Raw genomic sequence first — 288,358 nt, 5'->3', positions numbered from 1 at the left:
ACCATATTTAAAATAAAGAAAAAGGTCCACAGCTATTCTAGACAAATACAATTTAATAAGTGGAAATTAATTTATTGTTTTACTGCCTCAATGACAGATGGCACCGTTGTAGACTTAATTATTTTTCTATATTTTTCTATATTTTTTTTTACAAAATAATTTAAAAATAAAACATACAAATCTGAGAGAAGGTGGATATTTTAATCACAAATATGCTGCTACTCAACCAAATTTATTATTCTATTTCATAAATGCTAAGCACTTCAATTTATAGTTCTTATTCTGGATGATACCTCAAAATGTGTTAGAAAGTGCATCCTATGAAGAAATACATCACGTATCACTCAAGTTTCACAAAAATAATTAAAAGCAGCAAGGCATAGCTAAAAGTGCAAGTGAAATACCCCAAAATTAAGGCACGAAAAACAGCAGGAAAAAAAAAAATCAGTACTTCAACAGGTATGGACATTTGCACCAACCTATCTACACAGAGTAAAACACCATCTAATTCACTGAATGCACTTTAAGGCACTCGTTTCTCAGCTATAAGTACATAGTGTACATATCTACAGCCAGTTTTACAACTGTTTTTGTTCACTAGTTTATCATTTATACTCAAGCAGAGATTACAAAACACGGAATGGACATGCACAGATCTTGTGAAGCAGCAATGCAGACTGTGGAAGCAGAGTCATTGCTTGGAGAGAAACCCTACAGGTTTCCCCTGTGACAGAGGTCCCAGGTGGAGGGAGGGACTCTGTTCAACACAGTCTCTGTGACAACAGTGGTGGGCATCATGCACAGGGTACCGCATTCCACACTCCAGTCAACATGCAAAGAACCAGTCCTATTAATAGTTTTGCTCTCCTCCTCCTACCTCAGAGTTTCATTTTATACCTAGTTTTCATCTTTGTGGTTGTAAATCACACGACATGATTATTATCACCATTAGCACTATTAGCCATTAATCATAATACATTCAGGAACAGGCAGAGGAGATGAGCAGCACTAGCACTAGGCATAAACTTTCCAACATCTGACTGTAGAAAGGAAGCTAATGGACAATTATGCACAACACAAGCAATGCTGGCTGCATGAATTCCTGGTGCAAATCCATTATGGTCAGTAAAATTATTTGCAGGATGAATATGGCTCCAGATGCTTATTGATTCCTGAAGAAAATTTGCACACTAAATATTTTATTTATCAAATTTCTTAAGTATACAGCTATTAGGATCAATGCTACAACAATAGTAAAAGTTCCATTTTCATTCAAATACCTCCTTGTGCTTTGTGTGTTACAAATACTACATCACACTCATTCAAAATGACATAATGCTTAGACTACATGACTAATTAACAGAAATTAGTGGAAATACATAGAATATTAATATTAATTTTAACAGACAGGGACAGTAACATTAGCAGAGTATCCCAAATTATGGACCAGAATTTCAAGGTCAGGCGTCACCTAAAATATAAACCAAAATGATGGCTTCTGAATTAAATCTTACAGAGATTGCTAAGCATCAAACAAGACATGACAAATGGATTCAGAGAGAAAAAGAGGATATACAAGGGAAAAGGAGACAATGTTGGCCAGCACCATGGGCAGTCGTATCAGTGCACCAGCTGCTTGCCTGCCTCAGGAATCCTTATTTATTGAAAGAAGAAAGTTTGCTAGTGTCAGTGTTATTCATTATTATGGGGCTGCCAATGTTTTATCTCTCCTGAAAGGCAAAAAAAAACGTATGCCAAGAAATACAATACCAGTCTCACAGAGATGTTCAAAAAGTACATCACTTACATAGGTGGGATCAAAAATTCACTCAGATCTTTTTCCCATTTCTTCAAGCCCTAATTCCATGTCTACTAACATACAGTCAAAAGGCAGCACTTGGAGATTAAAACTTACTGTGAAAAGTAAAACATTTTTTTTATAAGTGGATGGCCAGTGTGGTTCAATTCATCATTACAGGCTATAAAAGACATGGAAATCAGCTTTTTATAAGCCTGGCATAATGACAGCTATTTACTCATGAATTTAAAAGCAGTATCAATATTTTTGTTGTAACACATGAAATGTAACTATCAGCCATCAAACCTTCTTTACCATCTAAATGCATTTCTTTAGCAGATGCAAATTCATGTATTAAACTAGAAACTCATAACTATTTCACAGCAGGGTATGAGAAGCTCTTCATTAATTTTTTATTAAATAGTTGTATCTATTACATGTGTGAAAGATTGCTTTAGCTGCTTATGTGAGGCTTTTAAGCCAGAATAGCATTCCACTCAGCAGCTGATACTGAACAGCACTAGTTTTAGTAATTTCTTCTTCATTCTCAAATTTCTCAAATTCTCAAATTTCTCAAATTTGAATTCCAAGATCAAAATATTATCTTTAACTAAAAATACAATAGGAAGTTACCTAGCTATCTAGTTCTTTAACAGTGCACTTCTTAGCATAAGGCACTTAAAACTAATTTAATCATTGATTGTAGCCTTTACACTAAGCGGGGCTTAAAAATGAGCTGGTTAACTCATGTCCTGTAATAAGTCAGCTCCTATCTGTACTTCTGATCAGTGATGAATATCTTGATTGAAACAATCTAGTTATTTACCCTTTTCCACTTCCATTTCAGTAAGCTTATCTTTTCAACAACAGCTTCAGATATATCTAATACTTTCTGGTCTACCAGACTCCATTTGGTCATTTCTAGCATTATTTGCATTTACACTCTTTACAAAGATTTTGTATTGCCTTTGTACCTTATTATCCTTACTAAGTGACTGTGGAATGCAACTTACTCATTAAAACATCCTTGGCAAGCTCCTTTCTGAATAATTTTCATTTAGTTTCTTTTCAGAGTGTAATTTTTAATGCTTGATGTTTACTAGGCAAACAATAATGAAGTTGTGAAGCTTCTAAAGTGATTTATTTTGGAGACCTCTTTCTAACCTTCTAATTTAAAACTTGATTTGGAATTAGTTTAACATGAGAAAGTGAAATCTATTTTTCACTCTAATCCTAAATCAATATTAGCTGAGAGAATTATTCTATCTGAGCTAGAGAACATATACTTTACCACTAAAAGTAGCCTGTGACAGGGAATATATCTAATGCTGCTTACAAATAATTCATTTCAGTCCACAGAAAACTCATAAATTCCTATTTCCAATAATCACAATGAAGAATCCACTTCATTTTTCCTTCTCCCTCAGACTCCTTAAAATAATTTTGTCTATCTTTTGTCCTTCTCTGCATACTGATCTTGCTTAGCCTGATGGTAATGGGTGCCTAGAAAGGAGGTAGGTAACACATTCATTACAACATTTGCTCTGACATCTGTAGGAAGATTTTTCTACCTAAGACCCATTAAGACCACCCTCAGAAGTAATTGAGCTGATGTATATTGGAAGAAAAACATGATTTTAATGCAACAGTTTGATTATAACATGTTGACATTACTTATTACAAATATCTACAAAATCAAAACACTTGCATGAATCCTTCCAGTTCAGCTGAATGAGACTCTCTTAGCAGAAAGCCAGTTTTAATCAATATTTCCCAGAAAAGAGTGGCAACTAATGCAAAACTAGCTGAATCTAATCTAGGTAGGTGCTAATCAGAATCAAAACTCTCCAAATAGTTCACTCTAAGAGAATCTTACAAATATAATCCCATCCCTGCTCTTGGTAATGTGCAAGTATCACAAGCTGTGCAGTCTGGTTTACAGTTTTCTCTTATAAAGACAAAACTATTTTTTTTAAAGTTGTTTCCTCTTCCACTGGTAGTTACTCCCCTGTTATTAAAGCTTTTGAAATTAGTATGTCTCATAAAGCCCATCCCAGTCAGCCCATCCCACAGCAGGGAGTGCTGATTGACAATGCCTCCACACCAGTTTCTGACCAAGCAGTGCCTTGGTAAAACCATGGTTACTGTCAATCATGTATTCATAACATTTATCAGTTATCTCAAATTTTTCTTAGCAGGCTGGAAGTGACACCCACCAATGACAGTGGATGTGGGGAGCTGCACCCCATCATCATCTAGCAGACAGACAGAAAAGGAAGATAGTCATGCCCCAGGGCTTAAGCACATCTTTCTTTCCCCAGTGGCAAGCTGTTGGCTAGTAATTGAACTATTTTGCCAAATACTCATCAATGTTTTTCAAACTGTCCCCTTCAGTCATGGAATGAGAGGCATAGGGTGACAGATTTTGCAGTCACCTAAAGAATTTCCTCTTACTGATGCCATTTCATGAATGTGTCCATCGTAGCTGTGGTGTTGCCTGGTGCTACAGCAACAAGGCAGGAATGAAAGCCAGCCAAGGAATCAGAGAGAAACAATGGAAAAATTGTGCTATTGTTTCCCCTCATCAGAAAGCTTACAGTAAAATCACCTTCCAGTTAGGGGAAATAATAGTGGCCTGCCAGGAGGTACAAAATTGGCTATACTAAGAGCAAAGCTTTGATATTCTTTGAATGAGGTGATAATTACCATTACAGTTAGCTCAACCAACACTGTAGAAATGTAGCATTGTTAAAATTAATCACATTTAACAATGTTTTTTTATCCTGGATTAAGACTACACTTCTCTTGGGCTGCAGGATTATTTTTTAATTTCCAGAGCTCTCCCTCATGCACATTCAAAGGGTAAAGCCCTTCCTTTCCTCCTCGTGTGCCATAGCTCAAATCGACACCAGGAACCAATGTTTCCACAGCGCAGTTTTGTGCCACTGCCATCACAGCCTCCAGCACAGAGGTGTGCCAGGGTACACACTGTACCCCAAGCCCACGTAGCTCCTGGAACAGTCCCTGAGGGGTTAGTCAGACAGAAGCAAATTGCAATAGTTCTCATCTTTCACCACCTCAGCTCCTCCTTTAGCTTTAAGCATGGGAAAGCTGTAAAGGTAGCATTTAATCATATACATTTCCCACTTTTGCAGCTAGCCCTCTGGTTCATCTTTCCCTGCAGGCTTTATGTGCAATAACAATATTCCATTGATTTTCTGTTAAAGAGCATTGTATGCTCAGAGTTAAATTTCTATTATAATTAAGATTTATTTTGGTTTGGTCTGGGGCCATGAAAGCAGCTAACCTAATTCACTATTATAGACTATATTAGAGAAATCATAGATGAAGATGGCAAGCTTCCTAGGTTATTCAAGGTGAAATGAAATTTCATCTGCAACACTTTCTTACAGAAGAAACTAACTAACAAATTGCACTGCAGAAGGAGTGAAAACACACTCCTCTTTCTGAATTTGTGCTACATGTATCATATCAAATATGAAGCCTTGCCCTGACATGTACCAAGTGTTGTTCAACAGTACAAAATCTCAGCACTTACAAAACTCTGATTACCACCCCTGAAATGCTCAATTTCTTCCATGCCCTTTTGCATATTTCCCCCCTACCCTGCTGGCAGAGCCATCTAGCTATAGTCCTGTAGTGTCTCTTTGGTAGTTTCCGTGCCTCTTGGAGGAGCAAGAATTTTTATTTCTAAGAATTTTTGTTTCTTCTCTGTTTATTTTTCCTCAAGAATGGTATATTATCTAGTTTAAAAAACAAAACAGAAACATTGAGATAGATCATGAGATAGGGAACACTAATTAGTGAAACACTTCGACATATTTACATTTTTCAAGTTTTCACTATACATTATAGAAAAAGGAAAAAGATCTGAAGTAGACCAGTCAGATAAGGTACTTTGTACTGATGGTACTTAAAAAAACTCATTTTACAGAAGTAAAACTACAGTTTTGCAGTGTAATGAAAAAGAAATTAAAAGTTGTACAAAAATGTCAAAATGTGCTTTCTATGAAGATCAGACTGCAAGAACCATCTCATCTCCATGAATAAGCATTTGCTCATCCTTTTTAGCAGAGTAGCATATGTGCCTACTTGTCCTGCAACTTAACATGAAAGGCCAAAGTAAAAGGATGTAACAGATGAACTGTTGAGCAAGCCATAAGTTATCCATATAAAAAGTATAATATAAAAAAGACCCTAAGAGAATGCTAACAGATTTGAATTGACTCCAGGTGTTACTTTGCTTATTTGGCATGTTGTAAGTTAATTCAGCGGCGCTTGACTCTGACACAAAGATGCTCTGATGCAAAACTGAAACCAGAGTAATAAACTTTGGCAGAAAGAAGACACTAATAGGAGCAACCAATGACAAAGTAAACTGCAGACCTAAGCAATGGCTAATCAAACCTAAGAGGATTTACCTAATTAATCCTGTGTTGCACAGCTATCCAGATTGCTTTTCCATCCAATCCATATTGTAACTACTCATTACTTACTCTTAGCTTTCTAGAAACAAGTGACATATCATGTAACAAGCTAAACAGTATTACTTATTTTTGAACTCGTTTACTAGTGTACACAGTTGGTTAATGCCCTGCAAAAATAGTTCCAGAGCTCCAAACAGTTTGCACTTAGTTTCTTTTTTAAATCAGAAAACAAGCAGTAACAGCAAGCAAAGTATTTGGACAGCATTTGCCTTTACAAATGAACCTCTTTTTAAAAAGAAACTGTGGAAAAAGAACTTTTATGTCTGCACACTTCATGTTTGGTTTTGAGTTCATCAAAGAAAACATACAGACTAACAAGAAGTGTGTTGTCAAAGAAACTCAAATTGTTACTCTGTAAAGGCTGCTCTAATTGAGAACTTTAAAATATCTGACAACTTCAGAACGTGGCAGGTGTGTGTCATGTATAGTTTTACTAAGTAAAGCAAACATATGAAGAGATTAAAAAAATAGATTGTTTTATAAGATACTGCTAGCCTACACTAGCCAGCTGAAGGCTTTAAATAATTTAATCCCCTCAGCAACTGCCAGTCCCAACTGCAATACTGAAACAAGGTCTGAATTCAGTTTGAAACCCAACAGGTGCAGTCTAATACTGCTGCCTTAATTCAGCTACTGATCTATGTTTATGCTTGTGGGGGACAGCATATTCTTAAATTCACCATGGCATTAATTAAATTAGTCTAAGTGTCTCTTGGTTTATCCCGTCTTCTACTATCAAATTTACCTCAGACAGTAGTCTGTTTCTTTCCCCTCCCCTCCAGAATGCTCTTCATGCCAGATGGAAGACAAAGAGTTACCAGAGGCTTTTAAAATAGATTTTTCTTTATATGCAACTTATAGAAAAAAAATTTAAAAAAAAAAAAGGGAAACTGACCATTATAACATTTTTAATACTGATTTTATTAGCTTGAATTTTATTATTTGGAAGTGGAAGGAGGTATATAAAGTTAATGACAAGCAAAGTCTCTAGTGACGTATCACCACTTGCGCTCAGTCTTCTCTTTGGATAATCCAGGCAGTTTGAGTAGCACCTGATGCAGCTAAGTTATTTCTCATTTTTATGAGATAATTATTTATACCATCATTTGCTACTAGCATAAAGCAATGCACACTGCCAAATAAAATGATTCACCAGAAAAATGTTCAAGTGAAAAAGCAGCACTACTATGAAGCTCCTACCAACAGTAACAAGGATAGAGCTTTTCCTCCCTTCTGTTTCAATGCAGGGACAGTTCAACAAAGCACAAGGAAATGCTGCTTAGAATACTGCTTCCCACAGAAGCTTAAAGGCTAACCTATATATTTCTCCAATCACAGGACAAGAGAAGAGGAAACATCCTTACTGGAAGATGAGACAATTCAAGGTACGACTTTCTTTCCCTTTTACTGCCTACCTGAAAAGTACACAGAGAGCATTCTCTCTCAAGCAGTTAAGCATCATGTTTGGCATATGCAAATGAGAGGATAGCATTACCTTTTAATGCAACCTTAATTCAAAATTTTTGCATGTTAAAGCAGTAAGGCACTGGATCAGATAGCAGATGATCATTCAATGTCATTTGATCAATCTTATAACATGCCATGCAAGTGACAGGCAGGCTTATGAAAATGAAAACAGATTAAATGTACACTAAACCAAACTATTTTCTTAAATCCCAAGCTGCCCAAGATAATAGTAACTAGCAGAAAATGCAAATATTTTCATCCATAAAAAATTGCATCTGATTACAACAAAAAGTGAACTCTGGTGTACAGACATAGATCTGAACTTCATAATTCTGTCAGTGTGTGGACAAAAAATGCTCAAGTGTATTTAACATGTCTGAAAACAGATAGAATACAATTCTTTCCATAGTTTTGTATATGCAACTTTTAACTATTGACAACTCTTCTTTTGATCATGTGAAGTAAGTAATACAGACACCATCCATTCTCAAAGGATTGAATGCACTAAATAGTACCTATTTGTTTCCTAATTCATCTTAATGTTGTGGTAATGCAGTTTTATTAACATTAACAGTGTGTTCTTTGATCACACTTGTACTTTAAAGCACTAAATGAATGCATTTTTGGAGCACAGAACAACCCAAAGTGTATTCAGAGCTAGTCATACATGGCTCTACCACCTTATTTATGTAAACCTGGAATTCAGGTTCAAAACCGTCTATCTCAGGATTATGAGTTTTGAAAGAAGGAAAAGGCAGGAGGTGAGAAAATTTACAAAAGACAGGTTGTAGTAAGGCTCAATTAGTTCTAATACCTGAATTCTACTAACAAAGCCTAGTTTTATTTCAGAAATCCCTATATATCAAATAAAATATTTAAGGCATATCATTTTATTCCTATAAAAATGTATTTATGTGAACCATTTTCAGTCACATGAATAATCACTGCCTAAGAATTCCCAGTGTAATCTTTTGGTATTAAGAGCTTGCAGAATCAACCCTTTGTTAAGTATTTAATACACATGATGCTAAAGGAAAAGAAATGCAACAACCCAAAGCCCCATGGCATTGCAGTGGTAATGCTTCATGGAGATTTGGGGGAAAAGCAGTACTTTTATGAAGACAGTCCCAGAAGAAGCCAGTATGAGAAGGTATGTGAAAGCTATCATGATACAGGTCTAAAAACTAAAGCAGGTAGCCAGACATCCAGTAGATCTCAAAATAATAATAAATAGTAGGTTAGTTTAAATTCCAGTATTTATGTTTTCACTTCTTTGTTTTCTTTTCTAGAACAATTGCTCAAAAAACTCCAATTAAACTAAATTTCTTTTTTCCCCCCTAAGAACAGCAAGGTTCCCCCCTCCCCAAAATAAACAACCAACAACAAACCCACAAACACCAAAACAACGGATGCTGTGAAACTCAGAAAGATTTGCTGCTTTTGATCAGAAGGCATTGCAGCCTTTCCCTTCTATGTCTGGAAGACACTTAAATGGGGAATAAAGTTGTCTTGGTCCTCTTGCCAATCCTCTTTGTGGCAACATTGGTCCCCAGGTGTACATACACAGCGGGAGAAATTAATACACCTTTTCTTGCTATTTGTTGTGTGAAGGGTAGATGATGCTCCTAGTAGTTCTCGTATCACCTGATGCATGAAAGTCAGGTAGAGTCTGGCCTCTCATCATCAGCAGAGTTCCAAACCCATTTTTCTTTCTGTTAAGCTACTTCTGCTATATTTTTTTGGTGTCTGCAGAAGAGTAGATACAAAATTGACAACTATACTACTTGCTAGAGGTAAGCACAAGCACAATCCAAGACGCAGCCTTTTCCTCAAAGTTCTGCCAATGTACAGTATTGCTGACATGCAATGTTTCTGCTATTCAGGTCCTCGGAAAACTCAAAGAGATGCTGCCAAGCTATCATGACACACTGATGTTGAGTCCTGTTCAAATTAGCTCCAATGAATGCTGTTTTGCTATATTGTATTATACTGCAAGTATCCTTTTATTGTATCAGGATTATTTCATGAAAGCCATTGTTTTATTTAATCTGGAATAGTTTAGTGGTGATAAGGTACTTTGGCCTTCATCATTCCTTAGATGAGCAACAGGTAGTCTATGCTGTTTTCACTTGGAAGGCATCACAGCCTGAGAAGAGTTGGAGCAATTTAAGGTTACACTGGTGGAACACCCTGCCCACTGTTGTACTGCAACTCTTGGACCCATTTGTCAGTATTCTGGACTCTAAAAAATTTCTATGGAAGCTAACAAGACTCATCTAGATATTCCCAATTTAATGACAGATTTTTGCCACAAACCAAGGGTGGCTCCAAATTGGCAAATTGCCTTTGTACAGCATGGCTTTTATTAAAGCCTGCAAATAATACTGCAAGCGCACACTCATGTATTTCAGCAGACAGAACCCGGCAGAGAAGCTCAGTGCCGAGACATCCAGCCCTGCCCTGCTTGTGCCAACGTGAACTTGATCACTAGTTCTTTGAAGTGAATAGTGGAGTCTCAGGTGTCCACTAGACCTCTGTAGGAAGAGTATTTATTATACAGGTTAATTAACAGCCGTGTTTTATGGACACTGGAAACAAGATTAGTAACTCACTTCCTATTCTGTTTGGGTTCCATCCTATGCCCAGTTACCTCATCATGACTGTCTCCACCTAGCCAAGTAAAAGACAGGACTAACATTTGTCACCTGGAGTTTCTTTTTCCATCTCCTCCATAGGAGGAAAAGTTAATCTTAAAAGAGTATCTCTTGCTCTTGGGAGAGAAAAGGGTTAGTTTTGTGTCAGTCCTTTGTTACTGGGGGAATTAATTAAAATGGCAAGCAGCAGCCCCGCTGTTGTCAAGTGCCTGTAAGTGATAGCACATAGTAAGTGATAGCACACTAGTGGTCTACACCTAGAAGCCTGCTACTGTGGTGAAAGCTATCACACCAAAGACATGCAATTTCACATGTGAGTTGGTGTGGCTCTGGAGCCTCTGACTCCCCATCACTATTAATAGATGTATGATGCAGTACACTCAGGTTGTGTATTTACTCACTAAGCTTTCTTGGGGAATGAAGTAGCATTGATTATTTGAGCTAACCCTTCCCACAAAACCTCAAACAGTTTCCTCTCACCAGGACACAGCTCACCACATACTTAGTACATATATAACTTTCAGTGCTAAGTAGTACATCACCCACTCTATATGAACACTTGTGACTGCTCCTGAGACCTATCACAGAGTAGTCACCTAGCTTCTGCGAGTATTCTGCTCTCAAGCCAGCCAAGTCCACCAATGGTGCAACAAGCAGCAAAGCTCTCCTGAGAAATTAGCACAGAGGATTCTTCTAAAAGAAGACATTTATGCATTTATTATAAGTATCTAAAGGGTGAAGTCATGAGAATGAGGCTGGGCCCTTTTGAAGGGTGGCCAGTGACAGGACAAGGGCCAACAGGTACAAAAAAGAACACAGGAGGTTTCACTTGAACTCAAGGAGAAACTTCTTTACTTTAAGGGTGATGGAGGACTGCACCAGGCTGCCCAGAGAGGTTGTGCAGTCTCCTTCTCTGAAGGCTTTCAAAACCTACCTACATGCATTCCTGTGCAACCTGATCTGGACATTAGCAGAAGGGTTGGACTAGATGATCTCCAGAGGTCCTTTCCAACCCCTACTATTCTATGATTCTGTCTTGGTCACTTGCAAAGTGTGGCAGAGAAGGAAAGCTTCAAATCTTTAAAATGCAACTTCATAAGTATCCTTACTATTATTAGTACTCAGGACTAGTATTCTCCTTCCTCCCTCCTAGGTATTTTCCCTCAAGCTCATTTTCTACTTTTTATTCTTCAGCATTTCTACTCAATTCTATTTCAAGTTCTGTATGTAGGGGTTTTCATTGTCTTCTATTTTGGGACATTAAAAGATTCTGAATCATCCCACCTTCTGGGAAATTAGTAAATCCAGTGATTACCAACAAAAATGCTGCTGGATGCCTATTATCCACATAAATTATTCAATTAAAAATATACTGGAGCCATCAGCAGTACACTTCCATTTCATGGCTAAATAGAAGAAAAAAGAAATATCAAAATTCGTCTAAAGCAATTACTATAGAACTTGGTTTTCAGAGCTAATTTGTCTCCTGTACCTGCATGTAGGTACAATAAAACCACTGCATGAAGGTCAAGGGGTGGTAACAGACCATGCAGAAATCATTCAGAAGATACAGAAGTTTGTCTTGGACACCCCACCAAGGTAAGTCCTCATTCGTACCCATTTCCTCCTTTCTGCATATGTTTTGTGTGGAATAGATTTTGTTTCTGCCCAACCTTTTTTAGGATGCTGTCACATCTGTTAGTATCCTAACACTCTTCTAGTTTCAGTATTTTAAACAGATAGTTATGATCATGAAGAGAATTTTTATCCTAATCAAGCTTAGGGACATCAGTAATTCAGAGTCTTTGCAGCAATTTCTCCTTTCAAGCCATCTTACCATCTGGCTACAGTCTGAAATGAGTTGACTAACTAAGCTGGTATGGAAACCAGATAGCAAGTGAAAAAGCAGCCTGGAATGGAGCCCTTCAACAGGTATTTACACCACAGCCAAAGCACTCACTGAAATATGCTTCCTCCCAGGTCTTTTGAGGTGGTCTTCAATTCATATATGCTCTCATACTTCAGCACCACAGCAATAAAGCTACTACAATACCCCTCAAAATCCAACAACAAAAATCTGGATGCATTTCAAAGGAACCATTCATTTCTGGCATCCCTTTGTGACACCCGTGGAACAAGTATTTGGCAAGATACACCAGTTTGCAATTTTGAAATCAGCCAACCCAACAAGCACCACTACATTAAGATGTCCCTCTACATGAGGTTGCTATTATCAGAACATTCAGCCACTATAAATAAAGACACTCTAAAACACAGGATTTGAGCAGAAATTACACCAGGAGGTATACCTGTATTAGGCAATGACTTGTACAGTTTGCCTGCCTTTTATGCATTTGGAAGGATTTTCAGGGGGACTTTCAAGTGGAAGCCACCATAAAACAGTATCTATATGCACCCTGCTTCAAGGAAGGATAGGAGCAAATATTTTTTTTCCTCAAGAGATGGCATATTCAGGAAGCCTGTAAGTGCCTTGTAATTCCAGTTACAGTCTCTGCCCATGCTACCAGCAAGAGCAACATGGATGTTAATACACCAAATAGACTCTGGGGAACAGAGATAAACAGCAGATAAATAAAGTCAGCTGTACATGATGCAAATTAATGGGTCAGGGATTGCTGTTAAAGGGGACTGTCTTGCATATTTTTATACATAAATATATAAACAGATGCTTTACAATATGAAACAAGGATGAATATATAAGCTTCAGACTTTTTATTTTCAGGTGCATTAATATCTGCTTGTACAGACACAAAAAGACAATAAGGTTAGACAAACAGCTATATGCAACTTATGACTTAATATGAAAGAACTGTGTCTGCTGCCTGTGATTAGGGACTGTTCTTTCATTTGGGGCTAACTAGAGAAATGTAAAAGCTGTGACTTCAGCAGACCACTTCAACTATCACAACTGTGCTTGTTTAGAACATAGTTGTATCCTTTATCAGGTTGCTTCACACTTTCCTGTGGCTAGCACGGACAAAACACTAGTGCTCCTTGGAGAAACTTCTCTGTATAAAATGGAGAAATTAATCTTCCAAATTCTACCTGGAAATGATCCTGTTCAGTCTTCAATATCAGATTTGACAGGTGGGAAGACTGCTGCTTGGTAAAGCCACCCACCATCACCTTCATGCAGGATCAGGTTAGCTGATGAGCAGCATTTCTATTCTCAGCATTTCTATTCTCTCCTATCCAAAGCATGGCACAGAAAAGTAACACAAACCCCAAATACTTAGAAAACCTTTAAGCATTATTTTTACATTACTATTTCCAATTTCTTTTCTTGGTTGCTTAAAACAAACAAAAAAGGCAATTTTCAATCCAAGCCACTGTGTGTGTGTATGAAGACGCCTGACACACCCCAGTGACTTGTTTTTATGGGAGTTGCACAGTAGTCCTTGTGTTGCCTCAGTAACAACTCCTACACTAGGATACTCGAGGAAACCAGGGCACAATTTCATGAGCACCATGGCACGTACTCTGTAGTCCTAAAGCTACTTCAGTAGAGTCTGGGAGGAGGCTATTTACTTCTTACCTTGACATTTTGAAAGAGAATATGAAGTAGGTTCTGTTATCCATGACATGCATAAATTCCAGTGCTGTGCAGACCAATGTGAGACAGTTGCCAGCACAGACTATACCAGAGAAATGACCAGAGTGTGTGTATTGGGTTTGGAGTTTCCTACATATCTTCTGCTTTTACCACATTCTGGATTTCATATGCTGATTTATAGGAGCTAGCCTGTAGTAAAGAAGAACTAGAGAGCAGCAAATACAGCAATGAAATAAGCAGGATAGATCTTTTATTATTAGCAGAAATGGATGTGAAAGGACTCAAAACAAAATTAGTAGGAAAAGTTTAAGTAAGCAAGCAAACAAGGTAATGAGGTTGGCCAAGGTACTACATCTTCTGCTTGGTTTCTGCATTTCATTCATATTCTCTTACCTTTTTCTTTTCAGAAAATAATCAAGGAAAGCATGTACTCAAAATTTAACTAAAACACGAAAGAAATTAACTGAATCCTATATATTCAGATAATCATTAGAAATATTTTTTTCTGAATTCACAAAAATAAGATAAAATAATTTCTCTCAAAATAGTTGCTTGTGTTTCATTCCTGTTTCTTACTGGAATTTCTCAGTCACTTGTTCACTGTCACTCAGATGTTTTACTGAAATAGATGGCAATACTACCAGAAAGCTCCCGTCAGATGGTTCTGTGACAACATGCTACATCACCTTAGATGTATATAAGTTATGTCCAACATTTGGTGACAGTTTAGTTTTTCTAGAATCCTATGTCAGGTAACCAAAATATGAGAAAAATGTACAAGCAATGCCCTGAGTATAGAGAAACAGCAGCACCAGCCCAAATAGCTCTCAAAGCCTGTCTAAACTAAAATGTATTTTGACATTATGAAATAAGAGATTTAGGAGGAAAAGTCTGTATTTCCAGATCCAGAACTGATATTACCTTTTCACCCAGACACCTTATATCTGAGTTTTATAAATGTTTATGTTGTTACCATCATGTGCTATATGTCCTCCTTTTTAATATAGATTAAACACAAAAATCAGAACGAATGAAATACAGCTGGGAAAGAGAAACTGCAGTTGCCTTCTCCACTTAATAGATGCAGGCAGATACACTTATAGGCATTTTAAAAAGCTATACAGACATCTAAAAATGTATTTAATCTAACTACTTCATTCTCTTGGACAGCAGCACTTCGGTTTTAGTGACAGATTCTCTGACTTGTAAGTACAAAGGAGAGAGATAAAACAAGCTGTAACAGTATTGTTCTATGGACTTTGAAGAGTAAATATGGTGTGAAAATTTATCATGACTGTAAGAGTCACAACTTTATTTAAAGCAGTAGCATTTTTCTTCATTAATGCTTGGTATTAGCTTTTATTTCTCACTGCCTTCTCACTTGGCTGGTGCATACAGCAGTGTTTTCCCCTACTGAATTATACAGGTTTGTAAGAGAAAAGATATGTAATGATTTGGTAAGATGCATAGGCAGGGTTCTGTAACACTGGTAGCTAGTACAGAGCACTAGCCTCTGCGAGAAAAACGCAACAAGAATCATGACTTCATAAGCACATGAATTTTCAAAGCAAACCTAAAAAGGAGTAGCAAAAGGAGTAGGATTCATTATGAAAAGCAGCAGATAATTGTAACAAAAGCATATTATAAAAATGAGTCATGCAGCAAAGGAAGAAACAGAAAGCAAAGTGGGAGGACAAAGATACCACTGGAAAAAAGTACACTGAGCTAGATAACATACACAACACATTAAGTCTTTTAAGTACTCTAACACAACCAGCCAAACCTGCTGTCTTTCAGCTTTTCTAAACATAATTATTTCCTCTGACGAGCCAATGACTTACAAGACACTATTACATCTCATCCTTCAGTCTATCACACATGCAGATTCATCAGATGTTTTATCATACTTCCTAAACATGTCTTCAGTATGTTAGCCAAGAACAAGCATTGTATAACCCCCCCAGAACACCACGCTATTGCTGATAGTTTTCGTGCTGCAGCCATACTCTCCAACTCATCAGCACACAGACAAATAGAGCTCTCTGGCTTTGCATTCCTAAACATGCACGACCACAATATTTTACATTATTTCTTGCTTGCACCCAAAAGCCATCAGGATATAACTCCTCTATTCACCTCAAGGACCACAGTATAACTAGGTCCTCAAAGTTAATTTCTTAGTAGCAGAAAAGCTAACACAGGGATAGGCTGCAACATCACATAGAAACAGATTCTGTTCTCCTTAACTGCTAAGATAGAGGCCTCTTGCATTTTAGCCATGCAACATTTCTGCTAGGAGATAACAATGGGAGTTTCAGAAGCTGTTTGAGAGCTGAAGTCCACAAAAGCATTAGCAGCAACTTCGTCAGACTGCACTGACAGAGATCCATGAATCAAACTGGTTCCGTTCTGACAGATTCTTACACGGCCTGTATTTCACTTAGAACATGAGCACCCACTGCAGAAAGCGTATTTTGATGTTCAACCCACGGTAGGTCCAGTGCTTTTTATGTGCATACAGCTTAGTAAGAAAGTCTCCTAGCACTTTTAGCACCCAAACAATAGGCCAAAAGCATGTTTCCACCATTCTGTGAAAACAATCACTGCTGATGGGTTTCAGATCTGCTGGCAATATATTCGTTACTGTGAAAGCTATAGTTGTTGCAAAGGGGAGCAACTTGGATTTACAAAGTAACCAGCCCTACCAATACTCTCAAACCTTGCGTCAGGTCTGGCAGCATTTCCAAACAGCTACAATACACATACCCTCCTGTGCTCATAATTTTTAATGAATTACAGGAATAAACAGGAAAGTTGTGGGATTAATTAATTTTCAATCATCTTTGCATTGAAATTCTGGGGTTTGTACAGCAGAATGGATTCATAATTCTGGCAGACAGAAGCTTTTGCTGCAAGAACAATGGCAAAAGAAAGACTGAATGATGGGAGGTAAAGGTAGATCATTTCTGGTCAAGGAACCAACAAATATAAATTAAAAGCCATGATATTCCTTTTTCTGTTAAATCATTGCAGGGTTATTACATTTGGGGTAATTTTACATGTAAATACACACATATGGAACTAAAATTATAATAATATCTGATAAGAACTGCTTCCTGGCTTATTGCAGCTCACCATTGAGGGGTGTATAGTGATTGCAACGCACAAACACTATTTGATAAACAGGGAGGATTTTTCCCCAGGAATTGTCCTCAGTCTTTGGGAAGTTAATGCTCAGAACAAGAGCTAATATGTAAGCATGACATTCCCTTTTCCGCCTCATTGCCCTCTGTAGGCTAATAAAATGAAATTACTCTTTCAGAGTAAATACTCATCCATGTATTATTATTTAAAAGTGGTCAAAATAACACAATGAATAAACTAAATGCATGAATGAATCATTAAATGAAATGTCATGTAGGATTTAAGTACAATCAATATGAAATTCAAGCTGCCCAGAAGAGGATATTTTCTCTTATATTTAGGCCAAGACACTTGCTTTAACTGAGATTTCAAAGTATAGCATTATGCTACTTCAGAAATGCAAAACCAAAGCAAATTCTAGCATGTGGCATTCTAGCTGAGGCATCATGACTGAGGTTCAAATATAGTAGCCTCACTGCTAGCTAATAAAGAGAATGTAAAAGCACCTCATTAGATTTGTGTCCCTATTAACTTACTAAAAAAACAGCACACAATGACACCTGGAATCACTGCTTTTGTTAGAGAACATGGCTCTGTTGACGTGAAACCTAACTTCTACAGAAAAGGATCCTGGCATTGTCAGTTAACCTTAAGTGCAAATGTAACTGTCTGCTTATCTGATCATCACACTACCCAGATGCTTTATAGATAAATAAGAAAATATAATCCTTTATTCAAAGAGCATGCAATCCACCAAGGCAAATTTACAGAGGGATAAAGTCAAAAGGAACTGTTATTTCAAGCACAGGGTGTAGGCCTAAGTCTGGACTAGATAACACTATCAGTGAAGATCTGTGCAGAGGTCAGAAACATTAGTTATTTCTTCAAAATAAACTTTGATAAACATAAACTCTGACAACAGCTGAATCAAAGACAAGTGTTGCTTAAGGTGCGACACACAGGACAGTCACAACAGGTTTTGAAGATAACTGAGGCAAGGAAAAGTTTGAGGATCAAGCTGTACACCAAATACATGGATGGAGGCAGCAATCATTACTCCAGCACCAGAAGAATATGGCATTTCCAAGTTTTGTAAATCAAGCTTGCCTAAAATAAGGAGATTAAAACACCCTAAACTTCAGTTTCTTTTACGTTGTTTCTACGTTTCTGAGATTTGGCAAAGTACTTGGATTACACAAACAAGCTTTGTTTTATAACAGAAGGAAACTAACTTAGAAGAAAGAAAGATTGATTGATTCTTATGTAAACCTTTGTTTCCTGGAGCTGAGCTTTTAAGTAAAACATCAAATACTACAGTTGCATAGCAACCTCCCCACCCCCATTACAGGTGGACTGGTTGGCCAGTTCCACCTTTCCTGTTTCTCTAGGCTGCACAAACACAGCACTGGAATAGATAGGATTTATGTTAGCAGGGTGAACTTCCTAGTTTGTGGACAACTTGTATTTAAGAAAACAAGAGTTCCATCCAAAAAGCCTGAGGTGAAAACCTATGATGTTCTGTGTTTATGTACTCCAATATACTATGAAAATGAGTACCATCTAAAATCTTATAAACCTAACTTTTACACTCTCATCTTATGATGACTGGGTTATTCAGCTAAGTAAAAGGCATTTCAGTGCAAGTAACACTATCCTTGGAGAGCAAATTTTATTTGCTGTTAAACACGAACATTTCTGGAAGCACTCTAGTATCAGATAACCACAAATTTTGTATCACTGACACTAAGAAATAACTGCAATCAACACTATATTTTTAAAGGCTCTGTCTATGCATTTACAAAGACAGCAAGCATACACTAGAAAACAACTGCATTGGAACACTGGTATGCAAAATTGTGCAACACCATTTACAAATAAGTACATTCTGCCCCACCTCACTCTGCCCTCTTTTTTGTTTGTTGGATGATGACTACTATGCTAAATGCCAGCAAATTATCTCTCTGATTTCCAATCATCATCCTTTGATGCCTCTATTTTCTTTCCATAAGCTTCTACTTTCTGCCCTTACTAATCACACTCCTAAAACCAAGATATGTGTAACTTTTTCCTAAAGTCAGGCAAAGTTAAAATGATTCATTGTTGCAAGCTGTGACTCATAGTGGGATTCATAGAAAGCCACTTCGGATGTCAAATAGTAATGTGGCAGGAAAACGTCCTGTAATCTAGACCCCAGATTACTGCCAGGCCTTTTTCTCTGTTGGGCAGCTGCCAGGTACGTGCTGCTTGTCCCCTTGCCTCTTCCAGTCCAGTCGGAGCAGTGTTTGTCTGCCACCTCCCGGGTGAGCCACAGTGCTGGGGACACGCAGTGGTCACAAAGCAACACGGATAAGCCACAAGAAGGGATCTAGCCATGGTAGTGGTCATTAAACACATTTTTGCTACTTCAAAAATACTTAGGCATACTTGAGAATGCCTCAGTTAGCAAACTGTACTGCTGTATTTGTACTTTAACTCCACTTTAACCCAGTACACAGACAAACCAGCATTACTTGGTTGGGGATTTTTTGTTGGTTTAGCTTTTGGTTTGTTTGGGGGTTTGGGGGGGATTCTTCATTTGTGTTTTGCGGTTGGTTGGTTGGTTGTTTTTTTACCTTATTCTGCAATTTCAGTGTTTCTAGACTTCTGTTTTTCTGCCTGAAGGATGTTCACCTCTCTCCAATTTTCAGACAGTTGGACACTGTTGCAGCCTGGCGGTAGGCATGCAGGAACAACACAAATTTCTCACTGCTGGACACATGAGACTGTGCACACACTGGAGAAGTTATCTGCATGTGCACTATACACCCAAAGCATTCAGAATATGTTGGGCTCAATGTAGGTAGACTGTTAGTGCCACATCCATAAATATCTGCCCACAAATATTAAGGAAGAAAAAAAAAAAGTAACTCTGCCTCTGTGGCTATCCACCTGTCAGCTTAAACAACTTTCAGCACTATTTTCACTGCTTAATATTTCATCATGAAAGTATAAACAGAGATAGAAATACAGCTTTAAATTTCATTTAATTCCACCAAATTTTCCAAAGAATCTACAAAGTAATAGATAATATATAACTCTAAACTAATGGATATCAAATGGAGAGCTAAACCAGTTTGGCAGAAAGATGAGATTGATTCTTAATTATGGCCTATTGGATTATAAATTTAGACTATCTTCTTAGTTCACAGAATTCCCATGGCATTGTCAAGTTAGAAAAGGACAGATCATGAGCTCTATGGGGTACCGAAGTACTACAGAACTCTCAGCTGAGGAAACAACAGGATCCACCATCACCCTCACCTACAAGTGAGAGAGTCTCTCAGTTTTCAGGTCCACGTGCCTTCACCCTCTGTATGTTGAAATCTATTTCACAGAAGAGGTGAGAAAGCCCACAATAATGTAATGATGGACTGGGGAGGACAACTGCCAGCATCCTCTGCATTCAGGTAGTTTGAGATTCAGCATGGAGAAATTAATAGGGTGGCTCAAGTCAAAGAGCTGTAAAGATTCGCTCTAGCACTGAGCAGCCATAATTATATTTGTGAGAAAATCCTGTTGAAAAAAAGTTTCTGAACTATGTTTTTAGTGATTCTAGAGCTGCATTAAAAGGGTGACACAAAACCTGCGATTTTGTAACTAGTATTAAAAAATAATCTGCTGTAGTAGCCAAAATCACTTGGAAGACACGTATGCCAGCTCTTCTGGATAACCACTGCTCTAACTCCATGAAATCAGTTTCCTTTCAAGTTTGCTCCACTTTATGGTTTGCCAAGATCTTGCCCTGGCAGCCTTTAAGGTTCAACATCTGTTTGTTTTTAAAAACTCCTTTTTTTCCAGTTGTTTTTTTTTTTCCTAAGTGACACATTTTTTGTCTTATCTTTTCTAAGCAGGAATACTTAATTGCCACCGAACTGTAGGTATAGTAGTCTTCAATTCATGCTCAGTTTCAGATTTGTTTTCAATTTCTGCAACACTCAGCATAATCCACAACGATTTACTTGTTAACTCATAGCTTGCCATTAAGTTTCATGTCAATTACTGAACTTAAACATGGATCACTACAGCACAGTACATATTAACAATGTCCTGTTGCTTTGATATCACAAACCCTATGAAAATTAAAGTGCAGCCTTCCCAAGCACACAGGCCTGTAATCACATCATCTTCACTGCTCCAGATTCCTCAGGCTAGAAGCCTTGAGCTACTCCACTTGAGATGACTCAGCTTCAGAAGCAAGGGAAGAAACAGCCACATTCTAAAACAATATTTGAGCTATGCTAAAGGAATTAGCAAACAAGTAGTCATTGTAAGCCTCACTGCTGCAACCCCATTATTTGCTCCCATACCATCAATAAGAAAGCTCCAAAACAGCCTATCAAATGGGTCAGTAAACTTACAACACAACTGAACTCAAGCCAGTAAATCTCTGGATGAGGCCCAAATTTCAGTTACAGTCATGCAAAACTTAAATTTAGAGTTTAGATATAATAGGGTTAGCTTAAGACAAGGAAACATGTTCAAAGTTACTTTGAAACATAACCTATCATTTACACACAGGTTCTGTAAGTAACACTGCCTTGTGAGATTCACATCAAAACATAAACATCTTCATTACCCTGCAGTTGTTAAAGAGTTCACATTTAACTGCAAAACAATGCAAGTTGTTAGGGCTGAAGTAGGAAGGCAAAACATATCAATATGAATTTAAAATTCAATTTTCTTTCTGCACATTAGTGCTCCTTTTAATTTTCTCCAACGAATCAGAGTTAACACCATGTACTAGAACTGCAACTCATTCCAGCTAGTCATAGCAACACGAGAAAGAAAGGGAATAGCCATATGTAAATACAACAAATAGTTGTATTTACAGCAGCTGGGGTTTTGGCCAAGGTCTGTTCTATCATGACATTACATAAATCAAGAACACAAAGTATGGGACAGTACATTATTTTATTAGGTAGAGTAAGAAGCTTTAGGAGGTAAGAAGCAAAAGTCTTAAATGACCTAAGCAAGATGTTGTTGTTGCTGTCATCATTCAAAGCCACCTTTGTCATTTTATTAAAGAAGGCAATTGCAAAACCAGAAGTAGCTAAAATTAGAATTAAAAAAACCTTGAAAAAAATTTCACCCCCTAAGACAGCTGACACTGTAGACCTAGAATATTATTATCTAATAGTATTATCTAATTTGAAGTTTCACCAGCATTGCTTTACGTTATTACTTGTAAGGAATTGTTTCCTAGAATGGAAAAGAAAATGCACTTTTTTGGAAAGAAATTCTATTTATGCATCCACTATTTTCTAAAGTCTGTTGTGATATGGAATAAATATCCCACAAGATATAGCAAGCTCACTATTCTCTAAGAAACTGGATAACAGGACAAAAGATGATGTGTTTCATTTCTGAAGAATAAAATCAAAAGTTTTCAATCCTGAGATGAAAACTCTTACTCCAATGATTAGTCAAATCTTTACTGTTTGTTCCCCTTTTTGGGGCTTCAAAAGAAGAGGTTACAGACTATGCTTTTTTTTTCCTTTCCAATTTACTGTCATTTAAGGTCTTTTGGAAAATTATATAAAAAGGAACCCTAAAAGTGCTAACATCAACCTAGACCAAGTATTTCTCCATAAACATGACTGTATTATACAATTTCAAGAACACTTACACTGCTGTTGTGAAGACAGCCAAGTCAGCTTTCACCTTGGTATCTGCCAAGCTTCCTCCAATGAATTTGTTTCATATAGCAGAGTTTCTCTGCAGTAGCTGATTCAAAGCCCATCTCTCACAGACAGACTGGTGAATATTTTGTAAGGAAAGTTTAGCTTTAGGGGGGGAGCAGCTTCCTGCATCCTTCAGGTCGCTTGGGACAACGGCCTCTTGGCTTGTCTTTCGAACTTGCCTCCTTGATTATCAAGGGCTTTTGTAAGGTGGAAGGAGTAGGTCTACTGCTAGCAGACATTGCTGATGTTACCTCACCAAGGATAGAGGGCCGGCTTGCTGCAAAGGAGCGGCTGTTCAAGAGGCAACGCTTCGATAACTAAGTAGCCCATGAGAAGCTCGTACGGACAAAGCTAGAGGTCACCAAAAGTTTCTAGTTTCTGCATGCTGTCCTTCAGTTTCAACAATCAGTGGTCCGCCAGGAAACGGCAACCGAGCGATGAGAAAACGCCCACCCTTACGAGCGCCATGAGTACGGCTACTGCGGCCTCCAGGCCACCCTTCGAGTCGCGCCCTAAGCGGACCTCAATGCTTCATCCTGTCCCTGCCCAGCAAGAGACAGACAGTGCTACCTCCCACAATGCCACGGATAAATGCGAGCCCCCGCCACAGGTGCCACGCCAACGTCCCACCCGCGCCATGACAGCCTTTCTCGGGCACCTCCCACAGGGCGGGACTCCCTGATCACTTCCGCCTCGATCCCGCGCGCTGCTGTGACGCAGTTCCTACCGCGTGCCGCCTCCCGTGGTAACTCAACACCGCCCCTGATTTTCCCAGCGCCACCCGCGAGGCGCAGCGGCGGTTCGTCCTCGCTGAAAGCCGGACTCGAAGGGCTGCGCCGCCATTTTGTTACTAGTGGTGCTGGAACCGCGGACCGCAGTGACTGGCGGAAGCTGCCTGCAGTGGCAATAACTAAGCGCTTTTGAAGTTTTTTTTGTTTTTCTTCAATCTGTTTGGGGCCTCTGTGCCCCAGACTTGTTTTAGCAGGCCATGTCCGGAGAGGGAACTGCTGGCGACCAGGTGAGCAAGAGGAGGGGAAGGTCGTAGGCCGTTCTGTAAGGAAGACTAGGACCGCCGTGGGGGTGCGGCCGTCCGACCCCGGGCTCCTCGGTGTGCAGGCTGTACAGGCTTCGGCGGGGCTCTCTGTTTGGCGCAGCGTCTGGATCGGCCGCCGCCCCGAGCTGCCGTTGTGCTGACGGCCGCGGCGCGAGTCCCCCTGAGGCCTAAGGGAAACGTGGCCGGGGTGCGGGAGTGCGGCCCTTGCCTCTTCCCTGCATTCAGGAAGCCTGCCGGCCTCCTCAGAGACACGGTCGGCGTAGGGCTTCCCTCCCCCACAGCACACACCCATTTTAAGAAACTCGCGTGTATTCCGGTTAATGAAGCGTTGGGCTCGGGGAAGCGGGTGCGTGGAGCCGCTCCCAGTGTCCGCCCTCGGTAAAACCTCTTAGCCTTTGCGTTTCTGGTAAGCAAACTTTAAATCACGTCAAAGTGGACAATAGTCACTCCAGTAGGTTTCTCTTTCCTCGGTCATTTATTCCTACTCATTGAGTACACGCACTCCGGAAGAACATTGGAAACGTGTTTACAGTGAGACATTTGCCGTGTTTTGTAAAGCGAACGTTTGCTGAACATACGCGCCTGACCTATAAGGATGTATGCCGCTTTAAAAATACCCTTTTCCTCCAGAATAAGGTATTAAACGACCTGTAAATTAGAAATAATAAAACCAGGCTTATTTAATAAAGAATTTTCATCTTCATACTGTAGTTTTGGGGTGGAGGGGAGATGACTACTGTTTCTTAATTTGGGCAGTTTTTTTTTCTCTTTTTGAGAATATGCATTTATTATAATTTACTATTTTCTAGACAGGTGCAATCAGAGTGTTACACGTCATCTTTTTAATTATCTCCTCCTTACTGGCAGAATTTCTCTAAACAGGTCTTTTCAATAGTTAGCTATGTTTAAAATCACTATTAATTGAGGGGGTAGGGATGAAAGTTCCTCACTGAGCCAAGAGTGATTGATAACACTGGCAAAAAAATTAAGCTAATGATTTAGTGCTCCCATAAGAAGCTTTTCTTTTTAGAATGTCAGTCTTTATAAAAATGGGCTGTTTCTGTGTGTCTGGGCCTGTACTCTAAAAGGCTAACATGTAAGCTCTTCATAAGATTGCCATGTTTTCAAGGTGGGCAGGGGACAGGAAGAAGCATTCAAAATGTAAAATACCCAATTTCTGTCTCATTAGGAAAATACCCTGTGAATTACCAGTCTATATGCTCAAAGCTTGTCAGATTAATAAGTATGCTTGTTGTATGTTTAAGCAAGAGGTGGTGCAGAATTATTTAGTTCATTTCAAGGCAGATTGCTTCAAATAAATAAAACTATGCTGCAGTAACATTTTGATAATCCTAATGTGTAACATGCTTCACATTTAAGCTTATCCACCCCAGTATATTTTTGGGTTGTTTAATTACATATATGTTTAATTGCAGAATCAAGATACTGGCAAAAGTAGTGTTTCTGGAGCTTGTAATATGTCACTTTTTAACTTAAAGAAAAACAATGCTGATCCAAGCTTTTGTTTTCTTCTGCAAGGGAGAATTTAATGTGCAGAAGGTTGAATCGTTGTCTGTATACAGAAGTAAAAGCTATTCCAGAAAGCAACAGCTTTAATATTGTGATACCATATCAAAGAGTTTTAGCATTCAAGATCAGTATTTGCAGCCCGTGCAAAATACGGCTTGAATTTTGTGGTTTTGATCCATATTAAAGTGGACTTTTACCCATTGTGATTACTGTTTCCACATTGGGTTCACTTTAAATTAAAAAAAAAAATTAAACCCAAATTCTTCTGTAGGTTAGGCTACTTTTTGATTTTTTTTTTTTTCCTTCTCCATCCTCTGTATGAAGGCTTCTGGATTGCAGTTTCCTAGAGGTCTCAAATTTTGCTGTGGTCAGTTACCACCCTTCCATTGATTTTTCTTATGTTTCACTAAGTTGTCCTCTACTTTTTTGCCATTACCTTGGCAGACTTCTGTTTCTTACTCCACATGTTAAGGTAGGCCATCATTTGATATCGTTGACTTTAGTGTTACTACTGTGAAGTTTTCTCTGCTGTAGGCTACCAGTGTCCAGTTTTGTAGTGAGGCAGGTGTACCCTAAGTGTTAATGCCCATCTAACTGTAGTTTTTCAGGGTACGGCAGACTCTATGTCTGTGAAAGTAGCAGCAACAAAGCATTGTGATTGGGGCAATTGTGCCTTGCTCTCTTCCACGCACTGCAAATACTATTATGTGGTAACCTCTTGCTAGCTGAAGGGCTCTCTCTCTTAACATGCACAATATTTTTATGGTTTTAAGTGGTCCGTTCTGTAGAAAGCTGAAGCAAGGCAGAGTTTTTGTATCTGGCTTTCCTGTTTCATGTTTCTGAGATTTTGGGTGCTATTTTCATTGACAGTCACATAGTTCAGTGAGGGAGGGGGATTGAGGGGTGAGTGTACAGGTTGCATCTGTGTTGCGCCTAAGATGTACACACGATACTGTGTGATGGAGATCTTTGACAAATGAGAATAGTTAGCTCTGACTCAGATATGCAGAGGTGTGTCTGCATGTTGCTTCCTAGATAATAGGGTTTGGAGGAGACTTCCAAAAGCAGCCAGGTGAATAACAAATCGCCATGTTGTCTCCAGCAAGTGTGAAGTTGTGATTGTGTGGGAAGGAAGAACAGAATGTGAAATGTTTGTAGGAAGGGGCTGAGAGTAGAGATATTGCAAGGTTAAAGATGCAGCTGGTGTTTGGGAGGCTTTATTGTGCCAGGTGCAGCTGAAATGTAGCTTTACTGCCTTTAGGCTGAGCTTAGGTCCAGACATTGTTAGGTTGCTTTACTGTGTAGATCAGGAGCCTAAGCTGCTTTATGTAGGTTGTCTCATCCTTGCATCATTATCGTAGGGGAGCAAGGAAATATCATGCAGCCACCACTATTGCAGTATATTTTAAATCTTGCACTGTGGTAACTATGCTGGATCCAAATTACTTTCTGCAGAACCTGCTGAATGGTGTCAAGATTAAAATCTATTAAATCCCTGCCAGACTCCTGGCAGGGCCTATGTGGTGTTTGAGAAACCAGAATTTCCAAGGCCAGTTTTTAGAATATCGAATGCTTAGCCCTGTCTATATCACAGAAATCCGTATTTGTAGGCTAAAAACCCACAAAAATATTCTCTAACAAACTTTTCTGCGTCTCTTATGTCGAGGTTACAAAGAGTACGCATTTGCATTTGTCCTTGTATTTTTCTGGGCTTCAATGTGCACATCTAGTTTCAGTTCAATTGTTTGGTGTGGTTTTTTCACATACTCTCTTAGCAAGACCTAAGTTATTTGTGCTCTCTGCCTCTTTCCACCATAGGAGAATCACTGTTTTTATCTACTTAATAAATACATACTTGCCAGGCATCAATTTCATCTGAAGATGATGCAATATTCCCTTTTCCCCTGCATTAGTTGCCTTCTAATCTTTTAAAGCTAGAACATGCATTTTGCACTTCCTGTAGCTGTTTCTAAGAGATGTACCCCAGTCTGTGGTGCACGCTACTTTACATGAATATGAATCTGGTGCAAGTCTGAGCTGTGGGAAAAGATGTCTGTATTGTCTCTGACACTATAGAAGGACCTCTAAAGCAGTCTATTCTGGCTTCTTGCAGGTACTTTTGTCCCTTTCTTATGTAAGGTTCTGAATTCAAGTGCAGTAGTAAATGCCATTGTATTTAGCTTAACATTAAAAAAATAGGAGTAATGGAGCACAATGTTGAAGCAGAATTCTGTTCTTGCAGGATTGTGGGCATTTAACACTTTGGGAGAAGCCATTTGAAAGAGCATATTGATTTACATGATATATAGTAAAACTGAGTTTACTGTCACTGTTTACATTTACTCTAGGAATGTGTTGTAAACAACAAAAACCCAAGAAGAACTGGTGGAGGAGCACTTTTAAGTTGTTAATGCAGTGGGTTTTACACAATTATAAATCAGTATATTTTAGCTGCATTTCCAGGGTCAGTAAGTTCTAGGTAGTTAAAGGGGAAAATGTGGTTAAGTGCTGTGCTTGGGAAGTAAACTGGTGAGGAAAGAGTGACAGTCACTGCTACTCTTAAAATTTTTGGTTGATTCAGAGATACAAACCAGCCCATGCTATGTTGGAGGTGGGAGGCAGTATTCACAAAATTAACCTTTTTTGATTACTTGAGTATGCTGAGTTATGTCTGTAAATAGTGACTCAGCCTTAAAGGACATTTTTTTGAGATTTTGTTCACAGCTGAGTTGGCTTAGTGATGGAATAGAAGGGAAAGCATGAAAAGCAGATGAAAGAAAGTTCAAGAATTGTAAGGTGGAGCTGTAGTTTAGTAAAGAGATGTGCTACTGAAGAAAGGATTTTAAAACTTGTTCTATGCACATACAGCTATAACTAAACTGTAAAGAAAAAATAAATCCCTTAGGCTAGACAAACCTGTACACTAACCTAAGTGGGCAACTAACAGTGCTTGGCGCTTGTTAAGTTGCATGTTAATGTATTTGAAACTGTATTCATTGGATCTGTTATAGTCCAGGCTATGCTAAATTGTGCAACAGACAGCTGGCACTTCCAAATAGTAACTTGTGTCTTAATGGAAATAAAACTCCTTCTGGATTACATAAAGTGAACCAATTTGACTGAAATAACCATTCAAATTCCTGCCTTTCTATGTACAATGGCTTGTTCTCATTTCATCATTAGTGGTACGTTTTTAGAGCATCTTAAACTGGCCACTTTGTGTTGGGGGAGCAGCTGTTTACATACTGTTTTCCTTTTCCCTGCAGTAGATCATTTTGTGGAAACTGGAGGATGCTTTAAGCCATCAGATGCAGTAACTGGGTGTGTGAATATTTGAAAGAGATGTTTGGCAAAGTATTTGAACCCACATGACCCTATTGTGTAAGAATTCTCTGAGGCCTGCAAACCTATGAACTGTTGCTTTTAGCAGCAAGGTATAAACCAAGAATTTTTCCTTGAGAGTGATGGACAAATTTTAGTAAATACGAAGTCAGCTTGCTTTCTTCTGTTTCTTGTTCCCTCAGACATCCTTTATGAATTCACATTTCGATTTTGTGCAGTTGATGTATTTTGCAGGAAGGAGCTCCTAGACTTCTTATTGGATAATTCGGTTTTAGGTATTTTCAGATTTTTGGAAACTGTGACCATAAAAATAATTTTACACTCTTATTATCTGTGAAATATGAAAAAAATCTGTTGTATTTATCTGTGTATAAGTAATAAAAGGGAAACTATTAATCAGACTAGAAGGTAATAATACAGATAATGTGAACATGGAAGTTTTAGGTACTAACATGATTCCATGAGCTTCAAAGGGTCCACTTACGTGGTACAGGAGCCAAAATATTTGGGGGATACACTGAACACAGTTACCAGAAAGGGGGGGGGGGGGAATTATTTTCCCATTTGTATGCAGCAGTTCATCGTAGCTATTTTTTTCTCCCCCAGACAATAAAGAGAAGTTAAAGGCTATTTTCTATCAGATTAGATGCAATTTTATGCAGTTTAAACTGATGTAAGTAGAACTGCTCAAGTACTGTATGGTATTGCATCTAGTCCTGAAATCAAGGAGTTGAACCATTACAAAGTTAATCACTTTTTGAATAGGATTACTTTTCTGCTGATTTCAGACCCTGAGTTGGCCTGTTACAGGATGAGGTTAACCCAGAAGAAGGGACTAAAAATGCTTATCTAGAGGCAGGATCATAAACACTTAAGAATTGAGTATTCAGTGCTGCATGTTGGCTGTTGTACAAACAATGCAATTGAAAATTGCATTTAATCAAAAACCGCATATCCTTGAACTGTGATTGGGGCAGATCTAAGCACCGACGGCAGTTAATGTGCAGGTCAGAAATTGGGATCAAATCTTTCTGGCTATCGTTGACCTAGGTTAAAAGTCAGGTTCCTTGTTCCCTCTCACTGCATGCTTTTGCAGTAGATGACCTCACAAGTTTGATGTCTAACTGAACGCAGCTTTGCTCACATTCCTCTTTCTGCCAAAATGGTCTGGACTGGAAATCCTAAGTGTTGGTTTCTCCAATATGTTAGGAGTGATTATTTGTGAACATGCAATGTAATGAGGCCATGTTTTGGCTCAGATGTAATCAGGACACTGATTTGCCTGCAGCACAGTTTGCTTCTCTGAAATGCAGATGGCTTTTATCTGTCCAGCAGATGGACAGGGACAGAAGGACTGCTCATTGGTCTTAAGAATTTGGGTGTTCTCTTGCGTATGACATAACCTACAAGCAACTCTGAGCAGTCCAGTTTAAAACCATGATCATATTGTTATTTTTCAGTTCTCTAGAGCTCCCATAATTTTTGTCTTGCATGGAGAACTTTGCTGCTCCTAAGTGAATACTTGCTTATTTTAGAAAATTAGTCCTTTTTATTTTTTTAAATAAAAAAACAGATTAGGAGTCCTGCATCAAACATACAAAATTAATACAGGATTGCTATGATTCTCCATCTTACCAGCATTTTTTTTCATCAGCTTGATTTATTTCAGTCTTTTTGAGTTTATTGCCCTATGTCTGCATAGGTGAAGGGAAATTCCTGGAAGCCTTAACTGTTTCACTGCAGTGTCAACTGCCTCTTGTGTGTCCCCCAGAAAGGTTTGAGTTAATACAGCTAAACTACTACTAAAACACTTGAGATGTGCTTCAGTAGTGGCCCATTCTGCTTTTTCCTGTTTGGAAGTTACTATTTATAGTGCAGGATCCTGTGCTTCCACAAATGCTTCAGTTGCTTTGTAGAGTGGAGGACTTTCTAAATTGTGGCTGACATGAGTAGTGCTCCTGGCAGGCATTTCCGTCTAATGGAATACAGATTAATATGTGCTCGATAGAATATTTGAGACAAGTAGATTTCCCTCAGATGGAATATAATGAGAAGCAATGCTTACAACTGGTGTGGGAGAAGTTGATTATTCTTTTATTGAAGAAACAACATTTCAGCTTTGGGTTATCTGTAGAGAACTTAAATCATTTTTAAGCTTTGGAAATTTCAGCTTCAGTGTTGTCTCTGATAAGGAGAAATATGTTTATGCATGTCATTTTGCAAGAAATAAAATCACTGGTTCATTTCATACTGCAGATAGGATATTAGGCCTGTATCAGTTGAGCTATAACACGCAATACTAGAGTCAGAGTTTTAATGGCCTTAGGGATGTAAAAATCTCTAAATTTAGAAATTTACTACTTCAGAGCTAACAACTTTAAGGTGCTACTTTTTAGGTTGATTTTTAAATTAAATCAGTTTTATAGTTTAGTTTTCTGTGGAACTTGATAATTCCCTCCCAAGTTAAACTGCTTTGTTCTGAGCAATTAAAAGTGAAAAATTACTATAAAACTGAATAAAAAATAATGATGGTCTTTACAGTTCTATAAAGTCTGTCATGGTGGTTTTTTTTTTTCCTTTTCACTTTCATGCATAGTTTCTGTTACATGTCAGCTTAACATTTTTACAACATTTTGGAATATTTTTCCATTTCATAAGTAAACGGAATTTAATATCTTCTAAGGGATGTATCTTGAATTATATCCTGCTAGTAGAAAAAAACAAGAAATCTCTTAGTCCTGAAAAATATTTTAGAATAGCTTTTCAAATGATTGATTTGAATTCAAATGTCACATAAAGAGCTGTGCGTTTCCATAATCATTTGCAGAAGTTGACAAAACTAAAGAGGCAAGGCAGTCCTGATGTTCCTCAGTTACTCAGGCTTACTGCATTTGCTAGCCCCAGCTTCTCTAAGTCACTGTTTTGTACAATGCTTCACTGGTAGTGTATCTTCCTATAATGCCACTGTAAATGGATTTCCAGTAAAATCCATTAGCAATACCTTGGATTTGTATTGGAATATCTTTCTTTCAAGAGTGCTGTGCAGTAGTGATGCACAATAGTGATGCTTGCTGGTTTTACTAAGTTATGACTGTCTAGTGTCTAGTTACCTTCTGTTTCTGTTTATCATTGTGATGGCACCTTTGAAAGAGACAAGTATCAGTCCACTCTGTCATGTTTACTGTCATTTTCATCTTCAGAGCTATGTATTTCAGCTAGATCAAATATTAAGAATTTATTTTCTTGAAATAATCTAGCAATTGACAGGTGTTTTAGAGTTTTCTGTGCAGTAAATCAGTAACACTGAACTATGCAATACAGAATTATATGTTCTACTCATGTAGCTAACTTTCAAGATTTCAGAAGAAAGGTCTTGCAGTAATAACTGACAGGTTATTATCACATCTCATGAATGAAAGAATTTATTTAATCACGTGGTTTTAGACTGCTAACATCTGCCTTAAAATGAGCCACATTTGGAAAGTTAGTAAATGTGGTGGTAGACCATGACAATGTGGTGGTAGGCCCAGTACAATTCCAGACAGGCCTCAAGATATCTTGACAGGTCCTTTTCTCTCCCCTCCTTCCTGCCACAAAACAGAGCAACATGGGAAAAGGAACAAAGGGGACAGGACTCTTGCCTGTCTGGTAAACAAGATCCATATCTGGGGTCAGCATGTAAGCTCCCCCAGATACAAGGTCCTTGCTTTTGCCTTTTATGGTCATAGCCTGGCAGAATGCTTTCCATTGTGCAGCTACACATTAGCCTCAGTGCCCCATTGGACCAAGTGACCTCTGGCATTTTGTATATATGCAAGTGGCTAGGTAGCCTAGCCTTGCCTTGCTCATGCTTGTTGAAGACATGCTCCAAGCCTTGCTCATGCTTGTTGAAGCCTTGCTCCAAGCCCTGCCCTGCCTTGAGTGTCTGGTCCAGTGCCTGGGATAAAGCCATGAGCCATACACGTGCAAGCTGGAGAAGTCAGCGCCTAGACAACCAGAGTGGCCGAGCCTGCTTCCCTTGCCACCAGAACTGTGCCGTGCCTCAGTTTACCCACGCAAGAACTATGCAAGCACTTGTCGCCAAGAGCGTGCAAACGATCCTTTAACGAGTGTTGGCATGTTTCATTAATAAAGGGTTATTATTGTTATTAATACCCGTTGGCATATTGTTTTATTAATTATTGCTGTGAGGATAATTAATAGATAAGCCTCCCCTCAACTGCAACAGTAAATAAACTGTTTGCAGTATGGGTCATAACAACATTCCATGCTTAATAAAAACATTCATATTGTTTAAGGTTGTAACAAGCATATATTTTAAGTCTTGTCTGTATGTAATCATTCAAAACATTTTTCATCTGTTTTTGTGCTAACAGTTAAATACAGAAAAAAAATCTGGGGTATGCAAATTTGATAGTTTCTCAAGTCTTCAAAAGAACACTTAAACTTACACTGTAATAGTAACTATGCAACTTTCAATTTGATAAAGCTTTTAGAATCAGAATAAGCTTTTAAAACTCCAATATGAATGTCTGAGGAAGGCAACTGTAAGAATGCACTGATTGCCATGTCAAAAATTGTTTGAAAACCATGTAGATGTTGCTGCTGTCATCTTATGAAATCTGTAATTCGTAATATGAAATCTTGTCCTCCATGTACAGAATGACTCATGCAGTAATTTGGATTTGTTTTGTCTGAGGCGTGTAGTAGAAAAATTAGTCTGAATTTACTTTTTTGCATCTTAAAAATTTCAGGGCAGTAAATTTATGTAATTTGTAGTGCAATAAATTTCTGGCAAACTCAAATTTGTTGTAGTGTTTTAAAAACATTTAGTCATTCTAGTGTTTCTGTTGCATCACCAAATATGTAGAATTTGTGGTAAGAGTGCATTATCTTATTGTTGGGATGTTTTGTATTCCACATAGTCACAATTTAGTAACTCCAGCATAAAAACTGAGATCTGGAATGTTACATTATCAGAATATTGTCATTAGCTTGACTTTGTAGCTGGGATAGAAGTTTCCAAATTCTCCTCATAATCTCTTATGTCTTCCTTTTTAATTTTCTAGGCTGCAGAGTATGTCCCAGAAAAAGTGAAGAAAGCTGAAAAGAAACTAGAAGAAAATCCATATGACCTTGACGCTTGGAGCATTCTCATTCGAGAGGCACAGGTTTAGTGACATAGGATTACATTTCCTTATCTATGGTCCACTCACACTATTTGGTTCTGGAGTAAAATCAGCATATTCATTTACATAAATCATAATATTGTAAATGCTGTTTTGATTTTTCAATTTTTAGAATCAACCTATAGACAAAGCACGGAAGACCTATGAACGCCTTGTTGCCCAGTTCCCCAGTTCTGGCAGATTCTGGAAACTGTACATTGAAGCAGAGGTTAATATTTTTACATTTTTTTCTTACATAATATTTAATAAGAGTTTAAGTTTACACTTTCGTAACCATAAATAAGATAGGCACATGACATCTAGGGAAAAAGGGGTTTTAAATATACCTTGCCTTTATTTTGTAAAATAGGTACAAAGGAGTTATTAAAATGAATTCCAAAGTATTGGGTCTTTTATGAGTTGATGATTGTTGCATTATGGAATTGCAACAACATTAAAACAGTTTCAATGGTATTGGAGTGCTTTAGCCTTTTATTTACTTGTCGTGTCAATTTATTGCCTCCTGTGTCATTTATTTAGAAGGACATTGTTTTTATTTATATATACAAACTTACTTGAATGACTCTGAATGTTTGGATCTTTTCTTTTTTGGCTTAGGGAATTGAGTGAACAGTATTTTCAGGGAGGGTGTGGGATGGAATCTGACTTCTGGAATGAAAATACCAGGGAAATGCATTAGCACAACATGTAGCTTCTAAAAATCTCATCAAAATTGTGATTGTTTACATAACTATATAAAACTTCTCACTAAGTGCATTGATAGATCCAACAGTCTTTAATGACATGCCATGAAATGCACTGTATAATCTCAGTTTGGGTTGGGTTTTTAATGTTCTATGGCTGATAATACTAATTCACATGCTTTTTGAGGGTATATTCTAGCTGCACATTTTTCTTGAGATAAATCTACTTGCTAAACATCAGGAGTGGGGACCTTTGCTCTGTAGATGAGAACTGAAATACCTGAATTTTTTTCCATTTTATGTGAAAATTGCTAAGCAGCAATCTGAGTGGTTAGACTGCATTGTACAGTTATCATACCTTACTTTACATTGTTACTTATCCAAACATATTCTAGCAGTAAATTTTGAAGATTACTAAAAATTGGGATCATAGGAATCTACTGTATTTTTATATTACAGATTACACTAAGATACTACAGTGCAAAAATAGTGCAACTGAAATTTAATCTTACCTAATTGAATATCATATAATTTTAATTATTTTATTTCTAGTAGTTTGTAATAGTTGGAATGTTTGCAATTGGACATATTTAGAAGACTGTGAAAGCACTAACACATACAGATGTGCACGTATTTTTCCTTTTGGGATCCTGCAGCCAAGTTCACTAGCCTTTTGTACCCTGCAAAATCTGCAGGGATCTGGTCTTTATAATCTAATCTTGTTTGATTACATTAAGTTGTCTGATTTATTTGCTTATTTAAAACCTTTATCTGTCCCATGCCTCAAATTTAAGAGTTAAATAAGACCACCTCAGAAAGCCTGTACTGTATATTGTAGGCTTTTCAGCCCAAAGCCTCTTGTCTGAGGCTTCTTGTATTGAGCCATGTTTGAAGACAAATTGACAGACCTTACCTCCCTTAAGCAATACTTGTTAACTAATTTATAATCTAGTAGTATTTCAAAACATTAACAGTGGCAAAGCTTAAAACCATCTAGGGCATAATTTTTTACATTCAAAGAAGGAAGAGCAGCTTCTACCTAACAGGTATGGTAACCAGGTAATACAGAGTGAATTTAAAAAGGAAAGAATTGGCATGAGATCGCTAGTTCACCTGTGTGTGCATGTGTATGTGTGTTTGTGTGTACTGCCTACAGTTCAAATGTAAGAGAAATTGAATGTATGAGTCAAAACAATGGGAAGATATGGTAGATATGAACAGTAGAGTTTCGGTAAAGCTTACACTTAAAAAGGATTATATTTGGAAGAAATGTAAGATTTTACTTCTTAGAAATTTAGCTTTCATCTTAACAGGCAAATTTCTAAAATCCCAGTTACGATGAATTCTCAGCTTTTCTTCCCTGGTTCCAGTAACATCTTTCAAAACCCAATGACCAATTTAACAAAAAAAGCAACATGCTTATCTCTGGCTTTTTAGTATATGTAACCATTTATAGTGATAAACCAAGATAAGTTATTTCCAAAATCCACTTAAAAAATATGTATCTTCACACAATTGGGAACTCTCAGTGTTATTTTGAGTAGCATATCAAATGTATAGTCCTGAGTAAATTCAAAATGAAGTGTTATCTCAAATGTTCTTTTAATAGCATGATTGAATATAAATTAAGAGTTCACTTCATTTTTGAAGGCTACTTGAGACAGGAATTGTTTTGAGGAGTCCTTTATTTCATCCTAAAGATGTAAAAGTAATTTAGGGGGGGAGGTATTTTGGAAAAAAAACTTTTTCCTTGAAAATTCTAATAGTCTCCTTCTGCTAGAAAGTTTCTCTTGGATAGTATAGATCTTTCCAGCCTTGAGCTGGGAAAGTAAAACTGTAGTAGATCTCTTGTTCATTGTTCCTTGTATACAAATCTGAAAATTGCTGAATCTTTAGTCATATGTAAGCTATGTTTTTCCTGATGTCAGAACAAGCATATCAATCACTTTCCTCTTTAATGTGGCAATGTTTCCTCTTTGCATCACAGAAAGCCAAAAAGAGAGAGTAAAGGGAGGGTTGTTTTCTGACAAGTTGTCTTTCACTATAGATTTTTGTCCTCTGAATGACATCCCATCTGAATATCATTACATAGTAGTGGTCTATGATTTAAAGATGAGCTATAGGAAGGGTTATGATTGTGCACTTATGGAAAAAGATTAGCTCTTTAACAGCTATATTCTTCATAAAACTGTTAGAAATCTTTACATTTCCCTTTGCCTAGATTGAGGAATGTGTTATTTATGACACTTCCAATCTTCAAGTAGAGAGCATTGTTTATAGTCTATATGAACAAAAATTTGTTTCCCTGCATATATAAGAGTTCATTTTGGTATGTAAAGCATGTATGTGCAGGCCTTACTGCTGTGATCACTTCTTATTATGACAGTGTTCAGCTTGATTTTACTTTTTGTGTATGACTTTGCATACTAGTGAAATGTAGTGTAAAGTAGTGCTCAGCGCTTAGTGTATCATCTAATTTACTGCTATGGACATACAGACTGTGCTGAAATAACTGATTACTTCACATTTCCATTTAGTTTGCCAAGGACCAATTTATATGCTCTGATCTCTCTATTGTGACTGGTGTGGTAGTCAGTAGAAAGGGGACATTAACTGGGAAGAGCATGCTTTGATAGTTTAATGGGAACTCTGCTATTAAAGTTTGAATTTGAAAAAAAAAAAAAGATTCTCACACTAATTCTTATTTCTTCTGACATTCAAAGAACTTGTTGCAGATCACAGAAATAATGAAACTGGATGAAACAACCCCCAGCTTACGTTTTCATGTTGTAGTATTTGAATGCTTAAGACCTGTGAGAATAGAATTTCATTTAGTGAATTTGACAACAGGCTGTATAGTCTCTTTTTGTAGGAGTTTTAGCAAGTAAAATAGTTGAGATTCTGCATCTAGTAAAATTTAAGAAACTGTACAGTAATGCCACTTCTTCAGTATGAGAAAACTTCATACTGTTTTCTCTAGTGGCTTAAAATCCATTTTTCTCTTGATCCTTTTCCTGTAAAAAAAATCTGCATCCAGAAAACTTGAATCAAGTCATGGGTCAGTGCCTGTGTCACAGTTTTAAAAGGAGCATATAAGTCTTAGACCCAAATGTGCCATAATGTTAAATTCATAGATCACCTGATCTGGATTCTAGCCTGCTCTGCTGATTTGCTGTGCCTTCTTGGGTAAGTTATTTAACCTGTTTTGCCATTATTAAAACAGACACCTACCTACCTCACAGGGTTGTTGTGAGGCTCACTTTAGTAATTAAAGTACTTTTGGCATCTGGCTAAGAGGTGTTACAGAAATGTAAAAATAAATTTATGTAATACCCTATGATCCCATAGGCCCAGCTGTCTATCACTGTTTCCTTTGTCTCTTGGTTTGAACCATCTTTTAGTTACAGAGAGACTTGGTAATGCTTTTCATGCACTTGAAAACTTCTGCTTTACCAGTGTTGTAAATATTTCACTAGTTGCAAAGCAAGCGTTTGAAGTTACCACCTTTTTCTCTGTTAGTTTTCTTTGAGAAATCACTCCACTTAAATACATTTATTAAACTGTGTTCATGTATTTGCAACATTATTTTACCGAGCTAAAGAATTTTTAATTCCAGTTGCTCTGAGTGGAAACTTTAATTGTTGTGAACGTTTCAGGCCAGTTCACACCACACCTCTTTACCTTTTTCCTTGTTGAGTGTATTGCATTGTATCTTGGTTACTTTGCATTGTTGTTAGTAGGGGCTGAAAGTTTGCCATAATGAAAGCTTTAACAGATCAGAAACACAAGACAGTTGTGCAAATACCCCAGGCCTAGAAGCAACAAATACAAAGCTAGTAACATCTACAAAGTGCTTGGCTGTTAATATGTATTTTTCGTCTTGCAAATTTTGCAAGAAAGACTCCTGTGTTATTGCTTGTTTGAAGGAAATGAAACTAGATTATTTGATCACATAACTTCTATTTGATATGAACACTTTGAATTTTAGATGTCTTGGTAACAAACCAGATGCTGTATGAGGATTCAGAGGGTGAGACCAAAGCTTAGGGTTGATTGTTTTTGCGCTTCATCGTATGCAATACATCAGTATCTTTAATTCATGTAATTCACACTGGTGTGGATACTAGTCAGAATGTATGATTTAACATACTTGTATATGAAAAATGTAAATAAAACCATTTAGAAAAATGATTGTTTTTAAAATGTTTGTGTTTCTTCAAAGCATTTTCTTCCCATGTTTTACTTTAATCTGGTTCTGAGTTCAGAGAAAAAGAATTGTTATACATACCTCCAAAATTATTCTGCTTGGGGAAAAATGGGAACTCACTTATGTCAGGATGAAGTTGGAGTGATAAAAAGTCAAAGTAGAATAGCCTTGGCTGAGATTCTGTTCAGTGGTACTTTCAACTGAAAATACTGTATCTAGCTGCTCTTTGTTACTTTTTTTTTTAATGGAAGGCATATCTATTATAATTCTTGCCCACCTTGCTGATCTGCCACACTTCTTTTAGTAAACTTCTGCTTTTGAAAAACTGCTGTACAGGTGTTCTGTACAAACATCCATATTGCACATTCTTGACTACCTCAATCTCAGATTTTCAACTTTTTTTTTACTACTGTATTATTTATGATCTTTTCTTACTCGTGTGGACTTGTTCCATTCTTGTTAATAAATGTTGTTCTGTCTGTGTGATTATTGTAGACTTGCACTAGAAAGTGAATGCAACTTCCTTCCTGTTCTACTCAATATGTAACTACAGGCATGTGCATCCTGCATAGTTGCCCTGGTCCTACAAGTTGTATAATATCAGAAAGTTACCACATGTGTGCCATATGTAGTTTCAGAAGATGCGCAGTGCATTGCTAGCGGGTTTCGTTATAATTCTGTTTCCTGTATTTCATCATTAACAATACCATGGGAAAGTGTTAGGAGTTTTAAAGTGGAAGTGATGCCTAATGAAGAGATTACTATGAACCCTCTTCCATAGTGTGTTGCTGTTTTCGAATAAACATGAACTCCTTCCTGTTCTGTTGTATTCTTTCTGTGTTGGGGTGACAAAAATCCCTATTAGAAGTGTTAGCTATATTAAACTCTTGTTCACAACACTTTTCAAGTCTCAGTTTGAAATGTAACAAGGACAGTGAAAATGTTTGTCATTGTGTGCTTTTCTTTTGTTGAAGTCCTTTGCTCATCTTTCTGTTGGTGCTTTGAGGGGGGGGAATGTGTGCTAGGTCAGGCACAAAATTGAGCTTTTTTTCTTATGCCTGAACATGAAATACCTAGAAGTAAAACCAGAGCTTTCTCGTGTCCCTTGTATTAACCACAGATTGGCTATTTTCATCTGCATGGGTGTGAGAGAACTATAATCATAATTTCTCATTAATTTCTGCATCTCTCCCAGCTTTCAGTTGTCAGCTGGTTGGGTTATCTCATGCTCTTCACTTGGATTTTGAGAAGCCTGTTGGCTGGAAGTACGCTTTCTGTTAAACCTGATCTGCTAGTGCTACGACATGAATTAATACTTGTTTTCCTGCAGAATCTCTTGCAGATAATGAAGAGGCTTTGAGTCACTGCTGTGGTGAAGTAACAGTGGCTTATCTTAACTAGAACCTCTGTAACTGTGAAGGCACTCCTGTGTCCTGTTAGTACAACTGTTCTTCAAGAGCCTGCTTTTAGTTTTGTGGGGTTTTCTTTTTGCTTTGCCATTTTTCCTAAGCTACCTAAAGCACTTCAAATGTGAGAAGAAATTATATACATTGGTGCATAACTGTACAGTTGCATAGGCAACATTCACGTTTTTGGTGGCACATTATATACATGCAGTTAGCTACACATGACAGGATTTTATGGTGATTTGCATCTGATCTGTATTCAGGTTTAGTTAGTTTGTTAGTGACACATGTTCATAAGCATAGAAGCATGGGAACGCTTGCAGAGTTTATTGAACTATTGCATCAGAATTGTTTAAATTTTAAGAGTAGGCTTTCTGAATAGAAAGATGGCATTTTTATATTTAGTTTGTAGATATTTTTCAGTAACTGCTTCAGGACAAGGATCCTGTTGCATCTTGAGACAAGACTCACTTCTAAGCTGAAGCGTGAACATTTCATCTGGGTCTGTTCTTTAGAAGCAGATTGTACTAAGCCACGTGACATAGTCTGTGTTAGTTTTCACAGGTTCCAATAAGCACATATTGATCATCTATTAGTAGATCCTGTAACCAGAGGTCTTATAGACTAAAGGCTTTCAGAGCTTTAGCATCTCAACTTTGTCCAAAAGGAAGAAAGCTAAAATTGTTAGTATGCTGAGAAAGCTTGGTAGTTTTGCTCATACTTTCACACTTGCTCTGTTTCTGCAAAACAGGTATGGAGGTTATGTTAGACTAGGCTTCCTCCATTCTTTCCTTTCTTGTGTGTTTTCACAGGCAGAATTTGCTTTAAGCAGCATGAACTATCAGGTGTTGCTGTGGGCTGTATCTTTCCATGTACCCTTGCAATTCATCTTTCAGATGACAGGGAGGTCGCAGGAGTGCTTGTCAAGAAGCTGTCTTTGGACAGTTCAGATGTGTTCTTTTAAGTATCATAATTCTACTTACCATTTCTGATGGATGTGGGGAGTGCAGAGAGTCAATAGTAATGAAATAATTGTAAGTTTTTCCTGCCTTTCTGTAACTTCCCTGATTTTTAACAGCAAAAGAGAAAAATTCCAAAATTAATCCTGTGAGAAAAATGTTTCCATCCTAATAATTGCAGAAGAAATCTGATGTTCTTAATATCTCTTAACTATACTTATGCAACTGCATAGCTGCTGGTAAGATTGTAGTGGTATTGCATTTGTAAAGCATGCAGACACCTGTAGCAGCCTATGATATGCAGTATGTTGTAGGAACAGTTCCAAATGAGTTTTGTTTAAGCTTTTACTGATCCTTTGTTTAGTTAATCTTTATAGTTTAGTCTTTTGTATTGTATTACAGATACTTAGAAGATAAAATATAATTAAGCCATATGCTGGATCTTCAGGTGTAAGAAGCCCTGTCATTGGTGTTACTATTGCAGAGAATAGGATGAAGGCTTTCACCTGTTTAAAGGTGTTATGTCCTTTACTAACATGCAGTTAATAACATTTGAAGACAAGTGACAGTGAATAAGTTGAAAAAAATCATTTTTGTAACACATTGTTCTGGTGTAAGTTTAGCTTAGAGATTTCCTTCCCTCAGCTATGTCAGTTGACCCCTCTCCTCAGATTTTTCCATAGACCTTGCAGTGACTAATAGTTGAGTACAAGCAGAATGCTTTGGAAGTTTACCTGTGTAACCAGATAGCACTGACAAGTTCATACAGGAAGAAACATTTCCTTCATAGTGAATTAGAATGGCAAGCATTATGCCATGAGCCTTAGTCTAGCAGTTTAAATTTCGCCAGGGGAATTTCATCACTGGTGCTGACTGTGGCTTTGGTAATTGTAAATTCTGTCTTAATTGTAAAATTGTGTGAGAAATGCTTACTCCATGGTGATGACTGATCGTTCTATAAAAACCAACTGAAAGTACAGTTCATTTATAATGAAGAATGTGAAGCTTCAAGTGGACTGGTCTTAAACAGACTAGGATAAATGTTTTAAAATACACATAGATGCCCCTGACAAGGTTTTCTTTGTAAAAATGCACTCTAAAGTAGTCCCCAATGCATGACATGGGTGCAAGCTAAAACATTTAATACAGAACAGTGTCTTCATTCCTACTCCACCCCCTGAAAAGGGAATTGCTGCCCTGGTAAGTACATGTTACTTGCCCTTTATTGTTGCCCACTAGCTAGCATTCCTCAGGGAAATGTTATCAATGTATTTATGTCAACTGAAATTCTGCACAAGAGTACTTGAGCAGGATGAGCAGTATAAGTAGCTGTTTTAACACCTCAGAATATTCCACAATATTTGTCCTTGATAAAATCTCAGTGCTGGTAAGCCTGAGCAGGAAACTGACTGTATGATTTATTGTCAAAGGGTAAAACTTCTCCAATGTAAGATGTGACCTAATTCAGGCTTTCTGTTTTGTTTTCCTTGCATTTTTTAATAGAGTTTAAGATTGACACTTAAAAATTTATCCCATGTTTGTTTTGGTTTTTTTCTGTGTGTTAATGGATATTAAAAGGGAAGTACTATGGAGCTTGCAAGTTAGCTGACAGTCTTTAATTCAACAGGAATGTTTTGCTAGTACTAAGCAGAAGGAGGTAAGTTTTTCTTTTCATAGTGCCATAAAGTTTCTGCTGTGAGTTTTTTCCTACTAGTCTTACCTGTTAAAAAAATCACTGTTGCGTAAGAAACCTCACCTGTTTACAAAATAAAAAGGCTAAAAGATACTACGTATTTGTCATTTTACTGATGTTCCTAAAACTCAGTTTTAACTCCAGAAAAGTTTTGTGGTGTTATTCCGCCCCCCCCCCCTCCCCTCCTATTTTTAGAAATTCTGAAAAGAAGGTTAATCTCCTGGGGGGGTGGGTTGGGGGGGGTGTGTGTGTATTGCTAATTTACTTATGAGAAAAATAATTGCTGTTTCTGAATAAGTTTGATTCTTGTTGATCTTTGGTCTGAATCAAATGAAGGCACTACACTAATGAGGTGTTATCAATAGCCTGCAGGACAGACTTAAAGTGGTCTGTCATTTCTGCAAAAGTTTTGTAGTCAGACATTTTTCATTGCTCTTAGAACTTTAGTGCATCCAATGCATAGAAATTTTGACCACGGTTAAGCTGCACTACCACTTGACCTCCCTAGTGCTACCTGTTTTGCCTTTCCCTGAGACTGGCAGAGTTGCTAAAAAACTGTCTAGGCTATGATGCTTTTCATCTGTGAGCAGAGTTTTCAGCTTTATTCAAGGTCAGTTCTCTGTTCAAGCACCAGCTGATTCAGGGAATCACAGAGGTTTTGTAGTGATGCTTCACTACTATGTTGCTAAATCTTCAGTATTTTGCTTTTTTTAAAGCCTGCTGCATCACCATAATGATATACATCAAAACCAACTCAAGCACCACTGTCTTCTAATGTTAGGCTAAATGAATGTGGAGAAATTCACATCTTTTTTTGAGATGTCTGCCTTGTTGTAAGCTGCATTTTCGCAGTGTGAATAGTTTACATGATGTTTTAGTATCAGTTCTCTGTTAAGCTTAACCAGATGCTTTCTGCTACTGATAGAAATTGTTAGTTACATGTCACTTACAAATGGTGATGCTTTTGTGTGCTTGGTGTCTTTGCATGGGGCCAAGTGCTGCCCATAGCATCCTAGCATAAACCAGCCAAATATAACAAAACTATTGTAGTATTTCTAGGACCCCTTGTGGGCTGCTGTGTGAATTAGATCCAAGGAATCAGCTTAGAGCCTACATAATATTTTTCAATGCAGTGCTTGACACTGATGGGCACTTTACAGCATTATTTAATGCAAATGCTATCTGAAAGTATTCTGGATTTTTCTGTCCAGTGTTTGTTTCTACATAAGGATGCATCTGTCCTAGTAGTTAAAGACCTCGCAATCCAAATCAAATAATAATCTGCCATCCAACTACTGGAGAGACTTTTTTTTTTTTACAGAAAATTTTAGAACACTGCTCTGGGTTTTTGAATTGTGACAGCAGAAAAGCCACAAAATGCTGACCTTGAGGGGTAGGGGGAAAAAGCAAACTGAGTGGATCTCTGCTGTCTCAAATCAGCAGTTTCCTAGAGTATGTTTAGTTCTACATGGGCAACACTTGCTGGTGCCATGATGTAAAAGCAAACACGTTTTTCAGTGTGGAAGGCCACGCAGAAATGAGATAGTGTCAAAGAAGGCTTTTCCGAAAAGAAGCTAATTAGAGTGCTCTTTAGCAAGGTGGGCAGAACTATAAGCTGTATATATTAATTCCGTACAGATGTCCATAAAAGTAGCTTTTCCATTTCTGGTTAGTAAGCAAGGTTTTATTTCTAACTTGTGGGTCAAGGCTAGCCTTGCTTTGACAAGTCTAGGGGCTTACTTGTGCCAATGTTCATTCATTACTTCAAAGTCAGAGAATTTAGCTTAAATACTTGCCCTAACTTCCGATGTATCTTCTCTATATAGCAAAATGGGAGGAAACTGGGATGCTGGTTGTATTGCATCTCTCTTGCTGGGCTCTGGGGGCTGTGAGTTTCTGTACTGCTTTTATGTGATGGTCTTTTGTGTTTCATCTTTCTCATAAGATGAGAAATAAACTGGAAATGCACTTACCTAGCTGCATGTGAAGTGAATGTTAGCACATAATGGTTTTGTTATATTGAAATCTGAAGCAAGGGCTGTTATCTGCTAACCTGACACCAATGAATGTCAAATAGGAACAGCATAATGAATTGTCTTTACAAGTCTTCTGTCTTACAAAAAGTACAGCTGATGTAAATGGGTTTCAATCTCCCATAAGATCTAAGTTATTTGACCTGGCTGTAAAATTGAAAGACTTCAGTGTAGAGTTAACCCCTCTCCCCTTTCAGTGGAAATGTCACCTACAATGTACCTTTAATTTCTGAAGCTTGGAAATGTGTAATCTATATTTTTATTTTCCAACATCATTGTGTTGCTGCATAGCCAGTTATTCAAATGCAAGATAATTTAATGAGCTACCAATGCACTAATATCAACTTGTATAGATTTAAAAGTAGTTTTATGTATATTTTTGTCTTTATTTGGTTTTATGGATAGTGGGACTATTCCCACGGGTGGAAGCCCAGCAGGCTTAGCATTAACCTTTGGAGGTAAATCCATGACAAAGCCAGGACCCACAGCCCTTCCTTCTGAGGTTATTTTTGTAGCATTGCAGTTCACATGCACTTGGTTTGGGTTTAGTAAGGTTTAATTTCTAATACAGTATGCATCCCTTCAACTGCAGGTTGATGCTGTGATGCAGTTGCAGAGAATTACTTGTGCCTGAGCATATTCTCCAATATAATTTTAAGATTTCTGATTCTTCTTTTCCTATGATGAGACAACTGCCTTCTGTGGTCAAATATTAGAGCCTATTGGCACCTTTTGAAATAGGACCAATTTCGTGGTTTTGAAAACTTTCTTTAGGCCATTCTTGCAACAAAATATTGGCAAATTGCTATTTATGTTCCAGCCATGGAGCTGAAACATCAAGAATAGTTTGGGATTTGCTTGACAGGTCAAGCTAGTCTGGTGCTAGTATTGTAACAGTAAGAAGATTATTCTGTGTGATACAGTTACATCTTTTAGCACCATACTGTGCTCTTCAAGGAACTCCTGTTCCTTGAGGAAAATTGATTGTTTTGCTATCTGTATTTTGAGGAGAACCTTTATTAGACCAGTTCCAGGCTAGAAAATGGGAGAAATTAATACATGGTCTCTGCATGAATTTGACCACTCAAAAGGGGAGTTTTTTCTGGTCCTGAGATTTGGACTATCAGCCCTTTTTGCCAAGTCAGTACAGAATCTGTTTAAGGGACCTTTGCTGCCTTCTAGACATCTTGCTTTTTCATTAGGTATTCAGAGATCTCCTTTAAAAAAAAGATATATTGGAAATTACAAGCCACAGGGTACATTGAAAGATGACTTTTTATTAAAATGAGATTAAATTGAGAATCTGGGTATGAACTTGAATCTAGCTAGAAAGCAGTGGAAAATAAAAGTTATACTTAGCATTTGTAAATGACCTCATACAGTCACATAGTTATATTAAGTTTTAGAATGAGCAGATTGCCTAAATAAGTGATTCTCCTTCAAGGACTGTAGGGTCTGCATTTCAACAATGCTGAACAACCTTCGGTTGGAACCCATGTGGCTCTACACCTGCTGCATGGCCGGAAAGATGCTGCCAGACCAGTAGTGTGATTTCCCTTCCTGGTGTGGTGCACAGCAGCCCCTGAGCAGCTTGCCATGCATTACGCTTGCGTCAGCAGATCTAAAGTCAGATGATGATGGAAGTCTTCATGTAGAGATCTCTAGGCTGCTGCCTCTGAGAGGTGTGAGGTTGTTAACCTGATGTGCTTTGATTAATTATTACTAAAAGCTATTAAAGACTGGGTTGATGAGGCTGTAACAACAATTTTCAAGAAGTTGGAGAGTGAGAAGCAACCTTTCATATCCCTGGCTAGTCATGCAGTAGCTCTCTAGCTCTGCCACTGTCCTGTAGCAATCTCTTGCCACAACTTAGCTCCTTATGAAAAAAGCTGCCCTTCGTTTACCTAGTGATCACCTTTCCTGTAGAGGTGGCCACATTTTACTGTGGTGGTGGTTGGGGTTTTTTGTTTGGTTGGTTTTTTTTAATCTTTAACAGAAAGTGATGATATGGCCTAGAACTTTGCTGTAGAAAGGTAACATTTTCAGTAGCTGCTCAGTAAATGCCTCTTCTTGAACTTACGTATGTAGGTTATTAACTGGTTATTGGATTTGCAGAATTACAGGTCCTGATTATAAGCTTAAACAGTATTCTTAGTTACTGAACAGTTTATTCTTAAGTACTGTGAGCAAATTCAAAGTTTATATTAAATACAAATACATGATAGGGTACATGATAGACCACTGTTTTCTTAATCCAGAAACAACTATGAAACCAAAAAGATGGTTGTGATCAGGAAGTATGGCTGGTCAAACTGGAACAAGCTTCCTAGAGGGGGTCATTGCCCCAAGTCTTTCAGTGTTGGCCCAGTACCCTTAACAACATGCTAGAAGTTCTAGGCAGCTCTGAATTGGTCAGGCAGACTAGATGATCATTGTCTCTTCCGACTGAAATACTCTATTCCTAGGTTGCCTCAGGAGCTCTCCATTGTTGTTACTTATATGGCAGCTGTGACTGCATTCTGTAGGGAGACTTTTTCAAGGGATGATACACCTAGTGGAAACAACATGACTTAAATTTTGATGTGATGCCATGGTTCTGGAAACTGTAGAAATTATAATAGTAATTTGTGATACTTAATTTAGAATGGTTTTAAGGAACTTTTCAAATCCCATTTTATGTCAGACTTTGAGACAGATAATCATGTGGATGGAAATAGTTAGAATCTCATCTTACTACATTTTGAGAAAATGAGTCTTCCCATACTCAGTGTACTATATCTATATCTCTTCCTTGCAGTCTTTACTAATAGCAAGATAAAAGCTGTGTTTTTCACAAAGAATATTGATTCCGAGTTAAGACTGCAGAAACACCAAATCATTCAATCCTTATCTGGTGCAAATTGCAGTAAAATAATATATTACAGAAATTACATTTCCAATTACATGCTAATTTTTTTAAATAAAGGATTTCATTGGCTAAGCCTTGGAATGTGTTGCACAAATGAGATGTGCTTCATTCAGCACACAAATTGTACATCAGTTATCTAGGCACTTATAATCCAGTCTCCTTGGGTTAATGACCATATGCAAGTGCAGCATTTAGTCCTGCATTTCACATGCATTTCACTTACTTGAACAGAGCTTGCTTTGCTATTTGCAAAGGTAATTGCTGTTATTTGACCTGTAGGAAAATGAGTTTGTCATGTTAAGTGGTCATGCAAGTAGTCACTGACTGGAAGTCTCAGCAAATAGCAAAGGGCTGAATATGCTAAAGATAGAAGAGGGAATTAGCATGTTACATTCTCATCTTCCTTTCAAAGATGATATTTCTTTGAAGAGGTCTGAATAGTTCAAACTGCTATCATCCAAGCAGTATTTATGTGCAAATAAACTGCTGACATCTTTCCAGTCAGCCCTAGCCTCTCTTAGGGAAATGGGTAGAGAAATGTGAATGTATTTTATTACATCTACAGTTCTGTACTAGTAGAGACCAAAATTATATCCCACTGGACTTGACAGTGGGTAATTGGTTATTTACCTAAACAGTTAAGATATAAAAAACCCCAAATGACAGATTTGTTTAGTGATGATAAATCTTACATAGTTTGATTTTATTTTTAAAATGCTGACTTTTTAATTATCTAATATGTAGTCATTTAACTGAATTAATCTAGGTCTCTCACAGGAAGCTCCCTGCCAGTTAATAAACAAAAGCAATACATGCAAGTGTAGGCTCATTGTAATTTTGTACCCTGAAGCATATCTTGTGTATGTGGGTTTTTCTGGTTTGCTTTAAAAAGGGGGGTGAGGAAGGAAAAAGCTCATCACATTAAAGATGTTGCATATGTGGTGTTTGTAACAAAACCAGATTTTAGGAAATAGTAGTTCTAAAATACCAGCCACTGTTAACTAAAGCCTTGGAAAGCTAATGCCGGCACTGCCGTTGTGTCCCCTCCCCTCACACCCTGCCTCTCCTCAGCTGTCACAGTCTGACAGTGGTGCACAGTGTTTCTCTTCAGGTCTCCCTTCAAAAAAAAAAGTTTTAAAAAAAATGCAAGTGCAATGCAGGAGCAGTGGATAGAAAAGAAAGCAAGAGGATCTCCCTCACCAAGGAGAGAGCTAGAAGCAGTTGATAAGAGAACGTTAGATTATATGATTCCAACTTTTTTTTCTTTCCCATGGAAAACAACCACTGAAAAAGATGATGGTGTTGGGATATGGAAATAGATGGCAGAAAGTGCCATGTTGATCCTTAAGTACCACATCCTAACATTCCTTTGGAGCTTGAGCAGAACCAAGAAATACCGAAAAGATTAAAATAATAAGACACTTCTTGGCTTGCATTGTGTATCACTAGACAACTGCAAGTAGTCTTAAATTTCTAGATGAATAAAATAACTTGCTTTGCATAATTCTAAGTGACCCATGCGTCTTTTAATATGTCTTAAAAAGGATGAAGTGCAGTGTAATTTAGAGATTCAATTTGCACTTGAATGCTTGTGAAGCTCCTTACAGGAAAGCACATTTGTGTATTTCCTGTTCGTACATCAAATTTAAAGTTACTTTTCCAGCATAACAGGTAGAATTTCTCATTGACAAAGACAGAACAAGGCAAGGTCAGATGTGTTTTACTACAGGAGTGTCTAAGCATAGATTGTCAGACTAGATGGCCTTTGTATAGTCTTCAAGGATGGAGAGAGATACTCATATATACCAGTTTCACCTTGGAATGACAGTATGCCTAAGCTCATTTAGTATGTGGTTTGTCTGGGAGATGCCTCTCTGTGTTAGCCTCCCTATCATCAAATTGAAGAATAACTTGCTGCAAAGAACTGGAGTTCACTTTGTTTTGTTTAAGGATAAAATTAGCTTCAATGTCAATCCTTCAATGCTTTTCCACATCTAACCACTGCCAGTCCCTGTGTCTGTAATAGGGAAAACAAGAAATGGAACAGAAATGTGTGAGGGTCCTGAAGGAGCCACCTGCTGATAGGCTCTTTCCAGCCCTGAGCCAGGACTGCCAGGATGTTTGCTTGGGAGAGGTGAGCCAAGAGGTGCAAACAAATCCTACAGGAGACAGAGTTGATAGCGGCTCCTTCCCTCTTCTAGGAGCTTTTAAAAGCTCTCCATTGAGTGAGACCCAGTAAGCATTGGCCACTGCTGCTGTTTCTTTTGTTTTTAACAAATGCTGCCAGTCTTCAACCTCCAAACTTCATCAGTACCAAGATTTCTGAATTTTCAGATAGCAATATGAAACCACTCCTGTGGATTTAACAAACAGCACTCACCTGCTGTCCAGGTGTGGTCAGCAGCTTTTCATAATAGATGTTGAAAGTATTTTGTTCTGAGTCATAACATGCAAACAAAAAGTATAGCTTTTGTTCTTAGCAAAATATTTTACCTTACGATGTCTATGGTTACTGGAAGCATCTGTAGTCTAATTGATAAGTACTCCTTGTGCTCTGTCTTTTGATGTTGCTTGGTGCAGTGCTGCCAGGTGCTAATAAAGTTGCTCTAGTAAATAGCTCAGCTGCATTACTGTGCACTTACCTGATGCTGTGTACAGCTACTGAGCTCAGTCTAGGTTGCTTATGCTGACCAATACTTCATTGGGCTTTTGGGTAACAGGAGGCAGGGGAGGCACGCTGGGCAGGCAGAGAGCATTCACAGCCCTATCAGCTATATCCAGGAATTGTCTGAGGTGTAGTAACTCAAGACATGCAAAACACTTCTTACATGGCTAAAACTGGAAGGCACACAGATTTTTTCCCTACCTGCTTACAGCTTTTCATTCTGAGCTTTTAAATATTTATTATTTTGGGGGATCTTGTTCCTGAATAGCTAGAAGGTGATGACTTTTGTCAGTGGCAAAGCCACTTACTTAATTTTCAGTTTTCACCAGTAAAGGATGTATACTATCTCCTGAATTCACTCTTTAAAAAAAAAAATTAAATGTTTCTGCTCATCTTATTGAAGACCTTACTGGAGTAACCTCAAGGAAGAAAGTGCAGGCAGCTACACTTGTATGCACATACAAATCAAGATTCATTTGTTCTTTTCCATTCAGTGACCAAAGATAAAAAGAGTTTGCAGGGGCTGAAGGACATAGTCTGAGAGCTCTGACTCTTCAGTGAGAGTTGAATCCTTTTTGTCTTTGTAAGAGGTGATGAGGAACCTGAAAAGTTTCTCTTGCTGTCAAAGAAGGATGAAGTAAAAATAGGAGATGTAATTTTTGGACTTTACAATGGAGGAAAATCTGAAATACAAGAATTAATTTTTCTGCATCTAGAAATAGGGCAGCATCAGATTCCTTAATTTGTGTCTGCAGAAGACTTGTGTCTGAACAACCCTACAATTACTGTAAATGCCTTTGAAAGAGTGAAAGGCAGTGTTCTGCTCACAGGAAGCTGTGAGAAAGTGGCAGCAGGATGCATACTGGTACCTGAGGGTGTGTTGGGTCAGTGTGTCTTACTCCAGGGGTTAGTGGGGTTCTCTATTGCATGGACTTGCCACCTCCTGATTATAGTTAAGTGTTACCTCTGTAATCAGTGCTGTCTCTGTTCAGCTGTCTTTTAACTGAGTAGTTTTCAGAAAGCCTGTGTGAAAATCCTAATTAGGCTTTCTGAAACCCAGACTTTGTGAAATCCTTTCAAGCTGAGCTGATACTGCTCCAGTTCAAAAGCAACACATACACAAGGTTTATTTGAGGCCTCTTGCGGATGGATTGGTGTTTCCTAATGCTTCCATTAAAAATTCTCTTGTGCTTTAGAATGGGAGTGGTATAAAAATGGGATAACTAATGCCCTAGTGCAAAAGGGTCCTGTTTGTTGCCTACTGCCATCCTCCATGGGGAAAAGGAAAGGCTTTCAGAGCTGCTTCTCTGGCTGTCGTGTTTCAAAAGAAAAAGCTGTGAATCCCCTAGGTAAACAAAAAGCAAGGAGATTTAGAAGGGAGGTTTGATACTTCAAAAATACAATACAGCGTAACAAATCCTTCTTTCATTACAGGCTCTTTATTTCAATGCAAATAAGCATCTACTAAAGGCATTGTCGATTTTTCCTTGTTTCTTCAGGTGTCTCTACAGATTGCCTAGTCTGGTCACGTAACTGGAGCTAATAAATATGTGAAGGGTGCTAATAAATACGTGAAGGGTGCCAGTCTGCCCTCTTCATCTGTCTCATGCTTTTCTTTGTCCTGTCTGCAAGGCAACTTGTTACTTGGAGATTAGGTTTCTCCCTCTACCCTTGTTGTTTGTGCTACCTGAATGAAATGAGTGCTGAGATGTGAGTGTGGTTTAGTCCCTCCTGGAAGGCAGTACCAGAGCTGGAGGTACCTGCTGAAAAATAGGTTCCCTTTGGTTTATGGTTCACTTATTCAGCATCAGCATGTTGTAGCTAAGTGTAGTTTGAGAAATAAATATTCAAGTAGACTACACTTATTAGCTTATTAGTTCTGTAAATATGGTATTTTGCCCTTAATTTACTAAATCCTGATCTAGAAGCTTTGGTACCTGAGTCAATCTATGCACTTAAGGCAACAGAGTACCTTGAAATTAGAGGTTAAGTCTGAGTGTCCAGAATACAGGAAATCCAACTTTACCTCCTGATACCTAAATTTTGGCCCTAGTGGAAGTGCAAATTGTTTTTTTTTTTTAAATAATAAATAAACCTGCTCATTTTGAGAAAGCAAAGTATGTGACTCTTTATATGTAATTATATTTGCAACATTAATGTGGTGTTACAACATCATTAGTTTAGATAGCCAAACTGAAATGCTCTAGTGCTGTATAAAGAATATATTCCTACTATTCAAAAATAGTTTCCTAAGTGATTTGTTTTTTTTTTCTTCTGCTTCCCTATAGATTAAAGCAAAAAATTATGACAAAGTGGAAAAGGTGAGTCCTGTCAATGTATGCAATATATCTCTATAGCAAGAGCAAGTATCTTGTAATTAGGCTACAGCAGATTGAAAGGCACTGTAGCTGTTGTTCAATGCACTATTCAAAAACACTGATAAGAAGCATCACTAAAGTTGATTTGTTACTGCTACCAAGCTGTAATGAGCGAAGTACACAGGGCAATTTCTCTGCTTAATTCTCTCCAGTTCCCTTGCCATAGCAAGGAGGTGCTTTAGTCATAAGGACGAGCAGCTTAACTTATCCTTTCTTACAAACCTCAGTCATAATTTATTTTAATTCATACTGTGTAGCTTTAAAAGTAGAAACCTGATTTTGGTATCTGGAATCCTGATCACATCTTCTTGATGTATTAAACAGTTATTTCAGCGATGCCTTATGAAGGTTTTACACATTGATTTATGGAAATGTTACCTTTCCTATGTACGAGAAACCAAGGGGAAGCTGCCTAGTTACAAGTAAGTTAACAGAGTTGCTCTGAATTATTCCAGTGTTACGGTGAATCTGTTCTTGATTCTTGACTAAGGGATGGGGAGAAACCTGGCTGGCAAATCTGCTTGGAGAACTTCTGGTAGAGTGTTGAGGGGGATAATATATAATCTGCATTTAGAAATTTTTTTCTTTAAAATTTCTTAATTGAACTTTCTGAGTAAGATTGCTTCTCAGTCTGGATCTGTAGAACAAGGTAGAAGAAGAGCAGGAGGGGTAGCTGGAGTATCCATGCCCTCTCCCTGCAGGTGCCATTGATGCTTGAACCAATTTGAAGCACACCTCTTCCTCAGTCAGTACCTTTTGCTATCTTTCCCCTCAGTGCTCTGTTTAGATTCCACATTAAAAAAATCAGGCTGTCGAAATTCTGGGGATGTGTTAATCTTCATCTCTTTTCAGTTACTATGTTTTGTTTAGTTATAATCCTGTTGTTGTGAGTTTGATGCTTCATAAAATATCAGTACCTTTCAATATCTCTAAACTCTCTCAGCCCACCATGATTTCTTTGTACTATAAATGGCAAGATAACTAAAGCATTAACAGAAAAATAAGCAAGATTTTTACAAGACTGTTTGGAAGGAATTTTTTAAATACCAGCCTTCTTTCTCCCTGTTGTTTTATCTCATTTAACTTTCCTCTAGTTTTCCTGCTGCTGTGGTCAAGGAGGTAGTAAGTTACTGAAAGATGCTTGAGTAAAGGAAACTGGGAGAAAAGCAGGAGAGAGAAAAAAAATTTTTCATTGAAACTTCAGCAAGGAAATATGTGAACGTTTTAAATTTGGGGGAAAATACAAATTTGGGGGAAGGATGAGAAAACATGTGAAAGGTATTGAGTAGTTTCCACTCAGAGGAGCTACTCCTAATTGCCACAGCATTCTTGTATTCCTGGGGTATTACAGCAAGGTTTAGGGAATTCTGAGGGGGGAAAAAAAAGGGAAACCACAAGTACACATGTTGGCTGTGAAGGCGTAGAGAGCAGTTCTTTTCTGTCTTCTCAGTGTCACATAGTATATGTGGATTTCCACAGTATACCTGGATTTCCACTTGAGGGGTGAAGGGGGACTCAGGAACTGTTAGTATGCTGGATTGCCACCAATAGATTTAAATAATTTTCTTAAATAAAATAAATAGGAAACAAGCAAACATACACAAGCAAACAAACAAAAACCCCACCAATCTTAAATGCAGAATTTAAAGCTATATGAATGCCAATTTTTATTCTCAGCTGTTGAATACTACTATTCATACCTCGACGTTTGGTTAGAATTTGCTGCATAAAAGAATACTCTTAAATAAAGAATTTTTAAAATGCTAAAAACTTGCTCTATGGTCTTTGTGGTTTGTTTTTTTAGAGAAAAAATGGCTCAGGCATATGATTTTGCTCTGGATAAGATTGGCATGGAAATCATGTCATATCAGGTATGTTTGTTTTTTTTTTAATCAAAACATGTTTTGTTTCTTACTTTATAACAAGTACAACTCAACATCAGTTTCATTATGTGTAATGTTTTTTCTCATGTAGATCTGGGTGGATTACATCAATTTTTTGAAAGGCGTGTAAGTACCTGAGAAGAATTTTTGTAAGCTCAGTTAATGTAATGTTGATGTTCATAGCAGTTGTGACCTGCAATAGCTGATGTTAATCTCTCTCCCCACCATCTAGAGAAGCAGTAGGATCTTATGCAGAAAACCAGAGGATCACAGCTGTCCGTAGGGTTTACCAACGTGGTTGCGTGAATCCAATGATAAACATAGAACAGCTCTGGAGAGATTATAACAAATATGAAGAGGTAATCAAGAATATGACATTTTTTTGGTGACATTAAGAAATATTAATCATATAATGAAGTGTGGTGCCCAAACCGTGTCCACTAAGTAATTATGTATAAAAGAGATGACCAGCACTATAAACACGTTGTGTGTGCAGCATGTACCAAGACCTGTAGCAGGTACCTGAATTAATTTGTTAATTTATTTTAAAGACTTTCTATAGGATACATTGAACTGTCCCATTTCCAAGTTGGCCCAGTGGAATTGGTAGTGAGTTAGAAATCACTGTCATCAGTTCTGGAGAACATATTTAACGGAAGCTAGAGCAGGTCAGCGGGCAATGAGGGCTTGCTTCCCCAAGGAGGCACTCCCCTCCTTTCAGTTATAGTTGTACAGGCTGACATGGCATTCAGCTATCATGGTTTGGACTTTCTTCACAGTATTAAGTTATATGGTCTCAAGTACATATAAAATGCTCTTCACTATCCTTCACCTGAAGTCATTACAGCATCAGTTGAGATGAGACTGCTACCACACTGTCATCAAGTGTAACCTCAACTCACTGGCCTTGCAGGCTAATTTCTACCTGCACCTTCATAGTGCATTTGTAAACACATTTTCTGGCAGCTTGTTAACCTACCACAATCAGCAGAGGGGAGAGTGCAGAACTGAGGGAAGATGCCCTCATGCTCAGCACCATCAAGCAGGGATGCTCATAGAGCACTCCCTTGTCCTGTCTTTTGTGCCCAGGGGTTGCAAGTACTGGCATGCTAGGGGTCAGCTGTGCACTGAGAAAAAAAGATGAGTCAGTTTCTTTCCTTGTTGCTAATTATGCATGTCATAGGCTTGGTGGCTTCTGATGTTAATAGGGCCACCAAGCCAGTGGGAGTACCTCCAGGCATCTGCAGCCATGAGCTGTGCTGTAATAGCTCACCATCCTATTGGTATTCAGGGGTGCCATAGATAGTCTGACCCCCAGAGAAGATACCCAGTGACAGGCCCCCTGCATAGGAAAATCCCCAGCACAGCTCACCTGTAAACCTCCTCTTCCCCTCCACACAGCAAATGAATGCTGTCACTGCTGGTTCCTACCACATTCATTAATATATAGAGAGGCTGTCAAAACAATAGACATAACCTGCTCTACTTTTGTTTTGTACCTTCTAGTTGAGGCAGCTCTGGCTCGCACCTATAACAAACCAGTACCTTCAGCTGTTCAGAGCTGCTGGAAGCTGAAGGCTAGTGCTCTACTTGGGCATGAATTTCTGGCTGTTCTGCTCTGGCTAGGCTGGTCCCAAGGAAAAAAAGAGGTTGCTGCATACAGGTGTCCTGGCACAGGGAAGGAAATGCATCTCACCAGAAGGGCTCTTTCAGGAAGAAGTAGCCCAATAAAACAGCCTCAGTACAAGAGGTTACTGGCTATTTGCTGCAATTAAAATATTCTCAAGTTCCCCTTTATCTCAGTTGGTAGCCACTAGGTAGCAATATCAGCCTGTCAGTTATCAGTGGTCAAAAATGGTAGTGAGTTTCACTACCTCATCTCACTCACTGGCTTGTCTCAGCCCTAGTGAGGCAGAATCTTTGGTTCACACAGCCACACAGCTGCACCTTGTGAGGCTGGGAGTGCTTCCTGGGAGAACATTTCTGTGTCCAGGGTTAAATGGGGCATTACTGGTTTGGTATGGTAACTGGCCCAGACAGCACTCTGCATGAGTACAGATGGTGCCTTCACTTCTATAAAGAGGCAGTACCCAGCTCAGGTAGGTGCCTGTTTAGAATAGGTCTGAAAGCTGCAGTCACCTTCCTCAAAGCCCCAGCAAGCCATGCCAGCAAAATCCACCCAGGCACAGGCATGAACAAAACAGTGGTTACTTCTCCTGCTGTACGAGTGGATTTTCTATGTGCCTGGGACCCCATGACCAGGTCTATGTTGCAGTTATTGAGGTGTGGGTTGTGCCTGGGGGCTTTGCTGCCCCAACTCCCCCACTCCTCTTGCTCAGCACAGAGCAGAGCCCTCTGTGTGTGTGTCCTGGAGGGATGTCACTCTCTGTGGCGACCACTCTCAAGTCTCTCTCAGCTGACAACGGCACACGTATGGCAGGGTATATGTGGAACATAAACTCTTTTAAAAGCTGTCAGTTACTTCAGGAACAGAGAAGAAGGCAGAGTGTTGAGCTTGGAGGTCAATTTCTGTTACTACTTGTCCAAGAAGAAAGAATTGCTCATATGCTGTCTCAGCCTTTTCTGGTGAACAGCAGGCAGCAGCAAGGCAGGGAGCTGTGACTCTGATGAGCCTTTCCCAGCAGGTTTATGTAAAGTACATTGTATTTTTGAAAGCTGTAAATGATTAACAAATAGACTGAGATGCTTCAGGGCAGTTGATCTTCAGTAGTGAGCTTATTCTCTGATACGTAAGTTCATGTTCATATATTTATTAGGAGAGATGCAATACCTTTTGAGATCAGTATTTTAAAATAATTTTGTCCTTCTTGCTCACTTTGTCATTCCCTTTCAAGCTTGCTTTTGTTGCACATTCCCAATTCCTTTTTTCTCACCCTTCTCCAGGGCATCAATATTCACTTAGCTAAGAAGATGATTGAAGACAGAAGTAGAGATTACATGAATGCGCGACGTGTAGCAAAGGTACAACCTTCTCTTAACTCCTTTGTTGTATTTCACTCTACAAACCAGCATTAGACTTGGTTCTTATTTTCAAGTAAGTTTGTGTTAGACTAACAGATCAGCTTGCTAAAATGTTTGTATTGACTTTATAAAGCATAACCTGAAGTGTTTCATGTGTTTAAATCTGCTGTTCCAAACATTGCTGCTGTTTCAGGAATATGAGACAGTGATGAAAGGTCTGGACCGCAATGCTCCTTCTGTCCCCCCACAAAATACCCCTCAGGAGGCTCAGCAGGTAGACATGTGGAAGAAGTACATCCAGTGGGAAAAGAGCAATCCTCTACGAACAGAAGATCAAACTCTCATAACAAAAAGAGGTAGTTAGATACTGCACTAGGATACGTAGAATTCTATCTCTTCTGTTCTGTCAGTGACCTCCAGCAAAAGTAATGATGCAGTTTTTAGTGTTCAGGAGTTGTGCTGGAGCAGAAGTTTGTTGAGTTTCTTGCATTGTGTGGGTGGGTTGTTTTTTTTTTAAACTCCTCTTAGTTTTTTGTCAAGCCAAGGTGAAAAACTTTCACTGGAGGTCAGGATATGGTGGATCACAGCCTGATTTTATGTCTGATGTTCTTAATTGAGTTTTCCTTCTTCCTCTGTGGAGGAGGCAGGTTTTAACTGCTGTTAATGACTGATAAAGTTTCTGGTGATATAAAAGAGCAGCAGTTATGATCATTGTATTAAAAGCCAATTAGTGCTAACATTATCTGGTCTGTTTGCTGATTTTTCTGTTTCATGCTTGCATTGTGCAAGATGACACTGTTTTTGCAATAATATACAAGAAGTATTTCTTATTATTTTTCCCCCACCCCAGTTATGTTTGCCTATGAGCAATGCCTTTTGGTTCTGGGACATCATCCAGATATCTGGTATGAAGCTGCACAGTATCTTGAGCAGTCCAGTAAACTGCTAGCTGAAAAGGGGGTAAGAGATTGCCATTATATTTTTTTGTTTATTTCATTGTTTTGACATGATGTGCTTAAGAACTAAGAGGGGGAGGAGGAGGGGCATGAAAAATATTTAGCACTGTAAGTTGTGTCATGTTCAGAATTCTAAAATTAAGAATATTTCTATTTGTAATAAGAATTAGAATCATAGAATCATAGAATCAGTCAGGGTTGGAAAGGACCACAAGGATCATCTAGTTCCAACCCCCCTGCCATGGGCAGGGACACTTCCTTAAACACCTCCAGGGATGGGGCCTCAACCACCTCCCTGGACAACCCATTCCAGGCTCTCACCACTCTCATGGGGAAGAACTTCTTCCTTATGTCCAGTCTGAATCTCCCCACTTCCAGCTTTATTCCATTCCCCCTAGTCCTGTCACTCCCTGATAGCCTAAAAAGTCCCTCCCCAGCTTTCTTGTAGCCCCCTTCAGATACTGGAAGGCCACAAGAAGGTCACCTCGGAGCCTTCTTTTCTCCAAACTGAACAGCCCCAACTCTTTCAGTCTGTCCTCATAGGAGAGGTGCTGCAGCATAGGAGAGGGTTCCAGATCATCCTGGTGGCCCTTCTCTGGACACCTTCCAGCATGTCCATAGCCCTCTCGTATTAGGGGCTCCAGAACTGGACGCAGTACTCCAGGTGGGGTCTCACCAGAGCTGAGCAGAAGGGGAGAATCCCCTCCCTTGACCTGCTGGCCACACTTCTCCTGATGCAGCCCAGGATCTGGTTGGCTTTCTGGGCTGCAAGTGCACATTGACAGCTCATGTTGAGCTTCTCCTCCACCAGCACCCCCAAGTCCCTCTCCTCAGGGCTGCTTTCCAGCCAGTCACTGCCCAGCCTGGATTTGTGCTTGGGATTGCCTCGACCCAGATGCAGGACCCTGCACTTGGTCTTGTTGAACCTCATGAGGTTGGCTTGTGCCCACCTCTCCAGCCTGTCAAGGTCCCTCTGGATGGATCCCTTCCCTCCAGCTGTCTGCTGCACCACACAGCTTGGTGTCATCAGCAAACTTGCTGAGGGTGCACTCAATGCCACTGTCCATGTCACCAACAAAGATGTTGAACAAGACTGGTCCCAGGACTGAGCCCTGAGGGACTCGGCTTGTCCCTGGCCTCCACTGGGACATGGAGCCATTGACAGCCACTCTTTGGGTGCAGCCATCAAGCCAGTTCTGTATCCATCTCGTGGTCCACCCATCAAACCCATGTGTCACCAGTTTGGAGACCAGGATGTGGTGTGGGACAGTGTGGAAGGCTTTGCTCAGGTCCAGGTAAATGACATCAGTTGCTCTCCCCTCATCTATTAATGTTGTCACCTGTTGATAGAAGGCCACCAGGTTTGTCAGGCAGGATTTGCCCTTGGTGAAGCCATGCTGACTGTACCCAGTCACCTCCTCACTATTCTTCTGTCTCAGTAGTGCCTCCAGGAGAATGTGCTCCATGATCTTACCAGGCACAGAGGTGAGACTGCCTGGCCTGTAGTTCCCTGGTTCTTTCTTCTTCCCCTTTTTGAAAATGGGAGTAATGGTTCCCCTTTTCCAGTCAGAGGGGACTTCCCCAGACTGCTAGGACTTTTGGAATATAATAGAGAAGGGTTTAGCAACCTCCTCTGCCAGTTCTCTCAGTACCCCTGGGTGTATCCCGTCGGGTCCCATGGACTTGAACACTTTCAGGTTCTTCTGGTGATCATGAACCTGATCTTCACTTATGATGGGCAGTTCTTTCTTCTGGTTCTTGCCATTAGCTTCCATGACTATTCCAGGAGTGTGGCTGGAGGCCCTTGCAGTGAAGACTGAGGTAAAAAGTCATTGAGAACCTCAGCCTTTTCCAGGTCACTTGTGACCATTTCACTGTTTCCTTTCTGAGGGGGCCCACACCTTCCCTAGGCTTCTTTTGACCATTAATATACCTGTGGAGATTCTTAGTGTTCCCTTTAACCTCCCTGGCTAGATTGAATTCAAACTGTGCTTTGGCTTTCCTAACCAGGTCTCTTGCTGCTTGGGCAGCTTCCTTATATACCCCCATTCCAGCTGTCCTTTCCTCCACTCCTTGTAGAGTTTCCTTTTAAGTGATAGTGTGTCCAGCAGCTCCTTGCTCATCCAGGCAGGCCTCCCAGCATTCTTCCCTGCTTTTCTCTTTGTTGGGATACATTGCTCCTGGACACAGAGGAGGTGGTCCTTGAATACTGAGCAGCTGCCCTGGGCCCCTCTTCCCTCTAGGGCTTTGTCCCACGATACTTTGGCTACCAGGTCCCTGAAGTGATCAAAGTCTGCACACCTAAAGTCCAGGGTCATAAGCTTAGAATATATCCTCCTGGTTGCCCAGAGGATCTTAAATTTGACTGCTTCATGGTCACTGCAGCCAAGGCTGTCTCTCAGCCTCACATTGCTTACCAGCCCTTCCCTGTTGGTGAGAACAAGGTCCAGCATAGCACCTTTTCTTGGTGGTTCCTCTACCATTTGGAGGAGGAAGTTGTTATCTATGCAATCCAGGACCATCCTGGATTGCTGGTGCCTTGCTGTGTTGTCCCTCCAGCAGCTGTCAGGGTGGCTGAAATCATCCATGAGGACCAGGGCTTGTGACCTGGAAGCCACTTCTATTTGCCTGTGGAGGGCCTCATCTGCTTGGCTCTGCTGGTCAGGTGGCCTGCAGCAGACCCCTACAGTAACATCTCCTTCCCCTGTCTTGCCTTTAATTTTAGCCCATACACTCTCAACCAGCTCTTCATCCTTCCCCAGGTGGAGCTCCACTGACTCCAGCTGGTCACTGACATAGAGGGCAACACCTCCTCCTCTCCTTCCCTGCCTGTCCTTCCCAAAGAGCTTGTACCCATCTATCCCTACAATCCAGTCGTGGGAATCATCCCACCAAGTGTCAGTAATAGCCACTATGTCATGGCATCCCAGCAGCACAGTGCCCTTAATTCATCCTGTTTGTTGCCCAAGCTGTGTGCATTTGTATAGAGGCACTTCAGCTGCACTGGCCCTATCCTCCTCTTGTCCCAACTCCTCTTGATTTCCACAGAGTGTCCTGGTGCATCATTCGTGGCTTGCCTCAGGGCAGCAAGTGGAGAGCCCTCAGTAGCTCTCCATCCCTCTGCCTCTGGTGAGCTGCCCCTCTGTTTGTCACTGGCCAGCAGGAGACTATGAACCCCTTCCCCCTTCAAATCTAGTTTAAAGCCTTATCAATGAGCCCTGCCAATTCCTGCCCCAGGATCCTTTTCCCCCTCTGGGACAAGTGCATCCCATTAGTTGTTTGCAGCTCTGAAATTATGAAAAACTATTTCCTTTTTGGCCAGTTTTTAGGTATTGGAGGAGGGACTGGGTTGGTTTGGCCTGATTTTGTGATTGCTTAAGTACTGGGGAGATGATTGTCTTTATTGGAACACTGCATGGAAGTTCACTTGGATTTTTCACCCACAGAAGATACTCCATAGATTCTTCTTTGTCATAGATTTGTCATACATTGCCACACTTATTTTATAACAGGACATGAACAATGCTAAACTTTTCAGTGATGAGGCTGCTAATATTTATGAAAGAGCGATCAGCACTTTACTAAAGAAGAATATGCTTCTTTATTTTGCCTATGCAGATTATGAAGAGGTGAGTAAATCAGTGTACTGACATCTCCTATCAATAATGTCATTTGTTTGAAACCTGATGAATACACAGAATTCTATAGAACTAATTTACTGATTCTTCTAGCTTTAACCTCATCCAGTGTTTCTGAGACTGAGCAGACAAAATGGAAGTCTGTAGTATAAGTTACAATTTTTTTTTTTAAATCTACTGCCTTTCCAGTTAAATATTGACATTTTTCAAATCACTATGAAGTTGAAGGCTTGATAGATTTATATTTACTGGAACATCAGCTTCTTCACTTTTAAGATGGGGATAAAGAACACCTTTCTTATCTGATTCTTGGGGGTTTAATATTTGTGTTTGGGTGGCTGTGAGGGCAGATGGAAGGCACCTTATACTGCACCTTTCCTGAGAAATCTCTACCCACACTACCACCATATTGCATGGCCTCTGTAATGAGTAATGCCCCAACAGTGCTTGGCTTTGCACATGAACCACCAGGAATAAAGGCCATTTCCCACTGATCAGATGAGGACTATGGAATCCTCTGCAAGATATATGTGGAGAGCTGCAGCTGGCAGGGAACAGAGTGAAGAAGGTGGTTTTCCTAGCTTGCCTGCACGTTGCTTTTAGATAGAGGCAAATGAAATGTTCCTGTTATCCCAAACACCTACAGTGGCAGTTGTGCTACAGTACTTCTAAACTAGGGAAAGACTCCAGAGACTTTTGAAAAGCACTAGTGAGAAATTAATGTGGGAAGTAAAGAAATGACTGCAGAAGACGTAAAATGCGTCTGAATAAAGGAACTGACATACACAGTGTTTGTCTGTCTTCAGTTTGATTTTTGAATGCAATCAAGAAGCCTGTATTTCCTTTTTCTTTACCTAGAGTCGAATGAAGTATGAGAAAGTACACAGCATATATAACCGACTCCTGGCTATTGAAGACATTGATCCTACTCTGGTAAGATGATCCTTAGTATTGAGTTTTTCCACATTTGCCTGAGTACACACAAAGAGTGGGCAAGTCCTGACAGGAGTTTATTGGGTCACAAGAATGACTGAACAGGTGGAGTGCTGAGATGACAGACTTAAGAGTAAAATTTCAGCAAGGTTGATAAGCCTTTAATCCACTTAGATACACCAAGTCACCTGCACCTTTCTCCTCTGTCCCTATTGGAAAATCTCTTAAAACAAGTGGTGAAGATACAAGATACTAAAGATTTCGTGATGCATTTCATAAGAATTGGTGTATAATTTGGCTCAACTAAATTTCACATTGCCTCCCCTTTGATTAAAGGGACATTGCTTTTGCCTATTGTCCTCCCTACACAGAGGGAGGACTGTTGCCCTCCCTACCCCATCCTGTGTACATGTAAGTTTGCAAATAGATCTGTTATGTACCATATAAGTATCAAAAAGTGTTGCTGCACATCTGCTTGAGTTGTAGAGTTGTATAGTAAGCAGCGCTGTCTGTAGTGCCATCTGTGCTAATACTGAACAAGTGGTGTGAGAAAGTAATCTGCCCTCAAAAAATTGAGCTTATAAATAGGACAAATCATGAAAAGGACAAACCTCTGCAGTCTAAAATCAAACAATAGGTCAGTGTCAGAGGAAAGGTTTCAATTTACTAACATGTTCTGTTCTTTAAACACGGATTATAATGCTTCCCAAATACAAGTTTTCTGAGAAACCACAGACTAGTTCCCCCTGTTTGAGAAATGCTGTTGTTTGTGAAGGAAAGTTAAATCCCAAAGAAATGCAAATCAGAAACTGGCCATTGAGTTAAATGGCACATTCATTATTGCAGACATGATGATTTGTGTCTTGGGTTGTATAACGTACAGTTCATGTTCATCAAGCCTTTAGACTGTGCTTTAGCCTTATGGTTGTCTTACCCTTTTTGGAATTTACCATTTTAACAATAAACCTCTAGTTCTCTGAAGGCACCAACTTATGTAAACTACACTCATCTACATCCCTTGAAAAATCTGTGTGTTAAACTGTTGCATATTGGTTTAAATTTTTTTTAATAAAGTACATGAAAAGCTTTGTCTTCCAGAAGCACACCAGAGTCTTGTTTCTCTTATGATTTATTAGCTGTATTTTGTGAGTAAAGGTTACTTCAGCTATAGCCAAAAACTTTGATTATGTCCTAGTGTTCTTCATTAGCACTGTTACTGTAAATATTCGTATGCACCTTAGGTTTATATCCAATATATGAAATTTGCAAGGCGAGCAGAAGGCATAAAATCTGGAAGAATGATATTTAAGAAAGCAAGAGAGGATACCCGGACTCGCCATCACGTCTATGTTACAGCAGCTTTAATGGAGTATTATTGTAGTAAGGTAATCACAGATGCTCAATTTGATACCAAAGAAGTATCAGGAGGATACATAGCTCACTAAAGCTGATAACATTTTTTTTTCAATGTTTGCAGGATAAGTCTGTGGCCTTCAAGATTTTTGAGCTAGGGCTGAAAAAATATGGGGACATTCCAGAATATGTACTGGCATATATCGACTACCTTTCTCACCTCAATGGTAAGCTTTAAGCTTTGAGTGGTCTAATAAAACCTTCATCTGCCTTCTCCATGAGCATAGGTTCAGGCCAAGGTCTTTATATTTTAGTTTTAATTCTTCTTGAAAAGCAAAGAAATCTCTTCATGAAACTGAGCAATTAATTTGAAAACAAAACCTACTGTTTTGTCCTTACTGAAGTTCCAGAAGTACACTGACATTAGATCTCGGTTCTGCTGAAGAGAGTGAGGTTTCCAAATTGTTGTTCACTTGCACTGCAGTAGTTTTAAATCTGTGGGATGTGGGGAACATGGGGAATATACTGAGAAATCCAAATCTCAAGGAAAGAGTTCTATGGGAGGTTGAAATCAGCATGAGAGGAGTGCTAGGTTAGAATTAATTTAAACTCGTTCTCCCCAAATATAAAAGCTATAAAAGCAGTATTGTGAATATTGGTCCTGCTTGGAAGTTGCTGGTGAGCTGGTTTGCAATGCAAAGAGCAGGGCACAGGCAACCCATGCAGCTCCCTGCGTGTGCCAACACTGGGGGTACAGAGAACTCAGGAGGCCCAGCATGAGGTGGTGGTGGCAGCAGAAGGTCTGTGTGGGATTCCCTGATGCAGGAGCTAGTGTGTTAAAAGAAACCTGAGCTGCTTTGGGGAGCAGGGGCTGGCAGAGGCCCTAGTGTTATGTTTCATGGGGAACTAGTGAAGAGGATGAGGAGCAGTTCATTCCAGGCTCATCTTCTCCCAGCCCTGTCTGCCAGCTACCCATTAATCAGATTTTTCAGATTTCTTCAGTACTCTGGCTCAGTGTTGATAGCATAACACAGGTGTAGCACAATCTGGCTTTCATTGCCAATCGCTACCTCAGTTTTGTGAGGCAGTCTCCACTCTGCTGCTGTGAGCAGTGGCTGTGGTAGCTGGGCTGCTGGATCTTCTGAACCTTCCAGTGTGTTCTGTAGGCACCAGGCATATGAATCTCTCCTGTCAGACTACAGTACTGGGGTTTTTTTCAGGCTCTGAAAGTTTTAACAGATTTAGAGCTTTTTTTTTATTCCTGTGAGCTCTAAATATTTTTTTTTTCAAGTCAAAGTATATTTAATTTTGCAAATTATTTTAGGTCTGTATGAGTATTTTGCAATGCCTTTCCACAGACTACCATCAGCAAAAACAATCTTAAATCTTGCTAGTCCGTTGCTCTGTCTTGGCAATCTAGCAGACTTTACTAAAACCAAGAAAACAGATATGTGAATTCCTGTAAATGTGAGAGATGGTAGAATGCACAGTGAGAGACAGGGCAGAGGCTAGCAGATTTAAGAACACCAAACACTCTTTCCTCTCACCTGGCAATGTACAGAAGCTGACTAGACTTTGGGAACTGGGTTCAATAATTCTGGGAGGACTTCTGAGGAATATACAAGTATATTAATGTTGTCCTAATTTAAAAGGGAAGTCATTAATTGAAGAGCCAAATTTAAAATTGCCAAGATTTGTGATAATTTATAAACACAGAGAAAAACAGAGATCCTCAAGAGATGTAAAGCAGTATCTGTGAGGTTATTAAAGAGGCTGTATTAGGCTCAGTTTGTTGCTCTCCACAAAACTAGGCTTTCACATAGCAAACTCACAATAGAATTTAACATTAAATGAAGTTTTATGTAGGCATTCAGGTTTTTTTCTACTTACTGAAATTCAAATCCAGGTATCAGAATGTCAGCCTTCTATTTAATTCAATGTACACCTTTCTTTGAGTGGAAATTATTTTAAATTGTCTTTGATATATTTTACTCAGTGTGATTTTTCTTTTTTTCTTTCTATTTTTAAAGAGGACAATAATACAAGAGTTTTGTTTGAACGTGTTTTAACTTCAGGGAGCCTTCCACCTGAGAAATCTGGGTACGTCTGCAAAAGCAGTTTCACTATGCTAAAAAAGATACATGACCCCTGTCAACTACAAACATCCCAAAGACATTAGAAAAATGACCAACAGGACAAAATTAGGTACAGATGTTCCTTCCCCTCTTCATGCTGTCCAAAATAGCAACAACTGTGACAGATTTGTGAAAATCCCTATCCTACTTGCAGTGAAGTTCTTTAAGTTGATTGACTTTAAAACCTCATTGCTGCAGCACTGTTGAGGATAGAGTGCAAAGCCCTCCTGCTCAGTAAGGATTCAATGGATTGAGCGGGTGGCATGGCTGATGTCATGTACCACTGACTAGAGAGAGGCTTCAGGTAGATAGATGGGGAGAGGGAGCTGAAAACTTCTTTCAGGAGCATTACACTGGAGAAGGTGAGTCAGGAACTTATTGAGGAGAGTGCTGAACAGCTCTGAGCCAACTGGAAATAAAACAGTGAAAGAACCAAAAAATACTTGGATTAACATTTTCATGACCACTTTTAAAATTTACTTTGGTGGAGAAAGGGTTAGTGAAGGAAGCCTTTGCAGTCCAAGTGTGCACCATTGTTCTGGAGGACATATGCATCAAACATGGCACTGCTGTCCATATTCATTCTGCACTTCGATTCTGAGCTTTCATGAGAAATGGCTCATTTTAAAACTGAGACAAAACCCAAGATTTTAGAAATTGAATCTTCTTGAAAGGTGATCTCCAAAGCTAAAATGAATGTTGAATCAAGTTCAGAAATGTGATCAGATGTTGCTTAGTTTATGTATGAGACTCTGCAGAGTAAGCAGTAACTGTGTATGTGTTGGGCCATCTGAAATGCTGAAGTGCTGTCTGTTGTGTTACAGTGTATTGCTCTTGCCTGCTAGAATCTGCTAGTCTTTGCAAAGAAACTAAACCATGGTCTGTGTTGAAAAGTCCTTCACATATCAGGATGAGAGTAAAATTCTGTGTAGCGGGCTGAGTAAAATCTATTTGTTGCATTTTACATTGATGATAAAAGCTTACCTCAAATGCTGAAGTCACACCAGTGATCCTTCCCTTTCCATAGCCAAGTCCTTTACAGTCCACTAGGTGGAAAGCTTTTAGAGAGCTATGTAAGGCACTGGGAAGATAATGCATGTTATAGATGCATCTACAGTAAACCACAGGAAGAGTTTCCTCTTTCCAGACTGCTTCCTTGGAAACTGTCCTCTTGTCTGTAACTGGGTTGTGAGCAGTAATTCTGTCTCCTTCAGCAAGTGCCTATCTGTTCTTTTGCAGGGAAATCTGGGCTCGGTTTTTAGCTTTTGAAAGTAACATTGGTGATCTAGCTAGTATACTGAAAGTTGAAAAACGAAGGTTTACAGCATTCAAGGAAGAATACGAGGGTAAAGAAACAGCTCTGCTGGTAGACAGGTATAAGTTCATGGATTTGTATCCTTGCTCTGCTAGCGAACTGAAGGCCCTTGGTTATAAGGTATGTGGATAAGAACACTTTATTTTACTGTTACTCTTTTCAGTACTAGCAAACTCAGACAATTCCTTGTTTAAGGTTTGCATTACATTTTTTCTCTTTGATAGAAAAGCAGGAAGAACAGACCTGATATGCCTCCTTTTTGTCTTGTTGGGCAGCAAAGTGCCAAGCACTATGGGCCCAGGGCAGAAAGGAGGAAGGAATACAACTATTAGCAACTTTGTGTATTCATATTTACCTCCCATCTTCCCATGGAAAGGTCAATGTGTTAATGTCATCACCACTCAGCTACAGGTCTGCACTTCAAACGTAAACCTGAGCTCCTGAAAACCCACAAAATTCTTTTGCAAGTTTGTGAAATAAGGTCACTGGCGTGAAACATTGCTGGCTGCCCTTCCCCTCCAGTTGCCAAAACTGGGCTCACTTCATGGAGAGCCACATCAAACCAGCAGCCATACTGCAGTCCCAGTGGTTGCTGCAAAAGGCTAAGGAAAACTACCTAGAGATCAGGGCTGCCTGCTTTTTCCCAGTTATTTATTATGGCTAAAGTGCTTTGGTGCTGCTATTTGGAATTTACAGTCTAGGCCAGACACCTCCATCTTGTTTCTGACCACATGTACTTTAACCACTGTTTTAGTCTAGAACTAACAGTTAAACAGAATAAAATGTTAAATTTTAATAGTTTGTTTTTAAAGCATGATGTAAAATAGGCTGTCAAAGAGGCAGAAACGGCTCTGTTGTTGGAGGAAATGCACTTTCTCATTTGTGTGAACAGGATGAGAGCCTTCAATACATGTCTCAAAATGGAACCCTCAGCTTCCATTTATTTCTTACACAGAAAAGTAATAAACACAGAACTCATCAAAGTTAACAAAGCAGCTGAACTGTTGCTCTTCACACACTAGTAAAATAACCTTATGGGTGGAAATAAGTCACACTGACCCACTCAGTACATTTCTTAAAACTGTTTGGAAGTTGCAGATGTGCTTACAAGATAGTAGGTCCTGCTGTGAGGTGGGGTGCACCCAAAATGATTCAGCCCTTGGACTGATTCCTGTTGCTTGTAACTTGCCAAAACGTAATCCTGTTTGAACTGATGCTTTGCATGCCTGCTGACTGCCTTATGGTTTATTTCTTCTCCAGCTAAAGCAAGCTATGGAATTAAATGAGGGAGAACTGATAGTTGTGAAGGCCTAGTGGTCTGCACCTGTTCACCTAAACCTTTTTAACCTAAAAAAAGGAACCACTCAGAAATGACAAATATGGTCCCATTCAGTAACAAAACCAAGTGTTTCTGACTCCCAGCTGGGTCACTGTTAAGACTAAATGTTTGATGGAAATGTGCAAGTTAAGTCCAGATGGTCTTCTAAGAGGACATCTGAAATTACAATGATGACAAAGTGAGAATAAGCAACTGGTGTAGAGAGATGTTTTATTCTGTAATTTCAACAAGCAATTGCCTTTTGCAGGATGTCTCCCGTGCCAAGCTGGCAGCTATCATTCCAGACCCTGTGGTTGCACCTTCCATTGTGCCTGTTCTCAAAGATGAAGTGGACAGAAAACCTGAATATCCAAAACCAGACACTCAGCAAATGATTCCATTTCAGCCAAGACACTTAGCACGTAAGTCAGAGGTTCAGTCAGAAGTGGCTGTACTTTACCTGATGGCAAGTTATTAACATGTTTGTTTAGTGAACCTAGTCACAGAGAATTTCCTATAGTCTTCAGTCATCTAAACATGTACTTAAATTTTAGGCTGTTATTGCATTGGAATGCTTTAGGCATATATATTTTACTTAATACTAGGGTCACATGGAAATAAGTACAAGTAGTTTGGGGTCTGGTAAATGATAATAAGGTGTTACACACACTGCTCATAGGCTTCAGATCAGAGACTAAGCAATATGTAATTACTAGAGGCAAAAGTGACAGGGCAGTCATTATTTGCACCAACTAATAATGCTGCACAAGTAATTAAGTCTAGCTCTCTTGCACTGGTTTCACGCACATTTTCTTCCCACAGCTCCAGGTTTACATCCCGTCCCAGGAGGTGTATTTCCTGTTCCACCAGCAGCTGTAGTTCTCATGAAGCTCCTGCCACCTCCTGTTTGTTTTCAGGTTTGTTTTAAGGAATTCTGAAAACTTCAAAAAGTTGAAGAAATTCTGTTTTGACAAAACCACAGTATATATCACGCTATCACTCTATTGCAAATAACCTTCTCCAATTTTATTTTTTTTTTTTTTAAATCAGGGGCCCTTTGTCCAAGTGGATGAGCTCATGGAGATCTTTAGAAGATGCAAACTGCCAGACAGTAAGTGACTTGTTCACTCTGCAGTAGTTCAGCATTATGACTTCGTTTTACATATGGATGTTGCTGTCTAAAATCCAGTCCTCATTTACAGATCTGTAATTATTACTTGGCTATGGCTGTAGGCTGGAATCTACAAACAGATGCTTGCACATTTAACTGTGGGGAGCTCAAAGTCAGAAAGCTGAAAAATACCAGTTGCTGCTTTAATTGTGGTGGTAGTCATTAAGAGAAAAGAAACGAAGATTTTCAGAATAGCCTTTAAAAGAAGCAAGGTGTTATTTCTAGCAGCATTGTAACTGTAAACTAAAACTTTTCTGCCACTATGGTAACTTCAGTGGTAGGCATAACTCTGTGTGTGCATTACTGCAGTGTTGAGAACAATTCAAGAGCAGTGGTTTCTGAGCTCCGACAGTGAAGGCAGAGTTCTGAAATACAGAAACAGGTCCCTACTTCTAGGCTTCATGTAAACTATGGCAGATGGTAATGTGCTATCCTTTCACCCCCTTAGTTTAAGGAGCAAAGAAAGATGGAATTCATTTCTTTCAGAGTGAAAATAAACCATCTATTTCAATGATACCTGGTATTTTTGAAGTTTTCTCTGGTGATAGCAGAAACTGACTTGCTCTGCACTTTCTGATGAATCATGAACTACTTACACTGTTTCCCCAGTAGGCTTTCCTGTTTTATTAAGCTTGCAAATTGACCTCAATACTCCTGTAAAGGGAGGTATCAAGCTGAGGCAGCAGCATCTACTTTATAATTACTGTTTGCCACAGCTCAGACTTTTAGGCAGCCGAAACTACATTCTTAACATTTGTAGAATAGGACAGAAAAAAGTGTCATGTTCCAGAAATCTGCAAGTCTGTCTTGGTGTCCCGCTTTGCATGCTTCTTTCTAGTCAGGGAATTTCACAAATTAAACAAATCCCTTTTTCTTTCTCAAGCTGTTGATGAAGCTGTACGAATAATTACTGGAGGCCTACCTGAAATAGCTGTGGAAGGCAATGGACCTGTGGAAAACAACACTATGCTCAATAAGGCTGTGAAGAGACCACATGAAGACTCCGATGACGACGAGGAGAAAGGATCTGTAGTTCCCCCCGTACATGACATTTACAGAGCACGACAGCAAAAGAGAATCCGGTGAAACAAGTCTGGAGTTCCACTGTGATAGACAAAGACTTGCATTGAGTCCGTCAGTCTCTTAAAAGTCAAGCATTTAAAAGGGACAGCTGCAAACAAACAATGAATAATCTTGAAAATGGTTTTGTTACTGTGGTGCCTCTTCTCCCACATGGTTCTTGATCTGCAGACAACCGGAACAACCTTCGAATGTGCCCTAACGAAACTAGGTTTTCAAAACCAAAAGTGCAAAATGTCAAAACTGCGTTTTGTTCTTCAAGGGTATTCACATCTACCACTTGAAATCTTGTGGGTTTTCAACAGTTTTATTTTAAAAACTGGATGGCTTATACTTGTGAAGCATTTTTAATTCACATTTTCTGGAAAAACAGTCGTTCTCAGTTTGTTCATGTAGTGTCCTGCCTGTTTGTTTTTATTTATGGCAGAATGTACGAAACCTGTTTTGTAGTTGAAAATGGAAAAAACCATTCCTTTAAAGTAAAAGGATATCCGCAACATCATGCCTCATTCTGGTTTTATTCAAACACAGCAAGTTACTTCTTAAATATTACTTAGCCACTTCAAAAGCAATGTTAATAAGACCATCACAGGAAATTGACCAGAGCATACATAGTAGAAGTAGCTGTTTTTTCCATTTTTCTAGAGGATACAGTATACTTTTGCTTTTAATTCCATGACTGTTTAAAGAAGACAGTATCGTAAGACAAACTGGGTACACATTTCTATGTGGATTGTCCAAGAATACTGGCTAACATAGTCTGTCCCTGGAGAACTGCAGTGGTCTTCCACTAAATGTACAAAGCTAAATGTTAATCAATTAGCTATAGCTTCACCTGCTGTTGTCAAACAAGCTAACAAAAACACTAGGAATTCTCAAAACAGGTTCTATGAATACTTTCAGCTTTTAACTTGTAACTGGCTGGTCAGAATTGTGCTCTGACCAGCCTGTAAGAACCACCCTGGACTGCAAGAAATTCAGATACTTGGACACATTGAAAACTATTCTGGCCCCCAGCAGGCTGGATGGCAGCCGGTCAGTGTTCTAATCTACCAGCCTGAACAGTGAAACAGTGCAGGGATAATCATGGAAACATTCACATGCAGCTAGGGTCTGGCCTTATCAATCCTAGAATTTCTGCTTTGCTATTTCTTTTAAAAAGAATATAGAGAAAAAAACCAAACTATTTGTCATCCACTAGCATTAAAAAAAACAAACCAGCCAGGGAAAATCATTAAGGGGAACTGCACTTTGGAGCGTTTCTTAGTTGCTTTAGACCTTTGCTGGTGACCAGCCTACACCACCCACTCTCAGAGGCATTGTGTGTGCCCCAAAAGGGGAGACTGGAGCCAGAGATGGGTACTGCACTTCTTCCTACTTGAAGCCTTAGGATCAAACCCCTGCTGTAAAGAGAGAGAGAGAGAGGGGGGACTTCCTGCATCCACCATGCAAGCAACATGCATGCACTGGTGACAGCATAATCCACACTTCAATGTCAGAGTAAGCAGGAGGTGGCCATTATGGACATCATGACCCTGAAGTCCAGAACTGGGAGCAACCACACAGAGTAAGTGAGTACAATCTATTGATAATTCAGTCCCATTCCTTCTGGCACCAGTCAGGTACTTTTCAAAGCCTTTTCTGAGTATGCTGTTTCCCCATAACAATGTTCTTCTCCACATCCTTGAGTTCCTTCCCCACTGCACTTGAATTTTTATAGTCTGCCTAACTCCAAGGGGCCCTTAAGGCAGCTGCTAGGCAACACTAAAATAGAAATTTACATCAGCAATTTGTAACTTCAGCAACTCTTTTAACAAAAATGAAAATAGCTTTGTCTTTGTTACTTTTCTTTTATTCCTGTCTCTAGCACTAGCATTTCTGGGAGCTCTTTCCTTACACAGACAACTGAATTGATTTTTTTTGGAGCTGCAGAGCTATAGGCTGTATTTTGAAGTAGATCCTGCACAAGTAACATAATACAGTAAGCAGATGCAGTAATCTTGAAGACCTCTGTAGTACCCTTTGATGAATTAAAAATTAAATGGATCATGCCAAAAACCTACTCAGAAATTTTTGTTCTGGCTAACCCACCTAACTCAGAAGATTCAAAGACGTGCATCCATTTTACCATCTGAGTACATTTAGCCAAGAGAAAAATCACTTGTCTGAGCTGCAGGATTGTAGTAGGTTTGTTTTTTTTTTCCCTTTGAGAAGGGGGTTTGTAATGAATGAGAAAAGATTTGTTTTATAGTTGCACAGACTAGTAAGAACAAAAGGTCTCACTTATCCCAATTTCCTCCAGACACAGTTAGGGCAGCTACATCCACACTGACATTTGAAGGAAAGCTGCAAAAGGGAAGTATCAACACTGATTCAGAACCAATGCTTCTTTCTAGAAGTTCTATTATTTTGTCTGACTAGTAGATTAATAAAATTAACCTGGATGTCAGCAATAAAAGGGATCTTTCATTTATTTATTTTTCGTAACTGGTTGGGTTCTTTTGAAGAAGACAACACATTCTATCTTGATTAGTCTAGTACTTGGGACACTTCCTCTTTGTAACTGAGAACTTTGCTTTCATAATTACTGTAACACAGCACTGTGCTCAACTAGGAGAAAATTTCCAATGTACTTACCTCCTAGCTGGGTTTGAAATTCCATCAAGGCTGCAAGATCACTGAGCTCTTCTGTGAACACTTGCCCATACAACACATAGCTAATTAAATTCAAGACCTACAAAATACTTTTAAATTTCAAGAACACCTCTACAAAGTAAAAAAAAATATCCCCTGTATATTCAAACTAACATTAAATCATTCACTTCTCACAGAACATTAAAATTACTTTTACTTCTGACAGTGCTCTGCACTTCCTGGTCATTTTTGAAGATGTCATTGAATATGAAACCATCTTCAGGTGTAGTTTTTAAAAAACAAGTAACATTTTCAGCCTCAAGTTTCACACACTTTAAATCCACCTTCTGAAAATGACAAAGATTTACTTCAAAATCACTCTTTCACATAAAAAGAAGTAAACTACTAGCAAAAAAAGAAGGTAAGAAATGCCACTTTTATCAAAACATTTTATCTCTGCCCTTCTGAAGTCTTTACAAGAGATAAATACAGCTGCAATCTATAAGATTGCCACCTTTGTAAGTACTGTACATAGCAGAGGACAGTTACCCAATAACCAGAAAATTTGCTACAAAAATATATTATGTTTTATAACATCTGCAGGTAAACAGCAAAAAAATGCTATTAAAAATGCAGAAAAAATTAGTAGCCTACCATACTAACCATAATGTTACAATAAAGTGCTGTTTGGCTTTGTTTTTTTGCCTGTTAAAGTTTCTCCAGAATTTTAGCTTTCTCCTTAAGTTTTAAAAGATAATTTTTTTTAAAGCCAGATCACTCCTTCTGGGAAGAACCACTGCCAATCAGTAAATTAAGAATAAAATGCCCTAAAATGAGCCACTTAAGTACAAAGTTTGGTTCTTAATCTTGTCCTGTCTAGCATCAATTCAAACATTAAAAGTCACAGCCAGCAAACTACCCAGACATCCCCTCCAGGTACATACTTACATTAAAAATGCATCTCTCTCTCACCATTTACTTCAGAATCCCTTTTGCATCTCATGTATTTTCCTCATCAACCATCACTAGTGAATTAAAAGGAACCAATATTTACATGGAAAGCTGTTTTCCTAGACAAGTGTTGGTGCAATGTTTAATAGCCAACGATAACACCCCAAGAGCACACAAACTGGCTCTAAGATTCCTCTGACTTCCCTACAGGTTGGGATTCTTCATTAGCCAGTATTTTACCAAGGACTGCATCGTAGTAAGGGCTGAAGACCATTTTGTTGTAGTTGACCAGACGGGCATACTTGACAGCAATCTCTTCCAGCTCTCTTTGAATAGGACCTAATCCTCCAGGAACAGCAGGTAACGATTTCTGGTGACTGGATGCAAGATAGTTCTCCAGAAACTTTTGAATTCGAGAATCTGGAAAAATTGGACCAAGGGTTTTGGTTTGTTTTTCAAGAGACAATCAGTCAGAAACAGCACAATCTCACGTTGAGTACAGAAAGCCTGAGCACACTAAACAAGTATTTGAAACAGATGAAATGAGAAACTATATGGATATGCCACCAACAGCTCTGTGAAGACAGACAAGTGGTCACTAGAGGACAGCATACCTATTAGCTTGCATATGGTGTTCTCCGGACCGGCCACCGCTTGGATTTGTCCTTTAAGTACAGTCTCTTTCTCCACTGAGAGTGGCGTGAAGCCGTGCTGGGAGAGGCAGCTGTTCACCTCAGCACACACCTTTTCAGCAATGGTAGCCAAAGACTCCTTCAGGTTAAAGGACCTGGGGAATGTGGAGTAGAGCATTACTGAGCTAATGCAGTTACTCACTTTCTTCCCACCTTTTACAAATTCTCCAATTGTAGTTGCTGTGTCTATCAAATGTAATAGAAGTGTAATCCAAATCCAGAACTATAAAGAATAATACATGATATGCATGTATAGAAGATAAAGTTGAGATACAAAACAAGGAGGTAGGATAGCACTCAAGATTTCCAGCCTGTAGGCTTTCTGCCTACACAGATCTCTGACTAATGAAAGAAGTTCCCAGCCAATCTGTGCACAGCAATCACTCTACACCTGCAGGCAGCTGCCCATGCCGCACTCAAACCCCAAGGGAGCCTGGCCCAAGCCCTGCTCACACTCATGTGAACCAGACAGGCATCATGAGAAAAACATGCTCTGAAACAAGGAGCATGTACATTCCAGAAAACAACAGAGCCAGAGAAGACAGCTCTGAGTAAGCTGAAAAAAACCTGGCAGTCTAGGCTCATAAAAGGCCCTCATCGCTTCACCTACATATTCTGCAGTCCGCAGCCAAAGAGGTGCTTACACTTATTATTTGCTTCACCTGCCTCTGGGTGACCAGAACTATTCCATACTCACCTCAGATGCATTCCTGTCAGCAGCACCTTGACAACGGTTTTGATTTTCTCTGCAAATCCAGGCATATCGACGAGTGCCGAGCCTGCTGCACTGAATGTGACCAAAAGGACTGTGCCAATCATGAGGAGCTGCTCCAGCTCCAGCTGTATTTCCTGGAAGCGAGTCTGGTCCATTAGCAGTGTCTGCAAAGAATGAGGAAGCCAGCACAGAACAGAGTCAGAATGCTGGGCTGTGGAGCGACACTGTGATGCCTGCCTGTTCACAGCAGTGAAGTCATAGACACAGAAAGGAGCAACACGTGCTCAGCAGGTGAGTATCAGGAACAAAACGGAAAGAATTAACTCTTCTTTTCCAACTGAGAAAGATTCAGTACTGAAGAAGTACCCGAGAGCTACAAAAACTCTCAATCAAGAGAGCTTTTGATATTTTACTTCCTGTGAGGCTACAAATGCAAACAGTTTGTTATATCCCAGAAAAGCACAGCAAGCACAGGAATATTTTTTTTTCTGTTAATACCTACTTCTGGAAAGGGCCTGTTTACATGATCCCACTTTAGGAGCTTCAGATAGGCCTGATTTTGTACTGCAGAGGAGCACAAGGCAGAAGCTCCACCAGTAGCACCATCATCACTACAGTGGGAAGGCAATGTTTTAGATCTCAGCTTTGTAAGATCATCTGCTGCTTCTTGCAACCACTTTGTGACAAGGTCTAAAGAATCTGGAAAAGCAGGGAAAAAGAAGAATCTTATTACGAAAATTCCTTTCCAAAGATAGATTTTTCCACCAATAATTGCCATAATATCCCATAAGTTACTATTGCTAACCCCCATGATACCAGCTATTGACATGCATTTCATTTCTTGCATTAAGCAAAACATCTAAAAATTAAAACCACCCCAGCTACAGGAAACTAGAGGTAAGATGATGCTAGGTAACTGTGCCCTACACTGCACTGAAATGAAACTCAGCTCCAGTGCACTACATGCAGACCTGTTGTGCTGGCAGATTTTTTCAAACCACAGTTTTGGGGCACAGGCTGTCATTTACTATATGAATTCTACAACTTAATACAAAAATCTGACTTCTCATGATCTACAAGCAAAGACAGGCAGTTTACTGGAAGGTCAGAGGGGAAGAAAGAAAGAAAGAAAGGAACAAAGTCATACTTGGATGTTTCTCAAGAAACTCCTGAAACTTCTTTCTTTCATATTCAGCAGACTGCTGCATTAATTTTGGCCTAATACTACTGACAGCGAAGTTTGCCATATCCATTTTCATTAGGTCTAATACAGAGAAAATTGCTCTAAACAAACAAACAGAAAAAGTTATTCAAGGCTTCAGTTCTTTAAGAGGTATTATTTACAAGATTTACTACAGATTGTCTAAGGAAAGAACAGAAACATGTATGAGAAACATTAATAGGATGCCTAACAATTTAAGAGCACGAGACAGAGGAAGCTTGAGCAAACATGTAAGTGCATGCATGTGCCTCTTCTGAGCAGGAAATAAATCTTGCTCTTCTATCAAAGAACCTCCATGGAATTAACTTTACTCACTCCATAGATTACATCTCCCAGGCTGTGCAGTATCATACGTTGGAAACATAAAAAGACATCTGGGTTTCCAAGTTTACATGCTATCCCTGTGGGCAGCTTATAAAGCTAGCTTCAATGAATACTAAGACCCAAGGGAGGAAAAGAAAAAGATTAAAAAAACCCCAAACCAACCAAAAAAAGAAAAAAAAGAAAAAAAACAACCCACAAACCACCACCAAACCCAAAACAAAACAAAACATAAAACCCAAACAAAACCACCAAAGAAAAACACCTTAATTTCAAAGCAACCTAATTCCTGCCGGCAATATTTCTGCCAGTCAGTCCTGAACTCCTGGAAGTTTATCAAATTAGAAAACAACAGTATTAATGAACTTTATTCTGTTGAGACCTTGAGCTGTTTAGCTGACAATGTGGTGCCAAAGCAGAAGCCTCAGCGCTCCCAGATGTGGTATGGACACTCCTTTTAGAAATGAAAGGATGTTTTATGGGAGTGGAGTGGGAGGTAACGGACAAACTGCTGGAGAACAGGAATACCCATTTCCTCTGCTCTTGCTTGCTTTTTTCCCCGCTTCTGCTGCCAATATGAAATTCTGATACAAACTGACCATTCACTTCCTATCTCAAGGCTTGTATGAATCTGGCATTAAAGAAAATGCAGGGGCCAGACAAATACACCAGTTCAGCAGAACAAAGATAGTCCTTGTTACAGACTTCTGGAGCATCTCTCCCATTCACACCCACAACCCTTTCTGTCACCCTTTTTGTCTACAAAGATCTGCAGGTTGCCCTGCTGGAAACCACCTCATATCTGAAATTATTTAAGGGACTCTCAGTGTGGCTTATAAATACCATTTCAGTACCTGAACAGAGGAACTATTTCATGAATGTCTTTCAGCTTCTTAATTTCTTCATCTCGAGCCGGAGCACAAAGTGTCCCCATCATCCCAATAACAAATTCGACCAACTTAGAAATGTCAAGGGCCCCATTCTCTGCCTCCTGTTTAATCAAATCCAGATCAAGAACTTCTGTAATCTGGTTTCTCAGTCTAGTATGACGAGGCAATAAGAAAGACAGGAGATTCTGAAATGGAAAGTTTTTAACAGTGGATTAGTTCTACATATCAAAGACTACAATGATCAAATCATTCTTGAACCACTTTATGTAAGCTAATTTCTCTTTACAAGTATAACCCTTTTTTTTCAATTATTTGTAACAAACCATTCACCAGCTTTAAATCTTTCACCTCATTCTGTGTGATACTGAAGTTAGTAAGTGATAAATACTCTGTCATACAGGTCATACTTAAGATTATTGTGCTTGATTTTGTCACCCAGTGTGGAGGCATTTCACTGATTCTGTAATACCACTGCCATACCATGAAGGAAGCTTGGAACTAAGAAGCTAGTATCATTTCCCATGATCTTACATCATTTGGCATTTGTTTTTACATTCAAATTTCTCCTCTGGAGTTAAGAACTTAAATATCTTCAGAGTCAATGATATAGTAACGAAAAAGATCAAGAGAGTCCCTTATGAAAAGCCAAGCTTTAACCACTTTTGCTCATACATATCAATGCACCTACTCCAATTCAATAATTTACCCTGATAGCACAGCAGCTTACCTCTTTAATTTCTCCCAGTAGTTTAATTGCATGGTCATATGTCGGTGGATCTTCCTTCAGCTGAGCTTCCAGACAGTCCCAGAAAGCTTTATGCACAATCTCTCTCACTTTTTTTTCTAGGCTGTGGGCAAACACGACCAGTTAAAAAGAACAGTACTTCTCCGTGCACCACCTCACAGAGATACTCTGCAGCTCCTGAAGAAGAACATGTAATAATAATATGAACATAATGTAATCATGAATGTATGACAATTAACAGGGAGCTGTCATTTTGAATTACCCAGAAAAGCAAGAAAAACTGGAGACAAGATTTGGATCCTCCTGAAGGGTTACACACAAGCACAGGGCAAACACACAAGTTAAAATCCTTGAAAGTATCTAGCATGTGCTACCTCTAAACTAAATAATTGAAAGGGAAAAATAAATTGGGGGGGGGGGGGGGAAATCACAAAAATTACAGTGTCTCTTCCAAAGGCCAGTGTCCATGTTCCTTTCAAAGCAAGGAACTAAGCAAATGCAATTCTATTGAGTAAAATTCATTCAGTACCCATTCCTCATTCAAAATACTGAAAGTGACTCGCAGTCTTCTGTTTAGACCAGGTTGAACTTCAGTGCTGAAGAACTAAAATGCTTACAGGAAGAGCGTGCAGACAAAGCACATCCACAACAAACAGCAGGTTCCCAAGGCTCTGGCTACCTGTGCAGCTGACATTCAGAGCGTGCCCAGAGGTACTTATGTCCTGTGGCCCTCAGGGCATCCAACAGGTGCTCTACTGACAGCTGTGAACACAGCCACAACTGCTTGCTCCTCCTACTACTTCTCTACACCCACATTTGGGCAGCAGTGAGACACACAAACCCCCACATTTAATCCAAGACAGACTCCCTCTTGGATTAAAGCAAACATCTGATTGACTGCTCGCTCTTTCCCTCACAAAAGCCAAACAACACAGGGAACTTGTACTACAGCAGGCCTGGCCCTTCACAAAGCCCAAGCACTCCTGGAGCAAGGTGACCTCTGCAACACATCCCTTTACTGGCTGCCATTCTGTTGGTTACTACCATTTGGTACCAATCTTACCTGTGTTCTGGTAATTCAGCTGGTTTGATCTGAAAGTCTCCATTAACAACAATTTCATGTGCTAACACCATGTTGGTTACTCCCTTGGCTGTTTCCATGAGCTCTTCTATTGACACAGGCCAAGGAGGACTAGCTGTAACATCAATTAAACTCTGTCAGTCAGTCGTGTATAAAAGTCTGTGGAAAAAGTCTGCTTTCTATCTTCTTGACAGTACAGAGGGCTAAAGACAGTACCATCTGAAGATTCCTTTCCTTCCCTTCCTGTCCCAACTGGTGGTGACACATTTGGAGTACTACTGAAAACAACAAAGTGAACCCCCCTGATATTCTGGACTCAGTATGTCAACTGCTTCCAAGTTCTATTAAACTCTTTTAAAAAACAATACCAAAAAAACCTTCAAATTCCCATTTTTTAGGGCTGCTTAACAGCATCTTAGCATGTTTCCCCATACTGTAGGAAGAAATCATTAAAAACACTAGAATTTTCACAGCAGTATGTCCCCAATTATTGTGCAGATAGTGGTACTTTCATTTTACATTTTTCAAGGAAGTGACTTCATCTCTAAAGCAGTCATCAACCAAACCACCATTAATATTTAGCAATTACACACTAGCAGCTAATTATTCTCACTACTTGCAGTGTAACTGAAACTTCTCCAAACTCTACTTTTTTTTCTAGAGGCCACTGTTCAAGCCACAAAGGATGTGACCCAGCACCAATGCCTAAAACTTCTTCCTCTGGCAGGCATTTGGGGCTGAGGAGGATGTGCAAGCAGCTTTAAATTGGGGTCCTCAGGCACTTAAGCAAGGAGGTGGAAGTTCCAAACCTGAGGAAACATGCTAGTTTTCATTAGGCAGGAGACCAAGGTAGTGACTGACTGTAGAAATCCAAGAGGCAAACCAGGGACAGGCACAGCTTCAGGAAACTTAAACAGGCCACAACAGTTCAGAAGGTTCAGCTGATAATGCAAAGAGCAGCAACATTTTAGCCAGAATACACTGGAATACTGCTTATCCTTCCTGGAAATGCAGACATGCAAAGGTATTTAAGATGCATATGGCTCTGAGCAACAAGGCTATTGTGTAGAATTAAGTGCTAAAACTAAATGGGGAGAGAGGTCTTACAAAACACCTTTGCTGCACAGCCAGCGATCAGGACTCATGTGATATTTAGTTGCAAAGCAGTCAAACTTGCACAGAGTATTGTAAAACACCATAGAAAAAAAAATGCAGAATTTCCTCTTTATTTTTAATAAAGCTTTTTGCTTACACTTGGGTGTGTCATTTCTGTGCGACCCTGGAGCGCTCTGCCGTATTCTTTTTCTGACGGACTGATCTGGGTTGTCCAAGCTCTCCTCTTGACCATCCTCCAAACCACTCAATTTCTCCTCACTTGAATGTGGTTTGTCAGGATTCTGAGACATTTTCAGTTGGCTCTTTTCAGAAAAAAAAAAAAAAAAAAAAAAAAAGGGAATGAATAAGCATTTTGATAGGGCTGAGTGGGTACACATCAACAGGAGTTGTCCCGATTAAAACAAAATTAACATGGAAAGAATTCTTATGAGGAATTACATGATGTCATTCCCATAATGTTAGGGACCTGGACTGAATGACTCACTTCCCATCTTACACAAAACGGGATGCTTTCAACACAGCTCTCATTTACTTACTCTGCATTCCAAGTGACTTCTCCAAAACATGAAACTGTTCCCAAAACAGGTGAGAAAGGAAAACTTATTTCCTTTCTGAGTGTTGCTTGTGAGAGAGCAGTGACAAACACCTTCAGAATCGCATCAAACACGTTTTACAGAAAGATTACTGTCAAATGAGACATTGTCTACTACATAATGATAAATCTTCTTGTACCTAATGTACCCCCCCCTGAACTATGCTCTTCCCCAACTGCTCAGAAGTTTTCCCTCCACGTGATCCAAAAGCATTAAGAAGCAGGAAATGACTAGAGATAAATTAATATAAAATTCTACTCCAGTATTTTCATTCTATGCCAGTCATGATTTGTGCATAAAATATGATAATTCTTTTTTAATTATTAAGACAGTAAACAACATATAGTATTTAAAACAGTATTTATTAAACATTCTATATTAATATTTATATTACACCACAGGTATCAGCAGTATATCCAAAGTTACCATCAGAAAAGCAGGTCTCACCAGTCATTATTTTCAATTATTTCATATTCAGAGTTCCCTCCAAAGAACTTAATTTGCACATCTTACCACTGAAAATGCTCCATCATACAGGAAGCTACTGTTCAAGCTTCAATTTTACAAAAATCTAATAGAGAGCATATGATGTCCCTAACTCAATTAAATAACCTGAATGTTCTGTGAAGTCAGGAAGAGTCTACCTTTCATAAAAGAAGAAAGTTCCTGGAAAAACAGCTACTTTCAAATTTGAAAGAAAATAAGCTCTCAGCAAGAGCTGCAGTCTCCAGATGCACCTCACAGCTACCAGGAAAAAGTACTTGTAGCATCAACAACTACACCAAAGACAATGGGACATAAGCAAGCAACCATGCAGAAATACAAAACAGAGCTGTAATACCTAGCCCTGCTCCATCACTGCTTAAATTAATTGCACCAGTGTTATTATACAGGACAGCTGGAAAGCTCAGTGCATAGAAGAAATGGTTTTGTTCTACATCAATGACTCAGAATCATCGTCCTGCTGGATGCATAAGGTAGACAACAATACACAACGCTTGTCCACAGCACCATATGATTCCTGTTTTAGAAAATAAAACAAAGCATAAAACCCATGGGATAAATTACAGTGTGGCAGTTTAGGCTGGGTGCCCCCTGCCACTGCTGCATGAGATACACCTCTGGTGTCCTGGGTGCTCATCCAATAGGGGTGGACACAGGAAACAACGTATTTCTACCCATAAGTCCTGCGTCCTATAAAGCCATCTGCAGAGTCATTCTCTTCCTCTTTCTTCCCTCTGCTCCCATGGGAGATGTCCTCTCTTATCGGGTAATGCCGGGGGAGTATCCTTAAGGCCTCTTAGGCCTGTCTAGGCCTAATGCCAGGAGGAGAATGGAGGGGGGGGCAGTCTCAGACCTGGCCAGCCTGAGACTTGCCTAGCAGTGGGAGGGGGGGAAGGAAGAGCCCTGAGGGATTGGGTAGACCCTCAGGTGGGAGGAAGGGAGGATTGGGAAGCTTTGGGGAATTCTGTGAGGGGTTCTGTATGCTTTAGGATGTTCTTTTCCACTATGCTTTGTAGTTTGTAGTTTCTCTGTAGCTTCACCAATTGCTTTTCCATTTAAACTTTCCATCACTCTCCAATCCGTTTGCGTGTGTCATTCTTTTGTCCCTTTCGGGGCAAGAGATGTTCTGGCTGGCCTCAAACCAGCACACAGGGTAAACCCAAAACATCAGTACAGGTATTCCTAGACCCATATATTAGCCCCCACCTCTAGGTGGAGTAGAGCCACTGATGTCCCTGCTCCAAACACCTGATCATCTGCCCCTTTAGATACACAGACAACCCCAGCCAGGACAGGAAAGTGGCAGTCTATGCAGAGCTGCTGTCATACTGCCAGCCTTTTAACTACGGCAGAGACAGCCTCCAGCTAGGTGTAAATTAAAGCATCCAAACCAGCATGCAAGTGGGAAACCACTGCCATACTCCAGAAGTAGTGGATCTCAAGCCTAGTGGATTAAAGGTCTGTTACTGCAGACACTCCAGCAGCAAGAAGGTGAGGAGTTTTGTCAGTAAGGAAGCAGTTAACAGAGAAGATCATAGCAAGAGCTGCAACATGGAAATTAACACAGACCTGGCTAAACAAGTGGGAAACCTCTTGTTAAATTTGGCTAGAATAAAAACTATTATAAAGGCTTCCATGTTCATTCAACCAGACTAGGTGGTTGTTCTTCCTAACCATTCTCTTCCACAAAGCATCCTTACTGATGCACAAAGCATCTGAAGCACAGAGATGATTCAGCTAAGAGCCAATAAGCTCTTTAATGTACATGACACTTCATAGTGCCTTGCAATCTCTCACAGCACTTTATCCTCACTACCCCTAGAGAAGTAGAGAAAAAGTAAAATATATCTTACTTACAGAGGGGAGACTGAGGTGTGAGTTAAGCTGCTTGAGGCCTCACAGAAGATAAATTACAGGATCAAGATGACAATCAGCCTCATGATGATTAACCTCAGCTTTACCTAGCAGGCCATCATTCCTACCACGCAGACTACATCCTAAAGTAGCACCTTCCATAAAACAGCAGATCAAGCACAACAGTCCCAAACCCAACAATTTTTAATTAACATTTGTTTTTAAAATCCCTATTTCAACTGTAGAAAGGAGATGCAAGAAGTCCTGGGCATTTCTACCAAATGACGGTTCAGCAGATGAGGTAAACAGGCACACTTGTTGGTTTAGTTTGCAACAGTCTACTCTGTTCTGCTGGATTACTGCTATTATTTGCCAGAATGCATCTAGAACACGTCCTCTTTCCACTGGCTAAATAAGCTTCACAATACCTCTCTCCAAAGCACAATTGTCATCCTTCCTTTCACAGAAACAACTCTGACTCTTCATAAAGCAAAGTCTACTTCTTCTTAGCACTTTCCTTACATTTATTCTTAGTAAAAACAGAAATGGAAAATTAAAAAAAAAAAATAAAACGTCAACAAAATATTTTCCACAGGTTCATCAAACATCCTCAAATCATCTGATGCACACCAGCATTTAAATAAACACAACTGTGTTTCCGTGAAGCATACACAAGGTTGGAGCTGTACCTCCTACCTTCAGGTGTGTCCCCGCTGCTCTGTATGAGGCAAGACTCACAACTCCCTTTATCTCCAGGCCAAACACACAAGCCCTGAGGGCTACCTTTCTTCAAACTTTGTTCCAACCTTGAACTCTCCCTCTTTCCCTCTATTCACCTGCCACATCACAACCTGCGTTCCCCTCACAATCTACTAACAGGCTACACCTCAGCTTTACAGAGAGAAGATGTAGCCTACCCTCTGTCCCTCTTCTAAGCTAAGAGGCACACTTACGAACTTCTACCACTCTCCCTGTCTGCAGCCTGTCCTGTGCAGGGCCCTAGAAGTCCCGGTCCATGAGGAGGGCCTCCTAAAGAGAGCACGTGCGGTGTCATGACAGAAACTCTGTACAACGGAATAGCAATGTTACTGCACCACCCCCTTACCCTTCCCATTGCTAGGTTATCAATTTTCCTGCATATTTGCACGGGTCCACAAGTTTCACGGCGCCCTGTGCACTCATAACCGGGCCACAGGGAAAACGAGCCCCTGGGGCGGGGCGCGGCCCGGGGCCGCTCCTCCAGACGCCAAACGGGCGAGCCACTAAAAGGGGATGGCACAGACTCCGTCGCCCAGCAGTGAGCCCCAGCCACGTTCCCCAGCAAACACGTCCCGGGGGCAGGGCTTCCCGGGTCCAGTCCCGTAGGCGGCCCTTGCCGGCCTTAGAGCCTCCAGCCGGGGCCGCCCCAGGCCCACTCCCAGCCCTACCAGGCCCTCCCCGTCGCCCCAGGCCCGGCGGCCTCCAGCCCGCACCTCCGTCAGCCGCCTCCCCTTCCCCCGCTTCCTTACCACCGCCGCCGCCTTACCACTGCTCGGAGAGGGAGCCGCAGCTACCGGCTCTAACGTCCCCAGCCGCCGCCGCCGCTGCGAGGCTGGGCCGGAGGCGCAGCCCCAGCGTCAGGGCGGGCTACGGCAGCTGCCGGGCGGCAAGGGAGCGGCTCCCGGCGGCCCGCCCCGCGCTGGGCCCCACCGGGGCGGAGCGAGAAGCCCCCAGCGCCGCGCCATGCAGTTATTTGGGGGTTTTGCCGCCCAGGGGGAGCCCAGAAGGGCGGCAGGAGCAAGAAGGGGTGTAAGAATAATCCTCAGTATTACAGCTCACCGCTGCTGTGCGGGAGAGGGGGGTCGCCTCTAACAAGGAGCAGGTCTCTACAGCAAGGCAAGGCACGATCTGTCCACAGTAGCCTCCACCCGCACCCTAGCACCGATACAGAGATACTGCCCTCTCCCCCTGTGCTTTAAACTAAATCCACCTTACAGCCGGCTTACACTGTGACCGTCAGTCGCGGCAGCTCAACAGTGCCGTCTGAGCTGTATCACGCTCAGGGAGGAAGGAGACGTCGGCCCTGCCTTGCACCCACCCACCCATGAAGACTCCAGCACACAGCTCCTGCCCAGCTCTCTGCAGACTGCTTTTCAGTAGGCTGAGAGCAGCCTGGCACCAAAGCCAGCCAGTGACTCACAGTGCAGCACTATCTGCAATTCAGAACTCATACTCTGGCAGGCAATGCCCATAGCCAGGAACTCACTTTCAAGATAGAAATCTCATCCTCTTAAGGGTGAGAGACAGACAGCAGGCAACAAGTAACCTAGGAAAAGTGTGATCAGAAATTCGAGAAAATAAAGGTGGGGAGGGGTGGAAGGGCAGTTGAAGTAAGCTAAACCAATTTTTCTGCTAAAGTGCATTTATAACAAAAACTAAGAACTTGAAAAAAAAATACTAAAAAGGGGTTGCACTTCCTCCACACTGTTGTTTTTCAACAACTGATTATCTTTCAGAAGTCCTTTCTAGCTGAGTAGAATAAGCCTCTTACACATTTGTCTTCCATCCCCCATCAGAATACAGTAACACATTGTCCTGTTTCACACCAAGTCATCATCTCACTTTCAGAGCAAGTGCTCTGGAGAAGCAACAAGCACTGGCAACAGACATCACTAACGACTAAGGAGCTGTTTAGTGATACATTACAGGATCTCACACAGGACAGTGTTCCTAAACAGCTCACCACATGTTTGTAACAGTACTATTTTGTCTTCCTGGTTAAATTACCTTTGATCCCAATTAAACCAGCTTCCTTTCCCCCCAAAATAAGAAAGAACAGAACACTATTGAAACTGTAAGGAACAATATTTGTGCCTTCTTGCAATAGTATAATGAAGTTTGGTTGGCATCATCCCAAGGATAAATTCACAAGCCTTAGATCTGTAAGTATGCTATATATTTTCCTGCTTGCAATTGCCTGTGTTGCACCACTTGGGGTTTCCACTGTAGACTAGACATACAGATAAAATATACATCCATAAGAAACCCAAAGGCCTTTCCTTTGCTCCAGCTCTTTTCTAATTACAGCTGGTGACATCAAGTAAGGTTTCGAGAAGGAGCAAAACACCGCAGGGATGAAGATAAGTAGCCTTAAACAGTATGTACTGTGGCAACCAAAGCCAGACTGACTTACAAGTGCAGAATATCTTTGCCATCCCAGGAGGCTCAATGGGAGTTCAGGGTACAGAGTAGGATTTGTGGGGGAAAAAAAAAAGAAAAAAAATCAGCATCTTTCCTAGCAACTCCTCAGTATTGTGCCATTTCAGCTTAAAGCATCACAGTAACTAGTCTTACATACACACAGTATAGTTAGCTGGCAAGCTTGAAGCAAAGCTGTGGAATATCAAGCAGAAGATGTTATAATTCAGCTCTGTCCATTACACAGACAGTTAAAGATCAATGCTATACGACAGAGTCACATAATGCAATTAGAAAAAACGAAACACACATGAAAAAACACATGTAAGAAAAAAACACCCAACCACAAAACCCAAACAACCAACAGAAAAACCCAAACCTGTTCAGCACAAAATTCACTGTTGGGCCAAAACAAGGCAGAGAGATCTCATTCATAGAGAGGTGTTTCCCATCTTAGCAATTCTGACGCTTGAATAGAGGGAGTCAGACTTTGCTTTGGTTAAGGAAAAGGAAGGATTTTGGCCCTAGAGTAATTAAGATTGAGCACAGCTAAAACACAGGTACAGGCTACACTTAGGTAATGTTGGCTTTGTAAATAATTGTATAAATCAAATCCATTTCCACAAAATAATTTTATTAGATACATGAATACAAAAGATTTACAAATATATTAGTGTTTTCAATGCTGGAGTATAGAAAGTAATCTACATTTAAAAAGTCACACACACATTTGAGTAGCTCTGTCTCCAAAATATTGCATAAAAATACTTGGATTAGTACTGAGAAACTGACCCAGCAGTTTCTTTCTCTCTTTGTCAGAGAGCTTTGAATCCTCATCAATAGTTTTCAATAGAGATAATAGCTCATCTTTTGTAGTCTTCTCTGTATTGGAGCGATACTCCCTTTCATCAAGTTTTTGGCAAAAAGTGTAGCCTAAAAGGAAACACGAGACATTCAGATAGTTTATACCTCACTCAACCACCCTCCAGCTTCTGCAGACCCACCCCTCTTCTAGAGTCAAATTAGTCATTGTTACAGAAAGCCATTTTACATCATCTCAGTCCTTTCCACTTCTCATTTGGGTGTTAAAAAGCTCAGTTTAAACTGTTACCTGTTATGTTACTAGGATCTTGACCTTTCTGCAAAGCCACCAGCTTATTGCTGACCATTTTATGCAGTGTCCCTGGAATCTTGAGTAGAAAGAGAAAACAGCAGCTTAGAAAAAGGCAGTTCTGCATAAGCATACAAGATAACAAAAACCTGGTCTTACCTTTAACACATCTCTTTGGTGATCCACAAGGAACAAAATCAGGAGATCAGTCTTCCCTCTGGATAAGGCTTTGTTGTTGATAACAGCTTTAGAAAATGTTCTCTTCACAACCATCCTGTTGTCACTCTACAAAGTAATGACCAGAAGAGAAGAATTAGTCTCCCCCTTTTAAGGGCATTGTCTTGTGTTCTAGAGTCATTGCTTTTCCCATCACATATTTAAGCTACAAACATGTTTTCTCACCAGTGGTTGGGGTCTCTAGATTTCCATAAGTGTAAAGCAGCATGCAACAAGTATACACATTTACCTCCTTCTGTAGTTTGAGCTCAGAATGATGTGCTGCAACAGCCATGAAGTACAGCAGTCTTCTGAACTCCTCCCTGACTTGGCTGTCCAGAAGTTTCAAATACAGTTGAACAGCTTCTAAAGATTGCTCCATCTTCCCATTCACTGGGGAAAAAATAAAGTTATTTATTGCCTTATCTAAAGGAACGTTACCATAAAGCACCTAAATTAGCCACTAGAGACAAATTCGTATCTCTCAAAAGAAGTGCTCAAATAAAGCAATTCCTTATCACAAAAATTCCACAGGCTGATGAGAACTGTTTGCAGACAAGCTGACAAGAGCCCAGAGCCAGGTATTTATCCTGATGTTGACGAAAACTCACTTAAAGTGAGTCAGTTCAGCCATCTTAAATAGAATGTAAAATACTGGGGTGGGAAGAGAATGGTGCTGTTAAAATGAGTGACCTCCTCTTGTGGACATAAGGATCTCTCAAGAGACAAGGAGCATGTATTAGATAAATGGGCAAGCCTGATGAATGGCAAACTGCTTCGTAGAGCTTCACTAAGTTTGAGGTGGTCTGACCATGCAGAATGCCCACTTTAGATGTGTGAATTATTTAAATGTAGTGGGTTGTACCAGTATCCTCCCTTTAGCATGTAGGGAGGAAGAATAGGATATACATGCAAACTATTCCCATCAACATAGAACAAGAAGAATAATCCAGACAGAGAATGAAGAGAAATAAGGAGCACAGGGACTGGAACATCGAAAGTTTTTTCAAATTGCTGTCTAAATATAAAATTTAAGAAACACATTTCTGTGGAAAAGAGAAGAGAGCTGTGAGTTGAGCACAAAGCATCCATGCAACTTTAAGTTTTACGTCTTAGGGCTTAAATATTTAATATTAAGCCATAATTATATTTATTTTCCCATAGATATTTCATTTCAATGGATACCAACTACTACCGAATTATAGCACTCCTGTTTCAGAACCACTCTACACAGAACTGAATAAAAACTACAGAACTGCTTATGATAAACACCAACATTTCAGGGCATGATCTTCAGGACTAGAAATTAAAAGACAAAAAAAAAAAAAAAAAAAAGATAACAAAACCAAACTCCAAAACCAACCCCACACAACTTGCAGAAGTCAACCCTTATGTTTGGCTGCTGTAGTGAATACTCAGCTTGTCAGTACATATCTGACTTACGGGCAGGAACACAGCTGTGTTTTACTTACCTAGTAGTTCTGCAATTCCTAAATGAATTTCAGATGCATGGCTTAACAGTGGCTCCTTTTTTTGGCCATAGTATCTACCAATATTTTCAAACAGCAGTAGTTTCCATGTGTCTGCTTCCTCTGGTTGATCAGGCAAGTTCCTGCTAATATCTACCACCATATGATCTGGAAGATATTCCAAGCAATCTATTGCTGCTGAGAGCCATTCGTCTGTTCTAGAAGACAGAGAGGTTTAACTTTGGAGCATTACTTACTGGTGCCTTTCAGAGCTGGTTGCATTGTTTTTCCACAGAAAGCAGGCAGATTAGTTTGTCAATCACAGCAAAAACTGCATGTGTAGGTACTTGAACACATTAGACATTGACACACACAGAGACTTTTCCTGACACTCAGGTAGGTGAAGTCACATACCTCTTTATTACATATTTAATCAAGATGAAGAATTAGTAACCCACAAAGGTAAACAGTCACAAGCAGTTAACCCCAAAGTTAGTGATGTCCTCTGCTGTTAAGGAAGGACATAATTATTGCTAGACAAACAGAAACATGAACCTTGATCTGATTCAGACTGGTAAGTTTTTCAGACCATGTTTTTAACTGTATTTACATACAGTTTCAGGCTCAGCATTCTGGGCTTCTTCAGCGTAGTAAGAGAAACTGAACTATTCCTTCACAAGTAATTTTTTTACGGAACAAAAAAAATATCTCAAAGTAGAACGTTTTTCTGTCATCTTCCCTCAATACAGCAATTTCCCCTCTGAACACTACCAAGCATTTTGAATGCAATAATGCATTCATAATCTCTTCCAACATTCATCAGAAATTGTCTCAGCTACTTATGTTTTAGAGCTTACCAGTTGTTATTTTTCAGTTATTCCAGTCAGACTACAACACTACTACTCAAAGCTCAACTATGCTTTACATGCTTATTGAAGCAGAAAGTTTTTCCAAGTTGCAGAGGTGAGCAATGAATACTTACTGTGAGTCACTGAAAGCCTTGAGAATCTCTCTGTCTAGGTAATTACTTGTGATGACATATCCAGGTCCTTTCCTTGGTTGTGGTAGCTGAGGTCTGATCTCTTGATGCTCAAGCAGAGACTCAAGGAGTGGAAGGTCCACAAGCTGCAGCAGACGAGCAATTGTTTGTTCTTGCCATACTTCATTAATAACTGGGAAGGGCAGAATACAAAAAGCATATGGGGACTCAGCACGTGCAAAAAGTGATATTATGGGAAAGACAGCCCTCCTTCCTCCCATTGGTCCTAACCTAACAGATTAATTTTACCAAAATAAAGGTTTACAGTAGCAGAGACCGTGGCCTTGATCAGTTTTAAGTGCCTTTTATGACCACAAAAGGCAAGAATAGCCATTTGTTTAGTTAACTCTGTATGCCAGAGAACTGCATTTCAGATACGTCTGAAGGGCCTTTCATTCTTTAGGCTCTCCTTTGTAAGCAGTCTTTGTTCTAGATAAGAAATTTTTAAAGAAATGTAGCAGTGACACTACCCTTATCACGAGCTTCCAGTTATGATCTGGTTTGGGTACTGGAGAGTATCTAGGACACATTAGCATTTTTAAGCAAAGGAAAAGGCACCTGAGATCATAGTTTTAGTCAGACAGAAGATATGAATTGACAAGAACATTTTCACACAATACTGAAGGAGTGCTGGGTGGTGCAGATACAGAGTTAAAAAGCTAGGGAAGAGTTGGAGCTAACAGACTACTGGCCATAATTAAGTCAAGTATAGAACCAGTGTACAGAAGCACAAAATTCAACACCAATTTGTTTTGTTTCAACTAGAGAAAATGGGTCCTGTCTGATAAAATTAAAAAGGTAAAAAGCAAGCCTGCAATAAATAATTTGCTTTTGTTACAACATGGTGTTCTAAGTAAAATACTATTAGCAGCAGTTTGACCCCCTTTGCAATCTGACAGGCATAAGCCTCTCTAGTCCAGTCTCACAAACAAGCATGTGAGACATTATTTGGCTTACCTCGACGGGACAAACTATCTGAGATGTTCACTTGAGGGCTATTTGCAGGTTTTAAACTCAGGTTTTCCCAGAGATCCTCCAAGCTTTCTGGTTTGACAGGAGTAGAGTGAAACAACGTGCTCCTCTCATGTCTGAGACAGAAAAAAAAAAAAACAAAACCAAAACCCAACACATTTTATAGATCATAGAGTCTGTGGATAACCAAACATATCATGTAACATATGAATAACTGCCTGAGATTAAAAAAAGTTTTCTCTATATAAATATTCATATAGTCCTTCTACCCTGCCCAACACTTTCTCTGTCCAAGTCACACAGGAGAAGACACAATATCTTAAGGAATCAACAAAAATTGCATGGAAGCGCATAGTTTCCCTCTTGGAGCTTGTCACCAGCAAGCTACCTCAGCTACCCACAGGGAAAAATCCAAGAAGAGTAAATGGTTGAGGGGAAATTTTAAAACAGCAAAAATACCCCTTAAAACCTCTGGAGTTTTATGACATTATTCATCGTAGCAAAGCAAGGACAAAAATTAAGAGCTGTTCTTGAAGGACCCAGAGGGTGGTTGCTCCATTGTAACTCTGAAGTTACGCAGCTTGATCATGCCATCAGCTAATGGAAGGCCTCAGGAACCTGTCACCCAGTTCAGTGTATGAGCTGTTTTTTTCTCATAACTGCTTTCATACCTTATTTGGTATAATAAAACAACTCCAGACACAAAATTACTATTCCCTCTAAGTATATTTCTTTAATTCCCATTTCTATAGCTTTGGTTTAAGGCACTGCAAAATCCTTTAGATGTTCACTATCTTCACTATGTAGATGAGAAGCTGTACGTATCAACGGATCTGTTCCTTCCACTAAATGAAGAAATGTAATCCAAGGGATCTGTGCTTTGCCTGGAAGAAAAGCACTTTCATCCTACACTAACTGAACATGAATAACTTTGTTTCATCACTGTTTGTTCAATGTATTCCAAGTCTTGCTTTAACAGCCCTTTGTGATGGATATATTTTAAATACCACATTTTATTAAAGTGTTTAATTTCTCATAAATTCTCCTCTTTCCACATGAAGACTTGGGACAGTTTCTTTTAGAACACAAATAGTTGAGAGCAGAAGGCAGTGAAGCAGGACCAAGGAACCATCAATCCAACTGATCAGAAAACTCTCATTTAGGTGAGCTAAAGCCTCTGCATCTAGAATTTTGCAATCAGTTGGGTAGATGCACTGAAGTTCACATTTGCTGCTCTCATGAACACATCAATTACATCAGGTGCTTTCCTTTTAAATCAGTATTATCTGCAATTTTCAGAAGTGCATATTGCTAAAACTACTGCAGCGTCCACACGAATGCAGTTTCTTTTAAGAGTTTACATTGAGACATGCTGAGATGAACAACTGACAAACACTCTTTAAGGGAAGTTCTTTGGCACAGTGCACCCTTTTGTGCTGGTTTGGTTAGCACTGGGATTTTCTTTATCCACTCTTAAAGGGACAGGGAAACAAAACCTCATAATTGCACTTCCTTCCAGTTCTATGGTGACATGCAGCAGCCTACCAGCACGCTGCCTGACCTAGAAACAAGTGGTACATGCATGGAGAAACAGCTGAAAACATCTCAGAAAGTTCTATTTGAAGTGAAATGAAGCCAAGATGATGAAAGAAGAAAACAGTTTTTAACCTCTTTTTTCCTTAAAAAGCAGATAGATTCCTGGCTTATTCCAGAGCTGTGTGTGCAGTTTAGTCACACCAGTTTAGGTTGTTCCACTGCTTCAGTCTATTTGATGAATTGCAGATAGCTGTACTGGTTCAGAGAACAACAGGTCAGTATCTGTAATGCACTTAATTTCTACCCTCTCACCTTCTTCCCTCAAGCCAAAGTGATAACAGACACAGAAAACAAGTCACCATGCAGGCTGAATGATTTACTCGCTTCAGACTGCTGATTCCTACCTGTCTTCCACCCACAAACATTTGTCTGGTGTCTCTGCTTTCTCCCACTCCCCAGGACCTGTAATCATACAACAGTTTTCCCTTCTCTCCCCGAGAACATACAACATTTTCCTGTTGTGAAAAACTGTCTTCATGTTCCTGGTACTAACCTTTGTGGTGTACACTGCCGGTAATCTTTATCCAGTTCTGGCTGGTTTGAGACATTTGTGAATCTGTAGAGGCTACTGCTGCTGTCCTCAAATACAGAGCGCTTGTCTTTCCCAAAGACCCTGGTTGAAACAGCCTCAAACACTTTGTAGTCCATCAGTGCTTGACACACACGCACTATTTTAGCACGGGAAATGTCAACCTCTCCAAAATACTTGTTCTGCAGAAGATGGGCAAAGACAACATCCACTGCATCTGAACCAATAAAACAGTCATGATGGCACTTCAGGTGCTGGCGACGCTTTTTCACCTCCACTTGAGTTTGAAGTGCATTGATAATGCTGCTCCAGACATAAGTTGCTCCAAATGGCTTCTGTGCCAAGCTGAAGCCTAAGAACAGGGAAAGCATAAAGAGTGAATTCATGCTGTGGTTACAAAAGAGCTGTCTTCTCTCTGGCTCTCAGCTTTCATGACCCTTGTAAAGATTTAAAAGTCTTTGAGACTTCCAGCTTGGCTTGGGTTATTCATATAATTAACATTTTGTTACTTAGCAAGTCTGTCTGCATTGCACTGATGTACCTCACTCTGGTGGGTGCTCTCGCTGGGTTACAGTGCCGGTTTGTAACCAGGAGTTTCAACTTTTTCAGCTTGTCACCTAGACGCTATCCTTTTGCATGCTCCACCATCATCTGCTCTTAACCACACATTCCCATAACCAAGAACAAGCTGGATGCACTTGTAACTCTCCAGCTCCCCAACTAAGGCTAACAAACCCCATATAGTTGGGCAGGGAAGAGGGAAGCATGGATAAAGAAAACCATCAGAACTTCATTCCCTACAGGACCGCACATACACAGAAGCTAATTAGTATCAGTGCATCAGGTATCACTGACAAGATCAAGAAAGAACCACTCACTCAACAGCCTTTTACCACCACAGCTCCAGCTAAGATTTAAGCTCTGTGTACTCAGTGCCACTTCCTTGAGCCAACCAGTCTTCCCCATCCTAATAAAACCACTGAACTATTACTCATTTACCAATCTGATTAGGAATAGCATGCTAACAACCAACAGTTTGGCCAGAGGCTCAATGTGGCCTCCACAAGGGCTTAAAAACACAGACAGACTTTAAAAGTTTGTCAGTGGCACCTAACTGGGAAGAGTTGCAACCACCAGAAGCTAAAATTAGAATATATGCTTCTCAATAAATCAGCTTAATAATTTATTAAGGAAAAACACACAGAGAGAGGAGAGAAATCAGAAATTGAGGGACAAATATGGAATGAGGAGCTGGCAGCAATCCTAGAGAAAGCCATCTGGGGTTATAACAGACCTCGAACCAAATGAATTAACAGTGTGATGCAGTGTTTAAAAAACAACAACATGCAACTCATTCTGGAACATATTACCATCAAGATTTTCCACAGAGGCATAGGAGATATTTTTTTCTGTTTGGTCTGAAGTGGCATTAGAGATTTACATTCCAGGGCACCAGAATTTCCAGTTGATCATCTACTAGAAAGCCCAAAAATCAGCAATTTTAATTTTTTTTTTTTTTTGGGGGGTGGGTGTGTTAGAGCAGCAGTACAGATTCAGGGGAAAAAAAGTAGTAATAATAATTAAGAAAAGCTAAAAAGGTTAAAAAGGAAGATAGCATTTGAATGCACCAACACTTAAAAAAAACCAACAACAGTTACCTTCAGAGCCTGTATCAAATAGACACCTACATTCTAAACGGATCAGGCAAAGGGAGCTGAGGGGGAAGCTTCTTAATGCAAGGTATTACCGAACAGTATTGAACAACACGAGGTAGAAACCTTCCATAATCTCTCTTTTCAAACCTTTGAAAGGACAAGACAGATAAAGCATGCCTACTTTAACCTGGTGATACCTTCAGGTAAGCAGAATAAACAGAACACAGAAATTCTTTCCAGCCCCATGCTTTGATAGCTAACTGGCCCAAATACCAGAACTCAACACCACTAAAGACCAACACAGGCTTCTACTGCTAAAACAAACACCAACACATGCTACCTGCGAGAACTCCAATAACTACTCCCTTAGCACCGCTTTCTTCCACAATCGGCCGCCGTCCCAAAGACCTGGGGGTGGGCAAGTGTTATTAAAAGTGACTCTAAGCATTAAGGGGATAAGGCTTTACGACACAAAACGTAGATGTTCGAGGTGGGAAAAAACCAGAAATTGTTCTCAACAAGAAACCTTTCACCCCGCACTAAGGAACCATCCGCTTCGTCTCTTGCTCTCAGGACAGAAGCAGCTGCTCAAGTCTCGTTTCCCACCACCCCACGGGCACTTGCCGGGCACTGCGTTCGTGCCACCTCCCCGGCTCAAGCCCCCGCCCGGGCCGCAAGGCTGCCCCCTTTAGCAAAGCGGCGGCGGACGACCTCGGCGGAGCAGGAGCGCGGCGGGACAGATGCGAATCCCCGAGGGGACCTCCGGAGAGGAAACACCTCCCTTCTCCTCCTCTTCCACCGGCGGCGGAGTGCAGCCAACTTTTGAACTTCTGTGGAGCAGGGAAAGGCGTCGGCACAGAGCTCTTGGTGGCAGGGGCCAGGAGCAGTGCGGGACAGCTCCGCAAATCGAGCCCGCAGCAGGGCACAGCCACCTTCGCCTCACCTCAACAGCTATCCTCACCAAGCCCGGGCTGAGGGCAGTGCGCCTGCTGCCCACTATCCCCCGACCCCACTCCGCCGCCGTCCCACTCCCCGCCCCGTACCCGGCGGCCTGGCGACAGGGCTGCAGACAGCGCTCAGGCTCAAGGCTACCGCCTTCTCCCGCACCGTGGCCATCGCCAAAGCCAGCTGCGCACTCTGTCGCACTCCCGCCGCCCGCGGGAAAACGTAACCCGCCAGGGGGCGGGGCCGCCTCGCCCGCGTCCACCCCCATTGGCGAAGAGCGGGGCCCGGAGGCGGGGCGTGTGCGGCGGCGGTGGTTGAACGGATTTCCGCGTGCCCGCGGCGAAGCGCGAGCGGCTCCGCGCGGCCGGCGGCGGAGGGGGCGGGGCGAGGGTCTCGGAGGGGCCGCAGTGGCGGGAAGAGTGGCCGAGCTCCCGGACAACGTGAAAGGGAAGGGAGGGCAGCGAAGGGCTTGTGCTCGCCGCGTACCGTTCTGGGACATGGGGGTCCTGCTGCGCCCACCCGGCGGCAGCGCTGCATGCGTCCCGCGCAGTGGAAGCCCCGGCACTTCCAGTCCTGCTGTTAGAAAAGGCTAAGTTCACCCCTTGTTTACTGGGCAATTGTAAAATGTCAAACCGCTCATCTCCCTTTTTTCCAGTTAACCCAAGAACAGGCTTCATTGGACCTCTTCTCATTGCTTGTTACAATGAAACATGGCTTGAAAACCACATGTAGTCGGAATTTTCCTCTGCTCTCCGAGAGGAGCTGTTTATTAAAGCGTGAGGGGTTTTTATCAGCGTAATAAAAGCTTTTTGTGCTGTCAGCAGGAAACTCTTGAGATCCAACGTTATTTTCTACTAAGTATGGAGCATTTTGATGGTCCCAATTCCATGAAACTGCTTTAGAAAAACATCAATCATATTTCTGACTTTATTTCAACGAAGCATTTTAAACTGATCTCTTTGATATGCAAACTCAAAAGTATATAATGCACATTAATGACCAAATAATATAGATGTTACAAGTGATACGAAAATTGATTTTGAGTTCTCAGGTCACTGAACTGACTGTTTTGCAAAACAATCTCCCCCTGTGAAATTTGCAGCCTGTTTCACAATGAGCTCTGTGCAAACAGATGTAAAGTGCAGGTCACCTGCTATCCACTGAAACTCAGGTTAGACTTCTTTTGTCCTCATTTGTCACACTTAAAGTTAGGGCACCGTAAAAGTTGTTAATTGTATTTAAATAAACAAAGAACTTCATTTTAAGTTGTAAAGAATTGGTGCAGAGCTAGATAGCACAACCTTATGGCAAGCAAACATTTCTTCCCGTTTCACAGCCAGACAAATAAAATATTAAATAATGAAGTTTGAAGAGTGAAAGTTCTTGGGTTTTTTTTCACATAATGAAATTGTTGGTCTCTGCACTTAAGCTGAAAGAAAAAGGGATCTATTCAAACTGCAGTAAAATGCTAACCTTTGGAAACCATGCTGGTACATACTGGATTTCAAGAATAGGAAGCGTCAAAAACTTACTTCTTGTGGGAAGAGAGGAAGGCATCAGGAAAAAAAATAGTTCCAATGCCCAGATGTCCATTTACAGTTGCTATTATGAACCTAATAAACAAACAAACTTATAATGCATGGGTGAGTGGGGATGTCTTTGACATTGTTTTATTATTCCCTCCTTTTGTAACAGTTTGATGCAAACATTTTTGATGTATTGTAAAAAATATATCTACAAATCAGTAAATGGTCAAATTAATCTTTTAAAATAATTTATTTTTTGCGTAGTTGTTTAAATAAAGTGATGCAGTCATTCATTCTGCCACCGTTCACCATAATCTTCAGAGTGTAGAACTACAGAAGTTTTTCAAACAGGAGATGTTCCAGTCAGAGAGTGAGAAGATTGCACCTTATACTAGAGAACTATTTGCCAGTATATGGCTTGCAGGGACAGAGTGAGCCACAGCTAATGCACTGTGAGCTGCTATCTAGAAGGTTGTAAAATTTTTATTCTTGTATTTTATTACTAGGTCATCAGCAATCTAACTTGTGTTCCTGCCTTTGCTTCGTGTCACCCCACAGTGACCAAAACCGTAACACACTAGTTCCTTCCTGGGCAGGTGGCAGCTTTTGGTTGGTGCTGAACAGTATCTGTAATGAAAGGACGGTGAAAAATACTACATAGCTGTTGCTGTTTCTTAAATAGCGTTATTAGAAAATGCTTTCTTAAAGCACAGATAAACTTCTGGGTAATTATTTATAAAAATAAATAATGGTTAATAGTAATTTTAAAGAATGCAATCTTGTGCAGCCTGTATGGTCATGTTTTAGCTTGTGTAACTCCTTCAACTGTGGTGGAAAGATCTCAGGATGAAAGTGTAACATGCTGTATTTGGCTTCAGCTTCCACCGTCTTTCTCCTGAATTAGTCTCCATAACATTGGACACAGGGGGCACAAGAGAACTCCGGTTACAAAGACACGATTAACCAACTCATTTGTCAGTCATTTAGGACCAGCTTAGTGGCATTCCTGTATGTACATGGAACAGTAACCTTGCTCCAAAACCAGTTCCACTGAAAATCGCAGGGCTACATACAGAAACAGATGCTACTGTAGGAAAATAGATCAAAACCTGGTCTGTGAGGGAGGTTATAAACATCACCAGTGAAGGTACTCTGACGGTACAGAAAGCTTGACTCTTGGCTTTCTGTCTTGTAACACAGACCAACAGTTTTGTAATCTAGTTATGGTGAGTAAAATGCATTTTTTGCAAATTATGCAACCAAGACCTAATTTGTACAGTTGTGTTGGATTCTTTGAAACTGTTATAAAGAACTTTCACAGTCAGGAACAGAACAAGAAAAATCTATTTTTATTTATTTCCAGGTCACTTAGAAACGTTCCAACCACAGTAGGATCAAGAGCAGCCTATGTTTTGAAGTATTTGCAAACTAAGGTTTTAAAAAATTTCTGGGTTTCATGCAAGAAGTGCAAGGTTTAATTAGAAGCATACAGCAGAAACAGTATTTCAGGCACCTCTGTTGCTCAGGATCTCGTTAACTTATATAAATTGTTTGCTCAAGGACAAAGATGATAAAGACACTCATTCAGATCTTCTCCCATCATGGAGAGAGAGAGAGAAAACAAAATGGAAACCTGCACTATTACAAGTGAGAAACTGATGCACACCCTTACATAGAGCGTTGTCTAGCTTTTTCTGTAAGGAACTTGGAAGCTGCACAGGAACCAGCATTTGGATGTGAAAGCATCTGTAATTTCCAGGTATTCTGGGCACAAATGAAAGAGATATAACTGAATATAAGGCCTTAGAAAGTAAAAACAAAACAAAACAAAACGCCACCAACAAAAAACTGTAATTCTTTCAATATCATTACTGAAAGGACAAAAGTTGAAGGCTGTGTTGCATAAAAAACATCAGGGCATATTAATAGAAAATATGGGGGTTAATGCTGCTGTTTTATCCACCGCAGATCAGTGCTTGGTTAAGTGATTGGAGGACATTAGGTATTCTTGGAAGAAACAAAGGAAAAATGCTGTTCCCATTTCAAAATGTTTAGAAAAATGACCTCAAACCTGGAAAAGAAAATGTTCTGAAACCAAGACATGTTCAATGTGCCAATTATTATTATTTAAGTGCCAAAAATTTAAAAAAATATATTTTCACAGAAAATTGATTATGAATTAGAGGGATTCTTGCAGAAGAATACTATCCAATTTCTTATGTTCAAACAGTATTTAGATTCCACTTTTCCGAAGAATTAACATAGAGAACTGCATTTCAGATGCTACTCTTACATCTCAAACACAGCAGACTATATCTTTCTTATACCAAACTTCTTTCTTTAGATTTCAAATGTCTTCCCATAACAATTTAAGCTTTAAAGATTAAGCGTATGTCAACACAGCCTAAGTTTATATATGCACGCATAAAATTTTATTGCCATAAGTGCAAAGATCTGTTGAACCCAATCTTTATGGCTCTTTCTAAAGCAGCATAGCAATTAATAATCACCATAAAATTCAGAAAAATATTCTAGTTATTTAGAACAGTTGCTCTTTTGTTTTTTCCCCACTTAAATATCCACAATGCCTGTATTCACTGCAGTGCTGAAGTTGATGAAAGGAGAACATTTTAAGCAGTAACCCTAAAAATGTTGCTCTGTTCCATTCACAAATGATGAGACAAATTAAATTGTGATACATGGTTCACTGTCCTATAAAGATACTCACATAAGGGAAAATCTACAGCTTCAGTTACAAAAATTACTGGGTTTTAAAGTCAGTTACCATAATGCATCCAAATATCCCTGTTTCATTGCATGAAGATACAAAGTCCAGTAAGTTGCTTTTTAATACAGAAATGGTCCTATAAAAATCAGTAAACTCTTCCATCTCTGTTAATCTCTGATTTAAGAAAAAGTACAGCTATTCACACAATATTGGATTGCAAAAGGCTATTTGATATGCTAGACAGATATGAAGGAGGCTGAAAGAACTCCCACAGTGCGTTTGCCTTATTACCAAGTAAAGTGCTCTGCTATTCGTACTAAAGAGCACAAGAGGTTTGCTCGGGGCTGAACTCCAAGGGCTGGAAAAGGCTGATACTCTCCTTCACGATGAGTGAGAGCACTGAATTCACTCTCTGCTTAGTCCCAAATTTCTCATCTACATTTGAATTCAAAATTATCATAGAGTAGTAGGTTCTGTGTAATACAGCAACGCCACCCTGCAACATTCAACCCTTACCAACTACATCTGCTCCACCCTGGGGAGGTTACTTCCAGGTGCACTTTTGCTTGAGCATAGGTATGACTTATCCAAAGCATAAACATCAGGATTTTATACTGATGTGAAATCTGTAAGGATTCTACCCTTGCATTCTTTGAGACTGGAACAATAAACAAGTTCCCAGGACAGAAGCTTCTGGACGACTGAGTGGTTAAATCCACAAAAGGGTGCATTGTTCTGGAGTGCAATCCTTCCATTCCTGGGCCAGAATACCAATGGGACTGCTGGACCAAGTCAAGCAGGGCAATGGCAAATGAAGGGCAGGGAGGCAACATGCCGAGGCTGGGCTGGTACACACCGACCTCCGGTGGAACATGGGGCACTGAGTGAGAGTCCACACACAGGGGCTGAGGAGGGAGCAAGTCCAAGCCATGGCTACTCCAGACAGCTTACTAAGAAGCAGCATATAGGGGGCAAAGGCTACTGGCAGTCACCAAAAGCACAGGGACAAGCCTCTGCTTCTTAGTCTTAATAAATACTAACAAATGTTGTCCTAAGTAGATTTTTCAGCTTTCCCTCCTGTGGATCTTCTCTGAGACATTCAAGAATTATTACATATTATAGCCAGAGACTGATTGCAACATGTGCGTATGTGCACAGGATGGCATGGTCCTAGCAACACTGAATAAAGACTCCTTACAGAATAGTAAAGACTCTCGGTCATCTACACACCAGAAACCTGTTCAACCAGAATAAGCAAGTACAATCAGATACAAGTAACTGAAACATAAGCTACCATCTGCTCAGATGGGCGTTACCATGTCTCAGGGGAACTGCAGCGACTGACTGCATGTGAACTCCTGTATGTTGCAACACAGAATCAAACACACTAGCTTGTTACTACTGGAAGTGGCTTCAGGCAAGTTCACGAACGACTAGGGCAGCAGTTCTCACCAGTTTATACCAGTGGAGGTCCTGTTGAGGTCCAGTTGAATGAGCAGTGACTTGTTGCTGAAGCACAGTGAGGTAGTAACTTCCACTTGATTTACCTGGGACTAGCTTAATGTCCCTGCTCCCAAAGCAAGCAGCCACAGTGGCACCAGCTCAGTGGGACAGAAGAAACTGATAGGCAAAGGGGGGGGGGGAAACAAACCTGACAAAAACCCAACAACAAACCAACCTCTAAGTGGATTTGCCAAAGAACTGAATATTCCTGGTTTTGACCATTTGTTTTGAGTTCTTCAGAAAACAGGTGCATACCAAGCATATCTACACTGAATGTAAAGCTTGTGTTCCAGAGCAGAGGATCAGGCTTACCACTTATGTATGCTATCAGCAGCAATCTACACCTCAACTTTTATTTTACTGTACAACATGTGCTAAGGCCACCAAATTCAATTATGCCACGCTTCGCCATGCACACAGTTTTGGATGGAAAAATGGCTCTGGAAGCAACCTGTAGAGAGCTTTGCTGTCCACTAAACCTCAAAGAGTTCATGTGAAAAAGAAAGTAACAATCCCAGCCAAGCATTTCACAGTATTTTTTTTTTCCACCCAGCTGGTTCCAGAATTGCAGCTTGGATTCTCACAGAATCCACAAGGTGGGTTCAGCTCCTTCAGTGCAAAGTCCGCTGACTGTGGTCAAACCACCTCTATGGCTGTTTAAACAAAGTTGCTGGACCTTGCACTGAAGCATATAAAAAGCTCTTGCTTACTATTCTGCTACAGAGGACGTAGGAAGGGGTAGTAGTTGTTACATGCTGATCAGCAACAAAAACCTGAAAGATTTCAGAAACCACTAAACCTGCTTTATTTAGAGAACAGATCTAAATCCTAGTGCTGGAGCTTTGAATAAGTTACTAACTGACCTAACCACATGATAAAAGCATTGATGCTTCAGCTTTTATTCAATTATCATACCATTGCACTTCTGTTGCTGCAGCAAAAATATGGGATACATAAATGATGCAGGCAAATCACACTAGTGGCCACTACAATTAGAAAGGAGAGAATGATGCTGAACAATGTAATTTCACTTAAAATGTCTTGCTCTCACCAGCCTTGAAAGTTTTAGAAGGGTACAGCATGTACTCTCAGAGTTTAAGATTTCAAGTAACACATGTAGAATAGAGACAGTTTAATAATATTTTGAACCAAAAACACCTATGGAAAAATAAGCATAGCATTTTAATTTTGTTAAGACTAAACATAGTAACTGGAACCAAGAGTGGCCACCACCATCTGTAACCTTCCATCATATGCACAGGTTCAGATACACAATCTTATGTATAAACATCCCAGTGTGTCTAAAATAAGATAAATACTCTGATTTTGAAGTTTTTACTTCTACTCCAAAAGCTCCCCTCATCCCATTCTTTTCAAATTTCTTTTTCCTTTCCAATACTCTCCCATGTTTCTTCCAAATTCCCATCCCTCTTCTTCCTTAGATTTCTCCTGTATGAGCCATCACACACATTATGAGCCCTCTCACCTTATTCTGAGTCTGGTTTTCCTAAAACAAAGGGCTTTAACTGCTCCTTCAGTCCTGATCATGGGCACTGCTGTTACTGCTACTTCCTTCTACCCTTTGCGCATCAGGTAGCTAAAAAAAAAAAATCCAACAAAACAACCAAAACTAAGCATGCACACACAGAAGAAATAGTCCAGTGGAACTTTTACAAGCAGAAACCTAAGACATGCTCATGTAAATGAATACAGTACAGTCCTGCAGAAGTTTGTTTGCTGTTTTCCTAGACTCACCTCTTATTTTTCTTCTTTATAAATAGCTTGTTCTCTGTATTTATTGCTGTATTCTTATGAGAGATCTAATTACAAAAAAAATTAAGGCAGTTTTCTGTTCTTTAGTTTATGGTTTTCTACAGGAGAGGCAAATACCTAATACAGAACAAGTTATTCTGATTGTCTAAAATACTTACCAACAGACTGCTGACAGTAGGAGCTGCTGTTCTCTTTTTAAAAGCTGCATACATTCAGCTTCTTGCCTTTTCATATTCCATTTAAAACAAAACCAAACCATTCATAAATTATAACCTATATCTTGAATGCTTCAGCTTCCACACTGCAATGAGACATTCTCTGGGCTCACCCAACTCCCAGAGTGTTGCGTTTTGGTTTTGGAGAAAACAAAAATCAACTCCGTGGGCAAATGTCTCATTTTGTAATCAGTTGGGAAAGCAGTTCTTATACACAGGACCATTTAAAAACAAACAAAAAAAATCCAGTCATTCATTTTTCTGTAATCCAGTGGCTTAAAGAAGGCTCACCAGGCATCTTATGGCCAATATCCACATTATGGGACTTCAGCCCTCTCTATGTGGGGAAAAACATTCATATCCAGAGAAATTTATCAGAATTGGGGGGAAGACAAACTCTTTAGGGAATCATTTCTTCCCACATGTATAGAGTGATAATACTCTCATTTAGCAAGACAGAGAACAAAAGGAAATATTATAAGCTAAAAAGTACCTGAATCACAGCAGTAGTCTCTCTCTTACCCCAGCTGTTTGGCTTCTCGACTGGGAGAATTCATTCAGAACATTTAGAACCCATAAATGTAAAAGAAACAGATCAAGCAGACATGCTCAGTTCATGAAATATAATGAAAAAGCAAACAACCAAACCCTTGAACTCTATTTCTTCACATTAAGATCAGAAAACATAGGCTAAATTGCATTTTTTCCCCCAACAATCTACCTTTTCAAGACTTAATATTTTAATAATAAATGACTAAGCATTGTAAGATTTTTGTTTAAAAAGTGTTTTCACTTTAATGGGTTTAGTTAACAACATCATGAATGGTACAAAACTGTCCTTTTTCACATTTCCATACATTGTATTATGGACCACCTGAAAATCTGGACTAAGAACGCATAAAGTGTCTCTTAATTAGCCCTAGCTTCATTTTTGCCATATGTAGAGAAAATATGCAAGAAAACCCCCATGCATTTGTTACCAATGACATGTTAACATTAGCTTAACCAATAAGATATGGCAGAATGTGCATTGTGTAATGCACAGGTATGTAACAGGGTAAAGAGAGACCAAATGTCAAGTGTTGGCAATGAAATAAGATCTGGTTGATGACTCACTGACGTTTTGTGACCATAGTATTAGCTTTTCTGTTTTAAAATTGTTTTAAATAGTAGTAAATATTTAAATAATATTTAAAATATATTTCCCTATGGAAATCATTTGCTTGGAAGACAGCCTCTAAGATCTGACTTTTTAAAAAGTAGTATTTCATTCCAACAATATATGAATATAATACATGCCACAGAACTTCAAAGACCCTAAAAGTCCTTAGCTATTTTCAGAAACAGTTTCTCAATCCAATTTTGTCTCTGATTTTTTTCCTAGCAAAACTTTGGAAGTAGCATCTCAAAGAAGAACTGCCCTTAAGAGAAATACTGTATTTCAATAAAAACAAACCCAATGTAAATGGGGATGCCATATTAAAGGAAAAACAAAACAAAACCCACAAAAACCCAGTGGAATTAAACCCCAAATAATTAAACACACAATTAGCTTAATTTCTGGTTTGCTAATTCATAGTGTAAGGAGGGTTTTGTTCCTTCCTAGTGCATCTTCTCCGGCAGTCAAATGAGTGCTCGATTTCCACTGTCAGATGTTAAGGAATAAAGACCTCACTGCTACTTAAAAAAAAAAAAAAATTGAGGTGAGGGTGAAGAATTAATTATCTAAAATGAAAAAAAAACAAAGCAATTTGTGCAAAAAAGTAACTCGTACATTGACTTTTCTTCTAAGTTTGCTTCAGTATAAAAAGACTTTTCAATCCCACTAACAAGGATTTATGTTAGTTTATGATTCCTCAGCACACTCGAGAGTTCCATGTTTTCACTTATTCTAATTTGGTAAACTAATAATCCAGCCACCATTTCTGTAGCCCAGGACAAAGATGGAAGCTCCATTATATTAATCTTTCACAGCCTGGGGTAATTACTTTTATTCAAGGCAGGTTTTTCCTGTCTTCTACAGGCACAGTGCTTGTTTAACTGGCTTTTGGAATAAACTAGCCAAAATTAAGCCAGGTCACCTTCTATGGCAGTGCAGAGCATCCTGGCTGGTTTTGTTTGTTTGTTTGTTTTGTGCAGGTTTTGTAAATGGTTGTTGCTAAGATTACCTTTTTTTTTAAATATGGGCAAGCTCCAAAAGCCTCTCATTTCTTTTTTCAGCTTCTAAGGACTTGGATTAAGACAAGTAGCTTCCTAAATTAGTTCTAGATTAAAAAAATCTAGAGTGAGTGTACAGTAGCAACATAGAAATAATTTAGAAAGCACAGAGACCTCTCTCAATTAGTTGCTTCATAGTCAAGGAGCCAACTTGATTGTTCCCTCGGTCTGCACCCTATAATAGCTTTTAAAACTACAGCTTAGGAATTCCCAAACTGTTGTGCATATCAGAACTCTGCTGGGCAAGTACATGCCTCTCATGAATCTACACACACTGCCAACCGCCCCCACCAATAAGGGAATACACTAAGTAAATTTGGGAACCCCTACTATCAATAAAAGAGTAAACCAGGCACATTCCTGCCATATCTCCAGTGTGCATATTTACATTAAAATAATTTTAGCCAATTGCTACACATGTTGGTAACTTTGCTGTTTGGTTTCACCATATAAACTCTAGCTCCTACCAGATTCAACACAGTACAACTGAAACAATAGCAGCTCTTCAACCCTGTGGCTACTCTTTTCTCTGTGAAAATGAATTAGTTTCGTGATTGCTCCAACAATCTGCACATTCTGCCTAAACTCAAACCCAGCTCACTTCTCCTCAATTATAGTAGATATAGCAGTAGCACAATGCATCTATTAACATGATAATAACCTCCCTTTTTTAAACAAAACAACTGCAAAGAGGCTTTTAAAAAGGTAAGGGCACATACCCATTTCTGTTCACTGTAGTCTGCATATAAATTGTAAAGGAGAATTATTGCTTTTAAAAGATGAAAAGCTTTGGACATATGGTAAACATCCTACAAGGTCCTAAACCTAATCAGCTAAAATTCTGTACATACTTTAATATTCAAATCTCTATCTGATTACTCATAATCAATTAATTTTGTTTTCACATCTATTCATTAAACTCTTTATAGTTCTAAGGTCTAATGAATATCTGACAACTAAATAGGATCAAAACAGATAATGGCAAAAAAGGTCACATGGCAATGAACATCATTTGGCCAATGAATAGTGAACCCCGCTTTCTTGGCTGAAATTAAGGCACTAAGTGGCAGTGAAAGGATAAAGTAATGAATTTCTTTTTCTTCTAAATTGTCTGAAAAAAAGAACAACGTAAGTGTTTTTTTTAGAACACCAGTAGAGCACATATCCATTCTGAATGACTTAGTAAGGCATTCTGTTGGCAAATTTAAAGAAAATGTTCTCCTGGTTAGAGCCCATTACATTCATCGTCTGAGTGCAACTAGTGGCACTACTAACTGTTAACAAACTGGAAGGGGGGGGAAGCTACAAAGATGTCTGAAGACTTGAAAGGCACCAAAAAGAACAGCTCTGCAACTGCCAGTTCTACAAACAATTATGTAAGCTGTGTTTAACACTGCATATAGTCTATTCAATCATCAATCTTTGTTGACAAAGAAAGTTTAGTAGCTCTTCATTTAAACTCTCAGTTAATCAAGTGCTAGTTTGGGGTAAGAAATTTATTTTCACGTATCAGAAAATAATTGCAGTGTCTAACACAACTACACTTAAAGCAAAACTAGTCTAGTATGCATTATTCTGGTTAACACTGAAGCAAACCTGTATAAACAAAAGGGTTACCTGGAGATATATAGTTTACAATATGAAATCAACATATAAATGAATAGGATTTACTGAAAACAATGGAAAGTGTATTACAAAGATACATGAAACAATTTCAACCACAATATTTTCTCTGTGAAAAATACAACTATTAGTGAGATAAAATGTACAATTGAATTTTTTTTCCAAAAGAAAGCAAAACAAAAACAAAACCAACACAGTATAAAGGAAAATATTTTTTTTCCAAAACAGGGAAAATAGTTAAAGTCATTGTCTTTCATTACAATATAATTTTGACACAAAAAGCAGTCATAGGATTGCACCAACTCCATGTTCAGTCTCCTGAACATGTCAATAGTAAAAAGGAGTCCATAAAGCATTATGATATTTCTGGATCTTATGATGACAATATACTTATGCAGAAACTGATGTCACTCTGGCTCTGTTCACAAAATGTACAAAACTCTGAATTTGGTGGCCAGACATGTAAAAATTAGTTCACTCCAACGCTGACTTTTCTCTTGCTTTGTCAGGGATGGAAAAATCTGTAGTACTTTAAGTGTTATTATCTTTTTAGCAATAAAGAAAAAAATGTGTATGTAGTGCATGCTTTATCACTTGTCAAAAACATTTCTGAAAATAAAACTAAGTTATCCAATAGTTTACAAAATAGAAAACAATTCTTCAGGTTAAAAATGTGGTTAGGCTTTTGTTTAGTTCCATCTCCAAAGGACTGATTTCCTTGGCAGCATCACTTTTCTTTAGCAAGAGCCAAGGCACAAAGTTCCATAAAGAGAAATAAAAATGGCTATGAATGAGAACGTAGTCTGGCATTGTAAAATAAATCAGAGCCTCTCTCTGAGCTTTCTGTTCCATCAGGTTAGTGATGTAGAAAAATACGAGATCTGGGAGTACGTTTCTGTTATGAGCATTTCTGCTGGACATGATTCAAAAGTTCACCAAACTTTTCGAAAAGATCCTCCACCCATGTTATATTTTTCATGCAGAGCTGCACAATCTCTTCTTGTCCTAGATCTGCACTCTTCTTCTGAACAGAAGAAATCTATTAAAAAGAAAAAAAAAAAAAGAGAGAAGGGAGGGAGAAAGAGATGCATACACATACATGGTAGGCTGCCAGCATGTCAAAATTTTCATTTTTTTTTATAATATTCTACAGTTAAATAAGAATCTTCTTTGGAAGGAAGCTTTAAAGCTTTAAAAATAAGGGGGAAAGCCCCCCAGATGCACTTCTTAACAATGCCAGAGCTTAACTATCATATTTCTGTAACCTGGAATATTTCCACTAAGGATTTGCAGAAAAAAAAATAAAGGAGTGGGCATTCTAAGACAAAAAGTACATCTAGATCTGTGGAGTTACACACATTGATAACATTTGTTTCATTTATTTTTGATAGCAGTGAAGACTGCTTACCTATCCTGAGGGAGACTGATTTCACACAAACCTTGTAAGCCTCACATCTCAATGCTCTGGGCAGCAGTGCCCATTAGGGATAATATATGTGCTCAGCATACCCTTTGGCAGAAAGAATTAATTAAGACAGGAGGCCACAATTGATACTCATTTACCAAGAAGAAGAGAACAGTCCCTCTACGCGGACTCAATTCCCTCAACAAATTCCCTTAATGAAGGTAAAAATATCTCAAAGAGAACAATACTTACCTCTTCTTTACACGTTAGATATATGTGATATTTGTAATGATGGAGTGAGTGATACAAAGAATACAACTGTATTTTTTCTGGATCTACTGTAAATTCCTGCAAAAAGAACAGTTATTTTAGGTAAATTCATGTTCTTTCCCAAGACAGAGATAGCCATGGTAGACATTTTCTTCTGTCCATAGATTTGTTTTCAGCACTTCAGAAATGGAGTACTGCAAGTAATTGCTCTGACACATTTGGGTACACTGTAAATTATACTAAATCACAATTGCCTCATATTCCTACTTAGTTATTTTATCAGAACTAGGTTTAAGAATGCATTCAGTCCTCCTGAATGCACTGCAGTATAAAATGGACAAGACATCCACTTCGTAAAGAACTACTGCAAGAATTAACAAAGCTTAACTATTCTTCTACTAGACTGATGGGTATCATTGCAAAAAAGCATATGATCTGTGCTTCAAAAGAGCTGATCTGTATTTGTCTTAGACAGCAGCATTTTATCTAAACCTGGTTAGCATACTAGAAGTCAGATGGTGGCAGCAATAAACCTTCTGAACACTCACCTGCGCCAATTTAGTGGTTGATTTAGAAGCCCTCAGTGTTTTCTTGTTGTAAGCTTTACCGTTCATTTTGATTTTAGACACAGATGCTACTCCACTTTTTGTCTTGGAGTCCCGAGTGATCACTGTCAGTTCAGGAAAGTTTTCCAAAGCATTCTTTAAACAGAGCAGATAAAGAAAAAGGATCATGAAAAAGGATTATGAAAAATTTGAGCATGGGCAGGCACTTGACTGCTGATCAATTGGGCATTTTTCATTGAAATGTTAAGAGTGCAGCTTATTACAAGAGAATTTATTCTTCTACAAAGACCTGATAAAAGGTCTTTATCAGATCAAGGAACCATATACAGTTTGAAAAACACAACCACCTGTTCATGACTTATGTAATTTTTCAACACGAGAAGATCCTTTCATGGTGTCTCAGTTATCATCTGTGATTCTTTCATTAGAAAGAGCAAAACAAACTGCTCCACTAGGCAATTTTATCTTTTAAAATGCTTTTCATTCCATTTCCATCCAATAATCTCTAAGGCCAAGTTATTTGGAGATGCCCAAGTGCTTAATGCCTAGTCAGGCATGGGAAGTTTGCCAACTGTAGCAACTTACTAAATACCTTAGTACGTTTTGTCCCACCTTTTGCAAAATACCAATTAATTGCATCTTATATACACAAGATAGAATAGCTTATTCACAGTAAAGTAGATGGCTGGTTCAAGAAAGCACAAGTTTTAAAGACATCAACTCACAGCAGTGAACTGCATTTCTACCCGCTTCAGTTCTACACTCCTCAGCTATACTGTACAAATATTTCAAGTAAAGTGAACATTTGTATCTTTGTACTATACTCCAGCATGAGGTGAAAAAAAATAAGGCATACAGAAAAAAAAAAAGGTATCAATACTGAATCTTAAGGACGTAAACTGACCTATTGGGTTAAAAAATGAAGTTGAAAAAATGTTTGTATTTTCTTTTATACAAGCAGTACTAGAATTCAACAGCTTCCCCTGCCTATAATTTCTCAGCACTTCATTTTTCATTTTTTGCTTTATACTCCTCAGTAAAAAGCCATAAAATCTACTGCACAGAGATTGCTGCATAGTGATAGCACTAACCTCGACTAACTAACCTGTCCATATACAAAATTCATTGCAATGCTTTCATCAAACTGGAACAACAACATCAGGTTTAAATTATTTAATTTTTCTATCCACTGTAACAGCCTTCCTGAAGGTTGACTTTGAGTATCAAGGGGCTTTGGCCATGTCTGCCTTTCTCTGGAGAACTCCTATTAACCAGAACAATTTATATGGCTGGACCACTGACCTAAAAACAGACAAATGTGAATTGGAATGAAGAAGAAAATACTAGTGATTTTCCACATCTTTGAGAGTGTGAGACATAAAATTGTCTTCCAAATTAAATTTAAACAATTCAGCTAAGCTGTTTCATTTATCAAGCTTCAACTAACAAGCAACAGTAATATTTTATAATTTTGTTTACAAAAACCCCTATAAACCCAAAGGAGTCAATACTGTTACAAATACATAGAATGTTATAGGCAAAACTATCTTCTGACTGCTACCTTCAGTGTCTGACTTGGTTTGGAATGCAGTGCTAAAATATCCCATATTAACTGTGGGGGAAAAAGTTAATTTATCTATGCTTATCAAAATAGACTAGTAAAAGCACTCCCATTGAATGAGTGATATTTTTCACCTATTACTTGATTCAGTGTCTCATTCAGCTATAATATCTGAACTAGTAATTTGTTCAAAAAGTAACCTTTCCTGTATTAATATGAATATTAAAAGAGTATCAAACATTTTCCAACACAAACACTTATAATGACAAACAGGTGTTCAGTTTCAAAATATTGACCCAAGGACAGAACAAGTTGGTACCATCATCCCAGAAGGCAAACATAAAGGCTTTTTATGTCACAGTTTAAATCACAAACAGATCTCTTCCTTACATCTGTAACTCAACTTCTTGAAGATCATACGATGAAACACAAGCTTAAGCTAACTTTAGAGATGTGATTCACAATTTGCTTCTACACAAACACACAGCAAAGCTACTACATTAGTTACAAAGTTCAACTGAATAAGCAGCTTAATTGCATCTTAGTATTATAGACTGTACTAGCTTTTATCCCCAAAATTTGGGAAAAAAGCAAACTAAACCACTTCCCACTCTGTTTGTATACTGTGAATGCAATCGACATTCTATGAATTCATACCCTGTCTTAATGTGGCCTATCTTCTCTGCACAGACAGGTCTAAAAGAAGCATCTACTAACACAAAACTCTTCCCATGAAAGAAAACAAAAAACGGAGGCTTAATTCATGCTATCTCTCTAAGACTCTCTGCATGGTTTGAAAATACAGAAAGCTCCTCATGCCTCCCTACTTGTAAGGAAGAAGCAGGTACAGATCTACAACTGCTGGGAAAACAGCATAACTAACAACAGAAGAGTTCAAGAACCACATGATTCATCGTGGTGTTTTCATCCCTGAAACAAGGCCACTCAGTGTCCTACATGACTTACCAGGATTGGGCTGTGGGGAAAAAAAGATCTTTTAAATAATTCACAATGGAAAAGCAGAACTGTTAGTTCTGCTATTACCTCCCACCTCACCTAGCTCTCAAAAACAAACACTCAGAAGTGCAGAGAGACAACAAATTCTCCAAGTGTCTCTGTGCTGTGGACATAAGAGGACAGTAGAAACAGGCAAAAAGCAAGTTAGGTCTTATGGTGTTTATAGACAGGTCTGCTTTATTGTTGTTGCACTCAAAACTGTTAGAGGAAGAAATAATCAGTCTGATTACAGACATCAACAACTAATGCTGAGACATGAATGAAAATAACCTTGCTTCATTTTATTGCACTTTTGAAATCTGCATTATTCCTTGCAGAGTGTGTGGGAAGGGTAGGAACCACAGTGATTATCCTCCTCCTTACCTTCTCCTGCAATGGTATGGATGCTCTCTTCCCTGTCCATAACCAGACCTGGGTTTTATTACCATGTCAAAGGTGCTGTAACATGGGCTTGATATCCACACTTGCCCCAACCTTCCATGTTGAAGATACACGCAAGATTGTACACATGAGTTGTTCTCAAGTCCCTCTGTCCCGGTTTTTACACTACTCTGATTATATTTTCTACTTCAAAGAAGTGCAGACATCTGCTCCAGAGTAGTCATGTAAAAAGTTCATTAAGAATTTTAGTCAACACAATCACTTAACCAAATAGGAAACAAACTTGCTTTTGGCAAACTTGAGAAGCTTAAAAGAAAAAAATGCTTGAGAATGAACCAGAAAGCATGTGGAGCAATACTAGAACTTTCCCTTTGCAGTATAAACCCCACCATCACAACATGCTCTCCAGATGCCACACAAACACTGAATTTATGGCACCTCTTTCAAATCCATATTCACTTTTGGTACAAACGTGTCTTCTGGATTTTAAATTGTGCCTACATGGCAAGCAGTCTGTGACTTACTTGTTACTCTATAATTCCTAAAATTTGGAAGAGAATACCTTGAAAGTATGATCCAGGCGCAGTTTGGAAAGCAGCCTTTTCCTGTTGTCATTCAGCATACCATCAATTTTTCTCATGTGAGGCAAAAGTAGCTCATCTAAAAGACATTAAAAAAACCTTAGCAGTTAATTATATATGATTATATACTTCAACCCATTAATATAAAACATGGAAGTTAAAAATATTGCAACTTTTACAGAAACTGATTTCAAATGTGCAAGAAAAACCCTTTTTTGGGGGGGATCGGCCTGCTAAACTGGTCTAGATATTATGCAGTTTAATTCCTACTCCAGTCCTGCTAAGTTTTCTCTGTTGAAAGGAAAAAAATTAAGATAAAGGAGAACAAACCATAGATCTTAGAGACTATTTAAAATAATTTCCTAGATAATCCTCTCCTGTGCAATACAAATCACAGTTTTATGAAGACAATTTGACATTCACTATTCCACATTGCAAGAGATCATCCTGCTGGCATTTTTATTTATAAAGTCAATTTCTTTGCCTGTAGTTGGACTACTAACATAATGCAAGGGTAAGAAACCTGGAGGTAAGTTTGCATTGAACCAGAGCAAACCAGGAAAGGCGAGTCTAGAAAATACTTTTTTTTAATACAATCAAACGGAATACAATTAAAAACAACAGCCTACAACTAAATAATAGGTGAAATGATTGCCCCTTCTGGATCTTTGTCTTTATACACAACTGTTTTGCCATGTTTTGAGAAATAGAATAGTTTTGGATTTGTATCCTGGAGTCCATTACACTAAGTAAGTCCAAATATTTTCTCCTCAAAGGGAAAGTAAATCCAGTTGTCCTCAATATTAAGGTTTCAGAGTTTGAAAAGCAAAATTTTTAACAGCATCAAGAATCAGAACAATTTGAAATTTTCAATTTGAAATAAACGTTTGCTAAGATTTTAAGGAAGTAGCAACATGGACAATGAACTCATTTCTGATGTTCACAGCACAAGCCTGCTGTAAAAAAAAGCAGACAAACCAGCATTTCCAAATTACTTTGATTAGTCAAACAAACATACATATATGCATACACAAATAATTTGCGTAGCATTCTTCTACACAAACACATGGGTATGCAGTTAGAAGTTTGGTGGGTCTTTTTAAAAAAAAAAGGAAAATACATTTGGTTTACTGTAATAACCTTAAAATCTAATAAAAACATACAAATGTTAAACATACTGTACCATTGCTCTTTTCTAAGGCTTGCATTGTGTCTGGATCCAAGGCAATGCTAACAAGCAGCTCCATGTAGCTCTTAAATGTCTCTTTCATAGCTCTTGTGTTCAAAAAGCGAGTAACAAGTGGAGCTGGAGGTATGAGCTCTGAAAATTAAGTGGGACATCATTAATTTTTCCTTCAATGTCCTGCAAATAGCTGTGTTTTTTGAAACTGAAGGTTTCTTTCTTATAACACAAGTGACCCCTACTGGTATAAATAGAATCAGAAATAAAAAACTACTTACATGTCAAAAACGGGTACAAACACCACATCTGGTACAAATGGTACTCTTTTCTTGGTAGAAACATGTAAAGTTATGTGTAACTATCAGCATTTACATTATAACATTTTAGGGAATTTAAATATTTCTCTATAATTGTAGATTAAAGTCTAAAGAAAAGTGATAATGCATTACTTCAGATAAAGTGTCCTAACTGCAAGTTTCATGTCAGTGCAAGTACCTCCTAAAACCGCAAAACTTGAAGCCATCCAACAGGAAAACATTTAAAAGCACTAAATATCAGTTAGGAATTGCATACCAAAGTCCATCCCACCTAATTGTCCAACTTACACATGAAACAAATTTTACCAGCAAAGCAACATGAGCATATTTATACTTATTCTGAGGAATCTTTTTTTTCCTCACAGCCATCAATTTTAGCCATGCTCATGGAGTAGTCATCAATACTAGCAGGTGTGCTGGAGCTTCTTACAGGCTCATTGTATGGTATCAGCATTTTGCAATAATTTTGCTAGCAAGTCTGTTAAAACTTTCTCAAACTCCATTATTTCTATGGATGACTATTATCACCAGGATATTTGGAATTTTATATATGGACAGTTGTACCTATTAATTATTTGGTAAGTTTGCTTGAAAAATAATATTGTAAAGGTGATGCCTTCAGCAGAGGCACTGTTCAGTACACCAACCCTAGCTTATCCAGAGCTGAAGTCACCAAGGCCAACACGCTCTGGAAATGCAGCATTACTAAGCATGCATGCTACACAGCTTAACATCAACTATACAGAATAAAAAACAACCTGCAGAACACACTGCAAATGTGCTAGTACAGGTGATCACTATGAACATTGTACATATCAATAATTCCTTTTTTAATAGGGAATTACTGAAAACATTCCAAGACACCATGAATTGTCTTAACAGCAAATCTGTTCGGCAGGCTGCATTTGAACAGCTTGCATTTGGACAAGAAATGAAGCAGCCAAAACGCCAACTGCTTCTTCTCCTTGGATTTTGAAAAAAAAAAAAAAAAAACAGTAACATCTGAATTCTACCCACATTTGCATGCAGATGGGCATTGCAAGAATGTTGTTTTAGACATGCAATGGAAAATTAATGAAGATTCTGACTCTTCAGATATATTGGAAAGTCAAATCAGCTCCTTCTCCTACAATTTTACCCATCTTAGAAAGCAAGTAGTAAAACCACATTTACCTAACTGATCAACTATATATGAGAACTTCAGCTGCACACATGCTCATGCACAAATGACAAATAAAATGCAAAGAAGTCAGTTTTGTGTGGTACTGGCAGGTTTTCATGAGGCTGGTAAAAGAAAATTAGCATGATCAAGCAGTGCATTTCTATAGTTGTATTTTCAGTTAAGCTCAAATGGGCCTAGAGACTAACAAAGGTATCTTGCTCACCATCCTCATCGCTCTGGGCCTCAGGTGAAGAATCAGACTGGGAAGAGGAAAATTCTTCTTTCCACTTTTTCCTTTTCTTTGGTGGTGGTTCAGCCTTTACCTTTGGCTGTTTAGCTTTGGGTTTCACAGAAGAGACTTTTGCTGATGTTGGTTTTGGTGCTGGTGGATCAGGGGGTTTGTTGTTGCTACTACTAGGTTTGGAATGAATAGCCCTGTAATATTAGGAAGATGATCTTTATGAAAATAATTGCCACGCATTTTACTATTCATAAAATAGTGACAGTCCTATGTAACCAGAATATATTTCCCACAAATTTTGTGTACTTACTTCACTGTCTAATATAACTAGGAATTAGTTCATACAGACCCTACTACCATATTTTTGATATAAGGCTTAACATTTTTTCTCAGCTACGTACAATTAAACAGGATTCCATTGTTGTAACTTGATAAACAGGCAAAGAAAGTTTAAATTGCCTGACATTAGTAGAATCTACGAGCTATAGATTGGAGCCAATATTAAAATTGATTATTAAAAAAACCCAAACAAGTCAGACTTGAACAAATACAAGTAATCAATGAGATTTGCTAACAAAGTGAATTTGGAATACTGTATCCATACAAAGATGGGAGAGAATATCATCCAGGTAAAAATGCAGGATCTGGAGGACTAGAGTAATAAAACCAGACAATTCCTCTCCTTTCTTCTACCCACAACTCAAACTGGGAAAATAAACAGGAAACTTAACATCATCTATACAAAGCTATGTATAATAAAGCACTACAACTTTGAGAACATGCAGGGAATACAATTCTGGGAAGCGCCAGGTAAGATTTTTCATGTCCTAATGGGAAAGTTCAACTGGGAAGCAGTGAAATGTAGATAAGAAACATTGTTAGTGTCTTCTGGAACACTGAAAAGAATTCTATTAATCTCAGAGATGAAGATTTCAAACTAAAATGGCTGGAGATGATACTAGAATGATCAGAGGAATGGAAAGCCTGCCTTAAACAAGGAAGATGAAAGACCTTGATTCATTGAGCTTAGTGAAACAAAGACAGAGGTGGAATCTGACTGCTCTCCATAAATACATCACACAGTGAAACACCAGGGAAAGCCAAAACCCGTACTGGGAGAACATATGGATACAAGCTAATCATGATCATGTTCTGTCAAAAGACAGGATTGTTTCAGAGCACTGGAAGAACAGGTTCTGGAACAGTATTTTGTAGCTCACTTTACAAAGTCCATGGGACAGGAGAAAACACCACACAAAACAATTATTACACTATATTACACTATACCTGTAAGCTTCTATCCTTATGCTGCATAGTAAGGCAAAAGACAACAGAAAAAAATAGCATATGGAGCCCTAATAAGTCTAAAATGAATGTTTATTGTGATCTACAGATAAAAGGTAGCGAAGTCTTGATATGGCAATAATGTATCTCATTTCCCAATGCAAAACACACTTAAAAGGTTGAATTAACATAATCCTGAGTTACAAGTCTTGTTTATTAGAACAGGTGTGTTCTTAATATGAAAACAGTAAGACAAAATGAAAAACAAATGGAAATAAAATACCTTGCTGACTGTACAGGCTTGCTTCGTGGTTTTTTTGAACATACTCTGACATACTCCTTTTTGTTTGCATTTTCAGTGAACTTCACATACACTCGTTTGTATTTTGTTTTTGCATCCCCAAAATACCCAAGATACTAAAAAAAAAAGAAAAAATACACAAGTTGTTTCTGTGAAGTACAATTATTAACAAGTTAAAAATGTAAATGCTAAAGAAAAGTCAGTTTAAAACCAACTTGTTTACATAGAAAGATAAGTCATCCTACAGCATTTCAAGAGACTCTATCCAATGGATATCCACATAATATTTAAAGTAATAAAATAAGGCAAGGGGTACTTTGGGCTTTGTTTTCTCTCTTTGTAATCCTCCCCATGTGTTATCCCAAAAGGGTTATCTGCCTGGCAAATGGCTGCCTGTCAAAATCATATCCTATCTGTATCCTTCCAATTGTGGAAAGCAGTTGATCCACTGACTTAATTCTGTTTTGTGAAAAAGTGTTCCTTTATGTGGCCTGAATCCAAAGAATCAAAGCTGAAAAGCAAAGCATCTGCTCCTGAATATATTTAGAGAGAATTTTAAGGTAGGAGTAAATCAGGAAATCAAGAAACCTGTTATTTTTTCCCCCCTCTCAAGGATTGTTGCTAACAACATAGGTCTGAATCCTGTTTTATTTTGCATCCTAGACTTCCATTAAGGAAATTAGTTTCCATGAGGCTTCATAAGGAATTTTTAAGACTCACACTATTAGTAGCAGCAAACTCTCTCTGTCCATCTCGCACTTCAGGAACAAACTTTTGCAATAAAGCCTTCTGTACTTTCCAAATAGCTGGAGGCTCTTTCCCTGTTTGCAGAGCAACCTGTAAGAGCATAACAGCATTTGATAAGAATAGTGTTTGTTTTTCTCCCAGAGGTGTGCTTGTGCATTGTATTTTTTTTTGAGCAAGTTACCCAGGGATGGAACAAAGTAATTCAAAATTGCAAACCCTTATTCACTGTGTTGTTTGCATCAAGACAGTCTGACATGAACTACAATAAGTATAATGCAATCTACAAATTTTACTTGCACAGTGATGACACGGTGCCAACCAGCTTTGCCTATCGTGGGATGTCTTAGCTCCTGTGGCATGCAGCTGAGCCACAGAACTTCTATTTTTACACCAATATAACGAATTTCCAATTTCTTATTCTTTTGCTCTATGAAAACAAAAATGCAAGAATCACAAGTAATAATACAAAAACTTTCAGGTCCCTAAAGATTCTGGAGCAGAAGCCCACAATAAAAATAATTTGAGTTGATTTGTTTTCGTCATGCAGTTTGAGAAATAAATCACGTTAAAAACAAATGGGAAACATTTAGCTCTAATGAGCTAATAAATCCTACACCCTACACACAAAGCACTAACTGAAAAAACCTTTTTTTTTTTGGAAAACATACAATCAAGTATGATTCTTTTATCACAACTGTTTAAATAACTAAATAAGCTCAGCATTCAAAATATTTTTTTTACATACCATTATCAGCTTTGTAAGTGACAAGGGAATATTTTAAAACTGGTAACACTTGTCTTACAGAACAAAGCTACCTGAACTCATTTAAAACTTAAGCTCAAGAGGATGAACACATAGACAAGTAATCGTAAGTACTAGAAATTAATAATAACAATATTGCTGGCTGTAACAGCAACAAAAGCAAAGGTGGACATGCACAACACTTAATAAGGAGAAGGAATAAAAACAAACCAAAACAAGAAATCGAAGACAAAAGGACCATTCCCATAAATTCATGTGAAGAGCCTTACTGGTTGCTCATGGAAGCCATCTCTTAGTAGAATAACAAGCAGAACCTCTTCAAAAAATAATAAAAGATAATTCCAAGATCTTTTTCACAAGTCCATGTTACACCCACCTTACACTTAAAAGCCTAACGCTACATTGAAAAAAAGGGGGGGGGGGGGAAAGTAGTAGTCAACAGCTATAAAAAATGTATGCTTCTTAATATTAATAAAAGTGAATTCCAAATTTTAAGAGAGGTTACCAACAGATTTACTTTTTCACGTATGTAGCATAAAACTGGTCATGCACATACAAAATATATTAATAACCTGTACTAAAAAGACATCTTTAAGGCATCTTGGCAGTAGCCAGGGAATGTTAGAACAGAAACAGAACACGAATCTGCAGCCTTTCCCCTTTTGGTAGTTATTGAGGCTAAACTCATACACAGTATTACTCTTGGCTGACTTTTTCTTTTGTCATAGCAAGTACTCAGATTACCTTTAGAGTCTCTATATCTTCAATCTTCACTACAAATTCATCACGTTCTCTGTACATGCCCTCTCCTCCACTGTCCGTGTTCTCCTCATCAGTGCATCCTTCTACTGCAACAGTTGCCTGTATTTTTGCCAGCTGGTCTGAAGTGACAGCATTCTGTTGAGCTACTTTTAAGGGGTCAGCTGGATTAATTTTCTCCTGCATATTTACTACAGAAGCCATTGCCTGTGGAGATTCCTGCTTTACTACAGCAGTAGTAGTGGTGGTGGCAGCAGTAACAACTGTCACTTTCTCAGCTTCTGAAGAAAAAAAGTTCAAATTTTAGTTAAATTATCAGGGATTATCAACATAACGTGGAAACAGATTAATTTTTCCTCTTTTCTGTTGCAATTCATATTCGAAACAACTATTCTAGGAAAAAACTCCTGATTTAAGAGTCACAATAGAAGCATTATCTTGGCCAAAACTAAACCTTAAAGAAAACCAAAATATTGTAGCTAGTATCCTTTTGTTTGTGTTAAACTGCTGCATCTGTTAGCATCTGGAAATAACAAAGACGACAGCTCTTTAGAAAACAATTTGATAGTTACAGACATGATGGACAGGAAATACTATGGTACTTTGTATGAATAAGAAAATACAACAGTGAAGGTTACAACACTTTGTCTTTCAATCTGCTAAATAAAGTTTTTTTAAATTGGACAAAGGGAAAGAGAATTTCACATGAAATCCAGAAACATTTGCTGTATGACTTTTGGGCATCATTCATTTATATCCTGTGACACTGTAACTGAAATTTCAAGATTAAAACCTTGTCAATATCCTAATAAATTTTTCATACTAACAGAGGTGAGCAATGGGAACTGATGATACACAACAAAGAAGGGAAAGAACATTATTCTACTCCTCTATTCCAAAGAGCTAAAGGAAGCTCCCACCTTTCAAAATATTATTCTTTCCCATCTGAAAAAAATTAGAATATTTTTTAGAAATTACTTTGTACTCTTTTATACAAACTACTTTTCACACTGACTTGCTATCTTAAAAAAATCAAGTTATCTTAGCTAGAGTAATTACTAGTATCACTTATGAAACTGACTTCAGACTTAAGATATCCACTTTACAGTTTTGTTACAATCATTATTAATTGTTGACTTCTTCACTTGAAAAATTAGAAAGAAAAAGATAAACAGACATATTTTGATAAAATTACTCAAAACAAATGATTTAAGTATCAAGTTAATGTGTCAATACCTAATAGTGAAGATTCATTAAATCAATTCATTGAAATTGCTAAGTCATGGAATATATTTTTCTGGATATATCACACCACATTATTGCAAATATGTTGTACTTCTTTGTTCAGGGAAAGTTATGGCAGCTTTAATTAGACATTGCTACTTCCCTGAGCATATTGACATTATTCAGAACAGCAGATAAACATACTTAACACTAAGTTTTAATAACTGTCTTTCCATACTTGTGTGCAAAAACCAGACAGAAGAGGGAATTAGTAGAAAATACAGAAAACATCAGCAAATAAGAAGTCATTACTAAGCATCTTATATAATGTACAGACTTGCATACAACAGGAAAGTGAAATCAAGAAATTGGCGGTGTAAACATTACATCCATAGGAATAACAAAGACACAATGAAACTATAAAAGAAATTACTCCAAATAAAACAGTAATGGAAATGCCTACACAACAAAAAACTTTTGACATTTTTCCTGAGGAAGTGGTACATGTTGTAACATGGCTTATTAAGAGACCAAGCTTCAGCAAGAGGCTGACAACATGGCACTGTCCACATTTTGATTTTGATTTTGATTTGTGGGGGGGAAATAAATAAATCACTGCATTCTTATTTAAAATATGTATTCAACTGAAAGACATGCAGCACTTCATCTTCTCTAATAGCCTTTCCAAAATGAATTTCACAAAATTTCATAGAAATAACCACTGAAGAAAACAGAGCAGTAATCAAGATGAAATACTGCTTAGTATCAGGTATTCCTAAATCACCACTAGGCCCCCCAAAAAAATTAATAAATATAAATCTTTCATCTAAAAAAAGAAAAAAAATACTTCATTCTATTTTGTTAAGATTCAGCCTATGGGTTGTGGGTCCTGAGAATTGGGTAAGAAATGCTTCATTTTCTCCCTGTGATTATTTTGGAAGGTAATGATATTTCTCTTGAATTAGTAGAGTTATGTGATTAGCAGGATAGTTTTTAATTCCTTACCAGAGAAAAACAGACTTTAATGAAATGTTTTTTCTGGGCAAAAACATGCCGTGTTTTGAAAATGGTTCAGAACAAGGCAGCATCAGTTAAAAGATATGAACACTGACCTAGAACATCTATGTAATACAAGTGAAACTGAAAAGTGTGTGGAAAAATAACTATTACAGTGATCAGTTGCTGCCTGGCCCTCCCTGCCCAAAACAACCTTTCCCAGATTGTGTACTTTTGCTAGCAATGTATGAACATGGAGCTACAACACTCCTTATTAATATGCCTGAAATCAAAGTCAAATGACTTACCTTGGACAAGACTAACTAAATCAGTGCTCAGTTTACAAGGCAAAAATTGTTGTCCTAAACATACTCTGTGCAACTCTATCATTACAGAAAGTGCATGTTTAACTCTACCTAGGAAGAACTTAACCTCTGCTCATGGCAACTGTTAATATGTTCTCTTCCTAGATTTTTAAAAAACAGATTAAAAACACATGGCATGACGGTTTGTTGAGGTTTCCAGATGAAAATCACACTTAGTGTTCTAAGTCAGAGAACAGATACATCATGCCAATTCTGGACTAGAATAACTTTTTGGCATTAGAAGAGTCCTATTTGTATGGCATGAAAAAGTTGACATATTTTCCAATTCTAATAAACACTCGTTTATTTCATAATCAACATATCTTTTGAATAGAACTCATAATTATGACTGTGATTAAAATCAAAGCAAATCAAAACCTTTACCTGAACTGAAGAGTGCTAAAATTACGCTTTTTTTTTTTCCCTATCAACTACAGACATCTCCTTCAACATACACACTTGAAGGAACCGGTTTACCTGATTTGTTCTTTCTATCGGATGTATCATCCAGGGCTGATAATGCGGTGGAGATGCTCTTCTGAAGATCGTGGTTACCCCCGACAGAATCATCTTCATCAGAAGAAAATGAAGGCAATGTTTCTAAATTTTTCTTCAGTTCTTCATCAGATTTTTTGGTTGGACTTTCTCCACTAACCTCAGCAACTGCAGGTACTGCTGCTGGCTGAGGCTTTGCAGAGGCCTGTAGGCAAGGGGCACGAACTATTTGGGGAACTGGTCGTCTAGTCCTGTTTGGCATTCGTACAGCTGGAGCTGAAAACTGTTGCCTAGGCCCAGACTTCAAAAAGTCTAAAAAAGATGCTATAAATCCTGTTTTGACTTCAGGCTGTTTTTCTTCAACTTCTTTAATTTTTTGCCTCATTCTTTCCTGGTGCTGGTAGGTATCATAACAGCTTTCAGAAACAGGAGAAGAGTATGTTAAACACGAGTCACTTCCTCTTGAATTTTGACGTTTACACTGTCCACTTCTTTTTACTTGTTTCTGAATTGCACTGTCATCTTCTGCAGCAGTTTTGGTTTGGCTTTTTGCTTTGCTTTTTTTCTTCTGAAGGCTCCCTTGAGTTAAATCCTGGCATTCTTCTTCAGTTCTACTAATGGTTCCATCTCCACTTCGGGGCACAGAGAGTGGCTGCAATGGACCCTTTAACTGGTTGGCTGCTACTGTACCTTCATCACCACCCATATTAAAATCATTCTCTGAAGCAGCACTTTCTTCACTTAGACTTCTACCACTTGAAACAAATTCTGAGTCTCTTGCATTCAGCGTACCATCAGCAGAAGCATCATTATCTTCTTCAGATTCATGACTGATGCTAGATTGTTTCTTAACTGGAACAGCCCCTTGTTCTTGCCCTTCTTGACCAGGGCCAAGGGTGGGAGTGGTCATTCTTGTTGGTATGTCATGATCAGCAGTTTCAATATGTTGTTGATCAAGGTTCACAGTTTTTGTCTGTATTGTTGCCACTGGTGTAAGATTTATAGCAATCTGGCCTCCGTTCAGAGAAAGATTACTTATGCTTGCTGGCTTTCCAACTATACCAGGTGAGGCACTGAAAGCAGAAGACACATGTCTTACATCCATTGATTGGAACTGTGGTTTAGACTCTGCACTGTTTTCAACAGACTGGATCTCCTCTTCATTAGAAGCTGATTTGGCAAAGTCAGATGGTGTCACTCCACAAGCTGCTGCTGTTGCTGTGAAGATGTCATCTACATTGGATAATATATTCCTCTCATCACTGAGAAGCATAGATTCTGGAAAACATATCGAACTAAGAGAAACAAATTGATTTTTTGAATCATGTTGATTTGTCTGAGTAAAATGATCTTTTGTTGTCAAATGTTGCTGTAGTGATTTTGACTGCTCAGAAATGTCCATTTTCATTACTTCTGAATTCTGAGAATGAAGTTGTTGCTGAGAATGACCCCCGTTACTTTGAATAATATGACCATCCATCTGAAGAAATGGATGTGTCACCTGTTGAGGACTCTGTATTCTTTGCACTTGTGGTGATGCCTTTGCTTGACCTAAACCGGACTGCAATATTGACTGATGAAGAATCTGCATGTCACAGGCTGATTCCAGAAGTACCTGGGCACTGGGCAAACACAGTTGATGACCATGTCTCAAAGCATGAGTTTGAACCTGTGGTGGTGTACTAATGACCTGGCTTTGCTGTTCTTGAGCTTTACTTTCATGTACCTTATGCATAAGAGAATGTTGTTGGTTTAGTTCTTTAGCACTCACAGTTACTTGTGTTTGCATTAAATTAGCTGTCTTTTTTATATCATGGCTTAGGTTAGTGATATGGCCAATATGTTGGGAAAGGTGTTCCACAGAATTGACCATTCTTTCATCTTTTTTTGTTCCTTGAAGAGTAAGTCCAACAACGTGATCTTCAAGACGAGCATTACTTCTGATGACACTTTGAGAGTACCGGTCATCTGCTTTTGAGACCCTATAGGATGTATCCTGAGCATTGATTTCCTCATCAGTTAGCCTTTGAGTGGAAGATTCAAGAGCAGCTTGCTGTTGCAAGGCCTGCATATCCTGCACCGACAATTCCTCCTCTTGTTTTGTTGAGGCATACAAGTTAGAGTCAGACTTCCTCTTAATGTATGACTTTGCTTCTGAGGAAGGCCTATTGTTCTGCAGTGTCTGTGAATGAGCTGGGGATGCAAAAGGAGGAGACTGAACAGATGGCAAAAACTTTTGAGACTGTGAAGAGGATTCTTGTGACTGAGAGTTCTGAGAAGAATGTAAAGAAATATAGCTGTGATTAGGACTCGAGGCTGGAAGAGTTTGTATCCGAGGAGAGGCATTAAAGGAAAGAGAAGGTGACGTTAATGTTAAAGCCTGCCCTGAAGAATAGCTTTCTGAAGGACTAACAGCTGATAAAACTTGTGATTGAGATGAAAAACTAACTTGGGATTGGCTAACTGGAGATAAACCCTGAGAGTGACTAGAAGAGTAGCTCTGAGATTGGCTGACTGAAGAAAGTTCCCTCGTTTGCCCAGAGTAGTTCTCATTTGGAACTGAGGTCAATACCTGTTCCTCTGAGGAGTAACTTAGAGTTTGACTATCAGAAGTGATACTTTGCGATTGCCCAGAAAAAGTCAATGTTTTATACAGTGAGGGCAGTTTCTCAACCTTGCTGGATGGGAAATCCTGCGAGTGACTGACAGGTGGCACATTCTGAACCTGGGAGGAAACATAGTTTTGGGACTGGCTGACCGACAAGAGGCTTGGGAGCTGTGCTGTAGAATAGATCTGTGCTTGCCCGGTAATGACAGAACTCTGGTTCTGTGCAGTTTTGGCATAGCTTTGTGTCTGCACAGTGGGAGCTACACTTTGGGGTTTTGGGGTCTTTGTTGACCTTGGAGGCTGCTTTGTGGAACAGTTTTTCACTTTTGCTGTGGAACCAGATTGAAAACCAGGTGATGGAATTGCAGATGGGTACGACTGAGCAAGTTCCACCGTGACTTGAGAAGTCTTCTGCTGTGGTCCTCCATTGCTCACCTGAGTAACATCTCCAACTGGACTGCAGGATAGTGCTGGGTGCCTAGATGTATCCTGAAAATTAACTCCACTTGTACTTGTTAAATAGCTGTGTAAGGAATGCTGTGAAACAGTCAGTTGAGCCTGAACAGACTGAGTACTTGAAGGCCGCTGATGGTGTTTAATAACACTACATTCTCGCTGAAGTGCTCTATCCATAGAAGCAGTAGAACCAGTAAAGACAGATGTGCTATACGCCTGAGAAACCTGCTGAGCTCCTCCAAGGGTCGAAGGCAACAAACTAAACTGAGGTTGCAGAAGATGGGGTGCAGATTCTTGAGCAGAACGGTATGTTGATGACTGAGGTGGTATATTAGTACTCAAAACAGAACTGCTTAGGCGTTCAAAAGTCAAAGCAGTTGAAACAGTGCCTTGTGATGTTTTAATCTGTAACAAAGGGTCATGGGTAGTCAAGAGACCATTTGATGTCGCACTGAAAGTAGTATCTTGAAGAGTAAGAGAAGGACTAGTAGCGAAGTTTCTACTGCTGAATGTGTTGGGATGCTGGTAGGCTGATAAAGCAGATGTTGGTGGAAATGTGCCAGAGGTTGGCAAAGCTCCAGTAACAAATAGTTCTGAGGCTGCTGAGGAATGCATACCTGAAAAAAACCAAAAACAGAACAAGAAGGAAAAGAAAGCATAAGGGAGCTTTACAAGTTACAATGCTCTGCACTTCTATAATTCATTTAATGGTAAGATCTTACAGCATTTGTAAATACAACCTTCTTTAGAACCGCCACCCTTTTCAACAAAAACGTATAAAAGGAGGCCGTTATTGTAGGTAATTTTCAAACTGGAAGTGCAGGTTTTTTCAAGATCTCCAAATTCTATAGCTACAGTGAATTGCTGCAGGCAATAAAAAAAATCATATCCTGAAGGAAAAAAAAGTACAAGTTTAATTCTGCTTTGAAACTGATGCCTCTTTATTAGTTTTTGTTGCAGTTTGACAAGAAGTTCCTAGTAAGAGGACAACTGATTGACTGCCCTGGACACCTTAAATATACAGTAAAAAAAAGGCAAAATTGCACTTTACCAAATTGTAATACATACACAGTTAAAGGACCAATTCCATCCCCTGCATTTACCCTCACAAATACTTTTATAACTCACTTTATGTGAAACATTTCAAAGCTTATAGTGAAATAAGCTAATGGCCTATATATTTTGCAACACATTTTTTAAAGAAGGGCTTTGACTTTCCACACAAAGAATAGAAGTGATTTGTATGCCTTCTAGAGTGAGGGTCCAAAATACCCACAGACAGCAACTATCTGCACAGTCCAATAGCAACTATCCAAATCAAAAGTATAATATGACTTATTTGCATCTGGACATTGTTATGACATCCTGGCTTAAACCAGATTTCTCAGCTGAATGTACTACTCCAACTGAAAGAGGAATGTGAAATTCCCTTGAAAGCTTTGGGGCTTAAGAGCAGTGATCCATATGGTTCAGCACTTTTCACCTTGTAACTCACAGGTGCTGGTGAAATTTGTGTACCATTTCCAAAGTCTACAAACTAAAGCAGACAATTTTTTTTCCTCAGAGAGGTTTACACTTCTCAAAGCAATCAATTTCAATTGGAAAATTTAGAAGGGTATTCAAATCAGAGAAAGAAATGACCATCAGTGGTATAATTTAACATTTTTCAGTTCTTCTTCGATACTTAATATAGCTTTGGATCAATTAAGAATAACTAAAAAAACTCTGACTAAGTAAAGCTTGTTTTGAGAGAAATAATTTCCATTTAAAACAAATAATCAAATCTCATTTTAAAATATATTAAGTCCTCTTAAACTAATTGCAACCTAATCACACAATTGCTTTGGAAGTTTCAGATGAAGCTACAAAGGAAACTCTTTGTTTCTCCCTTTCAATTCAAAACAAACTGATATGAAGAGTTGTGATACTGCAGGTTATTTTTCATTAGTCAACAATAAAGTCTTTCTGAGTAAGAAAGCATAAGCAGTATTTTAATGTTTTGGGGGTGGTTTTTTCTGATTCTAAAAGACTACAACATCATGTACCACTGGGTTCTCTTTTATTTATCCCTACCACTAACACCAGTAGGAGAATGTGGAAGAATAAAAGAAGGGGAAGAACTTATTCCTGCTTTAACTGCAGATGTTCATTTTTCATCTAAAACTTGCATTTTTTTCTCTTCTATTCCACAAATTAAAGCCCTTCCTACTACATAGGTATTTCCTAATCCAGACCAAAGCCAGACACAGAAGCACTACTACTGACAGAACTGGTGGGGTTTATGTATTATTTTATAGAGCAGATGAAAGGTATGGCAAAGACAGAAAGTTGTGTGCACATACAGCACAGTACTTGAAGAAATCAGAACATTGCTAATACACATCAAATGAAGACTTGGTAGGTAGGATAATATAATAAACACACTGCTCCTCTTTTCCTCCAAAAAATTGGCAGTTGAAGAGTTTGGGGAAAATTCCACAGTAAAAAACCCTTCTAAAGAAACATTACCTTGAGAGCAAGGAGCACTTGTTTTACCCATCAAAAAAGTTTGTAAAGACAAAGGTCTCAGAAGAAGAAACTTGGGAGGATTGAAGGATACAGAAAAGCAGGGGAAAAAAAATTAAAGGACAACAGAAAGCTCAGAGAACTGGTAATATTGAAAATGGGCTTACTGATGAGTTCTTAGTAATGAGTACTGAGAAGTCTCTCAATCACTGGTATCAACATCAAACCCGACCCACTGCATGTCTCCCCATTCTTCACAATTCACTGTTAGGCAGGCTGCAATGGAGAAAATGCTAGGACGAAGAGAAAAAAAGATTTCTTCCCAGCTGACAATCTGATGTGAGGATGGGTCATCACAACTCTAAACACCATTGATTTATATTAAGTTTTTTTTTTGACAGACTAACAGTGTGTCTTCATCTGTGCTCCCCCGTATCTGCTTTTGCCCATGCTGAATAGAAAACCACATTCTCTTCTCTACTTTTTGAGTAGCTCTTCACAAAATGCAGCTGCACATTACACTTAAGAGACCAAGTGCAAACCGGCAATAAAGGAATTGTTCAGCTCTTGCCTCTTCCTACCTTTTGTCTTCTCCCTTAATCAGAACCAGCAACCATACAGCTGCACTGAGACACAGGCCAGCTTGCCAATACAGTGAAAAAATATCCCACTAAAGCAAAAATAAATTAAAAAATTACCCTAATGTTTTCTGTCACATCAGTGAATAGATTTGATTCACTGCACAGCTCCACAATCACTACGTAAGATGAACCATAACTTGAAGTTACCCACAGATGCAGCAGCAACACTTATCTTGCTGTGGCAGTCCATAGTAAGCTCAAAATACACAAAATTTCCTACTCTGCACAGAAAGCTTGACGGATGAAGGAGATTTATAGAAGGCAGTCAGTCTGCCAAAAAAAGACAGCACGTTTATTTGCAAATTAGATCACTGATTTTTATGTGGCATGCACCTCAGACTTTTTTGAGAACACCTTGCTTGTTACGTCTGTGTACAAAGGGGCTAGAGTTATCCATAGACTTTTAGTTGTAATATGACAGAAGAACTATGACAGGGAACAGGGAACTATGACAGAGTTCAAGAATGAAAGATCTGCTGGGCTGTGCAGGTAGTCTGCCTGAATGTGCTTATGGTATTAGTGAGACTAATTCTAAACAAAGGTGAAGAACAAATTTGACTTGTTAGACAAAATTATATCCTTCACATCTCATCTCCTCCTAAACAAGTACAACACCTGCTCTTGCAATTCTCCATCTATTTCTTCTGCTAATACAACTTCATTGATTTTGAGCTTTTAAATACTGAGATGAGAAAAAGGTAGAAGACATGTAACTTTTTTTAGGGAGTCAAGGTCTTTGTGTTATAAATTCTCCCAAATACTCAACAGAATCATGGAGGGAAAAAAAAAATCAAGAGAAATTTTTCACCTGTTTGCCAGGAAGGAGCTCTGAACTGTGGCAAAAGGGTTGATCCTGAAGAGACTGCCTGAGCAGTACGAGACTCAATAGCAGAGAGAAAATTCATAACTGAAGAAGTTTCCTTAGTGTTACTTCCAGCACTTTGCATACTGGTATCAAATATTCCTGAAAGGCAGAGATGAGGGTGGAGTGAAATGAAACAAAACAGACAATTAAGAGGAACTTACAAAAAAGCTCAGTCAAATAACAAACAACATTAATAATTGACTAATCTATGAAACTTCAGTGATTCATTAAAATATAATATTTTTTCAGCATTTAGCTATTCTACAGTGTTGCAACTGCAAACTGGAGCTTGAGTATACACTTAAAAATCTATTACTAAATGTATGTCAAATATGATGCTTAAAAACAATGTTTAGGCATACCAATAAAATTCTCACTTCATCTGAAGATTCACTGATCCTGTTTTTTGTTTGTTTTACATGAATTGTTTAAACATTGAGAATTCCTTCTGAAAAAAATAAAAGTTCAATTTCTCTGTGTCAACTTTTTTGCCCCTTCAGGCAGCTTGTAGCCATTTGGACTTCTCTGTAGGACCAGAACAAGAAAAGAGCATTTGGTTGCATTCCCTGTTTCAAACACCTTTGTGTGTTCCCTGTTGCTCACACCTTTCAATGGCAGGGGCCTCAAGAGGAAGCACTGGGGAAATTCAGAGTTTTAAATAACTGAGACTATGTCTGTACCCTGAAACATGGCCTGCAGTTCTGACCCTCCACATCCTCCTGATTGAGGACCTGGCCAAGAAAGTGCAGATTCCAGCCAGCACATGAGCTCAAATGTCTTTCCTTAGAAATTAGGTCGAAGAGAGTATGAAGAGGTCATGCTGTCATCTCCTGAGACATGGAGAGAGGACATCATCAGGGGCTACAGACAGATCCAGATGCAGATGTAACACAGCCTAACCTGCTACTATATTTAAAGTAAATTTTAACTTTTGCTCAGCACTATGAGTCAGTCTGTACATGTAAGCACTAGCAATAGTATGTTCCAACTTGCATTAGTTTTGCTATTTGCTTTAGTGTAAAAGAACTGGCATGATTTCTCCAGCTGGCTTTGAGGCTTACTTAATGTTTGGGCTTGACGCATAGGCCAGATGCTGAAAAGCAGTATTTTGAAGAAAAAATGCAGTTCTTCCAGGAACCCAAAACAAGTTACCAAGCATAACCCCCTTAATATTTTCCTTTCAACTTAACCTTTTCATGAAAGCTAACAACTGATGGTTATGTCTCTACAACAAACAGCTTTTCTAAACGTAGCTTTTCACTTCCCATCACCTGAATGACAAATTCCCTCCAATTATAAAACTCATCCACTTAAACCTAAACTATGTAACAGGTTAGGTTTACCGTCCTTTAACTACGTAAACTGTAATCTCTTTATATGGACTGTTACCAGTAGGATGGTGTGTAGTAGAGTATCCAGGAAGTTGATGAGAAGCTGTGTACGTTTGTCTGTGAAGATCTGTTTCTGAATGTGATGAATGTCCTCCTCCATAGCTTAAACTAAGGAAAAAATTAAACATTATTAACAAAAATACGCAGCTATAGAAACAAAGTACAACTATGAAATCCCAACCACGTGCCCCAAAGTTGCTGAAATAAAACACAAGCCCAAAATCTGACAGATGTGGTTGTGCTAAGACAGCACGAAACGTGTTAAGCAGATTTTTAAAAGTACTACTAGGGAACAAACCCTACCTCCTTACAACAACTGAAGTTGATCATGGAAATGTCTACAACAGAATAGGTCAGAAAGACAGAGGTCTTCCTGGTTCAAATATAGGAAACACTGGATGGACATTTTTGTAATGATTTACAGACATGAAGTCAGCAAAACAATGACTGCAAATACATGTTCCTTAAACATTTTAACTTCTGATTGTGTTAAAACTTATAGGATCACGTATGGAATAACTAGGAAGCTATGGGAGCAATCATTTTTGGTAAGATTTTGTTAATTTTGGTACCATTCTAATAAAACTGACAGTGCACTAGCAAGTGACAAATCTCAGTCTTCAGACCTCTACACATTAAATGTAAGATAATGCTCTACAGCTTTTATTTAACATTTTAAAATGAGTCATCTAAATTAGCATGATGTTTTAATCAAGCTTAATGGAAGCACACTGAAAATATACAGCGTCTTGGGCCATGCAAAAGCAATAATGCAGAAAACAAGTGTACTCTAAACAACAAGCAACATTAGGAACCTGCTGAAAGTGCTAATGATTTCCAACTTAAAAGGCAGAAAACGGATGGGGAAGTAAAACAAAATCCCAAAGCTTTCAAGCTTCCAGATTCAGCTCTGTACAGCACCAGTCACATGGGAGAAATGAAAGCCAGAATGACTGAGTAGCCATTTTTCTTTTTCTCTTCTTGCCTTTTGAACATTAAGGTTACAGGTAGCTGCTACTTAGTCCAGTGTACATATGAGATTGCTTTAAGTTCAAAATTCAATTGTAAACAGATGCAAAAAAAAAACAACCAAACAGCAAAACCCAGGGACCTCCCCACTGACTGCTGTAAGGGAGACTTTTCATCCTGATACTCTTTCATCCCCTGAGATGAGGGGGCTCTGCATAAGGGAAAAACTGAACATTGATGCCAGGAATTATGACATCATGGGAAAGTTTTATAGAAGTCACCAAACAATATAAAAATTGGCAGCACTATTGGATTTGCTTCATTTTCTTTAAGACAACAAGAGGAGGCAGTGGAGATCTGATGAATCTCTAAGAGCACTGTGACCTCTGCGCATTATGAACTACCAAGAGCCTTTCTGTAAGAGACACAGCATTTCAGACCTCTAGGTTAACTTCTGTGCCTGAAATGCACTAACAGGGGATATATTTTCCTTTTCAGATGCTTATAGCATAGCAGGGCTCCTATAGTCAGAGTGCCAGACTAAGGCACAAGCCTCAAGAATGAACTAAAATCCTTTGAAAAACCAAAGAACTACTGCTTTTCTCAGCTGCACTCAGTGTCTAGCGCATTAACACCTTTCACAGCAGTAACTGCCATTTAGAAAACCTCCAAACCTCAACTCAGAGTCAGCACATTGATGTGCTTATGTTGTAGACGACAAATCTTTGCACACCTCAACACTACATACCAGCAACTGGTTTCTATTACATGCTGACTGAAATCTAATTATTTGCATCATTACTATGGGCAATTGGCAGGCATGGTTGCATGTCACTTAGGTTATTTTGCTATTTACAGTATTAAAAAAAAAGACAAAAAAATTAGAAGTGCTTTGCATGTAAAACATAAATTTAAATGCAAATATTTGTAGAAGACAAATTTTAAAGTTAAGTTTGAACAAATTTGCACAGCTAGGAAAAAAACCCCACACTCAAATTTTCCTCAAATTTTGTAAAACTAAAAGGAGCTACATAATAAGTTTCTAAACTGAACCATGGCAGCACATGCACTGTTAACAAGGATGATATTCAACACAAATGCTGATCTTGTGAAAACTTCCTATGTGTAATAGGTTTTACTTAGTTTTACTTTCAGGCTTTCTAAAAGCATTTCTGTATACAAAACTATGCACAGTAGACTTTTCTTTCACACTTTCAGTTTTAAACATATTCATAGATTGCATTGTGTTGGAAGGGGCTCTCAAAGGTCATCTTGTCCAACCCCCATGCAGTGAGCAAGGACACCTCCAACTAGATCAGACTGCCTGGGGCCACATCGCATCTTAAAGACAAACTGAACTCATACTCCATATATCATTCATACAGTGGAACACCTTCCTTTTCCCATTTCAGGTATTTTCAGGCTGAGAGGCATGTTTGGCACCGCAGTGTTCTAGGCAAGCAGGCCTACAATTTGCAGCAAAAATCCTTCCAGATAGTAAACTCCACAAAAAACTGATATAGATTATGTTAAGTAATACTGCATCACTCCTCCTCTTACATTTTAACAGCAGAAAGTCATGAGCAAAAAGTGGATGAACTTTAAATGAACCACCTGAAAATCTGGGAAATCCTTTGGAGTTTGTGGGGTTGTTTTTTGGGGGGTGGAGGTTTTGTTTCCTTGTTTAGTTAGTGGGGGGTTTGTGTGTGTGTGCATGGTTTGGGGTTTTTAGTTTGTTTGCTTGCTTGCTTTTGGGTTTTTTGTTTGTGGTTTGTCATTTTGGTTTTTTTTTCCTTCAGTTTTAAATTTCTACTTATTCTGGCTGTTTGAAGATTATGTTTCATCTCCTTCTCTTCACTCCCTTGTGATAAAACCTTTTTTTTGTAGAGGAAAGGTATAGCATATACAAAGGCTACATGACAGCCTAGCACACAAGCTTGTAGACATGAAGCAGAAATGCTCTGAATGATGAAAGCAACTCAAAAAAGAATTTTTGACAAAAGCTTCATAATGAGGATGCTGAAATTAACACTGGGATATAAAATAATCTCTAGACTTAGTATCTCAAAAACCTTCTTCACCACTAGGATCTCAAAATTCTAGTTATTACAAGCATCACAGGAGCACTCAAAATATATGATGCTTTTTTTATTCTTTGAATACAAATTCCCTGGTCATAGTCAATGCAACCACAACCTCAAATATGAATATGTCTTTCAATAAAAACATCGTATTTATTAGAACAGGTAATTGTTTATTGTATAATTACTAGTTGCTGGAATGTAGATTCTTATCTCAAAAAACCCTGCATATATGTCTTCAGTTTACATTATCTTATCCTAAACACAACAACCTGAAAGGTTACTGCCTTAGGGTTTCTTTTTATAAAATTTAGCTTTTAAACAGCATGTAATTCGCATACCAAAAATACATTAGGCACGGCAAATACCACTGTGGCTGTCTAGCCCTTTGTGCTCTGATTTCCAAGTTTGTGAGGATTCCACAAGTTCTCACTTGTACTGAAACGTGGATGAGTGACTGAAAAAACACATTCACACTGCTTGATACTTGTTATTTGTTATTGTTGGTTGCTAGACAGTGTTCCAAAAACTCTTCTCCCTTATGACCAATAGATCAGTGGTGTCACACTCCTGCTACAGTAGTTCACTGCACACTGATCACTGGTAGAAAATAATACCAAATTTTCATATAAATTTGGAAAATAGTTCCCCCAAAGTATTTTTTATTTAAAAGGTCTATTCAACTTTAGTGGAATATTTAAGTGTCCGTTTAGAGATGTCCTATAAAGAGTCATCATTATTTGTCATTACTGCAACAATGCTATCAAAAATCCTTATGACAATGAAAGTAAGCTAACTCAAACATTAATCATTTTTTTTTTCAGCTAGATTGGTTGGGCTAATGTAAGATTATTACCTCTACAGTAAGATATCTGGAAGAAAATGTATAATCTTTGCATTGAATTCTTAGTAAAATACCTCAGCCTTGATTTAAAACTCCTTTTTGTGAGCCCATATCAAGTCTCTCCTGAATCAGCTCTTCATATCTGTTTATATAGATATTCTTATGATAATCTATTTTGACTTTTCTGCTTTATTTTGTCACATTAATTTTCATTAGAGCTGTTACTTATTTCATTTGATGTAAGTTTAGTAAGAGCAATTATTCAAGCTCTAGGGAAACATGTAATGTCTGTGTGAAAAACAGGCCTAGACTTCTAAGCAGCAAAGGATATTTCTGGCTACAATATCTTATTTTTAGACACTTGTGATTTCTCTGCTCATATAAAATAAAATTGCTAAAAAGCTCATATGAAATTAAATTGCAGAGAAATTTGAAGGTAAGCAAATGGTGCAGGCTGTGTTTAAAGTGAAACCAGACACCTGCAAGACAAGTAGCTGCATGGAAAAGTCCTGACTGCAGGAGAAGAGAGAAGGCTGAGCACCTCCACCACCTCAAGAGGGAAACCTCAGTGCCCCAACCTCTGGATCCCAGAGAGGCCAACAAGTCTGAGATCCAAAACAACCAAACCAAACAAACCAAAAGGCAAAAACCGTACAACCAAGCAACCAAATTTGAGTTAGGCAAGGGCAAAACTTTAATTTCATCTTTGGGTGGCCTCTTTGACCTTACTGAAAACAAGAGCTTCCCAACTCCTGCAGGAAAATAGGCTATATGGTCCTTTTCCAAACAGATCACCGAAAAGGAGATTAAAAATGCAGTGATAACCTCCTACTGACAAGGAAATACCTTAAAACTCACACTTTGTGTTTTATCTGCAAAATAGGGAAATGTGACTCAAATTTCCCTCTCCTCCCCAAAGCTCAGACACTTGGCAAAGGAGTCTCTCTTCAACCAGCTCCTTAGCTGTAGCATAGCCATTCCAGTCAGAGGCTGAAAACAAAGCTGTTTAAGATCCAAACGCCACAAAAATGACAAACACATCTCTAAATACTAAAAATATCATTCTACATATAAAATATATAAACTGATATGCAGCTTACATCTATTTTGTCCACTATATTTAATTTTAAGCATGTGAAATACAGTTCAGATTACATTATCTGTCAGTGGGTTCATACTTAGAACTGTTTTAATACAAGACAAAAAATTTAATATTTTGCTTGAATACTAATTTTTGCTATTTGTCTTTATTCACAGCATCCCATGGAAACAACATAGAAATATTACTTGGAAACATTACTTCAATTTAAAACAGATGGAATAGAGGGTAAGTAGCCTTTTAGCCAGCATGCGTTTCAGCTGCCCATTCTAACAGCCATTTGCTACAGTCCAAACAGCAATTCAGCATCTAGGGTTTATCTGCAGCTCAGCATAAAATTGCAATTTAAAAGCAACGTTACAGGTAGATATATTTAATCTCAAAATGGGCTTCAGCTTGTATTTTTAAAAAGCAATGAATCTAAGACAGCAGAATGATAAAGGACAGAGGATCCACCTAGAAAAAGTTGCTACTTCATTTTAATGCTGTTAATAACACCAAATCACTTATGTCCAATAGACAGGCCAACACACTTCTAGAAGTTTAAAAGCAAGCCCATACATACAAGAGAAAATGTTTCAGCCAGAAAAGCAAAGGAAAACAAAGGAAAATAAACACCTGCTCAGCCCGGAGACTCATTTCAGTGTAAAATATTTATTTAGAAAAGCATACAACATGCGACTTTTTATCTCCATTTCCCAGTCTCAAATACACTAAAAACAAAACAAAACAAAAAAAAACAACAAAAAAAACCCCACACACACCACCACAAAAGATTGCAAGGATAAAGTTGGTTTAAAGCTTGTAAAAGTTGGCAGGTTCAGCAAAAAATGGAAACCAGTCTGCTCCCTGCATCTAATTTTCCTGGTCCTCTCATTCATAACAATCAAAGATTCAACTAACATTTGCACAAAGAGAAAGAATATTTAACAATATCCACAAGACAAAATAAAAATAATATTCTACTTGAAACCTGAAGTTCCACCATCAAGAAACAAGAAGAAAAGTATCTCTAAAATTAACACATCTTAAAAGATACAGAGCGTTCCTTTAGGAATATCATACATTCATAGCATTTGCCTGGTCTGTTTTTGAATTATCACATAAAAAAATAAATAGATGTCAAGATTTTAAAGTATTACTAACTATCTAATGATATTCTTAAGACAGATGACTTTTAGAAGGAAAATAAAAATCAGGATCAGACTCCAGTACACAAGAGTAGCATTTTATCAAGTCTCACCTGTCTGTTCATTAAATCACATTCTTCCTTTTTAATCTAACTAGAGAAAGATTCAATGCAGAATGTATCAAATTATAATACAGCAGAGGAAATCAACCTTTGCACTTTCATTAAAGGTGAAGTTATAATTTCCTACTACTATGCACGTGCAGAGCCACCAACACCAACCAAAGGCTGCCTCGAGGTACTTGCAACAGGAAGAACACATTATTTCCTAGCTTTCTAGGAGCTGAGATAGAAGCTTCTAAGAAAAAGATTTTGAGGTGGAAAATTACATGCAGAAAGCTGCCTGAATGAGTGAAAGTTCATGCTGTTCCTGTGATTCTTTACCTGAATACATGTTGTATCTCAAGAGAAGGAAGAGATTTTATGGCATAAAAGGACCATCTCCCTTTTATTCCCATGTTAACGTGTCTAAATTCTTCACGCATGAACCTTTTAAAAATAAACCACACAAAATCACTTCAGGAAAGCCAAAATAGTCTTACTAGTACTTCAATACCTGAGTGCAAGTGCAGACTTGTCTGATTAAGTAACCTGTGGAGTTCTTAATAACAATTATAATTCTGTTTTCATAAAAATCAGTTAAACTATGTCTTGAAACTAGGTATGAGAAAACTAGTATTCAGATAGAAATGAGCTCTTTACAAACTTCAACTTCAGTTACAACAGAGAGACTAAACAAATTATGTTCTTATTTTTTAAAATATACAATCTAAATTGTCTTTCCTATGAGCTTATCTACTGTTGAAATGCAACAAAGTCTTTTTGTTCTTTTGTTTTGCTGTTTTGAGGTTAATCGGGTTTTTTGTTGTTGTGGTGGGGTTTTGTTTTTAAAATCAGAATTGCCAAGTATCACTACAGCTTTTCTTGGCTTTGACAGAAATTCTACATAACCCAACCAAAACTACTTTTAAAAGAAATTCTGCAGCTCACAAAAATCAGATGCACTATGAAAGGCAAAAAAAGGGTGCAGATATTTTACATTTAGGATTCAAATTTTAAATATGAACTACTTCAAATTCCTTTAATGAGAAAGTCCAAAGTTCCCAACCCAGTAACAGGAACCCAGGAGCCAAGGGGACAGCCAGCGCTGTCAGGCTCCCTGCCATGTGTTCTTGCTCTGAATCCTGAAGCCTAACTTTGATGTCCTTATTAATGTAGCAACAACACTTCCCACATCTAAACAGACACCAGCATGCTCACATTCACCACCAAATTTATATTACAATGCAGTGTCAGAAATAATTTTAAGTAATTTGTTTCCTAAGCAGTGTTTTGTAAGTTCACACATCTTCTCTGACACCTTCTACTCTCTTGCTCCCTGCAGAAAAAAAACAAGTACCCAATACGTTCTGTGTAGCTTACAGCATGGAAAGAAAGAACTGCAATCTTCTTTTCTTGTCTTTTGAGGCACTGGATTATTTTGTCACTACATTTATTTATCCTCTTCTCTTACCTTCTCTCTACGAAAGAAATTTCTCTTTAAACAGCATGGAGATTATAACCATGGTTTTTCAATTAGTAGTACTTCTCTCCTACAAAGCTTTATTCACAATTTGAAAATATTTTTTGTAACAGACAGCAACAGAAATCTAGTACTTGTTCTCTAGCATGCGTTCCTATTCTGCTGTCAAATGCATACTTGGAGATATTCAAAATCTTCTCAAGATCATCACGGTATTAGTGGTTGAGCACACAGCATAATCCTCCATTGTGGTTGGCCAAGATACACACAAAAAGCTTTCATTGCTTTTAATAATAAAATTTAATTTCCAAATATAAAAATCAGCAGAGCATTATCTCAAGATGTGGCTTAGCCACATCAGTGCCTTATTAAAAATACCATTCATTTCACTTATTGAAATGCTTCTCAACCTTTACCCTCCTGCAGTTATTAAAGTGTCATATTTTACAGCAAGCTTGAGTATTACCTTTGGGGCACTGATAACCCATTTCTTAATAAGCCCTTTATTTGCATATTACATGGAAAAGATGATGCTGAAGCTGAGATATTCACCCCAAAAGAGGCAAGAAATGCAAATACTTATGTCCTATCGACTGACAGAGCTATCTTAGGCAATGCCTCTTTTCATTACCAAATCTCCAAGCACTTTATACTTACATAACCCATGAAATATCTTCTCCTTTAAATCTAGGGAAACTAAGGCACAAACACTAACTTCTTCAGATTCATAGCCCTCACAATCAAATTTCAAACAGTACTGTAATAAGAGTCAGTTCCTCAAGGTTAAAGTGAAATTAAAATTTCTGAAAGCTCAGTACACAACATACTGAATCACTGTGAAGACCAGTGGCTTCAAGGCTGACAGCTGCTGAACTTGCTCAGAATTGAAGTATCTGCTCACTGACTACATCTGACATCACAAACTTTCCCACCCATACAGCTTACAATTCATGGCTATCAAATAGCCTCTAAGCCTTCCAGCACACCTACTTGTCCAATACAGTGTTTTACCCACCCCACAACACATTACAAGGCTAAGCAGCTCATAGGAGCTCCTTTATATTCAATAAAGAGGCAGCCCTATGACTAACACCACTTGAATCGCAATTTAGGAGGTGTGTCCAGGAAAAAAATCTAACATAGTAATAACACACAGTTCATCATAAAATGCAGCATCAATAGTCCTTTATATTAAAGGAAACATCACAAGGTACCATTACCTAATTTTATAAGGAAAATTAGCATAGTCCTGGAACTCAGCTGTTAGATATCTTCATTGGTGCTCAATTCATCATAAAACAAATTCCAGTTTACGTTTCTAATCTAGTCAGGCTGACCACCAAGGTGTCACTAGTTACCATTTAGCTGAAAATACCATATAAACTCAGTTGCTTGTGAATGCTTCTACTAGAAAACATGAACTGTTCAAAACAGTAGAAAAATAGTTACAGCTACATGTCAATTATTTTGAGATGAGAAAAACTTCACTATATAAAACAAATTCCTTAAATATGCTCCAGGTATTGATTTAAGATTTCCTGATCTTCAGATAGATGTATAAACAAAAACATTAGTAGAGATCAAACTGTACATGCACAACAAATTAAAACAATCCTTTAAATGGTGAAAAACTTGTCATGTCTTTTAAAGAAAATAGCAAAAGGGAGTCTTTCAGAGGGGAAAAGAAAATCCCAGCTCTCTTCAGTGGCACTGAGCATCAGTAACCTCCAGGTCACCAGTTCCAGCAACAACTGGAGGTAGCTAAATGGTTGCTTTTGAGAGTCCTAAGGAGTTAGTTTTCTAGGATCATGCTTTGTACAGCAAATGAGTCAAAGTTCATCATCAAGAAAACCCTATGAGAAATCCTATTCTTGGCAGATCCAGTAGAGAATAATGGAATGATGAAATGACAGGAACACAGAATCAGAGGATTGTTCACTATCTAGCATTGGCATTTTTTACATAAAGAAGAGAGAAAGTAAACAGGATGTGGTGTGAAACACTAAGTTGTCATGTTGTTTAAAGGGATTTCCTGGTCAGAAAGTGTAACACTGAATACACAGCACACACTGGTACATTCAGCATGGCCACAAAACACCAGTCCGGTTGCACGCACAGCCTGCGGGTGCAATGGCCATTTGTCTGGCATGTCCTGGACGTCCAAAAGCTTTCAGAACAAATTGCCAGACACTAGACAAAGGGCTAGAGCCCTCTAACTCATCTCATAACACTGCCAGGAGAAAAAGAGGACTATCTCCAATGAAATCTAGATGTATGACAGCCCCAAGTATAATTCATACAGGGTTATTAAGGAATAAATGTTCCTTAGTATCCTTCTATGTAAACACTATTACTGTAAGATAAGAATGCCTAAGGGTGCCTTCTTCCTGCTGAGTGTAATTGGTTACACTTAAAACAAGTCCTAAGCAAGCCACAGAAGGCAGGCATGTAAAAGGAAGATGAAAAACAAGAAAAGCAATATGGGCAAAAAAAGCTTGTCTAAACAAATGAAGGCTCTTGCTGAACCTTCTTTGAAATAAGAAACTCTAAGTATGCAGGGATTCAGGAATAGAAGCTCCTTGCCCCTATTTATTGTGATCCATGGCCAGGGAGGTTCTGACGATGCTCTAAGCGTCCATTCATCCCCAAGAGTATATTCAGAGTAATAAAACAAGGAAGTAATGTAAGAAGTGACAGAAAGTAGCAGAAGTAAACCCCCCCCCCCCCAAAAAAAAAACCCACAGCAAAGTCTGCCCAGAGAGAGAAGTAAATCTAGTGCTTAATAACTAAGACCTCCAGCCTCCTTGTGCACATTATTTCTCATTGCTTACAAATGTTAAGAGTTTTCTTTTCTCTGTCACTTGCATGGTACAGCAAGAAATGCTGTACTGGAAAGGCTGAAATCTGCATGCTGCCCAAATTTAGTTTTGTCACACGTAAGGCTGCTAAAGGACGTTTGAAGTGGACCTACTAATGTTCTGGCTTTTAACTGGTTTTTGTTTGGGGTGTTTTGTTTGTTTCTTTGTTTCATGTATGGCATTGGCACTCATCATAATAACTTTTTGACATGCAAATTTGGGAATGCTTTGAGAAAATACAAGAAACAAATAAAATCCAAGGAAAATACACCCACTAAGAGCCCTAGTATTGTTTAGAATTAATATAATCCAGTCATAGGTGCTTTTTTCCCTGACAGGAACAAAGATTTTTCTAAAAACAACCTACTTCCTATGACAACATTATGCCAGAATCAACAGCTTCTCCAAGGAAAAGTAAATGGTGGGCAAAAGTACAGAAGAAACAAAGGGAAAAGGTTGTTCTCTAGCAGTATAAAGTGAATGCCTGCAATTAAAGTAAATACATGTATGGAACTGAAAGACTTTTTGCCTAGGTGGGAAAATACAAAACCCATTCTTTCTGAACAATATATTCAGTAAGCTGTTGTTGAAGTTGTTCGCTCCATTGGAAAGGATTTCACATCTGAAACGTCATTCTGTGTGATCTCAGGAGAGGTCAAGCACTCAGCTAATATGGACACTTACAAAGTGCTTCTGGTAGTGAGGCAGGTAGTGCAATTTGGGTGGGATGCTCATTGTAGACAGTGACATGGCAAGCTGACCCCAGCTAAAAGCTGCTTGGACCCACAGGGCAGAGCCCACACAGCTCACTCCTCACAGCTCTGCTTCCTGCTCATCTGCTGATGACACCACTGGATCCTGTCTGACAGGCAGGTACACCAGTACAGCTCTACAACTAAAGAGCTAAGCACCTTCTTTGTCAGGATAGTTCTCATGGATTAACAAATCTGACCAGCAACCTGTGCAGTTGCACCAACACCACAGACAACACATGGAGGGAGGGAATCCCTTTCAGCAGCAGTGAGCGTGAGCAACAAGTTCAGCCATCTCACCAGCAGACTAAGTTTCAACTCATTCCTTCTGCACACTGTTCTATGTCACCATTTCTCATTGCAGCAAAGCGACATAAAACGCTTAAAATGTTCCATGAAAAGTTGTCATTAAATCTTAAGACAGGTAAGCAGCATGTAATTTCAAACAAGCCAGTCTGGCTCATGTTGAAATGTCAGTGAAGATTTTACAAGATGACCAGACATGTACATCTGTGGAAGGCTATAGAGCATAAAGCAAAAATGTGTTCAGCCAATCTTTGACCTTGTCACAGTTGTTATTTCAGTGTGTACTGAGTGCAGGTTAAAACAAGAAAGAAAATAAAAAGAAAAAAGAAGACCACCACCACCAAAAGCTAGCAAGTCCCTGTAAGGTATCCAACCCCCACCAGGGACTACCTGTGGTTTATTTTGTATGTATAAATGTTTTAGATATAAACTGTAACAGAAGGTTTGGTGAGATTTTAAAGTGATCTACCTTTTTATATGTTTATAAAGTTTATTTAATCCTTCTGTGCCTTTTCTTTTAATAGCAAATGTTCTAAATACATTCACAGTTTATGAGCTTTACCTTTCAGCATTTGAAATACTATGCCATAGGGAACTTTTTGTAGGAAATGTGTTTAACAACAAACATTGGTTTTACCTCTTGGAACAATTTCACTTGATGAAAGAAAATGTTCTATGCTTTTCTCTAAAACATATTACCTGTACTTTTACCGTTTCTATAGCTACACAAAAATCCATTAGAATTTAAAATTGAGCCTAATAAATCACAATCATTTTACAGTTGTTACAACATGCATTAGTTCGACAGCTATGAAGAAATACAAGTTAAGCTTTCATTATGGCTATGATTATTTTTAAGTCTCCCACTTGATGAACAATTACTGTAACTAAATCATTATCTTAGTTTACCTGCTTTAAATATAGACTGCACCAACCAGATGTCAGTGTCACCTGTTGTATAGAACCATCTTGAACTAAATGATGTAAATTTCCATATGTTCAGGTAGGGCAGAAAAAGACAAAGACTACCAGGCATAAAGAAACATCAGAAACCACAGTAGCCATCATAAAATTTAAAACAATGACAAATAATTGTAACTGCAATTCAATCATATACAGCAGATGTGAGTCTTAGAGCTGTGGTAAAAACCAAATGAGAACAGTGAGGTCCCTCTACTAGTAAAAAGCCTTTGAATGAAACACCAGAAGTACCCCCAAGTTAGACACCCACTCAACCAGAAACCTCATTCATTATTGCCTACTTCCATTTCTTTTCCCAAGCAATTACAGGTCTCTCAAACTATTCCAATATTCACCTGTGTTCTGAAGACCATGCACCTCTGAATCAAGTAACAAGCGTGCATGACATGTTAGTGGCTCATCAATACAGCACTAGCTTTAGACTGTGCCACAAGGAAAAAAAAAGTTTCAGCACAGAATTAAGGTTTTCTATTCTAACAGCTACAGAAAAAGGTCAAAAGTCAGCCTATGTAAGGAAGGGGGGAAGGAAGGATAGAGCAGAGCACAGGAGCACACCTTTCAGCCCATTACAGGGCTGCCATGGCTGCATTATCCAAGTACACTTTTCAGCGGGAGTGATCTCTGTTAACACAGTGATTCAAGTGACTTCCATCGGCTTCCATCCCCATTTCAGTCTTCTATTCCATGGGAATAGTTATGTCACAGCAGGCCTAGTAGCTATGTCCTTATAATACTTCACCACACATTTCCTTTCAGTTGATAAGAACAGTGCCATGGCACAGACAAAACAGTGCCTGCAAGAAATAAGGAGTAGGATAAAAAACAGATGGCTGAAGTTAAGCACAAGAAGACAGGAGCAGTGCTTGCAGGGAGGAGAAATCATTTTGATCAGCTGAGACTGTGAACATGGCTCTCCACACAAAGGGAACATAGCCTGCCACGACACAGCCTGCAACAGCATAAATATGAAATTAAATTTGAATGAAATACTGTTATCAATATCACCTAAAGGCTGAATTCTTTTCAAGCAAGTACCAGATGAACATAGCCCACGTTTTTTTAATTTAGCTAGTGCAGCTTCAGCTGTTTAGATGTCTACCTGTCACCCACAATCAAAAACACCATTTTGAAAAATGTGAAGCGATCTGTAACACAAGCCAAGAACATTGACAACATATTCCCTCACAGCGCATCTACACCTTCACAAATTGCTTCCAGGCTGGAGCAAGCCTTAGCAGTGTTAGACAGGACTCGAGTCCCAGTTCCCCAGCAATCAGCTCCACCCACAGAGAGTCAAATGCTACCAGTGATAGAAGAACCAGAAACACCTATGCAAGCCCATTGTATTCAATGTGGTTCAAATATTTAAATCTTCCCGAAGACTGAATATTTTATTTCTCACTAAAATGACATGAACTCTTAAGAACTCAGTAGAGAACTTCAAGCACAAAATATGATTCATTGTATTTTCGCTGCCCTTGCTGCAGCTCAAAAAAAAAAATAATTAAAAAGTTACATTATTTCAGTCAACACTTTCAAAATGTATCATTCATCACCATCCACACAGCCTCCAATGAAATCTTTCAAGAACTGAAAGCAAACTCTTCTTGACATTGCTTCCTAAAGTATAAATATTGTTATATCAAGAATAGATTTAGTAATAGTAATCTTTTGTTTTAATTAACAATTTGATTGGTAAAAATAGCAGGCATTGATCCCATAAGCCTCTGCATAGTACTTGTTTTGAGAAAACTCTCCATGCCATCTTAACTAAGGAATTCCCAAAATATACAATTAATATTACATTAACTTAGCAGCTATTAGAAAGATTAGAGTTATGTTTTGAAACCTGAGGATTTTTCTTGAATATAAAAAATAATTATCAAGCAGCTGTGTTTCTTCTAAGATCCCAGAGAGGTCCACTCTTGCTCCTGCATTACATATTCTTAAATGACCTGGAAAACTCAAACATTCCTCATAGAATAGATGGCATGATCCTCAAAAGAAAACTCTCAAATGCAATATAGAATGGCTATGTTACTGACTTCCACTGGAACAAACATGAGCAAAAGTAGTTCAGCAGAAAGAACAGTAGGAGACCTTTGCCATTAGGCAACTCTGATGAGAACTCAGCTAAACATAGATTCGTGGAGCAAGGTTTTGGACAAAAATATTAATTGTCCTTGCAATTTTCTGTGAAACAAGGAATATTGTTTCACCCACCCCAGGGAGGTCCTATTACCATTTATACTTAATTGCTTCTAAAATGTAATGTCCACAATTCTGAAAGGAAGGCAATAAATTGACTGAAGAAGTAAAAAAATAAATAAAAAAAGAAAGCCTGGTAACAAGCTTCAGAAGATTACTTATTTTACTTCATTAAATGAACATAGGACAAGTTATTAATAAAAATTTGTAAGAATTCATACCTGGCAAAATGTGAGTTATAAAGAGATTCACAGTGTTGAAGAGGTTACAGCAAGATTCAGTGGCTAGAGACTGAAGGTAGCCCTCTTCAGATCAGAAAAAAAGAAATAAAACAAACTAGCCATTTGTATGTATTACCAAGTATCATGCTGAATTTTGCCCCATTAGAAATTTTTAACTGCATCTTCTAAAACATAAACTCTAGCTTCAAACTCTGATTAAAAAAAAAAAAAAAAGAAAAAAAAAGTTCTATGGACTGCGTTATTAAGAGGTCAGACTTGATGATTGCAACAGTCCTTCTGACTTGATTATCTATTAATCTTATCAGACAGAGAAGAATACACTGGACGCTTTCAGGACCGAATGCAAAGCCATCTATAGGCGCACCTTTTCTGCCGGTGTATTTTTAGCCCGTGACTATCTTTACATTTAAACGTCGTCAAGATTGGAACTGCAGATATATCAAGCTGAAGATACAAGAAGCAGGCGACAACAAAAATCTCATAACCAGGAAAATACTTCATTTTAGTCGGCAGAGTTATACAATCAAAAAGCAACTCGAAGCCAATAAGATATCCTGTATTTTTTTTCTGCAGTTCCCGGAACTTTACAGAACTCTCCGTGGGACTGAATCGCTCCAGACAAGTTTTGAGCGGAGAGGAGGCTCCGCACGACCAAGAGAAGGAAGGAGGTTTCGCACAGCGAAAAACAAGGACGAGGAGAAATAAAGGCCGAAGGGTTCGCGAGCGCGGCCCCGGGTGAGGTCCCCGGTGCCTCTGCCCGGAGACAGCATTGTTCCCGCGAGCAGCGCCGGTGCCTGCGGCCCCGCGCACCAGGAGCGCTGCCGCCGCCCCCCAACCCCACTCCCGGAGCCGGGGCAGGGACGCGTGAACTCTTGAACCCGCGCCGCAGCCCAACGCGAGCCTCCGGGGCGGAGAGCGGCGGCGCGCCCTGCGCGGGGAGACCGCCTGCCCTGCCACCGAGGGCCGCCGGTGCCCGTGGACGGCGGGGAGCCCCGCTCCGGCGGCCCCTTGCCCGCCCGGCTCAGTGGCCGTGCCTCCTAGACACGGAGGCCCGGCGGGACGCGGCCCGTCCGCGCGTTCTCCCTACCCCGGCTCACCCACCGCTGGGCCCCACTCGCCCCCGGCCGCGCCGCGGGGACGTCCCTCCCTGTCCTGCTTTGCCCCGCTGCAGAGTGGAACCTCGCCTGTCTCCCTCCGGGGCGCCCTTGGCAGCCCCGGAGGGCCAGGCCCTGGCCCAGACCCCGGCCTTTCCTGCCGCAGCCCCCCGGCGGACCCCTCTCACCTGGGCTTTAGGCTGCCGCCGCCCCGCTCGTAGGCCCAGGAGGCGGCGGACTGCGCGGCGGCCGGGGCCAGGGGATCGGTGAAGCTGGGGGTCGTTGGGTAGTTCCTGTCCATCATCGGGGCAGGGCGCGGGGCCGGAGCGGCGGGGGCTCCGCTGGGGCCCTGCGCGCAGGGCGGCGGCGGCGGGGACCGAGCGGGGCGGGTGGGAGCGGCCCCCCCCCCTGCCTCATGCGGGGCGGGCAGCGCCACGGCCCCCTCCCCGGCGCGGGCCAGGCCGCCGCGTCCCGGCCCCCCTGCCCTGCCTCCGCTCCCCTCCCCTCCCGCTCAGCAGCGGGCGGCGGCAGGCGGGTAGCTGAGAAGATCTGCGCACAGCAGTGGGGGCTGTGCAACGGCCAGGCGGAGACCCATGTCGGGCTGCTCTTTCCCAGGATGCACCTCCCCCGCCAGCGCGCACTGGGGCTCACGGGCTCCGGCTCTGTGGCCGGGGTCAGGGAGGCCGCGGCGGAGGGGGCAGCCGCCTGAGCCGTCGCCAGCAGCGCCGGCAGGGGGACTTAGGAGGTCTGTGATTTGGGAACGGGCGGCCGTGGCCTGACGGGGAAGCGTGGCGGGGGGCGGTAGCCGCCACCGGGGCGGGGTGGGGGGGCCGAAGGCGGGGACGGCCGGGCCGGACGGTGAGGCTGAGTGGTGGTGGCTGGGGGGGGAAGGCCGGTTTCTCGGCGGGGCCGCGTCAAGTGAAGCGCTGGCGCTTTGTTGGAGGAGCCGGGGCGGGGCCATCTTGTTCCCGCTGAGGGGAAGCGGCGTCAGCGGCGGGCAGTGTCGGGGGCCGCGGGCTCCGGACGGCAGTGGCCGACAAGATGGAGTCTGACAGCCGGCTCTCAGCTGCCCTGTCCCGGTTGTCGCCCCGCGACGACGGGCTGCCTCCTGGGGCACGCATTGTAAAGTAATTTGTAGGGCGGCTCTCCCGCCCTTCCTAGCCGCGGTGGGAGGTGTCCAGGCGGGCGCGGTTCGGTGACGCCACTCCCGGATCCCCCTCCAGATTCCCTGAGGCGGGACGTCCTCACCTGCAGTCCTTTTCACAGGAAAATTTGCATAGGAGTAGAAAGTAAAACACCCTGGTGATGTGCGCGGGGATGGGAATTCGGTGGGGCTGGGGCCACCGGGAGAAGCTTATCACTGTGTTTCCCCTCAGGGAAGCCCAGAGCCTTTGCTTTGCCTCTTCAAGCTCCTGCATGCTGGTGCTCGATGATTTTTTGTCGTCCCTCAGAAGGTGCTTTACAGAAGTTAAATAATATACAAGCATAGTCGTTTAACTTTTTTGTTTGTTTGTTTTCATCAAGCTAAAAGCCTCTTGAATACATGTCTGAGAACTTTCTAAAATACTTAGGCATTCTTTGTCAAGAAGTCTTTGCAGGCCTGGAATCTGAATAGGCCAAAAGTCAAGTAGCAAGAGGAACAGACAGAAAGAATATTTAAGTATTTAGGTCAATCTAAGCCACCTGGTGCGCAGACAGTAAATTCCTATATCTCTGTCTGCATACTTAAACAAAGGAAAATGGGCACCAGCTGCACAGAACAGGGTGGGCACAAAAGGGACATCTGTGTGGGACAGGCAAATGATGGGTAAACTGTAGTGTCTTGCTTTCCCTGCAGGTAGAAGGTGCACAGGCTGAGATGAGCAGGAAGAACGTGCCTCAGAGGTAAAGATGAGGAATATGCACTTGAAAAGAGGGCAACTGTACCCCGCAGGCATTGCTCAGAAAATGAGGGTGTATGTTAATGAGCAAGTAAGTCTTCTCAAAATTCAGTTTGTAGTACTCCAGGCAATATTGAAGCACATGAATTTTGTGGTGAAATGAAGAGTTTAGAGACTTGCCTAAAGGCAATGAGATTAGATGCTAAAGAAAAAAAAAAAGAGAAATTGGAATGGTCAATATTACACGAGACAGCAGAAAGGTAAGAGACTGTAGAGGAAAAGCTGAGGTTCTGCTTTTCTCATGCTGCCTTTCAAGAAGCAGCAAAATCAACTACAGGAAGAAATGCAACCTAGGATCTGGAGGGAAAGGTGTGAAAGTCATCAACGCTGATGAGACTGAGTGAAGTCACCCAGAGGCCAGGGCAGAGGTAAGAGGGAGAAGAAGAAAAGAAGTGTACCAAAGCCAGAAACCAGCAGAGTGAGTTTTGCTTGTGTTTGCATAAGTCAGCACCTGTATTGCTTGCAGTTTGAGGAGAGTGTGTGGTGAGTGGGAGCCCTTCTTTCCCAGGGAAACAGAAGAATCACTGTCTGATGACAGAAAATAACTCCAGCTTTATGCTAACGATGAGCCCTGATACTACTGAAAGTAGCATTTCCAGCTAGGAAGGACCTCCAATTTTTGTTTTCCGTGATGGATCTCTGTTGATCTGCTTTATAACATTGCACTTGGAGTGCATTGTTTCCTTCAGGTGGGCCTGAGGGAAGTGGGATACGTGGACCTAAATGATACTTCTTCCACCCTGCAGTAGTGTTTGGTTATCTAGAGTTAAGTTTTTGGTGTGGAGCAACCTTAAAAGTTTATTCTCACAAATCTGGAACCACGTATTAATAAATTGTAAAACCGATAGTGTTTTGTTTTGATTTTTGTCAAGTAATGGCAACATGAACTTTAAAGAGTATCATAAAGAGCATTTTCATTTCAGGATATTTTTGTACAGAGAATGTGGGTAGTGTTAATGCTGCTAGGTATGTGGCTGTGAAGTAATGTTACATGAGAAATCAGAAACAGCAAGCACTAGTTCAGATTTACAGGCAGGGCAACATACACTAAATGAAGTAATTATCAATATACCACAGTTTCCCAGACCATTCTTGGAGTAGATCTTCTTTCTTGTAATGAAGTAGTGAAGTTGCATGAAACAAATTGTGACAGCTGTTGTTAAGTTTAATTTATTTTCCATGGTTTTAATAGAAGTGGAGTAGACAAAGAACTTAATTGCTAATATCCATAACCACAAGATAAAGTCAGTTTATCCAGTGGTTTGCTTTTCCTGTGTATAAGGTAAATCTGTTCATCCTGAGGCCAGCTGGCCAGACTTTACAGTTTTATCATTAAACTGATACTTGTTGCCATCCTCTGTATACGAAAACTATCTCCAAAGTTCCTGCATTTTATCCTTTTGTAACAGAAAGATATATTGTAACACTGTTCACTTCGAGAACAAAAGAATCTGTTTGGAGTAAGGGCTTTTTTTTACAGTACCTTGATATCCACGGTACTTACAAACAGCTTTTCTGAGCTCTCCATCAGCAACAGAAAAACATCTTTTGGTAGTTAGTTAATTACATAGGTTATTTTTAATGTGTATGTAGATTAAAGTGTACATATTAAGATGTGTATTTAGAAGTCAAATTAGATATGTTCATTATTCTGAACAGCAAAAATATTTTGATTCTGGTATTAGTTAAGAATGCTTTTGTATTTGCCATTTAGGAAATGAGCTTTGATGGGCTTTCACGCTTTTCAAACTGTAGTTCATAAGTGAATGCCTTTAGTCAGTAATGACAATGTATGTGCTTATCTCTCCAGTCAGAAATGTAATATAATAAATATTTCACTGAAACATAAGCTAATACAATTTTTCACTCTAAAAACAAGATCTTAATTACATCACTGTAACACAATCTGTGCAATGTACCAGCCTGGGGCAGGACTGAATTTTTGTTGCTCACTTCTTTCCTAAAATCAGCAGTCTCCACTTGGAAAAATAATGTAAAAAATCCTTTACAGAGTCAGAAATGTCATGCAATGGTTAGGAGACAGATTTAAGTAGTTAATGTAGCACTTCAATGGGATTCATCTGCCTAAGGTCTGAGAAGTGATTTTCAGAGCTGCAGCATGGCAGTAGGGCTGGGCTGCCAAAGAAGGCCTCACTCTTTTCTTCCCTGCTTTACCCTCCGCTCCTAGTAATGCACACTGGCTACAAGGTGAGCAGTGAATTCACTCCACTGACAAAAGAACGTTTACTTTTTTTGCCAGAGGTAATTTTTCTGTAATTTTGCTGAGCTGAGTCAGCTTGCTTAGCATCCAATGATGCTGACTCTGGGTAAGCAGTGGTAGTGTGCAGCTAGAAGCAGCTGGGAAGATGTTGACAGGAAAAGAGCAGAGAACTTTTGATGGTGAGGTGTTTTGTCTCATGGTGTATTCACTGTAGAAAATCTCTAGAGCCTCAGAGTGCTGGAGAATATACCTTTGTGGACAGTAATTGGTTTCTTTGCCCACATGCCAGTTCAGCCAGAATCTAGCCAGCCCTGTTGCAGAACTGTGTTAGCTGATGTGCACTGCCCCTTAGGGAAACTTTCCTCTCTGTTTAAATAATTGAATGTTACTCAATGCTGAAGGACAGTATTGCTTTTTGTAATCTAGTCTTATGTTTGAAGTGTCCATATGCCAAATGAAATGCAGGATCAAGCTAATGGGTAGTTGGCAGTTTTCTTTGATGTTGTCATAATTAAAGCCATTATATCGATCACAAATCCAGGGCTAGAATAATGCTCCAATTCATGCTTATGTTGATTTATCTGCAGCTGATTTATTTATTTAGTAACTTCTTAATTCCTTAGTGTGTATTGTTATTACCCCTGTTAACAGCAAAATGTCAGCCACTGTTTGGGGAGTGTGATTCTGCATTTTTGTCTGTTGTATGTGTATAAGTCTGGCCAGGCAGAAGGCTACATGGTATGTTACAGCTTCAACAGTACCAGAGATGTTAAGGGTCCTTGTGCATACAGCAACAGATGTTACCAAATGGGGTGATTTGCAGAAGTTGCTGCCTGTGCTTTCAGCATCTTTTTTACTGCAGGTACAACAAGCCTGGCCATACAGGGCTTTTACAGTATATCTTTGTCCTTAAATACCCTCTTCCACAGAGGGCATTGCTCCTGTCCTCTGTTTTTTCATAACAGATAATGCCTGGGTTTGGTCTAGGCCTGGCTCTTCCTTCATGTTAAGTGCCAATATTTTTTTTTTATTATTTTGTTTGTTTGTTTTAAGAGGCTTTCACCTAACTCTGTAAATTGTTGGTTTTGCAGCAAAATCCTTGCTACAGGCTGAAAAGAATCATGGAAGAGGGTCAGATACATGTGCTTAAAGGCATGACGTGGTTCATCCTGCAAGTCTGAGATTACAGCTTGGTTGTTGAAAGTGGACAAAAAGGATTGCGTTTCAGTTCACAATAGTACTTTATTTTGGAACTATCACAGCACCATAAATAGTTCACTAGCATACACAAACGTCTTGGTGGTTAGCTTTCAGTGACTAACCGTCTGTCAACAAAAGTTCTAGAAGCGCTTAACATTTAGCCTTGTGCAGAGGGAATGAATCTTCACAGTTTGAAACTTTGTTTCAGAGACTTGAGGACATTCTTTCTTGAAAGCTAACATTTTAGAGATAAAACATTCAGATAACTTGGATGTGTCTGAAGAAGGTTGAAGATGTTCAGGCCACAGCTGAGCTGGGCCTGATTTACTAACAAATTCTGCAAAAAGCACAAAATGCTATTTCTGCATCACTTTTCTCTGCTGAATACTGACAAAGAAAGACATCCACTTACAAACTGTGAATGCAGCATCTTTGTGCAGGCTTTGTACGTGTGCTGCTAGGCTGTGGTATCTTCCATGAGTGCCAGTGGGCAAGTAGATCAGATGTTATGCATTGATAACGTGAGTCTTGGTTAGGCCTGTTATTAATCACTGACTGAGTTAGGGTTTTTTTTGTAATTGTGATTCTGGCCAAAGCAGAAAAACTCAATTGCTTAACAGATTAGATTTTGCATTTAATTTGGCATGAGGCATCTTTAAACATAAAGCTAGACATTAATAAATAAGTAGAGAAGAGAGTGCTGCTTTTTCAAAGAACACACTTGATCTTGGAGACTCACAGCAAATACTCTCTTTCTTTGCACTATTTTGCATATACTACTCTGTGCATTTATTTAATAAAAAGCTTAAGTATATGTACAAACAAGTGAAGCAAAATCACTCTCTTTCTCCAGCATGGAGAAAGCTCTGGAGAGACCTAATAGTGGCCTTCCAGTACCTGAAGGGCGCCTACAAGAAGACTGGAGAGAGATTGTTTACAAAGGCCTGGAATGATAGGACAAGGGGCAATGGTTAGTAATTAGAGAAGAGCAGATATGGATTGTTAGGAACAAGTTCTTTGCCACGAGGGTTGTGGAACACTGGAACAGGTGCTCAGGGAGGTAGTTGAGGCTCCATCCCTGGAGATATTCAAGGTCAGGCTTGACAAGGCTCTGAGCAGCGTGATCTAGTGGAGGATATCCTTGCTCACTGCAGGGGAGTTGGACCTTTGGAGGTCTTTTCCAACCCAAATCATTCCATGATTCTATGAAATGTAAAATTAAATGTAAAGAAAAAGTAGTTTATGTAGTTACACATATTTTCAACATGGACAACATTTGCTGGATCAAAAATAGCAAAAATGAATTAGATACTGTTCTCTTGTCTTCCATGTAAGAAATTAGTATTTTTGCAATTGCAAGACTCATCCTTCCTGACCTTGAATGTTTCCAGTGTTTCACCACTCTTATTGTAAAAGATCTCTTCTCTATATCTAGTCTAAATCTTCCCTCTTTTAATTTAAAACCATTACTCCTTGTCCTATCACTACCAGCCATACTGAAGAATTTGTCCCCATCTTTCTTACAGGATCCTGTTAAGTACTTAAAGAGTGCATGTTGTTGCCAACTTTATTTAAAAAAAAGCAAACAAACTTTGTTTGTTTTATAATAGGCTAAATTATAATTTTATTTTTTGCTATGATTAACCTGCATAAATGTTTATTTGAAAATTGTTTTACAGAATGATATAGAGATTAGCAGAGTTTAAGGTGTTGCTACCCCTCACCCAACAAAATGGCAGCACTTTATATCAAAGGTAGAATTAAAATACAACCAATGACAAGAGTATTCAAAAAGCTCTGTCAGATACATAGAAGAAAATACTGAAATATGTTCGTAAGATTAAGTAACAAAAAATGTTTACATAGTTCAGAAATGGCTGGAAGCAGTCAAAAGTTACCAACTGAATAAATAGTACAGTACTTGGGAAGATGTGCATAAGGTTTTTGAGAGGAAAATAAATCTACGTTCTTGATTGTGAAAATGGTAGACTGATACATTTGTACATGACAGGAATTAATTGAAAGGCATCTACAGTATGAAGAGAGCAAGCTTGAAGTGTTTCAAAGATTTAGACTGGGGTTTCCTTCCTTGTTCTCTATACCACATGGAACAAGTGAGGACAGCAGCAATAAAACTTGTTGGCAGATGAGACTGTGGATAAAAAAGTTTGTTGGTTTGTTGTTGGCTTTTAAGAAAGGCTTTAAATAAACTTGATCAAAGTAATCCAGCAATGTTACTAGTAACCTACAGGTAATTAATGCAGTTTATTCACTGCTGGTAATCTGAGGAAAGGTGAGGAATTCTCCTATGCTTTCCAAATTTCATATATACTTTTTAAGGGCAGACCAGCCTCCAGCATTCTAGTTAATCTTACATGGACACACTTAAAACAATAGAATACTGTAAATCAGGTTTGGCAACAGCATTGTGGTAAATAATTTGGCAGAGCATTATATTTTTTATTACCTGAAGTTATCAGTTATTTTGGTTTGGTCCAACCCCAGTTCAGGGAAAGCCATATACTTTGACAGGACCAGAATCAAATGCTTCATGACTCACATGTTCATGAATCATGGTGAGGAAGTACATTTCCATTTGGTACTTTGGTTTTACTCTTCTAATGAAACAACATAAAAATACCAGCCTAGAAATACATAATGCTTATAATGATAAATGAAATAGACGACTTTCTTATTTCAGTAGAGAGAAAAAAAACTAGGTTGACAGAGCCAGAGACTGCTTTCCTGACCCTCAGTTATTTGTTCTAATAATCTGTCCTGATTTATAGAAAGTTGCATGCTGTAACCATCCATAATGCTGAAAGCACTAAGTTTTGAAACATTGTTCAAGGCAATGGCAAACAGCATTTAGTGTAGACATGTTTAAACCAGCTCTGAGAGAAACAATTTTAATACTGTGTATTTTTTGTAGTGTTTTGTTTAGACGCTGTTTAACTGTCATAATTAATTCTGTGAATTCACTTAAAAACCCACTGCCTTTCCTACTGGTCCTTGAAAGTCAGAAAGTCAAAACATTGATGACTTACGTCTGTGTAGAAATGAGATTAAACTTGCTGCTGCTTTGCTCTTCAAAATCTACCTCTTCCTCCTTCTCCTCCTACCTAGGAACACTTATATTTGTTGGTTTGTATATTCTAATAGCAACTGTATCTTCAAAGGAAACTGCATGTAAAACTTGGAAATGTGGAAACACTTCTGAATTCATAGGTCACCATAGTCTACCTCTTGTTGATTTTTTTCTTCTGCTCAGAATATCTAAAAAGCAATGCAAGGTAAGAGTGTCTTGGGCTAGGAGTCAATGTATGGAAGAAAACCAAACTTGGCCCAAGCCACTGCTAGTCAAAGGAATTTTCTTCCTTCACGAGGAAAGGTAATTTTTAAACTTTGCTCCTTACATACAGGCAGATTGTCTTGCAAATTGTCATGTTCCATGCAACCAGTATTTGAATGTCAGTCACTGCATATTCTGAGTGTCATCAGGGTCTGAAGTGCAGATTCTTCTGAGTGCATTGGAAGCATTACACTGTTTACTATCCAAAGTGTTTAACAGTTAGATCATCTTAATGTTTTTTTATTATTATTTATTAAGGTCTTGCATTGCTTGGAATCATTTGCAAATGATTTGTAGGAATAGTAGAAGAATAAAATTTCAAGTGATTAAACTCCAGAAACTGGACAGAAACCTGTTTAAAACGTGACTGCCAGATGCATATATCACTGTGGTAATACTAAGGAGTTTTCAAACTCGCACAAGCTGTGTGAAATATCTTTCCTTGAAAGTGTTCCTATCAATCCTATTAGTCTTTTTAGAGTCTCAGGAAAAATGTACAGGAACGTGTGCTCTATAGCTCAAGATGCACATTAGCAAATTAAAAAAATTGTTGGCTAAGTGATAGGAGATATGGGAGAAATATTTTTGCAAGCTTTTAATTCCATAGTGTCATCACAACTCTGTGTTTTGGTTATTAAGAGTGATCTCATGCAATTCCCTTATTTCAGTCTTACAGAACAGTAACCTCCAAGAACTTAAAAAATGTTATGCAAGCAGGGCAAAAGTGGATTAAAGCTATCCCAAGGGGATTCACCTATCTCTCAATGAGAAAGAAGCTGCAAAGAGATTTGTGAATTGGCAAAAGCCAAATCTGATACTGAAACTTCAGAAATAAGAACACAGTCCATTGTCCACTGATATCAACTGGACTGTAAGTTTTCAAAGGGCACGACCTCCTTGTGTAGCATTTTCAATGTACCCTCTTTATATTCCAGGTTTTGGAGCTTTTTCTTCTTTACAAAAGCATTTACAGATTTAAAATCTTACAGCAATCCTCTGCCTCTCAATAGCATTGTAGGTTCTAGCATGTAAAAAACCGACAACATAAAATTCAGTGAACAGCTACAGATAAAGTGCATTTTAGGCACCAAATTAAAATACCATGTGCTGCTCTCAGCATTGGTCAAATGGGAGTGTGTGTGCCAGAGGAGGACCATATAATCTAGCATAGGTCACACAGGAACGCATCCAGATGGGTCTTGAAAGCTTCCAGAGGAGGAGACTCCCCAACCTTTCTAGGGAGCCTGTTCCAGTGCTCTGTGAATCTCACAGTAAAGTTCTTCCTCATGTTGAGGTGGAACTTCCTGTGCTGTAGTTTACATCCATTGGTCCTTGTCCTATCACAAGGCACAAGTGAGAAGAGCCTGTCCCTTCCTTCTTGACACCCATCCCTCAGATATTTGTAGACATTTATTAGATCCCCTCTCAGTCGTCTCCCCTCCAGACTAAAGAGCCCCAGGTCTCTCAGCCTTTCCTCATAAGGTGTGTGCTCCATTCCCTTAATTCTACTTAAAGGTATCACTTTGTCATCAGGGCAGGGCAATACATACTTACGCGAAGTGCTTCTGTGGGGCAGTTTGGTCTTTGGTACAACAAGCTAAAGGTCTCTTTCAGAATTTACATTTTTAAACCACAAGAGAAACATCGCCTGTGAAACCTGGGTACTTTAATAGTGGGGAAAAAAAGGTTACTGTCAACAAAACCAATTAAAATACTCTTTCCTGAAGGAAAAAAAAGGATTAAACTATTAGTGAAGCATCAATAGTATGATGGGGTGGCTCAAAGTGCATATGGAAGAAAGAGGGTGGCAGTATAGGACTTACTATTCATGCGTTCCCTCCTCTTAGCACAAAAAACTTATGCAAAGGCTACAGGACTATCTCTATTCCCAAATGGGACCTTAACTTGCTTCTAGTTGTGCTAAAGATCTTTCACATTTTTGTAAACTGTCTTGCAATATGCAAGGTAGCACACACTTTTTACAAAGTATGTTATGGTTCAGTAATCCCCCCTCACCACAGAAGGAGGTTTGTGACTAAGGGCCGGGAAGTGACATAGACTTTCTAAACAGCCATCTTCCTTTTGGAGGCCCTGGATAAGGGGGTGGTGGCACATTGTGTTGTCCATCTGAAGAAACTGCTTGCTCATATGTTGGTAGTTCTGAATCAGCAGTTCTGGGAGGAAGTGGGTTTAAAGAAAATTCTTCATGCCTTCTGAAGATACTAGATGAATTACGTCTTCTACTTCTTGCATAATCCAAGTACCTAAACAAAGTTAACAGCATTTTAAGTGGTAACTTCTGTATTTTAAAAGGAAAAATCAACCCTCCCCAAACAACACAATAAAAACCACTTGCCTTTAATGATCACAAAAGCCATAAGCCAAATACTCTCTCCAAACCATAGGGTAAGAATAGCTCAGTAATGTATAGGTAAGAGGAGGCACAAAATCCCCTTGTATTCCATTCACATTTGGGATAAAGGAACAAGAAAGGCTAGAGAGGTAAAGAAACATTTCATCTAGCCTACTTCATTTTATATCACTACATGCCACAAAGAGCATACAGCCTACAGTAAAGAGCAAACACAACATGCTGGACTTGGTAACCAAGAACACACAAAAAACCCCTCACCCAAATGTCAAACATGCAAGTGTTGTTTTAGATTTTTGTGTTATTAACTTCAGCATAACTGCTGCTAGTACTCGCTCGACTTTGTTTCCAGGAAAGTAAGAACTAGAACTCCTATTGTATTCTCTGAGAATACAGACAGACCAACCCACAGTGATTTTTAAATTCCACCCTTAAGCAAGGGTTTGTTTTGGTGTGGATTGTGTTGTGGGTTTTGGTGTTTGGGGGATTTTTTTTTTGGGGGGGGGGGTTTGGGGGTTTTCTGTTGGTTTTTGTTGTTTGGGGTTTTTTTTTAAGCAGTGAAATTTCTTACCCTGGTGGTTGCCTTGATTTGCATCTACTTTTGCAGCAGTAGAAGATAAGCAGTGCAATTATAACTAACAGTACTCCAGCAGCAACTAGACTGATGAGAAGTCCTGTAACATTAATCTTTTGTAGTGTCTCATCACCTGGGAATAAAACATTGGTTATTTTCCTTGTGTTCTTTCCACCTGCATAGCATACAGTATACACTGTAAAATACTAATGTTGCTGTGCTATGAGGTTGTTCCTTTCCACCCAAGTCTAGCTTGCTGTATCTGCAACACATCCCATGAGTATCATTCACATTCAGCTTAAAAGCAAAAGTGAGTAAATATTGCCTTTTTCTGTACATAAAACTGTTGAGATGTCCATCTGCTAATGCCTTCCAAATATTACTTCATGTACTTGTGACCCTGATATGACTGTAGATTTGTCAAAAAGTCATACTAACTTTTTTTTTTAATAAAACATCTGGCACAAGACTACTCCAAACCTAAATCAGACTGTTACATTACTGTTAACAACATAGGGACATACACACACAAGCAAAATTGAAGCAAACCACAGAAAGCAGCCACAGGATTACTGTAATGTTTACTGACTGTAATAAAACAAATAAATGGACAAGAAAATTATATTGTTTTTACCTACAGACTTAAAATGCAAGAACTTCAGGGTAGTTCATGGTATCAGATAATGCAGTATACATGCACAGTTTACAATGAATTTTAGTAAAGATCAATTCTGATTTTTCTAACAGAATGAATGGTGTATTTTTAAGAATGTACTGCTATAACAAGCATAAATTACTGCAATATAAGAAAAGAATAAAAATTACTTGCCTGATCTTATTTTAGGCCCTTTAGTTGAATAGTCTTTCCAAAAATCCATCTATCAAAACACAAAGGATCAGAATTTTTTGAGCTATGCAATTGGCAGGCATACTGACAATTATTTTTTTAATACAGTACTGTGGGCAAAATGTAACAATGGTATAAACAGAAGCAACTCCTGCTGAAGGACCTGTATTTGCTTATTCCACTCTGTTTTTCTCATACATTCAAATTAGCGTAAGAATTGCGATTTCACAAAGAAAATGCCAGCTGGTAAGAAGAAAAGTGCATTTAACTGTCCAATGTACCTGAATGACACTAAAAAATGCTTACAATAAATCTTTGTAAATCCTTACAGAAAAGTATTAATGAGGCAAAATCAAGTTCTTAAGAGTCAGACAGTATGAACAGTATCTGAATTCACATCAGCTAGGAAAAATAATGGGAGAAAAATAATAGAGAAAAATATTTTTTGCATGACTGTTCATATTAAATGTGTTTAGCTGTAATTTCCACTTTTGCTACCCAGCAAAGAATCTGATTTAACTCTTCCACCTTTTTCTTAGGAAAATGCTAGCAATGGCAAACTACCATTTCTACTTTCAGAACAGGAGTGTATTCCTTGCAGGTCAGTGCAGAGCACACCTAGAATCACATAGAGATTCTTGCTGCGTACAGCAAGAGGCAATCTTCAGACAATCACCATGTTCCATTATTTGGCTTAAAGGTTTCTTATGGCTTTTTTTTTTTTTTTTTATACACCAGATTTTTTTCCAAGCTGGACATGCAGAGTGATTTAGAAGATAATGCTGTAAGAGTACTCAGCAAGAGCTGAACTGCAGATTTGCTCTTCTAAAACACTTCTTTCACATGACACAAGGACACGATCAGCCAATTAATATACAGAGCACGTGGAACACATTGAGATTAGATGCTGAGAAGTTACTAAAAAATGAACAAATAAACCCACCAAGATTCTGAAACACAGGTAGGTACATCCACAAGCAGTGCTCCTCAAGCTTCATTTATAGTGGTTTGCATAATTGGAGCCCTTATCTGAAGTCTTTGAAACAATAATAAATATTCAAGTGTATTCACTGTGTATCTACAGCAATAATCTCATCTAAATGGGGCCTTTACTTTTGCATTAAAAGAAGTGCTGTATTCAGAAGGGCTACAGTATTTAGATACAGTAATGATTTAGTCAGTAACTTCTTTCAGTGTGTGAAATTCAGTTTGAACAGTTTACCGTTTTCTCAGTGTCTTCAAAAATTTCTCTTGCTTCTTCATAATTGCACATCTCTTCATAGCATTCTCTTTCCAGGTTATCTGCTGTGAATGCTTCAAAATCAAATCTGTTATTCAGAAGATGTCGTCCAATGAATAAATTTGCCTCCTTTGCTGATGTGAACACTAATTTTAAAAAAATCAAGGTGATTTAAAAGAAGTTAGGAAAGCTAAATTTGGTATATCTAAAGAGCAGTTAATATCATAAAGCAGCACTTAAGAGACCACTTCTCCTCCGAGCATCCTTCAACTACATACAGGCAAAACAAACATGAAGTTCTTCCCCTAAAATGTCTTCTTTGCTTATAAAACTTAAACATATTTAATTTTTCTCATAAAACATTTCAGCTGTTCCTTATACTGGCCAGGAGAATTTCATTCTCATGACAGTTGTTGTTCACACTTTGCTTTTACCCCTTGTGGGATAAAAAAAGCTGACCTACTGGAGGAAGGAGACAAGAGAGGAAAAGAAAAACCAACCAACCAAAACTCTAAAAAAAAAAAAATTCTCTTCTCTCTAAACAACCCTGAATACACATTTATCAAATTTTGTTGAGGAAATTTGAATTTGAATTTGTGGCAGGAGAGTTCTAGTCATCTTACGTTTGTTCTCACAATCATGGCAACAAGTTTTATGTAAAGGTTGGCATATTGCCCAGTTTGTTTTAGTGTATGATAGAAATTTTACTGACAACAGGGACTTCTTACGACATTTACTACTTCTTTTTTTTACTTGTTATAGGCTACATGAGGCCTTTTGGAGTAAGTTATGAGTTGAGATTCCAGAAGAGTTAGTGAAATTATAGATACAGGAATGCATTTTCCATAGTCAAGTTTTAGCCTGCTCTTGCTACAGTTTCTTTAAAAAAAAAAAATCTTTATATGACAGAACTAGTTTTCTGGCTTGATTTTCAGTGAAAGCCTAATCTGTATCCAAGAAATTCAGACTATTCGGTTAAGTAAAATGACTGAAAGATTATTTTTGCAAGTGTAATGCAGAAGCAGCATTGTTACATACAAAGCCAGGCATCTAAAAAAGGAGATGAGATTCAGTATAAAGTTATTCAGTTACAAATTAGCTCTGTGTTCTTGTTAGCTTGTTTGGCTAGATTATCACATCACTCAAGAATTTTTATCCCATAGTTACTGTTACATCTTGAAATGGTGTCTCAGAATAGTTTGCTCATTTAGAACTAAGCAAACTGCTGTGTAACGTGCATGTAGTATATTAAAGGCATATTACAGTGTATATTTATATAATACTTCAGTATATATTGAGGGACCCACACACATGTGCATACATTCGTGTAGGAAGAGAAATCTTTAGAATGAAAGTATTTGCAAAGAAATATAAGCTTAAAATATTTATGCTGTATCTAAGAGTAACCAGAGAGAAGGACAATAATAAAAAAAATTTGAAAAAGAAAACCAAACCAAACCCCCAAAAAACAACAAACAAACAATCTAAACCCACAAGTGGAAAGGCTCACATGGAAAATAATATTACCAGTATCTTGGTTCAGTGCAAGTCACAAGCATATCTTCAACGTTCTTAAACAGAGATCTCAATTTCTGCTCAGTAGTGGTTTATTTCTTACCATGAAGATAGCATTAGCTATACTTCTGAATTCACTTGGATAATTGATGCATCTTAATTCATGTGGAATGCATAGGCAAACTGTGTGGAGCCTAGGATCCCTAATTCCCAGTGATACATGCTCTTTTTTTTTTTTGACAAGTTTAGTTGCACTGGTTTTTTTCACTTTGTAAGCCATAGCCACAGTACAGCTATGTCCATCTCTGAATTACTTGCAGCCCAGTGGTGAAGACAGTATTTGGAGAATGAAACAGATTAATTTGAATCCTGTTTTGTTTGTGAGGGAATTAAATACAGTTCTGCAGTCCTTGGTTCAACAAAGTGGTAAATGCAGGTTTAGATTGCCTAACATTTAATTGAAAATGCATCCACCAATGTGCTGAATAAAGTAACTCTGCTGGTAAAAGACATTCAGAAAATTCTGAAGGGGTAACCTCTCAATTCAGGTACCCTGTACTCTTGACAATTGTCCTACTTGCTACATTATTGGAATAAGTTGGCCCCCTCTTTCCAACACCATCTTTAAATGACTAATCTGGGCCTACAGTCAGAATAAAGTTCTATGCTGTGAACTCACAGGAAAGAGGTGGCCAGGCAGCCTGATGTTTTATGCCCCAGAGTAATACAGATTTTAATGAATAGCCTATCTTAACCACTTCTCTGTTAGCCACGTTTTCTGTTCAAGCTGCTGCCCCAAAGGATCCTCCTGCTCCATGTGATGGCTTTTTAAAGTCTATCTTAAGGTTTCAGGATTCCTTATTCACTGAGGAGACTGAACAGCTAAGTTACAAATCCCTTTTTGAAGACCTAATGCTTAAATGTTAAGTATCACATGGCTCAGCATCACAGTGCTTGAGTCCTTCCGCAGAACTTCATCTGCTTTTACCTTAATTCCTTTCTGCTTCCCTCACTGAAGAGCTGCAATAGCAGCACTATGTTTATCTTTCAAGGCATTGTAAGGAAATCTGGTATTGGGAAAAAATACCAATCTCAAAAGCCAAGCAAATAAACCCTTTCAAATACAAAGCAATTTTAGATGCATAAATAAAACTGTTATGTGCTCAGGTAGTATCAAAGCAGTAGAGGCTGAATATAGATTTCAAACTTTAATAATTCTGATGTTACTTAGAGGATTCTGGTTATATAAATGACAGTAATCCCAGAGACCTAGACTCACCTCAGGTGACCCAGTTGCTACTGGATTTGATAAAGACTTGATATCAACATCCAAGAAAATTATCAATCACTTCAAAGGATACTCAAATATACAATTCAGCATAAAAAACCAACTTTTTAAAATGAGATTATAAAAAATCCAAGCAGCAAACACAAAATTATTTATATATGCAAAGATTTCTCAGCAAAAGTTACTTTTTTTTTTTAGAAAGCATAAAATAATGTTAAAAGTAAGTTACCATCTTTCCATTCAGTTTGTGTCGAAGTCTTTAATCTCCCTGTGCAATGAGGAAATGCAAACAGCATCACATGTAGTTGAGACAGCAGTACCAAAACCGCAAACATGATGTGGTATCTGTCAGACAGAAACCAAAGTGAGTTAAACAATAAGACAATGAAGTGTCCGTGATGAATTCTGAATGAATCCCACAAATGAAGTCATCTAATGCAAGCACCTACACGCAGTTGAGGCTAATGGGTCATTAGATGAAAGACATCAATCTAAACTGGTCCTGCATGTCTGTGTTTGTTGCATAACATCTGCACATGTGCAGCAGGGCCGCTCTCACCGCAGGTAAGCCATTCCTTCTGCTCTGCCCTCTCCGGCCTATGGCTGCATAGAGCAGCAACACGGTTAGCTGGCAAATTAACGGGGAAAGGTCCCACACAAAGTACTGCAGGTGTACTCTGCCGCTTCACGCAGCTGTGACTTCGCTGCCAGAGTAGCTACAGCAGGGTGTATAAGCTACTCGACGTAGACAGACGTACTGAACGATTTTCTCAAGAGAAAGCCGTTGCCAACCTCACGCCTAACCCTCTGCAGAGAAGGCTGCGCTTTCCCACCTAGGATCGCTGTAGAAAATAAGAATGAAGTAAGATCGTAACTCTTCCAAGAGACGCCCAACACAGAGAAAAGCACGACCGCTGACTGAAGCGGAGGCTCGCGGCGACCACCCGAGGGCACCTATGACGCCGAGGGAGCAACCGCTCCGCGGCCCTGCCGAGAGCTCCCCCATCGGCTGCCCGGGGCCCACCGAGCCTGCGGCCACCCGTCGTAAAATAAGATCGCTCTGGCCCTCCGTCGCGGGATTGGTTCCGCTGTAGAGGCCGAGCAGAGCCAGGCAGCCTCTGAGGCGACGTTCCGCGTCTCCCGTTCCGCGTCTCCCATCCCGCCCGGCGCTCAGGTGCGTCCCGCTTCCCGCTGCGGCCATACCTGTCACGGCGGGGTTCCGATGGCGGGCCTGAGGAGAGCTAATGGCAGGGCAGCAACTCCCGAGGCGGCTGCTAGGACAGCGCTTCCTGAAAAGGGCGCGGCGGAGTCGAAGGGCCGTACCTGGTCCGCCCCTGCCTGCTCGGGGTCCGCGCCTCCTCGGGCGGCACAGGCCCCGCGGACTGGGCCTCCCTGGGACTGGGGGCGGGAGCGTCCCTCTAGTCTGAAAGAGAAGAGTTTGGGTTGGGAGCAGGGGCGACGGTAGGAATGCTGGGGCTCTCCCACGAACGCCCGCCTGGGCTTCGTCTGCTCATCCCCGGGACCCCTCAGAGGAGAACACAGCGGTCCTCTCGTTTTCTGGGAATCTTTTCACCGTTAAAACGAACTTGGCCCTCCTCCCCTGGTTTGGCCAGATTTGCTTCCCAAAAGTAAAGCCCTTGGTCTAGTGGCAGGATGTCTTCTGGGCAGAAGCAATGGAGCGGACCTGCATCCCCAGTAGCGGTGAAGCTGTGTACCTTTTAACTAGCTGCTTATCCTCAACTAATTACTTTTTCTGTCAGAAAACTAGTGTTTTTGTTTCCACCAAGCTTTTCTAGCCAGGCAGCAAACCACGGAGGGAAAAGGAACAGCATAAGTTTTTGCACGTGTGAAAATAAGTTTGGTTAGGTTTGTTGTTACTTGGCTTATCAGTGAAAGCAAACCTTAACTTTAAAGGTTGGAGAGTGGCAGCCATGTTTCCCTGTCGTGGGTGAAGCTGATTTCCACTTACCATGTGCCTGCTCTGGGCCCTCTCCTTCCCTCTCCAGAGGAGGAGCCTGACTTGGAGTCCAGATTCAAGCTCATAGGTGGATCTTCCTTTTCACTCTCCTGTGTTTTCTGGAAGAAGAAAGTGCCATTCCAGGAACCTCTTAGATTGCTGGTGCCCTGCTGTGTTGTCCTTCCAACAGATACCTGTGTGGTTGAAGTCTCCCGTGAGGACCAGGGCTTTAAGCGTGTTTACCTAAACCATATGTGGTGCTTAGCAACGACAAGAAGCGGTACCAAAAAAAAAAAAAAAAAAAACACTTTTAAAAGGGAAGTGTATTTAACACAGTGTGCTGGTAACATTAAATCTGTGAAGAATTTTGGGATGGGTTGAGATTAAAAACTGCACACTGAATTGAGACTCTCGGTGGAATGATTTTGCTACCAGGAAATCCAGAGGCTGAAAGTGCCTTGTGTCTGTGCTTGCGTATCTCCTGTAGTGACTCTGGACTGCAGTATTTGTTTAAGTGCTGGAGTGATTTGTATACACGGAAGCAGGAAAGAGTAGAATGAGGGTATTGGATAACGCTAGTGGAAGTGCTCAGATATTCCCAGGAGAAAAACAGAAGCTACTGAAGTGTGAAATAAGGAGAACTGTTTGAAGGAACGATGACTGTAGTTAAATATTTACTCTTTGACATCAGTGCACTGCAGCTGAGAGGTGCTTGATGAATATGTAACTTACATGCTGGGCTGGCTCTAATGCTTTTTAGCTGATGGAGATCTGAACTGAAAATTCTGTAGTATGATTGTGTGTACTTTTAATAGTGCAGGACTGAGATAGCAATATTGTTTAGGAGCAGTATCCATTGTTTATTATCTAGATAATACTAAGGAGATAAGAGTACTTAATTGCTGATGGGGAAGCCTGGTTTCAGTAATGGGCCTTGTGCTCCCAGCTGGTGAGTGCTCTCAGTTCCCAATGAAGGCACCAAGAATGCTCATCTGACAGGATTAAAATTCTGCATTGTCAGTTGCTCAAATATTTTTAGATAGAGCGAGTTTAATAAGCCTGAACTTCTTTTGTCATTGGAAAGACTAGGACGTTGCGAGACTGGTACGTACATGTCCTGATGTGAGAATGCTAGGAAATGGTTGGTGGAAAACCTTCAGTGTAAATTGGCTCATTTAAAACAATGTTCTCCAAAATACACAAGGTGAAAAAAGTAGTGTCCAAATCTTCTAGCAGGGCCATGAAAATCTGCTTTTCCTTTTTTCTGGCTTTTCCTGTTACAGTTTTGTGTTGTTTTGGTAAGGTACTTTTTGACTACCAAAACCATCTTGTTTGATTTTGGTATTTAAGTTCACTAAGCAGGAACAAAAATCCTTGGCCTCAAGTGGTAAGGGAATCTCATGGATTTGTACAAATACTTGAAGGGAGGATGCAAAGAAGATGGAGCAAGGCTCTCTTCAGTGGTGCCTAGTGACAGGACAAAAGGTACACACTGAAACACAGCAGGTTCCTTCTGAGTGTAAGAAAACACTTTTTTGCTGAGAAGGTGACTGAGCACAGGTTTCTCAGACAGGTTGTGGAGTCACTGTCCTTGGTGACAGCTTCAAAAGCTGTCTGGACATGGGTCCTGGGCAACTGACTGTAGGGAGCCTTGCTTGCGGGGGGGACAGGGTGGGGGAGCAGATGACTGCACTCTAGAGGTAACTTTCATCCTCAACCCTCCTGTGATTCTGTGGTACTTTCTGCTTCTAGTAGGCAGAAAGACCCTGATGTTTCAACCTCACCTCTGCTCTGTAACATCTGGGCTTAATATTTAGCTCCTTAGCTATTTCTGTTGCACTTTTTTTTTTTCCTGTCTTGTCTCAATACCACGTTTCTCTATATATAGAGTTGGTATCTTTGACTTAAATTATTTCGTTTTCTTGCTCACACTAGAGGGAGCTCTCTGGCCTTTCAGCTTACTTTCATTTACAACTCTTAATGTTCCTACTGAAACTCTGTTTTCCAAGTACTCAAGACAAGGCTGTATGAAATATGTTGAAAAGGTTTAATTTTCTAACCAAACTTAATTTTAAAATTATTTGTAGGCGAAGTAACACCAAATTGACAGCTTTGGCAGTGTTTTAATTTTGCTGAGCTGCAGCAGTAATAGATGCACTAGGTTTTGATGTTTCTCTTATGCATTGCATTTGTTTTGGTAGCTGGGGAGATATATTTGTAAACTCTGTGTTTGTTGCTGTGATACTGCCTTGGTATGTATTTGGCTGATCCACAAGGAATTTGTTTGTGATTGTGGATTTTTCTTTAGACATGCAATCTTAAAACTTCAGCTTATTTCCACTGATGAGTAGTAGCCAGCTCTAATTGGATGAGGTGCTTGTATTAGGTGCTGTTAGCCAAGTAGATGTAATGGTTGTTAGGGTTGATAATAGATAAACATTTTTACTGTTTTTCATTGCAATTTTTGTAGACAGTGGTGTTAACCAGCATTTTTTTTCATATTGCAATTTGCCATGCTTTTTAAGTTGATCACAGTTTCTAGAAAAAGCCTATGAGGCAGCGTCTATCAAAATGTAACACAACTGGAAGGGGCTCTACTCTGTGCTTTTTAATTATGGGGTTGATCACAGGTATTCTTCAATAAGGAAGAGGACTTTTGGTGACTCTTTCTTTGATTATTTCATCACTGACTCATTTCCTCAGGGAGTTGAGATCTTGTCTGCTACTTAATTTTGATTCAGACTTCCTTTGTTCTGCTTCTTTAAATCCCTCTAAAAAAGGGAGACAGAGTTGAATTTTGGTTTTATTTCTCTAGGCATTACTGTTAAATTGTCTCTCTGGGCAAACGAGTGCATCTTACTATATCTTTGCAAATTATGCTTATTGTATTAGTGAAGATGCTGTGTGGACTCCCCCCCTTTTTTTTTTAACAAGCCACTAATCAAGAAATTACTTATCTGAACAAGTGAAGAACTTGTTCTACTTCTTCCTCTTGATTGCATTTTGCAACTTTGTTGGCCCTTTTGAAAGAGAAGAACTAGCCCAGTGGAATGAATTAAACAGGTAAGTTGAATTGTGATGCATGAATGTTCTTGAGAAAGGCTTGCTTTTATTCTGCATAAACTTTGCATATGTAATTCCTATATGCTGTAATTAAAATGTTATGTGTTAGATCAAAGAAACAAGAGCTTCATATTAACTTCCTAGTAGGAACATCATCTATAATTTCCCCTCACTGCTTAATTGCTTACTTATATTCTACTTTTTCTTCTCCTACAATGAGAATAATCTCATAAAAATTCACCAGAATTCTATTAACCAAAATTAAGGTGGAGTCTGTAAAAAGGAGGTGACTTGAACTTCTGCCAAGATGAATCACGATTGACTGTGTGAGGTTTTTTCTATCTTTACTATGTAAATTGGGGAATAATTTTGTGTTTGGATTTTTTGAACCTAGAAAACAAATGCAAAAAGATACAATCTTTTAGATTAAAAAAAAATATTTTTAACCTGAGAAAAACCCCAAAACATATTGAATGCTGGAGAAAGTAAAATGAGTAACTTTCAGATGCTTTGTAAATTCCTCTGAGTACCAATACATGCAAGAATATACAGACACTTCACACTACTTTGCCTTATTCTTCAAGCTAAGTTGATGATGCTTTTAAAAACTACAGTTTCTTGTTGTAGCAATCAAGCCACATTTTTTTGATGCATATACCTATAAACTCCCAAGGGATGTGATGGATTACCCTACATTAGACAGTTTCAAGGCCCACCTTGACAGAGTACCAGGACATCTCATTTAAACTATATTCTTACCCTGAACGGTTGGACTAGATGATCTTTGAGGTCACTTCCAACCTGGATAGTCTATGAATCTATGTATGAAAGCATAGACACTTGGTTACTTGTTACAAGCTGCAAGAACATAGGCACAGAAATACAAGAGTAGGAAGAAATGAAGACTAAACCATGTGCTATATAACTAATACTACAAAATTATTCCAGAAAAACTCTTTGCAGGTACTTTTCTATAGACAACTGCTCTAGTTTAAACTCAGCTAGCAGCTGAGTCCTGGTAGTCTAGGTACAATAGAGGGGTTTTCTCCTCCTCTCCCCCAGCTGAGTGGACAAGGAAGAAAGGAGGCTGGAAAGTCAAAATGTCAGTTGCAATAAGGACAATTTACTACTCTCTTGCAAGCATATCAGATTACACAAAGAGAAAACTAAAGAAAACAGGAAAAAAGGTACCAGCTACAGAGCAGATGAAACTGCAAAAAAAAGTCACTTCAGTGCACAAACTGAAACTGGAACAAAAGGGATGAATCCCAGCCTGGAAACTGGGGAAATAACACAAAACCCCTGAAACAGGAAACTTTACAAACTATACAATACGTTACAAGTCCCATAAACTACAGCCAAACCCTTTCCTGTCATACAGTGAGCATGACATCAGCATGGTGTAGAATATACAATCCAGCTTGTTCTGTTGCTCTGTGCCACTGGAGGGTGGTAGCCCTGTCCCCACATCTCCTGTCCCTTGTCCCTCCTAGTGGGGCCAGCCAACTTAAACTAATACAACAGCTTTATTAGATTGAGTTTATATGATCAATTTCTTTCAATATTTTACAACATCAGAAAACAAAAAAATAACCATTTGCTACCAAACTGCTTTGAAAATGTCTCTTTAGGATTAATTTAGAGAATTCTTTCAACCAAAAAATATGTGTGTATATTTATCACCTTAATAAAGATATATTCAATTAAGTTTGAAAACCAGAGTAGAAAATTAATTTCCCTCCCACAGTCTTAATGAAGAAATAAAGAAACTAATTTCCTATTGCTGTTAGAAAGGTAATCCACTCCTTCACATATTAAGAAATTAATGTAACACATCCAGTCAGCCAATGAGTCTCTGATTCTTCCCCTCCCCCCCAATCTCTTACACCAGCTTATTTTGTATAATATAATTATGAAAAACAAAAATGAAAGGGACTTGAGTCTTTCCATGCCTTTCAGGAGTCAGTAAGTGCTAATTTTAGGTTTCATGCTATTTCAGGTAAAATTATGTGTTAAACAGGTTTGTTTAACAAACAAAATTTTATGTTTCAAAAGACAACAAGCCCAAACCCTAAACACCCCACACCTTATTTTTAAAAAGCCAGCAAAATGTTGAGGAAATGTAACTGAAGTTATGTACCATTTTAGCTCTTGTCGGGTTTTATGTGGTTAAAAAGTCATCCTTTTCATTTGAGCTCAATACAGAAAAGAAATTTTCTTATGTTTATTTAAAACTTGTATCAACTCTGATACCATTTTGTTACTCTAGGAATATATTTGAGCACAGTTTTGTAAATTAAAAAGCAGGTCAGCAAGTTATTTCAAGGTATTGGAAATGGGCATTTGAGAGATACCTAGAATTACAATGCTGTAAGTTACTTTCTTTTAAGACAGACTTTATTTTGCATACATAAAGAGCTGGATTTGTTGTTGTTGTTGTTTAAACATCATTCCTTGCAGGAATGAGACATTAACTGACAGTGTGTTCAGTGCAAGTGCAATTTGTCTTTCATGTAAAGAAGAAAGAGATGAAATTTTGTTACTTTAAGAAGGCAGTTCAGATTTAAAAAAGAAAAAGGCAAGGGGAATCTCAGATTAAGCTAAGGAAACTTGTTACTTGTAGCAGACATTTAGGGGAGGTAAGGGTTTTTTTTGTTTTTGTTTGGGTTTTTTTTATGACAAGTGTTTAGCAAAGCAGCTGATTGTGTGCATAATTTTAACTTACGAATAGTGTAACTGATTGCAAAAAGCTAAAGGATAAGCATACAAAAGTCAAATCACCTTCTCCTTAGTGCTCTGTGCACTTTAGCCATTAAATCAAGTAATATCATTATGATTTAAACTCAAATAACCAGATCTAATTTATTGGGCTAAAAAAATCTCAGGGGGGAAATAGTACAAACTTGCAGCAAAATACTTGTTCCTTTCAGACCTCCATAGCAGGATGTATGAGATGAGGAAAAAAGTTACCAGATATGCCTTTGCAAACCAAATTATCTTCTGTATCCCATTCGCTTTAAAAATTAATTTGTGTGATGTCACTAGGGGGCAGAGTAAAGGATTTGGGGCTGTATTAACTGATTTCCATGCTTTGGTGTGTTACAAGCATGCTCTTTCTGCCCCAAAGGTGTCTGCTCCTCCTCTTTCCTTCAGGGGGAGCTTGGTGAGATGGGTCAGGGAAGGGGATAGGGCTTGAAAGCATAGCTTGCTTCCTGGGAGGTTTACATTTCAGACTGAAAAAGGTTAAGTGTCCTACTCTTAGGTATTGCTAACAAAGTGTTATAAATGTGTGTAGCCGGGGTGGCTCAGGCCCCACAGAGGAGAGCAGCCACCCCTCCCCTTTGCCCCAGCCTGAGGACCGCTGTTGGCGGGAAAGTGGTGCTGGGGAGGGAAAGGGCAAGGTGAAGCCAGGGCGGGCTGCCCAGAGAACAGAGTAAGCCAGGGTGGGTCTTTGTGGTGCCTGCTGGGTGGCTGTGCCTGCTGCAGAAAAACTGGCCTCTGCATCACTAAAATTGAGGGAAAACAAGGTGGAGGTATTGCTTGCTTGTTTGTTTGTTTAAAAAAGGTGGTCTTCCATCTGGATCTTAAAGGCCACCACACTGTTTAGTAATCTTGGGCCTGCCTTGAGCCTATGTAAGGCTTAGTCTCTTGCTGGTCATAGAGATTTGTTTATGCAATGCCCCATCCAAAGTCTGGAAGTACTTAAACTTCCAACCAGGCTGCTTCCCTCTCAGCATAAGAACAGTTTCCCCATGATACAGATCTGTGAGAAAAAAGCGTTTATACCTGATGTGTCTCTTCTGTCAGTGCCACCTTTTCCATGTCTGTTCTGAATCCAATCCAAGTGGACAGAAATGTACATGGTAGATTCTCATCCTTTTGCTGTGTATGTCTCCTCACTTATTTTGATGCTTATTGCATTGCTTTTGTGTTTTATTTCTGATTCAGTTTCCCCTGATACACTAGTTCCAGTTAAATATCTATAGCCGGGACAATAATTTTTAGCTGAAAAAGACTCCAACTAAACGTGTAATCAGCGGTGAGTGCTTCAAGCTGCAGAAGGAAAAACTCTCCTCAGTAGGAAAGTTTGTATCTTGCCTTCCACTTAGGAATTTGGACAAATATGTAAAACATCCATATTTACTGAGTATTTCTAGTAAGATGTCTGTCACGTTGCCTCTTGTGTTCCTGGTAAACGTTAACATGAAAGAAGTTCTTAAAACACCATCTTCAGTATATTTATATATAATCTTAAAAGTATTGCTGTTCTGGTTTCAGATGCCTTTTGCATTTAAGTTTTTAATCACAATGCTATGTAATTACTGTCTTCTAAAGCATCTTTACAAAAACACGTGTTTTGTCTTCTGTCCTGAAAAAATCTTGTATTTGTTGATTTTGTATTAAACTGGGTACCCAAAGAGGCAGAAACACATCTATCTGGTTTCTGCACTCTCTGCTGTTCTGAAGTTTTGGGGATGCCATGGCATGGAGAGGAGAATATGATAAAGTTCCATGTGCTGGTATAGGGATATTTCTTGCCTTCTCCGGCTGTTCCTGATCTCCTGTGGGAGCTGTTCCAAAGCTGGTGCTGCAGAGATGTCCTTACACTAACCTGTTGCACATATATAGGATTTGGAAATTGTTCTAATGATGAGACAGGAATTTTTTTTCACTAATATTGACATTATCTATGATGCTCAGGCAGAAAAGAAATTATTTTCTTATCATATTATGCCCTAATGAGATAACAATTGCTGTCCTTTTGAGCTTTACTATAGAAATCCCAAAATATTTAACATTAGTATTAGTGTAAGTTGTGTTGAGGAATGGTTTGAGAGGGGTGGGGAAGTAGTACTTCTTGTGAGACATGTTTAAAAGAAGAGAGAATTAAAACAAAACCCAACCAATCAACCAAAAAAAGCCTAAAACAAATAAATAAAAAACAACAACAAAACCCAAACCAGCCTTCAGGCAAATCAGTTCTTTCTGATTATAAAATAGATATTTCCAAAATGTTGGAAAGAAGTTAAATATCAATAGTGCCTGGACTTGCTGACACAGGAGATTATGTTTGCTTTTCCTGCTGCTGTGTCCCTAATCTTTTGGATTAGATTTATCCAAAAGAGCAATTCTGCTCTCTACAGCTTGACGTGGTTCTGAATGATGCAGGCAGGCAGCCTTCTTTAATTTAAATTTATAAAACTAAATTTCCCAGATGTTTCACATATTCATATGGCTTTCTTCAGTACACTTCTCAGTGTAAATCTGTTTAGTGTTAATATTACATTATCTTGGGCTGAACCTTTAGTTGACAGTACTGAGTCTAATTATTTCTTTGTTTTGCACTTGGTATAGTTATTTCACAATTGTAACTACAGGCAAGAGTACTTCTACTGGATGAGGAAGTTAGTTGGAGACCTCATTGCTTCTGATACCTTAATCCTGGCAAAAACATGTGTTTGAAAAATGATTTAATTTTTGTTCAATGCCTTTAGCTGTAATTGTGGTGCATAGTGTGATGTCAGCATAGTTCATTAGGTTGTCAACTAGGTGGCAGCATGGTGTTTAAAACGGAGGGAAACTGTACTTTGACTCATTAAAAGACCAGATTTTTTTTCTTTTTTTTTGACCTGAACTGTAAAGTTTGAGTAAACTCAGGTTTATTCATCACTCAGGTGCTGTTTATCCCTTGAACAGTTAATGTTTATATATTAATAGGTAAAAGGATGCTGACTAAAACTTGAAAAATACTAGGTTTGAAATGTCAGAGAGGGAAATTTATTCCTATAAACTTAAGTAATACATATTTTTGCAGTCTTAATTCGACTGCAACTAACTTTTGTTTTGCTCTTCATTTGACCTAAAATGAGTTGTTTTTTTTTTCCTGCTAATTTCTTAATAGTCCTTTTTCATTTGTTGATGGAAAAAAATAAAATAAAAAAATACATCTTCTGTTATCATCTGTGGGTTTCCCACATTCTATAGAGGACAGCTACAATAGACTAGGCAAGGATCCTGAAAATGTATTTCTGTATTTGTTAGGCCAACTTATATGATAGAGAAATTTTAAATCACCTGTTTTTCAAAAATGCCTATGCTGGCTACATCTTATATTGTCATCAAAAGAATTCAAATTTCTGAAGGAACATCTTATTCTAGGGGAAAAAATGCAGATCTCAAGCAATTGGACAAGCAGTTTCAATCTCTTAAATTTCAACCAGAATTCAACAGGTAGCTAATACAGACTTTGGAGTAACTGAAAAGACTTGCTTAAAAACTTTACTCTTCAAGTTAAATTTCCTGTTGCTCTGTATGGGAGTAATCTGTACTGGATTATGATATAAAAAAATGAATTGAAGCACTGATAATTTCTTGAAACAGCAGTTACCACATCAAAATCAAATACTGCAGGCTGAGCAAAAGAGACTCTCAGAGGGACTTTCCCATATCTGGGTCATCAGTTTGGTCTCTTCAGGAATGTGTTGTTCGGTTTAACCTTGTTTGGTTTTTTTTCTTTGCCATACTATTGCAATATGCATACAGGACACTTAGCCATTATATTTAGAAGGGTTTGAAACACAGAAAAAGATGTTAATCATATCACCACATTTTGTAGTAATTCACTTACCTATACTCTCTTACTGTAGCTCCCTTAATATGTTGAAACATAATTGGAAATATTGGGGGTGGGGGAAGAAAACTTTTAGGCAAACAAGAAAAACAAAACAACTCAGACTCATTGCTTCTTGACCAAGAAGACCTGAGGATTCCAAAAGCAAAGAGCTCCTCGTCCAATACCTTTCCCACAATTTCAATAAAAACTGAAAATCTGAAAAGATAAATATTACCAACGGGATTGCCTCAGATTACTAATATCTAATGATAGTTTTGTCAGCAAAGATTCTAAGTCATGATTTTAAGGACAATTGTGCTTTAGTATGGTGGTGGTGGAGGTCCTCCTCCTGCAAAGGGCATGACACTTTCCTGGGTTTTGACAAAGGCAACTCTAGGACAAGTGTGCAGCTTCCAGTGTAAAAATCTTTATAGTAATCTTGAATCTAAACAAATTACATTGAATTTAGGCCAGAATCATGATGTGATAATGATTATTTTGTCTTTGGAAAATAAGTAATAATGCAGATTCACAAATCTGTTCTTTAGATAAAACTTGCTGAATTGTGGGATATCTACTAAATGGAATTAGTCTGTTCCTTTAACTCCTAAGATGTTAGAGCTTTCTTTAGTAACAGGCTTTATTACACACACTATTTCGAATTCATCTAGACAGTTGTGTCCTGTTTTGTTAAGGTAAACTGGTAAGAGTGTATTCTCCAACTTTAGGGCAGAGCATGAAGAGGGGTAGATAGAGCTACTTAGTGAGAAAGAGTAGACACAGCAAAGTATTGTTAATCCATCAGTAGAGGGATAGGGAATGTTCTCCAGAGAAGCCTTGATGAAACAGTCTGATTCCACTGATTTTCAAAGGTGTATAGTTATAATAAATTGCATCTTGAGGGGACTCTTGTACTGGCTTCTTGTGCAACGCATGATCCATATTTGTGCTCTGGGCTAATGTTAAAAATCTTGTAGTTGCAAGGCCAAGGAGAAGAAATACTGTTGTTTGTTACTGATGAAAGAGTGAGGTAGAAGGATCCTTTGACTGACCTAGGGTAGCTGTTCCTGTGTTAAGTGTATGCTCACCAAACTTAAATTAATATAATACATGAATAAAGAAGATTCTTTGGTCTTTTGATATCAATCAATATTAATTTAGAATTAAAATTTGCATAAAATAGTCCTTTAAAATAATACTTTGCATTGACAATACTACCTGATGTCCATTCAAAAACCACACTTCTGCCCCATCCCTCCTCCATTTTTTTTTTTTTTAATATAAGATGATGTGACTACAAAAATAAAAATGTTGGATTTTTAGTCTTTTAGTCCCCTAGTCTGCTTTTGAGCCTTTTTAAGGAGTTTAGGTCTTGGTATTGTATTTTGAAGAAGAACATAGTTCTTTGTAAATGAAAACCAGTATACTGATACAGTAATCTAAGCTTTTAGAAACAAATTCTCTTACAAGGTTGGCAATACACTTTTGAAAACTGATTTTCTTTAAATTTATTTTTGAAAGCTAATTAAATTCTAAAGTTTTAGAAGACTGAAATAAATACTTTTGTTTGCATGATTCTATAATAATTTTTAGACTGTGATGATAATGCTTGACAATGATTAGATACAGAAAAAATATTCAGCAGAACTGTAGAGGGTCAATTATGAAAATACAAGTTGCTTGGTGGGTTCCCTCCTGGGAAGAAAATACTTTTGTTAAATAGCACCTTGTTGTATACAGATACATAATCTGTGTATTTGTTATAGACAGTGCCTTCTTTCCCAGAACCTGTGCTTTTGTGGAATGTTTAGGTTATTTGCTTTGTTTTCTTGTAATGAACGGAGCCATTCTCATCTGAAAAACAAAACCATTTCCAAAAAACCACAAAACCTAAGAGGAAATAAAATAGTGAATTAAACCAACACAGCTCCTCCAAGAGAGTGTGTTTTGCCCTGTTATCCATTGTGTGTTCCTCATTACACCACTGTAAGCATCTGCAACCTGGAAGGTTCTCCTGGTGGTGGTAACCTGCCAGCAGAGCTTTTTCGGAGGTGCTGCACCTTCTGGACCTGTATAGATGAATTGTGGGTGGGTAGATTAAGGGGGCTGGTTGGATGTGGGTGATGTCTGGTGTACACAAAGGTATCTGTTTCTCCTAAAGGATTATATAAATCCTTGTTGGAAGATGTGGGATGCAGAAGTATTATGACCGTCCATCAAAAATTAAAAATAACTTTTCAATATAGGGATTTATAGGAAAAAAAAGAAAAAAGTTAGGGCAAGGCTAAACATGCAATATTTGTCAGCCTGTAAAGGTATAAAATTAAATAAACCTACTTACAGAAAATCTCTGAATCTAACATAGAAAAGCACCCAACAGTTGTGACAGGGAGAGTGCTGCCTTCAGTATTTTATTCTTTAAATCTGAGTTTAAAAACTTCAAGGAACTGTAACTTTCTTGATCCAGTAAAATAGATGTTAAACCACATAAACCTTTATATATGGGTTTTTAACAAGTCAGTGGTTCTTACGGTGATTTATCTTATTCCAGATTTCTTGTTGGATATTGTCTCCATGTAGGGAATGTACCAAGTTATCTTAACAGTCCAAATGTTAGGGGACTGTGTGCCAGTAGGTTATCTTATTATGGAGGAAACCAACCTGGTTTATGCAACCAAAGTGTGAGACAGATGTGATGGTTGGAATCTGGCAAATGGTGACTATCTGGGGTTTTGTTGTGGTTTTTTGTTTGTTTTGTTTTTTCCTAATGCTTTCTGGTGAGCTCTTCCTAGCACAGTCAAGGAATCTAGGCTTTTATGTTCCTTTGGTACAGCTAGGTGCTTGGTTTCTAATTCCTACACATCTGTGTAAGTTATAACTTTATAAACATAGAATATAACTTAAGGATTTCTCGTTTTTAAGATAAAAATGAATTCAAGTCCGGTCTGTTTTAAGTTCTCTCTGTATGTAATATTTGTCCTCTAATATTTTTATTCCTCTCTTTCACCAAGCACAGAACTTGATGCTTACACTTCACTACAATTTTTCTGGAGTGTTTTGCATACACTTTAGATTATCTTAAGGCAGATGTTTTGTCTGTTTCTTGTCTGTGCCTATAAACAAACAAACAAATGAAAATCAATAGTTAGTTATTGAGGTTGATGCTTAAGAACTGCTTCAGTCTATGTTGAAATGCTATAAATCACCCTGTTTCTAAGAAGTCATTCAGGGCGTTGTGAAAACGTACCTGAAGGGGGTTTTGTACAAATACATTACAGAATTCTGCACACATGCGATGAGTCAAATACTAAGGGGAATGTCTTTCAAAATAGAATTTTTAAGGTATTGCTATCAGCTGCACTCCTAGTGTTTGAATGTTTTAGTTAATATCAAAACCTACAGTTGTTATTGTGTTAAAACGATAGTGTGAAATTGATGCTGTTATACTATAACAATAAGGACGTGACTCATGTATTTTATGTACACATGCATTCAACTGTAGTGACAAATGGCTTCATGCTGTGTGATTAAATGCATATTAGCATTTGCCCTAGGCATTTGATTATTACCATCTTTACTTCATTACATTACCACACTGTATGGCCATATAATTTATAAGATAATACCGACATCACTTTGTTGCTGATAGGAATTATTCTGTTTTATGGATGGTGTCCTTTAATTTTGCCTTTCATGGATTATAAAATTGGTTAATATCTGCTGAAGTGAATCACTGGAGAAGCAAATAAAGATGTTGGCCTCAGGTCACAGTGTCATTTGTGATACTGGCAAAATCTTACAGCCTCATTTATCCCTGTACATGATTGATAACACCATGGGTTAAATGGAGAAAGCTTTGCTTCCATTAAAGGATCATCATGAATGAAGACCTCCCACTTAAAAGTCAGGCATGATGAGAAGACAAGAGACTATCTACAGGTCAAATTAAATAACTTAAATAATTTAAGTGGAATGACAGTGTAATTTGTTCATTCTGTGTTATTACCCTGACCCCTATCAGGCTTATAGGCTAACTTACTTTCTAGTGCAGGGTATTTAAGATGTAATTTTTAATAAGTGCTTTTCAAAGATATAAAGCCCTTTATGGCACTTAAAATTGTGTTAAAGTGGATTTTTTTAATATGCTTTTTTAAAACTAATTTTTGTCCTATTTTTGTTGGACATAAAACAAGTAATAGGAAAGCAAATGTAGTAAATGCTTCATAATAGGAACTTCAATCATTTTTAGTTTAATTTTTAGAATGCTTTCTCCTGTATGCTCTAGATATTCTTTTATTTATTTATTTATTTATTTTACAAGCAATTGGGCAAATACTAGTTGTTAAACTGAAAAAGGCATCTATTTGGAAACATCTTTGATTACACAAGAGGTTTTTTGTATTTTCTTTTTCAAAGGACATTTATTAGTAGCTCTAGACAGTTGTATTAATGTGTGATATCACAAGCAGGCATTTAATTGTTATGGTAGGTAAAGTATTTTGTAACTTTATTATTATATTTGGTATATTTTTGTTTGTGGGCAAGCATAGTATAATATTTGGCAGGTGACTAAGCCCTTTGATCCCTCGCTTTTGTGGAAAAGACCACAGAGGTGCCTTGCACTCAGCTAGGAGGAGGATGAGAGGGAGCATGCATAACACACTGTTCCTTGCAGTTTTCAGCAGCAGGCTGTGAAGCATTTTGTTGCAAGTCTTGGAAAAAGTTGAGTGCAAATTGCCCATGAGAAACTGGTACTTTCACGATGAAGGGATGGGTGAAGACTCGATGAGCTTCACTCAGAAAAGCTTTTATCCGTACTCACTGCATTAGGGAGGTGAAGTCATGTTTGTCAAGTGCTCCTACTGAAATCAGCTGAGAGAAAGTCCATGGATGCCTGAGGCCCATTTTCTTCCATCCCTCAGAGTATACCATTGGTTTGAAAATATCTCCTCTAAGAAAATAATTTTCAGATTGCTTCTGTGATGGGAAAGAAATTTGCAGTTCCAATGTGCATTGGTTTGCACACTTTCTTCTACTGGTTGACATGAAAAGAAATGATTTCATGACTGTGGTGTGCTTTTTCAAGTGCACCTGCCTTTGTAGGATCAATCCAAGACTCAGATCATGACTTTTCTGTCAGGCACTCTTTTTGACAGGCATTCTTTTTTTTTTCCTTTTTAACACTGGCTATGAGGCCTCTATAGCAGCACAGTCTAGTAGAAATACATCACCGCAGAATCTCCCAACTCTGAGCCTGTAATGTCAGCTGACAGCAATAAAATTAGAGTATGTATCATGTCTTAACACTACATTTGCAACATCTTACCCTTTCAATCAGAATGTCATGATTAAAAGTGAAATCAAATGGCTCTATGCCGTAATGTTAGCATTTTTATTAGTTTTATAGCTATGATCATCTCCCAATACTTGATAGGGTATCAAAAAAATTTGTTTTGTGTCTCAAATGTGTGCAGATTGGCTGCATGATGCCTGATTCATGTCAGCACAATGACACCACAGATTTGTTGTCTGAAGTGGTACGTGTTTCTACGTGGTTCTGATTCAGACTTTTATTTGCCATCTCTTTGAAAGTCCTTCAAACACTTTTGACACTGACAAGAGAGTTTACAGGAATATTTCATATTGAACAGTTCAGTATCAGTCATATGTTTTGAAATGGAAGACAAAAATGAGCTTGATTTTTCTGTTTTAAACAAAACTATTATTTCAGTAACTTAGAATAACTTTCGTGGTGTGGCAACTGCGCAGGAACCAATCTGTTGTGAATGACCAAGCAGCTTAAATTTGATCTGTGTTAGGGTTTTGGTTAGACAACAGCAGAAAAAGTGATGAGCCCTGATTTGTAGTTGTTATGGCCCTGTGATACAGACCAGGTCTCTGTTCTTCCTGCAGGAATTCCTTCCTAAGGGTTCTGTGGCAGTGGCCAGGTCAGTCATAACTCCTGTGTTCTACCCTGGCCTCTTTGATTCTTAGTCCAGAAACACATGAAGTGTCTGTGGGAAGGGGATGGCATTTTTGTTCTAATGGACTGGTGGAAATTCAGTCTCAAATATCAAGAAATAATCTAGACAGTACAGCTGAAGTACTTACAGTTATCTTTTTATAAATCAAATACTAAGTGGTGTAATCCTCTCTGTCATTACCAAACATGCTTTGTCCCTCCAGAGGCACATAGGTCTTATGGTAGCATAAGTGCTTGGTAACTACAACATTTTGATCCATGATCTTGTGGGAACAGAACAAAAAAGTTTTCCTCTTAAAATTCAGGAGCAGAAACAGTGAATATTACTTTTAATTTGTGTTTTCAAGCCAGTCTGAAGGTCTTCTTTAAAACTGAGCCTGCTTACTCTTTCATGGCCTGATATGTTAGGTGCAGTACCTTCATGCCAGCACAGGGCAGCAACTCTGGAAAAAAACCTGTTCTACTTCCTTTTGTGTGCTCATTGCAGTTTTTGTTTAAAAGTAAAACCAATCCAAACACAAAGAGAAAAACAAAAGTAGTAAACTAATGACAAAACTGTTTCTTCTACAATATCACACGTTAATTTAAATTTTACAAATTATTTCTATGACTAGTAGATTTACTGCATTCAGGGTATTGCAATAAGAATTGATTTCCATATTTGCAAGTTTTCCCACTTTGAATATTATTTCATTGATAAACTGCAGAGAAAATACACATTTTTTGTTTTGCAGAAACAATTTGGAGGAATGGATGAAGACTTTAAAACACAGCCACTTGACTCTACTCTACAAAGTCCATCAGAGACATTACTTTCAATTCGAATGCTAGATTTTAAAACAAGTTTATTGGAGGCAATAGAAGAACTGCGTATAAGAAGGGTAAACGTGTTCATATTGTTTTATAGTGTTTCTTACTCTTATTTCTGTCTCCCTGTTTATAATCATAGAAAATGCTGCATAAGTGTGGGTAAACTTCATACTGTCTTTTAAGTAATTCACCAACCAGGATTTTGTTTAAAAATACGGGTTTAGGCAGTGTCTGTATTAGAAATTTCTCTGTAGGCAGCACAAAGACAATAGGGCTGCATGACAATGAATTTGGCTTTCCTGTAATAATGTACAAAGCTGCTACATTTGATCACCAGGCTCTTGACAAATATGGCCAATGACCTACATTACTTTTTTTGCATTTCACTGTAGCTCTTCTCTTTAGGAGCAGCCTTTGGCATGAAAAGGAGAGAAAGGGAATCAAAATCATTGCCAAGTCCATAAGTCTTTCTCCTTTCACAGTTTAACGTACCATTTGCCAGGAAAGCAGTGATTTTTGACTTACTTTTTTTATGTGTACTTGTGCCTTTTAAAATTACCAAAGAGGGCAAAGAGCTACTGTGATGACCCAATCCTCTTTATTTCACCATTTTTTAATTGCTAAACTGTTAGGGCAGAATTCTACAATAACAGCATATTGAGTATTGGCAGGGGTGGTAGTGTGGTATTTTAAAATATGAATTGAATCATCTTGTAGTACTAAGGCAAAATTGTCTGCACTGTTGAAGGCAGCTACATTTTTTGGTGGTTATTTTTTCAGTTATAATTTTCTGTGGTTACTTTTCAGTTGTATGTACATAAACATTTGTTTCCTTTTAGTGTTTTTAGAACTGTCATATTTTTTGAAAGAAAGACTTGAAGTATCTTTCTGCATTTGATGAACTTGACCTATTCAAAATATGTGTATTAGTACCTTTAAAATAGTCATATGGTAGACATGCTTGATTTATGCTTATTTTGCTGTAAGTTAAATGCTATAATCCTCTCTTTAAAAAAACATAAAAATGACTGCCATTAAAAAAATTCCAAGAAAAACAGCTGCCTGATGATACTTTCCTTGTGCAGTATTGCTGAAACTCACCACCATCTGATCCCTAGACTTTTGTAACAATGGTAGCATTTAATCTAGTCTATTTTTTTAGTAAAAAATAAAGATTTAAGAATTTAAAATAACAATTAGATTGTATATTTCCTTAAGATGTGTTAGCTGAATTCCATTTACATTATTAACATTTCTTCTAATACAGTTGATGAGAGCCCAAATGTTTGTGGAGTTTCATCGTTGGGTTTTTTTTTTTTTTTATTTTGTTTTCTGTTTTGCGTCTGATGTGCTACAAGAGTAAGTGACTGTGTTTCTATAAGAGATTGCATCGGAATAGTGAATAATTTTTTTGTAATTTTGTAATTAAAAGGTACAAAAAGATGATATTAGTCTTTTCCCTACTCCAGAGAAAATACTCTTCACTTTGAATGTCCTTCCATTTTTTGCCAGTTTAGCTTTTCTACTCATCAAGTGCCAGTCAACCCGGTGATCCTTCTGTGGTGGATATCCCATTCACTTTATTCAAAAATCTGTCAGTCTTGCTCTGCAATCAGCTGAGTTCATTTTGTCAAGTTATAACAGATGATCCTTTTCTTGAGGGATAAATATAATAAATTTTGTCAGTGTAATGTTGTGGTATAGCAGGTCAAATTGAAAGTCTTTAATGCTCTCTGAAGTACAGTGCATATAGGATAACTGACATTAAGTTTAAGGACAATGTTTAAAAGGGCAAGAAAGCACATATATTGTGTATTGAATTATTTTTTTTCTTGTCCCTAGATCCAAAATAATGTCCTTAGACAGAACAGCATGTAAACGTAAGAAATCGAGGGTGTTCTAATCCTCTGGGGATCTGGGTGTTTTTAGTAGCAGTTGAAGCAGGGTAGGTATTAAATAGCTGAACACAAAGAAGATAAATCTTGGCAATGTTTTTTTTAAATTTTACTAATATTTTTCTTTGGTGCAAAGGATAAGTTGCAGTGACCTGTTTCCATACCTGAAAACAAGACTCTGTGAGGCTCTTTCTGGTCTGAACTGGGACATTACAATGTCTGGCTAATGCTATGGAGTCTGTTATTTGTGCCTTGAGTTTATTAGATTTGATACTCTTTGTAAAAATTACAAATAATAGATTTTACTTATTTCTCTTTGGGCAGTTGTGATATAGGTATAACTTGGTAGTGTTTATCTTTTTAATTAAACTACTTTTTCTTTTTTTTTTAAAGCAACTTCTTTTTCCACCTCTCAAATTTTCTCACATGGTAATTTTTCTTTCCCATAAAAGAAATCTGTGTTGCATTAAAGACCATTAACTTATGCAAAGTGCATAATTTTTACCTATTAAAAATACATCTATTATGTTCAAATAAATATTTCAATATAGGATTCTTTAAATATTTCCTTTTAGAATCCTGGAACTCCCACATCTCTGAATTTTGTAAATTGAAGCTATATTGACTGGTTATTGATAGTTGCCATCCTGCTGTCAATCAGTATATGCAACTTACCAGAACTGAGGATAATCTGTCTGATTTGCCAGGGACTTTCCTACCTGTGCTCACAGTACAGGAATTGTGGAGTCTTAAGGCTTGTGGAATCAGTTCCATGTTGTGGACAGGAGTGCTCTTTAAAGGCTAGCTAGTCCTATCATTTTGCTGTTGTTGACAGTAGGCTCCTTCCCTGTCCCTAATGCTTTTGCCCCTCTTTCTTTTCCTCTGTTTTTTTCTAGTTGCTGTCCCTTTTTGTCTTCTGTTCTGCCTTATTCTGGCTTGATATAAATTAGGTCTCCTTTTGTACTTACTTGATAAAAAAGACAAATCCTGAAAGATGTGGCTCTCACAACACCTCACCTTGAGACTTTTCTGATTGCTGTTCTCAGCAGCTGTGGCTCACCCTAGTGCTGCAGAGATTTATGTGCTGTTCCTTTCAGATAGACTTCAAGTTTATCTCAGTTCTTCTATCTTTGCCATGACCTTGGCTATTATAATACAAGTTCTACAGCACAGTGGGCTCTTTTTGGATTTTCTTAGAGGGAGAATATGAAGGAACTTTGCTTACCCTTAATTACTCTCTCTTAGTTCCTAAAATGCATTTCTGCTTTCTGCCAGCAGTGATGCGCTGGGCATCGTAGCACCATATAGCACGTTGTAGCTATCCGAGCTAATCTGTTCCAGAATGGCAGAGATGACATAACTGTGCAGGGCTCTCATCCTGTTTAGCAGTGTTTCACAAATTAGATGAGCAAGTGGAGTTCAGTATTGAGATGAAAATAAGGTTCATATTTGGAAATGTCACTTGGGCCCAAAAGGCGAATTGCTTTTCGAGATACTAAGTGAAGAAAGTTGATGAAACCATAAACTTAGTTGTCAGAAGGAGCAAAGCAGAACAACTAAACTTGAGTTATTAGTAATGTTACAATATTGGTAGACATGCCAGTGGTGATCATAGTGGTCATATTGGTTGTGCTATATCTAGACCTAAAAAGAACCCCAGAAATGGAAATATTAAGATCCAAAAATGTTGTATCCATGAACTAAAGTTAGAATAAAGCTGTTATAAATATTTTCTCTCCCTTTAGCATTCATCCTGGGAACAAAACTTGAGGAGGATATCCATGTGGTCTACTAAAAGTTGTACTGGACTGCTTAGTTCTTGAAGGGTATTCTCATTATAGTATGAAACATTCAGAAGCAGTAGTTTCTATGGGTACTGTTTGATTGACCTGCATGAGAAATTGGATGTGCAATTTTGTAGGAGGTAGATTATGAGTTCGAAAAAGATAATAAAAGTACCTAGCAGCAGTTTTGGCTGCTTGGACATGAGCCAGCTGTACTCTGTTCCTAAATCTGTTCAGGGTCAAGAATCGAGGGGGCTTGACCAATCCACAGCCCATCTTGTAAAACTACAGCCTGAAGCAAACACTTTAAAGAAGGCTTGACACTTTCTAAAGGTTATAACGAGTAAATAAACCATCAAATTACTCCTCTTTTATTGTTATGGTAGTCTTTTTTTATAAAAACACTTAAATCCATGTAGTCCTAAGGCATCTAATAAAAAATGAACACTTTTAAGGTTTTGTGGGGTTTTGATACCTCATCAAAGATATATACAATATTATTCTCCTAACTGTAATAAAAATGTTTTTGTCTTAATAAACAGATGGTGGAACTTAAAAAAAAAATAAAAGCTTCATAAAACTTAAAAGCTTTCAACTCAAAATACGTAAACTATGAATGTCCTTTGAAAGAAGTAAAAATGATGGATAAGGCTGGTAATTGTTAGCAAGCTCACATTTTTATCATGTAATTGTAATTCTCAGTTTAAGTATTTATGATGTATGTTTTTGCAACAGTAGTTACATATATACATATTTTTGATAGCTTTCAGATTTTCCTGAGTGCTGTTCACTTAACTTCAATTCTTATCCTCTTCTGTATTCAAGGGGCTCACTTAAAATGGAATTTAATGCAGTTTTCAAACTTCTATTATTGTATTTATCAGTTAAATGTAAAGTGCTCAGTACAGATGTGGGAGTTAACAGTTATCAATGTCTTTAATGTGCTGATTCTTAGAACAATTGTAAAATTTTAAATCAAGTTTGTGAACAAAAATTTATTTCTGTGACTATTTCCTTTTCAGTGCCCTCAGGGTTTAAAACAGACATTTCAAAATTGAGATGGTATATATGCCTGATTACAAGTACTCTGACAGTTCTATCATTTATAAAATAATTTTGTTGTTTTGTACTGAAATTACTTCTTTATGTATATACACACTAAAAGCTTGGTTTCATTCTGGTAACTGTTGTATTTCAATAAGTTTGAAATTTTCTTTGTAAAGAATTTGTGTTGATAGTGTCTGTATTTGTTGTTCTCCATTAAAATGTTACATTCTTTCCCCTTTATTTCATGGTGACTTTAATATGGATATATACTTGTTGATCTCCAACAACCATGGAAATTACTGATAAATTTGCCATAAATTTTAGTGAGGTTAGAATCACAGTGCATACCTTAAGGTTTTTTTATCCCTGTTACCACTCTGCCTTCATAGCTCTATTTCATTTCTGATACTAGTTGCAGTGTGAAGTTTGTTTAGTAAATGCTCTAAACTTTTGAGCTTTTGACTCATAACAAATGCACCCAAGTAGATGAGATTACAAAGCGAAGCTGAGACGGTTGTATGCATGGAAATTGAAGAGATAAAGTAATCAATGTGGTTAATTTGCATATTTTCAAAATAGATGCTTGAAAAAATAGCTAGCATGTTATGAAAAAGCATACTAGGGCTCAATTGTGCAGGCACTTCAAGTGTTCTGTGGGCAGGTTTACTGTCCATGAAGTGGTTCTAAACTACATCTGCTGTTGCTTCTGTTGCACTGGTACATATTTTTGAACTCCCCAAAGCTAAATCTGATCCATAGGATAACTGACCACCTCCTTTCCTTTGCTTAATTGTGGATCAAAATTCTTAAATGCTCTTACATATGTTAGTGCCTGCACAGAGGAGTGATAGAAATACACGCTCTGGAGTTAAGGAAGAATATTACTGCAGTACATCTTGATTAGTTTAGCAATAATTTACATGGCCTGTTTAAGGGTCAGAATTTATAATCCTTACTTCTTACAATTTTGAACAAGGCTTTTGTTAATCATATATCATTTTAATAGCATTTGTTGCTTAATGACATAAATTGCTTAAGACTATGCTTCTATAAGAAGCTGTAAGTCAACCTCATTTGTTTTTACCACTCTAGGGAACTTAGGGGGATATATTTTCTTTCAGTACCTATAGATTGGTATCAGAGAACGAATTCATTGTAGCTCTGAGGTGCTCTTTGGTAAGGCAAAACTGAGAAGCATTGATAGTCTTTTCAATTCTCTAAATTTTTATTTATTTTTATTTTTTACTATAAGACATATGACATCTTTAGGTCTCTTCTCCATTTATATTCTGCTGGTATATACCAGAGAAGCAAAATCTAAAGATTTTTTTTTAGTTCTTTGTGAGATAAATTTTAATTTTAAATGTATGTTCAATATTTTCTGTGTAAAATTGACATGAGTAAGGCAAGCAAGTTTTGAAATGCTTCAGAGCAGCCTCCTGTGGATAGAAGCGTGTGTTATTTCTATCCACACATGTGCCTGTAAACTGCCTGTTAATCAAGGAAGTCAGTTTTGACCCTAAAACCTATAAAATATGTCAATGTTAAAAACCTATTTTAAATCACCTTTAGACATATTTTATCGTTTTATTTCTGTTGATAGTACAGTGGGACTATGGATCAAACATTACATTAAGTGAGAATAGGTTGCAAGATCTGTACAACAGTTATGCACAAATTATTGAAACTTGGAATTCCCATTTGTATTCGTTTTAGGAAAGAACTGCATTTCTTGAAGATGCAGCATGCGTTATTCTTTGCAGCCAAAACATTTGTATTCTTCATTGTGTGTATTGTATGCTTCACTGTGGAAGGAGGAAGAACCTCATTTTGCTCTTTCACTGTTTCAGAAAATGTCTTACTTCATTCAGACATTGTTTTTTGTGGTGTGGGTTTTTTTTCTGGTTGTTTTTTTTTTTTTGGGGGGGGGGGGGGGTGTTGTGGTGGTGGTTTTTTTTTTCCCTCATGGTAAGTGTAGTCATTCAGGGTAATGCAAGTTGGTAGAACTTTTACTTAAAACCAATATGAAGAGTGCACATAAAAATACAGCAGTTTACAGAACACAGTTCAAGTATTGGCAGTAATCTTTTACCTCATGCAGTTCAAGTATTGGGAGTAATCTTTTACCTCACACAGTAAGTTTAGACCTTTTTTGAGCATCCAACACAAGACCTCAATACGTGTTACTAGTGAACAAATTCCTCACAATGAAGTCAATCTTACCGTCAAAGTGATCCACAATGTGCAGGGGAAAGGCAGGAAATTAGTCTTTTGAAGCTCAGAGCAACACATTAGTGTAGCTCTCTAGGTCTTTAAAAGGTATTAATTATTGTAACTGTTTACAATAACAGAAGAGCAATGAATTGTTTATGCATCAAAAGCCTAAATACTGCTCTTGTAAGAGGTCATGGCTGTTTCATAGACAAACCTGTTGTTCTTCCTTTTTTGAGTGTTTGTAAAGGAAGGCTCATAAAAGTAGCAACTGTGATTACCAACAGGTAAGTCTCATTTATTATCACAGTAGTAGTTTGATTCTTGACAAAATGCTTCATCAAGAACAGAAGATGAGGTACACCTTTCTCTTACTTGTACATCTTCTGGATTGTGAAGGAAACTTTTTAATAATATTCTTAGATTTTCTGGTAGCTCATTGTATCAAAAAAAGTATGCTGCTTATCCATGATTTCTCTTTAACTTCTTTCATCTGGTAGGTCAGGAGGGTTTTTGGCACAGAACCGTTTGATAAATGTTTCACTTTTTCCATAATAGAAGTAATTGCAGACACAAACTTTTCACTTGTCTTAGGAGATGTTGAAAAGAGTAAAGGTTCAAATGCTTTGAGTTGAATGATTATGATCTCCCAAAGATTCTGAGTCATTAACCATGATTATCTGTATCATTGGCTAGCATTTGATTCTTGAAACACTTATTGCAGCTTACTGAAGTTGTCTTCATCACAGTATTTTGTCATAGTTCATCAGAACATTCAGTAGTGTTTCAACTGCAAAGTCTGGTTGATTCCCTTTAGGTCTGATTTTTCTTGTAGGATGCAGAAGAGAACATGTATGAAGAGGGAACTGTACCTGATAATGGAAAGTACTATAATCCTAGCTTCTAATCTTCTATGCATTTCAATCTAAGTCACTCATTCTGCAAACTTTCTGACCAAAGCAGTTAGAACTCATCTGCTATTTTGCCACATCCAGAGAGCTCTGGTTTTCTATTGTGCTGTGCTGCATGCAGGCACATTCTGTTGTACATACTGGACTGTAAAGGAATAAAGGAAGAAGGGTGTGAATACGCAACTTACCAGAGTTTGATTTGCAGGTACTCCTATATAAATTTGTTTGTTTGTTTGTTTTTTAACTAGGAAACAGAGATTAATTATGAAGATCAAATAAGTAAAATTGTTGTTGAGAAACAGGAGCTTGAATGGCAGAAGGTAACATTCCTACATAATTTTAGTGTTTTAATTGCTAGGATTTGATTTTAATGTGATACTAATATGGTTTGTGATTTGGTAACAGTTCTCCTTTTTAAGGCTGTTGTCATTTCTGATAGTAGAATGTTGGAAGTCAGTAGTTTATTGTTTAGCCATGAACTTCCTATGTCTTTTATGTCGATTTGTCTTGTGTCCAGCCTAGAAATCTGATTAACAGAAGAATGCCATCATAAGAGTTGGTGTGACTGGAAATCTTCAGTCAAAAGGGATGTGAATATTGAAGCAATGACATTTGACTTAATATGAGGCATGTTGACACATCAGTGTGGGGGAAGATATGCAGCAGCTTCTCTGTAGAACGCTTGGCTTTGGCAAGTGCAAGTAACAGTGCAGTTGTACAAACAACTTCACTTGCAGTGTTCTGCAGGTGACATTTAAAAAAATATTTTAAACAGAAACTTATGTTAGACATACTCAAAAGTGGTTTGTCTGTTTTTAAACACTCAGAATGAAGTTTTCAGTAAAATAAGTCTAACGTTCTTTTTAGGGTTAGGGCTGCTGAGGTTATGCTTTCATAGGAAATCCATTCCCTTCTCTAATACAATCAAACCTATGACCCCTGTCACTAGGTCACAAGATAAAAGGCTTCACTCTGTATATTTTACGATCACAGAAAAAACAATAATTTCAGCTCTATCCTTGATCTTGGAATATTTAACATCTTAGTAGTAAAGGAAGACTATTTAATCTTGGAGTTCATCCTAACCATCTTAAATTAATAATCCTAACTATGTGTCTTTTCCTTTTTTTTTTTTTTTCTGAAAGATATATATGTGCACACAGAAACAGGAAACTTTTTGTCTTTGTAAAAGCAACAGTGCTTTCAGTTTGTAACCCTTCTTTGCTTTTCTTAACTTAGCATTGCAGTTCTTAATAATCTGGGTTCAAAAGGGATGATTTCCCTTCATTCTGCAGCCTCAACAACAATTTAATTTACCATTAATAAAAAGATGGGACTTACTAGGTGAAATTGCTTTTTTTTCCTGCACTTTGCATTTAACATCGCCACATGGCAAGCCTAATGTGAACAATGAGTTGTAGATTTTAGGAACTTCATGTGAATACATATAATGCTCTGGAACTTCAAAGGAAGAAGATAATATGAGTTTTCATTCTGGACATTCCACTAAGACAAAAATGTGAAGTATGACATTTAAATTGGATTTGTGACCTGATGGTTTCTGAATGCAGAATCATAGTGACCTCAGTAGTAGTAGTAAGTAGACAGGTTCCCCTGGTGTAAAAAAGATTCTGTTGCTTTTTGGGGTGGTTGTTTTGTTGTTGTAGTTTTTTGTGGGCTTTGTTTTGTTTTTACTTTCAGGGATACACTTTCAGTCAACATTTCTCTGATTCAGCCTATATTTTACACTATCATCTTGCTCTTAGTCCTTCCTACCCTCCTTTCAGTTCTCTCATGGTAGTTTCTTAAATGACTAAAAAGTAACTGAAACAGAATAAGAAATTTTTATGTTTGAATAGGATTTTATTTGTTTTCATGGAGACTAAAATTAAAATTCTATTTTTAACTACCTGGAGCTGTCAAGATGCTATCTTAAGATGGCAGCAGGTGTTGGATTGTTTCTGCAGGCTGATAGGGTAGGTAAGAGCTGCTTATAGAAGTCCAGCAGCAATTAATCTGAATTCCAGATTAGAGGTGGGAATTCCAGAAGTGAGAATTGTTACCTATTAGAAATTAAAGAGAAACTGCCACTAAAGAATGATTGCCAGTTAACAAATATCTTTTTTTAGCCTCCAGGTTTTGTTTCTAGCCAGCCATGTCTTTCTAAAGATATTCAACCAGGAATCAGTGGGGGTTTTTTTTGGTGAAATGTATATATAGCTTGCTGTAAGACAGTATTTAAACTGCACTATTGTTAATTTGCATGGGCAGGAAACTCTGCAGCATCAGACAGACACATTGTACCAACAAAACAAGGAAACTATGGCAGCTTTTAAAAAACAGGTAGGAAAATAAGGCCTTTAGTTTTGACAATGAGATTTTAAAGTATAGTGGCGCAATAGCAAGTTATCAGTTAGTATTAAAATACTTTTCTGTTGCTTATAAAGTGCTAAAATACATATCTCAAAGAAATCAGGTCTTTTTTTTCTTTCTTCCAGACACAGTGTAATGCATGTATTTTGACAATTCTTCCCAGTAAGCCACTCTTCCTGGGATTTTTTCAGTTTTGAAAAATTCCTAGGGAAGATAATGCTTCTTTTAATCTGGTGTTTGGTTTTTTTTTTTTTGATTCCTATGTGTGTTGTGGTTTTTTTTCCCACCTCACTCTAAGATAGCATGTCCTCTGCTTAGGTTAGGTTCATAAACGATGGTGAAAGATCTGCCACATAACTTAATCTGTTCAACATTTGAATGTGTGTCTCAGTCTTTGAAACTGGGGTTGTGGGTTTCTTTCTCCATAATCTATAATCAACAAATGAGTGCTGAAAGACCTTGCAGAGAACAGTCATAGGAACTGAAACTTTTGCATGTGGTGATGAGAAATTTATCACTAATGCTCCATCGCAGTCATATCGCACAAAGAAGAAAATGGCAAGCAGTTAAGCTTTCTTTCTTTAAAAATTAATTTGAGATTTCCAGGCTTAGTGCTTGTGACTCTATAGTTATTATAGTTAAAGAAAAAAACCCAGGAAGTACACTATGCAGGGTAATACCATTGAATTATCTTGTCAAGTTGCACAAATAAAATCAATCCCCAGTGCTGTATTGATGTGTTGTAGCTTGGATTTTGTTTGTTTGTTTCTTTTTCTTTCATGACACTGACAATCCAGTTGCAAGCAAGGATGTTTGCCATGGAAGAAGAAAAGGTATCCTGTGTTACAAAATCAGAGCACATAAGGAAATCATAATGTCACAAAACTTAGCAAATGTGCTTTAAGTATAAACTAAGTATGCCACAATTAAATTATTTTTCTTGCTCTGGCCTTTGCAAAAGAAATTTCCTTATGAGATTTGTTACTTTTGTTTGGTTGGTTGTTTATGCCCTAGAGAACATTACTTGTGAAATGTCACTTTAAAATCCTCTTATGCTAAGTATCAGTTGGAGAACAACAATTTGAATTGCTTTAGTAAAACCAGATTTTGGTAGAGCTTTTATTGATTTACCTGAGCCAGTTTCCTAAGGAACCTGAAGCAAACTGAAGTAGGATTTTCAGTTTCATCTTTGCAGATAGGAAAATCTGAGGAAGTTGTTTCTGTGAAGGCCTTGCTACAGCAGATTAGAAAATTGATTTACCTCATACTTTCTTTGTTATTTAGTATCTCAATTCTAAACCAAAGGAATTTACTAATTCTGCCTGTGTCAGGCTTGTGTCTCTCAAAACAGAAAATCTTAAAACTTCCTAACTAGTCATAAATGGTGAAAATATACTATCATGTTTTCACTTTTCTTTTTAAAGCAATAGATATGTACATTTTTAGATTATTTAGCAGGATTTTCACCTGTTTTCACCAATGAATTGTTCTGCCATAGTGGACTGATGCTTTAGTTTTGTAACATTCCTGTTGATAAATTCTTGCTATAAATGCATTTATTCTGCACAAACCCTGAAGTACAGCTTTTGTTGAAAGGGAAAATACCAACTTGCTGTAGAAACAAAAGAAAAAGAAATTGACGGACTGAAAGAAACATTAAAAGCATTACAGGTAAACTATTATTTTTGTTAAATAATGTTGCTTGATATGGAAGTGGTTTGGTTTTATATTTTTTTGCTGGTAAGAAAATAGTTTGGGTTTTCATGATGGAGTCTTTAGGGCTTTCTAATTTAATCTTTCTAGTACATGTGCACCTCACTGTCTATCATTGAGTTTCTCTTCTAATCTTCAGTGTCAAGACTAATTAAAGTTAGCCTTCCAGCTAAAATTCTTTTCCTTCAGAAGATCTGCAGAATCAAAGTCCAAATAGCATTGAAATGTGATTTCTTTGCATTTCCAGAGTTTCCCCCTTTCTTTCTATTCCTATTGTGTTCTTACCTGTCTGGAAACCCTGGTTTTAGACTCCTAAACAGAAACAAGTATTCACACTAGACCTCCAACTCACAGCAGTACTGGTGGTCTTTATTAGTTCTGTTTGTTTCACAAGGAAGTGTCTGTATTTACCACTTAATTCATGGCTTTCCACTGCCTGTAAAACCCACAATGCACACAGAACTTACTGCTTGGTGTTATTTCTGTATTGTATTTATATTGTTACATGGTGTTGGAGCGGGTGTGGCAGTGATTTAGTTATGTGAAATAAAGGAAGGCATAGGGACATACCTGGTTTGTTTTAAAAAGGAATGAAACAGTAGAATACCTAAATATGCAGGTTGTTGTTGGAAAAACTCTAACTACAATTTAATGAATACTTCTTTCATTTTACAGATTTCAAAATACACTTTACAAAAGAAACTGAATGAAATGGTAAGAAATTAATACAAACAAACAAACAAGCTTTAAATAATAATGACTGTTTAGAGTATAGTGCAAAAAACCCTAACTCGGCTACTTAAATGATGTATGATAGTCATTGAAAATAACCAAAATAGGTGATGTCAGCTTTGAATCTGAAAAACTTTCAGACATGGTAGTGGTCTTTGCAGTGCGAAAGCTGCTGGTTAGCATGTGGAATTTTCTCCCCCTGCATTAAAGTATAATCGGTACATTTGATCTTTTTATAAAGATTTTTTAAATTATTATTTCATAGACTGTTATTTTAATAATGTAATTATATTGTTTTTCTACTTGTAATAGCTGGAATATTCATCTCAAAGTAATAGAAATTCCAAGCAGGTCTTAATTTTATTTTTAAAAACTGCTGATGTTTTTCTGCTTTCTTTCTCATTCCTCTTCTCAGGATTACTTCTTAACATCAGTTCCCCTGAGCAGTTTAGATTTCAGCCAGCCCAGCTTACTCCCTTTGACACAGAAAATAAATTTATACAGAGTGACAGCATAGTCACTCTGAACTCTGTTGTCTGTTTTAGGAAGTGAAAGAGTGAGCTGTAGAAACACTGCTAAGCTTGATTGAATAAATGCTGTGAAAATTCTGCTGCTGCTCAACTGGAAAGAATAAAGATAATATTGTCAGACCATTACAAACTGTGATTTTAATTAAGAAGCTCAAAAAACTAGGGTCCAGTTTAGCTTTAAGTACCATGACATTTGTACTGAAAGTCATCTTCAACGCTACAGTGGTTTTACACAAAATATGTTGAAATTGAATAATGTGCCCTCTGACCTGGGAGATAAGGCTACAAGTTAAAGATCAAAGGCAACATAAAATGTTTTGTCTTACTTCACTTTTAACTTGTATTTATTCTTAAAATACATCTGATCTAAAAACATGTTTTAAAATATGCAAAATTAATGAACTTACATCAGCTCATTTCATATAATACCTTTATTTTGTAACTTGCAAACTCAGTCTTCTAAACAACTGTGAAAATTTGGTTCACAACACCTTTTCTGTAAGCTGGAAATGTATCTGTGCTGCTTACAGAAATATCTTCCTTTCTTACAAACTTTCAATAATTGGCTATTTGAATAAATATTCAAACCAAATAATAAATATTAATATTGAAAACACTGGGGTACTGTGACTTCGATACAGAGTATGGCTATTAAAAATGCTGTTGAGCTGGGGATGAGAAGCTATTAGAAATCCTCTTTTGCATGTAGCACTAAACATGACACATACGACTTGGCCATATTTACAGAAGGTGGTCTGATATGAAATGATGAATACAAAAACCCAGAAGATAAGCAGCAGTGAATTCTTTCCTACAGCCTTATGCAGTAGCAGGCTAATACAGTTTTAGACCATGCCAAATTCTACCAACTTTACTTCCTGGATAGTTGCACTGAAATAAATAGCATGTTCTAGGGATCAAAGCTGTAGTAGCCCATGTAGGCTCTCTTAGTCAGTTATCACAAATGGCAAAATGTTTAAATGTGAAATGGATGAAATTCCAAACCATTTGTTTATCTGAGACTGACTTCTACTTCAATTCTAAGTTTTTTAAAGACAGATTAGATGATGCCCTGGTTAGTGTTTTGAAAGTAAGCAGATGTGCTGGTTAGTTTATATCTGGCACCTTACAAAGCCTGCCAGTCAGCAAAGCAGCTTTTGTGTGTGCTGGGGATTGAGCTTGCATTACTGATGTAGCATTTTATTCTGGTTTTGTTTCTTTAATTCTCTTCTTTCAGTCTAGTATATACAATGTTAATATTCTGCATATACACCTTGTTTAAATATGTTATCCATTTTATTTCATGTGAAAATTGTAGGCTTGCTAGAATTAATACAAGCAAGAGTTCTGAAATTGTGGAAGGTTTTGTCTGATATTGAAAGACTTTATAGAAACAAAGAAATAAAGGATTTCTTTCTTCCATCTTTCCTTTGTTTCCACAATAAGCGTTGATTATTGTGTACAGTGTTGTCACTGCACCTCACTGCATATGGATGGTAGCATCTACGCAGTCAGGAGGCTACAGGATGATTGCTAGTTGTCTTGCTAGAATATGCCTCTGAGAGCAGGTTCTATATTGTATTCTTTTTCTTGACATTGAAATAAAGTAGGAAAATGGTCTTGGTCATGTCTTGGTTTTTGCCTTCATTAATTTCCCAGGAGCTGATACAATGCAGAATGCTAGAACTCTCTGAAGGTAGCATCTGTCTATGTGTTCCCATGTTGACTTGCATTGTCTGATCCTGGGCATGTATGAGTCAGCATTTAGAGTTGTCTTTTGCAGTATCTAAAGCTTAAATATATATATCATGGTGCTAAAATATGTAAAATATATACAAACAAAACAAGAACAAACAACTGAACAACCAAGAACTGCTTGTTTGGGGACCAACTCTTGTGTGCAGTTCAGAAGAGCAAATTTGGAGTGCAAGTTCTGTGTGTAGTCAGTGGGGAGGCATCAAAGCATCACTGCCTACAGGATAGTGAATCAGTGCATCAGTGTTAATGGGTAAAGTATGTGGGGTGACTACCTCTGTGAATGACTGGTTTCTCTTGATGACTCTGTATTTGTAAACCAAATGTTTGTGAGACAATTTAGGGAACCTGCAGTCACATGCAGCTTCATTAAACTCTAGCTTTATTAAACTCTACTACTCTTCCAAAAAGAGGGAAGCTGCATCCAAATAACCCACATCATTTGCAGCAGATAAATTCCTGATCTGTGCCCGGGAACTGCTTACGTGAGTGCTACTTGGCACAGGGCAAAATGTCTCAGGGATATTTTAACATAATAGGCATTTCCTGAGAGCTTCCCTGCTGACATTTAGTTTTCTAATACAAAAGTAGTTGTGAAATGAATGAAAAATGAATTCCTGTAAAATATTTTTAAAATGTAATTTTAAAAGTTGGTTTATTCTTAGTAACCCAATATAGGAATGTTAATTTCAATTCCTTTCCACATTTTTTAGGCGTTTGCCTGTAATTATACCACATTATTTAGAAGTAAGTGAGATGGAAGTGGTACAGTATAAATTAAAAAAAAAAATATTGGTGGGAATTGAAGGATGTATTGTGGGAAAAAAAATTCTATTTGGAAGATTTAGAATTGGCAGCTCTTTGCATACTTTTCACATGAACTTGCCTTAGGTCTCCATACCATTACATCTCCTTTGTTTCTCTGACACTTTCACCTCCCAATTGCCACCTTCTGCTTCACTGAGTAACTCTAACTAGTGACTCAATTTCCAGAATATCTTTGAGATATGAGCAATTCCTTCTTTGTCTTCCTCCAGTCACCTACCTGACCCTGAGCTATTTCTCTGGTCTAGTTCCACCAAGAAATCATTGTGCTTCAACAAACCATATGGCCACAATCAATTCCACTCCCCATCCCAGCTTATCTTTATTAGTGGTGGAGAGTAGGGCAATAATTCCTGTTCTTGCAGTATCAGACATTAGGAAGAAGAACCAAGATTCTGTGGGTCCTACTTCAACTCCAGGGTCATACCCTCCCTACCCTGCAGTGTCTCTTGGTGTTTCTTGATTGTCTTCTATGGAAGAATCTTTTAAGGTCTTTTTCCTGTCAGCAGAAGAGTCATATATTCAGGCATTTATTTTACTGTGCACTAAGCCTGGAGAGCGTCTTGCCATCAAAAATCAATTTTAGAAAAGCGGTAAGCTCTTAGTAAAACTCCTGAGGATGTAGTGGCCCAATTCCTCTTCCTACTAGAAGGAGCCCTTGGAAATAACAAACAAAGTGTATTTCCACTTTTCTAGAGAGGAAAAGGAACTAACACTGTCTTGCTGACTTAAGAAAGAAATTGGGAGAACACTAAGAAAAATCCTTGTAAAAATGAAAGGTCTTGCCACAGGCTGTTCAAGTCTCAGATTAGCAATGCCTTCCTGTTCATCAGGCTCTCAGGATGACAGAACAAATATAATTTTTCCTTTCTCTTGTTTTTGTTATAAAATTAATATCCTAGCAACAGTTAAGCACAGTTCTTCAACAGTTTACTTATGATTATGAAAAAGAGGTATATGAGCATTCACAACCTTCATTCCTTGCAAGTGATTCTGTAAGTGCTGGTATTCCTTTACCAGTGCTTCCATTATGCTTTTCCATTTGCTTTAGTGTGTTTAATTTCATACCTTATAAAACATGAGAAATTTGTATTGTATATCCTGTTTTGCTAGCCTTATGTTGGTCATTTCTTTTGATTACTATCAGCTTTTATTATCCTCTGATGCTTGGACATGTATTGCATTTGTTACTGTATGGAAATGGAGCCTTACAGAAGCCAAACAGACTGGGCCAGATTCATCCTTGTATAACTTGAATTTACACACAGGAATGAATTTGTCCCAATTCATTTAAATTGCTGTGTTGTTCTACTGCAGATTAGAAATAGATTAGATGTCTAAATAGATGGATGTCTTTTCTGAGGATTTAATTTAACCCACTCTCTTTAGAGAAAATTATTTTTAAAATTGACTAAATGGTACCTACAAAGTTATTAACAAAAATGCAGTATAAAGAAGGACACAAAAAACCCTTAGTGTATATGAAAGAAAAGATAACAAATAACTTTAAAAAAAATCAGTGGCATGTATTTTCAATCACCCCTTCAGATACAGATTAAGTAACATGGTTAAACTACACAATCAAGATTTGGGAACAGTTAATATAGTTCTGCAGACATTTATCTGGAAGTTCCCTTAACTATAAGGGACAACATAAAAATACATCACAGTGCTTTTCTGATTATCTAACACAGAGGTGAAATTCTCTGGAGTGAGGTGCTATTTGGAACTGGTCATTAGATATGATACAGACAACTGAGATACTCTGAAAATGATTTTGCATTTATGCTAATATGTTAAAAAGCATTTGGAGAGATGATGTATACATGTCAGTTCATATCATTAAGTGGACCCTTAACGTTTCTAACAGGATCAAAAATTACAGATGCATTTAACAGCGAAAGAGGAGCATCAGAAGAAACTGAATGAAGTTGAGAGGTGTTATGCTACTATTGCATCTCAGTTTGGAGTCGTGAAAGGCATTCATGGAAAACTAGAGCACAGTGGTATGTATGTCTACAATGTCCTCCAGTTTTTGCTGTGTTTTGACAACATGAAGGCACCTGACGATTCAGAGAAAGAGCAGCTACTCCATGCCAAGCAGCAAATATTACAGCTGGTAATTACTGTATCTCAGCATCTTCAGTGCCAGGCTATGCAGCAGGTTATACAGGCCATGTAGCTCTTCTGCTTTTTGCTGATGCACTACTACAGTTGTGTGTGCGTGACCACATAGTTAATTATATTGATTTGAGTTCAAAATAACCTAGCAGCAGGCCCACCCCTTTCAAAACAAACAAGCAAGCTTAATTTGGATCGAGTTCCTGGTATGAATAATTTTATGCAGTTATCATTGTTACACAGATTCTGTCTCTATAAATCGGTACCTTATTTTTATTTATGTGTTGAAACAACAAAATTATTTGTGAAACTACTAAACCACAAATCTTATTCCATATACTTTTATATAAATACGTAATTTTACTCTGTAAAATAATAAAGCTGATGACTTCATGTAATAAAAATATCTCATTTAAATGAAGTTTAGTACCTATCAATTTGACAAAGTTGACAAATCTGTGTTTCTGACAGCAAAGTGGTAAATTTATATACAAACATCACAGTGTTTGAGTAGAATATGGACTTGTGTATTGTTTTGTGTGCCTGTGGATTTCATCCATGTAAACACAGACACAAGACATAAATAAAATGAAGTGTTATTTTTTAAGGAAAGGGAGAAGTAGTTACACATACATTGCAGTTATAAATCAAATATTCAAATATGAAAGCTTTTATTAACATGTTTTAACTTATTTTTAATAAAGTCCAGGAAGCGATACAGCTCAATAAGAAACTAACATCAGTGAATAAAAGACAAGAGACTGAAATAAGTAATTTGAAGGAAGTAAGTATAATATGCATTTCTGAATGTATAAATGGGATTCTCTCAGACTTCTACAAGCTGCTGTAGCATTAATAGAAATAGTGGGCTATGAGCAGAACTGTTCTTCGTACTATGACTCATAGCTACGTTTTTCTTATGCTCCTTTGCAGAGGTGCTTCAGATGAATGCCAGCTGAAATTGGAACAGCTCTGAATAGTTTCCATAACTTGGGATTTTTTTGTTTACCTCTACATCATCCTACTTGTTTCTTGTTAATTATTAACAACCTCTCTTCTTTCCATGCTCTGTTGTCATTTCTTCTCTCATCTGATACAGAAAGGTTGCAGTGGTGTTTTTGGTTTAGTTAGAGAGAACATAGTTGCCATAGAAGCAAGCTGGTAGCTTGACCATATGTTAGAAAACATTAACTAAATCAGCATCAGAAATGGGAAAGTTTTATGACAGGCAAACTGGGACATTAGCTAATAGTGGTACAATGGACAAAGAAGTTGTCTGGTTGTTAAGCTCTTTTCTGCCCTCATCTCTTCAGAAACTATTATTTGCCAGGTATGTGTTTGAGTTTCACTCTTGATCATATCTAATAATGGGAAGAATGAAGTTCTCTTTTCTCTTTGAACTGTTTAAATGCTGACAGGAGAATAGCAAAGGCATCCTCTGAAATCCAAATTGTCCTGTAAACTCTGTATCTTTCCATATGACATATTTCCTATATCTCCTTAACTTTCTATTCCACGTTGCTCTTCATGGTTTGTTTCTCTGAGGATTTTAGGCAGGGAACAAATGTGCGATTGTTCTGGGCTTCTTGGCCTAACGTTTATCTTCAGCTTTCAGAAGAATGCTTTGGACTACCATGGAATTTTTGCAAAGTTTGCAAATTTCTTGCAAAACAAACAGGGGCAAGGGAGAGCATAACTTGTAAATGAGGAGAAGGGACTATGACTTGTTTCATTCGTACCTTCTTTAGTGCTTTAGTTAATTTTTGTAACATGAAGATATTCTAGCCATGGTATAGATTAAACAAGGGTTCAATCTAGATTTGTTTAGTTACATACTAGAAAATGAATTGGCAAATTCAGTGTCAAAAAAGATGAAACTTTGAAGTGACTGATCTCAATGATTTCAGAACTCCTACCATGACAAAGCAGACTGAGAAACACAGTAAAACTAAAGCAGAAGGCTTTCTCCAAAATTCTGAAATTAATTTCTAAATAATGTAGGGTTTATGGCATTTAGAAGCGTTTATTTAGTTACCTAATCCAGCTTATATGGGGGGTTATATATGATATGTAAAAACTGTGTGTATTTATCTGAAATATTTGATGGATGGAAGAGCAACAGAAAAATATTGGAAGTTGTCAGTGGTGATAACTTTCCACTCTGGAAAAGCCATGTTTGTTAGAATGCAAATATCATAGCCATGAAAGTCTGAGGACAATTGGTCTAGTGTTTATTTGGTCTACTTCATCTATACAATTCCTTTAAAAAAAGAGGATAAATAATTAGTATGTGACAGAAAGAGGGACATTAATCTAAAATTGAGCATATTCTTATTGTAAGATACTGTAAATATCAAAATCAAGGCGTTTGAGAAATTTTTAAGCATCACAGTAAATTATGTTTGTTGCTTTTGGTTAAGAAACCAAGAATAATTCATTACTTAGAATTCTCTGAGGGTAAGTAATTTGAGAGGTAAGTAAAGAATAATGTTTAAGAAAATTTTACATAGTGAAATTCATGAGTAACAGAGGTGTACAAGATAAACTGATAGTGATTTATGTACTCTAGTAATCAAGCATTGCTTGATCCATCTTTTTTCAGCTGTACTCTTGATTCTTAGGGTCATAGGTGATGAATTTAAATAAAATACTGTTAGATAAGCAGAAGGGGCCAACTGAAACTTAATCTGGCTTCCTTAGTTCACCAGGAAATGCCTCTATTGCAGTTATTTCTGATTTTCTTATTGATTGTTTAGTATTTGACCATCCTGTTCTGAATGAAGGTGGAAAACTGAACTGGAATTTAATTTCTTAGCATTTTAATAATCATTATGCTAGAGCACTTTGCTCTGGCAATGCCTTATTTTGCAAAAACAATAGAAACAACAAAAGTGGAGGTTTCTTTGTAAGTACAGTTTTAGAAATAAAAGTTGTATATAATAGAAAGAAATGCTTTTTTCCTCAAAATGCAGTAATACTGGGAAAACAGAGTTTAAAAGGTGTAGTAAAACACCCCAAAAATAAAGCCCTTTTTCAGTGTTCCCCATTTCGAGAATTTGCTTGTAAGATGTTTCTGGAAAGTTATGTAGTGAGAGAGTGCATTTATGCACTGAATCTGTAATGACCCCCGTTAGCTCAGCATAACTTCTGTTTGTGAAGGGTTATGGACTCCTTTTTGGGTCACTCTGCAAAAGAATAGCAAAAAAGTGCCTGAACCGGGTAAGAAGTGAGCTGAGCTAGTTTAATTTCGCTGTGGTTACCTTGTATTTAGCCTAACCATTGCAATAGTGGTCTTAAAGCTGTCAAGTGTTTCCCTTGTTGGGAGATGCATCTGCTACAGAGCTGAAGGGACCTCCAAGAGATACAAAGCAGTGAGAAAACTTTGATGATTAGAAGAGTTTGGAAGAGGGATTACTAGGCTGTTTTCACTTGCTGCATAGCTGAAAGAAGTCATGATAGCAGCAGCACAAGTTGGGACAACTAATAAAGCTGTTTTTATCTGCCATGGAGACTTGACTGGCCTCTAACAGCTCTGACAACTTGTGGGTTCAAACTTCTTTCGCCTGTAGCCTCAGTGCTGGAGTGGGAACAAGTATCCATAGTACAGAAATCTTAATTTGGCTGTCAGCTCTTATCACAGCCATTACTTTGACTCAGGCCACGATGATCTCACACGTTTGTTCTTAATGGGAATATGAAGTTAGTGAATGCTATTCAAATTTATGGATAAAAATAAACTAATCTGCAATTTTAATGAAATTGCAAGTATGTGGTAGGGTGTTAAATACGTACAACAGTAAACCTGGGTTAAACTGAGGTTCATTCTGCCCAGGTTTACTCTTCTGGGATTTGTGGAGAGGAATATTATATAGAGAGGTTATAATTTCCTTTTGACATTGCCTGCTTACGCATCCAGTTCCTAAATGGACTGTGGCATAATTTCCTTTTCAGTAACATTTATTTAAGGATTTGAACATTTAGACATTCAATGTGGTAGAATTCTTCTCAACCATTATGAAAATGCACTGAAATCTGGCCAAGAGAAAGGTTCTTTAACTCTCCTGCTTAAAAACCATCTATGCTGCTCAAGGCCTGAAAGATTACAAGAGAGTTGTACTAATCTGGGAAGAGCAAAAAGGTGTAGTTGGAATTTTGGATTCAGTTAATGTTTGTGTAAGTATCAGCACTGTCTTAGGAGTGGTTACTACTGCCCATGCTGGCTGCTTTTCAAGCCCCATACTACCTCTCCATGCTGGCATGTGTATTTGTGTGGCCTTGAGGAAAAGTTGAATGACAGTTTTGTATTGATCAGAACTGCATTTTACAAACAAAAAACCGAGGAAGCTTTAGCTTAGATCAAGTAGCAAAAGGAAGGAGTGGGACTACTTTAGGGTTTGTTTTGTCTTTGTGTGTTTCTTTTGTTACACTCTTGATTTAATGCTGCCTTTAAGTGCTTCTGAAACAATGTCTGTAAGTGTTGACAGTGAGCCACACATCAAAAGAATGAGTTTAAAGCCTTATTGTTCTTAGTATTCTCCCAAAACTGATAAAATTAATTTCCAGATTCAGTTTAATTTATAAGATTTTGAATACTGCTGGTGATCTTATTAGTGAGAGAAAGCTATTATGAGAAAGACACATCCATCTGCTATATATACAAAGAAGAAAATCTAGTCATCATTTTTACCCCAAGATCATGATTTACTTAGTGTGACTTGTTCTTCCCCTGTGACAAAATAAGCAGGAATATTCTTCTGGACATAAATTCTGAGTTTAGGAAGATAGGTAGTATGAGGTTCATAGCAGGCTTTTGCACCTGCTTGTGTGGCACACAGCCTTGCAGTTGTGCTCTGTGTAATATTATTCCAGTTCTCTGTACAGACTGGTATAGTTAACCTTTTCATTTTTACGGAGTTAAAACTGCTTGCACCTTCTGTCACTTAAATGTAGGAATTCTACTTGCATATTTCATTACAGAGCCTTTTAGTAAAAACAGTGGAACTGATACATGTTTTGATGGCAAAAGATGGCAGAAGCCTTAGTAGTTTACAGAATATCACAACACTAGAGCATTGCTGTCTTTGGGTTCTGTAATTGATTCTTCAGTTACACTTAGTACTTACTAGATCATTATAGATTTATTTATGACTAAATATAGAAGAAATAAGGCCTCTAGGGAAAAAATATTTAAAGTAGTACCTACACTTGTATTTTCTGTAAAGCTTTGTGAATTTCAGCTGCAACATAATCTTTCCTTTTTCTTTTGTACTGTTGTATGATTTTGTCCAGAACAGTTAAACCATTGGTCTGTGATAAGATGGAATTCCAGTTTTGTGAAGAAAAGTTAAACAGACCAAACTTAGTTGTTAGATAAAACTATTACCATTCTGAACGCTTGGTTCACCACTATGGCATCATGAAGAATTCTTGATACTATCTGTGAACAGCATTCATAACCTCTGCTATTCGTCTGAGTAAACGTCAGGGTGCTCAAGGAGAGAGCGATATTAAACAGACTACCTTGTACCAGAATGGGAGGGGTGGGGGGAGAACGGGGCACAATATTTATGACTCCAGGAACTATAAGTTGTAATTTAATGAGATCAAAGCATTTGCTGTTTATTTGCTGCACTCGAAGCTTGGAATAAACTGGTTAGGAAACAGATAGCAAAAAAAAAAAAAAAAAAGAGAGCAGGATATTTAAAAGATTATAAAGACTATAAAATCAAAGGCATATTTTAGATGAAAAATTATGTTGTAGAAGCCTCTAATATAAAATTAATTTAGCATTCTCCTGAGATTAAGTAATTAATGTTTCAGGAAAAGCAAAGATCCTCCAAATTTATAGCCAGTTCCTGTTTTTACCAGATAGTTGCTGTTGTTCCTTTCTTCCTCTTGATTCCCAGGAACATGCACAGTAGTAACAGTAGGTACTTTATTCCTGTTGTATATCTTGGCCTAGGAGGTTTTACCAATACCAAATCAGTGTCCATCTCTAGTATACTTCTTGGAAGATAAAATAATGAAATGCTTAAGTATCATAAATACATCAAACAGTAAAATTAGCACAATAACATTTTAACTCTGGGAAAAAAAAAACAACAAACCTTTACATTTTAACAAAGGTTAAAGTTTAGCAAGTCAGTCTTACGAATTTCAGTGCCTCTAATTTATTCTGTTGTTTCTATACACTATTTAAAAGTAGGGCAGGACTTGGGATAGTTTAAAAGATTTGTCTTTGCTTTGAATTGCAATGCCTATACTAGATGAACTATTTATATGTGTTTCCTGTGTTAAGGAACTGAAGAAAGTAACTACAGACTTGATAAGGTCCAAGGTCACATCTCAGTACAGGGTGGGAGAAGAAAACATCAATCTTGCAGCAAAGGAAAAACAGTTTCAAGAACTGCAACAAAAAATCAGAATGGTATTTTGGAATTTAAACAAGTAAAAATTTTAGTGAATGTTTTCTGTTCTTTGTTCAGCAAACCTCATGGCAATGATCTCTCTGATGCATAAACAATATAATAAACCTGTTTCCAGAACGACCTTTTCTAGGGAAGTAACTATGTTATGAATAGAATTGTGTAGTTAAAAAAATAAATAATTCCATTTCTATAAATAGCCTCATGATGATTCACAATATCACATCAATACAATATTACTGAAGAAATGGACAGCAATTTAGAATGTCTTTTACTGGTCTTTATGCCTTTTTTTTTTTTTTTAAGGAGACGGCAGTTACTAAAAAAGTTCAAGAAGAAAACACTCACATTAAAGAAGAAAAGCTGGTGAGTTGTTAATACAAATTTGCTATTTCAAAATCACTTAGGAATATATGTGCTATATTTCATATTTAAGTTTCCTCAATTATTAGACTAAGCTCTTAAAAATATTTAAATTCACTCGTTTACTCATCAGAAATATTGCAATACTAACATAAATAGGATCTTACTGCTCCGTTTTTAGGTATATTACTAGAACAAAGTCCATTATTTTTCACTTTATTCCAAGCCTTAACTTTTGTCTTTGAATTCAGGTAGGAGAAATTTGATCTGCCCATAAAATAGTTGTTTACATATCAGCTCAGCAGACATAAGCGACAAGATTTGCATAACAAGCTTGCTCTTCTGCTTTCTGGTTGCCAACAGTTTACTGTAATGCCAGTTAAAAATTGGAAAGATGTGTCAATCATATATAAAGGAAATGATGTTCCATTCATACAGAATAGATACATTTAGAATATTAAACTGCACCTATACATAGCTGAACAGAGTTAAGAATATCTTCTGTTGCAAACTCAGGTATATTTTAGAGCAAATACTGATATTCAGACCAAGGTACATGGAGTTCACATATCAAACACAGCAAAACTGTAAAACCAGTACAATACACTGCCTTGTAGAATATTAAACATAAAAAGGGAAGAGGTGGCTTTTGTTTATGAAACAGTTGCAGACTTTTCATTCTGCAGTTCTGTAAACTAAACATGTCAGACAAGTATAACATACTTGTTCTCAGGGAGGGACAAATCCAGTAACTTGCTTGCAGTTTCACTGAGCACTCATTGAAGGCCAATCCAACTCTTCCAATTTGTAGAAGCCTTTTGAGTGTGCTTTTTAAAAAAACTTGCCAATAAACACAGGGAAAAAAAAGAGAGAATACTCAGGCCTCATTACTCCCTCAGCCCACAATGCACTAAAAACATTTATATGGAGATAGCATAATTCATATGCATGTTTGGTCTGTATTATTTGAGAGGGACTCTCTTTTGTTTCTCCATTTTGTTCTGTGTAAATTGCCAGGGGTTGGTTGGTTGGTTTTAACATATCAAGGGTTTTGATATAAATCTAGGGAGGGCTCTAATGGAGAAATGAAGTCCACTTTCTTAGGGAACTTGGGTTATAAGACCTAGATTTCTGTACTACAGCCCTACAAATCCACCATCTGGATTAAGTGCAGACATTGGCTTCAGTGGTTCTTGGTGAAGCAAGATATATTATCTAAATTATAGCTGATTTACACTGAACTGTATGCAGAGAAGGAACCTTGTCTACCTGAGTGAAAACTACTAGATTTAAAAGACATGGCCAACTCTGCTACTGACTTGTCAGATGACACCGGACAAACTATTCCAATTCTCTGTGGTTCTGTTTTCTAGATGTAAAATTGAACTAAAGATAAATTAAGATCAAGGCACCACACAGTGTGATACAAATCTAATGTGTGATAGTTCACATCTCTTAGGATTTAATTTAGGAGATACAGAATAATTTCACATAAGGGTGATCCATTAATGGAAGTAGTTATTTACCTGTCATATAATTTCTGTGGGATATTCCATATTTTCCAGAACCATAATATGGTTACCATAAAATTCTTCTGTTACATTAATTGAACTTGCAGTGGGATTTGATTTGGTATATTTTATTCAGATTTGCACTGAAGTGTGTTGAAAGTATCACTGGATTGTTCATTTTAAGAACATCCTCTGAAAAAGAGTAAAGTTTTAATAAGTTCTGATGATGTTATCTTCTCCAAGGCAAAAGGCCAGGAAAACATGGAGTTGTTCCAATTTCTTCCTCCAAACCCTTCCCCACTATTGATATTAGAGTATATTTTTCTACACATGACTTTGCTAACACTTGCAGAACATAAAATAAATATGTTAACTAAAATTCATGAATTAGCTAATATTCACATTTCAGGAAACAAGTGTTATTCAGTATATTCCCCTTTGTATTAATAAGGAAATTCTCAGCTCTCTACAGTGTGTGCAGGAGCTGCTTCAGCGAATAACCCAAACGAATGCTAGAATGGAAAGTGAATTAACTGCACTGAAAGAAGAGTATCAGGTCAGATTTTTCTTGATTAGACAAGCTGCTACTATCTGTTATGTAAGCCCAGAGCTGTTAAAGACATCTGTATGCTTTTCAGAACTTTTGACCTCACTTCCATTGCTCCCTCAGCTCCTTAGCTGTCAGCATGAACCTTGAAGCACAGGCTGTGGTTTCCCTCCTTTTGTTCTTCCCCTAAAGTAAATCATGGTTGCCATTCTTATTTGCCATTTCTGGAGGGCAAAACTTGAACATATTTGTGGTTGCTTTCAAGTATTTTGAAATCAAATTATTTTGACTTTTTCTCATAATTTTCATGTAGGTATAAATGTCTTTTCTGGAAAGTACTTCAAATTTCAGATCTTCATAGCCAGAGCTTTTATTAGAGCAGAGGGTCTAAAAAAAGAGCATATCATTAGCCATCTCTTGCTATGTACTTGGATGTCACATTTATGCTAGATGTGCCGGTTAATCACACTAGGGAGTGTGGAGTTGCAGCATTCCTCAGTTCCACTTTGAGTGTGTAAATGTGGCTCAGAACAGTTTAGATTCTAAATCACACTAGCAGTCAGATTGGCCCACACTTAGAGATTAAGGTCATATCAATTCCAGACAGATGTGCCATGCAGAGTCAGGTACGACCATTGATTGACTAAGACTAATTATCTACTCCTTGTCCATACATAACCATAACTGCTCTATTCTTGCTTGGCCTGTGTGAACTAAAATTTCACTTAATTTCAAATTAGATTTCCTGTGTGCACGTATACTTTTGTTTCTAAATAAATGCTTCTGTGCTAAACTGAAATGAGATTTGCTTCACATGTCTTGTCTTTTAATAGATGTGAGCAGTTTGACTTCTGCCACAATATAAATACATGAACTTTGCTTCTTGGTGAAATAAGGCTAAAGATCAGTTATGTTCTCCTAAAATGTCACTAGACTTGCCCTGTAGTACAAGGAATGCAAGGAACTCAGGTATTCCCCTCTCTATATGAATTCTCAGAGGAGGTTGCATCTGAGACACAAGTAAAATCATCCTTGGAGTTAGAGCAAGTCTTGGGCTCCTAGTTGATAGAGCTACATGCAAGGTGCTAAATCAGCATATGATTAATCAGCCAACGTATTACTGAATACTCTTATCTGTTTAATTATGTATTTCATCAGAGCAGATTAATTATGCACAACTCTCTGCATGTGTATGCAAGGTAGTCTGAATTTTGCTAGTGTTAGTACCTGTAAAATATATTTGTAATTGTGTGGCTAAATTAACATAGGCATTTTAAAACTGATGCCTCGTGAATCAAGAAATAGACTCATTTTTTGACAAAAATTAAGTAAGATGCTTCCATAACTTAATGTTTTTTAAAGTGGACTTCCAAAGAAGCTCAGCAAAGTCATAAATATGTAGATGATCATATAGCTACATGCATTAAAGTTATGTTTACATTATCAAATATATTTGTGTCATCTACATAGAAGATAATGGATACAGGAAGTCCTTTGTCTTCCATATTGTTTGCTAAAAAAAAATGATAGGATAAAAGTTCCAGCAGTACCTGAGATATGTGAAATAACTCTTGATTTATAAAGATGGCTTTAATTTAGCCCAGTAAAGCTGGAAGAGTTAACCCAAAAATATTGCAAGTACAACAAAACTGAATATAACTGTTACTTCAATACAATCCTCTTTCAGTCTTCTAATAAAGATAAATTAAAGGACAATCAGATGTATACTTCATGTTCCAGTAGATATATTTTGGCATTTAAAGTTTGTACAATTTGTAAGATAGGTTAATAAACAATTTAGGATAGAAAAACTTATAAGGAAAAAAAACACTTCTTTGAGCATACTGTAGAGGGTTTTTTTTTTTAAGTACAATGGGTCTAGATTGTGCTACATTTCATATTCCTCATCTATGGACTTTATATTACTTTTTCAGCACATTAAAACTTATGCAGTGAAACTGAATAATGGCAAGTGTTTTTATACCCTTTTATAGCCATTTCTTTTTTCATAACCTCCCCCTGTTTCCTGTTAGCTAAACTATAAGCACCTTTCTGTTAATTTATGAAAATTATTGTTGAGATAGCACATTATCACTGATCTGTATGGCACTTCCAGCATGTTAGAAGCAAAGGTCCAAGCAACATAAAACACATCAAAATTCATTAATGTGGTATTGATTATTTTTTGGATAATTAATTTTATTGCAGACCCTTGAAAGAGATAATGAGCTGCAAAGGGAGAAGGCAAAGGAAAATGAAGAAAAGTTCCTTAATCTTCAGAATGAGCATGAGAAAGCACTGAGAACTTGGAAGAAAGATGTAGGTTTATTAAATTAAATGTTAGAGTATACTAAGAGGTTTTTGAAATAGTCATCAAGCATTTCAGGTAATTCTTACAAGCCAAGAAAATATTGCAGAAATAATACAATAAAAACAACTGATTTCTTTTCCAGTAGTGGAGGCTCTTCTAGAAATGAATATTTTTAAAAGGTAGATTTAGGAGAATTGCCAAAATGCTAGAAGTAAAATTCTCACTTTTTTGAGCATTGCTACTTGAAATGGTGAAAAGAAAAAAAAAACCAACCCAAAAAACCAACCAAACAAAAAAAACACCCACAACCAAAACCCCAACTAATAAAAGGTATTGTCTGTAATGGAAACGTGGTTAAAATTCTGGTTTGAATGAAAGAGCTCAAAATTAACTTTGCACAAAGAAATTCCTTAGGATCTGTACCTTCTTTTAAGGATTTACTTCCATTTGCTAAGCTGTTGATATCCTTGTAAAACAGTATTTTAAATATTTGAACATGCAGTAAAATTTGTGGGTTTGTGCTCTGTGTACCCTCATTGTAGGAGGAAAACATGAGAAGAGAAATAGAGACTCTTAAAAATGAGTTGAATTCCTTTAAAGGTGTTCACAAACACCTTGATGATCACCCTCCTCAGGGAAATCAGCATTCTGAGCAAGTGCAAAATCTGCAAGTGAGTGTCTCTAAGAGCTGCACTACTTTCCTTTTATTGTAAAAAAATATTAGAGAATGAGGCACCCAACTGTTTTTGTAATCTAGCTGTCATGTCCACTGATCTTCCTTTGATGTTGCTAAACCTAAAAATTTATCTCATGTAATCAATAATCTAGGATCCCATTAAAATTTAGTATACCCAGAGAACATTCCCCTTCCATTCAAAGGGGCATTTGTATCACAGAAACTTGAGATATTACCTTATTAATAAATTTGTACATAATATTGGGCTGGAGCACCTTCCCTATGGGGACAGGCTGTGACAGTTGGGGCTGTTCAGCCTGGAGAAAAGAAGGCTCTGTGGAGACCTTATAGCAGACTTCAGTGCCTGAAGGAGACCTACAAGAAAGCCAGGAAGGGACTTTTTACAAGGGCTTGTGGTGATAGGATGAGAGGGAATGGATTGAAGCCTGAGGAAGGTAGATTTAGACTGGAGATTATGAAGAAATTCTTTACAGTGAGAGTGGTAAGACCCTGGAACAGGTTGCCCAGGGAGATCATGGATACCCCCTCCCTGGAAATGTTCAAGGCCAGGTTGGATGAGGCCTTAAGCAACCTGGTCTAGTGGAAGGTGTCCTTGCCCACGGCAGGGGGGGTTAGAACTAGATGATCTTTAAGGTCCCTTCCAACCTAAACCATTCTATCAATCTATGAATAGACAGCAGTTAACTTAAATAATATATCTTTACTAAATCCTATTTCACAAACATATTTTGCATGGGTGTTTCTCAGATACTGTGGCAGACCCATTGACTTTGTATGTAGGTAAGTTCTCTGGAAGTGGAACTAAGTCCACCTCTACTCAGAGGAATGAATTTCAGCTTTTTTTACATGGGACAGTTTAGGTTTAAGAAAAACATAAAAATCAAACATAACCTTTATTTCACTTAGCATCTTTAAAAATCATCAAAGGCATAGCAAGCTCAACAAGTAATGAATGCTGGAGGTAAGAGATTGCTCTATGCAATGCAAGTTGAACTAGAACTGAGCTTGCATTGCTGGGTGAATCAAATCAGCGTTCGGCTCTATGTTCAGAGCACAAGTGGTAAAGTGCACAGAGATGGTCTTCTGGATTTGATATTTACAGTTTCCAAACCAGAATAACAGGGGAGATAATAATGAAATGTGAGGAAAAGTGCAAGAAATTTCAATTGAAACTTCAAATTGAAGATGGAGTATTTGGCAGACAAAAATTGGGTTTAGGACCACTTTCCATTTGTCATGACTCTTCCCTGCCTCCATATCAGCAAACCTTGGATCAGGATGTTTCTGTGACCTGTAGAAAATTCTTTCCTGCAGTTCGTATTCTGCATCATCTACTATGCCACCATTGCAATAATTCCATTTTTTACCACGTCCCTCCATTTTGCAATATAGTCTGTCCTCCTCACACATCTGCACAGCACTTGTACTCTCTTCCCACATCCCAATCTTCCTTTTACAACACCTCCAGTCACCTAAGTGTCTTCAGCTTTTTCTCACACCTCTTAAGGCCTAAGCAATACTCCTTCTTCCTCCTACATCTACCTAATTTTATGTGCTATCTTTAGGGCAAGAGCCAGCATGTGCTCCTGCCTTCAGCTGCCAAGCAGTTGATGATGATAAAGGATGCCTTTTTTTTTCCCTTTTTTTTTTTTGGTGGAGTTTTATTAGTGTTTCCTCACTATTCAGCTTGTAGTTTTCACAGAACTTTGCCTAATGCAGCTTTCAGAAATAAAGACAAATACAGCTGCAGTATTAGACAGTGACTAAAACTTTAAGCAAACACATCTTTCAGGCTTCTACTTCTGCTGAATTTGACTCAAATTGAGGTTAAAGAGCAATCTGGGAGTGAATGAGGAACTGACTGACAGGAACTGCAAATTCGTAAGTCTTACTTGCCTGTGAATTGAAGTTAAAAATCCTAGGTGGTTTGTTAGAAAAAAAAAAAATTAAGTGTGTGTATGCATGTGTGTTTTGATTGTCAGTAGCAATCATGCAGGTTTTTCTGCAGGCACTTAGTAAGCAGGTCACAGATTTAGCCAGCAGACAGTTGGAAGTAATCCAGTTAGCATATGTACAGCACATATTCCTTCCTCTGAGAAATTCTGTCAATCTGTGGAACTTTTCTCTGTGTACTGTAATACAGCACAATCTAATTTCTTTCCTGCTTTTTTAGGGTATTAGTCTGCTTTTCTCTCCATGTACATTTAACTTCAGGTCTTTGTTTTACATCAGAATTGTAAAAATAATTGTAAAGCTAAGTCCTGAACTTTAATCAGTGACTGTAGTAAATTATTAAAAAATATATATAATCTTTTGTTCCTTCTTATGCTAGAGTGGTGAAGAACATTCAAAAAACAGTGGTGTACAGGCTGTTCAGGAAGAAAATAAACACATGGAATCCACCATAAGAAAAGGCAGTAATTTTAGACATGAAGAAACTGAAGTACAAAATGCAATTCCTCTAAACATTGCAGAATTACAGATAGAGCAAACTAATAACACTGCATTGGTAACACAGATAAGTAGTATTGCTGAAGAAAGACAGAGTACAGGTACAGTATATGAGAAAAGAATGCTTGAATCTGGAATTAAATAGTTTTGTATTAACAACAGGAAAATTCCTGGTGTCAGTAGTGCTAATTTCAGTAAATTCACAAAGCTCTGAATGAAACCACAGTGCTGCAAGTGGCTGCCTTGGGACATTAAGTAAGATCCATATGCTGTAACCCCTCAAGCTGTTGTAATTCTCTTTCTGCATGCCAGTTCAAGAAGTGAATAGGGGTTAGGAATAGCTATGTGTATAGAAGTGTTTGGAAACAAAACCAAAGCCTTTCCCTTTCCCATAAAACAATGAAAAAAAGGCAGAGAGAGTGACTGTGTTGCACAGGACATTGAAAGTTTCTTTGTGTGGATAATCATAGTACTTTCTGTACAAAACATTTTGAAACCAAATCAAGTAATTTTTTGAAGCCACAAAGGAAATGTACTCAGTCTCTAAAGTGTAGCAAAGATAAATGGAAACTTAAAAGCTTACGAACTACAAGGTGATTGCTTTAAAGGATCAGTGCTCATACCTTTCTGATACTGAAATGCCTGTTATTCCTCAGTGTCTCACTACCATCAAGTCTTAGAACATTCCTTTTGATTTGAATATAGTCCCTAAAATATTGGGGGTTATTTTCCATTTAACTAAAACTGCCACTTTGAAAAAATACAGACAAATACAACTGCAGTAGTAACCAGTAGCTTAAACTTCATGTAGCCACACAATGGTTGATTAAGTATGTGTTACAATTTCCAATTTCATAATGAAGACTCCTCTCAGTAATAAGGCTGACATATCAGTTGGGAAATATTTCAACTATAAGCCATATCTAAAATCTACAGCATGTTAATCTATTTTCTGTTTGAAGAGCTTATCAATATTTTACAAGTAATATTTAATGGACTAGTGTATGTAATGTAAGAAATATCAGTATTGATACTGATCTTGAATCCATCTCTTTGGAAATTTCAAATTCTAAAGCATTACTTTAGCCTCTGGGTTGTCTGTCACTAACTAGAGAATACACTTATTCTAACAGATTTACAAGTTCTTGAAAACAGTTTTAAGGATGAAAGTAATGTTGCTAGCCCTTATGAAGAAAAGCAAAGGGAGGCTTCTCCCAGCAATATCCTCTGCACAGATACTGATTTAATTATTCAAGAACAGACCTCAGAAATTTGTGTCACTGAGTGCAAAGAAGCAGAAAATCTAGGAGCAACATGTAGAATGTTACTGGATGAAAACAGTGCAAATTCAGAACAAAAACTACAGGACAGCAGTAAGCCACTGGCAGCATGCGACACACAGACAAGAAAGGTCCTTTCAGACAGGACTGACACTGTAGGTGCCTACAGGAAAAATGGAAGTCAAGAGACTGATTCTAACAAGCCAGAGCTGTGTGGTGTTACAGATGAATCAATTTGTAGTAAGGCAGATAAAAAGTCAAATACCATGCAACACAACAGAAGTGTCCTTACACCTGAAGCACCCCAAACTGAGTCTGAAGCAGTCGTTTGCAGTGAGAAGAATGGTGTGTGTAAGAGGAGTACAGATAATCATCAAGCTAAGGAAGCAAGTTTTGGCATTCTATCTTATAATAAAGAAACAGAATGCCAAAGATGTAGCTTGCTGGATGGTGATAATTATGTAGGCAATGGATTACATAAACCAGAAAGAAGTTTGCTAAATCTGAGTGGTTTACATGGAGACGAACTTCCTTTTAAACAGACACACATAGATGCTGAAGACAGAAATTGCACTGAAAATGCCACAAATGTAAACAGAGATGGTGCACTGGAGAGCACTGGTGTTCCCCTGACTGATGCTCAAGATCCACCAACTGCCTATTGTGACAATGCAAGTGGTGATGATGCCACAAAACCCCACAGTGATAATGTGCCTGTCTTGGGTTCGTTCAATTTATGCCCCCCAACTACAGAAAGAGGAATAAATATGGATGACTTGCACAGTAAGCAACCTGAACGAGACAGTGCTGAACAAACAGGGAATGCTACAAAAGCCTGTACTTCAAATGCTGAAGCTCCAGTTGAGGCTGATGCTCTTGAAATAATTGCTCATAGAATTAGTACAGATAAACTAATTCCATGTAAAAAAGTTAATGATGATATACAGATATACTCCATCAAAACCAGAGATTCCCTGGAGAGTAATAATTTAACAAGTAACACATTGTTAACAGAGAAAAAAGATTCACTGAATAGTACAGTTCCAGGAAGGAAGTTTGCTGAGGGTCACCTGAAAGAATCGTCCTCTTTACCCATGAGAACATCTGGAAATTTAGTAAACATGAATGGAAGGTCATCCTTTGATCTTTCAGCCTCAGATAAAAAAGTTGAGAAAACTCCAGTATACTTAAATTTTTTAGACCTCAGTTCTTGTTCAAGAGTAAATCAAATGAGAGGTCAAGCTACAGGGACTTCAACTTCCAAAGAACCTTCCCTTTTGAAACTACCATGCTTACTGGAAAACACAAAGGTTTCTTCAAAAGCTCAAAAACTCTGTGAAAATGTTGACAGAAGAGAAACAGGACTAGGTAAGAAAGACAAGTATTTGTGGTTTGAAGCATGTACTGAATATACTTAGAAAAAATATCAAAATATGAAATTTCTGTCTCTTAGTATAGCGTTAGAGAAATGTAAACCTTCTGACATTTTAGTTATATGGGGAAAAAAATTGAAAGATGAGATTTTCCCAGTAATTTATACTGTAAGTGCAACAGCTTTTGTTTGCTCAATTCTCTGGTCAAATAAACTTTTTCTCTTATTTCCCTTTCTGAAAGAAAAGCAGTGCAATGAGAGACTGAATTTTTATAGGCTTTTCTAACCCTAACGTAGAGCATACTGTGTGAGGGCCCTGTGCATAGCTGAAAAACATTGAGCAGCTTTTAGAAATTAGCCAGTACCCTCATCTTGCATAAAAATCAGGGTAGCTTTTGTACCAGTAGATGTTTCTTTGAATGAGGTTTAAAGAAAATGTACTTTTTTAATTTAAGTGCACATCTTTAATTCAGATGGTAATCTAAAATCATCTGAATGTGTGAAAGGAGAAGTTTCTGTTTCTTGAAGCTCTGGAAAACACAAACACACCTAGCTGTTGAGACTGCTCAAGGAAGTTTTTCATCTACTTTTGGCACTTGGGGATTATTTTATTCGAGCAATATTTTACATATGCAAAACAATAAATAGAAACTTTATTCCATGATTCTAAATCATTACTGACATAGGAAAACTGTATTTTAGATTTGTTTTGCACAGTTTTTTTGAAGTTCAGTTTCAGGAATCTTTATCCCTAAAACATGAGGAGGAGACACAGCAGCAGAACCCTGATCTCAGATGGTACATTCTTGGAATGATGTGAATTTTGGTATCTGTTTCAAGAAAATGAATGCATAATTACATGATATTCTGCACATATCTTCTCTGTAAGGACACATAGCACTATCTGAAGTTCTTCCGTGTGCTCTTCATACTCTTCCTCTTTCTGTATGCAAAGCAGTGTAATTCCAGAAGTGACTTCAAGAGGTTCATCCAAAGCAGTTGGTAGGGATTTTAATGTAGCTTTAGCTCTCCAACTGAGTTGCCTAGTGAACAGTACCGTAATCAGACCTCTTGAATTCTAGCAAAACTTCTCAATGAAGATCTTGGTCTGGGTCTCATATGTGCCTCACTCATCACACTGCCTCATTGAGATAAGTCCCTACTTCAGCTTGCTGACTTTTCTGAACCCTGTATTCTTTTGGAGACTAGAGAACTTTACTGTCAGGGCACTCAAGAGTCATTGTGGTACTCAGCACTGCAACTTCCCAGTTTTATTACGGCTGCATTTTGTTTTGTGTTGTTTTGTTTTCAGGTATTTTACTAAATGGCAAACGTGGAGTGGCACCCATGTGGACAGTGTCCCCCATTTTTGGGTTTGGTTTTCTTATTTTTTTTTACTTACTGAAGCAGAACAGTTTAGTCACAGGCAAGACCTACAGGTAAAGAGCATTGGTGAAAGAGTTTACTAAAGTTTGTCTCAGGGGGAATTCGTTTTTACCACCTAACCACAGTACAGTTTGTTATTTATGCAAAACTGGTTCCCAGAAAGCAGCCACTTCACATCAGTAAATGGAGGAATGAACTGGGAACAGGCAAGATCTTCCTGGTGAACTCTTAGAAAAGAAAACAAACAGAAACTCATAACTGTTTTCCTCTTCCTCCCAAGAGAGAATACTAATGTTCTTAATTAACTGTTACATAACCATGAGGTAACATGTACTTTCATAGCAAAGCAAAGATTTTACTATTGTAGCAGTGATCAACAGACAGCTGTGTAGTGACAAACCAGCTACTGTTTGAGGAATTGTGAGAGTACATTTATGTTTTGATCTTGCAAGGAATTTGATACTGGTTTCAAAGGAGTCTACTAGCAGTGCATAAAGCCACTGCAGAATTTGAGCCTTACTCCCCTATGATTAATCTACTTATTTGCCCATCCTACTTTTAGTAGATAGCAATACTCTGATTTCCTGCAATATTAGGTATAGCCACTTAAAAAAAGAGTCCTTATTTAAAATGTTTGTGGTTTCTCTAAATCCTTCACAATTAGAATGTATTTTTTAATTAAAAGTCACTCCGGAACATGATGTCAGGCTGGCAATAATTACCTATTTGGTTATCATTTTCAGAAGGTGACTTTGACAAAAAAAACCCCACAGTTATTCAGGATACCTTTTCTATACATCACAATTTTAATTTCTCATTAACTTAATACATGAAAGATATGAAATATTTCTCATCAGAGTAGAAAAATACCTCATGTTTAGAGTCAAAATAGATGCAGAAGTATATGAAAGAAAAAAGAGGGAAAAGCCTACAGGAGAGATCTGAACCAAAACTATCTGATTTTATTTTTTTTTTTTTTTTTTTTTTAGATCAGAGGTAAACCAGAAGTTTAGTTACTTTACAATTAGTGCCTAGAGACTAAATTGCAGTTGTTACCATTTCCTTTTTGTCAATCAGCTTCTACCAGTCTTAACAGAGCTGCTGACACTTTGAATACCTCTAGCATCCACAGAGAGCCCCAGGGAGACCCCAGTGAAGGATGGAATGCTACAGCAAAGACTTTTTATGATTCTTCTTTTCCCACAGAACATGTAAGTCAATTAAAAATATTGCGGACCAGACCTCAGTGAGCTAATTCCACAGATATTTGTACAACTGTACGCATCTGGATACTTTAAGACTGAGTCAATCTCCAAAATAATATCAAGAGGGCAACAAGGCACCATTTTTCACAATTAAGGTTGATAGAAAGCAGCAGGAAAAAGTCACAGCATATGAATCAAACAGATGCTAACCAGTCTGTTTGGGAGGGAAGGAAAAGGGTAGTTCATTGTGTCCCTAATAAAAATCATCACCTACCCTAGGAGTTTAAAAAAAAAAAAAAAAAAGGCAAAGTACTATGTAACAGTATAAAAACATTGTTTCCTTCATGACTTGATAGGAACACATTATTTAAAAAGAAATGTGAGACTAAAAAGTGAGCATTATCTATTAATTAGGGCCTATGCATTCATTCTATGCTGCAGTTGTGATGCCACATTTAGAGATAGCGAATAGGATGTAATTACACAAATGTATAAAGCAGATAATGAAAAAGAAATCTCTTTTTCCTGTAAGATGAGGATGGCACTAGCAATGGCTCCATTTTCAGATATATGTTAGACTGTGGAGTATGAATAGCTGTAAATGCTGTATTAGGATTCAACCTAACACTAAACATGTTACTCGAAAGTCCTACTATCATTTACAGCTGCAGTTCACCTTCCTTTTTAGAAGAGCTTCTAGAGGTACTTCTGAGGTAGTTTTGGCTATCTCTTTGGATGAGGTTTGAGGTCAGGGTGTATAGTTTTAAAGTGACAAAGCTGGCTGACTTCAGCAGACTTATCAGCTCTCAGTGCTCTTAGCATTCACATTCTCTGAAACTCTGAACTGAGAAGATGGATATTTTAAATTACTCAGATTTCCTAACGTGACTGTACTTGGGCATGACAGCAAGGTGGACTTTTAACCAGTGGTGGTATTTACTGTCTCTCTTGCTTTTTTCTCACTGAGGTGGAGCCAGGAACTGAGTGAACTAAAATACCTATTCTACAGCTAATACAAAGCTGTATTTCATTAAGAGGTTTTGGTTGTACCTACTTTGTTACCTTCAAACTAAAGCTCCTTATGTACTGGCTAAAAAAAACCTGAGATGGACAAGAAAAGTGCCTTGCTAGTTTGCTCTTAGATTATTTTCCAAATAGGTAACTGTTATGAAATCTGTTTGGGATGTTGCAGACTACTCCCCCCCTTCTGTGTTGGTGTCATTCTAATACTTTCTGTCCTCAAATTTGTAATTATTATGACTGATGTGAAAAAGCTGTTAGATTAAAAATAGGCTCAGCAGTCTCTTGCTGCTCCGTTTATTTATTTTGCCTAACATGTCTGATTATAACTACAGCAGATTTACGCCTTTTACAACTTGGATAATCTCATTCAGTCACCTAAAAAGAGATAAAAAAGTAAGAAGAAATGCTCCAGGTGCACTCAAAGTTCTAGAAAAAAAATGAAGAACTGTTTCAAATATTGGTTTGTATATGCCTGAGCATCAAGGCAATGATGAATAGGCATCCTCAGCTTGGTTTAAACACAAGTGCCTAATTGCAGTCATACTACTCAGTAGTGAATGGTTTATACCTATGCAGCCATAGGCTGCCATATGACTCAATGCTGGCAGCAAGACACCCTTAACTTGTATTTTATTGTGAAATGCTGAGGCTTTTTGGTCTGACAAGATTATTTTTTAAAAAGTTTTATTCTAAACCCATTGTCACAGAGCTCTATTAAAATCATATATATATATATATATACACACATACACACATATACATATAACCTAACTGCAATTACTTCTCCAAAGAAGTCTAAATGCTTGTTGCTTTCAGTAAAATCTAAGAAAAGTGTCATGGCTTTATTTCACCTCCACATGTGGCAGACCAACAAGATTTTTTTTTTTTTCCTCTAGGATTATTAGTATGGGATAGGGCTGCATCTATGTGCTATTCCACAGAGATAGTGACTAGAGGCTTGCAATGATCTGTTTCTTTCTGAGGAAAAAGTACAGGAGAATGTATGTTTAGGGCCACTAGAATGAAGAGGCTGAAAATGTTATTGCTCAAATTAAAGAAGAAATTGATCTCAATTTCAATGAGGAAGTAATTGTTATTGACCTGAAGTATCAGTATCTTAGCTTCATGGCAGTAATGTTGACTAAGTGAACAGACAATATGAACAATCTCAGTGAAGTTTATTTGTTCATATTTTAACCTTCAAGAAATGCTTGTGCACTGGGGAAGGAGAGTTTTAGCACAAAATTAATCTAAAAATAAAGATTCTTGGGCTTCCAGTTGGTTAAGACACAGTTGTCTTAGTATTAAAAAATAACTGAGCTGAGGGATAAGGCCTCGTTTTGTAATCCCTGTAAAAGAATTACCCTAGCGTGCACCCAGAGTATTAGATCTCACTTTACAGGTTCCCCAAGAACCACTGCAACACTGGCTCTGTGTGCCATGGCTTTGTGTGCACCTGTGCTCAGGCAGGTGGCTAGTGCTGCATGCTGGCCCCCCGAGAGCCACACTACATGGGATTATGAGTGTAGAGCTCATCACTCAAGCAAAAAGCTGTTTCCCTACCGTGTTGCCATATGTGTTTGATTTGGATAGGTATGAAGTATCTATCAAATAGTAATTGAAATTATTCAGAGAACAAAAAGATCTTTAACATAAAAACCCCAAGCTATTACAGACCTTAACGATGTTTGCTTTCTAATCTGTACAGTGGAGCAGAGAGGGAGTTAACACTATAAACCTCCTGATTTTGGGTTTTGTTAATCAAATGCTTTCTCAGCAATAGAAATGTCAATTGCAACATTAAACTGTTTAATTAAACTATTTATTTTGCTAATCTGCATTCTAGTACAAGGTTGTCTTTTTTAATCATACTCTCCTGTGCCAAGCCTTATATTAAGGTTTGGTTTGTGAAATACTTGTCACTACCATGTTTTCTGAATTAAAGCTGAAGCAAGCACTTCAATTTAAATGTGTGTTTTTTCCAACTGACTTCTCTTTCTGTTCATATTGCCTTTATTATTTAATGCTCAGAAAAAATCCAACAATTTGAAACTTTTTACCTGTATTTCACTAGGCTACTAACTGCTAGGTTTGTACTGCCAGCTAAAAAAAGGATTTACTGCTTTACAGAACTCTTCTCACGTGACTGTAACTCCAGCAAGAAGTGGAAGTGCAGCCAGAGATGAGGACAGTTCTTCAATTCATAACTCCATTATACAAAACCAAATACAAGAAATTGAGAAAATCCTGAATGTTGAGAGACTTCATTCAGCAAGAAAGAGAAAATATGAAGAAGGCCAGTGAGGATCAGTGTCTTTTAAGGCACAGATAAATCACTTATGTAAACAAGATTTGTAGAGGTATTCCTATGTAACATGGTGTGTATGTACTCTACTTTCATGTTCAGCATATAGGCTTCTTTAATATTAAAAATTTGATACAAGCCCTAGTAATAACATCAGCTCTGTTTCTGCAATCAAATCCAAGTTCTTACAGGTTTTGCCTGAAGTTAAAGTTCACAAGTTAATGTTTTAATATCCATTAAGTAAAACCAAATGATTACTTCAGATTACCTTTCTCCTGCTCCTCTGATATTCTGACTGAAACACCTCAATTTGGTTTCTCTGTTAGATTGCTCATGCAGTTTTCAAACAAAAGCACCTGTAACTGTTTCAAAATATAGTGGTTTCTGCACACATTTACAACTTAGGTTCTAAGAGGCAGAAGAACAGGAAAGCTTTCTGCTTACCATTGGTGCCAAAGTACTGAAAGACCTCTGTTGTAGTTTATCCTGTATCAGTAAGATCTCTTTCCACACTAAAGCATCAGCTGTGATTTACAGAGGTAAGGCAGCAGATCTTGCTTCATAATGCTTCACACTTTTCCTCTTAAGGTGTAAGGGAAATTTATTTCACAATTACTTGCACTTGATTTTTCTGATCTCCTTCCCTCCCTTCCCACACTTCTTGCAAAGGAAGAGTCATATTGTGACCAAAAGAAACACAGCCAATATTGCTACTGTTTGCTGTTGCTAATTATGTAAGAAAACGGACAGAAGGTATTTTCTCATGTTAGTTTTATTGCTTTTCTCTGTGTTGCAATTTAGAATATTTGGCTTCTTTAAACCAATTGTATACATTTTGGAAACATTCACGAATTGTCAGAGTTTTGAATAAACTTATATAGTGACATTATGAGGTCCAAAATAAATTTTTTTAGGTGTCTGAGAGACTGAGGAGACTGTTTTTCACTTGATTCAAATTTTGTTTCCAGGTGTTTAGAGTGTCATACAATTGCTGCCATTGCTGCTTTCCAAAAGTCCGATGTGTGCTGTGACTAGAGAGTAAAACAAAATTGGAAGATGATTACTAGATGTCACACTCACTTAATAATTCTTTTATAGCATTACTTTACCTTCACAAGTGAAAAGGAAAATTTTTATTATCTCTATTATAAAGGGTTGCACTTTACCAGTTAGAACATTCTGTAGCCTTCCAAAATATTTAAAGCAACAACAGTCATTAGTATTCTTGTCACTATTAGGTCATTAAATGAAATGTGCTGGAAAATAGGACTCTTTCATTAAATAAGCTAATCACATTCAGTGTGAGCTTTAATAAAATTATGATAAATAGCAACTATTTAACTACCAGCAACTGCTAGGAACAATACCTTGCTTCTAGTTAAAATATTCTACAAATGTAAGTGAAATAATTAGAACACACTAAGTTCTGCAAAATGCTATGAAGAATTAAGTCTTACCTGACAACTACTTTCCTCTGTGTCTGATCTATTTTGCAGTACACCATCTTTGTCTTTACAGCTGCAAAAAAGCAATGCTATTTTGAGCAATATTTTTATGATAGTGCAAAGGTATTAAACTGCACAAAACCTGTTTAAAAATAGATCAATACAAATATATATAAACACTTAATATTGTTTTGCTGTTGGTTTCAACAGTCTAATAGACAGGAAAGCAAAACAGTGTAACAAGATAAAGGTCGTGCATGCATCCTATTGTTTGATGCCCATCCAGTGAAGTAATATCCTGTACAGTTTTTATGAACTTCTCTCTCCTACAGACATCCTGTTTCAATGACAGCAAACAAAACCAGATGATAAATTAAACCTACAAACCATTTCTCACTTCTATAACAAACTACATGAAATACAATTCCCACCAATGGAAAGAAAAGACACTGTTCAAAAGACAAGCTAGGCAAGTCTTCATTGAGTGGCTTAGATTGGAAGGGACCTTAGAGATCATCTACTCTTAACGCACCTGCCCTGGGCAGAGACACCTCTCAACTAGACTTGGCTGCTCAAGGCCTCATACAGCCTGGCACCTGAACAACCCCAGGGAGGAGGCATTCACCACCTCCCTGGGCAACCCTTTGCAGAGTCTCACCACCCTCATACTGAAAAACTTCGTCCTTAGTTCCAGTCTAAGCCTGCTCTCCCTCATCTTAAAACCATTCCCCATTGTTCTACTGCTAGACACCCTTGTGAAAAGTCCTTCTCCAGCCTTCCTGTAGGATCGCTTCAGGTATTGAAAGATCCCTCCCCAGAGTCTTCTCTTCTCTAGGCTGAACAAGCCCAGTTCCCTCAGCCTATCCTTCATAGCAGAGGTGCTCCAGCTCTTGGATCATCTTTGTGGCTTTCCTCTGGACTTGTACCAACCACTCTGTGACATTCTTATGATGGGGGACAGTGGAACTGGGTGCAGCATTTGAGGTTGGGTTGCACAAGACCAGAAAAAAGAGGCAGCATCATTTCTCTTGACTTGGCCACACTCCTCTTGATGCAGCCCAGGATACAGTTTGCTTTCTGGGCTGCATGAGCACTCCTGATCAATCAATACACCCATGTTTCTTTCTTCAGGGCTACTCTCGACCCCCTCTGCACCCAGCCTGGATTTGTGCCTAGGACTGGCCCACCCAGATGCAGGACCTAGCACTTTGACTTGTTGAATCTCATGTAAGTGGTACTGCCCCACTTCTCAAGCCTGTCAAGATCCCTGCCCTCATGTCTTTCAACATGAATTTTCACAGCTATAGCTTAAAAGGTTAATATTTTTCTGAATATTTAGTATTAGACTACTAGAAAAGGTATTATTCATCTGCATTGTGTAAAGTACGATATTACAGTTCTTACCATCAATAACAAATGCTTCTACATCATCAGCTCCAATCTGAAGTTCCTGTTGCATTGTGTCAAATGATATTTCTTTATTCTCTACAGCCATTCCCATGAAAGTAAGTAACCTCATTTTTGCCATATTGTGTTCATGCAACAAGCCTGTGTAAAAGTCACAATAGTCGACAGATGTTAATAATTCAAAAATTCGTTTGTTTTCTATGTTATTTTTACTAGTTAGGTCTCCAGTAGGTTAACACTTATTTCACATCAAGAAAATATTTCACCTATCAATATTTTTTAAGTAAAACATTAATTCTTACATCTTCCTTGTATTTTGCTCTATTAGCTGGTTTAGTGGCTCAGTGCTGTCAGTAAAAGGTAGTAACTATCTGCAAAAATGAAGCAGAGATCTTTTCAAACAGTAAAAACATCACTTTAACAGAAGTTTAGGTGGTGAAGGTGCAGGTGAATTTTTCAGTTCCATCACCTGAAGAACAGCAATGCAGCTACAACTGGAAAATACACAACTGGTACTGTCAAAACCTTGGTAAAACCTCACTGCTTGTTCTCATGTGTTTCCTTGAAAATAAATCTCTCAGTAATGGTTTAACAACAATTTTTGTGCCAAAGGAACGTGTTTTGGCACTGAATTAACTGCTTATGCCACAGCAAAAAAGTGTCATGAGTCACATGTATGCTTACAGCTCCTAGAGTAGCAAAAAAAGTGCTCTGGAAGAACAGAGGAATGGATACTAAAAGTTAGATTTGTTCATGATTGTATGAATGACAGCATGAAGAACTGAGCCAAGGGCTTGCTCATCTAAATCAGAGACCATTTTCCTGAAAAAGGTTCTAGGTCCAAGTTAAGACGTCCAGCTGAACCAGGTTTTGTAAGGTACAAACTGAGATTTAGTGGATGTTTCTTTAAAATAAATGTCAATCATTTTGGTTTGAGGTGACATTATAAACATTCATTTGCTTCAGTAAATATTTAAGTTTGGAATTTATAACATCCACACACTAATAGGAAAGCACATTACTGCAGGACATCATGTTGTGTTAATTAGCTGTAATTATGATGCAGGTTCCCTATTTGGCACTGATTCAACAAAAATGTGATCACCATAATTCATACGAATGAGGAGCACCAGCAACTATACCTAACTGGGTTTAATGGAAATCTACAAGCATCAAAAAATCAATTAGCACACATTAACCCTAATTAACAAATGCAAATGAGATGCTGATTAACTTTCCGAAAAAGACTGCTGATAATACCAGATTAAATGTGGACATGTTAGGGCGACTCAGTTGACACACATAATGCTACTGCTGGCCTAAGTTGTCAGCATTAATAAACCAACAAATTGTAACAAACCAATGCCACCTGTAGGAGCCTTCAGCACACAGCTCCCATAGACTGGTGTAACTGGTCCTGATCCAGGAAAGGTGAGAACTAAAGTTGATACTGTACTGTCACTCAAATACTATTATTAATAACCTTTATTTTAAAGCTCAGTATCTTAGCAAGGTATTTTTATTAAAAGTATTTGAAGTATATTAAAAAAAAAATCAATTTCTGGGAACAGATCATATATATTCTGAAAAACATTCATCTAACAATTGTCCTGTTCCCTGTACCAACTGCTCTTGTTTTTCAAAGGCATGGCTGAAACACTCAGAGCTACCATTCAGGTCTGCACTGCCTCAGAATCTCTATCTTATCCACTGCTCAAAGACATTCCAAATTTACTGAGTGTAACATAAAGCATGTGAGAAATTAGCTAACTGTAAGTAAGGCTCTTTCAAAACAGTTGCAATGATATTTAATGATTTTACTAAGATTATATCAATCCTAGATATATTGAAAATGCAGACTGGATATTCACACAGGTACAGGGAGGCAAAGCAAAAGAAATCATGACTGTCAAATATTATACAACTAATATTACATATGTGTGTGATTCATCTTCCATAAATTTATTCAAATGTTAGCAGATCATCATTTTCAGAAAATACTTCTGTGGACCAATAATTAACAGATAAACCATTTCAATATGCAAAAATAAGTACAATACAGACCCCACTTTGCCCTAAGAAAGAAAAGCTAAGATGTCCACATAACGTTCAAACAGATGTGAGAGAAGCTGTGCTTATCCTTATACACACTTATAAACTGTCAAAAACTTGCTGCTAATTTTATCCACAGTGCTATTTCCATCATTTTAATACCCAAAGTACCAGCATTTTAAAGCACTGAGGGTAATTATTCTCTGAACTATACCATACTCCATTAAACAAAATAATGCATGTGTTAAAAGGCTGCACTAAGCTCTGGTTTAGCAAACCTCTGTTTTTGCATTTCTTCAAATGCATTCAGGCAGTGCTCAAGTGTCATTTCAAAATCAAAGTTATTAAAAAAAAAAAAATCTATTTTTATGGAAACATTTATTCATTACCAATATGTCAGAACCTTAATGCAGTAATAAAAAAACCTGCATCATTGAACAATTTCTGCATTGTCACTGACCCCTGTCCTAAAAACCTGGAATATAAAAAACGCAATTTTAATGCATGCAATAGCTTATGAACCAGTGCTCCTTTGAAACAGTCAATTACACATCAACGGGGGAGTGTCAAAGTGTTAATTACTACTCCTTTTTTCCACAGTGTGTAAATAAAGAGGGTGCTGACATTAACATTCCATCACAGTGCTTCATGTGATGAAACAAATTAACTGGGACAGACTGTGGCTTGCTAGGTCTAATGCATCAGCACATGCAGACACCCCACCCCACACCCTGCTATTCGCATGTGTTTTCTTACTGTTCAGAAATATTTGCTGTTATAAAGTTATTTAATCATAAAAGCAATTGTAGATTTATACAAGCTGCTGGCTTACACAATGAAGTTGTCTTCTCTGGCCTAGCCTAGAGTATCAACACATTAAATATACCCTCCTACTGTTTAAGGGAAAAGAAGTGGGGGAAAACAGTTCTCTTCCAAGTCCATACACCATCTTGTTCTAGTAGAACAAACCACAGTTAGATGGTCCGTTTGCAATCTAGCAGAGTTTGTAGACTCTAACCTATTCTTAAAAATTCCTATTAAATTCCTTTAGCTTCAATATACGCAATCAAACTGAAGCACTTTGCAGCTTTCCTATCTTAAGACACACAAACAGTTAGAAATGTAATGATCTGAAAACTTACCAAGTGAATCGATGAAGTCTTTGTTGTTTTGATAAAACTTGACATAGGATGCTAGTTTAGCACTTACAAAAATTGTCAAAAGCTGGAAGATGGAGAACAAACATAGGAAATAATGTTTAAATATTATCCATGTTTCCCTCCCTACAGACTGGACAGTTGTGTGTGTGTGTATACATGTAAGCTACTACAATGAAGAGCTAAAATTCTGGTTTCTGTCAATAGCTGAGGACAGTCTGTGCTGAGCTCCCTTTCCTCAGACTTGAAAGGCAGCTTTGCTGCACAACTCATGTGATGGCAGTTTTTCCAACTCCAAGTTTCTGAAACTTCTAGAAGGAAAACATGCCACAGGTAATACTGTAATTTTGCAATATTGTAATTTTTGAATTCTAAAAGCATTAAAAGAAATAGTACACTGCAGCTCAAAGTTACTGACAGGTAACCCTTCTAATGAATTTCAAAAGACACTAATAAAACTCTACAGTAATCAACAATAAAAAGGCACTCTACAGCTATCAAACCATCTTGCTAGAAAGAAAGTTACTTACATCATGAATAAGTTCTCCTTCCAAAAATTTTACTGGTTTTAAGGCAAGAAGATGATCAAAGAGAAAGGTATTTGGATCCTTCAATGCTCGTACAATGCATCTAATTAGAAAAGGAAAAAGCTTGATTTTACAGCAATACACGAGTGACTGCTACTCAGTTTGTTGTTCCTTGCTTTCTAGAAAACACCAACCAAGGGTTTTCAATGCAAGACATGTCACATTCTATTTTTAAGCTGCACAAATGGAGAAAAAAACCCCCAACAAACAGAACACATTAATTCACCTAGTATCACAAATGGTATTTGCCAGGTGGTAAGACTACAGATCACCCTACTGTATCCACCTATGCATTTACTTCCAGCCCAATCTTCATTCCTACAGGTATTTTTACCGTCCTAAAATTGCACGGTGTATGTTTTCACTGTGAGGGTGACAGAGCACTGGAGCAGGCTGCCCAGAGAGGTTGTGGAGTCTCCTTCTCTGAAGACTTTCAAAACCTGCCTTGATGCATTCTTGTGTGACCTGCTCTAGGTGGCCCTGCTCTCACAGAGGGGTTACATGAGGTGATCTTTCAAGGTCTCTTCCAACCCCTAACATTCTGTGATTCTGTGTTAATACATGACACAAAACAGAAAAAAGCAAATACCAAACACTGCAAGGCCTACGATTTATCAGTTACAGCTCCAGACTGTAAACAGACCTTAAGGGTTTCTAGAACCCAAGATGGAAGCTTTTGTTCTGTGGCACATTAGAAGCCCTAGTGCCACACTTGTGCTGCCACCCGGAAGAACCGACAGTCTGCACAGCCACAGCAGCGTGATAAACCCTAGGTAGATTTGTTCCTTCAGATGTAAAAGGCCTCAGATGACTACAGGATAAGTCAGTGAAGTTTTCTTTTATGCACAGACACCTTAATTTTTAAAATTAGTCATCCTAATTTTTTTCTGTCCTCAAATATAAACAACTCCCTTGAGAACTATTGCTTGTACACATCTGACAGAATTACATAACTTGCTGAAAATCTAATTCCTAAGAAGAATCACACTAGACAGAATGTCAAAATACAAGCTTTTACTCCTTTTGACCAGTGGGAAAAATACACTATTAAGAATCAATTTACCCTCAGCTAGATCAACAAGGAGGTTTATTTCTGTGCAGTTTCATCCTTAGTACTTGCTCGCAATAGTAAGAGCAAGAATTTCTTTTTAACAGAAAGTGCTACTGAAAGGAACACTCAAGAGAATCAAACCATCAATAAGATTCTGGATTAAATGATGCCAATTCAAGTTCTGATTGCACAATTGATGTAAACTAAGTCCTTACCCAAGGCTGATGTCTCTTAGCAGTGACCAGGAATACATCTGTGCAGTTGCACAACAGAGTGAACCTGACTGCTCAGAACCAACCAAACTCATCCTTGACCAAATCAGCCATGCTATAGAAAAGGTGCAGGGCAGGGCCCCTGCCTGCCAGGTCATCCCATATTCTCAGCAGTAAGGCCATCAAAGTAATTAGCAATTGAGAAGAAGATATTTTCAAGGACACCGGGCAGTCAGTATTACCTGTGAGCATCAACTCTAGCCTGGGAGGCATTGTCCTCTGTGTAACTTCCTAGTAGTTCCACCATTACTTTTGCTGCAGTGTCACTAGAATAAAAAAAATAAAGTTACCTCAGAACTGCTGAAAAAATAGTTCAAACAGGACATGCAAATACTTAAATAATTCCATTATGATGCTATAGGTCAAATTAAATTACACTTGAAAAAGATGTAGATGATCCATTTTACTTCTAGTGGAGAGAACAAATTAACTAGATGTATTCTTTCAATTCTTGTTCTACAAAATGTTTATCTTCACCCTTCATTTCATTCTCTTAAATTGATAAATTACCTGCTGGTTATGGAAAAAGCTTTCTGAGCTAGGAACAGCTTTATATGGTTCACTAGAATGCTCCTCTTCTGCACATCTGGATTTAATCATTGCAGAATAAGTAGCCCTGCAAAGTTTATTTCAAATGTAAAATGGCATATCTTAAAGAATATTTATGGTCAGGAAAATGACTATAAGAGCTGCTTTTTCTTCTCTCATGGATTCTCCCTTCATGTATTCAGAGTGAGAGCTGCTCGTTTTACTGAGGAGGTTAAGCAGCCAGCAATTAGACAGGCTTAGGCTGCTGTGAAGCAAGCAGCTTCCAACACTGCATTGACAGACAGTTTATAGAAACTGAGGAAACCTTACAGCATGGTCTGCATAGATTATGCTATAAACATCTCATCCGTGTTACTATACACCAGCTCTGAGACCAGCATGGTGCCATTTTAACAGATCCTGATCTATTTTCACCTAACAGTTTTTACCATCAGTGAGGCTGGCAACTGCTGATGCTTTTTACACAATTTTCAGCCAAAAAAAAGGCACAATGAATATGGTGTATATACACACAGAAGGACATTTGCTACTTCTCATGGCATTATTGTTAACTATTAGAAGGCTGTGACAGCTCTTACATATGGAGATGCTGATGCCCTCTTACTACTTCCTGTGAACACACCACACTCAGTAGTGAGAATGCAACCAAAACTCCTGAGTATGAGTGTGTGGTTTGCAGATGTCTCCCATGAACATACACAGATAGGCTGACTACTTTACCAGGAGGCACCTTCTCAGTGGACAGGAGGAAGGTTGGATACTTCTCTCCAGAGTACAGGGAGTTGTAGCGTAAAGCTAAGGTCTTCCCTCAGTGTAGGTCATTTCCAGACACAACAAATTTCCCTGTGTGGTTCAACATGACTACAATATTTTCCTTAAAGGAAAAAACTCTGCAAGAATAAAGTTTTGGTTCACTTTAATTACTTGTTAATGGCATAAACTGCAACAAATCAACCCAAGAGTGCTCCCCAGTACATACTGTGCTGTGACAAAGGTGTAACCCCTACAGCAGCACAAGTCTGACCATGTTTCACAGTACAATGACACTATCCTTATATGGGTCTCTATTTTAAATCTCACAACACTGCTATTTGACAACTTCTCTAAAGGGAGAGGTTTTGTGCTCCTAGAGAACCTGCCAAATCTCAGATGTGCATTACAAATATTAAGACACTATGAGAAACAAGCAATACTGTATGTAATTTGGATGTACATTGAGTGAAGATACTTCATGCCCAAGATAGGGCAATTTTCTGAAGGACCCAGCCATTATTCCAGAGCTGTGTTCATAAATGTAAACTTGAATGAAACATGTTTTGAAACTCCAGCATTAAAAAGGTAGCTTATGTTTTGTCACGGCGACTGATACTGCTGCGTAGAGGAACCAATAGCTCTGTATCAGTGAAATAAAATGAGACAGCTTTATGTATGAGAGAACCACTTGCATGTAAATTAGTCTGTGTTGGACTATGATTTTTGCACTGGTGAAACCAATAGTAGATGTTCTAGTGAAGAAAAAGAACCTGTTTAATACATTAATGCTATTCAACCTAACAATACAAGACTACTTATTTAATACAAGCTTTCAGCAGTTGTTCTTACACACTTCAGAACTATGTTACAGATTTCTTGAACTTTTCCTCTCCTTCTCTTAGGAGGAAAAAAATCAGAAGCCATGCATTTAAGTGATTTCAAATAGTATTTGCAACCCCCTCACCTTTTTAATAAATTTTATTTTGAAACTGAGAAGGAGTGGAATCTTTCACTTTTACTTCTAGGAAACAATCAGAATGCTACAAGAATATTGCTCCCAAACTTTCTGTGCTAAATTCTTGGGAGCCTCAGCAAATATAGAAGGCCATTTAATCTTATTCATTCTACTCAGTGTCAATTTACTATTGTAAACCAGGCTGTAATACAGATCACTACTCTACCAAAGCTCAGGACTTGATGTGTATCTCACCTAAGATGCAAGTGTGACCATTTTTTCTAGCAAGGCAGCTTGCACAAGTACTCTTGGCTCCGCTTGCCAGTCTAGATGCATAACTTGACAAAAAGCCAGCGAGAATTGAAGAGTGACGGTAGATAAAAGGAAGAAAAGAAAATACAGAGTATTCAGAAACTTAGTAAGATGGAATCAAGTCCCTCTACATTACATGATATTAAATGGAATGATATTAAATGAAATGTTTTGCAGGTACCTGACTTGCTGAACTTTTTGCCACAGTTATTAGTGACCAGACTCGGCAGACCTGTTTCAATGTAAACTTGGGCAGGACTAATCCCAGTGTGAATCCTGCCAGGTCAGTGGCACAGACTAGCTGTAAACTGCATCAGACTGGAGCCTAGCAGTGCCTCAGAGCATAACTCAACCCTCTGGCTGTGTGTAAGCCATGCCTGCCTGTAAAAATTCATCTATAACTGTAGAAGAAAACTGGTTGCAGTTTCATACCAACATAGCTAGGAAAACGCTAAAGACTAAAGCAGCTGAGGCACAAAACCCTAAGTGCTGCTAATGCACTTTATGGCAAGGTGCACAAGTAGCAGAGAAAGTAACTAATCTCTTACAAAGCTCAGTACCAAATACACAACTCAGAAACATGCAAATCCAGCCATCTGTTTTCCAGCCACCACCACCAATCATGGGAAAGATAAAAATCCCTCTTTGAAGAAATCAAGATGATTCTGATCATCAGAAAGAAGAAAGCCCAACCAGAAAGTGACTGGAAAAGATTTGATAAAACAAGCTTATCACTGCAGGAAAAGGAACACCATGCAACATGTGCATGATTTATCTTTCATGAGCTACCAAGCTGTTCACTTCGAACTCATCAATTGAGGAAAAGTCTATTAGCTGAGGAAAACCATCTCATCTCTTCTGGTGTTTTGAGAGATGTTAAAACGTAAACTGAGCCAAAAATAATTAAACTAATTTTCACCAATGTATTCTTTTCCTTTTAATCAACACAGTAGCTGAATTATGGTTTACTACTTACTTTTCAGTTCCCACTTATCTTCCCATACTGCTAGATAGAACAGCATTCCTGAGTGCCAAGGCTGGAATGCTGCTGTGAGTTTCCCATACTATTGCAAATACTGCCCACTGATCCAGGAGAGTGAACCAGGTCAAAGGTGCTAGGGTCATTTGTTGTTGTTTTTTTTTTTTTGCTGGAGAGAAGTGTAAGTGCTCTGAAAAATTGCTCCTTTTAGTGCAAATCTTGCTGCAACAGACAGTAAGGACACCAGGTGTGGGTGCAATGTATGACAGGGTTTGTGAAATTTTCAATGCCTAACTTAGTAAGCAAAACCCATTTGGTAGCAAGGTAACTGTCAGCACCGGAAACAAAATTTAGAAGTTCAATCCATGGATCTGGTAACAAGACTGGCTAAACATAGTTAGCTCTTAAGAATGGGAATTAAAACCTCTCAGTAAATCAGTTGGATAAGAAATGTAAGAGAGTAGGAGCATTGCAGGCTATCACTGGCATACTTCTGAAATAAAGTAAGCACTAAGCCACAAACAAGGAATCCAATTACCAGTTCTGAAATTATTTTGAGCACCTGAAACCTGTCATACAGTATTGTCAATGCAGAAGCATTTCACTATTACTGACAAGAATAGGAACTCCCAGTTATGTTGTAGCTTACTGTAACTACTCCATGAGGATTAATCATCTCTAAATTGAGGTGTTAAAAATGATTCTGCTATGCTGACACAGCATTTTCAGGTTACAATTTCACCAGGCCAGAACAAGATAATTCTTATACCAAAAGAAACTCTCCCCTTCCTATGACAGATCCACATATACTTTTTTTAATCCCTGGCAAGGTCACCTCCCCAGTACTACCCACTGTGCTACTGCACAAACTCACTAATACAGTTAGTGGTAGCTGGAGGGGACAGGACAGAACAGAATTGCTTCCTTCTGCAGCAGTACCAGGTTATGCTAATGTAGCAAAGGCAAGTGCAGTTCTGCTACCAGTGTAACTCAGCAGTGTAGAGGTCCTGAGGCTGCCTCACTATAAAAATTAAAAAAAACAACTTAGAAAACTAACTCAGAGTGAAAGTCAAGGGAGGGTGGAAGCAACACTTTCCTCCCCCTCCCCCAAAAAGAACTGCAGCAGGGACAGTTAGATTCGGTGGAAACTGCTGTGGAATCACATGCTGAAACTACTTCTGGATACCAGCCCACCTCTATAGCTCTGGCCGGCACAGTCAATACACTATATCACATCTGCAAGATAAATTGATGACAGCTCTCAGTTAAGACTTACATTCATTTACAGGAATGATACATACAGGATTACTTGAAATGCCAGAAGACACTGGTCTGCCAAGTTTGTTACATCAAAGATGCTTCTTTTGATCCAGGATAATAATTTAAAATGGCCAAGCAGGTATTCTGTGGACATTAATTTCCATGACTAGTGGAAAGCTCTGTCCTAAAGGTAATGTTTACATAAAAAGACGGATCCTGTTAACTGTGATTGATAAGCCTCCTAACATCATTAAGTCAGAGATAGCACTACCATGCACTAAAATGTCAAAAGTGCAATTAAATAATAAACTTGGCAAATGCTACAATGCTCAAAGATTAATATTTAGAGAAAGGAACAGTTTTACTTTGGGAGTCTGTGGTTTGCAGCTAACTCACTGACTTTAATGCTCTTGGAAACACTGGTTTAATCTAAAACCAGAAGATGGAAAAAAGCCTTAAGTGCATTAGAATTACCAGTACAGAGTAAGTTTAAAAGTGGTGTGAGAAACACTTTCCCTACATATTGGTTACAACACTTCAACTTTACAGTCATCTACTACCTATTACTTGTCTTTCATACCTTTTTTTGCAGTCTACCAGGACATCATACAGCAGTCTCAGAAGTGTATGCTTCTTCTCCGTGCCAAGATTCCAGTCAGAAATCCATTTTCGGACCTAGAGTACACATAAGAAAGAAACATCAGGGAAAAGACTAAAAATCAGAAATATTTCTAATTTTCTCTCAAGCAGAAAAATATTGAAGAGATCTTGCATAGTGATTTCTTTGGGTCCTCTGACTCTCAGGCTTCCCATGCAGACCCTGGAGATTTTCCCATGGAAAGCCAAAGTCTGTGCTCACCACGTTATTTCCTAAATAGGGATGAGCGATTCCAGTATACGCTGATCCCTGAGCAAAGGGCAAGAACTTGATGCCTCACTCCTGATCAAAGCTTCTCACTTTCATTACTGTAACAGGAATCAGACACATCTACCTACGTTCAGCATCAGGAATGGAAAATAAATGGCAATGTGATTTAGATTCTGTAAGCAGACCTTTAAAAGATAAGAACTCCAGTATTCTGCACTTATTTCACAAGGCTCTGGCAGTTGCTAACAGATGCTCTGTATCAACTCTCACTAATTCTTAGTGAGACACAACATGGCTAACACAAAGGCTGTAACTTGAAGCACCACATTGATTACCTGATCTAGTTCAGTTGGAATGTACTGGATGGCACCACACGACGAGGCCACTTTAAGAAGACTGCAGTACACTGTGTATCTCACAGGAGTGTTCTTATCCATGCCATGGAAGAGATTGCTCAGGCTAAAGCACAAACAACTGAGTTAAAGAGGTTCCAAAAACCATTACTGAAGTGCACATTCATGTTTCTATTTGTGTGCTAGAATACACAGATCACCTTAAGTCTCTGATGAATTCTAACAGCTTCTACTTTTCTAACTGTTTTCAGCAAAGAAGCTGAAAAGTATGCATTTTAAATTTGTAATACCCAAGCAAACAAAGTATATTGACACTTCTACTCTATGATAGGGAAACAGAAGGTAAAAGAAGAGTGCTTCCTGCAACAGAGACACACCTTGACATGATGGCCAGCTCAGTATGAGCCAGCACTGCGCTCAGGTGGCCAAGAAGGACAATGGCATTCTGGCTTGCATCAGGAATAGTGTGGCCAGCAGGTCTAGGGATGTGACTGTCTCCATCTGCTTGGCACTGGTGCGGCCACACCTGGTACTGTGTTCAGGTTTGGACCTGTTACTACAAGAGGGACATCAAGGTGCTGGAGTGTGTCCAAAGAAGAGCAACCAAGCTGCTGAAGGGCCTTGAACACAAGTGTCGTGAGGAGTGGATGAGGGAACTGGGGTTGTTTAGTCTTCAGAAAAGCAGCCTGAAGGGAGACCTCATCACCCTCTACAACTACCTCAAAGTAGGTCGGAGCAAGGCAGCGTTCGGCCTATTCCCACATGCAGCAAGTGACAGGACAAGGGGAAACAGCCTCAAGTTGTGTCAAAGGAGAGTCAAGTCAGACACTAAGAAAAATTTCTTCCCAGAAAGGGACATTGGAACAGGCTGCCCAGGGAGGTGGGAGTCACTATCCCTGGTGGTATTTAAAACGCATGTGGATGTGGTGCTGAGGGGCATGGTTTAGTTTCATGATTCTACAATTCCATATGTCCCACACTTTGATTTAAAGACATACAAAACAATGCTTCCTGTTTAGAGCAAGGATTACTTTGTAAGATCCTATGGTCTCACTTCCTTCTGCACAATACTTACAGCTGCAGTCTCAGAGATGGGCGCTCTCCTTCCCGAAACTTTACTAACTTCTCGCACAGGTTTTCAATCAGAGCTTCTTGTTTGTCAGGTTCCAGGATAAGAAGCAAAGAGACAACACTGTTCATCACACTCTCAACATCTGCGCAAAACAAAACATGCAGCTGTTTAAAACTGCAAGCAGTGATTCTCAGTAGCTGTTCAGTGCTGGAGAGTTACTTCTGCTGTGAATTGTTTTGCATTAGCTAGAACTGCAAAAGACAGAAAATGCCAAGATAACCAATCTAGATACTCATCAGAATGTACCAGAGATTTGGCTCATGTGGTCTTTCACCAACACATCTCCACATAAAGCAAAAACTAGAGTTTGATATCACTCTTGTTCCAAATTCCCTGTTCACACATAAGAGAAGGCAGAATAACTTCAAATTTTGGTCTTTAAAACATGGCTTCCTCCTGCATGTCCTGAAAACTGCCTGTAGTTCCACAATGAGAATACTAACACCTAGTGCTCAAGTACAGTAAAACATTTCACCAGGAGCACAAGGGATACCCACACCACAGGGTGTGTGTAAGAACAGAGCATATTCAAAAGCCTCCCCAACTCCTGTTTTAAGCATAGGGTTCCATCCTTTCCAAACAGGACCAGACAGGCTTTGCATTTTCTTTTCACAGCCTGCCCAAATGTCAGTTACACAAAGGATAAAACCAAAACTCTTAACACATGGAAAATATTATTTATTTCCTGAAATGAAATCTGAGCACCGAAGAGCAGAGCAATATGCTCTTCTCCAGTATTTCCTGCTCACCTGCCTACAGTGAAAGGAACATAGCAAATAAGCTTACATATTCCATCTCAGATGAATCATGCATTCTTTCAAACATCATGTGTTATTCACGTTAGTAATTCTTTTTTTTTTTTTTACACATAACAGTTCTAAATAAAGTTTGTATATTGGTACAGAGCACAGCAGACACACTAAGATCATTTAAGGCAATTACAGCACCATCAGTGTAATTAAAACTTATCAGCGCATTTTCTATCTACAGCCCTAAGTCAAAAAGTGTTCCTGACTAGAGAAAATCTTGGTGGCTCTGGACAATAATGATCAATTAACATTTAGGCTTTAAAACTTCTATTTACAGATGTCCTAATTTTTGTTGTTACTTTAATTTTTCTTCATCTGCAGCATCACAGCCATTAACTCACACTTTTGGCTTTATCTTTTTTCTTTTTTTTTTTTTGACAAAGAAAACCTACTTTACATACAACTTGCTGTGCCTTTGCAACAAGCAGAGTCTAGCTCAATTTCTGACTTCTTCAAAGGGTGCTAGATGTTTGGAGGAGGGAGGGGTGGAGTACATGCAAATCCTACATGGCAGCAATGGAAATAAGCACTTCCAGTGGTATCAAGATGCATATGTCAGCATGCAAACCACACCTCTAAAGTCTTCCAACTGTTATTGCTTGCAAGCACTAATGGCAATACATTTAGCAAACCCAACAAGATTTAAAGGTGCAAACCTTTGTCATCCTCTTTTAAGCAGACATCGCACACCTCAATAATCTGTGCCAAGTCCACATGAAGTCCACCCTCAGCGTTTTCTTCAGAGATTTCTGCTCCTTTGGATTTCAGGTAAGCTCGAAGTTCTGCAGCCTTAAAAATAAAGTGACAGCATAAAATATTTTTTTTGTGAACAGTACAGTCAAAATAATTAAATTTCTTACAGATTTTTGTTCTGTAACTACTCCTCTACCCCCACTGCTCGCTTGCGCTTTCTCTCACCTCTCCTTACCACCCTGTAACCTACAACACTCCCTCTCCTCCACTTTAACACACCAACCAGATATAGACTCAATGTAAGATGCTGCACATGCTATGGCTGGTTTGCCACTAACTGAACAGATCACAGAATTGCTGAGCTTTCTCACAACATGAATATGTCACACCTGGTTAGGCAACAGGAGGCCTAAGAAGTTTTTGTGACAAAGATTCTTTCTTACGAATTTTTATCTTTTCCTCCCTTTGAAAACTTCAGGCAAAAGAATAAAATCATTAGTTGCTTATTCACCCCCAAAAAAGAAAGGGTATGAACAAAACCACTTTAGAGAGGGCAGAACAGTCTTCACACAAGTTAGTTCCAAATACAATGCTACAACCTGCTTTACCTTGTTGAATCTACATTAAGAAAATACTTTCCCCACAGTGACAGTGAGAGGCCTATACATGAATTTCACAACCTACCATTTCAGCAGCAGAACCATAACCTTTCAGACACAACCTGTATGAGCCTGTAAAACTTTTGTCAAAGGAGAACTCTGGCCAGGATGCCACTATGACGCCTGGTGTAACTGACATCAAATTCAATGTCAAATCATTATGGTACCATAAAACACTGATAAATGCTCTGGGACCCTTCACTGTAGTGAAGATGCTTCAGGCTGACTTCTTGATGGGGATTTAGTAGGCATTATGGCAACTAAAAGCTGGACTGAAGGCTACCACTTGTATATGCACTGCATATATATACCTACTTAAAAGACACCAAGGACAAAAAAAATCCCAAAATTCAAAATCAAAACAAAGAAGTAGCTCAAAGACAAATGTCGCAGTTACTATGTCTGTAATGTGGAGAATCCCGCAAAAAGTAATCCTCACGCTCGTACCTGTACTAGTCATCCTCTCCTACAAAAAAAAAAATTCCTGCTGATGAAAGGTGAAAACACACCAGGGAGGTGAGGAACCTGCACATCCAGAGTTATCTGTCACTTTACAGTCTCTTGAATCCGCCTGTTGCATGTCTCTAGCGAACAACCCAAAAACGCTTACGGCGACCGACGCGGGGCCAGCAGCGCGACCGACAGCCGTCGGCAAGACAGGTACGGCGCCCTCGCCACGGAGGGAGGCCTGACAGGGATGGACCCCGGCCCAGGCTCCGCTCCGCCTGCCCTACACAGGCCCGGTCCGGCCTCTTCGCCACCGGATCGACCCCCCGAGCGCCAGGACCCAGCCCTCTCGCTCTGTCGCCGATACCCGCGTAACCCGCTCCTCGCCGAGTCCCGGCCGCTGACCTGATCTTCTTCCGTGATGTCGATAAAAGCCGGGACGCTCATGGCGGCAGCGGCTCCCGCGGCTGGACCGACCACGCCGCCCGTACCGGAAAGAGAGAGAGGCTTCCGGTGCCGCGCACCGCCCGCTTCCGCTTCACCGCCACAGGGGGCGGACCGGACAGAGGAGCGTTTGCGGGAGAGGAGCGCACTGGGGTGTGGGAGCGGTGGCTGGGGCCTGCCCGGGCCTTCGCCCACCGAGCGGTTCTTGTCTAGCCCTCGCCGGTATTGTTCTGCTGCAGGGCAGGGGTGCCCCCGCCGTGCGGCGGGCGCCACAGAAGCACCGGTAGCCGGATTGCGTCTACGGGGCCTCCCGCGCTCTCCTGTGCGAGGGAGGCGGCAGTAGCTGGCTGCCATTCTGCCTCTGTGTCATCGGACCAGAACCGGTCCCGTGTGGAAAGATCTTTTTTTCCCTCTCCCTCGAAAAGGATATTTCATATATACACCTTCCTCTTAAGAGTGTAAGTTGTTACCTAGTCCTTTCTTCAGGAAGAGTGTGTCAGGAGTGAAACGTGGAGAGAGAAAGGACTAAAGTTCCTAACCAAGTGCTAGTAACCTGTGGCTTAGTTTATCTTCGTTCATCTTCACACGCTCGTATTTCCATTCAAAATAACGAAGCCACTAAGATAATCAGGGGCTGGATCACCTTCCCTGGGACTCCAGGCTGGGTTGGGGTCGTTCAGCCTAGAGAAGAGAAGGCTCTGCGCACAGCCTTCCAGTAAGGGCTCCTAGGAAAGATGAGGAGGGACTTTTTATCAAAATGCAGTGACAGGATGAGCACTAATGGTTTTGAACTGAAAGAGGGTAGATTTAGGTTAGGTATAAAGAAGATACTCCTTATGATGGGCGTAGTGAGACACTGGAACAAGTTGCCCAGAGGAAGTTGTGGATGCACTTCAAGGAACCTGATCTAGTGCAAGGCATCCCTGCCCAATGGCAAGGGGTTTGGAACTAGATGATCTTTATGGTCCCTTCCAACCCAAACCAGTCTGTGATTCTACAAAACTTGGTGTTACCAACATATTGCATATTTTTTCAGCTTAACAGTTAAGAAATTTCCCATTCAACAGACCTGGCACACCAATGGGAACATAGCTTCGGTTTATGGATATTTCAAAGGCTAAAATTAAAAAAAAACAACACACACATATGCAAAATTTTATTTCTCTGTGGTTTATGCTAAGTTTTCACTGGATGTAGAAATTCAGAAAACACTTTGTTTCACAACTATTTGGGTTAAATATTTTCTACAGACTTAAGAGCTATAGGGTTTTCAGAGAAGGCTTTCTGAATAACCTTACTGCTACACAACAGTATTGGCTAGAAGGTAAAAGGTTTTTTTTTCTCTAAAAGTCATTGAGTAATTCCAAGATCAGTATTTCCTCGGAGAAATACAATCTGACAAGCAGTAATGGAGTTTTGAACTGTCAGGAAAAGAGAGCTGAGATTATTACGCTGCTAATGAGAAAGTTGAGGCTGGTGCTACAACGCTGTTTTGTGTTGTTTACGTTGGAACATGTGAATCATCTTGATGGTAACAGCGTTTTGTAAAGTCTTGTCCCTGATGTAAAATAACTAAATGAGATATACTTCACTGGAATTGGAAGTAGTGTTTTATGCTCCAAGAGTTTAAATAAATAATCCTCAGTATGAAAAAAAGTTGTATTGATTTACTGATCATACTGCTGAGTGCCTTCCTAGTGCTGACACTGGTTAGCAAAAAGAGACATTGCTTTGCTGTCAGTGAAGGACTCATTTAGTCCCAGTTTTGCAGATGAGACTTTAGCAATAAATACAGAAACACAAATAATAACAAGGGGCCTTAACAGTGATATCTGATGTTCTTGGTGGTTCGTATTTAGAAATAATTTAGACAAACTTTGGAGCCTCATTGAATATGAATGACTGCCTCATAGTTTTTAAAGAGGTTTGTCAGTATATTGGAAGGTAATGAGGGAAGACCAGTAATGAATAACTTACTCAAGGAATGTGTAGACCAAAGGATGCCACTCCAGACAGCCTGGAGGACAGCCTTTACGTCTTTTGACTCTATACTCTTGAGTATTACACATTTCTATCATAACTAACTCACAGTATGATTCTACCCCTAACCTGTTCTGTTTTGGATCACCAAATACCAGTTTCATATAAAATGTGCAGAAGAAAATGAAAGCACTATCAGTTTCAAGCTTTTATCTATAAAGGTTGAATTATTAATCACATCAACTTGTTATACCCACCACAGTTTGCAGAGATAAAAGTGTCTTTTAAAAACTTACCTAAAGTTCCTAAGTTAGTAAGACAGCTATACACAAGCCTCTTCTCTTTTTCTTTTTTTGTCCACCTTCAAACCTGACCAACTAACCTGGACTTAGCTATTTAGTCAAAAGTTGGAGCTCCTGCTTCACATCTTCCACAGAACTGAGCACAAAGAACCCGATAAAGGCCCACTCTGCTTTTAATAAACTTCATGATTCTAATTCGTTTTTATCATCCACATGCTAGCATTACTTCTGACTGGCTAATTAATGTATTGTCATTAGGGCAGTAATTTTTTAAATAATATTCCTACTTTACCAGTGAGTTATCTTTACTAGAAATGGTTTTAAACAGGATATTTTAATACTGCCTATTTATAGTCTTATAAGTATTTCGTATTTCATAGGTCAGAATTCTGGAAATTATATATAGGTGTATATAGAGAGAGGTCTCTCCCTTGTGTGCCTAATCTGGAATGGGATCTGGTTTTCAGAGAATGAGTATTTAAGTCTTCTTACAATGCAGATGACTTCCATCTAGTGCTGCATAATACAGCCCTGTAAGAATAGGGATAACCTAGCATCCAGCATACTGGCAGAATAGGGATCCATCATATATTTGATTTGCACACATCTTTAGGAGACATTTTAGGTGCTAAGGTACCTGCCTAGTGCTAATTTGCATTTGGGCTATTGTGCATAATACAATACAATAATACAAGCTGCCATGAGTCTCCTATAAATCCTATACTGTGTCTGAAGTTCCCCTGCAAATGTTTCAGATATCCCAGGGTATATAAACAGCTCAAGTCACACCAGGAGTTGATTCCCAACCTTGGTGTCTATTTTTTGTTTAGACAGTGCACCCAGATGGAGGTTTGTTGTGTATGATTCTAAATATACAAAATTAAAATAAGCAGTGATCACACCGGGTAGACAGGACATGACTCTAAAGAGCTCTGCTGAAATATCCACATATGGTATGTTGCATGATACTTTATTGGTCCCAGAAGAATTAAGATGATAGATGATAGCTGGGATTTGAACTTGTGCATCAGGAAGTCCACTTGGAATATAAAGGGGATAGCATGTGTTTTGTGAAACTACCAGTGTAAAGAGGCTGTGGTGGAAGAATGAGTTTCAGTTTTATTGGAATAAGGACATTTCTGTGGAAGCGAGGCAGTAGTTTATAGTCCTGTCTGCAGGTTGCAAAGCCAGTTCAGAAACGAGGTGTGGATGGGGTTAAAGTGCTGAGGGAGCCAAAGGTCCTGTTGGAAGTTGCCAGGACTGAGGAGCTTCAGCCAGCCAGTGCCCTGCAGCTGGCAGATCTGCTGGGAGCAGCACCCTAAGAAACGGGTCAGAGTAGGGACCCAGAAGGCACTACAACTGGCTGAAGTGTCTATGTCTGTGTGTGTATGTATCTGTGTACACACATGGAGAGAGAAATACCCAAGCCTTGGCTGATGAGGGGAAAAAATGAATTTTGGCTGGCACCCACTGCAAACTGTTTTGGTTTGTTTCTGTAGGCGAACAAGAGGAAAAGATGGAATCTAAAGAAGTGACATTCTGCATGCTTTGAACCTAGTGACTGGAGAGCACACAGCTGTTCAGGTGACACATCTTAAAAGCAGTCATTATGGAAGTGATAGTTTTTTGGAATTAACAGCCAGTTTTGAAAATAAAGGGTTTAGGGTTGACTGTGGAAAGCGATCCTCTATTGTTAAAAGCATTGATGAAACAGATCTTCAGTTGAGGAGTACAAACTCTGTGGTGGCATATTTTTTCCTCTTCAGAATGTCTTTTTTTTTTTTTTTTTTTTTTGGGGGGGGGGTGGTAATGGGGGGTTGTTTGGGGTTTTTTTGTTTTTTTTTTTTTTTTTCTTCCCCCACAGTTCCATTTCTACAGTGATGAGCCGAACGCTGAGTTGGTTGTCTGAAAAACTGGGTAAGGGTAACTAACTGCAGCCATTGACTGCTCCTAGCCCCCTGTCATTCCTGCAAAGCAGGACGTTTTGTGCTGAGTGCCCTCTTGAGGTCTTCGGTATACAGTGACCTGGACGAGTCCCGGATAGTGTGCCTATACCAGAGTCCTTCCTTTAAGGATTCGTCCTCTTTTTTTCTCCTTTGGGAGAGATGTTTTAACCAACCTAGAGTTGGGGGAACACGGTTAGGTCAGCAGTTATTGTAAATCAGGATTAGCGACAGTTATTCAAAAAAGGATAAAAAATAATTCAGAACTTCATACAAAATTCCAATCAGCAAATCTAAATCTGTTTCTAATTCATGAGCTTTGATTAGTTTTATCAATGCATAGAAATGTGCTTCCTAGTTATATTTCTGTTTTTTCCCTGGTTTTGACTTGAACTAAAGGGAAAGTGCTAAAATACCCTTTGAGCCTCATCTTGCAAGAGATACCAGAGATCTCAGGGGAAGCCTGCTGTCCTTGTTCTTGCAGCCAAGTTCTGAAGTCAGAGAAATTCTAGATAACAGCAGTTAGCAGCTTTTGTGTGCTTATCTGGTTTTCTTATAAATTGTGAATTCTCCATATTTACCTGCTTATAACTCCATTGGTTAAAAAATACTGCAGTTACCCTGCCCAGTATGCAATCTTCATTCAAAGTATGTATTAAATATTCTGAGTTCGAGAAGCAACATTCAATACTGCATTATTATTAATAATATTGAGTTCTGTCATGGTGCATTTTGCCATTGAAAAGCCTTTAGAAATATATTTTGTTTGGACTCTAGGTACACTTATTTTGCTGTTAATGTAGCAGGTGTTTCTCTTAACCATTTTTTTTAGGAGAAAACCTAAGTTTAGAGGAAATGAGCACTCGATTATTTAAATTTCCTGAGATTAGAGGAAGAACACTTTGCCAAACAATGCCTCTTCACTTCAAACCCTCTCCCCATAAATTACGTTAGGAGATCTTATTAAAAGTCTGTAAAAATTTCCTATTAAAAATGGTTGATTGCAGTCCAGACCATCACAGCTTTTGTGCTTTCAGTGAAATACCACAGCTGTCGCAAAGAAATATATTGTGAGACAAAAGGTTTTGTTTCCTTAGTCATAAATTATTTTTGTGATATCTGAAGTAAGATAAAACTTTCACTTATGTTTGAGTGAAGGAAGATTCCAGTGATAACTTGTTCAAAAATCTATAAAAAGAATATAAGAATGTAGATCTAGATAGCAAATTAGAATCAGACTTCCTTTTTGTTTAAGGAAAGCAATTATTTCTGAAGTCAGTGAAGATTATGAGCAGGGATAATGGCATAACTTTGCAAAGCACAGTGCCTTTATCTCAGTAGAACCTGAAGTTTAAGCTTTCAAGCCTGACCTTCAAGAACTATGCAACAGAAACCTTTAGTGTTGGCTAGTTTTTAAACCAGCATTAAACAATAGTAAGTAGTCTGTTTATTAATTATACCTGCAAACAAAACCAGACCATTTTTAAAGAGTTTAAAGAAGTGTTAAGCAAATTAGCTTTGACTGTATTTGCTTTTATATTGGCAACTGAGTTTTCTGCTAAGGAATTCTGCAGGAACAGCAGCCTGTATGTACACTGGATAGACTGTCAGGACTGGATTCTAACTATGTTCACCCAATGAAGGAGTAAAAAATATATTCCACATATGACCTGTGCATGTAATGAAAATACAGAAATGCATCTTATATACTAAAGATTCTTTTCCTAGATCAGTTGCCAAATAGTTCTGAATGAAAGGTAAATTAGGATAGTCACCATTTGCTCATACATCATTGCTTTATGTATAAAGGTCAAATTTCTCAGCCTCCTCCCCTGCTCGTTACAGAGATTACTGAATAAAGAAAGATAGTGCAGGTGCTAGAACTCAGAGTTTGTGAGACACTTGGAATTGTGTACTGTAAAAGCAATATGCTTTTCTAACTAATAGTAGTAGTGTTTATAGCTATGCCAGTTCTCTTTACCTGGCACCTAAGCTCACAAGAGTTTACTGGACTTTTTCTATATGTGTATTTAAATCAGGACTGTACAGAACAAGGGCACAAGATGGTCTTCTCCTCTACTGTGTAATTTAGCACAAAAGAATATGCAGCCTTGATACTCTATTAGGATCTATTATTATTGCCCCCTATTTTATTTTTGCTTTCTGAGTGATTTTTCTTCTAAATCAAAATCCATCTCCATAGTGCTGTTTTTATGGCAACATAAACTATGCATTCTTCAGGTCAAACTCTTCAGATAAAGGGTCAGGGGGGCTACCTAAAACCTCTGCACTCCTCTGTAGCCTGTTAGGATCTAGCTCTGTGTTGCTCACTCATGCTGAGTGGTCTTTTACAAGTAATCCCACTGATGTCATTGAGACTTTTCTGTAATAAAATGCTGTCTGACAAGAATATGGGTATCAGAATCTGGCCCTGCTTGTACTAATTCCATTTTAATGAACACTTAAATGGAATCGTTATTAAAAAAGTCTATTTCCTAATATTCAATAAATCAAAACTGTAAAATCAGTTTACCACTTGTTGCCACTCTAGTCAAAGCCAGTTTCTCTTGTATTGAAAAGAATAGTACATACTGGCCCCATTCAGGAGGGATTAATTGTAATACTTTTATCTGCTTCGTAAGATTTATTTCTAATAATGAAGAGTAAAGAAAAAGTAAGGGAGCTTTAAACATTTATTACTTTTATTACAGCACCATATATTCATGAGATGTTTCACAAATACAGAATTTGCTTAACCTTAGAAGCTTGTTTCATGAATGAGAAATTTCAAAACAGAGTTAAGAAGGCATTCTTCATTTCTCTGATCGTGTCCATTTAACTTTGTAAGATGGAGCCTTTGGGCACTATGTGGTAAGGCAGAGATACATACAAGACCCTGCGAAGATTCTGTAGGCCAGTCAGCTAATGAGGATCATTAGAGCAGTAGTGTGGTGTGCTACTAGCAAACTACCTGATATTAGTCCCCACTGTTGTGAAACCAAGATGGATTCTCTGTATGGAAGATGTTTTGGATTTTAGATGGTTTCTCCCTACATGTGGAAGAGGACTCATCTGCTTAACTTCCATGGAGTAGGAAGTATGCTTTATGATGCTGTTTGACTTTGTTGCACATTAACAAAATACAAATATAAAGCAGTGATGGGAGAGCAAAAAAGAAATTGAATTCATTTAAATCACGGGTAAAACTGCCGTTGTATTGAGAACTTGGCAGAAAAATTTTATGTCCTTGGAATTTGCTACATCTTTGAAGTCCAAGTGTTTCACAAAGGTGGAGTGTTCTGTTCCCTCAATATGTTCTTCTAGACAACAGGCAGGTTTCCTGATTGTATATCTTTACACATGGTGGGTTTCCAGAGTCTCTAGCTTTGGTGCAGTCCACTAGACTCCCTGTTGTGGGGCCAAGGATGCCAACTCCTCCATTTCTCTTCAGCAACCTACCAGGCTGGTTTTATAAATTATGTATTTTCTGCAACCATAAATATTGCTCCTAAAAGGGATACTGAAATGAAGATAATATGACTTTTCAGTAATGGGTCTTCTAATGTCAGCCATTCTGTTTAAACTGTTCCATTTTCAACAGAATTAAAGATCTAGACAGCATATTCTACCTCCTGCAGACTGCAGTTGTTAAAAGAAAATAAATCACTTAAACAGGGTCATGAGCAACAAAGGCCAGTGTGGGTTCAAAGTTTACAGGTCTCTGCATTTATCAGGTAGAAATATGCTACATTTCACTATTTCATAAAATATCCTTTTATGAAAAAGCCATCAATCTTTGTATGGCCTACTAAAACTGATTTCTCAAATGAAAGAAATGAATGATGACACCAAATCAAGAAATCGTTTACGAGTTTATATTTTTGCAAGACCACCGTGACTTTCACATACGTTTCCAATTTTGGTAAGGATGTGATTATCATGTGGATATGTTTTACTCCCACCATCTGTACTAAGGGATCTGTCAGAACTGTGTACCCTTCCTTGGGCAGTTCAGGATTTGTTCAGATTTTTCCATTAATCTATAGTGGGTTTTATCCGGTGATAGTTATAATTTCTGTACATTATCTACAGATTTTCTAAGCTATACATACATATATATATATAAATTCACACATATCATGCAAGTTCACATTTAAATTAAAACTGCATCTAAGTGACTCAGTTATATTTCAGAGGTTTTTAACATTCCTGTGGAATGATTTCTGTGTGACTTCTGTCATGTACCCTACAAAACATCATCTTACTTGCAGATATTTTGGTTTTCTTCTGGTATTTCCTTACCATTGCCACACTTCCTCCAGGAATCACCAAGCTCCCTGACCAACTGGACAATTTAGATACTTAAAACCAATATTATCGATTCATACTTCAGGTATTGCAGAACTACAATATAGTGATTTGGGGCAGGAATAATATGGGAAATTATTTCTCATCTAGTAATGGCAACCAATACAACAACCAGCTTGCTTCACTTTAATAAGGAAAAGGCATTTCTGTTCTGGTAAATGATGTGGTCTCCTTTCGTGTCTACACAAAGCAAATGAGCGTGGCCTTTCTATAACTCCAGTGAAAACAAACACAGATTAATGTGGCTTATTAAGGATCAGTGTCATAGGAAGAAGAATGTATGGGGAAGTTAATCTGAACTACTAAGAAAGAGCTTGATGCCTACGATTTTAAAAGGAGCATTTTGTTCCTTTTGTTATGAAGCTCATTCTTATGCTGTGTTTTAGAAAAAAATCACTTTTTTCCGGTTTATTTAGGAGTTCTCTTCATTAAAAATCGTGATTCAGTGATGAAAATATAAAAAATGTTCTGTGCTTCCTTTTTAACTGAGAAGTTAGACTTTTAGTCAAAGAATATATGCTGTCTAAACATGTATTTGTTCCTATCAACTTTCTCTTTTCCCTCCTAGGGAATAAAAAAAAGGGAGGAAAAAAAGGAAGAAAAAAGCATGAAAAGAATGGAGTTTGGCTGTAATTTTGGAAAAGAACCTTTTGCCAAGTCACACACAGACTAAGTGTTTAATGTGTAGGTAGCCTTATCAGAACATGAGCTCTGCTGCACTGTGGCTGGCATTGCTTTCTTACAGCTTTATGGTAGTTACAGGGTCTTGCACAGTAATTTAAGCAGCCTACTCTTGTATGTGCATGCTATGAAATACATGTTATGATAGCACTAAAGACTCTGGAAAACCTTACATACAGAGGAAACGAAAACATCTTTCAATGAGTGCTTTACCTTACAAACCAAAGGTCTTCCCAAAACAAAAATTTATCTTATCTGAGTACACTGATAGCAAACAAAACTTTCTATTCATCTGGTGATGACCTTAGAGGAAATGTCGTTGTTAGAGCAGGCAAGTTAGAAAGTTCTGGATTTTAGTTTTGTTTTGGTTTTGTTTTTTTTTTTAAATTAATCTCATATCAGTGGTACTTACATGAAATTTGAGGGCTTTTGTTCCATGTGCTCCCCAAAGCATCCTGAAAAAAATTCACAGAATTCTGTAACAGCTCTCTCAGGTGCTAGAATAATGCCCCTCAAATCCATAAACAGAGTCATGAGAGTACAGCATGCCTCTCAGTATTGTACTCTGTGGTTCTTGCAGTCGAGCACTCATGGCTGATTCACATATCACAAACATTCAAAGTAGCTGGAAGAATCTGAGGCTGTGTCCATGAAGTGCAAAGAGCACAAAACACTGTTTGAGAAATTGTTCATCATTTAACGGATTCTCTACCTGAAGAAAAGCAGATCAAGAACTCGGCAGCTTTAGGTGTCAAAAAGGCAGTTTCCATTCTAAGTGGAATGGAAGCAGTGTCTTAAAAGTATCTTAGAAGCACTTTCCCTCCCTTTGACCCGTATAAAATCTGTGCAAACCTTGTTAAATGTCCAAGATATGGCAATATTTTTCAAATGGCTAAGGCAGTTAAATTCCATTCTGGTGACCATCTACACTGTAAACAGTATGTGTAAGCTTAAATTTGAAGAGGAAATCTCTGAAGAAAACTTTATTAATGTGTTCTGTAAATGCATGCAGTTTCGCATGGTCACATAGGAGTGTGTCATAATGTGTCATGTAGTTTGGTATGCTGCATCTGATCGTGACTATTGGGGGTTGATTGGGAAGATGATGGATGGAACTCCAGAACAGGCTGTTAGAACGAGTTGTCCAGGGAAAGCAGAGCAAAAGAAGTGGAAAGGTTCTTCCTTGTCTCTTCTCAGCCACTGTTTGACATGCCATGAAATGTAAACATAATTTCCTTCTCTAATGAAACATTAAATGTTTTTGTAATCTGTCATTGATAACCAGATCATAATGATAAGAGATCTGTAACAGATCATGGAGTCACACTGTTTTTACAGTGTTTTCAATTATACTTTTATTAAAGACTGAAAGACATTCTATGAAAAGTATTGAGAAATCTCTAGTCCAAATCAAGTGGGAAGCTTGTTTTCACAATGTCTTAAATTCCTCTTCCAACCCTAGTAAAGCCAGGGGGTTCACTAGTTAATTATGTGCTGGTACACCTTAGTTTCATTAGAAGTCAGTTATAATACAGATTAAATTCTGAGTGCCTGTTTTCTCTGTATCTTTCATTATTTAATATGCATTTGCTGAACACCCTCTTACTCAAGAATTCTCCTAGCTGTACAGTCCTCTTTATGATTGTCTCTCCTCATAAGAAACCTTTTCAGATTTCTGATCATTTGTCTGTGGCTCTGACCTTTCTTGCGAGAAATGGTCCCATAAGCTGTCTTGAAGAAAAAGCTTTGAAGGATATATCCCTCTCTAAGGTACCAGAAGTACAGCATGCTGCTATTGTGTAGAACTCCTTCCAAAGATCAGAGGTATCTCTAGAACAAAGGCAGCCTGCTGTTTCTGAGGGATCCCTCTCACTAGGAGTTAGACTGCCGTTGTTAGTCTCACTTGCCGTTTAATTCTAAGAGCACAGTGATACGTGATAGGGATTGTCTTGCTCTGTCCTCAAGGACGTACTAATGTGCTGCTGGGTTAGAAATGCTTTCTTTAAAAGAACTCAAATGCTGGAAAGTTATTTTTTTCAGGGTAGCTGCAACCTGAGAATATCTTTTCTTAGGGAAGAGAACAATTCAGAAACTTCTTAACCATTTAAATGCACTGCTAGCTTTTGCAATTTCCCTTTTGTTTTGAAGTTACAGTATATAATGATATACAAGACCTGTATTTCACATACATATAATATATACTTATAGCTTTTTCTTGCTGTAGAGTCAGTTTTTATGATAAATCTTAATTTTTTTAAGAGCTGTATTTTCCTTCCTTAACTTAGGCATAGGTACTTCTCTTCATGCTATTCTTTTGTTGTTTTTTAAGTTTACTATACCCTGTTGTCTTTCTTGACTGAGAAATATCTTCAGGGAACAGCGTGAACTTGACACTGTCAAAAAGTTTGTGCCTTCATATTTACAGTTGAGTGCAAGCTCCTGTCTGCTGCCATGTTATCACAGTTACCACGTTACTGAAAAAGCAAGTGACTATCTGAATGTGGTACCTCCAACCAGAGAGCAGTTTATGCTGTCAATTCTTTAGTTAACTTCTCCATAATCCCTTCTCAGCCCCCTTAACACTGCAGGTGTGCAAGAGCAGGCACTGATCAGAACTTACATCCCTGTAGTTTTTTATAGCTCTCCTGTATTTTACAGTATTTCATTTCTTGAATCACCTGTGAAGAGTGCCAAATGACAAAGCTCAAATAGCCTCAAAATAGAGAAACTAACTCTGCTTTTCTAAAACACTTCTAAAAAGCACATCTTAAAATTAATATAATTAAGGAATGCAATAGCCTTGTAGCCAAGCTTTAATAAAGCTACACCAGGAATCTCTATGAATAGAAGTAGGAACTTGTATCCAAGAGAAAGAAATGCTTCATGTTCTTACACTGAGGACAAGGTTCATCTTATCTAGTGTAGATGTCTGCATGTGAGGTAGTTGTTAAAACATGGTTAATGAAGAGAAATGGATGCTAGAGTGAACTCATTTGACTTAAGTTAATTGTCCACCTAAGCAGATATACCTTGTCTGCAGCTCAGTGAAAGGGCAGGTTACCTAGCATGTAATGAAGAGTGATGCATGCCAGGAAAAATGGGCAGGTTAGTTATTACTGCTGGATAATATAACACTGACACTCTAAAAGCATATCTGACACTATCTGTAACTTTTTGATTACTCTGTTTAAGCAGATTTGTTTGCTGATTATTGTATGCAGTACTGAAAATGAACATGTTATAAGAACACTTTTAATTTGAAAAGTTGAGATGAGAAGCAGTGCAGAAACTGCACTTGGGAAGAAGCAACAGTGGCACCTCGGCCACGTGGCAGAGTTTCTAAGTGTGTTGCTAAACACAAGGTTCAGATCTGGCATTTGTTAAAGCTCCATACTTAACAAGGAGCCCAAGCTGGCATTTCTATTAAAGGTCTGGCATCTGTAATGAGCACAAATAGTATAGAAATCTCTTCAGTCAGTTGTCCAATGTACAGCAAATGCAAAGTGGCAAAGTGAGCAAATAGGAATTTCTCACTCCACTGAAGTAAGCAATAACTCTGGGTAGCTTTGGACCATTGATCCTCAAGGAGAACTTGGCTTGCTCACTGCTGCTGCTGAACCTGCTCTTGTTGGAAGTAAGGCTAGATACTGAGGAGTGCTACTGGACAGTTTTGGAATTCAAAACTATGTTTTCTTTTCAAATCTCATATTTATGATATTAACCTAGCATTCTGGAAAGTGACCATTTTTCACTGGAAAACCACTGGTCTGAAGGTAATTTGCATTGATAGTAGCTTTGAATGTAAACAACATAGGAAGAGATGTTCTTACCAGCTAAGGATTCTGAACTCAAAGACAGCTTTAATGGAAATATCTTTTTTTACCATTTTAATTCTGTTAGCATTTGGCTAGATTTTGTGTCAGTTGCCTAGTGTGTATTGGTGGAGTTTTATATTTGGTCTGCTGATTTTCCAAGTCATCTGCTTAAAGAGCAATTACATTGCTATACATGTTTAGTCATCTGATGGCTTTGAACAAGAGTAGTCAGGTACCTTGCAGCCTGTGTTAGTTTTGTAAGTGTAATGTGAAGGCTGACAGAGATCACATTTCTGTGTTTTGCTTCTTGGTCCAGACCATAACCTCTAGAGGTAATGGATCTCAGCAGAACTTCACTGGAGCAGATCACCAAACAGTGCAGGATTTCAAGAGCTGATGCACTTTTATTGCTAGAATATTCTTGCCCTGAAGGTGGTGGGGTTTGTATTGTGGTTTTGTGCGGCAGTGTGGTTTTGTGTCTACAATCTGAGCCCTGTTGGTAAGCTGGATGCCTTTTTTTTTAAGAAGAGATTTTCCTTTACTTCTTAGAGATGAGTTGTTTCTAACAGGTTTCTAGTTTGTAGATTCGTATATGCTGTAGTGAAAAAATTAACTGCCTGTATATGCAAACTACTCGAGTCCAACACTGGCTGCTGGGGAGGGAAGCTCTGCTGTTACTGAGGCCTCCAGATCTGAGAAACTCCTGTGTGAAGCATCATGAGTTTTATCAGAGCAAAGCTCAATACTAAGTGAGAGGGATCTGTCCAAGAGAGTGACATTACAGCCCTTGGCCAACAGCAAATAGGTCCTGCTGTTGGCAGTGATGTTTTGGCCTGAGGGTAGGTTCTAAGCACCGTGTTTGCTGTTACCTCTCTACTCTCTGGGTCAGTTCCATACTCACCAGTGCTGATCCGGGTTTCCTTATAGCTGCCTTTTGTCACCTGTGGGATTTACATTTGCATAAATGTTCTGGCATGGTTTGGGAGTGAGCACGGGTCACAGCATGGCACTGCGCTGAGTAACCACAGTCTCCCATGGCCAGGGAGGAGCTGGGTGTTTTGGAATTCCAGTGTTGGCCTAAAAGTCATTGTCCTGGAAAGTCAGGCCACAAGTGCAAGATTTTGAATATCACAGAGCAGGCAGAGGGAGTCAGGCAATCTGAGAGAGGCATCTGTTGCAGCTATTGCTTTCCAGTTCCCTGGTCCAAGCGTAGCTGCCATTACCAGAAGTCCTGGACATGTTCAGGAGAGACATACCTGACCACCTGATTGGCAGCATCTTGCCTTTTAAGGACCAGCATCTTGTGGGCTCTGTGATATTCCTGCCAGGAGAATAAACCTTGAATTAAATCAAACATCTCACCAATGACTTCTGATTTTGAAGGCTTCCTCTTTGTTTTCTGTAGCTTAAATTTCCAGACATGACCAGGCAGTCGTGCCTCCATATTACCCTGACAGGTGGTGCTATTTTTATTGTCATGTCTGTGCTTTAGTTGTTGAAAAGTGGGGGAGTACAGCCTTTGAGGGCTGTGTTCTGGGTGTATCAGTCTTCAGCAGGAAGGTGGGAAGGATGCATAGTCCATTCATGGCATGTAAGCATGACTGGTAGCATGACAAAATTTGAAGGGACGGAATACTTGGAAATACTGGAAGATTAATTTCACTGTAAAATTTATTTTTAATAATTGTCAAAGTAATTTTTTCCTGTGCCACATAGTAAGATGAGGCCTATAAAACTTGCTTCCCTGTTTTCTGTGTTAAATGTGTATGTGCCTGCTAAAGGGTTTTAGTGGCACTAAGTCTTATTTTATATTGTGCTGTTCAGAAAATAAGCCATGAGGACTTTTAAGAGCAGTTGTTTCTCTTGACTTCACCTTCATTAATCTTATTTACTTTCCATAAGGGGCTATTTTGTGAGCTCCACCGATGGGTAATGTTTTCTTTTCCAAAGTTCACGATTCTTCTATTCAAATCACTAATTTTCACTGTTACACTCCAGTGGCTTAGTGCTTCCCAGGCATCAAGGAATGAGTTTAATTAGCAATGCTGAATACATTCTGAGACATGATTCATCTTTCTTGTCACTTGGATCTAAGTAACAAAAATGCAGTTTTGAGATGGACTTAAAAGGCCTGTGAGAATTGTTGCTTTTATAAGACTGGGAAAAGATTCAGATGCAAATTTGGGGGAAAAAAAGGATTTTACCTGTATCTCTGTTTTCAATTTAGCCAAAAGATACAGGATTCAGTCATATGTCTTGAGGTCACTGGTGTGTTTTCAAAACATTGAGCTATGGACAGTACTTGGCACATACATTCCAAATTAAAACTGTGTGTTAGAGCTTTTTTAGATTAAGTAATTGACTTGGAAAATTTCAAAACTATCCCAGATTTAATGTGACTTAATTTCTTTCTGGCTTTTGATATTTTGAACAGAGCATACAGAAATCCACTGAAGGGAAAACATCATTCCGCACGGATCCTAATTGATGCAGCACAGAGGTCCAAATTTCTGTTGTGTCCTTTCCTCTGAACCAAGAGAAGGTATATTTCTAAGACATAGTGTGATGAGAGGAAAATAGGGAATGAGGAAAGGGAAGGAAGGAATGAACTCAGGGAAGTGAGGTTTAAATTTAAAACTTTGTTTCGGCATACCTCAATAGGCTCTGCTAGCAGTACGGAGAACAATAGCATTTTGCCATGGTGAAGGTTCCATGCAGAAGGTTCAGAGCATTTCACACTCTGCTTCAAGAGCTGTGGGAATAATTAAATGTAGTTTTCCAGAGTTTACAGAAAGGGATCAGAGTAGTTAGTAACTTGCCCAATGAGAGCTGTAAGCTAAACAAAGCTGAACTGCCTGGCTGAGAATTCTGAGTTCAGTTCTGAAATCACTTCCACTGCTCCAGCACATGGACAGCTATTAGTAAAAAATATAGATTGTTTAGGACCATCTTTTTCATCTAGGCACAAAGAAATTAAGGACAAATTGTGGCTGTAGTCAGTTCTCTGGATTTTATCATATTCAGAAACATCCCAAAAGTTAGTTTAATGTAACTTTAAATGAAATCCCTTATTATTATTTTTTTATTTATTGCAGTTACATTGACCCTAATGATTTTTTGTAAATGAATTTGACAGATCTCACAAATATTTTCAATGCAGTTTAACATCATTAAATATGACCTTTCCTTAAAAAAAAAAAAATTAAAAAATATTCTATGAAGTGAATGTAGGATAAGTGAAAACACTAGATTCTGGAAAGCCAAGGATGTTGCATATTACTCAGTACACAAAAAATAGATGTTAGGGAATAATGTTTATGGAGCAGCCTTAAAAGGTTTGTCCTCCCATTCTCATCAATCCATCTCATCTAGGACAAGCTCCTCTGGAAGGCAATCTGTTTGTTAATTTAGCTCTTAGTTGTTATGTATAGTTAGTTATGTATAGTTAGTTATGCCTTCAGAACCAGATCCAGTGACCTTAGGAACGTTTTTTCCAGATTAATTTTTTATTCCTTTGCTCTCATGTGATAACCAAGAGAGCTAAATGAAGCCTCTGAAAAGAAAGGGTTATTCCACTTCCTTGGTGATGTGATCTTGTTTTATGTTAAGACTGCACAGGTTTTTGCACCCAGTGGCCTTAGTTCTGCTTGGAAGAAGGGCAAAAAATAAATCATAGTTCTTTACAGTGTATGTGAACTTGTGAGGCAGTGCAAATAAATAGCTATAATGCAGGCTTTCAGAAATATAAAATGATTTGAAGAATGGATTCTACTGGGTTCCAATACTTTATAAACTTTAGGGCACTGGTAGGGTCCCCAACTGGAATATAAACTTTACAAACTTTAGGGCACTGGTAGGGTCCCCAACTGGAATATAAATAAAGCAAACTCCTTCAAAGGTTTATGGGATTATACTTGGTTCTCTCTTACTGCCTTAATTTATGATTGTTGCAAATTCACAAGCTGTGAAATGTGTTGGTCACAGAGCTGATGGTAATAACTTCAGAATATGAATGAGAGCATCTGGGTTGCTATTTACCTTTGTTTCACAAAGTCAGCTTTTTATCTTTGCATCATTTAACCTCAGAAATATGGCTGGGTTAGATAGGCATATGGAGCCTTCTATGGAACAGAATATTTGCTTTCCATAACTTCATCAGTTTCTTCTGTGAAAAGAAGTACACCATTTGCTTTCCCACCACTGTGCCATTCCTCTACAAAAATACAAATCAAATTAATGTAAAGAAAAATACACAGCTTTCCTCTGTAAAAGAAAGGTACTTGCACTCAGAAATTCTTTATTTTATGTTGACTCTGTAGTGACATGGGTAAAATGAAGACCAAGGCAGCAAGGCTTCATAGCACTCAAATCTCATTTAAACCCTGTTTTGCAGACTTTCATTAATGCATATGAATTTTGTTTGCTTTTAGTTACAGATATATTTCTCTGTGCCTAGCTTTGATGCCTCTGAGTTTCAGTTTCCATATCTGCAAAACGGTAGAGATATGATAAAGCTTTCTCCAGTATTTGTCAATTGCCATGGCTTTTCTTTGAGCTAAAAACTATGGTGTTGAGTCTTGCTGTTGTTCACCAAAAATGTGAATCCATTATAGACCATTACTACACGCTAACACCTTTTTTGTGCTTGATGTCCAGAATATTTGATACTAACTCAGGGACAGCATGGTGTTATTTAGTGGTCTGTGTTATATGGGAGTTCAGATTAGGTAATGGCAATGGCTGTTTGATATTTATGCCTCAGTAAAGTCTTTATGCCAGGAAAAAAAGAGAACTTTAACTTGTGAGGTGTTTCATAGCTCGTAATGAAGGCACTTCCAAATGAAGATCATTCTTTTACTGAGGTGTGACTGGGTATAACATCCCAGGCTGCGTTTGTTTGAGAAGCCTCTTGAGACTTTCTGAATTGATGGGTTGATATAAAAAAAAAAAACAACTTTGAGACTGTTGTCACCATATCTCATTTTCTGTTTTCTCTTGACTTTTGTCAGCTCTGGTGAGTTTATAGTAAATATTATTTGTGGTGAATCCCCTTGCTTGGCTTCTAGTGTATTTATGGAGACAATTTTAACGGCTCGAGTACTACTTTTACTGCCTAATGCCTCCAGGCCTCTTGGTACAAGACATACATATTAAGCACCATGTTAAGGACTGGCACCAGGTTAAACACCATGTTAAGGGAATGGATGGAGGCCAAAAAAAAGATAGAAAGAAGATTTTCTTGAAAGAGAATGGAGTTTTGCATCCTGTGAGAAATTAAACTCTTTCCTTCCACTTCCAGAAGGGTCCTGTCTCTTAGGACTAGCGTTGGCAGGTGAAATAGCTTCCTTCTTCCTCTCTGACTGGCAAGAATTTTATAGCCAGGGGACTAGTTATTATCCAAGGGCTGAAATCTTTAGATCAAAAGGAGGTTAGTAGGGAGCCCAGTTCACCTGTGGTCTCTTAAACTGGATTTAGGTTCAGACTCTCTTCAAGCTGACCTCCCTTTAAGAAGAAGAGAGGTTTCAGACAGACTTTGTTCAAAGGGCATGATGAGTGCAAATGCTGTAAACAAATTGGCAGTTCCTGATGGGAAGTTAAGAGAGAGAACAAAATTTATCCTTTAGCATTTGAAAGGTTAAAGATAAGGCTAAACATTGACTGCTCCTTTGAAGAGCTGCCTGTGAACACAAACACAGAGGTGATCCACTGACTCTGTTGTGCTGCAAGCTGCCGTGCTGCTGGGGCTGTTCAGGTACTGTCCATGGGGGTGGCTCTTTGCAGGTGACCACTCTTAATCATGTATTTGTAGATGAAATTTTCTAAAATGCAGAGGAAGCAGAAGGTTGGAGCAGCCTGGAGCGTCTCATTCTGTCCCTTCAAGCACTTGAGTTTGTTAGTTGTTCTGTGTTGATCTTGGACCAAAAAAAAAGAATTTTCATCATTACTTGTTTGTGTCTCTAACACTTTTTGAAGAGCTTATTTATAGAGGTGTCAGCTTGATGTTGCTAATTCATCATCCATGGGATTTGGTTAAAGTGCCCAGAAATTCAGTAGGAAAACTAGTCTTCTTCTCATGAGTATGTTCTCTGGTGTCTGGTCATGATTTGTTTATTTTGCACTGTTCTTTTGAGTTTTCAGGTCAAGCTGTGGGCTGGGGCTACCTTCCTGGAGTTTAGATGTTGAAAAGCAATTTGATAAATGATGAGAGATGAACTCTACAAGTATTTTCAAGTATCCTGAATGGCAGATGGTTCTGAGAAAAATTTAACATAAAAGATGATAGGCAGGGTTGAGCCTGGAGTTTGTTATTCCCAAGCACAGAATGTATAGTGTGTGATAGACAGGGTCCTCTATGTCATTGTTTTATCATGCTTGATGTGGTGTGGAGATAGCTGAAATACCTCTGTGACATGGTACTGACAAGGATGTGTGTAATGCATATCTCTCTGTAGTTATTTATCTCTTAACCTGTTTGAAAATATCAATTGAGAGTATTCTGGAGGGTTTTCTTTCACAGACTGCAAATGGTTATGGTTCTAGCTTCTCTTTCTGGCTGAGAAAGTTTTGTTCCGTGTTTCTTAGCTGTCACACAACATCATGCTTGGGTGGCCTGTGATAAATATCTGTTATTTATATATATATTAAAATTGCTGAATTCCTCTTCTTTTAGATGCTAGGAATCTCACCTAGTTTTAGGCAGGCTTTGCAGTTTATATTCATGGTCAGAGCATACCTGGGTACATTTCTTTTTCTGTGTTTCTATTTTCAAGAACTTTAGAAAAAGAATATTTTACTCAGCTGGTGGGTGGGTGATTCTAACTTAGTGTTTCATTAGTGTGTTATGTTTTTATTTCCTCTGCTGAATGCTAAAACTGGAGTTGCAGAGGAGTTCATCCAAGATTCTCTGTCTTTTGCTGGACGATTAAGCTCCTAATAAACTTAGGTAATGTATTTCTAATTTGGATCTGTGTTCATTTATTTTACCATTGAAAGGAAGAATTCACAAGAGAGGCTCAGGTTCATGTCAGTTTCCTCAGCCACAGGGTCCCTGACCACGTATGGCTCAAGACTCTTTCCAAACCTAGTGATCTCAGGTAATTCCAAAAAATTCCATCCTGAAGCCTGGAATCCCACTGGGGCTGCTTTGGTGCCCCATGATACCACACTGAGCCCCACTTTTTTCCCTAGTGTAATGTCTGTCAAAACAGATACAATCTAAGCAAAAATTAGATTAATCTTGATCCCGTTGGCAGCTTAATATCACCTAATTTGCCTGTGTCTGCCTGCAACAGTGGAGAAGGCTGGCTAATAGTCTTGCAAATACTATATTCTGGAAACTTTCTGTTTCCTCCTTTTTCTGATTATAAGGTGACTAATTATCTGTAATGCAAACCTTTCCCACAAGCCTGTTTCAGAAAATCCTGATGTTGCTGGTTGTATAGTCAGTTTCCATTTGAAAGAGATACAATACTTATGAATTAAATTAATGATGACATTAATTTAGCTATGTTAAATTTATAATCAGAACTTCAACGTTTTTCCCAGACAAAGCCAAGAGGCAGCTGTGGGTTTCTCACAGTGAGAACAGAACAAACAGAAAGGTCCTAGTGAAAACAGCAATGTGGTGTGATGCAGTATATCTTACTGTTTTGCAGAGTAGCTTTTGTAAATACCTACAGATTTGGTCTACAGTTTATAAATAACTTTTGTACAACAACAGCTGCAGTGGAGCTGCTCAGATTATGCAACTGCTTTCAAAGTCTGGACTAAACTAGCACAGTTGTAATCAGGTTGAAAATTTGTTACCTGGGAGTTGAGAAATGAGCCTGGAAGAGGCAGGAAATTGCTTCATAGGGGTAACTGAGCTCCAAATAGTCAGGAAGAGAGTTGCAGTGGCTGGGAGCCCTGCCTGAGAGTGGACTGAGGTATTGAACATTACATTGGCAGTGATGCGAGCTAAACTCAGCAGCAGCAGCGTCTGCAGTTCATCCGTTCTGACATCCAGTAGGTGTCATTGCAGCCAACTGGGATTATCAGTCACAGAAGGCAGAGATGATTTGTCAGGGTGCAGGGTGGGAGAGAGGGAAACCCAAGGCAAAGTACATGATTTCCAAGCTGTAAATCTATGAGCACTTTCGGAAAAGGATGCCTCTACTTATATTTAGATTTCTCCAAATGCAAAAACTCTGATTTCTCATCATCAGCCTCATGGTTTTTGGAGACATCTGTGTTTAGTTTACTGCAGATTAAAGAAAAAAAAAAAGAAGAAAAAGTGAAGTAAAATTTTTTATACCTCCCTATGAATTTGGGTTGATTAAAAACTGTCATGTTCTGTGTTTAAAGGAAAAATATAGTCCACAGAAGATAGAGCTTCTTGAATTATTATCAGAAAGGTTATTTTAATCTGTAGTGGTTGATACTGCCTTGGAAAAAGTAATTTATCATGGGCCATAAAGCTAGAATGGTAGTACTACATTCAGTCATGGGTTTATCTTAAAGGGACTTTTTCTTATGATTTGGTTCAATATCAAAGCCAGTAGGACTACTCACAGGTGTAAGAATAATTCATTTGGGTTAGAAGCTGCAGGTGTAAGCCTCTGTCTTCATAGTGCTGGGGACAATGACATAAACCAATATTTAGAAAGAAGTATGTGAGACTTCAAGTTGCATAGTTATACATTACACAAAACATATTTTTTTTTTGTGCTTGGGTTTTTTTCCCCTTTTGTGACACTTCTTGAGTCCAGAAGAGGATGTCTGGATGCCTCTGAATTGATCACAGTAGCAGTTATTACATTGTGTAATGCTTTGTCCTGTTTCTTCAGAAAGTTTATCAGGTATCTTGAGAAGGTGTCTTTAGTTGAAAGCCAGGGAGCAATTCAGACATATGACTTCAACACCTTTTAAAATCCAAATTATTCTTAGACAGACAATCTTTATCAGTTCAGGGCTTGCCTGGGTTAGCTTCAAAGGATCAGCTTCTGTACGTGTTACTCAAAGGACTGCATAATTGAGGCTCAGACTAGGTGTTTGTGAATGCAATGTATTGCACACACCCCCTGATGTATTTGGGCTAAGAACAGAGGGTGTAGATTCTCTTAAAGCACATTTTGAAATGTTTTCATTCACACTTGCACAGCCCCAGACTATGAACTGTTTAGACAGAAGCAGCCATACATGATCCCTGCAAATGAGGTTCATGTTAATATTTACTAAACAGTACTACCTAAAACACAGAGATTATGAGCTTAATTTAGAAAGAATCTTGGCCTGTAGCACACTATGTCCAGCACCCCCAGCAGACACACAGCAACATGGCACGGTAGATAACAGCTCCCTTTAGTCTCTCTGGAATATGCCAGGACAACACAAGCAATTAGTGCTATTTCTGTTGAAACAAAAGATGTACCCTCCAAGAAAATTCCTGCGAACGAAAAATAACAAAAGTAACTTAAAATATACTTAGGAATTGTTGGGCCAGTTCCACATAAGCCAACACGACTTTAAAAACAAGTGGAGCTGTTGATCAGGGGAGAGATTTTCAAAACTGGCATAAATGCAGCTGGCCCTTGTGATGATACAAAATCCTTCCTCTGAGTTCAGAATGTGGTCAGACTGATTTGAAATGGGATCTTTTTAGTTAAGTACCCTCTTGCATGTTCTTATAATTGGCAGTTCTTCTGGTTGCTTTCAATCTATTAACTGCAGACAGATACTTTTTCTCAGAATAACTTTTACTTTAGAAGATACTAACAAGGCAAAAAACCATGTAGTTCCCACAAGAGTTGTGGTTGTGATATTCTCTGAGTCCTAGGAGACCAGAATATTCTTTCTACCAAGGTGAAAATTCTGTACATAGGGTGAAAAGGGAATGCAACTGCCCCAGGTCACTGACACCATTGTAACTGGGTTTTTTTCAGTGGGTTTTTTTCAGGCCAGGAGGCAGTAGTGTAGTTTTGCTGTAAGGTAGTTGTTGGTGATACATAAAACCTGTGATTCCAACAAGGAGGTGATAGATCCACTTCCCAGAGCTTTTGAGACTTCCAAGAAGCAGCTACTAAGTACCCTAAGTACGTTTATGAGATTACATCTTCTGAGTTGTACAGCAGAGGCAGTGGGTTAAAATGCTGCTTCACAGTGGGTTACAGTGTTGCTTCATTTTAAATTACTTTCTGAATACTTACTGTTCTTGATTTATCACAAGTTTTGTCCTGGCAGGGCACTGGTGACAGGTCAGGGGATCACACCTCTTCCCGGCATTTTGAACACCTAAAATTGATTAACATCCCTCTTGTACATTTGTGAATGGGTTGCTGTCAGCACAGACAATGGCATCAGGATGCACAATTCTCACACTGTTTTGAATTGCATACAAACAGTTGCTAAGCTTGAAGGGTAAAACCATTTCACAGTCAAAACAAACAGGTAAGTATAGAACAAGTAAAACAACAAACAAATGTAGTATCAGAAGTAACTAAATCCATGTAAAAGACTTATACTGAAATGATTTATCACTTACAGATTACTTTGACTTGGATCCAAGTGAAAATACTGTTCCTGTCTGAATCTTTCTGTTTAGTTTTGTTTCAAGTTCCATTTTCCAAGCCCTGAATAGTGTTTTTGAGAGTGCTGGTTTGTTAATATTTTATCATGGTAGCTAAGGTAAATTCTGATCCCTTCCTGTGGATAGGAAGGGAAAATTGCACACAGTTCCTACAAATCAACTTTTTACATGTAGCTATTACATGATTTCTCTTCAGTAGACAGTGTGATTAAATGTTCAACCTCCTCACAGAAATAGTACCTTAGTTTATTATTGATTGGACTGAATATCTTTCATTTGAGGCTTACTCTGATCATCTTTCTCTCTGTTGATCAATAGTCTGTCTCTTGAAATGCTGGTCTAAAAACTGTAATCCTGCCTTTTATCTCTGATAACTCTTTTAAACTCAAGAGATAAAGATGCTGTAGACTCTCTTGCACACTGCAAAGATTATTTACAAGATTAAGTTGATCCTGCACACCTGGGCTTAAAAAAGTTTTATATTCCCATGCAGAAATGTTGAGAAAGTAGTAAAGGAGTTGTTCTTACATATGTTGTTGAATAATGAATGTTAAGAGATAGAATTACAGCCAAGGAGAAACACTTTGCAAAAACATACTGATTTTTTAATGTTTTTTTAAAAATATATTTTTAAACATTTGGCTAGCGAGGACATTAAGAATTTAGGAGATGTTTAAGTAGCATGTTGGAGTAAGAAGCTTTGAAAATCTACAGCTTTGAAAACACAAACAAATTAGAAATTCCTTCTGATCTGCCTACATCTGGGTTTTTGTTTGTTTTTTTGGTTGGTTGGTTGATTTGGTTTTGGTTTGGTTTCGTTTTCTTTTTTCCCCTTTTATACTACCAATGTGAAATAGTATTTGGTGGCAAACAAATAATCCAAATTCAGATATAATCCAGAAGGAAAATCTGTCAGAGATCACTGATAGAAGTGAAAGCTCTGTTAATAGGACTGTCTGGTCAGTACTTTCCAAAAGCTGTAGGTGCAAAGGAATTAGGGGGAAAAAAATAAAAAAGGACCATATTTTTATAGTTCCCATATGTCTGGATAGGCTGAGATTAGTAATTAAAAAACCAAACCCAAAACCAAACCAAAACAAACACAGAAACAAAACCCAACCCCCCCACCTCTCTTGAGGTGCCATAATTGCTTTAAACTCGTGTCAGCCTGACTTTAGGAAGATGGTCATCCCTACCTAACCAGCTCTAGATCAATCTGCATGACTGGGGAGGTGAACCAGACGACTTGCAGATGTCCTTTCCAACCTCAACCAGCCTATGATTCTGTGAAGAGCAGAATATTACTGAGATCTAAGTTGAAATGTTCTCGCCATTCAGCAGACAGTTCCTCAGGTTTATTTGTTCATTTTTTACTGTTGTGATATTCACCTGCCCAGTAAACCTGCACTATCATTTTATAGTTCAGCATGTAGGGGAAACTTACCCAAAGCAAGGCCATTAGTTCAGCCTTCTGATATAGACAAGTTTGTTTGTTTTTTTAAAATCCATGTATAAATGGCTGTAAAGCATAAAGAAGTCACTGGCCCAGGGTGTTCTGTAAATGTCACGGAATGCTGTGTCTTTGCCTCTCTAGCACTGAGCTGTAGACCAAACACTTGTGTGCTGAGCACTCTGAGCTTTTAGCAAATACTGGTCAAAAAAAAAAAAGGAAGAAAATAGCAGAAAAATACTTAGATATTTATTTTCAGGAAATTGTCTGACCTTGGTTGTGCTAATTCCAGAGGGAAAACATTTCAGTCTTTGATGCCAGTCCTTCCTCTGGGGGATTGTTATTATTATTTGCACACCTCAGTCTTTGTTTATTCATAATGTATGCATATAGTTCTTTTTTCTTTGGTGTTTTTTAATCCATATTGTCTAATAGCATACACACTATGCAGATACCATCAATAATCGTTGTTTTGTGAGCATTAACTTTCCACATTCTCATGAAAAGTCTTGCATGATTTTTGTCGTGGAAATTCCAACTTAGGCTAGACATCTCTTCAAAGGCAGGGATTTATGGTTTTTGGAGTGTAAAATTTAACAAGCATATCGTAATTTAGTTTTTAAAGAGATTCAAGCTTTTGAATTGCAAGTCCTTAAGTTCATGAGTTCCTGATATCACTGCTGGTACCAGGTGAAATTACTTAAGCCCAGAGAAAAGCTTTTGAATTCAGTAAATGACTAAGAGACCAGAATGTAGCCTTTTCACAAGGGAAGGGAACATTTAAAACATGCCTAAACTGGGATAGCAACATGAACAGTCTAATAAACACAGCCTCTAAAGCAGCATCTGCAGAAGCTGTAAATCTGGTGGTGGAAGACTCAGGAATGGCTGCGAATTTGAACAGTTCTCTGAATTAACTGGAACAGGGGAGGAATCCAGTCGGTCATGAACCTGTCTCTGTTTTTCCTTGCCGCCTCAGAGGCTCTTAGAGTAAGTACTCTGTGACAAGCTCTCCCTTTGTGTGGGTTTTCATTTGTTAGGAGAATAAAAGTAAAATTCTATTTAACTCTGAGTCTTGGGTGGATACAAGATTTTTTAACTTGTTTGAGGAGGATTTTTTTATTTGAGGAAGGCCTTTGTTTCGCTCCTAAAATTCTGAAGAGTGTTTGGGGATGAAGATGAAAAAAGAATTGTTCGTACTACACTGAAAGGTTTTTTTCCCCCTGAGTACCTCAAAGACAGGAGACAAAATAGAGCAATTCTTACTGAAAAAACAAGTGCCGACTCTCAGCAGAGCATGAACTAGGCTTCATCAATCAGGAGACTACGAGCAACAGCGTCAGGCTTACACAAACAGTCACACACACTTGCCCACAATCTCTGTGCTTGTATCCCCTCACCAAAAATTTGCTGCAACCTTTTGTACTATTAGTTACCTGCTTGCTTTTTTAGAGAACGATTCTGTACAGCCTGTAGGACTTCTGTACCAGATTCAGTTTTGTGAACTGTGAGTGTTCAGATTCATGCAATATTAAAACCAGGAAAGGAGATATTTTACAGCAATGTAGCAGCACTTGGGTATTGCTCAGCAAAGTGATATATAGTATTTACTTCAGTTTCATGTAGGTGTGGCTATCAAGAAAAACGGCAATATCTTTTTCCTTTTACAAAGTGCAATTAAGAGTGATATTATTTATAATTATTTTATGCTGAGATTTTCCAAAACTGCTCAGCAATACCTTTATATTTATCCTGCAGCAGATTTTTTTTCTTCCCCTGAGAAATACAGCTGAATCTTAGATAGTGCTACGGCGTATAAAGTGATTAGAAAATCCCTGCAGCTGGCAGAGAAGGGAGTGGACACTCCCTAAAAATCTCCCTTCTGTGGTTCTATTAATGGTCATGCTCAATAAATGACCTCATCACATAGTGCATATTTGAAGTGAGAGGGTTTACTGGGAACTAGAGGTGTTCCTAGTGGCCTATAGACAGTTTGGGAAGATTTAAGCCCTTTGGATTCCTAAGAGTGCACTGAGCACTGCTCTACGTGACAAAACAGCTCACAACCCATGAGTAGAATCTGTTACTCATGTGGGCAAGTGAGTACTGTGTTCTCAAGAAGTATTACAGCAGTGGTGGTGTACTAATCTTGAGCTTACTTGTCCATGCAGAGGGCCTCTCACCCAAGTCTGCCACCCTAGGTAGGAATCAGGCATTTTCTGAACAAGTGGAGGCTTCTCTCAGCTCAGCGAGCAGCATCTATGGTATCTGAGTGGGAACTGCAGGGTGAGATCCGTTGTAGATAAAACAATAATATTATTTGTGTTTTTAATGAACTGTCTTGTGATACCTCATGGTAAACATGATAAAGAAAGAAACATAACAAAAAGCAACTAGAGCCAGTTCCCTGTAGTTTTGGGTTTCAAAACACTTGTATAGTTTCTTTGGCAAAAAATGGGGGAGTGGTAGTGGCATTGAATGAGAGGGAGAACTTAGCCTGAAGTATAGTTTCCTTTTGCCAAGAGCAAAGAAATTATAAAAACAAATTCTTGGCTGAAAACTTAAAAGGATAGGTTTGGAATGTTATCTTAAAGGACGTTGCAATCTTGGAGCTTCCAGTCATACCCCAGATAAAGCACTTGGTGTTTATACATTACCCATTTCACTTACAATGGCTTCTAAAGCAGATGAGCTATGAGTATTCGTCCTGGGTTTGGATAGCATATAATATCATTAGAGGTTTTGGGTTGGGTTTTGGGTTTTTTTCTTTCTATAATCTGCTGGTTTTTTATACCACACACATGATCTATATTTTTGCAGCAAGTACTAATTAAACTGTTCAGGCAAATTTCATATAGTAGTTCTAGGATTTATTCCCTTTCAGGTGTAATGCTGAGGCAGCCAAGGGAAGCAGTAGAAATACACAGTATTTACATAAGTGTGACCTGCAGCAGAGTCCAGAAGAGAATTTTGAGTAACATCTTTTACCATCCACTTTAGATTTCAATTTGATTTTATCTTGTGTTTTGTTTTAAAGAAAATGAGGCTTCCAAAGTTGTCAGAATTAAATTAGTGTCACCATTTTTGTAGTAATAAAATATCTAAAGTGTGACACTTGCAGAAATATGCATACCTTCGTGACAGACATTTTATTACTACAAAAATGGTGACACTAATTTAATTCTGACAACTCTGGAAGCCTCATTTTCTTTAAAACAAAACACACCACCTTGCAGCAAATGCTGAACATCTTCCTGTATTGCTGAAGACAAATTCCAAAGGGCTAAATTTTAGGACTACAGATTTAGCTAATAAAAAGAGGGTACAGCTGTGGCTTCCACTGAAGTTGATTGGAAAACTCCTTTTGACTATACTATCATCAGGATTTCACTCCGCACAGCAAAGCGTGGGAGAGTGGCAGAAGATCTGTAAATGTTTTTGAAACTCAGCACTAACTTTGGTTCTCCTCAGTGCTAAAGAAATACTTCCATTTCTCCTTTGGATGCATGGCATGGTGTTTTCATTCCTTTTAATTCTGCTTGGTAATCTGCTTTACTTGTGCCTAACAGTGTTGAAAAACTACAGAAGAGATGTGGTCTTCTTAAATAAACTTGTATTATTTTTGTGGGATCCGCTTGGTGCTTCACACTTTTGCTTTAGCAGTAAAAGTGACTTGTGCTGACAGCTGGAGTAATTGCTGTCTTTGTTTTCTCACTCCAGTTTTTAAATTTAAGTGGATTCTTGCAGATCTAAGCTGAAATACATAGATAAATTTTTGCTGTGTGCAATAAAAATAGTTTATATGTTTTTCTGATGCTTAAATGTGCAGAAAACACAGGTAACCATTATTGAAAGGTAAAAAAAAGAGAAATGGGGCATATTTGGAGGCAATAAATTTTATTTTTATATCCTGTTCTCTCTCTCTCTCTTTTTTTTTTACCTCTTCTAATGCTTTTTCCAACTCCCCTTAAAATTACTGAAAGCCCAGACCATAGTTCCAAAAGACTTTTGTAGGCATTCTAAAAGATGGAACACTTTTTCCTTCGAGAGGTGACAGAGCTCTAACTTTAAAATGTGTCCTGCTAAAAGGGAGGTAGGAGCCATCTACTGGTGCAGCAGGTAGGTACTTGCTCTGAGTGAAGGCAGAGCTTTAAACAAATACCCCCAGGTGACGGTCCTGTCACGATGTCAGGCAATTTCTGCCTGTTTCCGCATTTGAACGTTGTTAGAAAACACAGCAAAGATGTGAATCTGGCCAGGTTTGTGCTGAATGCTGTTGGAGACAGGCAATACCTTGGCCGTTTTCATGATGCTCAACTTACTTTTTGAAATGAGCAAACCACATGTTTTGAAGGTCGGATAGAGGAAGAGATGACAGCACATTGTCCTGTGAATCACCTTATCTCATAGGTGGTTTTTGTCATGTCATTATGGGATGGTTACCAAAGAAGGTGGGGTTTGTGGTTTTGGCTGCTTTTTGTGCAGTACTGTCTCGGAAGGTAACAGAAGGATCTGTTTTCAATGCAGCATACTTGAGGAAGCTAGGGATGCTATTTATGCTTTGTGCTGTTTGGCAGTAAGAATCAGTTTTCAGAACCTTTTCCACTAGTTTAGTTATTAGCTATAGGATTAGTTGTAACAACACAGTGGGTAGCAGCTCAGGGGGAACTTTTCTCAGAAGTTCCTTGACATCTTTTTGTTCATGTTGGCATCCAGCACAAGGGGTTTCAGCCAAAGTTAGAAGCACTAGAAAAGCCAACTCTTTGTGACTCTGGAGTGACAGGAAAACATAGTGACCTAAGAAGTCTTTCTATATGATCATTACTGATCACATTAATTTGTTATAGGGAACTACAAGAAACACAAGCTTTCTCATCCTGGCTGTCGTTAGAAGACTTTTAAAGAATCTTTATTTAATTTTCGTTCTTTCATTCAAAGTGGTGTTATTTTGAGAAGAATGTCTAGCTCAGTCATATACATGGAGGGTGAATGTTTTTGCCCAGAAAGTAGCAAAGCTCAGGATCAGTGATAGTGGAAAACCCCACATTCTTGCTGCCTGCTGGAATGCACAGCTGCATTCCCGGAAGAGCCAGCCAGCCCGCCCAAAAACTTTCTCTTGCTTTTCTTCTCTTGTTTGACCTTGAGTTAGGTAACTGCTTTTTGTTTGTTTGTTATTTAATTTACAAGCTTACAAATCTATAGGTGTTGGATTTTGGTCAGAGGAAATGGTGCCTTTCTGGTACTTACTGAGAAACAGATAAATACTATTTCCTCCGTATGTCAGATCCCTCAACAGAAACAGGCAGCCCATTGCTAAATGAAATATATTAAGTGTCCACCATCTGCACAGTATATGCAAGTTGTGTTCTGTGGAGTCAGATATAAACATTGTTTTCTTGGACCAGCACAATAGCTTTGATTCAAGATTAAATCCTGAGCCTGTTTGTCAAGTTTACAACTACCAGAACAATCTGGCTCTGAAAGGAGTGAGTAGCTGGTGTGGGTAGCTGGTGTTCCCTGGCTGATGTTAGTCTGGAGGTTCACTTATAGCAGCAAGGTAAAACAGACCAAATGGACAAAGAAAATTAATATTTATAAAAGAGGATTTAGAGTATGATTAAATACCACACAGTGTCTAAAGGCAACATCCAGCTGATGGTATTTGGCACAGAATAGGGACTCAAACTCCTGGGCTTTAGGCTTGCACCCAGTGACTCTTCCAGCTCATGTCCAGGAGGCTGGTTGCTAGTATACGCACACCAGTGTTGTCAGTGGAGCTGTAGAATTTTGTTCTGTGTCTGCTCTCAGTAGTTTTTTCAAAATTATTCATAAAACTAGAGTATGTTAAAATAATTTATTGTAGTTGTCATAATTTCCTCTCTAAGCAGATAACATTGTCATTCTTTCCAAATTAAAAGAACTTCAAACAGAAAGAAATCTGTACTCCAATGCACTGCAGTGTCAGCCACAGAACTTAGTTTTCAGTTACATTGTTTAAGTTGCAGAGAAACACTTATTTGTCTGAAGTAACATAATTTTATAGATCTATAAAACCTGCGTTTTCTCTCATGTTCTTCTCTCCCCAATTTCAGACATCCAGAGAAGACCTAAAACTGTAAAATAAATCTTCAAATGCTGCAGAAGGCTGAGCACGGCTTTTACTACATACCTTTGCAATTAGAACTAATTTACTGCCCAGTGAAATGGGGGGAAGGTACTTCTTGGATAAATACACCTCTGTAAGAGCAGCATAGCTGCTGTGTAAAAGTTATCTGCTTGTGCTCAGCGAGTATCTGGGTCATTCTTACAGCCACATACCGCAGAGCATTAATTAATGGGGCTGCAGCTGGTGGTACCACTTTGGCTGTTTCAGCCCAGCCTCTTGTTCCATATTTCTCAGGTTTGTATGACCAGTCTTGGACTACATCCCATATTTTTTCCCCCCAAAGTACAAAAAGTACTTAAGTCTCCACTGGAAAATGGCCAGGCTTCATAAAAAGAACAGAGCTGTTGTTTCTTTGCTATTTTTATCTTCTCTGCCAAAAAAGACACCGTGTTGCATCGGTAGTTGTATATTAAAAATTGCCTTCCATGTTGTGCTTCTTGGGTCAAGACCCAAGCTTTCTGCAACCAGTGAATGTCCAGCAAGTTGCTGACTGTAGCTTGACTGTAAATCTGGGAGGGCTGGATTGCATTATGTGCAATGATTCCTGCACACAGCTCGACAGCAATTCTCAGTTTCCTAAATGTCAGGAGGCACACAAATTTGAAAAAGAGCTGGTAGGGCAGGTGCAGGGAAAAGAGCATGTGAGCATGTGGTAAAAAGCTGTCTCCAGTCATGACGCCTTTTGCAGCAGGAGGGTGCAGTTGTGACTAGATTTGGCCCAGTGGCAAAATTCCACAACCTTACTGGAACCAGAAATCTTGTGTTCTGAGGGACTGTAGCAGGTACAGAGTTGTTCTGTCCCCCCATAGTTTTTGAGAGCATCCTGCACCGAAGCTCAAGTCACTTCACACTCATTGTGTAGGGATTTATTCCTCAGGAGTTCTTGAAACTGAAAGAGAAAGAGGTAAATCTGTCTTCATCACTTTAAGTCCCTTCAGCGTAAGCAGTCAATTTCCCATTAATGCCATGGAATTTTAAAAATGAAGGAGTTAACTACCAAAAGCATTTAAAAATAAAGTTGTAAGCAAACTACAAAACCCCCAAATACTTTGCCAATGCTTTTCACTCTGATTTATCATTTAAGATAATACTTCAGACTGTGAGAGGTAAGATTTCATTGCCAAGATACAGCCCATCCCTGTAAGGGCTCACTCTTACATTTAAATTTCCATTAATAATGTGACTGTCTCTTCTACAGTTGCTGCAACCTAATCTGGGATGTGCAAAATGCTTGCAAAATGAAGAGTTTCCATAGGTTATTATTAACACAGCAACAGTCTTTAGCTCCAAACTGCCTTGAAAATGTCTGTATTTAACTACACAGCACCTCAATGTTGTTTTTTTGTTGCTTTGTTTGTTTGTTTACAAAGAAAACTGTATTATTCCCATTCAAAAAAAGTAAAGCAGAATAAAAATTAGTGTTGCCAGGCATTTCCTAGGAGTCTAATCTTCATATGGATCATTTAGATGCCTCAGAACAATTCATTAGAACTGTGCCATTGAAGCATTGTTTTAAGGTTCAGTACCACAGATGCGGCTTCTTGATTCAAAAACCTCAACTTTGGCTCCACCAGCCAACCTAACACACAAGTGGAACGGTGGCCTTAGCTGCAGTGAGTTCTCAAACAGTTCCCAGGATTTTCAATGGAGGCATGCCAGAAACAGACTCTTCAGCTGAGCTTTTGATAAGGAGGTGCAAGACTGGCAGATTAGGAAGTGCACTAGTGAGCAATGAACTTCTGCCCTGGCATGTGTTTTTACTGTTATTTATAATTCTGTTGATTAGGGCCATTTAACTATTTACTTGTTTGCTTAATCATTTGTTTATACAAACATATAAGTGTTTGAAAAACAATACTAACAGATGGTGGAATATAAAGATAGATGGTGGAAGGCTTGAGGAAAGATATCCTACCACAGGAAACACAGTTTGCTGTAAAGTTCTGAGTGGTGACAAATGTGACCACAATTTTTCTTTACTGCTTTAATTGTTCTTTCTCCCCTATGTTCATTCTGCTGGCTCCTCAAAATCCTCATCACAACAGGCTTTTAAGGGCACATTCATCATTTAGTTCCTATTGAAAAATGCTTTGTAGATTTACACATGCTTTATTTACATAATTAGAGATTAATTAACTTTCATACTTAAAAAAGGGCTTTGTCATATTTGCCACATATGCCAAAGAGAATACAGCTAGTGATTCCTTTGCTTCTGAGCAGGGAATTAGTGTGTGGAAATCTCCTGTAAGAGTTGGTAAATAGCATTTGTTATGAAGTGTAGTAACTGAGAGGTGGCTTGCAAGAGGATTAACAACATGAACATTATCTTTAACTCCTTCCATGCTGCTTTAAATCTTACTGGGATCACAAGATAAGGAAGCAGATCTTTCAGCTCTTAACCCACATACAGAGCACACTCTGGTATTACTATTATTCAGATGTTCCATGCCAGCTTCTATTAATGCAAAATTTGGTACTCAGAACTGAGAGCTCTTTTGTCTTCCTCCATGTAAATCAGATAATCCAAACTCCTGGGCAACCTGCCTTCCCCATTCACAAGTGCTGAGAGAAGCCGTACTTGAGGGAGCTTGAAGGCTTGGTTCTTGAGCAATGATTTATGGCTTTTGACTGAGGTCATTGCTTGGCACATAGTGATGACCACTTTGATGAATTAAGGACTCAGGCAACTCAAGGGCCCTTAACATTTGTAACCAATCATAATCTGGCTGGCAATGAGCACAGCAAAACCCCCATGTATTCTTGTTTGGATCTATTTTAAACTAGTTTGGCTTTGTTTTCTTCTTGCAGACCTACAGCTGCCATTAGATACTCTTTGATTTGGTTCCAATGATGGGTCAGTCACGTTTTTCTTTGATAAACCTATTTTGGTTCCCTTATTGATGTACACTGCTGAAAGCTGCATGTTTCTTTCTGATCTGCTAACATTACCACATCAAGGAGGGCTTGAGAGGCTGGTTCTGCCAAGCAGGAAAGAGAGGATTTCACAGTGTCAGTGAGAGCACAGGCACCATTTTCCTTTTGTATCTGCCGAAGCAGCAGCTCTCAATTAACAACGCCTTAGATATCACCAGTTCATATACACCTGCACAGTGTGTGTAAGGCAGAGTGCTTCAGAACTGACATCAGTAAGACTTTTATCTCTATTGCAAGAGCTACAAGGGGGAATGGTGAGCTCTTAACTTTTCCTAGATGGACATGCAGTGGTGAGAGGTGCGTTGTCAGCCCCGTGACTGAGCAGTTGGTAGCTCAGGGTTGTGAAATCTGGAGCAGACAGCTCCTTCCCACTTCCATAAACACTCCTTTGTGAGAGTTGCACTGGTTTAGCCATCAATATCTCTTAGAGATGCCACGAATCTCTTCCTCTCAATGATGTGTCTTTATTTCATCTCCTTATTTTATTTGGATCATACAACACCTTGTAATAGTTGTACTGCAATATGAATGCAGAACATCCCCCAGGCAGTGGAGGGAGAGGAGCTCTAAATATGGGACACTCTACAAATACAATTACATGTTGTTCACATAGTTTAAAAGTGAGCAGAGTTCAAGAATAAAATCCTTCTATCCACTGCAATGCTCTGCAAGGCTTATACCAGTGTCAGTAACAGTGTAATGCTGTGTGATTTTTGTATTGAACCTCTTCCTGTAAATTTCTGTTTTGAAAGACATTTTTTCTGTGTCAAAACTGCCTTACTATACTGCATGGCTGGGAAGGAGTTATCTCTGATGTGTAGTGTAGACACCTCAAACAGCAGTAACAATGAATAATAGTCAATTCTTATATAGCACTTTTCCTATGGTATTTCACAACCCCAGGAATTTGTTTGGAGGATATTGGTATGTCTTGTGGGCTTTACTTTTCTTTCACATTTTAAGTGATTAAAATACAGGTGGAAAATAAATTCCCTAGAGAATTATTACTTTTGTTACTGTTTTATTCTGTCTCAGTGCCTTGAAGCCACACTGCTGTCTTCCTCCCCAGTCACAGAGGCTGTATAAATGTAGGAAAAGGTGCACTTTGCTTCAAAGGAAGAAAGTATTTCTGTAGTATGGGAAACATGCTTGTGGCAGAGGGAATTAAATACCAGGAAGGCTGTTCTTTTGCTCAGTGTATCTTCTTCGGAGTGACTTGTATGATGAACATGTTCTTTCCTGGGAAGATCATTTAGCTCAGAACCATGCATGCAGCGCTCCTGAGCTAAAAATCCATGATGGGAGTATCAGCATTTGCCTTAAGCACTTTTGGGCTAAAGCACATCTGTTTCATAGAACTAAGAACTCTCCTCCCAGACTGTCCCAGATCTTGATGTTCATCTCAGAAAGTGCACCTTCTCCTTTTTACAGATGGAGCTAGGAACCAAGCTGTCTTTGAATGCGGTCATATGATATGTCACTGAAAGAGCTCAGCTAAGACCTACTGCCTTGTAACCTAGTCACCTCTGCCTTACTCACAAAAGGGTGGGGATGAAATGAGTTTTCTTCAGATCGCCAAAAATGTCAGCAGACTCCAGAGATCTCCAAACCTAAACCGTCTCCAACGCCTTCTCATGAGTCCATGGCCTCACCTCTTCCCTCTGTGCAGCTGCCAAACCCTCTAACTTCCTTTCACTGACAGCTTCACCAGTGCAGCTGTGTATTTTCAATGAGTACCACTAGGAAAATTTGGGGGCTGGAATATAATTAAATTTTTAAAACCCACAGGAAAGTTTCTGGTTTGAACATATTAGTCACTCAAGTTCAATTAAAGCTTAATTTCTAAAGAAGTTACTTGATCCTACCCCAGATGATCCGGAGAGGTGCAGGATGCTCTATGCCATGCTGAATGCTAGCCCCAGCACCATCATTCACATTCTAATTTGAGTCAATAGGAAAACTAAGGTACTGGAGGCTAGTAACAGACCCCTGGAAGGATTTGTGTCAGAACCAAGGTTAGGTTTTGGAAACCTCTGGTTGCAGTTGCTGTGCAGAGAGCTGTGGCAATGTTCCTTTTGTGAAGCATAGCAAAAAAAAAAAACAGCCTCTCCTTGTCATCTGCGGAAGAGAAGGTGAACATTACACGCACCTCAGTTCTGAGCAGTTCTGAGTTATGATTCATGCACACCTTGTCCAGTGAAAAATAAGGTAATGTTTCAAACAAGTGCACTTGCCTTGAAATCCCTCTTTTCCTTTTATGCAGCCTTAGGTGCTGCTGAGACGAAGTAGGTCCACTGCTGAAGCATGTGTCTGCATAACCCTGCTTCATTTCTAAGCAGGGATTTTTTAGCTTATATGGGCCATTCTTGTAGCTGGTGTCTCTTCTTGGATCTGTTTTGAAAGTATGGGAAACCAGTGGTGCATTATATGAGGCACTGATGTATGAGATGCTGATATGCTCTGGGTATATCTGCTCGCTGTGGAGATGTTCAGCCCTGGCAGGGCCTTTGTCTGGACAATAGGAAATCTAAGAATGAAAGGCCAGCATTGGGAAATAATTGCATCCAGCTCTGACTACCAAAAAAGCAGCTGTGGATTCTGTGGTGTGAAAGCTCACTCCTCACCACCATGTCCACCTTACTTCAAAATCTTTTTTCCTTAACACAAACTGCTAGGTGGCACCTAGAGAACATTCAGCATTAGAACTCACTCAGTGATAATTCTGCTTCTGCCCTTGTCATAACCCCTGTTCATGGCTGGCTCTTTGTTCTACCTAGAGTGAAACTGAAGCTGATTCTGGATGTCACTGCATGCTTAATGACATTCAAGGAAGGGAGCTGGTGTCATAGGATTTGTCGTGGGAAAAACTGAAAAACAAGGATAAGAAGGCTGAATTTTTTCTTGTAAGATGATGTATTCTCAAGTGACCTGAGCACTTTTATATCATCTAGTCAATTTCTGAAAGAGCAAGGAATTGATATATATATATATAGATCACAAATACATCTCTCTGGGGTGGATTTTGTCATCTGGAATTTCCCTCCACCGCCCCCCGGCCTGCTTTTGTGTATGTCACAGGACAACCTTTTATGGAGTCATTTATAGGAAATTAAAAAGAATCATTTTACGTCCTGCTTAGAAAAAAATACATCAAACAACTTCTTCAAAGTTCAATACATTTCCCTAAGCATAAGTGAAGGGCTAAATGGTTAAATCAATCCCAACTAATTGAGCATTTAGTAAACTCTGTCCTTACTCACACATTCTACTATTCCCAAGCAGAATAAAATGTTGGTTTATAGGGGACAGTGGTGCAGATGAAAAGAAGCAGAAAATATCCTGCTTTGGAAGGATGCAAACTCTTCTCTGGAGTATTTAAAGCAACTTGATGGGTTTTTGCACCTCTAAATCGATGTCATTATGCATCTTTTCTGTCCCACATCAACGTAAATGTTCAGTTCATCTTGCTGGGTTTAGATCAGATCTTCTCCCTGCACAATCCACCATGGTTGGAAGCCGAATCTGAAATTCCAGCAAATAAAGGTTCTGAAAGCCCAACATCAGCTGAGCTGTGCAAATAACTCCTGTTACTAGTTTCTTGGCTGAACCAGTAAATTGAGAAACACGTTATTCTATGACAGCGGAGCTAATTAATGCTGGCTGCCTGGATTTGAATCCTTGCCTCAGAGCTGTTTGCCCACCCCTCAACCCCTGCTCCCTACATGTCCCCTATGATTCCCTCCCCTTCCATTACCTTCATTTCTCTCATTTCTCCCCAGATAACAGCTGGGCAGTGGTAGCACATACTGTAGTTAGTTCTGATGAGGAACTGGCCGGGAAGGAGCCAAACTGCAAATAACTGCTGAGCTCAGGCAGCAGTGCTGCCTTCGTGGGGGCACGAGTTTAGATCCCTTTGTTTCTACTGATTTGCCAATTTCTTGAAGTTTGTGCACACTTAGCATTGCTGGGAATGTCGTGTCTCTACAGAATTTGGCTGAAACAGGTCTGAGGTTGAGAAGCTATCTGAGCGTCAAAGACAGATGGACTGGCAATGCAATCACATAAGCCTTGTTTCCTAAGGGAACCTGCCTTCAAATGCTTTGCTTGAACCAAGATAGAATGGTTTTGCTTTGTTTTCCAAGGCCTGTTAAGCTAAATATGCTTATGAAATTATACTTTAAGCATACTAGTACTGTTCTATCAGTTTATGCATATTTTGTTTTCTAAAAAATAGCAGTGAATTTATTTCTTTACATATTTTACAAGCAAAACATGGTACAGCTAGTCCTGCCTTGTTTGTGTTGGCTTCACAAAGTTTTTTGCTGTCATGATGCTATTCCTTTGATACTTCTCTTCTTTCCCTCTGCATTTGGTGCATCACTGAAATATTGATGTGTTTGTGGGAGAAATACATGGTATCTTTAAGACATTGCTGACTTCTTAAAAGGTTATGATATTAGTCCAAAAGTGGTTTTCCCCTCACCTTTGCATGGTTTCAGGTGCTCAAGTGTTTAGTAGTCTACTTACTATGGATAATCAAAAATATAAAGAAATGGCTGAGTACACCTTAAGTATTGATAAACCATTGCCTTTTGAAATGACAAGTCCTAGCTTGCCCTTTCCTTGAACAGACATCATGCTTCTGTCTGGGCTTTTTAATTGGCAGAAATGAACATCAGGATGGGGTCTTCTGGCATGTATTGCTATGCAGTATTTGACAATAAACATTTTCCTCTTTGTATTTAGTTTTCCTCCTCTGAGCATAGCAGCTATCAAGATTGTCTATCCTTGTGAAAAAAAAGATGTGACTCTTAAACATGTCATTCACTAGACTCAGTTTCTCTCAAATTCATCTTCCTTTTCCTAACTTATTCTGCAATTATGATCAACATTTTGTAATGCACTGTTGTGTGATCCTGGTATTTGCAGAGACACAAAATGATTAAAGTTTCTTCTCTGACTAAGGAGCTTATTAGTATCACTATACTGTTGTATAGAAAAAAACAATTGTAAAAAGGTAAGTACAAGAGACCATCCATGCTATCATCTGTCTAACTTTAGAGCTGTATGAACTATGATGCAACTGGCAAAAGCATCAGTATGTCTGAGAAGAATTGTGTGGAAACCTAGGCTCTAGCTTGTTAGTACCAGATGCTAAGCTAATCAGTTTTCATTTGCTGCTATTTTTTATTTGTACCACTGAAGCACCTAGAAGCTCTGGTGGCAGACAAATGCCACAATGTTCTAAGCACTAGATAAACACAGAACAGAGAGGATACTTTACCTCACTGTCTTTAAAGACTGTGAATTCGTATGAAAAACTAAATCAGTGCTTTGTAGAACATGCAATGACATTATCAGCTCTTCATCTATTGAGTGAATTATGTCTTTTCCTCTGTCTTCATTTCCAGATATAATTCCGACATATTTTCAGCCTGCATATACTTATTATTTTTTATCCTGTATTTCAGTAAATGCATTGTGTAGTGTAGTAAGAGAAGTTGTACTTTCAGGAGACTGTCTGCTCACTCCGTGCTGCAGGTGAGATCTAGTGTGTTAGTCTTTGCAAAGTGAGAGAAAAGAGATGATTGTTAAGGCAGGAAAAAGAGATGCCCACTAAATCGAAGAGAAAATACAAATGTCACAAAACATGGGTGAGAGGAGGAAGGAGGTAGATTGGTAGGTTATAGTGTCTCTTATTATTACTGTATTAAAATCCAATCTTCTTGGTACACAATGCATCACAGCATTAAATGCATCATTATCACACTGCTAGCTGCTTGGTGTCTGATAAATGGAGTTCGCAGGGTAATTCCCATTCACAGGAACAGCCAAACTTGATGCTAATCACCAACTTTGTGGGCATGGTTTGAAAAACAAACATCTCCCTGGCCCCCTGGGCAGGAATCAAGCATAACACAAAGGTAGCTAATTTACTGCTCTGAATAGAAATAGGTTGAATAGAAAGCTTTGGTCAGCAAGGATGCTAATCCAGTTCCAGCCATTAAGCATCCCCATGTAGAGAAGTGATGCTATGGCTTCTAGGCTGTTAAAGCAGCCGCAGAGCTTTGTCTGTACTTTCTCTATTGCAAATATCAAGCTCACTTCAGCTTTCTGTTCAGAAATTTGGCAAGAGAGAGATAAGATTTGTTGGCAGTGGCAAACAAGAGGAATCATTTCTACATGTTCATTGTCTGCCTTTGTTAATATGTAGAGGGTATCTGTTTGGGGAAAATGTGTTGTGTTTTTACCCACCTGTTCAACTCAACCAATAGTCCCAGTGGTGGTGAACTTCCATTGTGTTGTGTCTGCTTGGTGACGCTGTTGATAATAGCAAATGGAGCTCATCATACAAATTTGAGGGGTGTGCCATGGAGGTGGGAGAGCTGGGCTGCTTCTTCTAACAGGAAGAGGGAACGGAAAGACTAGGGCATACATGGAAAACCACAGTAACTGCTAAGGGACTGGTGAGCTGCATAGTGAGCTAGGTGGAAAGAGCAGAGTTCTTTAGGGAGGTTGTCCCCTTCTCCCACCTATAGCCACAGTTCAGTGGAAGTAGAAGCAGGGACTGCAGTGAAACTGAATAAGCAGGGACTGCAGTGAGACTGAAGAAGCAGGGACTGCAGTGAGACTGAAGAAGCAGGGACTGCAGTGAAACTGAAGTAGCAGGGACTGCAGTGAGTCTGAAGAAGCAGGGACTGCAGTGAAACTGAAGTAGCAGGGACTGCAGTGAGTCTGAAGAAGCAGGGACTGCAGTGAAACTGAAGTAGCAGGGACTGCAGTGAGACTGAAGAAGCAGGGACTGCAGTGAAACTGAAGTAGCAGGGACTGCAGTGAAACTGAAGAAGCAGGGACTGCAGTGAGACTGAAGAAGCAGGGACTGCAGTGAAACTGAAGTAGCAGGGACTGCAGTGAGTCTGAAGAAGCAGGGACTGCAGTGAAACTGAAGTAGCAGGGACTGCAGTGAGACTGAAGAAGCAGGGACTGCAGTGAAACTGAAGTAGCAGGGACTGCAGTGAGACTGAAGAAGCAGGGACTGCAGTGAAACAGATACCAAAATGTTGTGGCTCCAGTTCACATGTGCAAAACTGACTATCAGCTGGCAGCAGTTGTTCTGCCAGCAAACTACACAAAAATATGTTCTTAATGAACTTCTTAGTTATAAAGGCCATTTAAATGACATATGACTTTCAAAACACGATATTCTGTGGGGCCTATATATCTCTCCCCACTCCTGTGTTTGCTTTTCCCACTTTGGCATCTGACATTAATGTCTGTCATTGAACATCTCAACCTTTGTATTTTTCTCATGGGAGACACAGATCAGAGCAGTTAAGCTTTGTAATTTGGCGTTGCTGGCATTTTTTGTTCACCACAGACGTTTCCAATGATACTAATGACATTTAGCAAGTTTTGGAGGAAAAATCATTAAGAACAGAATGAAAAAAAAAGAAAAAAAGAAAAACCTCAGTGATCTCAATTGCTCTCTAGTGAACTCTGTTAAGTTTCAGTTCAGACACAAGGTCAAACGTTTCTGTTTGTAGTAGAAGTGTGGCTATTTGCAGTTATTGTTTGAGAGGAAAAAAAATGTCCAAAACTTCAGACAAAAAGTTTCGGGTTTGTTCAGAAAAGGTATGGCTATTGATCAAAAATACATTCTATGTGTTTCCAGTTTATTGAGGCATACTCATTTCCAAAACTGCTGTCTTTTTATTTTTACAGTCTTTGTTTGAACTGAGATCCACATTCATTGTTACTGAGCTTTAATAATCTAAGGGTCACTTGAAGGGCTTTTGTTTGAGAGACCTTTCAAGCCAAGCCAAGGCAGCAGTTTAGAGAACGTTTCTTGTTTGTAGACAAAAATATATTAAAGCAACCAAGGGAGCTATTAGTCTTCCACATAATTATTTTTAATGTCTCACTGGACATGTATGAAATGCCTTTCAGTTCCTGTGGGAGAATTACTTTTTTTATTTTGTTTTTACATTTTGCAGCGTGGCTGTTGTTAAATTTCTATGCTGCTTTTCCATTGTGCAACATTTACCCCAAAAGACTTTATAAACATGAACAGTATCTCTAGGAATATGCTTCCAACATAATCCACATAAGTAGTTAGAGATTGGTCATCAGTCATAGGGCTTGACACCTTGCATACCTTGTGCCACCTATTTTTTTCTGGCCATAATCAAGAAAGAACGTGACCCCAGTTCACAGTGGGAAAAGTCAGAGAGTAGCTGAGAGTCCAGGACTACATGAGGTGAGGGGGAGCCATATGCAGCAGGCAAGGGAAAAGGGAGGAGGGCTAAGATTCCCCTTTTCCCTGGTAAATGCATGTCAGGTAATTGGAGCAACTTTGTATGTTTGGCATGAAAATTATCTGTAAATGCTGTATGTTGGTTAGCTCCTCCTAAGAAAGACTGAAATGGAGTGCATTCTTCTCTATGATAATAAGAACAAACTGGAGGTAAGTAAAAGCAGAGAAAATGGAGGTAGATGCAAAGAATAGCTTTATGGAAAGATAAAATCCATCCTGGAAGAATGAAGAATGTAGTGCTAGTGCAATTATTTACGCTTGGCTTGGGGCATGCACATTATGTGCCACTTTTGCTCCGTGGAGTTGCAGTCTTAGCAGGTAGATGCAGGTGCATTACTGAGAAGTCTCCTTCCCATTGTGTATTCACAGTCCTTTAAATCTGCCCATTGATCTTTCTATTTTGAAAGATACCTAGATGTTTCTTGCTCAGGCACTGAGAGCTCCTGTAGGTCACATAGTAGTTGTCAGTTCTGCAGCCATCATCCTTCTCCCAGGCATGGTGAACATTTCAGTGACTCCAAATGGACTGTGCTGTTAGAGCAGTCCTAGCACATACTTTAGGCAAAGGCCCAGAGATCTTCAGGGCTCACTCTAAACTGGAAACCTACCATGGATTACAAAAGAAGTCACTGCTTCTCCAGGTGTCCACACAGCTTACTGCATGCTGCATTCCATGTCACAGCACCAGTACCTGTCTTTTGCCTCTTTCCTTGGGGCTGATGTGTGCTCTGAAGTTCCAGTGACTTTACCTGTCTCTTTTGCTGTAAAAAGAAAATTGCTCTGAGCTCAGGGAATGATCATGTAGTGCTGCATCAGTTTTGGCACCTTACACAAACATATGCCATTATCAGTGTCTAGTCATAAAGCTGATGAAGTTTAGCAAAAATGGGTGTCTAGAGATAACTGTCTTTCCTAACTGGATGCGAAGTTAGTTTCAAATATAGAGTGCTCCTGGGTTTTGAAGAGATAAATTAGCATGTTTGCCATCTTCAGATGACTAAACTTGAAATCATTCAACCTGAGCTTATAAAGTTGTAAGTTATGTCGATGGGGTATAATTCGCTCTGGTTTCTGGAATGACCTTGCCTTATTCATGGGCACGAGCCACATGTTTCTAGCATTGAGAGGCTGTGGAACCTGTTTCTTTGAAGCAGGGTGTGATGATAGAAGCAAACTATTGTAACTGCATAAGGCAGTGATGTCCCACTGGTTTAAGCATGAATTGCTCAACAACAAGTAATTTAATTGGGTAAAAAGTTGCCTTTGCATGAACTGCAGTATCTTAGAAAAATAGCAAAGAATATATTCTAAGATCATAAGGATAATCTGCGCTTACCAGTATCTTCCTTATGTCTCAGTGGCAGAATGCTTATCAAAGATTTGTACATAAAATTTGCACTTAATTACATTTAATGACACATTCCTTGAGACAAGGACCATAATGCAGACCAGAGAATTTTTTCACAGATACCATTACTTGAGGGCTTCCTGCAAAGTTGATCTTGCAGTGTCATCCAAAGTTCCCTACCCTGAGTTGACAATTTTATGGCTTTGAACTCTCAGTTGTTCAAGGTGATTTAGTCATTGGTTCGTGCATTCTTACATTTAAAGACTGCCAAATGTAATTGTTTGCAGAATGTTTAGTTCAACTCTGGGTGCTTCTATTCTGGAGAGGTGCTGTTGGAGGGATCTCAGAAGAGAACAACAGGAAAAATGAAAAGGACTCAATATGTGCAGCCTGAATAAGGGGTAGGAGAAGCTGAGATGAAAGGACATAATGGTCTATATGTAACTGAACCATGTAAGCATGAGAGAGAGAGAAGAATTATGTCAAGTTTGGCAGGAGGATGTAATGAGTAATAGATGAAATGATGAAGGGGAAGTAAAATTGGCTGGATGAAGAAAAGCTTCCTGACCGCGAGATCTTATTTGATTACTGAAGTTTCTCAGGGGAATTCTGTGATTTGGGAAAAGTTGTACAAGACTATTAAGGGCCTCACAGTGCTCTACAAAGCATAGCTCTGTAGTCACCTAATAACTTGGCATCCAGGAGTGGACAGACAGTGTTGGAGGTTCTTTGGATTCCTTGATTTTGCTGAGCAGCCCATAGCATCCCTTGTGTGCCAGTCAGCCTGTGGCTTCTCTTTTGGTTAGGGCTACTAAATAATAGTAGAGAAAGAAAAACCTACCTCCTTGGGGCTTGTGCATGTGAATGTGCTTACTGTGGTTAAGAGAGCGTTTCGTTGGTAAGTGCAGGAGATTGCAAGGTTGGATTCAGCTATCCAAAAGGTGACAATTGCATATGCCTTTGTGTACATCCTCATAAATCTGGGTCCAGACTTTATGATATCTGGATGGAATTGATATGGTGTTGGAATGGAGCATCTTGCAAG

General features: G+C 38.5%; 8 protein-coding genes across 9 annotated transcripts; 3 read left to right on the top strand and 5 right to left on the bottom strand.

Annotated features, from left to right (window-relative positions):
• Positions 1-23,648: 23,648 nt before the first annotated feature.
• Positions 23,649-71,682, top strand: CSTF3 (cleavage stimulation factor subunit 3). Its single transcript, XM_054390314.1, has 21 exons — positions 23,649-23,883; positions 33,861-33,962; positions 34,093-34,188; positions 52,823-52,855; positions 53,237-53,334; positions 54,717-54,783; positions 54,887-54,921; positions 55,028-55,154; positions 57,700-57,777; positions 57,971-58,133; positions 58,628-58,737; positions 62,246-62,362; positions 63,230-63,304; positions 64,546-64,689; positions 64,782-64,884; positions 66,688-66,757; positions 68,032-68,227; positions 69,694-69,847; positions 70,248-70,342; positions 70,476-70,536; positions 71,480-71,682. The coding sequence occupies exons 1-21, from the start codon at positions 23,854-23,856 to the stop codon at positions 71,680-71,682; spliced, it is 2,157 nt and encodes a 718-aa protein (XP_054246289.1). The 5' UTR covers positions 23,649-23,853.
• Positions 71,683-75,281: 3,599 nt separating this feature from the next.
• TCP11L1 (t-complex 11 like 1) lies at positions 75,282-82,333 on the bottom strand. The gene is made up of 9 exons (XM_054390477.1): positions 82,180-82,333; positions 80,910-81,042; positions 79,829-79,949; positions 79,066-79,286; positions 77,816-77,952; positions 77,171-77,367; positions 76,651-76,832; positions 75,876-76,048; positions 75,282-75,681 (listed from the first exon to the last, which is right to left on the bottom strand). Exons 1-9 carry the CDS (start codon positions 82,331-82,333, stop codon positions 75,446-75,448), a joined length of 1,554 nt encoding a protein of 517 aa, XP_054246452.1. The 3' UTR covers positions 75,282-75,445.
• Positions 82,334-84,535: 2,202 nt separating this feature from the next.
• On the top strand, positions 84,536-86,786 carry LOC128974196 (translation initiation factor IF-2-like). Its single transcript, XM_054390748.1, has 2 exons — positions 84,536-84,631; positions 86,115-86,786. Exons 1-2 carry the CDS (start codon positions 84,536-84,538, stop codon positions 86,784-86,786), a joined length of 768 nt encoding a protein of 255 aa, XP_054246723.1.
• Positions 86,787-88,889: 2,103 nt separating this feature from the next.
• On the bottom strand, positions 88,890-97,874 carry DEPDC7 (DEP domain containing 7). The gene is made up of 9 exons (XM_054390586.1): positions 97,802-97,874; positions 95,068-95,455; positions 92,964-93,094; positions 91,950-92,139; positions 90,971-91,185; positions 89,749-89,891; positions 89,442-89,567; positions 89,283-89,361; positions 88,890-89,104 (listed from the first exon to the last, which is right to left on the bottom strand). Exons 1-9 carry the CDS (start codon positions 97,872-97,874, stop codon positions 88,890-88,892), a joined length of 1,560 nt encoding a protein of 519 aa, XP_054246561.1.
• Positions 97,875-109,976: 12,102 nt separating this feature from the next.
• Positions 109,977-149,836, bottom strand: QSER1 (glutamine and serine rich 1). The gene is made up of 13 exons (XM_054390518.1): positions 149,706-149,836; positions 133,371-133,480; positions 131,925-132,089; positions 124,889-128,587; positions 121,812-122,107; positions 120,278-120,394; positions 119,540-119,673; positions 117,955-118,166; positions 116,253-116,390; positions 115,051-115,148; positions 111,512-111,664; positions 110,946-111,041; positions 109,977-110,327 (listed from the first exon to the last, which is right to left on the bottom strand). Exons 1-13 carry the CDS (start codon positions 149,819-149,821, stop codon positions 110,187-110,189), a joined length of 5,475 nt encoding a protein of 1,824 aa, XP_054246493.1. The 5' UTR covers positions 149,822-149,836; the 3' UTR covers positions 109,977-110,186.
• Positions 149,837-151,397: 1,561 nt separating this feature from the next.
• CCDC73 (coiled-coil domain containing 73) lies at positions 151,398-225,263 on the top strand. Its single transcript, XM_054390746.1, has 19 exons — positions 151,398-151,484; positions 151,703-151,875; positions 184,416-184,562; positions 192,588-192,659; positions 194,611-194,682; positions 195,510-195,545; positions 196,309-196,383; positions 197,101-197,139; positions 202,138-202,273; positions 203,093-203,172; positions 208,687-208,815; positions 209,120-209,179; positions 211,139-211,243; positions 213,443-213,553; positions 214,088-214,216; positions 216,575-216,734; positions 217,827-219,341; positions 221,809-221,942; positions 225,063-225,263. The coding sequence occupies exons 3-19, from the start codon at positions 184,431-184,433 to the stop codon at positions 225,261-225,263; spliced, it is 3,186 nt and encodes a 1,061-aa protein (XP_054246721.1). The 5' UTR covers positions 151,398-151,484; positions 151,703-151,875; positions 184,416-184,430.
• On the bottom strand, positions 160,266-166,400 carry PRRG4 (proline rich and Gla domain 4). The gene is made up of 5 exons (XM_054390567.1): positions 166,295-166,400; positions 163,245-163,408; positions 162,005-162,053; positions 161,173-161,308; positions 160,266-160,494 (listed from the first exon to the last, which is right to left on the bottom strand). Exons 1-5 carry the CDS (start codon positions 166,398-166,400, stop codon positions 160,266-160,268), a joined length of 684 nt encoding a protein of 227 aa, XP_054246542.1.
• A 767-nt stretch (positions 225,264-226,030) lies between the features above and the next one.
• On the bottom strand, positions 226,031-243,475 carry EIF3M (eukaryotic translation initiation factor 3 subunit M). 2 transcript variants are annotated; one of them, XM_054390389.1, is made up of 11 exons: positions 243,410-243,475; positions 241,862-241,994; positions 240,340-240,478; positions 239,247-239,370; positions 238,624-238,718; positions 233,418-233,501; positions 231,856-231,955; positions 231,311-231,392; positions 228,114-228,257; positions 226,722-226,782; positions 226,031-226,295 (listed from the first exon to the last, which is right to left on the bottom strand). In XM_054390389.1, exons 1-11 carry the CDS (start codon positions 243,449-243,451, stop codon positions 226,175-226,177), a joined length of 1,125 nt encoding a protein of 374 aa, XP_054246364.1. In that variant the 5' UTR covers positions 243,452-243,475; the 3' UTR covers positions 226,031-226,174. The 2 variants fall into 2 exon arrangements, with proteins under 2 accessions (XP_054246364.1, XP_054246365.1); XM_054390390.1 differs by lacking the exons at positions 239,247-239,370; positions 240,340-240,478; positions 241,862-241,994.
• Between the last annotated feature and the right edge of the window lie 44,883 nt (positions 243,476-288,358).

The sequence above is a fragment of the Indicator indicator genome, chromosome 21 (assembly GCF_027791375.1).
Source record: "Indicator indicator isolate 239-I01 chromosome 21, UM_Iind_1.1, whole genome shotgun sequence".
Classification (NCBI taxonomy): Eukaryota; Metazoa; Chordata; class Aves; order Piciformes; family Indicatoridae; genus Indicator; species Indicator indicator.
The sequence above is the reverse complement of the archived record's forward strand: the minus strand, read 5'-3'. Positions and strand labels throughout refer to the sequence as shown.

Bases quoted from the DNA above. Each gene is read 5' to 3' on its own strand.
- CSTF3 (XM_054390314.1), top strand. From the start codon at position 23,854: ATGTCCGGAGAGGGAACTGCTGGCGACCAG. The intron at 54,784-54,886 runs GTATGTTTGTTT...TTTCTCATGTAG, and splicing joins TGGAAATCATGTCATATCAG to ATCTGGGTGGATTACATCAA. The intron at 70,537-71,479 runs GTAAGTGACTTG...TTCTTTCTCAAG, and splicing joins AAGATGCAAACTGCCAGACA to CTGTTGATGAAGCTGTACGA.
- TCP11L1 (XM_054390477.1), bottom strand. From the start codon at position 82,333: ATGTCTCAGAATCCTGACAAACCACATTCAAGTGAGGAGAAATTGAGT. The intron at 79,950-80,909 runs GTAAGATTGGTA...GTTTGCCCACAG, and splicing joins GCTGAATTACCAGAACACAG to CCTAGAAAAAAAAGTGAGAG. The intron at 77,368-77,815 runs GTATGACTTTGT...CTGCTTTTCCAG, and splicing joins GTTTCTTGAGAAACATCCAA to ATTCTTTAGACCTTGTCACA.
- LOC128974196 (XM_054390748.1), top strand. From the start codon at position 84,536: ATGCAAGTGGGAAACCACTGCCATACTCCAGAAGTAGTGGATCTCAAG. The intron at 84,632-86,114 runs GTGAGGAGTTTT...TCCCATTGCTAG, and splicing joins GACACTCCAGCAGCAAGAAG to GTTATCAATTTTCCTGCATA.
- DEPDC7 (XM_054390586.1), bottom strand. From the start codon at position 97,874: ATGGCCACGGTGCGGGAGAAGGCGGTAGCCTTGAGCCTGAGCGCTGTC. The intron at 89,568-89,748 runs GTAAATGTGTAT...ATTACTTTGTAG, and splicing joins AGCTCAAACTACAGAAGGAG to AGTGACAACAGGATGGTTGT. The intron at 89,362-89,441 runs GTAAGACCAGGT...TTTCTACTCAAG, and splicing joins ACCAAAGAGATGTGTTAAAG to ATTCCAGGGACACTGCATAA.
- QSER1 (XM_054390518.1), bottom strand. From the start codon at position 149,821: ATGATGGACAGGAACTACCCAACGACCCCCAGCTTCACCGATCCCCTG. The intron at 120,395-121,811 runs GTAATCTGAGTA...ATGCTCTTACAG, and splicing joins AAGATATAGAGACTCTAAAG to GTTGCTCTGCAAACAGGGAA. The intron at 119,674-120,277 runs GTGAGTCTTAAA...TTTTTTTTTTAG, and splicing joins AGTTTGCTGCTACTAATAGT to TATCTTGGGTATTTTGGGGA.
- PRRG4 (XM_054390567.1), bottom strand. From the start codon at position 166,400: ATGTTTGCGGTTTTGGTACTGCTGTCTCAACTACATGTGATGCTGTTT. The intron at 163,409-166,294 runs GTAACTTACTTT...TTTTAAAATTAG, and splicing joins ACAAACTGAATGGAAAGATG to TGTTCACATCAGCAAAGGAG. The intron at 162,054-163,244 runs GTAAACTGTTCA...GTGTTTTGATAG, and splicing joins TTGAAGACACTGAGAAAACG to ATGGATTTTTGGAAAGACTA.
- CCDC73 (XM_054390746.1), top strand. From the start codon at position 184,431: ATGGATGAAGACTTTAAAACACAGCCACTTGACTCTACTCTACAAAGT. The intron at 202,274-203,092 runs GTATGTATGTCT...TTTTTAATAAAG, and splicing joins TGGAAAACTAGAGCACAGTG to TCCAGGAAGCGATACAGCTC. The intron at 213,554-214,087 runs GTAGGTTTATTA...CCCTCATTGTAG, and splicing joins TGAGAACTTGGAAGAAAGAT to GAGGAAAACATGAGAAGAGA.
- EIF3M (XM_054390389.1), bottom strand. From the start codon at position 243,451: ATGAGCGTCCCGGCTTTTATCGACATCACGGAAGAAGATCAG. The intron at 240,479-241,861 runs GTTTGCACCTTT...TGTTTTGCGCAG, and splicing joins CTTAAAAGAGGATGACAAAG to ATGTTGAGAGTGTGATGAAC. The intron at 233,502-238,623 runs GTATGAAAGACA...TTTTTATTCTAG, and splicing joins CTGGTAGACTGCAAAAAAAG to TGACACTGCAGCAAAAGTAA.